The sequence below is a fragment of the Sciurus vulgaris genome, assembly GCF_902686455.1.
Source record: "Sciurus vulgaris genome assembly, chromosome: 11".
Classification (NCBI taxonomy): domain Eukaryota; kingdom Metazoa; phylum Chordata; class Mammalia; order Rodentia; family Sciuridae; genus Sciurus; species Sciurus vulgaris.
This window is the reverse complement of record NC_136472.1, coordinates 9,427,310-9,703,059: the sequence shown is the minus strand read 5'-3', so window position 1 is coordinate 9,703,059 and position 275,750 is coordinate 9,427,310. Positions and strand designations below refer to the sequence as shown.

Below are 275,750 nucleotides of genomic sequence, written 5' to 3'. Positions count from 1 at the left end.
ACTGGCCAGCATTCACCTCATAATCAAAGCAGCCCCCACAAAAATGATGGCCAGGTCCCAGGCTTGGCCTAAGCATGTTTCATATATTAGCTAATTTTTTTAATTTTTTGTACCGGGGATTGAACCCAGGGGCACTTAGCAAGGGACCAAGCATCCCTGCGCTTCTATTTCCTAATTAGTAAGCTGACAATGCCTGCTCATTGTTTGAGAATTAGATGTAATAGTGCCCGTATGATATGCAGCTCTCAAGTTCTTAGCCAAAACCAATAAAGGAGAAGAAGAGCAGAGGTTCCTACCCTGGTGTAGCTTATGGGTGAGCCACGGCTGGGGTAGGGGAAGACCTACCACCAATACTAAGAGACATGGTGTTTCATGTTCTGACATCTCTGATGTGTCCTAAGTCCAGTGTGACATGTGTCAGTGGGAATAAAGTGCTTGACAGACATTCAGAGAAGTGAGACAAGCAGGGAAAGGCTCTGTAAGATGGAAGGGTGTCTGCCAGGTCAGAGGGCAGGAGGAGATCTTGCTTTGCCCCAGTCATCTCTTTTGTTTTTAATATTTATTTATTTATTGGGGTACTGGGGATTGAACCCAAAGGCACTTTGCCACCGAGCTACATCCCCAGATCTTTTTATTTTTTTATTTTAAGATAGGATCTCACTTACTTGCTTAGGGCTTTGCTAAGTTCTTGAGGCTGGCCTCAAATTTAAGATCCTCCTGTCTCAGCCTCCTGAGCCACTGGGACAACAGGCCTGAGCCACCACTTCCAGCCCCATCTGACTTTTTTTTGTGTGTGTTGGGGGGTGGGGTACCAGGGATTGAACTCAGGGGCACTGGGACCACTGAATCACATCCCCAGCCCTATTTTGTATTTTATTTAGAGATAGGGTCTCACTGAGTTGCTTAGAGTCTCAGTGTTGCTGAGGCTGGCTTTGAACTCAACTCGTGATCCTCCTGCCTCAGCCTTCCCAGGTACTAGGATTACAGGCTTGCGCCGCTGCACCCGGCTCCATCTGACTTTTGAACAGAGGAGAATTCTGGACTGCTCCCCTGTTCCCCTTCCCTGCCCTCCAGTGGCCTGAACTGGTTAGGAGGAGAAAGAGTCACAAAGTTTCAGCGCAGAGAACAAGGATGTCTCTACTCCAGCATCTTTGCCTGCCCTAGGCTTCTTGCCTCATTGCCTGCTTGTGCTGGGGCAGGGTTGCCCCAGGTCCTTTGTGCGGGCCCGAGGCAGAAATCCCATTGCCCTTTCCTTTCCCTGTTCCCGTAGGAGTACAGGTGACCAGGAGAACTGCTCCTATTGGTTGGTTTCTACCTGGTCTGGGGACCGTGGTGGCTGCTTTTACTGTGTTTTGTTTTGGGCTTTTCGGGTGGGAAAGCTTGGGATCATCCTTAACTCCTCCTCTCCACTGTTCCCGCTGCTGCTGCCCAGCCCCAAGCCACTGCCATCTCTCACTTGACTGAGTGTGAAGGCCTCCTTCCTGGGCTCCGGGCTTCTGCGCCTGCCAGGCCCCGTCACCATTCTGAAGCCCTCAGCCAGCTGGATCATGCCTCTCAGCATCATTCCTTTCAGTCTGAGGGAAAGCCAAAGCAGCGCCCCCCAGGCCTGGCTCACTGCTCCTCTCTGCCTGCTCCTCCCATCCCCCTCACTCACTCTTGGCTTCCCTGATCTTCAAACAGGCTGTGTGCGTGAGCTCCCACCTCAGGGCCCTTTCTATCGACTTTCCCCCAGATATCCGAGGAGCTCATGATCTCTTTGCTCGAGGGCCACCCTCTTTGTGAGGCCTACACTGACCACCTCCAGACTCCAACTTGGGCTGAGGATGAAGCTAGTGGTAGAGCACATGCTTAGCAAGCTCCAGGCCCGGGGTCTGATCCAAACAAAAGAAAACCCTAAACTAACTTGTTTTCTACCCCGCTTTGCTTCTACAATCCTGATCCACTTTAACTTGTTTTTACTACTTATAGTTACTACAATGTTTGTTATTTGTCTTCCCCTAATTGAAAAATTCTCCCCAGCTGGGCATGGTGACACAGCCCTATTATTCCAGTGACTTGGGGGACTGACACTGGACAATCACATGTTCCAGAGCAGCCTCAGCAACTGAGTGAGGCCCTGAGCAATTTAGTGAGACCCTGTCTCAAAATAAAAAATAAAAGGATTGGGGAGGTGGCTCAGTGGTTAATCCTTGGGTTCAATTCTTGGTACCAAAAAGAAGAAAATTCTTTGTCTCGTTTGCTCACTGATACAGGGCCTTGCACATAGCCGGTGCCTAACAGATTTGTTGAATGAATTTGAAAATTTAGAGCAGGGTAAATGTGTGTGAGAACTAGTGGCTTCAGGGATTTGAGGAGGTGACATCTGAACTGGGTCTGGAAGTACATCTGGAGATAGGTGACTGGAACTGATCAGGGTAAACAAAGGCACAGAGGTAAGAGTGTGTGGTGGTGGGGCAAGAGTTGGGAGAAGTGTCCACCAATGACATTTAGTTGGAGTGGATATTAGCAAGGTAATTTGAGGCCAGATTGAGTAAGATTTTGAATGGGGCTAAAGGCTTCTACAATCAAGACTGGCTACATAATTTGTGGGGCACAGTGCAAAATGAAAATGAGGGCCCCCTGGGTAGGAAAAAAAATTAAGACAGTGACAGTGGGGCATTAAACCAAGCTCACGGCTCTTCTGAGTACAGAGGTACATTTGACTGCACAGGTCAAAAGCCCATGACAACAGCCAGCCTTGCCTGCAGCCCACGGGGAGCTGGCAATAGTGTTCTAGCAGAGCACAGATGTAATTGGAGCTCAGCTTTGGGAAGACTATTCTGGCATGTCCAGTGGCTGGCTAGGAGGGAGTCTGGGCAGGGAGACCGGCTGGCAGCCTTGTGCAGAGCTGGAAGGAAGAGGGAGAGGAGATGTGGGGGTGAGCCCAGGATTAGGGCTTGGGTGAGAAGCCCAGAGGAGGCAGAATCTGTGCAGATAAAGCATGGGCCAGAGAGAGACAGCTGAATGCACCTGCATCTGCCCTTGAACGCCTTCTCTCTCCCCAGTCTCCTAACCTCAGGTGATATCCCACAGAAATCAGCAACGTGTCTCCCTTTGACCACCAGAGGGCAGATCATTCTCATGGATTTTCAGGTGGAATTTGGGGTGGGGGAGTGGAATGTGCATTGATTGTTCTCTTCATTTCTTTTTTCCGTCTTTTTGGGTATGCCTTCGCCAAGTTCTTTCCCAGTGGTTGGGTGCCTGAATGGAGCTGGGGTGGAGCATGGGAGGTGTCCTCGAGTCCTGTGGGTTTACTAAGAACCGTAGGTGGTACCTGTTAACTTAGGAAGTTCTTACTCTTCACATTGCCTCTCGTCTGCTATTTCTCATTGAGGTGATCAAGGGCTCAACCAAAGAAGCGGCAGCTGGGAGTTGGAAGTCAGCTGTGGGAGGTCCAACAAGCATTTTCCCCCATGACCCTTGAAGTCTCTCTGCTCTGGTATCTTTGGGGACTTGTGGCCTGCTCTCCAGCTCCTATGGGAACTCTGGCTTCTGCCCACCGTAAACTGCTGTTAAAACCTGGGAGGAAGGGCCAATTCCAATATGTCCAGGATAGGATGTGTGGGGACAGGTTGGAGTTGGAGAAATCTGTTTAGGCTACCTCCTCTTCTTGGTGGGAGAGTCAGGGGAAAGTGAGGAATGATCCAGTTTGCTACATGGACTTCCTGTTAGAATCAAGAGCTTCCAAAGCTGAGGAGGACATCAGAGTGCATAAATCCAATAAACTCACATTACTGATAAGGAGAATGAGGCCCAAAGAAGGAAAGAAGAGGAATTTCTCAGGGGGTCTATTCTTTGTGCCATCCTGAGGAATCTTTTTTGTTTGTTTTTTTCTTTTAGTACTGGGGAGTGAACCCAGGGCCTTGTGCATGCTAAGCACATGCTCTACCACTGAGGTACACCCCCAGGAATTTCTATTTTCAACGAGTTCCTTTTTTCTTTTCCATGAGTTCCTTTGTCTCAGAAGGATAACTGAAATGTGAATTAAGATGAGAACATCTCTCCTGACTTAACCTTGTAGGACATTTAAAAAGGTAATTAGAATTCAGAGATGTTATTTCAAATGTCAACGCTGGAACAAAGGAATGGATCCTTTCAATAAAGGGAAGAGGAGCCTAACCTCAGAGATGTTATGGGATTTTCCAAGATCACACAGCATTTTCATTTGGTAGAGCTGGAGCTGAAACGCAGGGTCCTAGACACTCCTGCCTCTGGATGAGAACACTGGTCTCGGACCTTGCAAAGCCCTGCAGACTGAGGGGATGTCAAATAAAAAGAAGCCAACATAGACAATGGCAGGTGGGTGGTAGGTTGACAGGTAATAGACTGACATTGCATTTAGGTAGGTGACACACATGTTGATAGAAAGTTTGGATGATAAACGGAAGATGGATTTTATAAGGTGACCGACAGACAGACAAAAGTATGCCAATGGCTGATTCGGCTAATAGCTTTATTTTCTATTCGGTCAAATAGCACGCACAGGTGATCCACACTTCCTGTTCAAGATTTGAAAATAACCGAAAACTGACGGAAAGAAACGAAGAGTAAGACCCTGGTACTACACAGGGAAATGACCCGGGGCTCGGCGGGCCTTCGGGTGTTGCCGGAAATGGCCGACGGTCGCCCTCGGCCAAGCTGCGGGATGGGGGCGTGACCCGCTCAGCACGCGGAGTCGCTTCGGATGTTTCCGGAAACTGCCGAAAGCCAACTCGAAGTGGGCGGGGAAAGGCCGGTGGGCGTGGCGGGCGGTTCAGGAATGCCCGGAGTCACTTCGTGGGTTTCCGTAAACAGAACCGAAGTTCGGTTTTCGGAATCGAAGAGGCGCGCGTGTTCTCGGGGGTTACCTTCTTCGGTTGTTTCCGGAATTTACCCTTAGTCCGTGGCTGAGAGGAGAAGGCGCGTCCCCCTCCCGTTCCTAGACGCTTCGGATGTTTCCGGCTGCAGCAGGCGGAAAGAGCCGAGGGCCGGCGGTGGTGGCGGCCATGTTGGGAGCAGCAGGTCCGGCGGCGGCTGCCTGTGTGCCGGGCGCGGAGCAGTGCCGCTGAGGGCAGGGGAGGAGCGAGGCAGGCGGCCGGCTGCGGCGGCAGAGAGTAGGCGGAGCGGCGCGGCCCGGCCGAAAGGCGGCACAGCCCAGCCGGGGGTCGGGGGGGTGCGGTCCGGAGCCGCTCGGAGCCGGCGCGGCCTAGCCCGAGCGGCGCATCCCCGGGCTAGCGTGAGCGTCTGCCCGGCCTCCCCGCACCCCCGGCCGGGGCCCATGCGGCGGGTGCTCCTACTGTGAGAAGCCCCGCCCGGCCGGGCTCCGCGCCTTCCCTTCCCTCCCTTCCTCCAAGCTTCTCGGTTCCCTCCCCTGAGATACCGGCGCCATGTCCAGCGCCCGGACCCCCCTACCCACGCTGAACGAGAGGGACACGGAGCAGGTAAGGAGCCCTGAGGGCTCCCCGAATTCTCTGGCTGGGCCCCTGCACCTTGCGGAGCCTCCTCCCTGCTCTGCTGTCCTCGTGCTCCTGCTGCCATACCGCAAGCCTCGGCTGTCCTGTCATCTGGCTCCGGGATCCGGCCCCCACGTCCCCCTTCCGAGTCCTGACCTGGGACCCACCTTGTCCTGACTCGGAGCCGCACACTTGTCTTTCTGCCAACCCCTCTCCCCTCACCGCCCTCCTGCGCTCTTCCGTGTTACCTCCCCAGCTTCCCCTTCTCTTCCCTTTTTCTCTCAGGGGCCTTTCTGGTCTTCCTCCACCCACGCTTAAAGCAGCCACTCTCCCGCTCCTCGAATAACACCCCGCGATCTGCCACGGATTGTTGTCCGCCTCTTTCAGCGTCTGTCTGGCCTTGCTTCCCCTCCACCCGCACCGGTTTTCCCAGTCCCAGTCCCTGGTTATTGCCCTCAGGGTCCTTGCCAGGGAGTGTGTTCTAGGTCCTTGTCCCCTTTCACTTCCCCAGCTTTTTCTACCCTGCTTCTTCCCGTTCCAATTTGTGCTCTCCCTGTTGCCTGCAACCCACCAGCTCCACCCTCATCACCTTTCCAAATGGTTCGCCTACTCTTTGCTCATCACTTTCCCTTCTTTTCGCCAGGAGCTCCCTGGTTCCTGGCCCTGGCATGTGTTGCTTCCGTGTTTCCCATACAGCTGTCATGTGCATAGTTTTCCCACAGGTTGTCTTTGGGGTTCCTATCACCACTCCCTTCAGAGTCTGGATCCCTCCGGTTCTCTTCCCTCTGAGGTTTGGCTTTTAAGTCCCTGGGCTTCCTGTTTCTCACCGTGAATGTTCTTCCAGCTTTCTCCCTCACCTTCTGGTGGGAAAGAAACTCGCTCTTGCAGCCCTGCTGTTGTAACATAACCTGTTGCTCTCTGGGACACAGTCCTTGCTTTTCTGCCCTCTTACCCTGCCGTGAAAACCGGGATGCTTTCTGTCTCTCCATTCGGGTGACCGGTGACCGTCAGTTCTCACAGTGCCTTCCTCCTGCTTGTTGCTTCCTGTTGCTCAACCTCGCCCCATCTTCCTTACTGTGCCTTTCTGGTCCATGTGAGTCTCCTGCCCTCTTTATAGCAAATTTACTCCCCAACCCCATGGACTCCTATGCATTCCCTTTCTATTGGCTAGTCTTTGTAATTCCCAGGAAGTTCACAAATTTTGCATGCTAGTCTCTTATGCTGTAGGTCATCATGACCCTACACACTTCCCCTTATCCTGGTAATAGCTGTCACCCAAGCCTTGCTTTTTCTGTGTTCTCATCTCACCTGAGCCAAGAGGCATCCACTTTCTCTCACCATCTCCAGTGTCCCTTTCTACCATGTTTGTGAAGAGTTCCCTGCCTGGCAGGCCTTTCTTGGTAAACTTTACTAGACCAAAAAAACTTGTCTTGAAAAAGGAACCTTCTACCCTGAGGCTGCAGTGCTTTTTGCATTCTTTTCCTTTACTACATCCTTTGTTCCCTCTTGTTCCCTTTTCTCTTTGTATCTGGTATGGTACAGCTGTTGTCGCAGGCTCTTGCATATTAACCTCCTCTGCCAAACTTATCTCTTTTTGTTGGCATGCTTTTTTGTCTTTTTACCCTCTTGCTCTCTGTCACCTGGACAGTTAGGAACTTAAGAGAAGTCTGGACAGAGCTTTTCTCTGTAGTCATTGACCCTTTTGTTAATGGACTATTTGCTTCTGCGGTGAAGTAGGGTTGAAAGGGAGGGATGGTTGATTTGTTTCATCACTGGATCTGGAAGCTGTTTTTCACAGCACAGTGGTCTTTGGAAACCAAGGAGTTGGGTCTGTATCCCATAGTCCCTCGCTTGCCAGCTGGTTCCCTCCTACCAGAAACCACTTTCTCTAGGCCTTCTGAGGTTGCTTGTCCCATCCTTTTTCTTCTCACCACCTTTGTTTTAGCAGATAGATCCTGCTAAACTGGAGAACTTTTTCAGACTGTTGATAATGAGCTGGTAGGAGGAGGCCAAGTGACTGGCACCTTCAGGCATTTGGGGAGTGGCTGGAGTGCCTACTCTCAGTGAGGCTGTGGGGGCATTGTGTGCAGCAGAGAGGAAGAGACTGCCTCGGTGTGGTTCTTGGTGCTGTTTATTAAATGGCAAGTGCATTATTGCCATGGTCTTGTGATGTGTGCACTGATTTCCTGTCTTCCTTACATGTCTAGCAGCATACTGCTGAGCATGTGGTGGGGACTTGGTGCGTGTCCACTGATTTCATGACAGCAGTCATGGTTGACCATTTTGGAATGTAAGCTGCTTGGTGATAACTTTATCCAGAGCTGTGGCTGCATACATTATCCTGTTCCAAATTATGAATTACTCATCCTGTCTCTACTCTTTATGGACTTAAGTTCTCCTGTAGTTCTCAGGATAGCCAGTCACACTGTTGATAACATGTTAAGTCTCTTCCCATTGAGAGCCCAGACTTTGGAAAATCTGGGCTGCATCTCTTCTTCTAGGCAGGTGCCTGAAATTCTGTTTGTTTCGGTGAGGATGGAACCTAGGGCCTCTTGCATGGTTGGAATGTGCTTTTATCACTGAACTACACCCCTAGTCACTGTATTCTTTAAAGCAAGAAAAGACAAACAGCAGCTTCTCCAGTCACAAGGACAGGGATGTCAGAAACATTGACTCCTTTAGAATAATAGATCATGGCACCAAGTGAAAGTAAGAACCCTTTTCTTGGTCCTATTGTAATTTTAGCTTAAGTAGTCTCAGGAGCTCAGTCATTGCAGTAACGTTAATGTTAGGAAATAAGCAAGGGATTTGGTTGTGTAATTTGCTCCCCTGCAAAGGTCCACTATCACCTTATTTAAATTATTTAAACTTGTTTCCTTAGAATATAGGTAAACAAACTCCAATGATGTCTCTATTTACTTGCTTTTTCTCCCCTATTCTTTAAAAATGTGGCTGATGAGAAGCTGTTTCTAGGAGCTCTTTGATCACATCTGAAACATACACAGAAAAATGTTGAAGCATAAAAATAAACCTTATGTTGCAGGGAGATTGCCTGTTTGCTGTCAGTTCTTCTTCTAACAGTGAAAGTAGGAGATAAAAGAAAGTCAAGCCCTGTCTTTAAGATGATTTTTGTGACACCTAATTCTAGCTGTGTTTTTTACAGCCATAGTTTTTGCAGAAGGATGCTGACCTGAGGTAGTTTTGGGGTTTCTTAGTCTGTGAACTGAGCTTTCTGTTCACTTCTTTTCCAAATGGCTCTGCTGGCCTGGAGGCTTGGCAGTCTTGAAAACAATCAGCAAGATGACTATTTGTCTTCCAGCCAGCACAGCAGTAACAAGCAAGTGTGGAGAAGGGTCCAACTTCCAGAGTTCACCTGCCGCCAGCTGGAGCATTTGGTAACCCCTGGGGGAAGGGCCACATGGCTTTGAACCTGTCCTCCTCTGGGGCTCCCGAGCTGAGACAGGGTCCCGAGAGAAACGGGAGCCTTTTGCTGCCCAGTGGGCTTCTGCTGCAGTGTCAAGGGAAGGTACTCTCACCACTCTTCCAGGTGTGTGTGGTATTGTGTATTCTTCAGAGTTTGAGTAAGAGGAGTTCAGAAGCCTTGATGAAAGAAGGCAAAGCTAAGTTATAGGGTCCTGTGAAGAACAGCTGAGCCACTGCACACACCTTCATCAGACCCTAGTGTTGATTCTGGCCTGGGTAGCACTGAACGTTTTGTTTTTGATCTCCAGGTCAGCTGGGTGGGTTAGCTAGCATCCCAGTCCCTGCTTTGCAAGCTGTGTAGCACCTTGCTCTGGGTGCTGGTGCTTGATTCTGGACTTCAACTCTGACAGGGGCTCCTGCCTTGTGCTCAAGGATGCGGGTGAATGTCTGACCGCTGAACCTAACCTGGGCCCTGGAAATCGTGATATGGTGTTATTTAGAGCAAGGACTGTAGAGCCTATGGATTTGCCATGTCATACCCTTTGAACCTGATGAAACTGCCTAAGTGGTCAATTATAATAATTTCTGTCCAGTCTGTGGACTTCAGGAAGTAGCTGAACAGATGGATGCAAGGCAGTTGTTGAGAATTGGCCTGCTTCAGGCCAATTCAAGCTTGTACCTGGTTAGCTGAACCTTTCAGATTGTAACCAAAGATTGGGCTGGAGATATTTTTCAGCATAAATGTCTTAAGCAGGGCTGATGCCTACGAGGTGGGAAAAGATGGAAAATTTGTTTGCTTGAGAGATTTGCATAGTGAGATTTCTTGGGAGTCAGGACTCTCAGGCTAGCCTGTTTCCCCTTTGAAAGAGCAACCCAATTCTCAGTGGGCATTTGACCAGGACTGACCCAGGCCTTCATGGACTCTTTGCCATTGAGCACTTAGCCACCTGGCTGGCATTTCCCTTCTCCCAGGAGCTTCCATGACGTTCCTACATATGTATTATGTCGACTTGAATGAATATTTTATGTCTAGAGTGCAGCCAGACCTCAGACTTTGTGGCCCATTATCGACAAGTGGGGTGGGGGCTGGGCGCCACCTTCGGCCCCCTGATAGTATCTCTGCTAAATGGACTCCCCCAGCAGCACTTTGCAGCCCATTAGTGGATTGGCATGAAGTAATCTCAGTGAGTGGAAAGGGCCAGGAGGGTGGTGGTCTTCCTTCCCTGAGACTGCCTGAGGAGGCTTCCTGCGGTGCTCAGGAGCAGCCCCAGTGCCCTCTGCTTGGTTAAGCTATGAGCAGGAGGTATTCCCTTTTACCTATGGTGGTGCTGCCAGGCTCACCAATTTCCTATCAGCAGCAACTGAGAGGGATGTGGAAAGGGAGACGATGGAGTTTAAACCTAGCTGTTCCTCTTCCTTAGAAGCTCAGCAAAATGATAAACTGGAAAGGTGGCCGAGTTTCCTTCTCTTGATGGGAGATTCCAGTATTTGTACATTTTGCACTTGAAGCTTGGGTTCTCCAGGCTTTCTCCCAGCCTTCATCAAACACGAGTGAGTCACTGAAGTGTTAGCTGTGCATTTCTCCCTTTCTGTCTCAGCGCAGGGAAGAGTAAGCCTTTACAAACCTTGTGGGGGAGGAAATCACCCTCTTCTGCTGCTGGCATGGAAAGAGGCAGGCTATCCCCAGTTTAACCCTGAAAGTTCTAACTCTCCCAGTCCAGTGTCATTGACCCACTGCTGCCTTTCAGCGTAGGTCATTGAATGTCATCACTCATCCTTTCCTCTGGACAGGTGGCACAGCTTATTCTGAAATGACACCAAGAGAGAACCTGGCCCTTGGTTTGCAGGTCTCTCAGGAGGCATGCCTGTTCCTTCACTGCCCACTAGAGCAGCTCCTCCTTTGGGGATGTAGATCGGCTGGATCCCTTGATCTGCAGGTCTGTTTTTGTCTAGAGTGAAGTTTCTTGGTTTCTGTGGGGAGTTCTTTCCATGGATGGCTTGCCTTCAGAATAGCACTCATTTCCCCTATTTCCGATTATTCCTTCCCTTTCTCGTTAGAAAATGGAAAGGTGAGCCAAAATAAATGAAATTCCCATTATACACCAAATCATTAATTTTAGACTTATAAAGCTATACAATCACAATATTTGATAGAAAAGAATGTGAGATGGACAGTGATATTGGTACCTGGGGTGGTCCCCAGGGACAACTGGATTGGGGCTGAGGAGAAAGAATAGCGTGTGACACTGCAGCTGGGCACAGTAGTGCAGGCCTGGTGATCCCAGCTACTCAGGAGGTCAGCCTGGGCAACTTAGTGAGACCCGCCTTGAAATAAAAAATATAATGTCTGGGGATATAGCTTGGTGGTAAACCCCCCCTTGGATTCAGTTCCCCAAGTTGGGAGCAGGGACTGGACTGGTTCCAAGCCACCTTTTGGCTTTTCTTTTAAACATAAGAAAGGTGGAGCAGATCAGGGGCTTCTCTGTAGAACCAGTCGAGCTGGTTTTGAGCAGCCTTGGCCTATTTTCTTCTGAGCTCTCTGGGAAGTTGACAGTGCAGAGGTCTGCCTCTTCTGGGCTGTGCTCATTGAGGCATGAGTTCGGAAGATGTCTGTAAACAACACCCCCCAAATACCCAGTCGATCCTGGAACTGGTTTTCCCCTCCTGTGAGGGACTCTTCACACCCCATGCTGAGCATCAAAGCCTCTGGTGTACCTTGTGCACCTTCACCAGAAGCTCTAAGGCACAGCTTCTTTATTGGAGCTCATTTTGCAATGCACAGCTTGGCAGAGGGCCCTCAGCCTGGCCAGGAGAAAGGGTCTGCTGTTGGCTACCTGTTTGTAGGTTTGGAAGGGAATCAGGACTCCTGATTCCTGGGCTGCTGTGATCTGGCTGCGCAATTCAGTGAGACCCCAGATCTTTGGGGTCAGTGCAGTGGGACCATCTCTAGGCCTGCTGGGGAAGAGCGAGAGAGAATAGTTTTTGGTCTTTGGCAGCTCACAGAAACTTAAGCCACAGGAGACAGGTTGTCCTCTCTCCCCAACCTGAGGTGAAAGGTAGGAGCTATCAATTGTCTGGTGCTGTGCCCCCTAAACAGCAGTAGGAAGCGTTTCTCAGGGAGTAGGACTGAACCGGATTTGGGAACTTGCACAGCCATCAGGGCTGGAGCAGGATTGTTTTCCCAGGCTCCTCGCTAAGTAGAAAAATTCCCAAGTATGAAAGTTTGGTAATTCCTGAGTGAAGCCACTTGTAGATGGAGCTGCACGTGGTGCCATGTCTTTGGGGGCTGGCAGCTCCTGTCAACTGCTACAGTGACCACTCGTTGCTTCCTTGAAGTACCATTTCGCTGCAAGTTTGGTTTGATTACTGATATCTCATGCAGGGCGTGACTCCCCTTTTCCTCCACCTTTAGACCTTTGCTTATGCCCATCGCTTCCTACCTCCTCTCCACAGATGGCCACTATTTACCGACTTTGTATGTATGTAGGGTCTTTGGAGGCACTTGGGGGTTGTTGCTTTCTCTCTTTGCTCATGCATGTTTGGTAGTTTCCCCTGCCCCTCATCCTTGTTGCTGGGGATGGAACCCAGGGTCTCCATGCTTGACAGGCAAGCACACAGCACTGAGCTACACCCCTAACACCTCCTGCAGAGTTTGAATGACTAGTTCTTTAGTCACAGGAAGTGGGCCCCATTGGCTAGCTTGGTCTAGCACAGCATACTGGTTGAGCTTCTGGCAGAATTGAGAAGAGATCCCACCACTTTCTGACTTCTGTCTAGTTAAATGGTTCCCCTGAGGTTAAGAACTGGTTTTGCAGCTAGACTCCTGGCCTTGAACTCCTGGTCAGCCTCTGTGCTGCCCTTAGGTTCCATGATCCCTCTGTGCCTATTTACTCAACTGTGAAATGGGAATAATAATAGTATCTGTCTTACAGGTAAATATAAAAAGAGCTAATGAGTATGTGCAACTCTTAGAGTAGTACCTGGCACAAAGTAATAATTATTGTCCTTATTGTTGCAGTTGAACAACTTAGTTTTCCCTGAATGTCCCATAGCTCCTGATCAGTATATGGGATGCATGTTGGAATTTCTGTCATTGGAAGAAAGAGTTTTATTCTCCCCAACCTATTCTAGTTGTTAGGGTCCCATGGATGTTTTTTCTACCAGTTCTGTTTTGTTTATTTGTTTGTTTTAGTTATTTGTTTTATCTTTCAAGATGGGGTCTTGGGGCTGGGGTTGTAGGTCAGTGGTAGAGTGCTTGCCTAGCATATATGAGTTTGATTCTCAGTACCACGTAAAAATAAATAATATAAAGGTATTGTGTCCATCTACAGCTAAAAAAAAAAAAAAAAAAAAAATGTGGTCTTGCTGTGTTGCCCAGGCTGGTCTCAAAATCCTGAGCTCAAGCCATCCTCCTACTGTAGCCTCCCAAGTAGCTGGTATTATAGATGTGTGTACCCCCACCCCACCGGTTTTACTTACTTGATTATTTAATGTTTGCACTACTGGGAGTTGGCCCAGGGTGCTTTACCACTGAGCTACATCCCCAGCCCTTTTTATTTTTTATTTTGAGGACAGAGTCTAAGTTATCCAGGCTGGTCTCAAACTTGAGATCCTCCTGCCTCAAGTACCCGAGATTTCAGTCATATGCTACCATGCCCAGCTTATTTATTTTTAACCAGTAAGTTATCTGAAAGAAAGAATGGAGAACTTTGTGTACTTTGGAGGGTGATTCTTTTAAAAAGTTAGGTAGTTCATTTAAAAAAAAAAAAAAGGCCTCTACTATTAGGCGGTTTTGATTAAATTAAAAACCACCTGCTGCCTATTTGTATTTTTGTGTCATGAAAGTTGATGGCAGTGCATGTGTAACCTCCTCCATGGCCAGGAGGCCAAATCCAAAATCACCAGAGCATAGATTTTGTCTGAGTTGGGCTCCAGGTGTTAAGAGGGAGCCCTCAGGCTCCTGTCTGCAAGGCCCCACCAAGTACACAGATTTCTTTCATCACATCTGTTTCTTCATGCACACAGTGTCCATCCTTTGGCCCCAGGATAAGCCTCCTTGTTTCTCTGAGAGACCACATGGGACTTGTCAGCCCACAATCGTAGGTTCCTCTCCCTAGCAGAGCGAGCCTTCAAGGGCAGGGTCTCCTTACCTCCAATTTCAGAGTTCAGAGGATGCTCTGTGAGTTTGTGGACTCTGGATCTCGGTCTGAGATGGTGGTCTTGTGTTTCCTTGTTTATCTTTGTCTCCTCCCGTCTCTGGAGCAGGATTGCCTTGTCAGAGCAGCGATTAAGGTGCTTGGTTTTTTCTCACTGCAGCTGTGGCCAGGGACAAAAGTAATGCCATCAATTCAGAGTTCATCAGGAAATTTTGGGGTCTTTGACCGCTCTGCCCCCTTGTTGCACCTGCTCCTTTTCCCCCATTTGGCATCCCTGGGCTCTCTTCTTCCATCATCCCTTTTGGGTTCCAGTTCATCTCAGATCTTCGTCCGCTGGTCCTGCCCTCCCTTACCTGTTTTCATGCTGGTTGTGTCTTGGCTCCCGAGAGGGATTGGGAGTCTGAGAACTCCTCCATTCGTAATGGGATCCCAGCGCTACCCACTCCTTTCTCTTTTTCATTCCTCTGATTTCTGTAAAATTAAGGATTTGCTGCTTTGGGAAATACATTCTTTTTATGTCTCTGGAGCCACCTTCGTAAAGCCAGGCTTGTCAACCTGACAACTTATTAGGGACAGGATCCTGGCATCCTGGTTTCCCTGGTGATAGTCTAAGCCAGTTCTGGGCTATTTTCTCTGACCCATCAGGAATGCCAGAAGTCCATACCCTGCCTTAAGAGATCTGGGAAGTTGCTGGGTAATTTTGGATGGCACAGTTTTGAATTTGGGGGTCCTGGAGAACACTTAGACCCTTTCAGGTGGCACATGAAGTCAGAATTACTTTCATTATAACATGAACATTTCATTATAACATGAACATAGTATTTGCTTTTGTTTTCCAAATGTTAAATGATGTGTGATGACATTATCACTAATGGCTAACAAAATATACAGTTCTATATAATTCTGTATTCTTGGGGCTGGGGATGTAGCTCACTAGTAGGATGCTTGCCTAGCATGTGTGAGCCACCAGGTCTGATTGTGTTCATCTACAACTAAATTTATTTAATTTTATGTGGTGCTGAGAATCAGACCTGTATTATATTTTCTAGATTTTTTTTTTTAGTATCAGGAATTAAATCAAGGGGTTCTTTTTTTTTTTTTTTTTTTGGTGGTGCTGGGGATTGAACAGAGGGCCTTGTGCTTGCGAGGCAAGCACTCTACCAACTGAGCTATATCCTCAGCCAGAATCAAGGGGTTCTTAACCACTGAGCCACATCCTCCGCCCTTTTTATATTTTATTTAGAGACAGGGTCTTGCTGAGTTGCTTAAGGCCTCTCTGAGTTACTGAGGCTGGCTTTGAACTCCAGGTCCTCCTGTCTCAGTCTCCCAGGCTGCTGGGATTATAGGCAGCTTCCTCCACACCGGCTATTTTCTAGCATTTGTAAGATAGTATTCTCAGGTATAAATATGAAGTTTTTAGTGATGAACTAGTTTGTTCTTGGTCCTTGTACTCTTACTAGCTTTCTTTGTTTTTGTTTTTTGTGGTGGTTGGGATAGAACCTGGAGCCTGGAACATGCTAGGCAAGCACTCTACCCTGAGACATACACTGGCTCTCTTTGGTTATTCCTGCTATAATTTCTCTATGAAACTCATTGTTGTCTAATAAATCATTATTGAAATCTCAATATTTTCATGGCATCTTTATGGAAACAGCAAGAAGTAAGTATACCTTGTGAAATTTGTAAAAAAAAATTTTTTTGGTACTGGGGATTGAACTCAGGGGCACTTGACCACTGAGCCACATCCCCAGCTCTATTTTGTATTTAATTTAGAGACAGGGTCTCACTGAGTTGCTTAGTGCCTTGCTTTTGCTGAGTCTGGCTTTGAACTCATAATCTTCCTGCCTCAGCCCTCCAAACTGCTGGGATTATTACAGGCATGTACCACAGTGCCCAGCTTATAAGACTTTTTGAAAACTTTTGATTTAAAAAAATATTTCTAACTTAGCATTTAATTCTACTTTGTCATTTTGTTTTTTGGTACTGGGGCTTTAACAAACCAGGGGCACTTCATACATTCCCAGGTCTTTTTTATTTTTTATTTTGAGACAGGGTCTCACTAAGTTACTTAAACCCTCACTAAGTTGCTGAGGCTGTCCTTGTCTTTGCAGTCCTCCTGCCTCAGCCTCCCAAGTTGCTGGGATCAAAGGAGTGTGCTACCACACTGAGCAATTCTACTTGATTCTGAAATAGAAGAAAATTTATGTTTTTCTTATATTTAAGGATGGATTGTTAACTTTAAAAAGGGAAATTAGAAGACGTGTATTTTCTTTTTTAAAATTTTTTTAAAATCAAAAAAAATTTTTTAGTTGTCAATGGATCTTTTTATTTTATTTTACTTTTACGTGGTGCTGAGTATTGAACCCAGGGCCTCACACATGCCAGGCAAGTGCTCTACCACTGAGCCACAGCCGCAGCCCTAGAAGACATGTATTTTCAACCCATAAGCTACAGTTTTTGTTTAAAGATACAGAAAGACATACAAACAAGTGTTAAGGGAGGGCTGTTCTCCAGAGAAATTGGGCAAAACTGCAGATAAGGATTTTTTAAAATACATTTTTCAGTTGTCAGTGGACTTTTATTTATTTATTTATTTATTTATTTATTTTTATGTGGTGCTGAGGATGGAACCCTGTGCCTCACACATGCTAGGCAAGTGCTCTACCACTGAGCCACAACCCCAGCCCGTGGATAAGATTTTTTTTTTTTAACCAGGTATTGAATTCAGGGGCACTCGCCCACTGAGCCACATCCCAGCCCTATTTTATATATATATATATATATATATATATATATATTTTTTTTTTTTTTTTTTTTTTTTTTTTTTTTTTTTTTTGCGGTACTGGGGATCGAACTCAGGGCCTTGCTCTTGCGAGTCAAGCACTCTACCAGCTGAGCTATCTCCCCAGCCCTCTATATTTTATTTAGAGACAGGGTCTCACTGAATTGCTTAGCATCTTGCTGTTACTGAGGCTGACTTTGAACTCAAGATCCTCCTTCCTCAGCCTCTTGAGCTTCTGGGATTACAGGTGTGCACCACTGTGCCTGACTCCACAGAAAAAAAGGCCGAATATGGTGGTACACCCCTGTAATCCCATTGACTCTGGAGGCTGGGGCAGGAGGATTGCAAGTTGGAGGTTGGCCTCAGCAATTTGGTGAGACCTGTCTCAAAATAAAAACAGAAAGAAGTGGGAATGTAACTCGTTGGTAAAGTGCTTACTTCGCCACAAGTTCAATCCCCAATGTCAAAAAAAAAAAAAAAGAATTCAAATAATTACAAACGCTGTCTTCACCTTTCTAGATGCTAATAATATGCATTATTGTGTCATAATAAACGTGCAACATGTTTTTGTATAATATGGTGCCAGTCAATTTGCAGCATTATTGCAAGATCATTATTCAGATTGGATTTTTTTTTATTTTTCTTTTTTAATTGTAGATGAACACAATACCTTTATTTTATATATTTATTTTTATGTGGTGCTTAGGAGGATTGAACCCAGGGCCTCATACATGCCAGGCAAGCGCTCTATCACTGAGCCACAACCCCAGCCAGATTGGATTTTTTTTGATACCAAGGATTGAACCCATGGGCGATCAATCGCTGAGTCACATCCTCAGTCCTTTATATTGTTTTATTTTGAGACAGGGTCTCCTAAGTTGCTGAGTGCTTCATTTTGTTGACAAAGCTGGCTTTGAACTTGATATCCTCCTGCCTCGGCTGCCAGTACCACTCTAAATTACAGACATTGGCCACTGCACCCAATTCATTCCGAGTTTAAAGAAAAAAGGAATTATATTAAGAATACATACTGTGAGCACTTGTTAATTTTATTTTTGGTACTGGGGATTTGCCCAGGGGTACTTTACCACTGAACTACATCCTCAGCCTTTTCATTTTTAATTTTGAGTCAGGGCCTCAGTAATTTGCTGAGGCTGGCTTTGAACTTGCGATCCTCCTGTCTCAGTCTCCCCAGCTGCTGGACTTATAATGTGTGCCACCATGCCCAACTCTGTGAACACTTAAAAAGCCAGAATTTCTTCCAACTTTTCAAACTAGAGATGAAAAAGTCCCTGAAGCTCCGTACTGTGCTCTCACCTTGTTTTGGCTGGAGACACCCACACAGTAGCTGAGAGACTAATGAAGTCTTAGCTGACATTCCTGAATGCCCACTGGATGAAAAGCAGTGGCGCCTGGTGAAGAATTGGCTGCAAATATGAAGACCAGGTTAATACCTTGTTTACAGAATTTTACTCTCACCTAGCTGGAGCAGATCAGCAAGGCTCAACTTGCTTCTTTAGCACCCACTACACTTTGAAGAATTATTTCTTTTATGTGACTGCTCAGACACAGCTAGTGATAAATATTCAAAGTGTTGAAAGCCTTTTTTTTTTTTTGGCACATGGGATTGAACCCAGGGGCACTTTACCATTGAGACGTATTCCGAGCATTTTTAAAATTTTGAGACAGGGTCTTGCTAAGTTGCTTAGAGCCTCGCTAAGTTGCCAATGCTGGTCTTCAATTTGCAATCCTCCTCCTCAGCCTCCCGAGCAACTGGGATTGCAGGACTGTGCCACCACGCCTGGCCTTTTTAAATTTTTATTTATTTTTGTCAGTCCTAGGGATGAAACCCAGGGGTGCTCTGTTGCTGAGCTACATCCCCAGTCCTTTTTATTTTTTATTTTGAGACAGTCTCACTAAGTTGCTGAGGCTAGTCTTTAACTTGCAGTTAGTTGTTCTGCCTGAGTCTCTTGAGTGACTGGGATTACAGGCATGGGCCATTGGACCCAACTCCTCCAATGACTTTTTTTGAATCTTAGAGTTTACCCTGCAACAACTTCATTATGGAAAATGGTTGCACTGTTGGTGCAAAGCAATGGTACGGAAAACGGCTGGTGCCATAACATGAATCACGGCAGTGGCACTGGACCAGAGGTCATTGTAGTCATGGTCTTTACACACTTGCAGTTGATGGGAAAAGCCATCTGTACTTAAGTATATCATGGACAAGGACTAAACCTTGATTTTCATTAAATACTAACCAACTCTAATAAAGTTTCCTTTAATATTCTTTTTTTTTTTTTTTTTTTTTTTTTTTTAATTTTTGCGGTGCTGGGGATTAGAACTCAGGGCCTTGTGCTTGCGAGGCAAGCACTCTACCGACTGAGCTATCTCCCCAGCCCTCCTTTAATATTCTGGATGGCGGAATGTAAACTGTCTATGAAACTTTGCTGCAGAAAAGCACCTGGGTGGCAGAACTGAAGCAGCTGCATGGACTGTTAACCAGTAGACAATCTATAGTTATTCATATTTGAAAATCTAGTGGATCTTTCTCCCTGTTTTGAGATGGTGTTCTCACTATCTTGTCCAGGAGGATATTGAACTCCTAGACTCGGGTCTCTTCTCGTCTTGGTTTCCTGAGTGCTGGGACTATAGGCAGCTTGGACATTTTCTTGGGAATGAATAAAGTGAACCTTTCATTGTTGCCAGTGATAAAATTTAAGTTGTCAAGCAAAAATTAGAATTTTGGAAAATTTGTATCTGTCAAAAATTGGAGAGACCCTGTCTCAAAAGAACTGGAATGTAGCTCAGGGGTAAAGTGCCCTGGTTCAATCTCTAGTACCATCAAAAAAAAAAAAAAAAAGGAACATGTACCTCTTTCATCAAATTTCATTTTGTTGCCAGGCATGGTGGCTCACACCTGTAGTCCCAACTACTTGGGAGGCTGAGGCAGGAGGATTGCAAATTCAAGGCCAACCTCAGCAATTTAGTGGGGCCCTCAGCATCTTAGTGAGAACCTGTCTCAAAATTAAAAAAAGGGCAGGGGATGTAGCCCTAAGAACCCCTGGGTTCAATTCCCAGTACCAAAAAGAAAGAAAAGAAAAGACAGCTTGAGTACATCATCCTAGTGTTGAGCCCTTGTTTTGTAGCTCCCAGATCCTCTGTAATCCCTGTTGGGTTTCAGGAAAACTCAGTTCTTCAGCTCCATAAGCTGGTTCTCTGTGAAGTGTGGAACTTTGGCCAAACTTAGCTGATTAATTTTCCTTTTTTCCCCCTATTTTTTTTTTTTTTTTTTTTTTTGGTGGTGCTGGGGATTGAGCCCAGGGCCCTGTGTTTGCAAGGCAAACACTCTACCAACTGAGCTATATCCCCAGCCCACTATTTTTCATTTTTTATACTCATTTATACTCAATTTTTTTTTCTTTTTTTTTCCCCCCCATTAATTTGTTAGTACTTCTTCTTGGTTGTTTACTTTGTGTGTGTATGTCTGCCATTATGGTTTTTAAAAATATTTTTAATTGAAAGATAATGTATGTGTTTATGGGGCACAGTATGATATTTCAGCATATATGTGTGTGACACATATACTGTGCCCCATAAACAATACATTATCTTTCAATTATATATAAAATGATCAGTTCAGGCTATTAGGTTTTCTACTGTCTGATCAGAGAAATTTTCACAAAGACCCTATGTTGGGTCTGGGGCTGTAGCTCAGTGGTAGAGCGCTTACCTAGCATGTGTGAGGCACTGTGTTCCATCCTTAGCACCACATAAAAATAAAAATAAAGGTCTGTCAACAACTAAAAAAGAAAACTAAAAAAAATTGTAAAAACCCCTGCGTTCACAAATAAATAATACATTTCTTTGTGGTAAGAACATTCAGAATCCTTCTAGATGTTTTGATTTATACAATACAGTATTATTAACTATAATCACTCTTCTGTGTCATGGTATACCAGAACTTAGTTCTCCTGTCTAGCTGTCTTTTACCCTTTATAACCAGTCTCTCCCCATCTCCTCCCGTCTCCTGTGCCATTGTGTTTTCTTTTTTGTGTGTGTGGTGTTAAGGATGGAGTCCAGGACCTTGAGCATTCCAGGCAGCTATTCTACCACTCAGCTACCCCCAACCCCTTGTGGTTTTTTTTTTTTGTTTGTTTGTTTTGTTTTTTGTTTTTTGTTTTGTTTTGGGAGGAGTACACCAGGGATTGAACTCATGGGTACTCAACCACTGAGCCACATCCCCAGCCCTTTTTTGTATTTTTTTAGAGGCAGGGGGTGTCTGAGTTGCTTAGCACCTTGCTGTTGCTGAGGCTGGCTTTGAACCTGCGATCCCCCTGCCTCAGTCTCCTGAGCAGCGCCCTGGGTTTACAGGCGTGCACCACCAACTGGCTCCATTGTGTTTTGATTGCATATAAGATCAGTTCACAGATTTCTTTTGGTATATATTTAGTTGTGGTTTGAAAAATACAGTGTTATTAAATTAAAATAACTCATTTATGTATATATATGTAATAAGTGTATTAATGTCTTTTAAATGATTTGATACATAGTTAAAACTTTTTAAATTTCTAATATATTAAATTCTGATAGATATAATCCATGTAAACAAAAACTTCTCGGGAACTCACTTATTTTTAAGAATGCAAAGTGTTCCTAAAACTAAAACATGTAAGAATCATGATTGTAGACAAAATTTGGACTTATTTTCCTGGTTCATTGGTTGACTTCTCTGTAATATAAGAAACCGTTATTTTGCAATTCTGGGCCCTTCTTCAGTCTTGGCTGTACTTGTGGAAGGCATTTGCTGCTTTGGATTGCAGTCCTTATAACTGAGGAAGCTAGTTGCAGTGACCTGAGTGTCCCTGATCAAAGTTGACTTATTCCTCCTTTAAATATATAACATCGGCCTTGTGAGTTTTTAAAAGAAACAATTGTTTGTTTTTAGGACTTGGGGATTGAACCTAGGTCCTTGCACATACAAAGCACATGTTCTACTACTGAGCTGTACTCCCAGGCTCTGATTTTTATTTTCTAAAACTTTGAGATAATTTTAAACTTGAGAAGAGTTGCAAAAATACTCCAAAGAATTTCCATGCGTTCTTTACCCAACTTCCCCTTAGGTTAACATTTTATGTAATCATAGAACATGTATCAAAACTAAGAATGAATGATGGTATGATACTGTTGACCAAAATACAGAATTTACCCAGATTTCATCAGTTTTCCACTATTGTATTTTTCATGTTCTAGGATTCCCTGTCCAATTTAGTTTTAAGCACAGCGTGGAGGTGCACACCTGTAAATGCCATCTACTCAGGAGGCTGAAGCAGGAGAACCTCAAGTTTGAGGTCCGTCTGGGCAACTTAACAAGAGCCTGTCCCATAATAAAATAAAATAAAAAGGGCTGGGGATGTATCTCAATGTCAGAGTGCTTGCCTAACAAGCACCAGACCCTGGGTTTGATACCCATTGCCACAAAAATAGTTTGCAAACAGAAGTGTGAGAGCTACTTCTGTAGGTAAATATCAGGCTGAGCACTACCCATGATTAGTTGGTGACTTGTTATGACCTCATAAATGAACTAGAGTTTTGCAATTTCCAGAGTTCTGGCCCAGCCTCAGGAAGGCACTTGCTGCCCTGGTTTGCAGTCATTCCAGCTGAGGAAGCTGGTTCTCAGTGACCCAGGGGACTTTGACCATAGTTGGCTCATTTCCTCCTCTGAATTCATAGCTTTGGACTTTTTTTTTTTTTTTTTTTTTTTTAATATTCCATTAAAAAGATCATTTGGCTTACTTGAATTTCATTATAACAGTAAGTATTTTTTTTCTTTTTCTTTTTTTTTTAGTTTGTATATTGGCTATTGGTCAGTTCCAAATTTGAAAACTGCAAAGCTTGCATAGCTTCTATCCTTGAAGAACCTTGGTGCCTGCAATAGCTGGAGGCTGCTGGGCTGTAGTCATTGAGGCTGGAATAGCCATCAACCTGTTCCTTGGGTGGCTGTAGGGCCTCCATACTTTGTTCCTTCTTCTTCGTACTTTACTTTCTTAACCTCTGCTTCCTAATGGAACATACCTGCCAAATCCCACGCTGAGGCACGTACTCTGTATTTACTCAGGTAAGCTTATTCGGTGTGTTTGTAACAGGGTGTGAACTTTGTCTTTGCTTGATGAATCTTGAGAGACAGCTAAAAATGTAGTAGTACGTATTTTCTAAACTATAATTCTCAACTTTGTTCTTTTGACATATTCATTCTCCAATTTCCGTAGCACCTCTGACTTTTAAAAGCTGCTACCAGAGATAGGCTGGGTGGTGCATGCCTGTAATCCTAGCAGCTTGGGAGGCTGAGGCAGGAGGATCGCAGATTCAAAGCCAGCCTCAGCAACAGCAAGGTGCTAAGCAACTCTAAATAAAATACAAAAAAGGACTGGGAATGTGGCTCACTGGTTGAGTACCCCTGAGTTCAATCCTTGGCACCCCCCAAAAAAACCAAAGTACTGCCACAAATAGTCAATCACAGGCCTTCTCCAGTAGTCACGTACACCAGCTTTAAGGAGATCATTTGTTCAGAATCACATTGGAATAAGTTTTAAAAAACAACCGTTTAATCAAGTGCTTAACTCCTCTCAGTTTGAGTCTACATACAAACTTCCAGGGTTATGGCTCCGTTTCCCATCACTCAGCAAGTCCCACAATCCTCTCTTCTTCACACAAAGCATACTTCTTTTCAGACTCACCAGTGGCTTTCATTTTGATTCCAGAATTGGACTTGATATGTTATTTTCTCTCTGGCTACTGGTCTGTATGGAAGATAAAGGCTTCTACTTTCAAAAATGTTTTCACTCCTCTTAGCTAAGGCTCAGTAATGCTGTCTCCTGGAAGGCCCTTTAAGTTACTACTCTGTTGCAAGTGGTTGGGAAACTTGGTCTTAAAGGAATGGATTGCGTACTTGAAGAATAGATGGTGCCCCACCCATTCTCATGCATGTGGCTTGGTTTGCCTCTGACGCTACCTTTCTTTAGCTACACGTGAAATGCCACCATTTATTTATTGAACACTTTCTCTGTCCTAGGCTCTTACCTAACTGATTTATATCCATTAACTCATTTACTCTTTGTGAGATAATAGGTCTTATTGTTTTCCTCACTTTACAGATGAGGAAACACAAGGCTATGAAATGTCGAGTCACTGATTTAAGGCCCCTGGCTTCACTTTTGTCCTTACAGTAGAAGGTACAAGTTGAGCATCCCTAATTCAGAAATCTGAAATCATCCAGAAACTGAAACTTTTTTGAATGCCAGCATGACTGTACAAATGGAAAACTCCAGAGATGACTTTGTCACCAGTTGCAGTCAAAGCACAGGCTAACTAAAAATTTTCTATAAAATTACCTTTAGGCTGTATGTATAAGATATACGTGAAATATAGATGAGTTTCATGCGTAGACTTGGGTCCCAACTCCAAGATGTCTCTCTCTCTCTCATACGCATGCGGGCACACACATCCAAAACACTTGGTCAAGCTTTGCAGATAAAGGATATCGAACTATAGTTCCCTTAGGATTAACTTCTATCAGTGTGAGGCAAAAGAATGTCTCACAGATTGGATTTTGAGGGGTAATGGGGGTTGTTTCTAGGGGTGCTCGCCAGCCGGACTGCATCCCCAACCCTTTATTGTTGTTGTTAACTTTGAGATGGGGTCTTGTTAAGTTGCTGAATCTGGCCTCAAATTTAGGATCCTTTTGCCTCAATCTCCTGAGTCCTGGGATTACAGGCGGCAGCGCCATGCCCAGCTTACAGATTGGATTCAGTCCCCTCTGCCCTCCGTGGTTTCCTCTGCCCTCTGACCCATTACACAAGTGGTGACAGGGGTGTGATGCCATGGCTGCAGCTCTGGGCTCACCTGCCCTGCGCACCCTGAAGACCGTGGGAAACCACAAACCTAGCTTCTGCTTTGCTGCTTTATCTTTTCCCAGCTTCTGGAATTTCAAGAACCTCTTTAATAAAACTAAAGTTCTGAGAGCCCAAATTGGTAACCAACAAGTTGGAGCCTCACAGGAAGTACAGTTTGGATTTCTAGATTTGGCTGCCCTGTTCAGTGGCCCCCATGAAATGATGGAACTCTTTAGAGCTCTTCGGTTTTTTAAATCCCCGTTGTTTCTCCCACAAAGAAAATGTAAGAAGTTTTTGTGTGTGAATCTTTACTGTATGCATTTTGTTCTATGAAACAAACTCAAGTTCTCTCTTTACAACCCTCTGTGCGCTACGTGCTCTTATCCTAGACTGTCAGGAGTGCAGAGCACCGTAGCTGGTGGTGCAGACATCTGTGTGCATTGGGACTTGCTGTTTCAATCCTGGAAGTTGAACTCTGGCCATCCTGCTGTGTCCCCTTTAGCCCGTGGCTTGTGTAACATGCCACTGCTTCCTATTTGCATTTGCTTGGTCTCTCTTTTGGTTGACCTCTCCTGAAGCTGACCCCCATACTTATGCATGTGGCCCTCTTATACCAGGAGTGGATGTTGGATGTCCCTCTACAGAATTTTAGTTAAACTAGAGTGTATGATGTGATTTACTTTCTTGTCTAACCTTGGCAAAGGGGCCTTTCCTTTGGAGATGCCAGCCTGGGGTGAGGGTGAAGGTATGAGCTGCGGGCCTTGATTCAAGCAACAATTTGCCACTTGTGTGCCTCTTGGTGCCCTCGTGGAGGAAGAGAGGGAGTTTGATTATATGGTTGCTTGTGCTCGAAGCTGATGCACTTCTCCAAAATTATGGCTGTTATATCTAAATTACTTTAGAACCCATCTCTTTTTGTTAGGGTGGAAAAGCCAAGGTCCACATGAGTGACTTTGAGGAACACTCGGCCTGCGGACTTTATGATGAATGGTTGTCCCCTCCCCACATCCCATCTCCAACAGTTTCTCTCCCTCAGCAGAGGTGGCTGCTGTTCACACACAGGTGCCCTTCAGTGAGGCAGTCCCAGCTTCCCTGGGGAGCGCCTGGCAGGGTTTTCCTTGCTAATGAAAAGGCTGGCCTGTTGGGTTAGTCCACAGGGGCTCTGCCCTTCTATACTGCTTTCCCAGGGAGAACAAGCTCTGCCTTAATTACCAGCGGCATGCTGGCAGAGAGGTGTGGCTGCTAATTGATTAGGTGACAGTTCTTTGTACTGTCACTGGCACTATTGGGATAGTTTTGTTTGGTTTTGTGTTTTCAAGTAAACGTCCTGTAGATTTGGGCCAGGTAAATTGATTTTGGAGAGCTAAAGATCTGTGTAGGGCTTCCCTTTATTAGTCTCATGTCGTTAGTGCCACTTCTGTGTCCTTTCCTTCTTTTTTAATGTGGTTCCAGGGATGGAACACAGGACCTCCCATCTGCTAAGCACCTGTGTCACTCTGAGCCGTGTCCCCAGCCCCATCATTTTCTCACTTGATAGTAAGAAATCCCAAGTCGGCCTGCTTCTGTTTTGGAGCAGGTAGTGAGTAATATCTCTTCCTACCCTGCTCTCCCTCTGGTGTGCCCCCTTTCTGTTTGGCAGCACCAGATTCCTTTATTTGGTTTGGTTTTCATTCCTTCCTTCTGTCTTGGAATGGTTGAACCCTATTCTGAAATATATTTTTAAGATACTGTTTGAAAAGCAAACACCCTGCCTTCTTGAAACCACAGAAACTGCTTGTGAAACAGCCTATAGGGCAGGCTGCCAAATCTAGACTGTTAAAACCAATCCCTTAATGACAAAATGTCAAACATTGATGTTAAACCTTCATTATGATTGTGGTGTGAGGATTTTTCTGAATAATGTTTAGATGCTGCACTCCCAGCTTCTCTCCTTCAGCATGCGCGCACTGTAAATTCTTGGTGGTAAACCACTCCACAGGAGTCTTGTGCTGCTAATCTGCTCTCTGAGGCAAGGTTTCAAATAAACCCATTCCCATTCACCCTCGCCTGTGGTTTTTTTTTTTTTTTTTTTTTTTTTTTTCAATTCCAGGAAGTGATTTTTTTGCAATGATTTGGACCCATCCTTTCACCAGCTTTTCCAGTTTTTTTAAAAAGTATTTTCTTAGTTGAAGATAGATGCAATACCTTTATTATTTATTTTTATATGGTGCTGGGGATGGAACCCAGTGCCTCAGATGTGCTAGGCAAGTGCTCTACCACCGAGCTACAAACCCAGCCCCAGCTTTTCCTATTCTTAAGGTAGGAGAAGAACTCGCTTAGAATTGTCTTTCCTCCCACAGAGAAGTTGGTCTTAATGTTTATCCCCAAGCCCTGAGTTAACTGACTTTTCTTTTTTGAGATGGCAGAAAGTCTTCTGTTTTTCTAGGGAATTTTCTTTCTTTCCAGTTACCTTCAGGAACGAGTATTTGTTTCTTCCTGAAGAGCTCTGAAACTGCTGGAAGGCTGAAGGATAGGGGTAATGTTTTAAAACTAGTGTCAGTGTGAACTCAACTCTAGGGATCAGCACCTGGGAAGTAAAGGCAGGATTTATGAATGCGCCTCCCTACTTATGGCCAGGGTTGAGAATAGGGGTTCTGGTTCAGAACTTCAGGAATCCCTTTTATATCTTTGCCAGGATAAGTGGCTTCAGTTTATGTTGCTAGGGGCTTTTCTGACTTCGTTTCTGTGATGAGGATTCGTGAGCAACTTTTTTTTTTTTTTTTTTTAAGTATTTTTAGTTGTAGTTGTTGATGGACCTTTATTATATTTATTTATATGTGGTGCTGAGGATTGAAGCCAGTGCCTCACGCATGCTAGGCATGCCCTCTACCACTGAGCCATAGCCCCAGCCCTCAGCAACTTTTTTGTATTAAGTTCTCATATTATCTTTTTGTAGTTGTCGTCGTCTTTAGTTGTTGATGGACCTTTATTTATTTATACGTGGTGCTGAGGGTTGCACCCAGGGCCTCACACAGGCCAGGTGGGGCTCCACTTCTGAGCCACAACCCCAGCCCCTCACATCATCTTTGCTTGTACATGAGGCTTGACTATAGCTTCCAGATGGTGATGAAAGACAAGGAAGGCTAGGCGATGCCTCAGGGTGATGGCTCCCCTGAGTTGTCCTTCTCTTCACTGGGCACTGCGACTCTCACATTGTTCCACTCAGTATGAGTGTCCTCATTCATTGACAGATGGACAGATCCCGGCAGCACCGATGGTCCTCACTGGAGTGAAACCTGGCATCTTCTACTCCAGTCCCTCCTAGCCCATCGTTCCTCTGAAAAAGAACAAAGACCACAGACCGTTAGTAAATTTGGGTAATTAGGCCAACCCTAACTTCTCGCGTTGGTCTGTGCTGCGCTGCGTTGTGTGCCTTGTGCTTCTCTCTCCTGTTGGATTGGCAGCCCCTTTGGAGCCTGGGCTGTGCTTCATTCCTCACATACTCCTTCTATCAGGGCGCTCTGCACACGGTCATCTCTCAGTGAATTTATTGGAGAAATAAAAAATAAAAAATGGGCTGGGGATATAACTTGGTGGTAGAATGCAAGCTGTTTGATCCCTAGTACCACAAAAAAATAAATTGTAATATGGGTGTCCTCCATTATATCAATCCTCAGGAAAATGTGTATATACTGGTTTGTAATCCAGACATCTGTCTCTACCCAGTTCTTTGGCTATTTAAGTCACAAGTCTTAATCAGTATCTTAGGTGCAATAATTACTAAAAATAACTCCTTTTTGGAGTGGGGTTATAGCTTGATGGTGGAGCACTTGGCTTTTCTTGCACAAGACCCATGCCAGCACCAGAAAAACAAAACAAACAACAAAAGACCCACAACTTTCTGAGGATGAGGGGGAAGGTTTACACTATTGCTGGAGTAAGAGTCAAGCGAGGAAACCACAGGGAGAAAATCCTGTGCTAAGGAATCCCTGCCTGGCTTCCCTGAAATAGGGACCAAAGCAGAAAGCCAAACCTTTGGTTTTGCCTGAGTTCTATTCTTGCTGCTGATGCTCAGGCCACATACGCTGGGGCTTCTGAGTAACCAGTTTCATCCTTCCCTCTCTGGTGGGTGAACAACAGATACTCGGAGTGTTGAGCATTTTGTCCAAAGTCGGAGAGATCATGCGCTCTGTGTCAGAAGGCTGCAGTTATTTATATGGGGGAAAGGCTTGGGAGCATGGCACAGGAAGAACTGATTTCACACTAGCTTGGCGCCTGGTGGTGGCAAGTACCCAGATTTTTCTTTGAGTATCTCTGGAGATCAGTTGGTTTTCTCCCATTCAAGTACCAGTCAGGACCAACCCTGCTTAGCTTCCAAGATCACGTGAGATCAGGCACGTTCAGAGTGCTGTGGACGTAGACTAGTTCCTTTTCTGAATGGACCAAGACCTGTGAGGAGTTGGGTGCCATGGTGCACACCTGTAACCCCAGCGACTCAGGAGGCTAAGGCAGGAGGATTGCAAGATTGAGGCCAGCCTCGGCAATTTAGCGAGACCCTGTCTAAAAAATAAATAAATGAATAAATAAAAATTTTAAAAAAGAAAGGAGGGGGAAATGAGGAGGTCGGGGACTGTTTTCCAGGACCATTGTGGGTAGGGCTGGAGTGAGAAAGATGACCATTTTCTCCTCTTCTTTAGTCCCTGGTCTTTGTCTGAAAGCTTCATCTGACTTCTCCATCTCTGGTTTTGAACCTGTGAAGAAGGCACCTACGGAGGCTGATTGCAAGAAGGACCTGTTAGACTGGTCTGCTTGGCCGCCTCCCTTCCCCCACGGGGCAAGGAGACTGAAACTGCTGCTCGCTAGGCTTTGCCAAATCAGTTTCTCCTTGTGGATTATCTACTGGTGGCAGCCAGGACAGGTAGCTCCCCACCTGGGAGCCCAGAGTTGCCGAGCTGCTATGGGAACCGTGCGGGTGGGGGCAGGTGCCAGCCTTAGGTGTGCCGCTCATCCACCAGGGGCTGTGCCTACTCGGCTGCTCCTGAGAAGGCTGCAGAGCCCTGGGGCCTGCGGGAGCCAAACTGCTCTGCCTTTCCCTGCGCCTTGTGGTCGCGTCCCTGTTCAGAGAGGCTGGGAAGGGTGAGGAGCTCGTGAATGGGGTACCAGTGGCCGGTGGGGGCTCTTCCCCAGGACACCCAAGGTTCAGAGTTGTGTGCTTGTGAGGTGTGCTGCTGTGTATTACTTGATTTCTGGAGGTTATCTTTACTGTTTTCATCCTAGAAGAGGGTTTCCAGTGTGGGAGCCTGTCATCCAAGGCACATTAGGTGGTGTTTACTTACGTAGCCAGACTTCCGGGCAGGTCGACTTGATGTAAGCCAAGGTCAGGAAGTGGTTTTCAGGACTTGCAGCCCATGCTCACTTCCTGCTGTGGTCTTAGGGACAGGACTGGAAGGCTTGTGAGCCCAGAGGCACTGAGTGCTCTCCCATCCGCACAGGACAGACCCTTAGAGCTTGTCTCAGTCCCCACATTCTCAGTGTAGAAACAGGTCCCAAGAGGGTGGATGACTTGTTCAAGGTTGCATGACGCGTTTGGACAGAGCTGGGTCTAGAATAGACCTCCCTTGGGACCCTTGGCGCTACGCCCCCACTGTCCCCACTTCAGAGGCAGTTGAGGTGCTTAGAAGGCCTGTGAGGGGGCTACCTGTAGGCCTCATGACAGGAGGCAAACTGGGAAGGGACAGCTGGAAGGGCAGCAGGCCCCAGCCGCACACACCAGAGATGAGCTCTGAAGTTCTGTCAGAGATTGCATCCATTGAGGCCCCAGAAAGTCCTAGGGGATGGACTTAGAACAGAGGACACCCGGCATTGTAGCCCTAGCCCACAGTGAAGGGGGTCACGTGGAGCAGGGTTGTATCAGGAACTACAGGTTGAGAAGCCAGTCCTAACGGAGCAGGAAAACCCTGCCCTCTGACCTTCCAGCATGACTTGGAGAAGCATTTCTGGAGAGACTGAAGTGCCAGGCACTGTACCTAAGCACAATGACATAGAAATAATTGAGTTGTGAAAATTTCCCGGATGTTGTGGTCAGTCTTGTTGAACAGTGAGTCTGCTAGCCACCAAGTGTCAGGAAGGCCACTGAGCAGCAGCGGAGTCCTGGGTGAGTGGGAGAGCACTTGCAGGAGCACACCAGAGACCCATGAACTGCGTTGGATGGATGGAGCCAGGAGAGCTTCCTGGAGAAAGTGAGATCTGAGTAGAGGCTCACCAGGAAGAAGAAAGGGAGCGGATGGTCCCAGGAGGTGAGGCTGCAGCAAGACCTGGAGGTCTGTGAGAACATTCTGCATTTGAAAACAAATGGCTGCTGCCCAGCTGCAGACAGGAAGGAGAGTAGCCCGGTCACAATGCAACTGTAGAAACAATCCAGGAAACTTGTGGGTTTAGAGTGGGATCAGTTTTACATGTACGTGTATCTTTACATCCACACATAGGTAGACATATAAATCAGTTGTGCCTGTGGAGACATGCTTTTTGTAAAGACATGCTTTGAATATAAAACTGTCGCTTCCTGTCCCCAGTGCCCTGAGACTTGAGAGGAGGCTTGGTGCTTCCTCCACTGCAGCGTGCCATGTTGTAGAGTAAGAGGGACAGATTTTTCTGAGTATAGGTGTGTGTGGGAAGTAGGCTAGATGGGGTGTCAGTCCTGGTAGGGGACTGTATGGCTTTGGCTTCAGAGCAGGGCTGGCCTGGGACACTGGGGCTGTGTCAAGCCCAGGGGTCAGAACTGCTTTCCCTTTTCTCACGGGGGAGTGACTCAGACCTTTGCTGCCACCAGCGGTTCTGCAAACTTCTTGGGCAGCCCGTGGAGGAGGCCCATGGTAGCAGTTGGTGAGAAAGAGGAAGTACTTCGTGGCCGCCACTCCCGACAAACACTTGTATCGCTAAACAGCACCTCTCTGTGGCAGCCGTGGGCTCTGTGCAGGCGAGGGAGGCACCCTCCCCTCCCTGTGGGACGCCATCGTCTCTGGCTTCTGCTCTGCCCCTGGCCGCAGACTGAACTGCACAACACAAAGCCAGCCAGAGTCCCCCTGCCCTCTTGTCATTGGCAGTCAGTGGCACAAGTGCTCCAAATAACAGACCTTAACTGCTAGGATCGTTGAAATGACCGTGCTCCACGCTGCAGGGCCAGAGCACAGCAGCGAAGCCTGTGAAATTGACCCAAGGTTGGAGTGTGACTGTCTGCCTGGGAGAGGCTTCACAGGATGGCATTTCACCTCTGACTGCATGGACTGTCCTTCTCCCACCAGGGATGAGTCTGGTTCCATACTAGTCTGGTTTTTACTGTTTCCTTTTTGCCTCTCCCGGAGACCATACACCTGCCCTTCCGTTGTGTTCCAGTTATGATAGGAGTGCCATTCAGTGTTCTTGGCAGGAGACCAGCCACTTCTTCCCCAGCCAGCTTGTTTGATGTGCACATTCCCCAGAGTTCTCTTCCGCAGCTGGTTGGCTCTGTAGTGGCCAGAGATTGGAGCTCCTGCAGTGGGATCCAGCTGCTTCCCTCCTGGGCTTTAGAGGCGGGGCTTGAAAGTAGAGAATCATAATCTCCTTCCTCCTCCTCCTTCACCCCCATGCTGCCAGGCAAACTGGAGTGACCAGCTCTGAGCGGGGACTTGGCCTGCCTCACTGCTCCGCATGACAACAACGATCTGGAGGAGGGTTAATGGAGTGTGGGTAGGTGGCCGCCGGAGTGCATGACCAGCTCTGGCCCTGTGTGGCAGGTGTGGACTCCTTTTGGTATTAGTGGAGACCAGGGGTCCTTAGGGGACATGGTGACCCAGCCAGGTGTCTGGCAGGTCTGCCCAAGGCCACCCTCTTCTCTAATGTGCTGAGAAGTGGACGAGTTTCTGCATGCCCCTGGGCCTTAGAAGAGCTGGGCGGGAGGGTGATATGGAAAGTTTATTCTTGGAATTCCTTTTGCCCCCCTCCCCCACCTCCATCAAAGCCAGGTGCTTTAGTTCCTAAGCTGGGAACTTTCATTCCTGACTTTCCACCATCAGTTTCTTTAGCATGGGTTCATCTTCCCTTAACAGGACTGTGGATAGAAGGTTAAAAAAGCAGTAACTGCTTCTTGGCTGGAGAGGGGATACTGGGGAGGGAGCACAGATTCCCCTTGGACTGGTCAGAGGAGAGACACCACCCTAGCCTTCAGCCGTTCTGGCTGGCCAAGGGAACATCCTCTTGCTCCAAGGCTGGGGTGCCTAAGGCACTAGTAGCAGCCAGACTTGCTAAGTGGGAAGATTGGTTACTTAGCGACTGTGACAAATGGTTTTACAGAGGAGCAGGGGAGAAAGACTGATTTCACGGAGCCAAGGGCCAGCTTCTGTATCCTCAGCTGCTTAGAGCCAAGGCTCAGGTGCTGGGACCTTTTACTTCCTTCCTGTGTCTTGTGGCTGGTGACTGTCATTGTTAGGTTGACCTGCTGCTTAATCCCCTCTGCCGTGGTGGTGGACCTAAAGGCAGTTTCCCCCCACAGTTCTGACATGGGAGAGAGGCTGTGGCTCAGAGGAAGAGCACTTGCCTTGTGTGCTGAAGGCCCTGGGTTCCATCCCTAGCACTGAAAAAAGAGACAAAAAAACAAAACACAAACAAAGCCAGTTCTGATGTTTGCTCAGGCAAGAAATGGTCACAGAAAACACTGTTGGTAGTTTCATTGTTGGTCAGGAGTTTAGATACCTGAAAACTGAACTCTTTCTCTATCCAAACATAACCATCGGAACATTACATTCCCAGCAACTTGGGAGCTGAGGCAGGAGGATGCCAGCCTCGGCAACTTAGGCCCTAAGTGAGTTAGTGAGACGCTGGTGTCAAAATAAAAAAAATGAAAAGGGCTGGGGATGTGGCTCAGTGGTAGAGCACCCTTGGGTTCAATCCCTGGTACCAAAAAAAAAAAAAAAAAAAAAAAAAAAAAAACATTCCCTCTGGGGCTAAAGCTAGTGGTCGAGCACATGTCTAGCACATGTGAAGCCCTGGGTTCCATCCCCAGCACCACTAAAAAGACAAAACATCCTCTCTTTTTTAATCCCTGTAATATAGGTCTTGATATACCAGAAAGACTTTGCTTTGTTATTCATTGAATTTGGGGCTCTTTAGGATCCCTCTGTTGCCCATTTCCCTAGTCTTCCTCTACCCCCAATTCCCCAAACGTTAACTTTCATACAAAGAACATTGGAAAAATTAAGAGTGCCTCAAGGTCACTTGACCATAAGTGGTATTTGGCATAGGGAGATGGTTTGGCATTTGGTGAGTGATTTCTGCTTTATATTTGAGCAAAAGATTTCTTGGCGGGAGGCCTCTATGCTGTGTTCCCAGTGCTTGTCCTGTGCACAAGGTTTGCCCCTCCCCTCCCCTGACAGGTTGTTTAATCCTCTTGCCTATAAACAAGTGCAGCAGAACGTGTCACCCGTTCATATGACTGGTTATCTCTCCACGTTAAATACCAATGCCGCTGGACAGAGTAGAGCTCTCAGGTTAAAGGCGGAGATGGCCAGGCAAGCTTGGGTCTGCCAAGGAGTGGAAACGGGAGGGTGTGTCTAGTGAGGACCATGGAGCAGGACTTTAAGCTGTGGGAAGATGAGGGTTTCATTCCTTCCAGGTTTTATTTCCCCTGAATCTTAGTTTGGGCATCTCATTTTCTTTCTCCTATTCTTAGATCCTATCTAAGGGGCCTAGGACACAGCTATCTCGAGAAACTGCCTCCCATCTTCCCCAAGCAGTGCCCCTGTTTTGTGGTGTGAAGGACCGGGCAGCTCCCCAGGTTGTTTTCACCACCCCCATCGCTCCCCGACCCCCGCGCTCCCCACAAGCACACAGGACCCTCCTTCCACAGCTGAGGTGGCAGCCTGGGCTTGAGTATGTGAGGTGCACTTGTTCTGGTCCACTGCACGTCTGTGTGTCTGAAGCACATTTCCTACTGTGACTGCTGATGTGCAGAGCTTCCAGGTCCACATTATCTAGAAAGTCCTGGCAAGATTGCTGACACTTGGTCCCTCGGGCGCCAAGGTGTGCTCTGTCTTTTCCTCAGGTGGGATGTGTATGTTTAAAGTGCTTTTAATCTGGGGCAAGTGAAGTGGCCTTTTATGGAAGGGATAAAACAGTTGAGCTGCTGGAACCTTTTCTGGCTCTGTAAGAAACTCAAGCCCATGACTGAGCCATGCGAGGAGATGACTAGAACTTGGCCTTTGACTAGAGAACTCTCTTGGGCCAGTTTGAGAAGATGGATCTCTTTTTAGAAATGCAGAGCATTTGTGGTAAGTGTTGGATAAAGCCTTCCAGGCTGTATCTTCTGGAAACCTACAGATTAAGGAAAGCATATGGAATTACCATCATAATAGTCGGCATGTCGTGAACAGTTGGTCACGCACACATTGTTCTAAGTGCTTTGGGTGGTATTGGATATTTGCTAATTTTTTATTTTACTTCCATTTTCAATACTTGGTAGAGAACCCCTTATTCCTGTGGGGTTCTTTGTCCTTGGTGGAATGGGCCACAGAATGAGAAGCAGTGGCCTCCTGCTGCCCAGCCCAGGTCTGATGGGAGGTGTTCTGGGTGGGTTTTCCCTCCATTGCTGTACTTAAGCCACCGGGCCTATTGCCAGTTAGAGCTGCCCTTTTGTTAGGTGGGAATGGGCAAAACGTGCATTCTTCCTGTAGCCCTCCTCTCCTCTCTGCCCTTGGGGAGTGAGTTCAGAGGTGGGGAGCTGCAGACTTGGCTGTTGGCCCCCTTCAGAATAACCAGCATTCTCTTAAGGCCCCCTTCCTCCCAGCACCCCCTTAAGGAGCAGTTCCAGTTCCTAAGGGCTTCCACCAGCACATGAGCTAATCTGTACCAAAGAGTGCTGTTGTCCTGTTCCTGTCATAGAGGTCAGAAAGCCCAGAACCCAGTTCTGCCAGCTGCCCTGGCCGGGGTGAGCTGGCCCTCTCTAGACCATTCTCTTCTCTTGGAAACTAGCGTATTCATACTGTCTTCCTGCGGACTTTGAAAAGATGCATTAACATGAAAACGTGCTTTTAAACTGGGTTTGGTGGCACGGCCGAGGAGACTGAGGCAAGGGGTTTGTGAGATTAAAGTCAGCCTCTGCAACGTAGTAGAACCCTGCCTCAAAATAAGAACGAAAAAGGACCAGGAGTGTTGCTAAGGGGCATTAAATGCCCCTGGTTAAATCCCTGGTTAAATCCCCAGGACCAAAAAAAAATTTTTTTTTAAGAAGATAGTTGACACAGAAGATGGCTGTCATCTGGTTTGTTATACTCTGCTCCTAGACTTAAAGTACAAAGAGCTAGGGCCCCTGAAGCAAAACTGTCATTGCTGCCATTAATTGAACAGCAGTGTTTGGCTTCCAGGGGCACCCTAGGCCTAGAGCCATAAGCTGGCATGCACTGGATCTCACTGAAAAGCTTGGGCTTTCCAGTCTTTGCCTCACTGCTGACAGATGAACCCTCTTCCATTTATGGGGTGAGCAATGTACCTGTCCAGGCTGTGACCACTTAGTAACAATCCAGCAGCCTCTGCCCTCAGCCCAGCATTGAACTGCAGTGGTGGCGACTGGGAAGGGAGATTGGAGGCATATCCCCTGCTTCACTAGGCTGTCACAAGCCCATTGTATAAAGTGTTGGTCCCTGTGTGTTGGGACACCAGGGCAGACTCCCCTCTCTCTCCTGGAAGGCAGTACCCACTTAGACTGTCTCTCCTTCAGCCTCATTCTTCACCTGCATCTGGATTCATGCCTCCTCAGCCACTCTCCTACTTAACTGCAAGCTCCAGCAACCCATGTGCTTTGAAGCCCTCTTGTTCAGGTCCTCACCCAGAGCTGGGAGGTTAGGGAGCTCCAGTGTCTGCTGCCCTGGGTGCTTAGAGAACAAAGCCGTTTTCCATAGTTCCAAGTTGGACTATCACTTAGCTTTTCTTTTTCTTTTCTTTTCTTTTTTTTTTTTTTTTTGTTCTTTTTAGTTATACATGGTGGTCGAATGTATTTGGGCATATTATACATACATGGAGTATAACTTCCCATTATTATGGTTGTACATGTTGTGGAGTTACACTGGTTGTGTATTCAAATATGAACATAAGAAAGTCATGTCCATTTCATTCCGTTGTCTTTCCTATTCCCATCCCTCCTCCCTTCCCTCCACTCCCCGCTGCCCCCTTTCAATCCGGTGAACTTCCACACGCACACAAACTCCTATTGTGAGTCAGCATCTACATGTCAGAGAGAACATGCAACCTTTGTTTTTTTTGGGATTGACTTAATTTCACTTAATATTTTTAGTCTCCAGTTCCATCCATTTACTGGCAAATATCATAATTTCATTCTTTATGACTGAGCAGTATTCCATTGTGTATGTGTACACCACATTTTCTGTATCCATTCATCTGTTGAAGAGCACCTACGTTGGTTCCATAGCTTAGCTATTGTGAATTGAGCTGCTATAAACATTGATGTGGCCACATCATTATAGTATGCTGATTTAAAATCCTTTGAGTATATGCCAAGGAGAGGGATAACTGGATCAAATGATGGTTCCATCCCAAGTGCTCTGAGGAATCTCCATACTGCTTTTCAGAGCACCAATCTGCATTCCACCAGCAGTGTATGAGTGTACCACATCTTTGCCAACATTTATTGTTACATGCATTCTTGATAATTGCCATTCTGACTGGAGTGAGATGAGATCTCAGTGTAGTTTTAATTTGCATTTCTCTAATTTCTGGGAATGTTGAACATTTTTTCATGTGTTTGCTGACTGATTGTATTTCTTTTTCTGTGAAGTGTCTGTTCAGTTCCTTTGCCCATTTATTAATTGGGTTATTTGGTTTTTTTGGTATTACATTTTTTGAGTTCCTTATATATTCTGGAGATTAACACTATGAGGTACAGGTAGCGAAGATTCTTCTCCCATTCTGTAGGCACTCTGGTTACGTTCTTGATTGTTTCCTTTACTGTATCACTTAACTTTTAAGTACAATTCACTTACCACTTCAGATTCAATGGCGGACTGTCTTGGGCTGACCTGAGAACACAGACACCATGGGATAAGATGTTTCTATGAAAAAATAGTTCTTTCAGAAGGAAACTTTTTTCTTTTTTCCCTGGTGCTGGGGCTGGAATCCAGGGCCTATGCATGCTAGGCAGATGCTCTACCGCTGAGCTGTACCCTAGAAGGGAACCTCTGGTAAGTTGGGGGCCTGGCAGCTGATTTGCATTTGCTTGTGGAGGTGTTCTCCACTCCGTAGTCCTGACACCATCGAACACACAAGAGAGTTGTTAGCTGCCGAATGGCATCTACCCAGAGCAGTTTCTGGGGCTGCCCTCCCTCGTGATGGCCTTTCAGCTGACAGCCACAGTCCTGTAGCCTCACCCTGCAGCTCAGGGGCCCTCTCCTTCATGAGTTGATCATGATCTGCTGTAGGAGGCAGACCGCACTTCTGCCCACCAGTGGGCGCCGCCCAGTGGGGCTTTGCTTCTGGACAGAGCAGCCAGTTGGAATCTCATGGTCCCTCAGTGGAGCAGTCACACTGCTGAAAGCCTGGCCTGACAAGGACAGTTGTGAGGCCAGCGTGGTGGGAACAGCCTTGGTGGTTTCTGTTGCTCTGACCTCTGCCATGATGACTTCTGGGGCAGCAAACTTTGTCCCAGTGTTCTTTCTGACGTGCATTCTTCTTTCTTCAACTTTTTTGAACTCGGAGAAGTAGGAGGCAGTAGTCTTTTCCTCTGCCAAGGGAAGATGTAGTGGAAAGAGGCACATGTCTTGTTCAGCACCTTCCAGTGGCCACTGGAAGTGGACAGGAGCAGCAAGGCCTGCTTCCCAGCTTAGGACTGGCTCCACTCCTCAGCATAAAGGCATCATAAAGAAACTACATCTGCGGGACAGGAACAAAGGGTTAATACAGCCAGGTAGAAAGACTATTGCATAAATGCTGAGTTTTTTTTTTTTTTTTTTTTTTTAAAGATCTCGTGCTTCTTTTTTACTTTCGTGTTGGCAAAAACCCCAGGAGAAGATGGGAGATTCTGGGAGGAGATGATTATGCTGGGTGAGTCAACTGAGCTCCCCAGCTGCCGTTTTTAGTTCCTTCTCTTTGCTGTAACTGGAGGCAGTTTGGGAAGGTGGGGGCAGGGTAGAAATGCTGTTTAGTGCAGCAGGACAGGAGGCAGGTGTGTATTTTGGCCTCCTAGGGTTGACAGGGCCTTACAGTCAGCACACTGGTTCAAGAGGGAATCATTAAAGCAGAGCTGTCGGTGCAGCAGACAGTAACTAAGTGTCTCCAGCCAGCCTCATACGAGTCATGATCGCTTACCTGATCAGTAACTTTTGGAATGGTTCAAGTTGCATTGCATCCTAGAGACAACACACAGTGGTCTTGATAGTGAAGCAGTGGAGCGGCAGAGAGAAAAACTGTCTTAACTGGGAAGGCCAGTGGTTGTCATGGGAGGAGAGGATTCCCCCTGTGAGATGAGGAGGCCCTTGGTTTTGCTTCAAATTGAAACCTGGGGTGCTCTAGCACTGAACTACATCCCCAGTCCTTTTCATTTTTTTATTTTGAGATAGGGTCTCACTAAGCTTGCTGAGGCTGACCTTGAACTTGTGATTGCATCAGCCTCCTCCCAAATCTCTGGGATTACAGGTTGCACCACCGCACCTAAAAGGTCTGTTTGATTGAGGGGGAGTCAGGAGGCAGGTTGGGTGGGCCCTGCTGATCCCCGAGTCTTTCCTCAGTTCCCTGTAGTGACTGCCTTTCATCTGCCTTTCATCCATCTTTAGTCAAGGGGATCACAGGACTCACTGTCCACTTGAATGTCCTCTAAGTACACTGATTGGGTTATCAGTTGTGGGTTCCAGAGACCATTACGAAGACACCCTAACATGTTTTATTATTCATTCATCCATGCACACTTATTTGATCAGTACTTGATTAAATACTGCACTAGGATTTGTTCTGGGCCACAAATAAGACAGACCAAGGTTCCCCTCTCTTTGACAGTAACCAACCAACTCGAAGGAACAAGTGCCTTGAAAGAAGGGGAGTTGGTCTCATGGCAAGAATTTTTTCAACATTTTTTTCAATTGTCAGTGGACCTTCATTTTTATTTATTTATATGTGGTGCTGAGAATCGAACCCAGTGCCTCACACATGCTGAGCAAGCGCTCTACCACTGAGCCACAACCCCAGCCCCTTCGTGGCAAGTTGATCTTCTTTCCTCGCCTTTTTCTCCTGGGGGTCAGGAGAAAGCAACTTTAGGGATTAAAAAGTTGAGCCTGGGAGTGTGTTAACTTGGGCCAGCTAGGTGTGGGCAGTGTTGGGCACTAAGGGCATATGAAGGTGAGTGAGACACTGGCTCTGACCCTTCAGAGATGGAGGGAGTTAAGGTGTGGGGACAGTAAAGGTAGTGTGCTGTGAGAGTCCAGAGAACACAGTCATACCCCTAGAAAATATGTGAATTTGGAATGAACAAAGGAGAACGTTTCCTTAACTGGATCACCTAAAATAAGGTGTTATGTACTAGACAGTACACTTCTGCCCTGTGAAAGTGCACCTACGTGGCAGCCAGAGCGGATGGAGCTGGCATCCCACTACCCATCTAGCTTCACAGTGACCCCTGCTGTGCCACACGCTGCCCGGTGCACAGCAGTGGGAGGGGGAAGGTGGAAGCCCAGAGTGCAGGGAATATGCCCTAAACAAACTGCTCAGTTAGGTTAGCAGGAGGCCCAGGCACCTCAGGTGCACTGGTTAGAATCCACACACTCCCCACAGTCCCCTGTGAAGTGAGCCAGACCTTAGGCTGCAGGCTGCCTTCTGCCTCCCCCCACCACCCCCATCCCCCAGAGCCCTGGGCTGCTGGCAGGCTGGCTCTCCTGTGATATGGAGGAACTAGCTGGTCTCCATGGTTACCATAACCCACTGGTATGGGAGGAGCCGAATGAAGTGCAAGGCTGGCAATATGAGCTTCCCCCAGCCCTTGGCACCATGTGGTACTGGTATGTCGGTTGTTTCTTGGACCTTTTTTGAGAGGAAGAAGTTAAGGAACTACCAAGGAAAAGAAGAACCCAGGTGGTATCTGGCAGGACAGCTTCATCCTCCTGGGACAAAACAGTGCAGTGACATGGCACCTGCTCATTCATACTCGCCTCTTGGCAGGAGGGCTTCATGTTAGGAAAAAGGGTCGTCTTTGCCCGAGAGCCCAGCCATGGAAGGAATTTGACTTTTCCTTGTTCTAGGAGGAATACCATGGCAGTGCGAATCAGCTTAGTGGCATTGGTACTTGTAGTCACTACAAGTTCTTAGAGATTACAGCTCTCCCCAGGGTCCAGAGAAGCCTTTGAGATGTGGAACGGAAGTGAACTGAGGCAGTAGGCAACATCGAGACATTCCTGAGCACCACTCACTGTGGGTAAACACATAGATGTTCTCTTTTAACCTTGACTTTGGTCCTGAGAAATGGGTACAGCTGGTATCTTCATGATCCAAATAAAAGGAACAAAGTAATCTTGCTCAGATACAACCAGCTACTAAGTAGCCAGGCAGTGCCCCCTCTCCGGCTGTCCGCCTGCCTGCCAACCCACCCACCTCCCCTCCAGCAGCAGGTAGAGATTGCAGGTGTCCTCTCCGTGGTTCCCCTCTGCTGCGTTCCAGAGGCAGGCACCAGGTCTCACTCAGCTTTGCAGCTGACCCCTATCTGCAGAAGTAGATGCTCAAGAGTCTTGCTGGAGCGAAGTAGTGGGGAGAGACAGAGACCAGACTGCAGTGAGCACATTCTCAGGGATGAGGTGGTGCTGGAATCTTCTGGCGCCCTGGGTGCACAATAGATTTGCTGTTTTGAAAGGAGCCCAGCATTTTCCGTGGCTCTGAAGATCCAAGACTGAGGAGGGCAGTTGCACTGTGGCTTACCAGCATGAAGGGAATGAACTGGAGTTCTGTTTTCTGATTCCTTGGCAGTTCCGGCCTGCTTTTCCCAGGTAGCCTCTGGCTTCTGTGGGCTGTGAGTCTTGCTCTTTCACTGGTCTCCTTACCTGGAGGTGAGGGTTGTGGCTAAGAGGGCAAAAGGATCGCCAGCAACCTTGTCATTGGCTTATGTTGTAGACTCTGCTGCTATCCCTTACCTGGTGGCCTCCACCCTGCCTGGAAAAAGAGAGCATTCCTTTGAAGCTTTGCATAGTTCCAGCTTACTGCTACGGTGGGACATTAAGGGAATGTGGGTGTTCCCAGTTAATTTGGGAGGCCAGTTTTCTTTTTTTTTTTTTTGTACTAGGAATTGAACCCAGGTGTGCTTTACCACTTAACTACATCTCCAACCCTCCTTATTTTTTATTTTGAAACAGGGTCTCACTAAGTTGCTGAGGCTGGCCTTGAACTTGCCATCCTCCAGTCTCAGCCTCCTGAGTCACAGAGATTCCAGGTGTGTGCCACTGCACCCTGCTCCTTTGGTTTATTGAGTCTTGGCAATAGAGAGTGACAGTTGCTCAGGATCGGAGGATGCAAGGAAGGCTCCTGGATGCAGTGAAGGAGTGAGGGAGCTTTGAAAAGCCATTACCTTTTCATCGGAATTGCCCTCCTTCTCCATAGCCTATCTTTAAGCCAATGCTTGGTGCTTCCTCAAGTTCACAAAACTCCTTACTGTCTCCCGCATATAGGACTGAGGAAACACTCCTTCTGTCATATTGCAAAACCCTGTGTACTGGAAAAACCAAGTTGTGTGGTCCTTCTCTGGCTTCTGAGTTTGCCAGTTAGTGAAGGGCCAGGTGGTCCCAGACCAACCTGAATTGGGGATCCAGTGCAAACCTTGACTTCCCCTGAGATCAGGGTCTGCTGGGGAGGGGTAGGAGGAGGAAGGTTGGCTGTGGGACCATCTGAATGAGTTCCCTAAAGCCAGACTCCTTCCTGGTCTCAGTGGAACCCTTTTTTTCCCTGTTGCCCCAGGCACCTTTCTTGAGCCTCCTGTCTTCCTCTCCAGCTAGTCTGGAGGAGCTAGTCTTACCTTTTGGGAGTGGGGGCAGGTAAAAAAGAGCAAATTCAACATCAAGAAGAGTTGAGGAGAAACTAGTGAAGGGGATTAAGGAATAGCAGGTGCCGACAGGATAGCAGAAGTCCCTGGTTCTAGCCTCAGCTCTACGGGACACGGGGCACATCTTGTAACCTCTGAGGGTCAGTTTCTTCAGTTTCTTGATGGAAAATGGGAACACTACCTACCCTGTGGGTTTGTTTATGGAAAAAAAAAGCAAGAACTGTAAGTGCTGGGTACATGGTAGTGACAGAAAGGTTGACTGTTGATCAAGGCTCCTGGTTAGTGCAGGCATTTCTGGGTTGCCCCTGAGTGACGTGGTCTCCCCTCGTGCTCAGGTACCACGAGGCCCAGTGGAGGTTTGGCCCTTCCCGGATCCATTTATGGCCAGGGAGCAGGAGGTCATTATAAGGAACTGCTTAGTGGGAAAGACTCTAGCCTAGAGTGCTGGGAGAGCAGGAAGTAGATCCCAGAGCCAGAAAGAACCGCGAGCAGAGGTCTGAAGTCGAACCTTCTCTAGGGGAGAGAGCGCCAGCTTGCCCTGAGCTCACCAGGTGCCCTGGCCTTGGGGTCTTTGCAGGCAGAAGGTGTGAAGAAGCTCAGGGCTCCTAAGGAGAGCATGTTTTCTTGGGGGGTGAGGCAGAGGAGACTTGGAGGTGAGCAGAAACCTACGGATAGAATTCCAGAAGCAGGGTTGGAAGGGACTTAGAAGAACATTCGGATCGTTCCCAGCCTTTGGGCATAATCTAGGATTAAGCCTGTCATTCTCAGTTAGTGGAAAAGGCTTCTGAACCTAGACCTCCAGGGGCTTCACAGGGTCCTCAAACCCCTAAAATTGTCTCCAGCATTTTCTGAGGTTAAGTGCTGTTTTTTGTTTGTTTGTTTGTTTTGTTTTTTGTTTTTTTTTTTGGAAGTGGGAGGGCCATCTGCCCCTGGGGGCTTGCTGGTTCCTGTTTGCACCCTCCCTACTGCAGCCCTGAGCGAGGTTTGCTGGCCTTAGCCAGGGCTGCCTCTCTGGGCCAGCACATCTGAGTCACACATAGTCTTCCCCGCCATGTTTGAGGCCTTGTTAAAATGCTCTGCCCCTACCCAGCTCCCACCTGCTGCAGGTGAGATAAGGGCTTTACGACTGCCCTGGCTGAAGGGAGTCTCCTCCTCACCCTCTCCAGCTGTTACCCAGCAGAGCACCTTGGGGAGGGTGGGGCAGCCCACTTCCGGGGAGGGAGGGAGGGGGAGGGGAGAAGGAAGTGGATCTAAACCCGCCCCTTTCTCTGCCTCCTTTCCTGCCCTGTCCCTGCTGCCCCTCTGCTCCCACCTGGATCCTGGAGCACTGTCCCAGACCTGCACACCCTTCCCGACCACCAGGCCCTCGTCTTCCAGAAGCCCCAGGCTTCGTCCCCGTTGCTCTCCTTGCCAAACCACTCTCTCTTTGCTAGTGGTGGTTTCGGTTGCAACACAGTCCAGGTTCCCAGGCAGGAGCCGCTCGGCCTGGCTGCTTTGCTCCTTTCACTGAGGAGGTGGTGGAAGGTGTCGCCTGCTCCAGCTGAGTAAGGGTGGCTGGCTGAGCAGGCAGCCCCCGCCCTGGGCCTGGCTCTTCCCGGCCTCTGTACTTTGCCCTCGCTGCCTGACAGGTTCTGCTGTGGGCTGTGCTGAATGGAAGTTGCTGGTATTCTTTGTCCCTTTCTCCAACCGGGTATGTTTTCCCCTTTTTACCTCTGAGACTCTCCTCTCCTCTTTCCTCCCTCCTACCGGAAATAGGATCTTTCAGTTTCAGGAATTGCTCAGTGGAACCAGGCACTAGCATGGAGTGAGTGTCAAGGTTCATGGGAAGGGTGTCCCAGCATCAAGGAGACATTTGACTAGGGAAGGAAAGGAATCTCCCCTGAGTTTTTATCTGCTGGGGCAGATGAAGGCCAGGAAGGTGAGCTGCAATGGAGAGGCACTCAGGAGCTACAGGGAGGGGCAGTGGGATCTCGGGCCAGTCCCCAAGGGACACTCTTCTTCACTGTGCCTGGCCTTAGTCTGCCTCTGGCTAGGGGGCACCTGCATATCACCCCCGCCCCCAACCTGGCCCCTTCCAGCCCTGGGGAAGCCTCAGGACATTTGAGGCCCAGCCCCAGAGCATGGCTTCTGGAGGGGAGAACTGTTGGCCGGAGCTTCTAGCATTCGCACAGGGGACCCTGCCTACCTGAGTCAGTGCCGGGCCTCTCAGGGTGGAGGCTCTTCCGGGCAAGCCTGGCAACATGCCTAGGCCAGGTTCTCAGCTCCCAAGCTGAAGGACTCTGGCAAACCCAGTGGATCTGACTCTTCTCTTACCCTTAGTGCCCTGCCTTCTATCCTCCTGTTGATCCCAGGCCCCAAAGTTGTTTTGGCTTCACTTCTGCAGGATTAGGCCTGCTAAGTAGTAGCAATGGGTCTGCCTCGGTTCCACAGACTGTCTTGCAGGGAGAGCCTCTTAGTTCTAAAGTATTCTTGGGAGTCTTGGGGGCCTGCTTTGGTATGATGTAGGTATAGGCCATCCTACTGTGAGCAGGGAGTTTGGTGGTGAAGGGGAGGAGACCAGGGCTTTAGCCAGATCCTGTTTCTTTAACCTAGAAGTGCAAATAGGCCTCAGCCTGCCACCCTGTTGGTGAGACCGAGGGCCAAGATGAATGGGCTGGTCTGAATCATAGAAGGGAAACTCCATGGTAGCCACCTGCAGCCTTGCCTCCTCTTCACCTTCAGAGCAGCAGTGGAGGGAAGGAAGTTGCCTCGCCTGGGGCCTTGGCCCAAGCAAGAAGCTCATCAGTGGGAAACTCCTTTCTGTATTCCCATCTTCTCCTTTTTCTACTTCTTCCTGGTGGACTCTTCTACATCCCTGCCATAGGAAACACCTTACTGCATAAAAGACACATGGCGGGGGCCGGGGGTGGTAAGAGAAGAACTAAGCATTTTGCATCCCAACAGTTAGGAGGCTCAGGCCCAAAAAGGGAGTTAGTAACTGTGAAACAGGGAGTCAAAGCAGACACCAGGGCGTGCTGCTTCCTGTGGTCCTGAACAAGTGGAAACTCTTCTCTCACCAAGCTGGGTACCCAGCTTGCTAGCCCTTCACAGCCACCCCATGTGAGTGCCTGGTTCCCTCCTGTCTTGTGAAGGCCACATGGGCTGGGATGGAGGGCAGCACGTGCTCAGCCTGGACCCCTCTCCCAGGTAGAGGTTCCCATGGCCTGCAGCCAGCTTACCAGTACTTGGCTTAGATGTAGATGTTTGTTGACAGCCAGACATTGGCTTAGTGGGCAGTAACACTGGTTGCCTTTATTAGGCATTGGATAAAGCATTTTATCCAATTTTCTCATCTACCTATGAGAAATAAGGCATGTTTTATTACTTTTTTATAACATAAGAAAACTAAAGCTAGTAAGTGAGGTAACCAGGACTTCAACCTGGTTCTGTTAGTCTGTGGAACTCCTCAGCACCAAGCAGACTACTTCACAGATGTGTGGAAACACCCCTAGGTTATCTTTTGGGTGGCACCCCAATCCCCACCCCTTGGGCCCTCACCTTCCTCCTAAAAATGATGTTGATAAAGTTGACCTGTTAAGTGGTGGTTGGGATTTGAAAACTGGCAGGTTCTTTCTGGTGTCTACACCCTTAACCCTAACCAGTAAGGAAGAGGGTTGATGGTGAGTACCACTTATGGTTGTTGATGATCCTTGAAATTCAGTGTGCAGCCAAACCTGGGGGGATTGCTGTCCTACTGTGCCACAAAGTCCAGCTCCGGAGCTAGAACCACCAAGAGGGATGGACAGGGCAGAGCCCAGGATGTTGTATTCCCAGGGTTGCACCATCCCCTTAGAAGATGCTAAGTCCCTATTTCGGATTCCGGCTTGGAGGCTGTCAGACTCCTGCTGCCTTTGGCTGTGCCCTCAAAAACAGCACAACCAGAAACCCAGAAGGTGCATTGGAAGCTGCCAAAGAAGCTTTCCCACCCGTCTTCCTCTCGTGAGAGCTGGAGCAGAAGGAAGATTTTCCCTGTTGATGACTCCCAGCCAGGGGCGGGGTAGGGGTGGGAGCGAGAGACAGGGGGACCCTGAAAGTCCAGCAGCTTGTCACAGAGGATGGGGCTGAAAAATGGTAGGCCCTGGAGACCCAGGCCTTCAGACCTGCTGGATGTGCTGAGAGCCCATCAAAGGAAACACCCCACTTGAAACCAGCAGGGCCTAGAGCTGCCCTTCTCTCCAAGGCATATGTGCCCTAGAATTCCTTAGTAAGGGAGAAAAGCAGGTATTTGAAAACCTGGTTATCCAATAAAAGTTGTCTGAGGGCCGGAGTCAAGACTTAGGGTATGGGGAGAACAGTGGACCAGAGAAGTCTGCAGCCGGACAGCCAGACAGAAAGGAGGTGGCTTGAGGGGGAACTTGTAGCAGAGAGGACATGCCCTGAAGGGCCATGGAGGCCTAAAGGGACTCTTCTGGAATGTCAAGAGCCCCTGCTTCACAGTCTGCCATGTGCATAGGGTCTTTTTTCCTCCAAGGAGCTTCTGGGATCTGGTCAAACAGCTCAAAAAAATAGCCCACATGCTGTGTGTGGTGGTACAGGTTCATAATCCCAGCAACTGGGAAGACTGAAGCAGGGGGATCCCAAGGGCTGGGGATGTAGCTCAGTGGAAGAGCACCCCACATCTAGTATGCAGAGACCCTCTATTGACAGACTGGCGAGCAGGGAGAGTCAGAATCAGGGTACTTGTCCTTTTTCTGCCTGAGAAACATCTCTGGAGCCAGCAAGTTTCCTGCAGTTCCCTGGGTTACAGCAAGTCATATTTTTTTTTCTGTGGTTTTAAGGGCTTCACTTGGAACCAGGAGGGGCCATGAAAGGAAGAACCTTGACTCACACTTCTCTGATAACCCTGTTACCCTCAGTCTCTTTGAAGTTTCTAAGGTCGTTCCAAATGGTTCTGAAATGAGGCTCTGGCACCAGGTGAATCAGGGCTCAAAGCAGGAATTAGGCCAGACTCTTTTCTTTTTTCCTTTTATTTATTTATTTTTGGGGGATTAAACCCAGAGGTGCTTATCCACTGAGTATCCACATTCCCAGCCCTTTTTATTTTGAGACAGGGTCTTCCTGAGTTGCTAGGGCCTCAGTAAGTTGCTGAGACTGGCCTCAACTTACCATCTTCCTGCCTCAGCCTCCTGAGTCACTGGGACTACAAGCGTGCTCCACGGTGTCTGGCTGGACCATGAGCTGTTTTATATTATATTATAGTATTGTATTATGTCATAAATGTGTCCAGAGCCAGTTGTCACTTCTGTCACCATGCTTCGACCCAGTCATTCTGTGCCTTTGTTGTGCGAGGATTCATTGAGCATCAACCATAGTCCGGTCCGTCTGGGTGCTGGGATCTATCAGTGAGGAAAGGATATCTGCTGGCCCTCATAGGTTCCCATTCTCGCTGGGAGCCACAAAAAAATCAATGTAAAGTGGTAACGGTGAAGGGCACCGTAAAGGGGTGGGTGGCAGTAGGGCTTTGAAGAAGTTCTGACGGTGCAGGACTTGTGACTCTGAGGTGCAGCCATTTGTGATCAGGACAGTTGGAGGCCAGATCTTCCTCCTGAGGCAGGGCTGCTGCTGGGCTACTCCTGGGGCCTCAAGGCCCCCTGTGGAGCAGCGGTGGAGCCTGTGGGATCTTGGTGCTACACCTTGTGCTATGCCCTTCTGGGGTGAAGGCTGGCTGTCATGTCCATCCCTACTCCCTTTCTCCCCGCCTTATGATTCTTTGCATGCCTGTCAGCCCCTTGGAGCCTGCCCCTGCACCCTGACCTCTTCAATCTCTTGCAGAGAACTGGGGGCAGGGGTCTAGGGAACCGGAAGAGCAGTGTGTAAAGGTATGTCTGTTTCCACCTGCAGCCCACCTTGGGACACCTTGATTCCAAGCCCAGCAGTAAATCCAACATGCTGCGGGGCCGCAACTCAGCCACCTCTGCTGATGAGCAGCCCCATATTGGTAACTACAGGCTCCTCAAGACCATTGGCAAGGGTAACTTCGCCAAAGTGAAGTTGGCCCGGCACATTCTGACTGGGAAGGAGGTGAGCACTGGGCTAGGGGTATGGCAGCAGCTCCTGGGAACACTCCACAGGTAGTGGGGGGACTGCAGTGGCAGTCAGCATCTTGTTTATCAGGCTAAAATGAGGCCTGACTGGGGTGCTAAGAACTGTGGGATAAAAAGGAGCAGGAAATACAAAGGGGGAAGTAAAACCAAGTCCTGGGTTTAGCCTGGTTGAAGAAGTGATCTTCGACTTTTTTGTCTCACATTCAGGTAGCTGTGAAGATCATTGACAAGACTCAGTTGAATTCCTCCAGCCTCCAAAAAGTAAGCACCCGGCTCCTCCTGTCCCTTTGCAGGCTTCTCTCAGGACTCAGTCATCTACTGACTCCATTTGGATTCCTACTTTAAATCCTCTGGCCATTCCTCTGTGCCCACCCACTCCATGTGGCTGTGCTCTCTTTAGGGCTTTGCTTGGATCTCCTGGGTGGGCCTCCTGGCCTCAGGCACTGGCTCTTTTGAAGACTCCTTGCCTCTCTCCAGCCACTGGGCCCACCTGTCTGACCTACTTCCTACATCTTGTTATCTTCTGGCCTGTGGCCAGTCCTATGCAGAAACACATGTTTATAGCATTACTAGAAACACATGCAAGCTACTCCAAGACCTGGTGTAATCCCGGGCACTGGCTCTAGAAGGACAGGATGAAGAGGCAGAGAACTCGGCACTGCGTTCTCTGCCAGCTCTGTTTCAGATAGTGAATATGGAAGCCTAGAGGTTTTAGAAGTTGAACTTCAGTTCTGAGTCTCTGACCAATTTTCCTTCTTGCTTCTAGGCTCATTGGTGATTTGCACATGATTTTGCTAGAGAAGGTTGAACTTGTTCTTTCTCATTTAATGGTGGGAAACTGAAGTCTCCCACAGGTGATGGGGAATCCCCCCCCCCACCCCAGGGCAAGAACACAAACCCTCTACCCAGGAAGCTTTAGAAGTGTGCTAGAAGAAAAGAAAGGGAGACTTTCATTTGCAGAGGGGGACAGCTTGCCAGTGACTGGCTGCTATAGACCTGGAAACTGCCTCCCCCTTTCCTGGGTTCCCGCAGTTCAGAGGAGGCGGCTCCTCTCTGGCTCCATAAAAGCTGTCCCTATTTAGAGGGCCCTTGGGCCCTCTGTAGCTGACCCTGACTCGGTTTTTCTGACCAAGACCTGGTTCTTTTCATCTTGTGGCCCGTGGAGTTTTCCTTTCACGAGCACATTGAGGTAGTTGAGTCGGGCAGGAGGACGCCGCCACGAGAAGCATCCGGGGAGGCTCAGGACTGGGGCCGCGGCAGTTGTGGAGGGCACGGTGGGGATGGCGCGAGTCCCCACAAGCCGACAGCTGGAGCCACGGTGTTCCCCTGGGTCCCTGAAGGGTTTGGCTTGGGGGAAACACTGCTGTCATCTCCAGGGCTTCCCTGCTTGTTGTGGAGGGAAGGGAAGGAGGACAGCTGTTTGTTTGTTTTATTGGGCACTAGGGATTGAAGCCAAGGGCCCTTCGCCCCTGAGCCACATCCCCAGCCCTATTTTTTGTTTTGTTTTGTTTTGTTTTGTTTTGTTTGTAGACAGAGTCTCACCATATAGCTGAGGCTGGCTTCGAACTTGGAACCCTTCTGCATGTCAGTCTCTCAGGTCACTGGGATTATAGGTGTGCACCACCGTCCCCAGTTCCCAAATCATTGTTTTTGGTTTTGTTTGGTTTTGGTTTTGATTTTGGTTGTGTTTGAGACAGGGTCTCACTGAGTTGCTTAGGGCCTCACCAAGTTGCTGAGACTGGCTTTAAACTTGCCATCCTCCTGCCTCAGCCTCCGGAGTAACTGGGATTACAAGCGTTCGCCACCGCCCAGCTCCCAAATCATCCTTTAAATTTCATCTTAGCAGTGCTCTCTAAGGATGAACATCAAAGAAGGTAGCTCCTTCAGGGTTCTGAGCAAGCCCAGGAAACTCCAGTCTCTCCCAGGAGATTGCCACTTCCAGGCCAAGAGGGTGCCCTCAGGGGAAGAATCTTGGCTGCTGGCTCCGGGCCCCATTACAGTGCTGCTCCCCATTACTGCCCCTGAGGGAAGTCTAGGATTCTTTTCTTCTTCATTTGTAATAATTGTTGGGCCTGAGAAGGAAGCAAGAAAAACCTGGACCCTAACCAAGAGAGAGCTGGTAAGGTTCAAGTTCCTAAAGACTAGAAAAAGGCAGTTGCTTTTTTTCCTTTCTAGCTAATGTTCACTTTATTCTGTAAATTGTATTATGGGTTAGGGCTCCAGACAACCCCCACCTCAAATTGTAAAACAAAAAACAACCGGTTCTGTTCTTTGGTGAAGCCTAGAAGTTACCAGAAACCCCACCTCCAATTCTCTGGCCCCCGCAGGGAGGAAGGAGTTCATTTCTGTCATCTTTCTTCATGGAAATGTATGGTTTGGAGCCCCTGATTTTGTTTCACAAAGAGAGCGTGAGTGTGTGGAGGTGGATTTGATTAAAATTGGCATCAGCTATATATAGGAGTGGCTTCTTCTGTCACCACCCCAGAGGCCCAGGAGAGAAAGGCCTATCCCCCAGAGCAGGTCCTCTGACTTCTCCAAGCCAGAAGATGACGGGCCCCTCAGTGCTCCGCCCCGTCACTGGGCCTGCTGGGGCGTGTTTGGTCACTGAACTGGGGAAGGAGCGATGTGCTGAGTATTCACTTGCACTGGCTCACAGTCCCCTGCAGAGGCACCCAGCCAGACCCAGCTGCTCTCCTGAGGCTGGGTTTGGGCAGATGCAGAACTGGCTCCTCTGATTCGGAGGCAACATACAGGGGCAGGTTAGCAGAGCCCAGCCTTCGTCCACCCCTGCCTCCTACCTGTGGGAGGGCCACATCATTGTGACCACTGCCCTGTTTCTTTCTCCTTTGCCTGGCTTTGGTTTGATTTTTGTTGTTGTTATTGGGGTTTTTTGTTTGTTTCTGGGGGAAATTCCTAGCATGGGCTCCGTTTGGAGGGATCTGAGGGGAGCAAGCGAGCAAGCATGACCCCCTGGCTTTCTTTTCTAGCTCTTCCGGGAAGTGAGAATAATGAAGGTTTTGAATCATCCCAACATAGGTGAGAAGCGGCTCTCGGGCTTTTCTTCCTCCTTAGCAAGTCTCCCCTGGCACCATAGTTCTTCCCCAGCAGCATTGCCTTCTAGAATCTGTGGGCCTCCAGGGTGTCAGGGGAGCCTCTGGGAGGCCCAGCTTAAAACCCAGCTTTACCCCTGGCACATCCGGCTGGTCTTAGTGGCTTGGCTGGTATGAGGAGCTCGTCCCAAGGAGGGGGATTGAGAGTGGGGACGTCTACCCCTAGGATGCCCTGGACGTGCCAGGCTTAGCATGTGGCCCTGCTCCCTGACTGATGCCAGGCTTGGCCTTCTCTCTTACAGTTAAGTTATTTGAAGTGATTGAGACCGAGAAGACGCTCTACCTGGTTATGGAGTACGCCAGCGGCGGTAGGTGTGGAACTGCCCCTTCCTGTTGCGCCCCGCCTCTCCCAGCCCCTGTTGGCTCTCACTGTGCTCCCGCCCATCTCTTTCAGGAGAGGTGTTTGACTACCTAGTGGCTCATGGCAGGATGAAAGAAAAAGAGGCTCGAGCCAAATTCCGCCAGGTGGGTGTGCCTCTCCCCAGGGGTGTGGGCCCACCACTGCCAGCTGTAAGTGGCCTCCACCAGCCCCTTTGGCCCACTCTCAGTCACCCCTGGACTGACGCGTCTTCCTTCCTTTCAGATAGTGTCTGCTGTGCAATACTGTCACCAGAAGTTCATTGTTCACAGAGACCTAAAGGTGAGGCACGTTCTCCTCTCCTGTGCCTTGGAGTAGGGCTGGGTCTCCCCTCTTTCTTCACTGAAATCACTGTCAGTGCCACCAGGCCCTGCGTATTCAGGAAACTGCGAGAAGCCCCTAGGACTGCCTCTGACGGAGGCCTTGTGTCTGGACTCAGCTCCACATTGCAGCGGCAGCAGGGGCTCTGTCCTTTCTGAGCTTCCGGGCATGACGGCAGCACTGCAGGCTCTCCTGGTCCTTCAGGCGGCCGGCAGCTGCCCGAGGGAACAGCGAGTGTTCCACAGCCCTGTCGCAGCTGCTTTGCAGGCATGCACACACGCGCACCATCTCTGTTACCAGGGTACCTGAGTTTGAGACTACCTTGATCCCCCCAGCCACTGAGTCCTCACAAACATGACCTGACTGTGAATTCTAGGCCTGACCGACCCTGAAGTTTTGTGCTGCTCCCAGGGTCTCAAGGCCTGTGGCTCCCAGCTCTACCTTGGCTGCCCATGTGAGGGGTGGCCTGCATGCCTTCCTCCTGCTCGTGCTGTCTGCAGGCCTGCCCTGGAGTTGGTGAAGAAAGTCCTGAGAGTGGAGATGACTTCCGCTGCTTCTCCCTTCCCCTCAGCTCCTGCTGCGCAGTGCCTCAGTGTGGTCTGCTTGGTGTCCTGACATTTTCCATCTCACCTCCCAGGCAGAAAACCTGCTCTTGGATGCAGATATGAACATCAAGATTGCAGACTTTGGCTTCAGCAACGAATTCACCTTTGGGAACAAACTGGATACCTTCTGTGGCAGTCCCCCTTATGCTGCCCCAGAACTCTTCCAGGGCAAAAAATATGATGGACCCGAGGTGGATGTGTGGAGCCTGGGCGTCATCCTCTACACACTGGTCAGCGGATCTCTGCCTTTTGATGGACAGAACCTCAAGGTGGAGTGACATACAGGCGTAGATCACTTTTGTCACTTTTCATTTTCTCTCAGCCTCTGGTCTTATCCCTCATCTCTCGCCTTTTCCACCTACCTACATTTCCCCCAAGCCAGAACTTCAGAGAAGGGCCCACTGAGGTAGCCACAGTTCAAAGGTCTTCCACACATAGGAATTAGGAGCCTTGATTCCCATCTCAAGAGATGGGGAATATTGTGTGTGTTCGCCCCTCAGAGCATCTGGATGGCAGGCCTTGGACTGGCAGTGCAGTGGGCACAGGGTGCTTGGCCTCATTGCCTCTCTGGCGAGGTGCCTCAGCCCAGGCTTTCTGCCAGATTTCAGTGATGTCTGCCTAGCCGGTATTCAGCTCTCAGGGTCCTGGATAGTTTCTTCCCTTGTTCTTGGGGTGATTTAAATTTTCTAACCACAGGAGCTACGGGAGCGGGTGCTGAGGGGAAAATACCGTATTCCGTTCTACATGTCCACGGACTGTGAAAACCTGCTTAAGAAATTTCTCATTCTTAACCCCAGCAAGAGAGGCACTTTAGAGGTGAGCAGCCTTCAGCACCAACTGGCCACAAGTCCTGGGGTCCCCATGTTCACCTCAGAGGTTGACTGAGCTTTTGCCCCTCTGCCCTTGTCCCTTCCCTTTGCTCCACAGCAAATCATGAAAGATCGATGGATGAATGTGGGGCATGAAGATGATGAGCTGAAGCCTTACGTGGAGCCACTCCCCGACTACAAGGACCCCCGGCGCACAGGTGAGGCTGCTGTTGGCCCAGGAGGTCGGAGCTGCCTAGGGTCAAGGCCAGCCTTAACTGCTGTTCCCCATGCAGAGTTGATGGTGTCCATGGGTTACACGCGGGAAGAGATCCAGGACTCTCTTGTGGGCCAGAGGTACAACGAGGTGATGGCCACCTACCTGCTCCTGGGCTATAAGAGCTCTGAGGTGCGTGTTCCCCACCCCGCTCCCTGTCCTGGCCACCCTTGCTCCCCTGCCTTGAACACGCATCTATAGCAGAAGCCTGTGTCCAGCAGGTAGGCCCTCTGCTGACTGGCGTGAAGCCTTGGCTGCTCAGGTCTTGCACTGATCTCCCCAGAGCAGGAAGCAGTAAGGAAGCTGAGCAGCCTGGGCTCAGGGCTGGGCTCCCTAGGGATGAGTTGAGCTGGCTACTCTGCATTGATCAAAATGCGCCTCGGTCGTCTTGACTGGCAGTTCTGTGTTGAGCCAGACCTCTTTGTGTCTCTCCGTGTGTGTGTGTGTCTCTCTGTCTAATGGAAGTTTTAGTCTGTGTGTTGCCTCTTCCTGGCGTTTGCATCTGGACATGTGTTTCCATGTGCACGTGTGTCTGTCCTCCTGACTGTGAATCTGGAGGCCTTATGATTGGTACTGCCCACTGGGGTTGGGTGGTCATCTTTGAGTGCCCACATGCTCTCAGAGCTTCCCACTCTGCTTTCTCTGGGGGCCGGTGGCCCCCTCTCCGTTCTCACTTTGACCTTCTTAAGTGGTGTTGGTGACACTTGCTGTGGACCTAGATTGCTTTCTGGCTGGGTGGCCAGGGGGCTGGTGTCTGAGCCTCAGTGTGCGTTCTTGTGAATGTTCGTGTCTCAGTGTGTGGCCATGGTATCCCTCCCCGGAGATGGGTGTCTTCTGTGGAGAGTGTCTTTGGCTTTGTGTGCCCTCGTCTGTATCAGGGCGTGTCTGTCTCCAGGGGAGAGAGTACTTTTAGATGCATGTTAGTTTCCTGGGGTGAGGTCTCTGAGTCTGCAGTGGATGTCTGGCAGGGCAGAAGGGTATGTGAGAGGGATCTCTGCGTGACTCCTGCCCTCAGTGCCACGTTTTGTTCTTACAGCTGGAAGGTGATACCATCACCTTGAAACCACGGCCTTCAGCTGATCTGACCAATAGCAGTGCCCCCTCCCCGTCCCACAAGGTACAGCGCAGCGTCTCAGCCAACCCCAAGCAGCGGCGCTTCAGTGACCAGGGTATGTGCCTTTGAGAGTCACAGGTGGGGACCACCCCTCTCCATAGCATCACAGGTTGCAATGGCTTCAGGCGGTAGTTGAGTTTCAGTCCTGGTTCAGCCACTTCGGGGTAGCACAGCCACAGGCAGGTCACTAGCTTTCCTTCCCCTCTGTGAAACCGGGATTCCCCGGTAGGAGAGTGCCGTGCTTGGGGTGGGTCTTCAGCGGGCAGGGCCCTAACCTCATCCGTCACACTCTGGCCCCCAGCTGGTCCTGCCATTCCCACCTCTAATTCCTACAAGAAGACGCAGAGTAACAATGCGGAAAATAAGCGGCCTGAAGAGGACCGGGAGGCAGGGCGGAAGGCCAGCAGCACCGCCAAAGTGCCTGCCAGCCCCCTGCCAGGACTGGAGAGGAAGAAGACCACCCCCACCCCCTCCACGGTGAGCCATGGGTCCCACCCAGCCCCAGGCCCCCTTCCTGCCCTCTGCCCTGCCTGCGTGGGGCCTGGGCCCTGCCCCTTACCCCAGAAGTGCAGAATCCTTTTCACACCTGCGCAGAGGACGAAGAGAAGCCTGCCTGTCCCCTGGGAAGAGCCTGGTAGAGAACACAGGGCTTCCTGTGAGACCGCTCTTACCCTTCATTCCCCACAGAATAGCGTCCTCTCCACCAGCACAAACCGAAGCAGGAACTCCCCACTTTTGGAGAGGGCCAGCCTTGGCCAGGCCTCCATCCAGAACGGCAAAGACAGGTGAGTGGCTGTCGGCCTGCCGCACTCCCGGGAGCCACCGTGAGAGGTGGCCGGCGCGCGGTGCCTGTCAGTAGCACCACCGCCTGACCCCCAGAGCACTACCTGCTCCCTGGAGTCTTGTCCTGGCTCTGTTCTGTCTGGCCTCCGCCTTCCCCTCCTGCTCCACGCCACCACCCTGTCCTCTGACTGCTCCTGTCGTCCTGCAAGAGTCGGAGTCCATGGTCATCACAGTGGCTTTCTTGCTTCTTGACTGTGGCCAGGCCTGGAGCTGCCCTCCTCTAGGTACCCAAGGCTTTGTCTCGGGGCCCCAGCGCAGGACAGACCAGGAGATGCCCATCTGAGGGGGTCTGCCTCGAGGGGGCCTCCAGCTGTGCCCTGAGAGCAGAGCTCCCCGCCTTGACCGATAGCTTTCCACAGTGTCTCAGGGTCCTGGCTCCCCCCTTCTGAGCGTGATGAAGTTCTCCCCTTAGCAACACCTGCTCTTCTGTAGAAGGAACAGCCTTGTTCTTAAAGTTCCTAGGCCAGAGGCGGTGGCCTCCCTTACTCCCTCTTCCCAGGCTCTGGCCTCCCTTGCTGCTTCTCACCCTGCCTCCACTTCCCATCCTCTCACCCTCAGCTCTCACTCGCCTCTGGTTGCTGCTCCCAGGCCTGAACTGCATCCTGCTGATGCTCCCAGCTCTGGCCCTGCCCTCGCTTCCTAACCAGGCTCCTACCTCACCCACCCCCTAACCCGGGCCTCTCCGCTGCTTTTGTCTCCTAGCCTAACCATGCCAGGGTCCCGGGCCTCCACGGCTTCTGCTTCTGCCGCAGTCTCTGCGGCCCGGCCCCGCCAGCACCAGAAATCCATGTCGGCCTCCGTGCACCCCAACAAGGCCTCTGGGCTGCCCCCCACGGAGAATAACTGTGAGGTGCCGCGGCCCAGGCAAGTGTGCTGGGGCGGCTGGTGCACCTGCTGCCCTCAGCCTCCCTACCCCGTAACCCCAGCCATCTCTTCTTCCCACCTGGGGGGCCTGCTCTGTTCTTGTCATTTAACCACAAGAAATGGCTCTGTCCCCTGTAACCAGGAAGTGAAGGGCACAAAACAATGCCATTAATGTCCCTCTGTTCCTCCAGTGCTCCCTCTCAGAACAGGTATGCAGGAAGCTGTCTGAAACTCCAAAGGGAAGCCTTTTCTGTTCTGAACCTTCCTGGATTTCCTCAGGGTCCTCAGTCCTTGAGTCAGTTCCCATAGTCCCCTGGAGGGTCCACGGAGCCAGTCGTGTCCATCCTGTATTGTTCTCACACGGGTCCTTCCTTGTCTCCCTTCCTTCATTCCCGAATCATCTCCGCCTCCACAGGACTCCTCACCGCTGTCCTCAGTGGTCACACCCTTCCTTCTGTGTCCTCGTGACGGCTGCCTCTGCCCTAGCATCCTCCCTCCCTGTCCCACTGCAGGGCCTTCCAGGTGCTTACTGCTGTGTGACTTCTTTGTACTGACATGTTCCCTCGGCCCCACCTCTTTTCCTGCAGCACAGCCCCCCAGCGTGTCCCTGTTGCCTCCCCCTCCGCTCACAACATCAGCAGCAGCGGTGGAGCCCCAGACCGAACTAATTTCCCCCGGGGTGTGTCCAGTCGAAGCACCTTCCATGCTGGACAGCTCCGACAGGTGCGGGACCAGCAGAATTTGCCCTACGGTGTGACCCCAGCCTCTCCCTCTGGCCATAGCCAGGGCCGGCGGGGGGCCTCCGGGAGCATCTTCAGCAAGTTCACCTCCAAGTTCGTCCGCAGGTGAGCAGGGAGCTTAGTGTGGCAGAGAGGCTGGGGCCAGGCCTTGCCCTGGGATGGGGGTGGAAATAACCAGAACTGGGATTGGGTCCTCGGGTTAGAAGAGGCCTCGGGAAGCCTCAAAAATCGGGTCATTGTCAATACTTTATGTGCCCAGACCCGTCCTCTTAGGCCTCCCCCCATTCCTCTCAGGCACCCCTCATACTGTGGCCCCAAGCAGATGGGCAATGCCGCCTCCTCTCTAGGGGAGTGTGAACTCAGATGCTAAAATAAAAGCCCCCCTCTTCTCTCCTGGGTTCCCATGGAAACTTATATTTGGTGACGCAGCTGCAAAGTCATGAGGCGTGAGCCAGGCTGAGCTGACAAGGAAATTTTTCCTGGTCTCTCAACTTGCCCCTTCGACCTCCTTCCCCCCACACATTGGTGGTGTCTGGCTGCTGCCATGTTCCTCTGGGGGTTCCCAGAGTGAAGCCCACAGTGCAATAGCTGGCAAGGGCCTGCAGTGGCCTCCTCTGCAGCCCTGGCCCCGACACCTGCCTGTGGTGGGCCCAGCTCACACCTGAGCCCCCGACCATCTCAGGGGCAGCTCGAGGGGCATCCAGCCTCTTGGGGTGTTCTCTGTCCCATCCCCCTCCCCCACTTTGGGGCTACAGCTCAGGGAGCAGCAGGGGCTTTGGGAGAGGTGGCCTGCCTGCCCTGCCTCCTGGGTCACTCACTCCACTGGGCTGGAGCAGCCGAAGCTCCTGCCCTGCCCAAGCCGCGGGGTGCAAGTGGAAGGACTGCAGAGGGTGGGAGCAGACCTGATGTCCAGGATTCTAGTCTCGCTGAGCGGCTCTTCCGAAACCGGGGTGACCCTTGCACCTGGGAAGCCCACTCCCCCCGCTTATCCACATACCGTCTTGTTGGTTTTTTTTTTTTTTTTTTATTTCTTTTTTTATTTTGTCTTTTTTTGTTTGTTTTTTTAGAAATCTGTCTTTCAGGTTTGCCAGAAGGTAGGCGTTGAGCCCACTGTGTGTGTGCGTGTGTGTGTGTGTGTGTGTCCTGTGTCTGTCCTGCCTCCGTCACTAAGCCCCCCTTCTCTCCTCTCCATCTGCTGACCTGCTCTGTTTGGCCCTCCTCTCTGCCATCTTAAAGGGATGAAGACTGCTCTGACTAGGCCTCAGCCCCAGGCCACCCTCCCTGCCCCCTTCAGACAGGCAGGGCTTAGGACACAGGGCCCCTCGGAGGCCACTTTGGACCCCCAGGGCAAATGGTTTTGAAAGTAAGGGGCCTTCCATGGGCCACAGGTATACCTTTCCTCAAGCAAGAGGAGACCTTTTCAGGGATTCTCCCTTTAAGATTGTCTCCTTGCCTACCCCAGGTTTTGGTCCCAAGCATTGGGTTCCTTCTCTGGCCCTTCCCCTGTCGTATGCATGCGCTACAAGGAGGCTCCACTGGGGTGCAAATGCATCTGGGATGGCATCTCCTTTGGGGTCTCTTGGACTTGCTGAACTTGAGGGCTGTGTGACCTCTTTCCCCCTGGCCTACCTGATGGCAAGACTTTTGAGGTACTACAGGGACACTGGGGTCCCTAGACTCAAGTCTGATTCTGCCAGACCCAGGGAGCCTTTGCCTCACGAATGGGGCGCAGCACCCCCTTCTGGCAGCTCCTGCAGAACCAGCCCGGCCCACCCTGCTGGGCACACTGCCTCCCGCAGCGTCCGCTGACTCAAGCCTTCTCTCCTCCGGGCTGCTTCCTCCACACGTGTCCTGTGCCTGCCAAAGAGCCAGGAGCTGATAATCTCGGACAGGGGCCATTCCGCCTCCAATCCCTGACGGGACATCAGGAGAGCCACCCTCACTTGGGGCCAGGATCCTGGCTCTTTGAGTCCTGGCCTTAACCTCCTCTGCGGCCCTGGGTGAGCCAGATACCAAGCTGCAAACCAAGACCAGGTTGGGACACTGGGTCACCTGGTAGCCACATTGGTACCCTAGCAAGGGAGAAACGGGACAGACGGGGTCCTCAGGCCTTCCCCATTCCCTGTTCCTCCCCACCCAGCTCCCTGCATGGCTGGCCAGGCCCGCTCTGCAGGAGCCTGTGGTGAGCAGCTAGGGCTCCTTCTGCCACAGTGCGCGGTTGGCCTCCGGTGTCTGTGTCTTCGTGTCCCTTCTACGTGTGCTGCTGCCGCTCGCTCCCTCCCCAGCTCTTCCTCCTTCCTGCCTCCTCTCCCCAGTCTCCCAGCTCCAGGCGCCCACCTTTCAGGCAGGAGCTGGAGAAGCCGCTCAGCGGGGCCAGACCTTTTCCCCACCTCCCAATACCTCCCAACACCTCCCAACACCTCCCGAGGTGTCTGCCTGGCCTTGAGCCCCCTCCTGTATGAGCAGCCAGCCTGGCAGGCCAATCGTAGGGGACTTTCAAGTGCACGGAGCTGCGGCCTCTCCAGTTGGCCGCAGCACCTGCCACACAGTTTGGTCTTGGCACTTTGAGCCTCTGGAAGAGGCTTCCGCATACCCCCAGCCCCTTCCTCCAGGAAGACTTTGTTCTGAGACCTGGTAAATTGGTATGAAGGGCCCGCTCCCAGCCCCTCCCCGGTAGAGCATGAGCCAGGCAGTGGCCGAGGGTTAGCCTTTCCTGCTGGCCAGGCGCACCTGGGCCTGCACAGCCTTGCCCGCTGCCCCCAGCAGAGGCTCCTCCCAGCACGCCTACCTCTCTGGGAGTGTGGGGAGGGACCGGCCCATGTGCTGGGCTCCCTGTTGGAAAGGGACAGTTGAGCTGCCAGTGTGAGGTGCTGCAGAGCCATGTTGGCCTGCAAGTGACGGGCAAGTGGCCTTTGTGCTTGGTCCTGCCCACCCACTGGTGGCATCTCCCCAGACCCACCCTCACCTGGGTCTGCAGCGGCAGAAGGAGCGAGAGATCCCAGCACTAAACTCTCCCTCGCTCTGTTTTTTGAGGAACCTGAATGAACCTGAAAGCAAAGACCGGGTGGAGACGCTCAGGTGAGAGGGCCGGAGCCAGCACTGGCCCTGCCCAGGCCACCGGGCTTGCCACAAGCCTCCTGCTCCTCTTCCTTCCGCCTCTTGGCCCTTTCTCCGGTGGTTCTGCCCTGTCCGCACCCTCGTGGGGCCTCCCTTTCCTCACAGACATTCCCTTTCCCAGGCCCCCCGCAGTGGTTGTGGGTCTTTCTCAGATCCTAGTATGTTCCGGAAGTCAGAACCTTGGGTCGGGCGGTTGGGGCTCTAGGTCCTGCCCCTTGACTGCCTTCGCTGCTGCCTTGGCCTCTCTGGAGGGACGGTCTGTGCCACATGCCACTGAACGCACTCACTCCTTGTGTAGCCCGCCCCTCTTCAGAGAAAAAGACTGTAACCGCATGGAACCGGCACCCACCCCACCCGCCTGGCTTCTCTCACCCCTACCCTCTACCCTGAGAGACCAAGGGCCAGAGGACTGCCCCAGCTCTCTCCTGGGCTGCCCCTGCCTCTCACCCTGGGCTGCCCCTGGACCTTCAGCTTGCTGCTCTATGCTCCCTCCCGCTCTCCTCCCTGGTCTCGGCCTGTCTGCCAGGGGCGCTCCTGTGGGTGGGGTGCCTCGGGCGCATCTGATGCCCCTCTGCCCTCTCCGCAGACCCCACGTGGTAGGCAGCGGAGGCAATGACAAAGAGAAGGAGGAGTTTCGGGAGGCGAAGCCTCGCTCACTGCGCTTCACGTGGAGCATGAAGACCACGAGCTCCATGGAGCCCAACGAGATGATGCGGGAGATCCGCAAGGTGCTGGACGCCAACAGCTGCCAGAGCGAGCTGCACGAGAAGTACATGCTGCTGTGCATGCACGGCACGCCGGGCCACGAGGACTTCGTGCAGTGGGAGATGGAGGTGTGCAAACTGCCGCGGCTCTCTCTCAACGGCGTCCGGTTTAAGCGGATATCGGGCACCTCCATGGCCTTCAAAAACATTGCCTCCAAAATAGCCAACGAGCTGAAGCTTTAACAGGCTGCCAGGAGGGGGGCAGCAGAGGCTGGCCAGCCGGACTGGGCTGCTGGGGCCTGCCCTGGGCCCCACCTGGGCGAGACTGCAGCAATGGATTGGCGTGTCTCCCCTGCTGGCACTTGTCCCCTCCCTGGCCCTTCTTGGTTTTTTCTTCCACATTTGTGGGGGATGGGAGGCGTTTCTTCCCGTCCCACATTCGCCCTGCCCAGAGATCCCTCCTTCCCCTCTCCCCCCTCAGGAGGCAAGGGAGGGGGAGGGGAGGGGGGGCAGGGCTCCCCCTCGGTACTGCGGTTGCACAGAGTATTTCGCCTAAACCAAGAAATTTTTTATTACCAAAAAGAAAAAAGAAAAAAAAAAAAAATCCCAGCAGCCACCTTTCCTCCCTGCCCCATTGGGACAGTTGAGACTGGATCTGTGGGGTTTCCCGGGAGGGTGGCCCAGGGCTGGAACACTCTCAGGCAAGAGTGGTGGAGTTCCCTGGCAGGCCCTCCGCCAGGCCCACTTTGGGCTTCTCCCCTCTCCTCCCCTCCTTACCCTCCAAGCGAACCACCAGAGGTGGCCTTCCCCTGCCCTCAGGCCCCCGGGCTGTAGGCCTGGGCAGCTGGGGGCTGGGCGGGGGTGCTGCACAGCCCCGGAGAGGGCAGGGCCGTGGCGGGCGGCGGTGGCCCAAGCCCCCCTCCACACTGTATCCTCTGCCCCCTCCCCAGAGCTGGGCATTCCTTCCACAAGCTGCTGTGGGGACGTTTGTTCCCCTCCTCAAAAGTCTGTGCCATCTTCTCCCACCCCTCCCGGTAGGAGGAGGGCTGACCCAGGGCTGGGAGAGGGGAGGGGACTGCAGGGCAGATGGGCACCTGGGCCCCCAGGGGGCCGCTTGGGCTGCTCATCTCCCTGACAGGGACGCCGGGCTTCTCCGTTCTGGGAGAGCCTTTGTCTGAAAGCACAGCCCCTCGCCATCCCCCCTCCCCACCGCGTCCCCGTCGTTGGCATTAATCTGGGCACCAGCTCGCTCCATAGCAGTGAGTCCCCGCACCACTCTCATCTCGGCCTTGCCTTCTTCTTCCTGACACTGTCGCCCCTCCTCTCAGGAGACTGCCCAGGGCCCCCATGGCCGCCTGGCGGAAGGCTGGATTGGGCGGCAGGGCCGGGAGCGTCTGCCCTCCGTGGGGTGGGGACAGACCAGCGAAGTGACCCCCGCTTGCTAACCTCCTCGGCCAGTGTGGGAGTGGGTGGCGGTGGGCGCTTGGCTGGTGGTGGCCACTGCATCCCTTAATTTATTTCTCTGCTGTTTCAGTTCTTGAGAAAAGGGGGGAGGGAGTCGGACAGGCCGCCCCTGCCCTCACCTGAGTTGTACATTTTTTGTGATGGGTTTTATTTTTTATTTTATTATTTTATTATTATTATTATTTTGATTTATGATGACTCCACCCCTGTTCATCACCCCCACTCCCAGGCCAGGCTCAGCAACATGTCAGAGCCCTTGAGTCCCAGGAAGGGGCCTCGCCAACCTCAGCCCTCTGGCCCCATGCTCCGACTGCGGCTCCCGCTCAGACCAAGGGCTCCCCCTCCCTTCCTCCTGCCCTACGGAACAGCCCGGGTGCTCCAAGGGGGCCGGGAGGGCATGGCTTGGCTCCCAAAGGGGGTGGGGGCCAGGGGCACCCAGGCAAGGTGGCCCCTTCCCACCTAGCCCCTTCCTCCCACCCAGCCCTGCACTTAGTTTCTCCTCTGGATCAAACACGTAATAAAGAGAATGTTTGGAATCTGAGCTGCCTCCTCCTGTTTCTTCTCCCAGCTGGGCAGGGACCCAGTCCCCAGGGGCAAGATGTGGCCCAAGCCTGCCTGCCTGCCCGCCTTACAGGAGAACTGATTCTCATCTGGGCCTGGGGAGAGGCCAGTGCTGGGTGGGCCAGCTCCCTCCCACCCTCGGGGCATGGAGGAAAAAGGCCTGGCCAACTTATAAGTCTGTATTCATTTATTTTTTAAAAAACATTCAAAAATAAACCCATGTCTCCGTAAGTTCCCAGCCCCCTTTCCCCAAGCCCTAGGGAGGATGGGTGACGTGGGCACCCTCAGGGCATTCCCACCTGGCCCCTCAGAAAGGGACTCCTTCAGGCCTCTGCCACGCCGCGGGAACTTCCCTGCCCACCTCCCCCCACCCCTCCCACCTCACCCCAGACTTATTGCTAAAAGGAGGGAGAGGGGAATGAGGACAGCCAACACCCCAAACTGTCCTACCCTGCCCGCCCCCGCTAAGGTCACTACCCCAACACAACAGGCAGGCTCCCAGGCCAAGCCCTGGCAGAGGAAGAGGCAGCCGTCCCAGCCAGGAGCAGAGTCCTCAGCCCCAGCCCGCGACTGGGCTGCCAGGACACACGCAGACCCACAGGTCTGGGCCGTGCCAACTGGCAGCTCTGGGTCTTTGAAAGATCTGGCGAGAGCTCTAGTCCCTTCTGTCCTCAGTGATGCCGGAGATGCCCGATGTTCAGGAGCCCGAGGGTGGTCGAGGACCCCAAGGCTCAGAGTGAGGGTGCTGGAGGTTCCAGAGGGGCTCCAATCAGGGTAGGTGGGGGCTGAGGGCCGGGGCGGGCACTGTGGCGGGAGGCAGGCAAGGCTGGGCGGATGAGAGGTGGCGGGGGCTGATTGGGAGCCAGCCGGGGCTGCAGGAAGCGGCCCTGCTGCAGTGGGGGTGGCTGGCGAAGCAGAGTGGGAGCAGTGGGCAGAGGTGGCCTCAGCAGCGGGGGAGGCTGGGACAGCGAGGAGGGCAGCGGAGGAGGTGGCGGCGCAGGGGGTACCGATCGGGGCACCGATGTCGAGACAGATGTGATCTGGACCTGAGGGAAGAGGAAATGAGAGGGGTGCAGGCGCTTGCCCCAGGCCACCTCGGCACCGGGCACCTTTCCTCTCCCGAGGGCTCGGCTCCCTTCTCACCTCATCATCCTCCTCTAGGGCTGGGGCTGGCAAGGGAGCCCCTCTCCCAGCCTGCTCCGCGGGGACCGGGGCTCCAGGGGCCCCGTCCTGCTCGGCCTCCCACTCCTGCAGCACCTCCTCCAGATTGAAGCGGCGCCGATAGCTCACAAAGAAGGTCTTCACCTGGGTCAAAGTCTTGTTCCCAATCACCTCGGCAATAGCCCCAAAGTCTTTGCCATATCTACGGATGGCTGCAAGGGTTGAGAGAGCAGCAAGTGTCAACGTCCCTCAGAGCTAGCTACTTCCCTGCCCCTTCCCCTCTGCCCTCGGCTCTGGAAGGTGAGAGGTCCTCTGTTCTCCCCCACAGTCTAACCCACCTTGCACAGCCAACAGCTGCTCATCTGTCGTCCACCGGGAGTTGAACTTGGTATTGGCCTGGAGAACAAGGAATATGATTTTTTTTTTTTTTGGTACTGGGGCTTTAATCCAGGGGCACTTTGCCACAGCTCAACATCCCCAGCCCCTACCCACTTTTTTTGGTACCAGAGATTGAGCCAAGGGGTGCTTAACCACTGAGCCATGCCCCCCATTCTTTTATTTTGAGACAAGGCTCTTGCTAAGCTGCTGAGGCTGGCCTCGAACTTGTGATCCTCCTGCCTCAGCCTCCTGAGTCACTGGGATTCCAGGCATGTGCCACCAAGCCCAGCAAGGAGCATAATCTTGTTTTTAAATGTTATTGTATTTTTTATGCCTTTATTTATTTACTTCTACATGGTGCTGAGGATCAAACCCAGTGCCTCACACTTGCTATGCACGTGCTCTACCACGGAGCTACAACCTGTACAGCCCCAAGGAATATAATCTTTATAAAGTAAAAAAATATGGAAACAGGGGCTGGAGTTGTAGCTGAGTGGTAGAGCACTTGCCTCACAAGGATGAAGCACTGGGTTCAATCCTCAGCACCACAAAAATATATAAATAAATAAATAAATAAATAAATAAATAAATGTGCTGTGTCCATCTAACACTAAAATCATTAAAAAAAAAATAATAAGGAAAACAGAAGCCCTGCACCCCCTTGTCAACATCCCTTTCCGTTCTGCCTCCAGAGAGAACCCCCTTTCCCATCCAATCTTGAGGAGTAGCCTCACCTCAGGGGGGCGGAGCGGGTCAATGCCACCCTCCAGGGCTTGGCGGAGGCTGCTGTTGGCCTGCTTCATGCTCTGCACCTGAGAGGGCCAGGAGGGAGGGACATCTAGCCCTCTGTCCCAGGGAGGTCCCCATTCCTGACTCACCTGGGCCCTACTCTGCAGTCAGTCCCACTTCCCCCCACAAAGAGCTCAGCCACCGCTGTCCAGTCCAGCCTATCAGAACTGCTCAGCAGGGCCGATGCTGACTCTCTGGTTTGCCAACCACGTTTTAAAGACCCAGAAAAGAACACCGAGTTATCCTGCATCCCAGAGGATGGGGCCGAGACAGGTCCGACAGCTGCGCCATCTCGCCTACATCTCCGCTAGCCCCAAAACCTAGCTCCCAGGAGCGGCTGGCCCCCTCTCCTCCAGTCCCCACCTGGCGCTTAAGGGAGATGAGCTGGGAGTCAAGACCCCGGAGCGTGAGGCTGGCAAGGTCTGGGCTCCCCGACACCGCAGTCAGGCCCTCAGGACTCAGGTACATGCCCTTGGGGGGGCGTCGCCGGGTCCGTAGCGGGTGGTGGCGGTACTGAGACACCTGAACCTCCTTCTTGCCAGGGCCTGGGCGCGTATTCAGGGGCCGAGAGGGCAGAGGCTGCATAGAGGAGAGAGAGCAGGCAGTGCAGAGCCGGAGGGGAGGCAGGGGGCAGGTGGGGCCACAGCGGCTGGGGACCTCACCTCTCTCTTGGGGTCTCCAGCATCTGGCTCTCCCTCACTCACAGCTCCTCGTCCCTCCTCAAGCTCATCACTGGGGACACAGGAGACAGGCAGGGAATGAGGCAGGGGCCCAGGAAGTCTGTCTGCCCCACCCTGCATTCACCCAGGCCCCACCTGTCTTCTTTGTCCTTCCGGCCACCCAGCCGCCGTGCCTGTCTGTCCATCACACTGGTTCGGCTGCGGGTCTTCTTCCAAGAATAGTAATACTTCACCAGGCTGGGAATTAGCTTGTCAGGAAGCTGCAGGGCAAGGCCAGAGGTGAACGCCCACCTGAGGCTCTGGACCCCAGGAGAGCTGATGGGAGTGGAGGGCTGGGCAACACCGTGGGCAGGGGAGGCCTTACCATCTGCTGGATCCGCTGGAAGCACTTGCCATGGAAGCCGAAGGCCTGCTCAAACAGCACCTTATCCTCCACCGTCCACTCGTCAGGGAAAGGGGTGAAGTTGGCCAGGTCGGCCAGTGACTTCTCCACATCGTGTTTATGCCACAGGAGCATGCCCAGTGCCTGGCCCAGGACAAGGGGCAACTCAGGCTGCAATGCCCAGCACTGTCCCATCCTGCCCCCACTCCACAGGGGCCAGGCTCACCTGCTCAATATTGTAGCCGTGCTTCTCCTTGGCCATGGCGATGTACTTGTCAACTGCAAGGGGGGGCACAGTTCCTAACCCAGGCCTGTCCAGAGAGGGGAGGGGTACCCCACTCTGGAGCGAGGACCTGAAGCTGAGCCCCAGGGCAGGGGCAGCACCCTCAGTTCAGCCTCTAGTTCGCTTCTCCCTTGCTTTTTGGGACTGGGGTCTCCCTACGTTGCCCAGGCTGGCCTCAAGCTCCTGGGGCTTCAGCCACCTTCCTGCCTCAGCTTCCCAAGTAGGTAGGACTGCGGGCACAGGCCACAGCACCTGGCTCTCTGCCTCAATCCAAGCCGCCCCCTCCCAGGGCTGAGGCTGGCCAGGGGCCTGCCCTACTCACGCTTGGCATCTGACACGCAGTGGTTGGGTGACCACACCAACATGCCCTTCAGCTCCTTGTTGCTGTAGCGAGCTGGGCTCTCTGAAAGGGCCAAGAGGGAAGACACTCAGGTCAGCCTGGTGGCTCGAGCCTGGACCCAAGGCCAGGGGGCAGCAGGAGAGTGGGGCCTGAGAGGTGAGGCCCAGAAGGGAAGGAGGAGCAGAGACCCAGACAGGAAAGCAGAGCAGGAAAACTAACCATGCCATGGGGCCACCCACCCCCGCCCGCCTGTCCTGAGCCAGCCCAGGGCTCCCCAGGTGGGGCTGCAGGCCCCTCCCTCCGCCGCCTGTCCTGCCACTCACCAGGCTTGCACTCGGGAATTACGGCCTGGTAATTGGTTCCAACTCGGATCATGCTGTCTGTGGAGCCAGGGGAGGCAGTGAGGACTCCAGGGAGGGAGGGCGGGCAGGAGGATGTGGCGGGGGAGGTGGCTGGGCTGGAGTTCTCCTTCCTGACCATCCAGGGCCCCCACCTTCCGGGACGCTCACTTTTCCCTGATCTCCCCCGAGTTGACCTCAGCCAGAGGACTGGGAAAGAGACCCTGCCTAGTCATGGCCGTGTGGGGTGGGGAGGGTGCAAGGAGTTCCCCAGCCCGGGCCAAGCAGAGTGCTTTGTTCCGGCAGGGGGTGGGGGCTTGGAGGGCAGACCCTAGACCTGGACCGCAGCCCTGCAAGAAACGCAAGGCTCCTCCCCACCACATGAGCCGCACAGCTCCCTGTGGAGGTGTCTTTCCGGCCCTTGCCCCAGCCAGACCTCAGTCCCCTGCAAGGTGGCAAAGGATGAGGGACCCAATCTGTGGAAGGGAGGCACGCCTAGGTCCCTCTGTGCGTGAGGGCGGGGCTGGGCGGACAGGACTACCTCCATGGCAGTGAGGGGCCCAGCCTCCAGATTCCCTGTGCCGGCAGCCCCAGGCTTGAGGGAGAAGCAAGGCAGAGGCTCCAACCCAGGAGGACAGGAACCATCACCATAACAGACTCCTTGGCCTGCGACTCTTCTCCCTCCCCCACTTCGCAGCCCCTGGGCCAGTGCGCCTTTAACCCCAGGCCGCCGGGCTCACCGTGCGAGTGCTCCTCCTCGCTGCTGTCATCCTCTGAGTGCGGCTGTCCGCCGTTGGGTGCCGTCTTGGCCCGGCTGCGGGACAGGATCCCGGAGCCCGCACTCGGCTTCTCCATCACCGAGGGCATTACCCCGCACGGCTGCCCCGGGGGGCGCGGGAGCCTTCGGAGAGAGACGGTGGTTACCGCGCTCGCCTCGAGTGCGGTGCCCGGCCCGGCCTGGAGAGGTCGCCACTGAGGCTACAAGAGGCAGGAGGTCAGCGTGGCTAGGGTCCGGCGGGTCGGGAGCCCAAGAGGCAGCCCCAGCGCTCCCCGCGACCCCCGCGGGCGAGGGCGTCAGAAAAGTTTGTGCAGAAGTGGGGTACGCGGGGGACGGGCGCAAGGTCCGGCGCGGCTGAGGCACGCTTGCTCTGCGCGCCCCTCGGGGTTGAGGCTCCCCCGGAGAAGTCGGGGAGCCCTGCCCTCGGGGCGCCCGCAGCCCAGCCGCCCGCCTGCCCACGCCGTTCACCCGGCGAGTGCTGCAGCGTAATTTACGTCCCCCGCGGGCTCCGCGCCTCTCGGCTGCGCCAGGGATGCCCCAGTCCCGGGGTTGGGACCCCTGCCCCGACCAGAACCCCAGCCCGCGACGGCAGCCGGCGGGGCCGCGGCGGTGGCGGGACGGCGCGCACGGCGCGCGGCGCTGGGGCAGAGTTGCCGGGAGGCGGGCGGAGCGCAGCCGCGGGCGCCGCCTCGCACCCTCCCCGGCGCGCTCGCTCTCCCCGCCGCGCTCGCGCTGCTGCTCTCTCGCCCGCTCTCCGCCGCCGCTCGCTCCTCGCGCACACAATGAAGCTGCTGGCAGGGAAGTAGTGCCGGCTGCGGCCTCAGCACCCCTCCCCCAGCCGATGCCTCCGCCAGCTGAACATCTGGCCCTGGGGTGGGAGGGAGGGCCCGGGGGCGGGGCCTGGGGGCCGGGGCTAGACCTCCGGGGGTGGGGTCAGACCAGGGTGGGGAGCGAGTCCCTCGTTGGGGCCCTCTCCTCTCCCTGGGCCCCCGGACTCGCTCCTGGGGGAGATCCCACTGCCCCCCAGGAGTAGCCGGGGGTCAGCCCCACCCACGCGCTCACCGGCCCCCCACACCAGTGGGCTCGGGTTACTGCCGCCTGCCCCGGGGGCCCAGAGGCCGCCTGCCCGCCCGGGTGGAGCCCAGCTTTTCCTTCCATTTCCCTTCCTGCCAAGGAACTCCCCGCCCCCCCTTCCGCAGGGGGGACCCCCCTTCATGCGCCCTTGGGGGCCAGAGCGGATGGGAGGCCGGACAGGCGAGGAATAAATTCCTCTTGGAGCTACTGGGCCAGAGCCTGGCTTCTGGTGGATCTGTGGGTCCCCAGGGGTAACCCCAATTCCCTTTAACTACTGCAGTCTGCACCCCAAGACAGTGGCATCAAGGGCTGAGGGATAGGAGTGGGAGGCCAAGGGGACGGTTTGGAGTCCTGAGGGAGAGAGGGGTGGGTCTCCTCCCCACTGGGTTCACTGTCACCCCAGCTGGAAGCAGCATCCCCCTCCCCCCGGACAAGCACGGGCAGAGTGACAGACAGGGAAGCGGGTAGGGAGGCACAGACGGAGATGGGGGAGGGGGTGGGCAGAGACTTTCAAAGCCAGACCCAGCCACCCTGCCAGGCACACAAAGAGCCAGCACACACACCGGCGGCGGCTCCGAGACTGCGAGCTGCGCCCGAGCCCGTCCCCGCCGCCCAGGGCACGTGCTGCAGCGCACACAGGCCGAAGCCCCCGCCCGCCGCCCCTCCCACCCGGAGCCTGGGACTCCTGGACACGCCTTCACCCGGTCACACCCCGGTGTGCCCAGACCGAGTCGAGCCTGCACTCGCGCCCTCCTCTCCCTTCCCTTCCTCGGCCACTCTGTAATCAGATTCCTAAATTTAGAAGCAGCCCAGGGCTCGGCCAGGGATCCCTGCCCCCACCCGCTGCCTGTGGCCGACCGGCCTGGGTCCTGCCGTAGGGCCACGACCTGGCTGGGGCCGCCTGTTCCTAAGGGGCTCCTTGAGAAGTCAGGCGCGACCCCACCCGGCTGCTGCGCTATCCGCTGTCGGGGCACCTGGGGCCACCCAGCCAGCAGCCACGTTGCCCGCCACACCTCGGGCCAGGGCCATGGGGCCTTTTTCCTCCTCTTAAATCATGGATTGGGCACCAAGCCTCAGGGTGGGGAGGTCTGGACAAAGGAGGAGAATGAATGGACCAAAGACTGGTCGGAGCTCAGAGGCCTGCTCCAAGATGAAAAGTCTTTCCACACTGACCCTCCTGAGTGGCAGGGTGCCATCCCTGCCCGCAGCACCTCCACCCTTAGGGAGGCTGTCACTTTGTCCCGTTCTGCCTGGCAGGCAACCATGCTGTGCACCGCCCTCTCCTACCAAGGCATCTTTCTGCCTGCCCGCTGGGGCCCATTAGGCAGGGCCTCAGTTGGCTCCCCCATCCCCCTCCCTGCCTCTAAGAACTCAGACCAGGGTCCTGGGCCCAGCAACCCCAGCCCCACCCTAGACCTCGGCATCTAGCTTATTCCTTCCACCCCCTCCAGGGATGCCCAAGGTTGGCCTCCCTCTGCAGGGATCCCCAGCCACTGACTGCCCTCCAAACTCAGACCGCCCCCGACCTGGAGGACCGAATTCTGTTTTCACTTCTCTTTAGGGCCAAAGGAAGACCCTGCTCTGGAGGTGGGGGCAGGGAAGAAAGGTTTATTCCTTGGGGTGGGGGTCGGGTCCCCAGGCCCTGTGAAGTGAGGTTTCAAAGAGATAAGACAAGACACAAGAGGGGCATGGTAGGAGTTGGGGGCCGCTGTGGGGGCCACAGTGTCCAGGGAGGAGGTGCATCCCAGTGAGCAACCTCCCCCCAAGGGGCAAGGGCGCCCAGTGGGGTTAGAAAGGGGAGGAAGAGGCCCAGCCCTCCCCACCTGCTGCAGCCGCCCCCTCCCCAGATGGCCCCCTCTTTTGTGCGAAGGCACACAAAGGACAAGGGGCCCTGGCCGGCCTGGCCATCTGCTCCCAGCAGCCTGAAGGCTCTTAAAGAGACAGCACCCCCTCCCTTCCGCCCTGGGGCTATGGAGTGCCGCCGTGCCACAGGACTGGGTCACAGCAATACCCCAGATCCCACCCATCTTTCCCTAGTGCCCCAAGTTCCCACTTCAGGAATTATCCTCCCCAGGGCCTGGGGTGCAGAGGTGCCACGTGGCCAGAAACATGGGGTGTGGGAGGGAGAGGAGAGGCAGCCCAGGGACCAGCCCCTCCTCTCCTCCAGCCTGAGGCAGCGGAAGAGGCCAGAGCAGCCTGGTCGCCTGGCGTGTCAGCCTGGCGTGAGAACAGCAATCCCTCACCTCCCTGAGGCTACCTGCAAGCTGGGCGAGGAGAGCCGCAGGTCTCCCTGGAAAGCCCTACCCCCCATTTCACTGAGGCTCTCTGCTCATCCTTCAGCCGAGAAGAGGGATGACAGTGCCTTCTCTTTGAGAGCCGCAGGCCAGGACGCTGGCTGCCTCTCGGCTAGCTAGCAGGGTGCTCTTCAGATGAGGAGACTGAGGCTTTCTCTGACCCCCACAGGCCTCTGCCTAGAGCCTTCCTCCCTTTTCCGAAGGCCCCTTACCCCTCAGGTCCCCAGAGAAGTTATCCCTGGCCTGGTCAAAAGCACAGTTCAGGGACACAATCGTCGGTGACTGTGTGATGGCACCACCGAGCTCATGCTGTGTTCTCAGCCTGACATACAGTAGGCACGCGGCATTTGTTGAGGGAACCGAGTCAGGAGCCCACAGAGCCTTCCTCTCCACCGCCTGCCAGGCATCTCCCCTCCTCCCTCAAGGTGAGGCAGAGGGGACAAAGGTCACACAGGGATGCTGGGAAAGGAAAGGAGGGTGACCTTGGGTGAGCCACCCAGCCCCCCCTCCCAAAGGCGGGGGCAGCTCCAGCCAATCCCAAACCCGCCAGCCCTGCCAGACAGACTGGGACTGTCCCCAGTGAGGCAGTCCGCTGTGGTGTAGTGCCTGGGACCCTCGCCAGGCCCTCAGTGGCCACAGCCAAGGGGCTAAACTTGGAGAGAGAGGCGGGCAGTCATGCCTGGGGTGAAGGAGGGAGGGTGATAGGACCTGGGTGGGAATCTGGCTGAGATGTCTATCGTGGAGGCTGAGAGTGGGGGGAGGTGAAGCCGCAGAAATGGAGGCCTTGACTGTGGGGAGGAGAACGGGGAGCCCCGCCGCCCTGCCTCCATGCTGCCCAGACAGGAATTGGTCCCTCCTCGCCCTCACACCCACTGGGACCCCTAACTGTGTGGCCCAGGGCGCTGCCCTCGCATTTCTGGGCCCTCCTGGTGATGCCCTGGCATCCCAGCCAGCTCTACCCGAGTCCCTTGTGAAAAGACAGAGCTGAGCGAGGTAGCGGGCTGGTGCTTGGGGGAAGGCCAGAGCCAAAGCCGGCATGAGGTCGGCAAGCAGACCCCAAGCTTCCTCACACCCACGCTGAGGAAATCTGACTCCCCTCCCCGAGCCAAGCAGGAACTGGGAGGACGGGTCAACAAGACCTCAGGTGACAGTGACAGTGACCTCCTGGGCGCCATGAGGGAGCAGCTGCATGACCCAGGAGATGGCTCTGTTTCTCCCTCCGTTTCTTTGAAAGTGGTAAAGGGGGTCTCTACCCCTCACCTGGGCAACACCTGCGCCCTCTGGTGGTGGCAGCATGGACCAGCGGGGTCCCACCTTCGCCTGGGCACAAATATCTTCCCAGGAAGGCTGAGCCTGGCACCCTGAGGAGCCCAAATTCCTGGGATGAGTACCTGGGCCATGGTCTCCCCAGAGCCACGGGAGTCACTGAGGTTTAGATCCATCCTCACCAAGGCTGCTTCAGACCATGGTCCCCTCAGGGCCATCAAGAACCTCCCAGAACAGTCACATACAGCAGAGACCCCTAGAAACATGCAGTAGAGACATAGGAACAAAGGCAGACCGAGGAGCTCAGATCTAGGGTGAGTTCCAGCTCACTTACTGTGTGGCCTTAGTACAGGCACTTGGCCTCTCTGAGCCCCAGTCCCTCCATCTCTTAAAGGGAATGGCAATCCTGATCTCATCAATCAGTAGGAGAATTCAATGATGGAATTCAGTTAAGAACATCCATTGAACTGGGCACAGTGGCGCACACCGGAGACTGAGGCAGGAGCCAATCTCAGCAACTTAGAGAAATTCAGTGGACTTAGAGAAATCCTAAGCAACTTAGTGAGACCCTGTCTCAAAATGAAAAATAAACAAGGCCGAGGATGTAACTCAGTGGTTAAGTGCCCCAGTATGGAAAAAAAAATATATATATATATATCAATGCTGGTTTCCTTCTGAAGCTTGGGTCCCTTCTTGAGCACCCTGGCATGGCCCTTTCTGCACATGGTTTGCATACCCTATAGACCAGCTCAAGGTCATTCCTATATTGGATTCCTGGGTCCAACCTCTAACCTCTGGGCAAGAAGCTCCTCCATGACATCAGACAATTGACATCTTTAGACTTGCCAACAGCTCTAGATTCCTGCCCCAGTCTGATCCTTCCAATCCTTTATGCACACATAGCTAAAAAGTTTTTTGTTTTCTTTTTTGTACTAGGGATTGAACCCAGGAATGTTTTACCACCGAGCTACATCCCCAGCACTTTTTTATTTTTTATTTTGAGAAAGGGTCTTGCCAAACTGCCTGAACTTGCCGTCCACCTGCCTCAGCCCTCCTGAGTTGCGTAGGGGGATTGCAGGCATGTGCCACTGCACCAGGTGCTGAATACAGATTCTTTTTTTTTTTTTTTTTTTTTACAGGGAGGTACCGGGGATTGAATTCAGGGGCGCTCAACCACTGAGCCATATTCCCAGCCCTATTTTGTATTTTATTTAGAGACAGGGTCTCACTGATTTGCTTAGCGCCTCGCTGTTGCTGAGGCTGGCTTCGAACCTCTGATCCTCCTGCCTCAGCCTCCTGGGATTACAGGCGGGCACCAGCGCGCCCAGCCTGAATGCGGATACTTAAATACAAATACTGCTTCGATTGTGTCCCACTCTTGCTTAGTAACCTTCCATGGTTCCCCATTTCCTTCCAGGCTAAGCCCTCCTCTCCCAGTCCAGGACTTAAGGTTTTCTAGCCTGCGTCTGAGCCAACCAAACAGGTCTGCTCACCATCCACTGAGCCCCACCTGATGCCCCAGAAGGCTCCACCCACCCTGCAAATCCTGGCCCCGCCCACCCATCTGCCGGCCCCATGCCCAGCCCTCAGCACTGCTGGATCCTGCAAGTGAGCTCTGCTCCCCTCGCCCCTCCGCTCCTCCCCATAGTCCTCCTCCACTACCCCAGCCTCTGTGCGACTCTTAGCATAGGACCTTACCTCTCACTTCCAGGGAGAACTGTGGCCATCTGGAAAGAGCCCCCTCCAGGGCTACCCCAGCACCCACAGATCCCGTTCCTGCCCTCTCCTGCTAGTGTGGATGCACCTCTCCCTGCTTGCCTGATCTCACTCCCGGACTCCACGTACCCCCACCTGGCCACCCCGCCGTGGCTTGATCCCTATCGACCTCTCCCTCAGGATTGTCTCCCCCTGAGCACGGAAAGCTGTTGCCACCATGTCCCACCCCAAATACATCCTGGCTGCTGCCCTACCTGCGCCTCTTCACCCCAGCGGCCCCTTTCAGCTAGAGCTGCTGCTGGCTTTAAAAAAAAAAAAAAAAGAAAAGAAAAGAAAGAAAGAAAAAACATCTTTTTCCCAAATTGGGCTTCTGGAGTTTCACACCCTCCATCCTTGTCCTCACCTCCCACTCGCTTCCCAACCCCCTGCAGTGCCACTTCAGCCTGCACCACTCCACAGCGAGTGTCCCTGCCAAGGTCACAAGCATTCTAAATCCACAGGCCCTTCTGTGGGTATGGTGCCACTCGGCCTCGGGCCAGGGCTGGACAGAGGGCCACCTCCTCTGGCCACCAGCTCTTCACAGGCTCCCACCCTGGGAGCTTTCTATTAATTCTTTGGGGTCTTTCCAAGATCTTCAACTGTGGACTGTGGACACCCCCAACCTCCAGGTCCCCACAGCCGATCAACTGCCTTCTGGACCCAGGTTTTGCTTGTTAACTCTCAGATCTGTTCAAAAGTGACCTCAGAATCTTTAAGGTCACATGATCAGCAGGCACCCTCCTTCCTGCCAAGACTCAAAGGAGGAACTTGGAATTGCCCTCCATCCTTCCCTCCTCTTTACTCCCAGACCCATCCGTCAAATCCCTGTCGCTGTGGCTCCCCCACTGCTGCTCCCCAGCCTCATCCCATTGGGTTTTTGTTTGGTTTGGGCTTTGCAGTACCAGGAATTTTAAAAGCCTTGGTGCTACATCCCCAGCCCTTTTCGTCTGCTTATGTAGTTTATTTTTCTGGCACTAGGGATTGAATTTAAGGGTGCTCCACCGCTAAACTACATCTTAAGTTCGAGTTATTGATTGTTTGTTTGTTTGTTTAACAAGTTTCAGAGGCTGGCCTTGAACTTGCAATCCTCCTGCCTCAGCCTCCTGAGTAGCTGGGATTACAGGCATGCATCACTGAGCAAGGTTTATCATCCCAGTATTGAAAGAGCCAGGTCCCAACTGGCCTCCCTGCCTCCTCTAATCTGTTCTTTATTCAACAGTCAAATCAGCCACTCTGATCAAGTCAGTCCTCTGTGTCTCATTATCCTTGGATTACGTTCAAGTTCAAACTCCTTATCTCCTTCTTCAAAGTTCGCTCCCTTAATGTTCACGAGCTCTTTCCTGTTCAGGGATCCTTGTGGTGCTGTGGGCTTGATCCCACCTCCATGGCCCTAGACACCATGATTGGTTCAGAAGTGGCCTAGGGACCTGAACTGGCCCAATCAGCTTGCTGCAAATGTGGGACAAAGACCAGGAAGCACAGGAGCTCTGCCTGCTGTCTCTGATCTTCAACAAAAGCCAACACTGCAGAGGGTAACTTGAAAAGATGGGAGAAGGCCACCTGCAATCCCAGCAGCTCTGGAGACTGAGGCAGGAAGCTCACAAGTATGAGGTCAATTTTTTTTTTTTTTCTTGTGGTGCTGGGGAACCCAGGGCCTCCTACATACTAGGCAAGAACCCTACCACTCTACTGAGGCACATCCCTAGCCCTCAAAATAAAATTTTAAAAAGGACTGGGAATATAGCTGTGTGGTAGGGCACTTGTCTAAAATCCATGAGGTCCCACATTCCATCCCGAATAACACACACACGCACAACACACACATACACAAAGACACAAAAAAATTGGTTTCTTGATGACCATTGAGCCTCTGGACCAATCTGAGCTGAAGCCACGAACCTCTGAACTTTTTAGTCACATGAACCAATACATTTTCGTATTATCTGAGCCTAGTGAACTGCTGTGTTCTGTCTCCTGCAACCACAATCTCAGATACAATCCATCTTTCAAAATGATACTGTGGGCTGGGGATATAGCTCAGCTGGCAGAGTGCTGGCCTCACATGGACAAGGCCCTGGGTTCAATCCCCAGCACCACACACACACACAATAATAATAATTCTATGTCTGCCTGCCTGCATTGAGTCCTCTCTTGAGCCTTGGAATCCTTGTACATGTGATTCCTGAAATGCAACTCCTGCTTTTTAAATTTGTTTTATTTATTCATTTTGTCCTGCTGGGGGTTGGACCCAGGGCCTCCTGTATGCTAGGCAAGCACTCTACCACTAAGCTAGATCTCCAGCCCACGGTTTCTACTTTTCTTGCTGGCTAACTCTTATTTATCTCCCAAAAAATAAAGTTCAGTTATCACCTCACCTAGGACATCTGGCTCGCCCTCTCTCTCTCTTTTCCTGAGGTACTGGGGACTGAACCCAGGGGTGCTATACCACTGAACCATTGAGCTGCAACCTCAGACCTTTTTTGCTTTGTTCTGTTTGTTTTTGAGACAGTGTTAAGTTGCCCAGGATGGCCTCAAGCTTGTGATCCTCCTTCCTTAGTCTCCTGAGTTGCTGGGATTATAGGTGTTCACCACTACACTAGGCTCCTCCATCCCCATTTCAAAACGGACTCGAGTCTAATGTAACCATCTACCTGTTTACCTGGCCATCTCCTCCAAGAGGCTGTGAGCCTGGAGGCTTTGGCTTCTGTCCTATTCACCTGATCACCCTAGCTCTTTCTTCTCTGTGGGCAGAGATTTCTGGTGTTTGAACCCAGGGGTGCTTTACCACAGAGCTACATACCCAGTCCTTTTTATTTTACTTTGAGAAAGGGTCTTGCAAAATTGCTGAGGGTCTTGCGAAGCTGATTAAGCTTACCTTGAACTTGTGATCCTCCCATCTTGTGCCATCCTGGCTTTAGTGATATATATATATATACATACATACATACATATATATATATTTTTTTTTGTGGTGCTGGGGATTAAACCAGGGCCTTGTGCTTGCGAGGCAAACACTCTACCAACTCCCCAGCCCACCTGATATATTTTAATTATACATACTAGTGGGATTCATTGTTACATATTGGTACACACACAAAATATAACAACTTAATTTGGTCAATTTCTTTCCTCAGTACTTCAAGCCCCTCATATAGTTCATAGCAACTGGTGTACAGTAAGTACCCAATAAATGACTGCTGAGAGAATCAGCCTCAGGTGTCCCAATCCCACCTCCTCAGGAAAGCACTCCCTGCCCCACCCTTCCCACTCAGCAGACACGCTGCTGGGTTCCAGATTTCTTCTGCCAATCTTCCACTGATTTTACCAATAGGTAAGGAGCTCCTTGAAGTCAAAAGAGTAGCAATAATAATAGAAATAAGAGTAAACCAGGCACAGTAGCACATTCATGTGATTTCAGCAACTCAGGAGGCTGAGGCAGAATGATCGCAAGTTTGAGACCAGCCTCAGCGACTTAGTGAGGCCCTAAGCAATTTGGTGAGACCCTGTCTCAAAATAAAAAATAAAAAGGGTTGGGGATGTGGCTCAAGGGTAAAGTGGTCCTCCGTTCAGTCCTCAGTACCAAACCAAAAAGAAGTAAGAATGGAGGTCAAGTGCCTATGAATTTTTCACAACTTCCCCAGACCCTAATTTGTACAAATACATCGTAGGCACCTAACGATATTGTTGAATAAATTAATAGATGAATGAAGAAGTGAATCAAATGTTTCACACAAGGAGAGAAAGGGGCCCTGCTTCCTTCAGTTAGACCCCCACCTCCTAAAGTTCCCACCTTTTTGCATTAAACTATTAAACCATAAATCCATCAGTGGGTTAATCCACAGAGGTCAGTCAGAGCCTTCATGATCCAATCACCTCTCCATACCCCACCTCTGAATGCTGCTGCACTGAGAAATAAGCCTTTACCACATGAGTTTTGGGGAGACATTTCAGATCCAAACCATAAACAACAGTCTCCTTCCTCTCTTCTGCCAAGTTATTTTTTTTAATTTTCTTTTTTTTTTTTCTTTTTTTTTTTTCTTTTTTTTTTGGTGCCAGGGACTGAATCCAGTGGCACTTAACCACTAAGCCACATCCCAAGACCTTCTTATTTTTTCATTTTGAGACAGGGTCTTACTAAATTGCTTAGGGCTTTGCTAAATTGCTGAGGCTGATCTGGAAATGGCAATCCTCTTGCCTCAACCTCCCCAGTCACTGAGATTACAGGTGTGGGCCACTGCACCCAGCCCCTCTGCCGAGTTTTAACCAGTGGGTACTGACTGGCAGATGCCTGGAGACTGCTGATAGGGACTCAGTGTGTCGCTTGCTCCAGCAACAAAGTATGCCAGGAAGGATTCCTGGGGCATGAAATGGGGTAGTGGGAGGCAGAGAGAAGGAAAGAGTCCAGAATCAACAAATTATGGGCAGAAAAGGTTGGGCATGCTGAGTGTGGGGATCTCACGCCTATAATCCCAAGTAACTCGGGAGGCTGAGGCAGGAGGATGGTGAGTTCATAGTCAGCCTCAGCAAAAAGGGAGGTGCTAAGCAACTCAGTGAGACCCTGTCTCTAAATAAAATACAAAATAAGACTGGGGACGTGGCTCAGTGGTCGAGTACCAGTGAGTTAAATCCCAAGTACCAAAAAAAAAAAAAAAAAAAAAAAAAAAGCTGGATGTGGTGGTACATGCCTGTAATCCCAGCAAGTCAAGAGCCAAGGCAGGAGGGTCACAGTTTTGAGACCAGTTTCAGCAATTTAGGGAGGATTTAAGCAATTTAGTGAGGCCATGTCTTAAAAAAAAATTTTTTTAAGGAATTGTGGGTAGACATCTTGATCCTAAACAGGAAGTCCTAGGGTCTTATAGGTTGAATTATGTCCTCTCCAAAATTCCCTTGTTGAAGTACTTCCTTCAGACCTTAGAATATGAACTGATTTAGAGATAGGGTTTCTCTCTCTCTCTCTCTCTCTTTTCTATCTCTATCTCTGTCTCTATATCTCCTTTCTTTTTAATTTCCAGTACTGAAGATGGAACTCAAGTGCCTACCATTGAGCCACATCCCAGCTCTGGAGATAGGGTCTTTATAGAGGCAACCTAATTAAAGCAAGGTCAAAGGGGGGCCCAAATCTAATATGACTGGTATCCTTATAAAAGGGGAAAATTTGGATACAGCCATATAAAAAGAAAGCTGTGCGTGCGTGATGACAGCCTTCTGCAAGCCAAGGGCAGAAAGAAGCCTGCGTAGCACCTTCTCTCAAAGCCCTGCCAGTCCCTTGACTTTGGACTTCTGGCCTCTGGAACCATGAGACCTGTTTTTGTTGTTTGGTCCGCCCAGTCTGTGGCACTTGGTTACAGCAGCCATAGCAAACTAACAGAGAGGGCAACAGTCTCTGTGCACAGGGGTCTGTTGAGAGTGAACATGAATTGCCTGGATGAAGACCTGAAAAGGCCATGGCTATGAAAGCCAGGACATCTTACCCCTTTTCTGCCTTTGGGAAGCAATCATCTCTCTCTGGGTCTTAGCTTCCCTGGTTTCCAGGATCAGCTAGACTAGATGACCAATTAATTATATGGTCAGAGGAGACCCAGGGTCTCTGACATCCTGGACAAGTGTTCTACCATGAGCTACATCCCCAGCGCACAGGGTCGTTTTATTTATTTATTTAATTTTAATTTATTTTAACTTTTTTGATATTGGGATTTAGCCTAGGGCCACTTTACCACTAAGTTACATCCCTAGCCCCTTTTATTTTCTATTTTGAGGAAGAGTCTCACTAAGTTGTTTAGGGCCTTACTAAATTGCTGAGGCTGATCCCAAACGTGGTTCTCCTGTCTCAGCCTCCTGAGTCGCTGGAATTACAGGCTTGTGCCACTGCACCCAGCTTATTTTATTTATTTATTTATAGTTTTGAACCTTTAATGCTAAAAAAAGATATGCTACGGAACTCAAGAACATTGTGTGGTCTGTGAGTCATTAGGTCAAGGGCTGGGGCTACACACTGCAGAACTAGCAAAAGGTATATCAACAAAGATACACACGGTCACAAAAGGCAAAACTGGTGCCTGGCAGCTAAGTCTCGGTTTCCTCGTCATTCAGCAGCATGTTGGGGATCCCGCGGCTGATGGGGAACAGACGTCCAGACTCCGGGCATTGCAGGGTGCCCTCCAGCACGTCCACCTGTGGAAGGGTGGGGCAGGGCTCAGCACCGGCAGCCTCAGGGCCCGAGGAGAGAGGCTGGGGAAGCAGCTGAGGGTCGCTTCTCACCTCCAGCAGCACGTGGTGCATCTTTCTCAGAAACGTCTCGTCGTTCTCGTAGCCCTCGATCGGCTCTTTGGGGACCTCCACCAGGTGCAACTGCGGGCGAGAGGCCTAAATCGTCCCTGGGCGTGAAACCCTCCCCACGCGCGGCCGGACGCAGGGCTGCGGGCGGTGCGGGGTCGCCCCCCTCCCGAGGCAGGGACCGCGGGGACCGGTGCTCACGGTGTCCGCCGCCTCCAGAAGCGCCGCCCACTCCACCTTGGGTATCATCCGCGCCACGAAGTCGGGGTTGAACTCCACGGGGTTGATCCGGACTTCGGTGGCCTGGGGGCGGGGAGGTCTAGTGAGGCCGGGACCCGACCCGGGTTTCTCCATCCCTCCGGGGCAGGGGCGAGACCCCAGGCCGGTACCTGGAGGCGCAGGGGGAAGCCACGAGGCCCCACCCCCCGCACAGGTGATTATGGGTGAGCAGCCCCACCTTCCAGAGGCAGTGAGACCAGGGGTCACCCTTACGCGCAGCCACCCACGATCCTCCTGCTGGATTCTGGTGCCCCAGGACCCCGCAGTCGAGAACGCGCACACTGAATTGGGGCTTGTCTTTGACATAACGAATGAACCCAAACCTTCTGGGAGTCAGACTCTCAGGGACAATCTTATCTTTTGGTCCCCATTCAGGGTTTCCCGTGAGTCTGCTGTCCAGATGCTGGCGAGGGCTCAGACGTCTGGTAGCCGGGCAGTCCTCCTCAACGTGGCCCCTCACCCAGGCAGCAAGCTGGGGCGGCGGCCGGGGAGGAGCCCCAGCCCTTGCTAGGTGGACTTCTCCACGGTGTGCCTGCGTGTCCTGGCGGAACCCAAAAACCAAAGCAGAAACGGCAAGTCCTTCATAACCTAATCTTGGGAACCACATACTTTCACTTCTGCGGTATTCTGTTGTCACAAGGGTCAGGCCCTATTCAATGTGGGAGGGGCTACTCGGGGCCTGAATTACCAGGAGGTGTTACACGGGTCATTTTAATGGCTAGCTACCACGGGTTTGATATAAATCTGGTACTGTCAGGGTTTCCAGGGACCAGGGGTCCCGGAGGAAGAATTTTATAAATTGACCTTTGGAAATACCGAGCTGTGGGAGTGTATTCGTTTCCTAGGGCTGTTGTAATGAAGTATCACAAACCAGACAGTTTAAAACAACAGCAATTTATTTTCTCCCAGCTCTGGAGGCCAGAAGTTCAAAATCAGGGCGTCAGCAAGGTTGGTTCCTTTTGGAGGCTCTGGGGGACAGTCTGTTCCATGCCTTTCTGCTCGGCATGGAGTAGTATCATTCCAGTCTCTGCTTCTGTCTTCATATGGTCGTCTTCTCTCTCCATACGTCTACAATCTCCCTCTCTCCTCTCTCTCCCTCTCTCTCTCTCTCTCTCTCTCTCTCTCCTCTCTCTCCTCTCTCTCCCTCTCTCTCTCTCTCTCTCTGTCTCTCTCTCTCTCTCTCCTCTCTCTCCCTCTCTCTCTCTCTCTGTCTCTCTCTCTCTGTCTCTCTCTCTCTCTCCTCTCTTCTCTCTCTCTCCTCTCTCTCCCCCTCTCTCTCCCTCTCTCTCTCTCTCTCTCTCTCTCTCCTCTCTTCTCTCTCTCTTCTCTCCTCTCCTCCCTCTCCCCTCTCCTCTCCTCTCTCTCTTCTCTCTCTCTCTCTCTCTCTCTCTCCTCCTCTCTCTCTCTCCTCTCTCTGTCTCTCTCTCTCTCTCTGTGTCTCTCTCTCTCTCTCTCTCCTCTCTCTCTCTCTCCTCTCCTCTCTCTCTCTCCTTTCTTCTCTCTCTCTCTCCTCTCCTCTCTCTCCTCCTCCTCTCTCTCCCTCTCTCTCTCTCCCTCTCTCTCTCTCTCTCTCTCTCTCTGTACTGGGGACGGAACCCAGAGGCAGTTTACCACTGAGATACATTCCTAGTCTTTTTATTTTTATATTTTAGAAAGGATCTCACTAAATTACTGAAACTGGCCTGGAACTTGCAATCCTCCTACCTTAGCCTCCTGAGTTATAGGGATTACAGGTGTGTGCCACTGCAGTCCCCCCTCCCTCCCCCCCTCTCTCTTTTACAGGATATCTCTTAGTTGCTTAGGCCCTCACTAAATTACTGAGGTTGGCCTCAAACTTGAGAAACTCCTGCCTCAGCCTCCCTAGTTGCTCAGATTACAGATTACAAGTGTGTACCACCACATCCTGCTCCTTTCTCTTATAAGAACACCATTATATTTAGGACCCACCCTAAATCCAGAATGATGTCATCCTAAAATGCTTAATTTACTTACATCTATATGATTGTCCATTTTCTGTTATTATAACAAAAGACCTGAGGCTAGATACTTTGTTATTTCACAATGTTGGAGGCTGAGGGCTGGGGGCATAGCTCAGTAATAGAGTTCTTTCTTAGAATGAGTGTGACTGTGGGTTTGATCCCCAGCACCACAAAACAAAACAAAAAAACACCACAGTTTTGGAAACCGAGAGTTCAAGATCAGTTAGGTCCATTGGTTTGACCTCTGGAGAGGGTCTCAAGGCAGATGGCATCATGATGGGAACATGTGCAAGACGGAGATATTACATGCAAGACAAAATATTAGAGAGATCTGTTCTGTTCCTTCTGGTTTTTGTTTGTTTTTGGTGATACCTAAGATTTTACCCAGGGCCTTTCATGCAACATGCAAGAACTCTACCACTAAGCTACATCCCCAGCCCTTATTTTCTTTTACTTGATCTTTTACTTAATTTTGAAATAGGGTCTTGCTAAATTGCCAAGGCTGGCCTTGAACTTGTGATCCTCCTGCCTCGGCCGCCAGTGGTGCTGGGATGACAGGCATGCACCGCCATGTCTGACCAGTCTTTCTCTTTCATAACAACTACTCTTGCAGTAACTGACTGGGGTCCCAAGAGAACGATGTCCTTCGCAGGGCAGTGCCCCCAGTGGCCTAATTACCTTGTACTAATCCCCACTTCTTAAAGTTCCCACCACTTTCCAACATCACCACACCGGGTACTGAGCTTCCAACACATAAACTCTTGGGGGACAAACCTAAACCGTATCTAAACCCCAGCAATCTGCAGAGACCCAAATAAGGTCACACAGGTACCTGAGGGTCAAGCCCTGGATATACATTGGGGGGACTCTATCACCCACCATAGGAAGCATTGCCATGGTGGGGTTACTGTTTTTAAAAGTTTACTTGTTCTAATTAGTTATCCCTGACAGCAGAATGCATTCCGATTCATTGTACATGAATGGAGCACAGCTATTCATTTCTCTGGTTGTACGTGACGTAGCGTCCATACCATTTGTGCGATCGATCGTACAAGTACTTAGGTGATGGTGTCAATCTCATTCCACCAACTCTCCCACCATGGTGGGGTTTCTTGATGCCATGACCTAATGTTCATCAGCTTTGGCTCAGGTGTCACCTCCTCTAGGGAGCCTGCTACCTCTTCTTTATAACCTATGATAGCACCTGTGCCTGCTGCCATCCTGCCTATTATCCAGCCAACTGATAGTTACTGAGTGCCTGCTCTCTGCCAGGTGTCACTTGGGTCCCAGGGGTACAACAGGTAAGGTTTCCAAACTTCGAGTATGGAAACATGGGATGTCCACTTAAATGTGAACTTCAGATGACAGTGAGTAGCAGTTTGTCCCATGGACTGAAGCTGCGATCCTGACAGCAGTGGAGGACAAAAGCACGGCCCTGACTTCAGGGAGCTGACATTTTTGCAGGGGAGATGGCCAGGAGCAAGAGACGGCGCCTGCCATTTACGCTGGGACCTGAAGGGTGAGGAGAAGGTAGGAGAGGGTTTCTGGCAGAGTGAACAGCTAAGACCCATGGCATGCAGGGGGCGCTGGTCAGGTGAGAGGAGTTGAATTTGCAGCCCCCCAGTCAGATGTGCATTTTGGGAAAATGGAGGGTGGGGGTGTGTGGTGTCACAGAAGCCAAGGAAAGAGGAGCGAATAACAGGGCCAGATGCTGCAGGCAGGGCCAGAAAGAGTTAGGAAAGGGCAGTTGGAGTTAGGAAAACCACTGGGGTGTCTGTGGGGCAAAGGTGGGATGGAGGGACAGAGCCAGACTGCAGGGCAGGTGCGCTGCTCGGGGTAAGAAAGGTGGAAGAAGAGCCCTTCTTCCAAAAGCTTTCGAGGAGTGAGGGGAGCCTGGGAGCCTGCAGGAGCCAGTGAGGAGCAGAGTGATCACGGAAAGAAGGGACCCGGAGGGGCCAGTGGGGATGAGTCCCAGGATGGAGTCTGGCCCAGGGTGGTGGGAGGCGGGACTCAGCTACTTCCTGAGAAGTCAGGGGACTCTCATCTGCCAGCCACTGACACAGTGCTGTGACTGCTGTCCTCCAAGGTGTCCCCCGTCCCCCGCAGGCAGACTGCCTCTCCTGCCGGCTCCCGGGCCCAGAAAAAGACGCAGAGTCCCCCATAGTTCCCCCAACTTGAGTGAGCCAGAGAATGAATGAGTACTTGGAGCAGCTGAGGGTGCAGAGCGAGAGGCTGAGGAGCAGTGTGTTGGAGGCCCTGCCATGCGGTCCTCCAGGAAGCCGAGGGAAGAGTCGCCGCGGGCCGGAGAGAGGAGGGGCAGCATCCCTGTCCAGAGAGGTCAGAGAGCAGGAGAGGGAAGAAGGGGCTGCTCAGCTCCACCGAGGGGCTGGGACCATGGTTCAGAAAGCCTCTTCACTAGGGTCACATTTGGTGCCCCAGGCCTGGCCAGGTGCCCAACATCATCATCCACCTCACTTAATTCTCCCAACTGCCGTGGGAGAAGATGCCAATGAGGATGGTGATTGCTACTGATGGTCTCCTCATAAGTGAGGAAACAGCGTCTCAGAGATGTTAAGTACCTTGCCTGATGTCACAGAGCCAAGATGCTCTGCCAAAACCAAGAAGGCCCTGAGCAAAGGGGCGAGCCCTAGGGAGGAGGATGTCGTTTTGGGGGCAGGAATAGGATATGGGCTTCTCAGGCTTGGGGTCAGGGAGGCTAGATGATGTCATCTCCCCCAGGGACGACTGGGCTCACCTTGGAGGCCTTGTCTGTTGGGGATGTAGTTTAGTGACAGAGTGCCTGGATTCCATCCCTGGCATAAATAAATAAATAAATGAATAAATAAATAAATAAAACTTAGCCGCCTGGGGGAGGGTGAACCAAGAGTGGGGAGTAGCGGAAGGGACAGGGCACAACGGGCGCATTGTGGTCATCTGCACCGAACAGCTGACCATAAAGTTCAATGTGGGGAAGGAGACAAGAAAGGGGGAGAGCTGCACTGGTCTCAGTCCCGCTCCTGACCCAGATTCCTTCAAGCCCCTCTGCTTCCCGAATACCTTCCTTTTGTTGGAATCTGATCCTTCCTCTCCTCCTCCTTCAAGGACATGCTCAGATATCCCTTTTCCCAGGTTGGCCACCTTTCTTCTGCCCTTACCACCCTCTCCTGGTCCCCAGAGTGCTAGCAATGTGATAGATTTTTTGTTTGTTTTTAGCAGTACTGGGGATTCAACCCAGGACTCACACATGCTGGGCAGGTGCTGTACCACTGAACGCCACCCCCAGTCCTGTAAGAGATTATCTGACCTCCAAGTAGGTGTAAGGTCCAATGGTTGAATCATTCGTTCAAGTCCACCTACATTGCCTCTGTGGGCTTTAAATACCTTCCACATGCTAAGGGGCTCAGTGAGCTAAGACGCGTTATCTACATCCTGGACCCCTCCCCTGAGCTGTGGACTGACTACTCCACGTCTCCAGGAGAATATCTAAAAGGCATCTGCAACCTGAATGGTCCAAACCAACTTCCCATCCGCCCCCGCCCCCATGCCCAAACCTGCTCCTTATAAAATCATCTACGTCTCAATGGAAGCCTTTTTTCCAACAGCTCAAGCTAAAAAACATGAAGGTACCTTGAGTCTTCTCTTTCCTTCATACCCCATATCCAATCTGCCAGCAAGTCCTGGCACTACCTTTGGTGTGCGTCATCCCTGAAGCCTTCTGCCACTTCTGCTGCTACTCAGCTGTGGGGATTCACCTCTGGCCTCAACTATAGTGGCTTCTGTACTGCCCTTCCTTTGGCCTCACTCCTACACTGTCTTCACAACCCAGTAACCTTGTGGCCCTCTGAGCATGTAAACCAGCCTTACAGCTCCTCCAGTCAAACATCCCAATTGTGTCCTTGCTCACTGTAAGTCCTCAAGTCTTTCAAAACCTACAAGCCTGGAATGATGCTCTCCTTACCTAATTCCACCTCTACTATTCTGCTGGCCCAGTCTACATCAACCTCACTGTACTCCTTCCATATTGGGGACTGAACCCAGGGGCACTCTAACCTTTTTTATTTTTTATTTGAGATAGGGTCTTCCTAAGTTGCCCTGGCTGGCCTTGAACTTAGGCTCCTCCTGCCTCAGCCTCCTGAGTCATTGGGATGACAAACATGTGTCACCATGCCTAGTCTCTTTTGCTTTATTTTCTTTCAAAGAATGTCTATCATTTAATGCACTGTTTAATTGTATGCGTCCTTTTTCTTTTTCTTCTTTTTTCCCTTTTGGTACTGGGGATTGAACCCAGAGGTGCTTAGCCACTGAGCCACATGCTCAGCCCTTTTCATTTTTTTATTTTGAGACAGGTCTTGCTAAATTGCATAGGGCCTCACTAAATTGCTGAGGCTGGCTTCATATTTGGAATCCTCCTGCCTCAGCCTCCTGAACTGCTGCTGTGTTTGCTCCTGGCCCCGATTTCCCTCTGTCTAGGATGCAAGAACAGTGTTTTTTGGTTTGGTTATTGTTATTATTTTTTCCTCTCTCTCACTATGCTGCCCAAGCTGGCCCGAAACCCTGGGCTCAAACAATCCAGTCTCAATTTCCTGGGACTACAGGCGCATGCCACCGCACCTGGACTTGGTATAATTTTCTTTGCTGATTGGAATGGTGCCTAGCATACAGTAGGCACTCAATAAATGTTGCTGGAGCCACCACTGCACTGAGCACTTAAGATGGAAGAATCATAAAATCCGATAAAGTGCAGGGCGGGTGTGTGTGTGAATACCTGTAATCCCTGCGGCTCAAGTCATTGAGGCAGGAGGATTAAGTTCAAAGCCAGTCTCAGCAGTTAAGTGAGACCCAAAGCAACTTAGCGAGGACCAGTCTCGAAATAAAAAAACTAAGAGGGCTGGAGGTGTGACTCAAGGGGTTCAATCCCAGTACCACAAGAAAAAAAATCCGATGAAGTCCATGGAGTCTTGAGTAGCGGTTCTCTAATTTTCGTGAATGCACCTCTACCTGGGGAGCACTTAAGTAAGACTCTGGCAGCTCCCGGAGATTCTGGGGTAGTCCCAGGGGTTTGCACACAGCACACTCCCCAGTGATTCCCATGCAGGTCATGTGGGGGCCACACTCTCGGCTGCGGGGAGAGATTGAAATGAATACCACCCAGGACACCTGAGGTCTCATTTTAACAGCATCGTTAAAAAAAACCCCAACAGCTGCTGTGCTCGTTTTAGTTGTCAATGGATCTATTATTTTATTTACTTAAATGTGCCGCTGAGTTTTGAACCCAGGGCCTGACGCATGCCAGGCAAGCGCTCTACCACTGAGCCACAACCCCAGCCCCCCACGTCCTTTTTAAGCAGCGGAGTTTCGAGCTGCGATGGCTTCTCGCTTCTGCGTGGTGTGCCCCTCGGGCTCAGCACAGCACAGGTGCTGGTAAATGTTTAGTGCGAGAGCTAATGAATGGAGGGTGAATGAATGGTTAGAAGATGGATGAATGAATAACAGGACTCGGGTTAGAAAAGGAATTCCTAGAGTCAAGATCTAGAAGGTGGGAAAGCTTCCAAAGACTTCCGCTGTGCCTGGGAGGGCTCAGGAGAAGCCGGCATTTCAAGAGGTCGGGACGCGATTGGCCTGTGAAAGCGGCTGCTCCGCGCGGGGCGGCGCTGCCACCCACCTCGCAGCCCAGCTGCGCGGCGCTTCTGTGCAGGGCGCTCCGCCAGGCCCCGCGCGGCCGTTGCCACAGTTACCGACGCAGCCTGACGAGGGGGCGGGGCCCGGCGGAAACGTCATTCCTAGCGCGACGCTCCTCTGCGCCTCCCGCCTTACTGGTCGGAGACCCTCGCGGGCCTGGCGGGCGCTCCACCTGCGCGCCTTCTCCTCGCTCGCCATCTCCCGTTCTGCGCCGGCGCGGTGCCCGCCCGGACGCGCGGGGGAGCTCTCGGGGCGCATGCGCACTGCAAGGCCCGCCGCTCTGGTGTCGCCGCCGCCGCAGCCGTTGCCGCCTCCCTGCCTGCAGGTGTGTGAAGCAGGAGCCGAGGGTCGTCGCCGCCGCCATGGGGGTGAGTGGGACAGGGAGAGGGCACGGGAGGTCCAGGGACGCACCTCGCAACCCTCGCCCCCTTCGCCCCCATTGTTTCTTGAATCCCCTCACGTGACCCGGACCCCCTCCGGCCTCACGTGACCCCCCAGCCCCCCACATGACCCGTCTCCCCCATTCTGAGGGTCCCCGCGTTCGGCTAGCACAGGAATCCCCCGGAGCCCCCTTCCCGTCCCCTCCCCCTCGGTGGCCCCTGCCCCTGGTGTCATGCCCGCCCCTTCCTGCCTCGCAGACCCGTTGCCGGCCTCCCCAGCTTCGGGTCCCCGCGGTTTATCCCCCTGCTCCCCGGATCCCCCGCCACCTGGCTGTCACCGGCCAAGCGGCTTCGCACATCGGAAGCCAACCCTGCTTGGAGGAAACTGAGGCCTGGAGGAAAGAAGGCGCCCTGGCCAAGGTCACGCGGGCAGCGACGGGGGCGCCAGACCCCCGCTCACGTTCCCGAGGTCCAGTGTCGGGCGCCTCCCGCCCCTGGAGTCCCCGCGTAGCCGGCGCCCCTGCACCCCGAAAGCGCCGCCGCGCTTCCCCTCCCCTTCCTGAACCTCGCCTTCCCCTCCGACCTGCGCGGCGCGGGGTAGCAGTGAAGTGGTTCGTCCTAGGGCTGGGTGGTTAGTAGTCTTAGCGCTGCAGGTGGCTTTGCGTGGGGGAAGCTGGGCGTGCGAGCTAGGAAGATGGGGGGCCGCTGACCCCTTGTTCTGTGCGGGTAGCAGGGAGGTGCTAATATTTCAGTGCCCTTTCCTGGCATATACCGATTTAGGGTTGGGTAGAAGCAATCAATGTTTCTGAGCTTACCTGAATCCCAGTTTGAGAAGTACCAGTCACTCTCTTAAAAGGATAACTGGTTTTCTCTGAATTAGCATTTACGTGGAATTTCCACCACCTTAAGGGAACCCTGACTTGGAACCAGCGATGCCTCAGTACCAGCCCCATCTTCACTGGCTAGCAGCATGTTATTGTGCCAGTGACATGGCCTTTTTGGTGTTGATTTTCCTCACTTGTGTAATGTGGGTAATGATACCTCCTCCTTAGGGTCCTAGTGAAGGTTAAACGAGATAGTGGAAGTAAATAACCAAGTTGGTGCCTCAAAAATAGTGCTTGTTATTTTTGCCTATATTCTTAGCCTTCACTTGAGTGGGCTAAAATAAGTTGGTGCTATTTTTAATCCACTGGCTTTGTTCCTGCTGTTATTAACCTAGATTTTTTTCTCTTAAATATTTATTGAGTGAACCGATAACTTATTAGACAAAGATAATTGTCTTGTCCATGTCAAAATTGACTTTGAAGGGTTGAGGGTGTTGTTCAGTGGTTGAGCACTTGTCCAGCATCCCAAAAGCCCTGGGTTCATTCCCAGTACTGCAGAACAAAACAGAAAATCTTCTAGGGGTTGAGAGTGTAGCTCAGTGATAGAACATGTACTTAGTATGTACAAGGCCCTGCATTCCATCCCTAGCACCAAATGCTCCCCCCAAACAAAGATTTGTCATATTTTGACAAGAAATTTGGAGTACTATATATATGCTTCATATCTAGAAAATCAAAGTCTGGAGACTTTAACCTAGATTTTAGTGAAAGGTCCCAGACCCCAGCTGATGGAACTAAAGGAAACCTGTCTCTAATATTGCTTAGTAATTGTCTACCCAGTATCAGTCACTAAAGATTGAGCCCCAAACAAGAAGCATAAGGTGCCATTCTGGTTCAACACTTCCTCATTGGTTGAGTTGAAATATCAGGTCTTAGAGATATGCGAACCTGGCTTCCTTTAGGCCCCAGTCTTATTACTCGTATTTTACAGCAGTGTTTCTCAGAACAGCCCCTGCAAAGTCTCTTTTGGCTTAAAACTCAGCAAGAAGCTAGTTGCGGGGCCCATGCCTGTAATCCCAGCATTGGGTGACTAAGTCGGGAGGATTGCGTGTGCCAAGCCAGCCTCAGCAATCTAGCAAGACCGTGTCTCCAACTAAAGAAGAAGGACTGGGGCTGTAGCCCCGTGGTAGAGCACCCCTAGCAGCATTCCCCAGTAACAAAAAATAATGATGACCACCACCACCAGCTCACAGCAACAGAAAGATTTGAATTATCCTCCTTGAATCAAAGCCGCAGAGCTGGAACCCTCTCATTATCCTCATTCCACATTAGTTGGGATTTCCTGTCACCTGATGACTTCCTGTCATCATTCCTAGTGGTAACACTTGAGTAGAGGAACCCTGTTCTTCCTGACTTCAGACTGAGAGAGAATAGTGTTGAGACAGGGCCTTGCTAAGTTGCTGACTTTGAACTTAAAATCCTCCTGCCTCAGCCTCTCATGCTGCTGGGATTACAGGTGTTTGTCACCATGCCCAGCTCCCTAGTTCTTTTTTATTTTGAGATAGGGCCTCACTAAGTTGCTAAGACTGGCCTGGAACTTTCTGATCCTCCTGCCTCAGCTTCCTGAATCACAGATTTCAGGTGTGCCCTGCCATGCCTGCTCCCCAGTCCTTTTTTTTTTTTTTTTTTTTTTTAGACAGAGTCTTGCTTAAGTTGCTGAGACTGGCCCAGGATCTTTTGATCTTCCTGCTTCAGCTGAGTCCCCCTGGGATTACAAGAATGTGCCACCGCTCCAGCTTATACAGCACTTTATAACAAGCATCACCTGTCATATAGTGAGAGAGAGGAGCATGGTCTTTGTGGTTCAAACCTAGATTTGAGTCTTAGATCATTCATTCAGCAGGTAGGAATGTACTTATTGTTTGCTGAGCAATGAGTATACATTGGCAAATGAGGTGCGCAGTCTAGTGGGAGGCTGGTAGTAAGACTTCTGAGAACTCTGCTGACTGGTTCTGTGAACCTTACTCAGCCTCTCTGTGCTTCAGATTTCTTTTTTCTTTTGTACCAGGGATTGAACCCAGCAGTGCTTAACAACCACTGCCTGTTTTTATTTTTAAGACAGGGTCTTGCTGAATTGCTTAGGGCCTTGCTAACTTGCTGAGACTGACTTTGAACTTTCCATCCTCCTGCCTCAACCTCCTGAATCGCTGGATTACAGGTGTGAACTACCACACCCTGTTAAATAGGTGAACTTTATGAAAGTACTGGCAGAGTGTCTGACACTGGCAGGTCCTTGTAAACAGAAGCCGTTATATGAAGAATTGTTCTAGGCAGTGCATTGTACCATTTTTTCCTCACAGCAGTTTCTTGGCTCATAGTGTAGGCATTGTTAGCCCCATTTTATAGATTAAGAAATTGAGGTTCAGAGAAACTGAGTAACTTGCTGAAAAGGTTTTACATTGCCTAAAGTCATACAGCTATTAAGTGAAGAGCTGAGAATCAAATCCAGGTCTCTTGACTCAAAAGCCTACACTCTTTTTATTATATAAAGCTCCCTTGGGAGAGACACTTAACCACAATGAGCTTTACTGTTCACTCTACTTATTTCCCATCTTAATTAGGAGAGTTTTCCTGTGTCCCTGCAGGACAGCCTTACCTCCACAAGGCAGGGGCAAAGCTAATTGGAACAGTAGGAGACCACTTTTCCTGGTGCTTGCTGGGTCTGAGGGAGAGCCCCTGCCTGTCTGGCCTGGCCTGCTACAGCCTCTGCCCTGTGTTCTTCTGGCTTTAAAATGCTTAAGGCACACTTTCATTATCTCAGCCTCAGGCCCCGGCAGCCTCACTCTGAGGATTGCCTGGCTCCCAGTTCCCTGCGTGAATGAGCCCGTAAATTACCTGGAGGCCTGACTGGCCCTCCAGCTGCTTGTGCTTGGAAATGAGATGCTATAGTAGGAACCCAAGTTTCAGTTGCTTTCTGGGCCCTAGGAGTCACATTTGCCTTCCAGAGCCTTTGATCTCTCTGCTCTGTGTTGTGTTAGGGGTAGAGGAAGGGAGCTTGCCCCTGTTGTGAAGGTGTGCAGGTGTCTGACCTGCAGCTCCTCCGTGAGGCCAGCTTTAATATTCCTGTCTTGCTGGAGATGAGTTGCTTTCAAAGTCGTGCTGGGGGTGGCAGGAGGGCCATTGACCTGGTCTGGTTGATGCTAAAGCTCAGGTTGTTCTGCCCCATTGTGCAGCCCTGGAGACCTTCTGCCTGGGCTTCCCTCCCTTGGCCTCAGTGTGGAGGGCCTGGGTGTGCTGTGTCGGTAAGCTGTTGCCAGGTGCACGGTTAATGAGGAATGGACTGCTGAGTGCTTCCGAGGCCCCTGGCCCTATCTTGGCAGGATGGGAGAATGTCTGTTTAAGGACTGAGTGGAGTTCTGTCACGTTGGACATAGGCTGTCCCACAGGAGACAGTTGGGCTGGTGGAACAAACTCTGGATCTGTGGCCTGGCTCTTGGCTCTCTTCAGGCACTTACTGAACAGGAGAGTCACATCATCTCTTTGAGCCTTAGTTTCCTTTTTTTAAAATTATTATTATTATTATTATTATTATTATTATTATTATTATTATTTTGCAGTACTGGGAATTGAACCCAGGAGTCCCTGCCATGGAGCCCCTTTTATTTTTCATTTTGAGACAGTCTCACTAGACTGCCTAGGCTGGCCTCGAACTTTTGATCCTCCTGTCTCAGCCCTCCAAGTTGCTGGGTTACAGGTGTGTGCCAGTGCACCTGGCCTTGAGCCTCAGTTTCCTAATGTGTAAAGGGAGGTGATGGGGCTGGGGAGATAGCTCAGTCAGTAGAGTGCTTGCCTTGCAAGCACAAGGCCCTGGGTTCGATCCTCAGCACCACAAAAAAAAGGGAGGGGGAGGTGATGGTTTCTGCTCTGGGAACGGGATTACATAATGGGTTGTTTGTTTTGAGGTATTAGCGATTGAACCTAGGGCCTTGGGCATGCTTGGCAAGCACTCTGCAACTGAGTGACATAATGGTCGTGCAAGTACTTTGCAAGCTGTGAGTGTCTGAATGTTGTCTCACAACCTAAATTCCCAGAGAGAAGAACTTACCCGAGGTAGAGAGAGGGTGGTTCTCCAGATGGTAGGCTCTTGAGGACAGGCGATTTTCTGTTTGTCCCTTCCTCTAGGTAGCTGAGAAATGGGACCTAGATCGTCTTCCTCAAAGTGCTTGGCCAGACAGTTACTAGTTGGCTCTGGTGGGGTTTGTGCCTATAAGAGCAGTCCCTGTGAATTCCTGATGTCTGGGCCCTGCCTCCTGGCTGTTTGAAGTAGAAGTTAAGCAGTGTCATTCCTTAGAAATTTACTGGCAGAATTTATCCTGAGAAACTTTCCTAGCAGCTGGTTCTTTAACTCATGCGGATGTTAATTGCTGTGTCCTTTCCTGGGGCCAATGTCAGGGCTGGAGTGTAATTGGGGGTTGTCAGTTCTCTCTCCATTGAGCTCCTGGGGAGGGTGCCTGGGGGACAGAGAGGCCATGATGTTGGCGAAAGCAGAGCCAGCTTGCCCAGGCCTTCGGGGTACTCTGCCTGCCTGTGAGTCTGGTCCTTGTGAGAAGGAGAACTGTCACTTATCGAGCACCTGTCATATAACCGTCTTGGTATTAACATCACCAGAGAGCTATTAGGAGCCTCTCTCTCAACCCGGGGAAGGGCGTTCAAGAGAAGGGCTGTCTTGTCCAAGGACCTGCAGGGAGAGAGAGCAGAAAGGGACTTTGCAGGAGCTCTGTCAGACTCCAGAGCCTGGCTTTTTCCCTGTGTTAGCCGGCTCTTGACCACAGGGAGAGAGAACCCCGTGTTAGCCTCAGAACGGGATCTGTAGCTGTGGGCAGCTTGCCATTTGCCCCTCTGCACAGGCAGCCTCCCCTGCTGCTTGCGTGCCCACCACTTGGTCCTCTTGACTGTGGCAGCATCGCTTCTGTCCTGAGGCGAACCCCTTGGGGCCCTTCACTCCGCCCTCATCGCTAGCTCACAGTGTGCCTGAGAAGGACTTCTGGGAATGGCTGTGCATTCTTAGATCGGAGCTCCCTGATCCTTGCTCTGAAAGTTGACCACTCCCACAGTGCTGCCCCACTGGACCGTTGTCCCTTGTGGCCAGAAAATACCCAAAAGTCGCATAAACTTACACTTAGAGACAGCTGTTAGTGGCTGCCTCAGATGCCATCTCCCTGAAGGCTGCCCTGATTGGATGGGCCTGAAATTGGGTGTTTCCTCCTCACGAGGGGGTGTGTGAATGGACGTTCATCATGGCTGGGGGCCAGCTCTGCTGCAGGGTCCTCACAGTGATTGGGCGAACAGGGTCAGTGTTCTTGAAAGGAAACTGAGAAGTCTGGTGACATTCTGTAGGGCTCAGGACAGGGAAACAGTGTTCCCTGTTTAAGTCACACACCAAGTGTTTGGCAGCCTGGGTGGGAGTTTCCTGCTGCTGGGCAGGGCCCCTTTGATTCCTCAAAGGGAAAGTCAAGTCTTTGGAGGCCACTGCCCCTCCAACAAGTGTGGCTTTTCCCTGTTGCAGAGAAAGTCAAGCAAAGCAAAGGAGAAGAAGCAGAAGCGGCTGGAGGAGCGAGCAGCCATGGATGCCGTCTGTGCCAAAGTGGATGCAGCCAACAGGGTGACTCTCCTTTTCAGTTCCTGCCTATTGGAACTTCAGCTTGCCTTTTAATTTGTCTTCTTTTGGTGCCACCGTGTGGCAGAATTGTGACACTACCAATCCATCCTCTGCCTCCTACCTGCTGTGGGAGAGTTGGGAAGAGGCGCCAGCGGTTGGCCCAGGTGTATAGGGACATGTGGATTCCAGTGGAGGTGGCTGCTTCTCTTACTGATAGTAGAGAGCCTCGAGGGATTTTTGTTAGAGGTTTGCATTTCGGGGAGAAATTCTCCCTAGTAAAACATGGTGTACAGTTTCCTCATTCATTCCTGCAGACATTGATTGACTGCCCATGTAATGCTCAGGCTGTGCTGGGACCAAGGGGATGTAGCAGCCTGATCCTCAAGGGGCCGGTCCCGAGAGGAGTACCTGTGAATCAGCACCAGATGGGCTGACTGGGAGCAACCTGGTGGCCACAGCCTCCAAACTGAACCTGAGAAATTCTGGCCATCCTTCTGACCCCAACCCATATCTCACGTTTTGTTCTTCTTTGCTTTTATTTTATTTATTTATTTTTATTTTGCAGTACTTTAGATTGAACCCAGTGATGCTCTGCCACTGAACTACATCCCTGGCCCTTTTTATTTATTTTGAAGCAGGGTCATGCTAAGTTGGCCGTGAACTTGCTATCCTCCTACATAACTGGAATTGCAGGCATGTGCCAATGCACCCAGCTCCTTTTTATTATTCTCTTAGCGCTCTCATAATAAGTGCTCCACATCTACAAGGACACAGCTCAGGACCGATTTTCTATTTGGAGATTTGAGCAGGTGAAGTTAGTTGGGAACAGATCATGTAGCTTCTATGTTAGCTGTGCTGTGAGCAGGTATTCTGTCTCGTAGGCCAGTGAAGTCTGTTCTCACCCTGTCAGATGCTGACTTAACTCCTGTGCCTCCAGACCAAGGTTTCCCTTGGTTGTCCATGTGATTTTAGAACTTAGGCAGTCGGAGGGCCCTGTGAAGGCTGCTTTTGGGGCCAGGAGCTCTTCTCCCCACGAGTCCCTCTCTCGGGCAGCAGGCTTTGGGGGCAGGGCCAGCCCTTTCACCCAGCTGTCTGTGCTACTCCTCTCTTTCCCTCCACAGCTCGGAGACCCTTTGGAAGCTTTCCCAGTGTTCAAGAAGTATGACCGGAATGGGTGAGTCATATTTAGCATTCTCAACAGTCGTCTCCTTGATTTTCTTCAGGAGTTCACCTCCCCAGAGTAGACACCCTCAGATCCAGATTCGAAATTGCTGGGTGCAGTGGTACATACCTGTAATCTCAGTAGGATCTCAGTGGGGAGGCTGAGGCAGGAGGATCACAAGTTCAAGGCCAGCATCAGCAGCTTACTGAGACCCTGTCTCAAAACCAAAAAATTAAAAGGCCTGGGGATGTAACGCAGTGGTGGAGTGCCCCTGGGTTCAATTGCCAGTACAGAGAAAAAAGAAAAGGGAAAAGCAGAAACTGGCTAGTACCTTCTGTTGATGTGAAGTCCCCCAGTTAGGGTGATAAAGGAATTGGTAAATGGGCGAAGATTACAATTAATCTGAGATTTATGTCCCCTTAGGACTTAACTCTTGTCTGTAAGAAGAATCAAAAACTGAAATAAACTTGGAAAATTGCCCAGACTGACATTCTCATTTTATGGATGGAAACCTGAGGCTTAGAGAAGTCCGATGAGGTTTCTGAGTTTAGTTTCCCTCACAGCCAAAGGACTTTTCATTCCTAGTCCAGTGTATGTTTCCAGTATATAGTATAATTGTAGTGGCTGTGTGACCTTGGACAAGTTACTTGCTTTCTCTGTGCCTCAATTTTCTAATCAGACATGGGCCTGACAATAGTGCTTTCCTTGGAGTTGTCAGGTGGACTGGTTCCTGGGGCATACTGAAAGTTAGATAAGTATTAGTTGTTGTGACTCCTGATTTGGTTTACTATACGATCTGGATTAAAGGGCCCCTCTTTTTTATGTCCTTTTGTTTTAGAAAATAGGAAGCATAATCTGTCTTTACCTGAGATGGTGCTACGGAGCTGTGTTTCTGTAATGGAATAGCTTGGCTTGGGGAAAGGGATTGTGGCTTCCCTGGATTATGGGTCAAATGGTAGCAGGGCCTCTTATTCCCCCTCCTTGGATAAGTCATTTGCGCTTCTTAAGCCTCATTTTCTTACTTGTCAATTAGGATGATGTTGACGAATTTGCAGGGTTGTTTGAAGGAGGAGGGAGAATATATTCAGCACAGAAAGTAGCAGCAAATACAAGTTGAATGAGATGGACACGGATATCTCAGTCCTGCAGCCGGCAGTGTCCGTGTACTCCTCGTGGCTGTGCTTCAGAGTCACAGCGTCATCGTATTCATTTATTCTTACCTCCTCCGATCTGTGAGCAGACGTGTGACGCTTCCCGTAGATGCAGTCGTTCAGCTTCTGGGAAGTCCTTTGACATGGTTTAGAGGTCCCTCCTGAGACGTGCATTAGTGTGTCCGTGTGCTATGTGTGCTCACAGACCTCAGAGGGGGGCAGTAGCCTGGGAGCACCTTCCCGGCTGACTCGGGCTCCTCGAGCCTCGGACTCTGTGGGATTCTTGTGGCCGTGCTCCTGCTTTCACGACCTTACTGAACACAGGGTTAGTGGAGAAATCGTGCAGACTGGCCTTCAGACCTTTATAGCTCAGACAGATGCGGAGCTGTGTGGAGGCAGTTCTTCCTGCTGTGAGAGTGGTACTTATACAGGAGATTCTTCAGGGGCACATCCAAGCAGACGGCAATGCCAGTCAGCCGAGGTGGATTCCTGGGAACATCCTCTGAGGGTGGCGTCAGAGCCACTGAAAGATATGGACATGTTGCTCTTTAAAGGTTTTGAGATATTGCTGACTCCAGTCCGTTCAAAGTGGGTGCTTCTTTGCCTCTTAGAGGTGGAAATGTACCTCTTGGGACCTTTGGAGGCTACAGAGCTGGATGGAGGTGGAGGTGGCTGGGGGAGGCCCTAGCAATGTGATGGACCTTCATTGTCATCCTCTCTTGCCGCCTCCCGACTCCACAGTAAGTAAAAGTAGCTGTCCAGAAGGTGGTGTTGCCAATAGAATGTCATTTCATATACTGACTGGGGAGTTTATATTTTACTTAAATTTCCTTTAGAAACAAATATCTGTTGGGCATGGTGGTGCATGCCTATAATCCCAGCAACTTGGGAGCCTGAGTCAGGAGAATCACAAGTTCAAGGCTAGCCTCAGCAACTTGGTGAGACCCTGTTTCAAAATAAAAAGGGCTGGTGATATAGCTCAGTGGCGAAGTGTGCCTGGGTTCAATCCCCAGGATTGAAAAAAAGAAACAGATAACTTAATATCTGCAGAGTTTGTTAGTTTAGGGAGACAGTGGTGGGTTACACCCTGTTCTACTCTATTTAAGCAACTGAGAATCCACCCCCCAATCCTCAGATGAAGAGGCAGGTGGGGCTTCTTGAGGGGTGTTGAGCTGTAGTTGCCTTGAAGGACCCAAGGTTACCGAACTGGTTTGGGTGAAGGTAGGATCGGTAGATAAGAGATCCTGTGGGAGCCCAGTGATCTCAGTGCAGAATTAAAGCATCAGGAAAAATGCCTGAGGGCGGGAGCTAAGGCACAAAAAAGACCCCGCGGGTAAGAAGAGTGACAAGAGGTTGACAGAGCAGAGTCTTATAAGGACAGGGCAGGGGAGCTGAGATGGGCCCTGTGGTCAGGTGGCGGGTGTGGCAGCGACAGCTGCTGATCTCGCCTGAAAGGCTTACTTCCTGCCCAGGCACCTTCTCCAGTCAGGTCTGGAGGCACCTTGGCTTTTTTTGGGAGAGTGTTTTTAGTCAGCCTTTTTTTTTTTTTTTTTTTTTTTTTTTGTGACCAAAAGACCTGGCAGAACAATAGAATGTACAGAACAATGTAGAGGAAAAGTATATTTGGGGCTCATGATTTCCGAGGTCTGGGTTCATAGATGACTGCCTCCACCGCCCTGGGCCCAAGGTAGGCAGAACATCATGGTGGAAGGGCATGAAGGAGGAAAGCAGCTCAGCATGTGGCCGTCAGGAGGTAGAGAGCTCTGCTCACCAGGGACAAAATAGAAACCCCAGAGGCATGCTCCCAGTGACCTCCCTCCTCCAGCCACATCCAACCTGCTCCGGTTACCACCCCTTGATCCATAGTGGTAGAGTGACCCACAGACTGGGCTACAGCTATCCTAACCCTGTCATTGCACCTCTGACCGTTCTAGTGTGTCTCACACATGAGCTTTTGGGGGACACTATAAAACCAACCCATAACAGAGTAACTGGGATGAGGCTCACCTCCCGTCAGGCTTGCAGGGTGGAACACGGTGCCCTGGCTGGAGCACCAGCTCTACCAGCTCCTAACACCTCCCTGTCCTCTTCTCAGGTTGAATGTCTCCATTGAATGTAAGCGCGTGTCTGGACTGGAGCCAGCCACTGTGGATTGGGCGTTTGACCTGACCAAAACGAACATGCAGACCATGTAAGCATGGCCCCAGCTGAGGGCAGCCTCGTTCCCCCAGCTGGCGTCTCCCCAGGTTTTCCTGTCCTGAATGCTCCCGAATTCCTCAGGTATGAGCAGAGTGAGTGGGGCTGGAAAGACCGAGAGAAACGGGAGGAAATGACGGACGACCGAGCTTGGTATCTCATCGCCTGGGAAAACAGTTCTGTGCCTGTTGCCTTTTCTCACTTCCGATTTGACGTGGAGTGCGGGGATGAAGTCCTATACTGGTAGGAGTCTTGGCTTGGGGTCGCAGCCAGAAGAGGGAGACCAGGTGGCAAAAACCAGGTCTGGGCTGCCAGGGGCTGCAGGCTCCTCTCATGGGCCTTGCAGCCCCTTCATGCAGCAACCTGCTCTCACCGTTTGCTTCTTCCAGCTATGAAGTGCAGTTGGAGAGCAAAGTGCGGCGGAAAGGCCTGGGCAAGTTCCTCATACAGATCCTGCAGCTCATGGCCAACAGGTGAGGGCCACCTTCTTAGGAGGTCCTGGGTGGGTCAGTTGGAAAGAGCTGCCTCTGAGTCCACTGTTCTTTGAGCCTCCATGGAGGACAGTTTGTAGGAATGTTCTGGAGAAGAGCATCTGGAACCCCCTCAGTATTATGCTCCCTGCCTTGCTGGGACTCTGGTTTTGTCCTTCAGTTCAGTCCAGGGACCATCTTTTTTTTTAGTTGTCAGTGGATCTTTGTTTTGTTTTATTTATTTATATGTGGTGCTGAGAATCAACCCAGTGCCTCACATGTTAGCAAGCACTCTACCACTGAGCCACAACCCCAGACCTCAGGAGCATCTTTTGAGGGCCTGTTCTATGCTGAGTTTTTTTGTGTGTGTGCTGGGGATTGAACTCAGGGCCTTGTGCACTCTGCCACTGAGCTCTATCCCCAGCCCCTGTGCTGAGTTCTGAGCCTAAGGAAGGGGGCTACAGAGAGGCGGAGAAGATCCTTGACGCAGTCTGGCTAGGCTGCCAAGGTGGGAAACACTGTGTGCTGTAGTGCCCAGGGCCTTTGTAGGCTGGACAAGAGACTTGGGGACTCCTCTTGGGGTAAATTGGGGATAGTAGCAGGGACATGGGGGAGAGGAGGCATAGCCTTATTCTCTTTCTAAAAGTGCTTACTCTGCTATGCATGTTGGCACATGCCTGTAATCTCAGCTACCTGAGAAGCTGAGGCAGGAGGATGGAAGTTCAAAGCCAGCCTCAACAACTTAGGCCCTAGGTAACTTGGCAAGACCCTGTCTCAGAATTAATTAAAAAGGAGTGCGGGATGGTGGTTGGGGATGTGGCTCAGTGGTAAAGCACCCCTGCCTTAATTCCTTAGTACCAAAAAGAGAGAGAGAAATAAAACAGAAAAGCTCTTGCTCTGCTTTCTTGCAGTACACAGATGAAGAAGGTGATGTTAACAGTATTTAAACACAATCATGGTGCCTACCAGTTCTTCCGAGAAGCACTACAGTAAGGACCTGGGCCCTGATGTGGTCCTGCTGGGTGGTAGGAGGCACTGTCCCTGTGCTGCTTTCCTGGTCCCAGCCCCAACTCACAGTCCATTGGGCCATGGGGGGTTGGCATGGTTAAGACGGTATGCCAGAGTCCTTCAACTTGGTCCCCTGCATACTGGTTCCAGTGTCAATGTGGAAAGTTCTTAGGCGAGGGAGGAAGGCGTTTAACTGCCTGCAGCCAACCCTTTCTCCTGCCTCCCTTGCAGATTTGAAATTGACGACTCTTCCCCCAGCATGTCTGGCTGCTGTGGGGAAGACTGCTCCTACGAGATCCTGAGCCGGAGGACCAAGTTTGGGGACAGCCAGCACTCCCACGCAGGTGGGCACTGTGGCGGCTGCTGTCACTGAATTCCCAGAGCCATTTGCAGTCAGAATCTGCTCTCCAAAGGCCTGTCTTCTCCCCTGGTCTCGCATCACTTGCCAGGTGCCCTCAGAGCTGTGGTCTCCTCAACCCTGTGTACCAGGTGGCACCCTGAGAGCACAGAACCCTGGGGAGGAGTGGCCCACGCTGCCCCTCCTCTGTCCTGGAAGGGCAGAGTGCCAGGAGGCCGAGCAGGGCGAGAGTGCTGCAGGAAGACTGCTGCGGGTGGCGGGAAGCTCCTCCCAGTGGCTGCCTCCTCACTCTCGTGGAAGGTTCCCCCACTTCTCTGCAGCTGGATTCCTGACAGACCCTCCCCTTCCCCAGACAAACGGAATGTTTTATCCACTCTTATGAAAGTCTTAGAGTCCTGGTCTGGGATCTGCTGGTCCCCGAAGAGGACCGGACTTTGTATGAGCCAGGTGCAAAGCAAGGCTTCAGAGAGACTGTGGCTCCCTTACTCCTTGATCTCATGGATGGCGCCATCGTGGAGGCTGCGTAGGCTTGGATGCCAAGACACAGGGAAGCTCCTCCTAGCCACGTGCTTGTAGATCCACAGAGTGGAGTCGTCCGGGGACCAGCCAGCTGGAAGGCTGCGTCTCTCCATTGCTGTCAGTGAGGGCGGAGAGGACCAGCACCAGGTGTCCTAGGGGGCCTGCCTCGGGGATGCCTGCTTCTCTGGGCTTTTAGACTTTGCTGCATTCTAAGCTTAAACCTCTTGATCTCATGGCAGTGGCTTGAGCTTTTAATTAAGAAAGCCAGAGGCCCTGCCTGTTCCTCTCCATTGCCCTCTCAACACTTTCTCCCTGCCTCTTGCCTCCACCCCACATACCTCTGTTTTTAGTCTCAAGGGGGGAGTAACATCAGGGAGCCTCTTGTCTTCCCCCAGAAGGATCCCTTGTTCCTGGTATAGTTAATGCCATTTTCTCTCACCTGTTGGTGCTGATCTCTCTCTGAAGGTGGGATGTCCCTCCCACCATCCTCCCTCTTCAGAGAGCCCCCAGCCAGCAGCAGGCCCCTCTGCCTGCACTCCCAGCCTTGCCCCTCACTGTTTCAGTGAGGCACTGGTGCCACTGTCCCGGCCATGCTGGGCCACAGCCCAGTTTCAGCAGGAATGCCCTTCAGTGGCCCGTACAGCTGCTTTTCTCTCTGATTCACCCTGTGGCAGCAGGTTGGAGCAGGGACAGGAGAAGGCCTTCCTCTTCTCAGAGGTGTAGAGGATGTGGGCTCAGAATTTATACTCCTTCTGATCTCTAGGCCTTGTTCCTTTTCCAGAAGAAAAACCAAATCCTTGTCCAGGACAAAGCACCTGACACCTCTCCTTGGACATCCCTGAGGTTTGCTTCAGGGAACATCATGAAGCTTCTGGCCTTTGTGCAGTTGTCTCCTGGGGCTCTGCCAGCCCCTCTGCTGCTGGAGTCTGCTTGCCCCACCCTCTGCCCTTACTCAGGTGGTCTCTCCTGGCAGATCTCACTAGAGTGGTCCTTGCTTCTCACCCAGAGTCCTGCCTGCCCAGCATCCTAGCCTGTGCTCAGGAGGCCTCTCTTCCCCAGCCTGGCCTCTACTGAGTGCCCAGCGCTGCTCTTGGCTCCACCAGCAGTGGGCAGCGCTCCTCGGAGATGGCCTTGCAGCTTTACACTGGAATAAGTCCACTGTTGCCTCACCTGCTGGCTCCCAGGGGTATCACCCCCATTGAGTTGAATTTGTTGGGTGGGGGTTGGTAAATTCCTCTCAAGAATCACAAAACAACAAGAGCATGTTTAGGAAGTTTTTCCTCTGATCCCTGCCTCAAAGGACAGAGTGATAAATATTTATTGTCTTAGATCATGGATTTCTGATACCTCCCACTCAAGGGGACCAAAGGGAACCCCCAGTATAGGCCCTATTTAAGGGTCTCGTTCCAGTCGTTGGTAATGGGGTGCTCGGGCCATGCCCGCTTCCCCCAGCCTCTGCAGGCCATGTCCCAGGAGGTCGGCTGGGCAGGAGGGCACTGGCTGAGACCGCAGATACGGGTGCTGAGCCCGTTCATGGCTCAGATATGAGTCTCCTTCCATCTTCCTTGGATCTTGGTTTTGGGAAACGTGGCAGGCCTATTTTTGGTTTTTGTTTGGGGCATGTTAAAATATTTTTTGTTCTTTTTAGTTGTATCCACCCTATTTCAGGTTATTTTTGTTGGTGTCAAATGTGTATGGTTCTTTTTAACCCTTTGTGTTTTTTTAGAGGAAACTTGGAAGATAAACTCCTTGATATATATATTTTTTTCTTTAGTAACTTGTTATCACTGGAATCAAAGGGAAAAGTGATCTCTTTTTTGCATTGGTTGTATTTGTATGTCACAAATAAAAGACACTTTGTTCAGTTGCTGGGATGGCTTCCAGATGCTGGGGTGCCATGGGCCCAAACCTTGGGAGGCACGTGTCTGTGCTGGCCCCATGCCCCTTCTTGTGAAGGAAGGCTGGGTGTCTGGGGCAAGCAGCCAGAGGTGGGAACAGAGACCAAAATGTATGTGTGTGCGCCACTTCCCAAAAGCTCTGGATAGAGGTCAGAGATGTCTTCCGAGGGGTGTCTTATTTGTATCCTGGAGCAAATCCCAAGCCAGACATTGTGACATTTGACATCTGTGGCCAAGCGCAAGTTCCAGTGCCCATGTGTGGAGTTTAAGAGATGAGAGTGTTTCTTTCTTCTCTTTTACTTTCTTGGGTTATTTATATTCTTGGTTTCTTAAAGACACCTCCTCTCTTCTCTCCCTGCATGAAGGACAAAGCCTCAAAGGAAGGCTAACTCATGTCAGGACCGAAGGGCCAGAAAGTTAGGAGCCAGGAGAAGCTCTGCCCAAGTAGTGTGGGATAACTGCAGCTTGTCTGCCCTGAAGGGCTCCTGCCCTCCTGAAGGGCTTGCTGGGAAAAGAGGCAAGAAGTGGGCGGTTGAGCTGGAGCCTGGAGGCACTTCCTTTGGATAAAGGGAGGGCCAGTTCCACCATACTCCTTGGTGATTCCATGTGCTAGAAGGTGGAGAGGGAGGCTACTGGAGCCCCTGATCCAAGAAGTGTTTGTACTCTGGGGAAAGGATTGGAGTTAATGGTTGTCCAGTGGGTGTCTGCTGTGCAGATTGTGGCCTCTACTGTGTGGGGGGCGCACCCAGAGGATGATTCTTGCAGGATTCTATCTTTGTGGCCTAAAGAAAGGTATCATGACCCTTAGAAAGGGAGCAATTTGCTGGGCTAATCATATAACTTCTGACAAAATTCTGCCCCCACCTGCCTAGTTTGTTCCTTTAAGGAAGTCTCAATCCCAGGCAGAAGGTTCCTTCCTTTCTTCCTTCAACCCAAGGGGCTTTACCATCAGGCCACATCCCCAGCCCCCCGCCCCACTTTTTTTTTTTTTTTTTTTTTTTTTGAGACAAGGTCTCACTTAAGTTGCTGGGAGTCTCACTAAATTGTCAAGGCTGCCCTTGAACTTGTGATCCTCATGTCTTAGCCTCCCAAGTTGGAGGGATTACAGACAGAGGTGCCACCTTGCCCAGCTCAGTTTCGAGTGTCCATCCTGTGCTACACAGTTGATGGCCAAAGCTGGAGGGGTGTGAGGCTCTTCCTTAGTGCTGGCCAGGAGCCTCCTGCCACTCGCTGGCCTCACCCTTGAGATGTGATGTGCCTGCGTCGCCCACACTGCTCCTCAACGCCTCCAGCCATGCTCCAGCTTCACTTGAGTGGTCCTAGCTGAAAGACTGGGCTGTTGGCAGGCCCAGGGAGCGAGGGCACACTGTTGCCAATGGAGCCTGTGCTGGTTTGGGAGGGACTAGATTTTCCCAGTAGCAGGGATGCCAGTCACCAGGGTTTTGTTTTTCTTTTGTTTTCTTTTTGTTTTGTCCTGGGGATTGAACCCAGGGGCATTTAGCCACTGAGCCACACTCCAAGCCCTCTTTTATATTTTATTGGAGACAGAGTCTTACTGAATTGCTTAGGGTCCTGCCAAATTGTTGAGGCTGGCTTTCAACTGCAGATCCTCCTGCCTCAGCCTCCTGAACTGCTGGGATAACAGGCAAGTGCCTCTGCACCTGGTTTGCTGCCAGGCAAAGAAAGCTGTCAGTTCAAACTTAGGGGTGATTTTTGTTAGACTACTCCCTCTCCAAGTACAGCAGAGGCGAGGATGCTGCGGAGGGTGAGGGTCTCGGGCAGGAGGGTGTTGCAGAGGAGCCTGGAGATCCACTCTGGTTGTGAGAGGGGTGGAAATGGCCCTGCTCACCATTGGCAGCTCCATCCAAAGTGGGGCTTTGGTGAACGCTTCCCCTGCATTTTCATTTAATGTGCACAACAACTTTGTCCCATGGGTGGTACTGTTACTCTCAAAAGTAACTTTTCACAGTCCCAGAAGTGACGGAGCCATGATTTGAACCCATCTTAAATAACCTGGTCAGGCACAGCAGCCGGACTCCAAAACCCCTTCTCTCCCCAAACTGCCTCGCCACAGAGGCCATGCCAGGAGGCTGTCCTCCACACCTTGGTCTCCATGGTGCTGAGGACCAGGCCTGGGATCTGGTAGTGCCAAGGTAGGTGGTGATGCCCTGGGCAGGATGTTGGTTTCTGTGAAGTCTGCGTTTCTGGATTCTGTCTCTGCTGGAGTGGACAAGGGGGACCAGTAAACCTGCGTTGGGACTTTGGGAATCTCTGCTGTGGAGTGTTTTTTTAGTTTTTGTTTTTGTTTTTTGGTTCCAGGAATTGAACTCAGGCACTTAACCACTGAGCCACATCCCCAGTCCTTTATCTTGAGACAGGTCTTGCTGAGTTGCTTAGGGCCTTGCTAAGTTACTGAGACTGCCTTTGAACTTTCAATCCTCCTGCCTCATCCTGCAGTCACTGGGATTACAGGTGTGTGCCACCATGCTGAGCTTCTGTGGGGTCTTTTAAAATTAATTTTAAAAACACTTTTAGTTGTAGATGGACATAATACCTTTATTTTTATGTGGTGCTAAGGATCGAACCCAGTGCCTCACACGTGCCAGGCAAGTGCTCTGCTACCCAGTCACAACCCCAGACTTGCTGTGGGGTCTTAATTGCATAAAAAGGAACATTTGCTATGACACAGCCAGCAGGGAAAGGGCTGCTTCTGCTGGGGCTGAGGTCACACCACAGGGCAGAGCTTAGTGCAGGCCAGGCCAAAGTTGAAGGGATGGGTCTCCAAGGGCCTGGAGCCCCCTGAGGGATGAGGCTGTTTAGCTTAAAAGGGGGCCGTGTCAGTGCTGATGCAGAACTGGAGCTGGCTGCAGGCGCCCGGCAGGTGGGTCCATCTGCACCTTGGACTTCTGGCCCAGGGCCTCATCTCTCTGGTTCTGCCTGGCACAGGAGGGCACTGTTGCAGAGTGGGCATGGGAGTGGCCTAGACCCTGGACCCTCTGGCCTCTCCCACCCAGCACCCCTATCAGTTGTAACGAAGAAGTAGCAGTGCTGCAGATCTTCAGGAAAGAGAGGTGTCTACCAGGCGGGTCCAGATGCTGGCGGGTCCAGAGGCAGTGCATGGCCCTTGCAGTGGGCATCCTATGAGTCGTGCTGTCCCCGAGCCTAGCTCGGTGCCTGGTGGGTTCCACAGGGCCTTCCAACCCGGAGGTCAGGGGAGCACTCCTGGGGCAGTCCTGTCACCTCTACGTTGGATTTGAGGGGTGGGGAAGGGGGTACGTGGGCAGAGGGGCCTAGAGTCCAGAGCTGGGGTGCTAAAGTACAAAGCTTGAGGTCGCTCAGTCTGGCCACATCATGTCTCCAGGAATAGTGAAGAGGAATGGAGGGTCTGATGTGAGGGTGGGGTCCAGAGGCAGAGAACTGAAGTGGTGGGTCCAGGCCGAGGGCTAAGGCAGCAGGGTTTGGATACACAATCACACCGGGGTAGGTGGTAGGTGTGTAGCTGGGGGCCATTGTCAAACATGAGTGTGGTGGTCTCGTGCTCCTGACCGCTGGCTGGCTGTGGACTTCAGGTTGGAGGAAGTTAACCACTTCTGGCTCCTGCAGGCTCCCCCAGCCCCCACCTCCTGGTCCCAGGTGGCTACACCACACGCTCCTATGACTGCCAGAGCCCTGGGACACCAGGCCAGACAACTGCAGGGGGAGTGGCACCCACCTGCCCCTTTGTGGACACCCACTGTGTTGTTCCACCTTCAACAGCTGCATCTGGGTCACTCCTGGACATCTGGCGCCTGGTAACAGCCATGCAGGGTAGGAACAGACAACCCTCCAAGATCCTGCATTCCTGAGCCTGCTTGAGCCCTGTCCTTCCAGGGAGGCCAGCCCCTCCCTCCGCTTTCTCCTACTGAGCTTAGCAGACCCCCAGGATGGAAAAGGACATTCTCAAGGTCACCCAGCAAGCTGGTGTTAGATTTGAACCACATCCTTCTGGCCCCTTTACCTCCCGTTGGGCACTGGGCACATCCTGAGACTACTGAGGTCTCCTGCTGCCACCCTACCCAGGGAGTCAGTTGTTCCCCACTGGCTTGTGCAGAGGCCTCTACCTTCAGTAAGAACCTCAGGGTGAGCTAGGGACCAGCCGGCTCCTTGTCTGCACACCACACCCTGCAGCCCTGTTTCTGGCTCAACCCAGGACTCGATACCTGGCACCACACATGCTGGGGAGAGTCCAGGCCAAGGGGAGACACTGGAGACCCATCGCTCAGCTTCTCACCAGCTCCAGGCTAGATGCTCTGGGAGGCGGCAGAGGAACTTTGAACTGCAGACCCCATAGAACTGGCTGAGGCCCCTCCTCTCCCCTTACAGAATTTATATTTGGATATGGTCCTGAAAGTTATGAGACTTTTCGTGGACAGAGCAAGCCTGGGGGCTGGGGGCCCTAGTGTTTCTCCAGCCTGCACGTTTAGCCAGCAAGATCTGAAAGCTAGAGGCTGGGGTTGTGGCTCCGTGGTGAGCACTCAACTAGCATATGTGAAGCACTGGGTTTGATTCTCAGCACCGCAAATAAATAAATATCCATCAACAACTAAAAAAATATTTAAAAAATCTGGAAGTCAGCTCAAATGGGGCACCTGGTATCTTGTCAGTTCATATAATGACCATCAGGGATGGGGGACCTGGAGTGTGAAGCTGGCGTGAGGGCAAGGGACCAGCTCCCCTGCCCATCCCTCAGTTTAGGATCCATTCCTAGTGCCTCCTTCAAGGAGGGGAGGGTGAGTGGAACAGCTTCAGCTCTCCAGTCAGAGATGGGATCCTGAGACCTTTACGCTTCACCCCTGACAGGGAGAGACCCCTAGAAGTCTGTGTGGGTGGTCAGTTCCAGGGTGTGGGATGGAGTTCCCCATCCTTGCAGGCTGGGGAACACAGCAATTGCCCAGCATGTTAGAAGGAATCTGTTTTGTGGAAGCCTGTCTCACCCTGTGAAGTAAACCTTCACTGGACTACCCTGGACCACACCATCTGTGCTTTGTCCGAGGTTAGCCTTGAACTTGCAATCCTCCTACCTCAGCCTCCTGAGTTTCTGGGTTTACAGGTGTGTGCCACTGTGCCCTGGCTTCATTACTCTCTTGTCAAGGACTGTCATTAGTCCAACAGACTGACCTAGGTGCAGTATCTGTCCTGGTACTGGCAGCTTCTCTTGCCTCCTTTCTGATGGGGGCTTTGAAAGTAGCCTCATCACAGGGGCCCAAGGAAAACCCTGGGACAGAAAAGACACTTCTCTTTTTACAAATAAATTCTCCAAGGAATTATTTTACAAATAATTCTCCAAGGAACCCTTCCTAAAGTGTTTCCAGGCCCCTTGCCTCTCATGGGAGTTAATGCTGTGTTTCACAGTGCCAGAGAAACCCAGGAAGTAGCAGGGGAGCTCCTTGCTCCTTCCCTTCCCCAGTGGTAGGCAGCTGGATTCCGTGCTCCTACAGGTGGAAGAGGGGCGTTTAGAAGCATCTGTCAGGGGCTTCTTAGCAGGACCCCAAGCAAGCTAAGGGCAGGGGGCCCTGGTAGCTGTCCAGCCGGGCCTGCTGGACTTTAAAAATATTCTAGGGATGGGGATACAGCTCAGTTGGTAAAGTGCTTGCCTCGCATGCACAAGGCCCTGGGTTCTAATCCCCAGCACCACCAAAAAAAAAAAAAAAAAAATCTAAGAATGGGGTAGAGAATGTAGGGGAAGGATGAAGAGGGCCCCAGCTTGGAACCTGGGAACACATCCCTCTAGAGATAACTTATGCACAGTTTACCTTCTGAGGCACCCCAGTTCCATTGCTGCCTTTCTGTGACACTTCCCCAAAGGACTGAGGCTTCTTTCAGAGCTGTTTCCCAGTCTATAGCCAGCTCCGCCCCACCCCTTTCAGCAGCCTTCAATGCTATTGACATCAGTGTCAAAACTGGAGCTTCTGGAAACCTCTTCCATGCAGCAGCTTGTGGGGTAGTTGGAAGAATGGGTTTTGGAGCAGACAGATCTGCCCTAGAATCCTGGCTCAGCGATCTTGTAGCCGCATCATCTTGTGCAGGTCACCCAGCTTTCCAGGACTGTTTCCTCATTTGTAAAAAATAAAAACAAAAGCAAAAACAACAAAAATGAAGTAACAGCATCTTCATGACACTGTTGTGAAGTTGGAGTGAGAGTATAGTTAAGGTCTGACTCAGTGGCCCTTTCCTGCTTTGCTCCTACTTATTTCAATACCTTTCAGTCTCCTGCAGTTCATGAACATTGTCCAAGTGTCCAATGAGTGCCAGATCACTAGGAGACAGGTGGCCTCCCAGTGTGGGAATGGAGACCCACCCTGTGGCCAGTGCTATCACATGTGCTGCTGCGTGCGAGAAGGCTCAGGCGCCAGGTGGCCAACATAGGTTTCCTGTGATGGGGCCACCTCAAGTCACCTCCTAGAATATCATGGTTATATTTTCACCATGGTGCTTACATACTTTCTCATTAAGTGTTTGTTTATTGTCTGTCTCTTCCTCCAGAGTGTCAGTTCCACCATGAGACCTTGTCCACCTAATGGTGCCTAGAACACTGCCAGGCACACTTGAGGCTAATGAAAGTTTGTTGAATAAAGTAAGTTGTGGGGCTGGGGTTGTAGCTCAGTGGTAGAGTGCTTGCCTAGCATGTGTGAGGCACTGGGTTCAATCCTCAGCACGCATAAATAAATAAATAAATACAGGTCCATTGACAACTGAAAGAAAAAAAAAAAATTAAAAAGGAAGTTGTATCATTTAGAGGAAGCCAGGGAATAGGAGTTAACATGGTAAAAAGGGAGGGCTAGTCAGGAGTTTTAAAAATGTTCTAGGTAGAGCATAAAATGCAAAGAGGCAAAAGGCTTGGAGTGGTGGAGGGAAAACCCCAAAGCATGGAACACTGAGGAATGAGGCTGGAGAGTAACATCCAGGAATCAGGCCTTGTTTAGAAAGCAGTGGGGAGCCACTGAATGTGTATGACTTCATCAAGTGCGTGTCTGGAAAACAAGGAAAGGAGGTAGGAAGTGAGTAAAAAGGAGGGAAAGAAGGGATAGAGATGGAAAGAGAAAGGATGGGAGGAAAGGAGGAACGGAAATTGGGCACCAGTGCATGGAGACTGCAACTAAGTGGGTAAGTAAATACGGGGAATTTAGTTACGAAGTTCCAGTTAGCAGTTCAGGCCAAGAAATAATGAAGGCGTGGAGGACAGGAGAGGAGTGGAAAGATTTAGAAGAATGAATGGAGGGAGGAGTCAAGAATGTAGCGTAGACTTCTCGCTTAAGTGATTGGGTGGCCCAAGATGTCACTCACGGAGATAGGTCCTCTTGGAGGCGGGGAATAGCCAAAAGAACGCTCTTCTGCTCCGCCCATCGGTGGTAGGGCTTCATCGATTGGCTATTTCGAGGAACGCGCCAAAAACTGCCAGGGGCTGTAGAGAGGTGTATCCTCGCGTCACTTTCGAGGTACTTCCGGGTCGCCGTTTCCTGGCCTTTCCAGCTCCGGAAGTTCCTGCTGGCGCAGCCATTTTGACTTCCTGACCTTGGGCTCCGGCTGTTGGTTGTCTGTGGTCTCAGCCGTGTGGTCATGTCTGTCCTGACGCCGCTGCTGCTGAGGGGCCTGACAGGCCCGGCCCGGCGGCTCCTGGTGCCGCGCGCCCAGGTCCACTCCAAGCCGCCGCGGGAGCAGCTCGGGACCATGGTGAGGAGAGAGCCGGGAAGGGCGCAGGGGTCCCGCCGCGGGTTGGGGCCTGCCGGGTCTGGCGCGCTGTCCTCAGACGGCCCTGCGTGCCCTGCACTTCGCAGCCCGCAGCGTAGCAAGAAGCAGCTCCGCTGGTCGGGCGCGTCTGAAGGGCGCAAAGGAGGGGACCGTGCCCGGGTGCTCGTCAGCGTTAGGACTTCCCCCAAAGCCCTAGGGTCCGACCTGGCGGTCCCAGCCCTGTCGCTTACCGGTTGTGCAGCTCGGAGCGAGCTTCCCTAGTCCCCTCAGCCTCTTTTCTGTGCATCCGGCGGGGATGCCTGAGCACTGTCAGCGATAACGGCTGTTACCGCCCTTAGTTATTGTTAGGGAGGCAAGGGGACCCTGACAGGTCTTTGGGGCGCCCAGAAACGTAGGATCGTTTAACTCTTGATGACAACTTCCACCTTTTTGGCGCTTTTGTACATCTGCCACAGTAGCAGAACGTGGACCTGAATTCACGTCTTCAGAATCCAGGCTTGTGGACCTTGGGTCAGGAGAACCAGAGGGCACTGCACCGAGGCAGTACTGGTGATCGAGGCACGGTTCAGCGCTCGCTGCTGGAGAGGCTGAAGTGGGAGGATTGGCCAACTGGGCAACATAGTGAAATCCCTCTCAAAAAAGGGAAGAACTTGACTGGGGATGGAACTCAGTGGTAGAGGATGTGTTCTGCACGGGTGAGGCCCTGGGTTTGATTCCTAGCACCCCAGAAATAACAACAGTAGTAATCATTGGGACTGGCATTTGCTAAGTGCCTGCTGTATGCTAGGCACCCTAAAACTGCTGTGCTGGCCTCATTCAGGCTTGCTAGAGACCCTGAAAAGAATGGGTGATTGTCTCCATTTCCTAGTTGAGGGAACAGAAACTTAGAAGCAGGGTGTTGACCTGTCAGAAGTTTCACCTTAAGTGGAAAGAGGGAGTTTGAATTCAAGGCTGACTCCAAATTATTCTGTGATCTTGACTGCTATGGAGAAGACGGTAGTGGATGTACCTGGCACAGTGGTACATGCCTGTAATTCCAGCTACTCTAGGAGCTGGGGCAGGAGGATCACAAGTTTCCAGTTTGAGGCCAGCCTCTACAATTTAGCAAGACCTTGTCAAAAAGGAGGGGATGTAGCTCAGTGTCAGGGCACTTGCCTAGCATGTACATAGCCCAGAGTTTGATCCCTAGCATTGGGGACAAAATATAAATAAAAGTAACTTATCCCTAATCTCAGAGGTTTACTTGGTAGGAAGAGTGGTCCCCCCGCCCCTTTTTTCCTTTTTCACAATACTGGGATTTAACCGATTAACTCTACCAGTGAGATACATCACCAGCCCTTTTTTATTTTTTATTTGGAGACGTGGCCTCTAACTTATGACCCTCCTGCTCAGCCTCCCTAGTAGCTGGGATTACAAATGTGCATTTCACCATCCCAGGTAAAGAGAGGGTTTTTTTGTTTGTTTGTTTTTTTGGTATGGAACCCAGGGGTGCTTAACCACTGAGCCACATCCTCAGCACTTTTTTATATTTTATTTAGAGACAGGGTCTCCTTGAGTTGCTTAGGACCTCACTAAGTTGCTGAGGCTGGCTTTGAACTCCATCCTCCTGCCTCAGCCTTCCGAGCGGCTGGAATTAAAGGTTGCGCCATTGCATACGGCACAGGAGGGGTTTAAGACAAGGAAGGTGCAGTTGTAGAGTTAGTGTTCTACACCAGGTTCCCAAGTCTCCACAGACCCAGCTTGAGAACAAGTGTAAATCCTCATGTTTGTCCCCCTCTGATTTATCACTGGGCAATCGATACTCCCTGGGTTTTAACCTAGGCTGCTGCTCCTTCCAGTCATTTGTCCCCATCCCTGTAATTGACCCTTACATCAAGGCTTAGTTTAGGCCTTAGGTCTATGATGTCCCCTCCCTGAGGGTTCCCTCCCTTCCTAACTAACCTGGAGTCCTCCTTGTGCTCTACCGCCTGGGTTTCCTTTTTTGTGGGAAAGTTGGATCTCCCACCTGCCTCTGAGTCTTGGCTCCCTGAGAGAGGCTGGCTGCTGTCAGAACTGCTGGGACTTCAGAGTGCCTGGGGGAGTCGTTAGCCTGGGACCCTTCTTTTCTTGTGCTCTGTGTAGGATATCACCATTGGGCTCACCTCCTGCTTCCTGTGTTTCCTCCTGCCGGCCGGCTGGGTCCTGTCACACCTGGAGAACTACAAGAAGCGGGAGTGAAGGGGCCTGCTCTCCCCATCACCCTGTGATCTGACCACCCCGGCCAGCCCATCCTGATCATGTCTGCATTCCTGGCTGGCTTCTCCTGGATCATGTCGTTCAATTCCAGTTACCTCTTCTGAATCATGACTTCTCAGTGTTTCCATGGTGATATCTGGGACCATGTATATTGCCCTGCCTGGTGGGGTCCCCTTGTAACAATAAAATCTATTTAAACCTTGCTTCACAAACCCATTGTGCCTCCTGCCTGGGCTCCTGCCTCCGCTCTTAAGCTGAAGATGGTGCTGGTATGTGGAGACGGATGCCTGGCGGGCCACAGGGTGAGCACGGCTACAGCCCCACAGTATATTGTGTGCATCTTGGCCTAACTCCTTGTGTGCCTCCCTGTGTTTATTTATGTATTTTCTATCTAGCTACCTATTTGCTTAGTAATTAATTATTGGGTATTGACCCAGAGGTGCTTCACCGCTAAGCTACCTCCCCAGTTCTTATTTTTATTTTTGAGATAGTTTCTCTCTAAGTTGCCCAGCTGTCTCACCTGCCCACATAATGGGTAACAGGCAGGCACCACCAGGCGAGGTGTTCCCTGCATTTAAATGGCTTCTGCCTTCTCAAGAAACGCACCTGTTGTTATTGCTGGGCAGTCCTCCTTGCTCATCACTTCCATCTCCTTTGGCTGTGCTAAACCCAATGGTTGTGTGTGTATGTGTCTGTTTCTTTGGGGCTGCTCTGCAGCTGGAAATTTTAGGGGACTAACTTTCCCTGTTCTTCCTCTTCAGTGGTCCATTTCTTTTTGTTTTGTGCTGGGGATTGAACCCAGGGCCTTGTGCACTCTACCAGCTGAGCTATGTCCTCAGCCCTCAGTGGTCCATTTCTTAGGTGCTTATTGCCCTTCCTTGTGGGGTGAGGCACTGGGCAGGTTTTTCTGTCTTGTTTGGTTTTTGCACCCATTCAGGCACGCACTCTACGAGCTACGTCCCGAGCCCTTCTTGCATTTTTATGTCAGCTCCGGGGCCCTTTTCCTTTTAGCACTCTACATGCTTACTAACTGACTGGCCTTGTTCTCCCTGCCGGCTTCTGTTTCTCCCTCTTACCTGCAGTTTACCACACTCCTCAGTGGTTCTTTCCTGTGGCGTCTGGGGGCCCCTTGGCAGGGATGGTGCTTGTGAAGCACTGCATGCTGCACTGGCATCTGGACTGCCACTGTTCGGAAGGAACAGGACCTCTGACCTGCCAGGCCTACCCCGAGGACAGCATGGCATTCCCTCTCCTCTGCCTCCTTTCTGCTGGGTGACAGTTGACTCTGAATAAATGCAGCTTTAGGGTTCCCTGTGGAGAGGGGCCCGCCAGGACCCTGGGACTGGAAGTGAGTGTTCTAGACCCTGGGTGTCAAAAATGCAAGTCTTTTCGGTGTCCTTTCTGTGTGGTGTCAGGGGTGCCTATGGGACCCAGGGCATAGGTACTAACAAGTTCAGCTCTGGCCCATTCCTGCTTCCTTGAAGGTGGGGAGGTGTTCCCTGTCTCCTGGATGTTTCCTTCCACACAAACAGGCCTTGAGTGCGAGGCTGAAGGACCGGAGAGTAGCCCATGCCCCAGGAATTCTGGGTGCAGGTTGGGATATTGACCAGGGGAGGGGGAACCCTCATGTTGGATCTAAGGGCTGGCTTGAGCCAGGCTAGAGTGTTGAGCTAGGGGCTCTCACCTGCCACCTGCAGGTCTCTCAGTGTCACTGTTCCTGGGTAGAGTGGTCTCCCTGCCTCCTTCCACACAAGAGGTCACCCTGCCTCTCACTGGCAGTTTTTCCTATTTACAGTATCCCTAAGGTGGGGTGGTAACTGAGTGCCCCTAGGCAGTGCCCTGACTTCCTGGAGGTGCCCAGTCCCTCATCAGGGGAGCTGAAGGCTGTGCTGCAGGGGCCGTTCTGACCAAGCCTCCCCTTCCCTGAGGGGAGGACGGCTTGCTACCTAGCTTTAGGCTGGCCCAGGGTTGCTTTCCTCCAGCTATGGGCACAGACTGTGCATTGGTCTCGGAGCCACAGGACAGCCACACACCAAAGAAAGGATGACAAGAGAGCCATTTGAGTTTCTATGGTAATGCCACGGCCCTGCTGAGGATTTGACTTAGTCTCCTGTTTTTGTGCCCCTAGAACTCAAAAGGAATGGGTGAAAACATGCTGTGGTACATGCCTATAATCCCAGTGACTTGTGAGATGGAGTTACGAGGAGCCACCTGGATAAGACTCTGTCTCAAAGAAATAGAGAGCTGGGGATCCAGCTCAGTGGTAGATCACCCCTGGGTTCAATCCCTAGTACCATAAAAAACAGGAGGAGGATGGGTCACAGTTCCCCTAGGTGGACTATGACACAGGGGTAGCTCCATCCTAGGGGAACTGCTCCCACCCAAAGTTCTATGTCTTTTTTTTTTTTTTTTCTATTTTTAAATTTTTTGTAGTTGTAGAAGGACAGCATGCCTTTATTTATTTTTATGTGGTGCTGAGGATCAAACCCAATGCCTCACATGCTAGGCAAGCACTCTGCCACTGAACTACAATCCCAGGCCCAAAAAATTCTGTCTTGAGTCACTACTCAGACTGGTGGGAAGCCTGTGGCTGCAACTGCTTCTTCAGTCCCTGGTCTGAGAAAGCCCTCAGCAAGCCCCCCAGATCCTTCAGCCTACGTTCTCCCCTGTTGCCAGGCCAGAATACCCCCAGGCTTGGGGGTGAGTGGTGATAGATTTGGGGCAGGACAGAGAGAGGATTTAGAGTTCAGGTGACCTATTGTGCTTGAACCCTGTCCTTGTTGGTCTTCTGTGGCCACCAGACAGGAAATCTAGTCACCTTTCACTGGCCACTTATCCCCAACCAAGTCACGGTCCCTAGAGCAGTACCCTATGGAGAAAGCAAGGCTTCGTACTCTGAACAGCATTTTGTGTTCCTGTCTGGAGGTCTGCCTGGTGTGCACGCTGGGTGGGGAGGCTGTAGTCACCATACGGTTGTCATGTCTGCAGTTGGGGACTGGGAGATGGGAAGCTCAGGTGTGAGGCCTGGCTCAGCCATTTACACATGACCTTGGACATGTCATCTAGGTCTCTGAGCTTCAGTTTTCAGGACAGCAAAATGAAGATGTGGCAGGCAGAATAATGTCCCAGCTCTACTGCCTGGAATTGATGAATAGGTTATCTTACATGGCAAACGTCATTTTACTGCCTTACTGCCTTAGTGGCGCACTCTTGTGATCTGTGACTTAGGAAGCTGAGGATCACAAGTTTGAGGCTGGCTTCGGTAATTAAGTGAAGCCCTAAGCGATTTGGTGAGACCCTGTCTCAAAAAGTAAAAAGGACTGGGGATGTAGCTCAGTAGTAAAGAGTCTTTGGGGTTAATTCCCAACACTTGGGGAAAAAAAAAAAAAAAAAGATTTTGCAAATGTGATAAAGGTTAAGGACCTTGTTGAAGATTATCCTGGATTATCTGGGTGGGTTTGAGGTGATCACCAGTCTTGACCTGCAGAAGATCCTGCCTGACCTTACTGGCTTGGAGAATGGAGAAAGTGGCCACCAGCCAAGCAATGTGGTACCCTCTAGAATCTGGGAACAGTCCTTAGTTTACAGCCTGCAAGAATATGAGGACTTCAGCCCTATAGCTACGAGGAACAGAATTCTGCCAACCTGTAAGTGTAAGTAGTGGATTCCTTTTTAGAGCGTCTAGACAGAATAGCTTTTGTGCTCCTTGATTTTAGTTGGTGAAATTCGGTTTTCTGATCTCCAGAACTGTAAGATAATAAATTTGTGTCACTGTAAGCCACTGAGTTTGTGGTGATTTCTTATGGCAGTGATGAGGAAAGTGATACATCTGCCTCAGAAGGGTTTGGGCGGATACCTTCAGTGACATAAGATGAAGTAATGCATTCACAGGAAGATGGGCACCCCAACAGGGAGCATGGAGGTCAGTTGGGTTGGGAAGCTCCCTGTCGCCTCTGCCCCTCTGCTTGCTTCCTGCCTCAGGTGACCTGCATCCTACAAATGACTCTCGCAACTCAGCTGACTGCACCTAAATATGAACCCTACTCATCACCTTGGCCTCTGCAGTGGCGACAGCCACGGCCTGTGGGCCGATGTGGGTACACCCATGGCCATTCACAGTCCTCTGGGGGCCTGACTCCCAAGTCCCCTTGGGAAAGACTGCCCATCCCTCATCTTTGGTCCACCCCTAAGACTCTTGGTTGGCTGTGGCTTCCTGTGAGGATTATGGCGGTGTGAGGGTGTATGTGATGTCCCTGCTACTTTGGTCCACTCAGCATGGCCCCCTCTCCTATAAGGTGGAAGGGGCGGGTGGCCCTGGAATGAGGTATTCTGTAAACTTTCTCTGTGGCTGAGGTTACATAGTTCCTGGGTCCCAACGTGGGGCCTCCTGTCCCTGCATTGGACATGGATGTGGGGCTCCTATCCAGACACACTCCTGGTGACAGGATATTACTGCCTGTCATCTTTGTGACTGTTTCCAACCAGCAGCCTCAACTACCATGGCCTTGTGTTGTCCGTTTGGTTAGAGGCCTCTGGCAGCCAGGGCCCATGACACATGACCATTTGTATGGTGGCACATTGGGAGGCAGAGACAAACGTCTGGATCTCTTGCCAGGGACTCCTGGTAAATCTGCAGGTGGGTTTAAGATGCTTCAGATCAAAATCCTAAAGTGGTGAAATTAACAGGACAGATGGAATAGGGATAAGGGAACAATTATTAACCACCAAATAAATGGGCACTGAAAAAGCCAGGTGCTGTGGCAGCACCTGTGAGCCCAGCTACGTGGGAGGCTGAGGCAGGAAGCTTGCCAAGTTTCAGGCCAGCCTGGGCAACAAGTGAGACCCTGCCAAGAAAACCACAAAACAACAAAAAACAGCTGGACAAAGTCGACCTCCTGGAGCTGGAGTAAGCGCCAAAGCTTCCCTCTGGCCCGTCCTTCCCGTTCTACCTGACACAGTGGGGAGGGCGGAACACTAGAGGGAAGAGAGCACCCCGTTTTGCAGCACTGTGCACGCTGGGGGTGCATGCAGGCCTATTCTTCACACCCCAGACGCTGCGGGGAGGGAAGCATTTACTTGGTACTGGCAGCCTGGGTGTAACCAGCACCGAGCCATATGGGGACTCCTGTTCACTTTCCAGAGCAGCCGTTCTTTGTCCTGACCATTAGTCCTCCCCCTACCCACTGGGTAAGGGAGGCTGGGGTGGACTTGTCCTGCACTTATTTTCAGGATTTTTACAAACCTAGCCAGGTGTGGTAGTATACCTATAATTCCAGCTCCTTTGGAGGATCCCAAGTTTAAGGCCAGCCTGGGCAATTTAGTGAGATCCTGTCTCAAAATAAAAAGGGCTGAAGAGGGATTGTGGCTAAGCCGTAGAGTGCTCACCTGGTACCTGTGGGGCACTGGGTTCTAATCTCAGCATTTAAAAATAAATAATGGTATTGAGTCCAGCTACAATTAAAAAAATTTTTTTTTTTTTTTTTTTTTTTAAAAAGGGCTGCGGATGAAGCTCAGTGGTAGAGCACTTGCCTAGCATGTGCAAGACCCTTGGTTCGATCTCCAGTAAAACACACACACACACACACACACACACACACACAATAAATAAATAAACATAAAAATACAAATCAGGTGTTTGCCTGTTACTTGGTAATACCCATTCTCTTCTGCTGATTGCCAATATCATTGGCAGTTATAGATTTCACTGTTAAATAGGGAGAAGGAATGAACAGTTCAATAGTAACGGGGTCCAAATATGGTGAACTTTTTGTTTTCTTGAGTTTGGAAGCAACCCAAAGACCCAATGATTCAGTAAATGGCCACTTGTAATGGTGCTGGGGTTCAGATTTGGCGTTTGTAGTCTAGCTGTGAAAAAGCCAATGTTGGGCTGTGCAGCAGACCCAGGCACCAGCTGCACCTGCTCCAGTGCTGGCAGTCGCTGGTGATAACGTTCAGGCTTATTCCATGCCTGTCCTTCCATGAACCCAGGGATCTGATGGGGCTCCGGCATAGCTTTCTTGAGAGGTGAAGGAACACCGCCATAAAAAGGGCCCTCCATAGTGAAGATGGGATCCAGAGCCCCGGCTAGCCTCTTTGGAGCCCATGGCTTTGTCATTTTTAAAAAATACTAAATTCGATACTAAATTTTTTATTTTTAAGTAATTCACAGGTGATCTTAAGAAAATATACAAAAGGATCCTGTGTACCCTTTTTCCAGTTCCCCCCACTGGTAACATCTTAGAAAACTATGATTAAGCACATCTCAGGATATTTTTAAAAAATACTAAATTCGATACTAAATTTTTTATTTTTAAGTAATTCACAGGTGATCTTAAGAAAATATACAAAAGGATCCTGTGTACCCTTTTTCCAGTTCCCCCCACTGGTAACATCTTAGAAAACTATGATTAAGCACATCTCAGGATACTGACCTTGACACAACGCCTTTCCCTTTCACAGACGCATGCACTCCCCCATATCCCTGGCACTGTTATCGTTTTCCTTTTCTATTAAGTCCTTGATATGTTTTATTTATACTTATTTTGCTAGGGAAACGCTCCACCATTAAGCCACATCCCATCTTACTCTTTGCTTTTACTTCATTTTTGCTATACTGGGAACTGAACCCAGGGGCCCTCTCTACCACTGACCTGTATCCCCTGCCCTTTTTTATTTTTTATTTTCAGACAGGGCCTCCTTAAGTTGCTGAGGCTGATCTCAAACTTGTGATCCTCCTGCCTTGGCCTCCCAAATCACTGCGCCACCGCGTTGGGCTAAATTCTTGCTTTTAAAATGACCCTGCTTTCTCCCCACCAGGAGCCGAGACCAAAGTTAGGTTCCAGGCTTTGACCTTGACACCAACGGAGATGTCCTCCCCGTGGGAGGCAGGTCACTGAAGCCTGCTGAAGCCCGGGCTCGGTGGGAGGGACGAGTGCGCGGGGTGCGCCGAGGGGCGTCCCGGGCCGGCGCCACTTCCTGTCTCCCCGCGGGACGCTCGCTCTGCGGCTACAGTCGCAGGCGCCCACAGCAGCAATGGTGCTTTCGGTGATCTTAATTTCATTGTCCTACTTATCTCAACACAATCCGAGTTTCGAACTCCAGGAACAGAAAACAGACTTGGCTCCAGAAGGCTCTTATCGCCCCCGGAACCTTTAGGAGGCTGGGAACTTGGGGCCAGGCGGGTGTGCAGGGCGGAGGCTCGAGTCCGGCCTACCCGACTCTCATACGGACCTCGGGCCTGCACGCCTGAAGTCGCCGGAGCTCCGGACGCCATCCGTTGACGACCGCAGCGAGGAGCTCGTTGCTAGGGGCGTTGCCAAGGAGGGGCCACGAGGAGGGGCCCACTTCCGGGAGGAGGGCAACTGGTAACCCGGAAGCGGTCGGTAGTGCGGCGCTGTTTAAAGATGGCGGCGGAGGAACCTCAGCAGCAGAAGCAGGAGCCGCTGGGCAGCGACTCCGAAGGTACAGACCGAGGGAGGGATGTCCATCACGGGCTAGCGGGGGGCGAGACCCTGCCGGCTGTTCCCAGGGAGGTCGATGAAGCAAGGCCGCCGGCGGCCGGGGGCGAAGCGCGCGGACGGCCCCTTCTCCGCCTCTGCTGCCTCCCCTCCCCCTCACAATGGAAGGAGCCGACGCCGCGACCCCCGGCCGGGCGGGGCGGCCCGCGGCCCGCGGCTCTTTCTCCTCGCGCACGCCCGGGGCGGGGCCTGCGCCGTCCCGCCCTCCGCCCGGCCCCTCGGCGCCCGGCACCGGCACCCGGGCCCCGAGCCTCTCTGTCCCAGTCTTCGCCGTCTGGCCGAGGCCTAGGTCGGGACCGGGCCTCCCGCCTTCACCAGAGCTGCCCGCGTCTGCAGGCGTCGAGGGACGACGGGCTGCAGACCACGAAGGACCAGGCGGGCCGTGCGGGATGTCGCGGGTTGCGGGTGTCCGCCCAGTGGCTTCGGGCAGCCTCTTCCCTGGAGCCCCCTTTTCTGGCCTCATGAACCTTTTCTGCCTGGCGCGGCATCATTTTCTTAGACCTCTGAGGATTTAGGAGTTTCCAGAAACAGCCACACCCTCTCCTTTTCTACCCAGGAGTTGAGCCCTGGGGACCGAGTAGGTCACAAGGGTGTGGGAGGGACAGCTCTGTTGTAGGGCATGGGTCCGGTCCAGCTAAGAACCTGGGATGGGCTGGCCCCAAAGGATTGACCTTAAACGTCATTCAGCGCATACTCAAACCCCACTCCGGCTGCACACTTGAGGAACTGAGAACCGACAAACCCAGGCCCCCAGAAGGGACTTGTTCAGGATCTCACGTAGTCACATATGTATAGCTCATATAAAGAAGAGCCAGAACTAGAATTTAGGTCTCCTGGCCCCTCCCCAATGGCTCCTTAGAGTGGGGTCCCGGAGTGGACCTGCTCAACCCTGGAAGATTCCAGAGCACTTTTTGGTACCACCTGCTATGTGAGTACCATAACAGTATGTGTGTGGAGGAAGGTGGTAGTGTTAGCCCTATTTCACAGCTGAGGAAGGGCTCTGCAGTGAGCTGGTAGAAGAGAGTTGTGAACAGCTTAGACTGGAATCATAAATATGGATTGACCTCAGCTTTTTACTAGTAGTGACATTGGGCAGATTGCTTCACCTTTCTGCATTTGTTTTGTTATTTGTAAAGTGGGCAGCATTAAAGATACCTAGCAGGATAGGAGGAGGAAGAGTGTGATAAATAAAGAGCAGGCTCACAGAGAGCTCAGGACTCCACCTCCTCATCTTACTTTCCCAGGAGACCTCTGTCCACCACCAGAGCACTCCCAGTCTGCTGGGAAGTAACCTTAGAAAGCAGGGAGGAAGCATGTGTTAGCTGACAGAGTGAGTCTTGGGGGGAGTGATTACTTTTACTCCCTTACTTTTGGATTCTGATTCTTCGGGAGTGCTGTGCATTGGACCCAGGGCCTCACACATGCTAGGCAAATGCACGCTCCACCCTCAGCTACACTCCCATCCTTTTTTTTTTTTTTTTTTTTTTGAGATAGGGTCTCATTATTTTGGCCAGGCTGGTCTCACGTTCCTGGGCTCAAGTGATCCTTCTGCATCAGCCTCCCCAGTAGCTGGAACTAGAGGTGTGTACCATCGTGCCTGGCTACCCTCTCATTTTAAAGATGAGGAAATGAAAGCCCAGAAGGGGAAGGACATTGCCAAGATTACACAGTGGGGTGGAGCAGGGTGTAAGACACTGGCTTCCAGATTTCAAACCTGCTCTCCTGCTCCTGGGCTGTGATTGTCCCTGGCCCAGCAACCTGTGGTGGAGAGGCCAGGATCTCCAGTAACCCTTGTTTTTCGTTTCTTTTCTAGGTGTTAACTGTCTGGCCTATGATGAAGCCATCATGGCTCAACAGGACCGAATTCAGCAAGAGGTGAGTGGCTGAAGAGGGCATGGAGGGAGTGGCCAGTGACCCTGTCATGTGAATGAGTGGACGAGGCCTGAGGTCTATTGTCTGTCTGTGCTTTGGAATCCCACTTCTTTCTAGGCTGTGCTGGGTACCGGATGCTTTTATGGGGGTTGCTGTGCCACTGGGTGACCAGCCTAGCGCCCCTTTCCTAGGTATTCTGGCTGTTAGGCGTGGGTCACTGCATCTCCCTGCCACAGCATGATGGCTCCCTGCCTCCTGCAGATTGCTGTGCAGAACCCTCTGGTGTCGGAGCGGCTGGAGCTCTCCGTCCTGTACAAGGAGTATGCTGAGGATGACAACATCTACCAACAGAAGATCAAGGTGGGAGCCTGGCTGGAGGGGCAGGAGGGTGCCCAGCCTGGTCTCAGAGGACAGGGTCTTGAGGAACACCTCTCATTGCTAGTTTTAAAGTATATACGCTCTGGACTCAAAAAGATGTCTCTTCAAATCCGGACTACCTCCTTGGCAGGTCCTCAGTATCTTGGAACCATGACTGTCTTCATTTGTAAAATAGGGACAGTGAGGGCTGGCAAAGTGTTTGCCTTGCACACACAAAGCCCTGGGTTCCATCCCCACTTCCAAAAAAGAAATGACCAAAAAAAAGCATCTACTGGTAGGGTGATTTTGAGGTGGAGGGAGGTGATGTTCCTGGGGGGCCAGGTGCAGGCTGGGCAGGAGCCAACCATCTCATTGCCCACTGAGGGGCTGACCAGGCTGGTGCTGGAGAGGGCAGGGCAGGGCAGGAGGGCTGCACAGGGGTGTGCTCCACAGCTCACCTCCTGGCCGTTTGGGAGGGTGGGCATTGGCGGATAAGCAGGCCCTGGGCTTCTGCATGGGCCCTGCAGCATTGCTCAAGCAGGCAGGCTGCTGCACCACCCACCTTGGTTGGAGTGTGACCGTGGGTGTGTAAACAGCATCTAGTAGGCAGCACAGAGAGTTAGTAAATGTTACTCCTCTCACACTCCCCGCAAGATCAGAGATGCTTAGACCGTTCCATCTGGAGAAGGAGCCTTCCAGTGGCCAGGCAGGTAATCCTGATTGAAGCTGGCCAGGGGGTCAGGTGGTGAACAGGGAAGACACTGCAGTTCACAAGCCACCAGATGGTGACAGGGAGAAATCGAACTGTCACTCCGCTGTTGCTAGAGAAGCCAAAAATAACGAAATCTCCTGACTTCTAACAGTTGGCAGCTAATTCAGACTTTAAATATGTGGGGCTGGGGTGTTGCTCAGTGGTGGAGTACTTGCCTAGTGTGTATGTATGTGTGGGGCCCTAGGTTCTGTCTCTAGCACCAAAAAAACAAAAAAGTTGGGTGGGCCAAATAACCTACCTGACTAGCATAGGGCCAGATCCCCAGTGTGCGGTCCGAGATCTGTTTCTACCCTTTGCTCGGGGTGTCTATAGTTTCCCTAAGAGGCCTGTGGGGAGATGCAGGCATTGGCTTTGGAGCTCAGCACACCTGGGTTCTGGTTGTGACCTCTGCATTCCAGTTCTGTGGTCTTGGGCAGTGTACCAAACTTGGAGCCTCCATTATTTGCTTATCTCTGGCTGGAGGTTTCTCCTCCCTCTTGGGACAAGTGGAGGCTCAGGGTGGACGGAGGTGACCTTGTCAGATGCTGGTGAGGTGCTAAGCTCAGTGCTCAGGGAGGCTTGGGAAGCAGTAGGCTCCTTCTTTCCCATGTGGTGGGTGCGTGGAGTGCTGCCCCCATTTCCTGGCCTACCTGCTGTACTAGGCCACCACGGTGAAACCGGCAGGATGGTCCTTGGATTCTTCCCATTGAGTCGTTCAGCAAGCGTTTTGAATATCCAGAGCCAACTGTCCACAGGACTCCACCTTAACGTCCCATTCTGATACCCCCATTCTATGCGCTGTGGCCAAGCCCGCCTTTTCTCCCTGGGCAGACAAGAGTGGTAACAGAAGTGCCCACATGGACCTGGGTGCACACTTGCCTCCTCTGCAGAATGGGCCTCTGGGAGGAGTCGTAGGATGAGGACGGGAACGTGAGTGCTCCACAGTGCTTGCACTGCGTGTGTGCAGGCGGGACACTTCAAGGAGGCTGGAGTGACTTGGACCTGGGCGGTCCCGGGAGGTAGTGAGAATGGTTGGATGGAGGTACAGTAAGGGAGAATCTGCTGTAGGTGGAGGTAGGTGAGGGAGAAATGAGCACAGCCACAAGGTTGGGGTGATTGAGGTTGGAGGCTCAGGTGAGGAGCAGGTTGGTGCGAGGCTGAGAGAGCCATGTTAGTTGAGATGCCAGTCAGACAGTTCAGAGAGATGTTGGGGAACTGGGCATAGCAGCGCAGGCCTGTAATCCCAGTGACTTGGGAGGCTGAGGCAGGAGAACTGCAAGTTGGAGGCCAGCCTTAGCAACTTAGACCCTGTTCCAAAAAAAAAAAAAAAGGCCTGGGAGTGTGGCTCAGTGGTAAAGCCCCCTGGTTCAAGCCCCAGTACCAAAAAGAAAGGGAAACTGAGGGCTGAGTGGAGTTGCTGGGTGAAGATCGGTTTGGGGCTGCTGGGACTGTCCACACTGCTGTCACCCAGAGAGTGCATACAGGTGAAAGGCAGAAGCTATCCAGTGCGTGGCCGCGCCTTCCCACGGCCCTTTTCTGGAAGGTGCCACAGTGTCTTGAGGAAGGGTACTACATTCACTGGCAGCCCCGCCCTTCGGAGTGTAGAGGGATGAGGGGCGCCTGGAGGGAGAGGGTGGGGATGCCAGCCACATGGGGAAGCATCCAGGTGGAGGGCATGATGTAGGGGTGCCGAGGGGCCAGGGAGAGGGCCAGGTTCGAGCCTCCCAATGAGGAGGCCATGTGTGACGTAGGCTGGAACAGAGTTCTCAGAGAGGAGAGCAGAGACTTTATAACGAGATTTGCTGCAGAGGAGCCGAGACACGGGCGGTGGCTAGAGAGTGCTGTGAGGTCAAGGAGAGTTTGGTTTTTTTTTTGAACCAGCGATTGAACCCAGGGTGTTCAACAATTGAGCCACATCCCCTGCCTGTTTTATTTTTTTATTTTGAGACAGGGTCTTGCTAAATTGCTTAGGGCCTGACTGTATCGCTGAGGCTGGCCTTGATCTTGTGATCTTCCTGTCGCCAGGATTATAAATGTACGCTCCCCCCAGGTACTGAGGTACGCCAGGTACAGAGTATTAAACCCAGGGACGCTTAATCTCTGATCCACATCCCCAACCCATTTTATATTTTATTTCGAGACAGGATCTTGCTAAGTTGCTTAGAGCCTCACCAAGTTGCTGAAGCTGGCTTTGAACTCCAGGTCCTCCTCCCTTGGCTTCCTGAGCTGCTGGGATTACAGGCGTGCCCACCCCTGTGCCTGGCTTGAGATATTGCTTTTGTAAAGCAAGACCTAGCTGGATGTTTATATGCTGATGCGTCTAAACCTGTGGGAAGAGATGAGTCCACACAGGAAAAGGGGGTACTTCCTGGAACAATGTCCTGGAGCACTGGGGAGGGGACAGGCTTGTGTGCAGTGGAGGGGCAGCTTAGGTAGCAGTTAGGACTGAGGGACAGAGCTCAGAAGAGGAGGCAGTTGGGTGCACCGAAGTGGCTAGGAGGTTCTCAGTGTAAAAGTGACTGACTGGGAGGGACAGCACTCAGGCAGGGGAATGAGGCCTGCTGCCTCACTGATAGTCTCTGGTGGCGAGGTGCGGGGAGACAAGTCTCTTTTCCTTTGGGGAGGAGAGTGGAAAAGGTTGAATGGAAGCGGGGTGTGGTGGCGCACACCTGTAATCCCAGTGGCTTAGGAGGCTGAGGCAGGAGGATCGTGAGTTCAAAACCAACCTCAGCAAGGCCGTAAGCAACTTAATGAGTGTCTCTAAATAAAATACGAAAAAGGACTGGGGATGTGGCTCAGTGGTTAAGTGCCCCTGGTTTCAATTCCCAGTGTGGGGAGAAAAAAAAGGTTGAATGGAGATGGAGATGGTACCTGTGAGTGGGCAGGTAGAAGCTAGAAATAGACAAGGAAGGCGGTTTCAGCCCCAGGAGGACTGTGGGAAGGGCTTGGCGGGGAAGGCTCTTCTCAGTTGGGTAGAGCTGGACTGTGCAGTGGGCTTGGATGCCTGGCTGGGGCATGGTGCTTGCCACTGCACCGCCCACCCTGATCTGTGTGCCCTGAAAGTCTCTCGGGTTGAAGACTGGAAAAGTTGCCTTGTCAAGGACACGTTCATGCTCCTGTATTTTAATTTTTTGGCTCTATCATTCGTGTGTGCACGCATGTTCTGGGAGTGGAACCCAGGGCCTCGTGTACGCCAGGCGAGTGCTCTACCATGGAGCTGCCCATCAGTCCCTCATCCCTTTTCCCCCTTTGGTGGTGCTAGGGATCAAACCCAGGGTTTCACGAATGCTAGGCAAGCACTCTGCCCTGGCCTCGGGCACTTTTATGAACAACTCCGTTGGCCAACTGTACGCCCTGGCCAATGGCTGGCAACAATTTTGGTCACCCAGGCAGCCATTTTGTACATAAGTGCACAGCTTCCTGAGTCACTGGGCAGTGACCCCCTTCATACATTCAGCAACCTCCAGTGGCTGCTTGGAGCTCAGGTGCCATCTGCTGTGGTGTGACCATTGTCGGGTCATTTCTTGGGCCAGCCATGGTCTGGGCAGATGTTGAGGGGTCAGGTGGGGGATGGCTCTTTGCAGGACCTCCACAAAAAGTACTCATACATCCGGAAGACCAGGCCCGATGGGAACTGCTTCTACCGAGCGTTTGGATTCTCCCACTTGGAGGCACTGCTGGATGACAGCAAGGAACTGCAGCGGTGAGGAGAGTGGCGCCTGGGCACCAGAGGCTGGGCTGTGGGTGCCTCCTTCCCTCCTGAGGAACAGGGCGGCCCCACTGCAGACCCTGTGGTTGCCAGTCTCCTGCTGGGGCTTCCCTTTGAGCTGGGTGGGTGGCCTTGTCTGAGGCTGCATGGTGGGGGCTGGCCCCCTTTCTGCTTGCTGAGGGCCCTTCCCCTCTTGCTCACAGGTTCAAGGCTGTGTCTGCCAAGAGCAAAGAGGACCTGGTGTCACAGGGCTTCACCGAGTTCACAATCGAGGATTTCCACAACACGGTGAGCCCTGCACCTGGGCCAGGGTGGAGGGTGGTTCACTTGCGTGGGGTGGGGTGACCTGCTCCTCCTCCCTCACCTTGCCCTTTGTCCTTCCATGGGGGCAGTTCATGGACCTGATCGAGCAGGTGGAGAAGCAGACCTCAGTAGCCGACCTGCTGGCCTCCTTCAACGACCAGAGCACCTCAGACTACCTTGTGGTCTACTTGCGGCTGCTCACCTCAGGCTACCTGCAGCGGGAGAGCAAGTTCTTCGAGCACTTCATCGAGGGTGGGCGGACTGTCAAGGAGTTCTGCCAGCAGGTGCCAAGCCCACTCCCACTGGGGACTCTCCCTTGTCTGTTGCCCCAGGGTGGCAGGTGCCCTTGGGTGGGAGGGCACATGGGTCCTGGGGAAGGGCGCTGGGATGGCCTGACCAGTTCCTGTGCTGCAGGAGGTGGAGCCCATGTGCAAGGAGAGTGACCACATTCACATCATCGCGCTGGCGCAGGCCCTCAGCGTGTCCATCCAGGTGGAGTACATGGACCGTGGTGAGGGTGGCACCACCAACCCGCACGTCTTCCCTGAGGGCTCTGAGCCCAAGGTCTACCTTCTCTACCGGCCTGGACACTACGATATCCTCTACAAATAGGGCTGGCTGGCCTGCCGCTGCCCTGCCCGCCTCCCCTCTGCCAGGCGCTAGACATGTACAGAGGTTTTTTTGTGGTTGTAAATGGTCATATTTCACTCCCTCCCTCTTCCTGTCACACAACCTTCCACGTTTTATTAAAGGGGATGCTGGTGGTCAGCCGCGTGTGTGTGTGTGTCCCTGCTCTGCCACTGCCTGCCCACTGGCTGCTGTGTCTGGCTGCCCTGCTCTCCCCAGGGGGATCCCCCAGTTTTCTACCTGTCCAACCCCAAGCTTCCTCACCAGGAGCAGATTTGAGGGGGCTAGGCCTCCTGGGGGACCCCTCCTGGTCGCTTGGAATTGTGCTCTCCTAAGGCCTCCCCCTTCAGCAGGCCAGGTGCTTCCAGTTGTGGATGTCCCTCTGGGAGGTGCCTCTGTCTCTGGCTACCCTTCATAGGCCTGCTTCCACCTCGCTGTCCTGGCCATGGCCCAGGCCCCAGCCTTGTGTGCTCCACCAGGGTCTGCATGACTGGAGAGTCCTGGGAGGAGAGGGCTCACAGGAGGGGGCTGGCCCAGGCCAGGTGGAAGAGGGGGGCACCCACAGTGTGCCCCAGGGGTGCCAGCCTGCTGTGGGAGGAGTAGCCTTCAGTCCTCAGGTCTAGGCAGGGCTTGCCGTTCCCACTCTTCCCTGCCTCTAGGCCCCCTGCCTGCGCCTGCTTTGCACCCTCTTTGCTTGGATCAGTGTCTGCATCGCCTGCCTTTTGCTTTGCTTCTGTTCTCCCACCCCAGCACATGTGGGGTCTCCGCCCCAGGCTGTGAGCTCCTTGGGGGCAGGCCCTCAATAAATGTGAAGTGCTGCTGCCGCCTTCGCTGTCTAGCCCATGCCTCCACCCGCCTGGCTCTCCAAGAGCTCCTGCCAGCCCCTGTAAGCCAAAACCCCAGAACAGTCAGCGCTCAGACAATGGGAGATGGAACAGCCATTTTTATTAGGAGGCTCCTTAGGGGCAGGGCGGGTGGGGCTGGGCAGGGTGTGGAGCTGCAGGCAAGAACAGCGTCAGCGTGGCCTTGCCCAGGCCCAGACCGCAGGCTTCAGCTACCTCTCAGAGCTGGGCGTGAGGTCCTGCAGGCCCAGACAGGTCTGAAGGCAGAGCAGAGGGTCAGGGGGCCGAGGGTTTGCAACCGCCCTGGCTTCCCCTCCTCCCTGCCTGGGGATGAGCCCAGTAGAGGCTGAGCAGGTGTTAGTGGTCGGTTAGTGGAGGGCAGCCTTGCGAGGCCAGGCCCTGCTTACCCGTCCTGCTCAGGCTGGGCTGCGGGGAGCCTCAGGCTGGAAGGCAGAGGACAGTGAGAGCCCAACCCAGAGCCGAAAGGGGAGGGGCAGGGCTGGTCGTGGGGGGCACCTTGGGGTGGGGCAGCACGGGGCACGTACCCACGGGGAAGTAGTGGGGCAGCAGCTGCCGGTAGATGTTCTCGTCCTTCTCGAGGAACACGCAGATGATCAGCCGATCCACCTGCGTCAAGAGGCTGCTCAGCCTATACTGCCAGGCCCCTACGGTTTCCACCTGCCCTGCTCTGGGGGTGCCCCTCCCCTGGGCCTGACTCGAGCTCACACGGGACCTTCCACAGAAGGGGCTCGGGGCTGTGCTCCCGCCACAACCTTCTCGCGGCTACCCAAGAAGAAACGGGCCTCGGAAGGCTGGCACCACCCCGCTGGCCCTACGCTCAGCACCCTTGCCCCCGGCGCGGTGACCGACGGGGCTGGTGAGCCGGGCGGTTGTGGGTCGCGCCCGGCACCTCACCCTCTACCGGGCCCAGGCCCCACCTTGTCTTTGTGCTGCTCCAGCCACTCGCGCAGCGCGGCCAGTACTACTTCGGCCGCCGCCTCATTGGGGTAGCCTGGGGGTGGGGCGGGGCGGGGCGGGGCGGGTGAGTCCCCGGCTCCGCTCCGCCCCGCCCCGGGGACCCCGCTTCCCACGCCGCCCTTCTTCCAGGTCCCACTCACCAAATACGCCGGTGGAAATGCAAGGGAACGCCTGGGGGTGAGAGGGGATGGGGACATCACTCTGCGCCCCACTTCCCGCCAGCCTCCTCCCGCGGGCCGCCCCTGTTCCGCCGCCTGGCGACCCTCACCACCGAGCGGAGCCGGTGCTCCAGCAGCAGGTCGAGGCTACTCAGGTAGCAGCTGCGGAGCTCCGCAGCCTGGCCGGCGCTGGGCTCCCCGTGGGCGATGGGCCCCACCGTGTGGATGACGTCTGCAGGGGCGACGGGGTCAGACGGGCCGGGGTCCCGCGCGGTCCTGGGCTCGCGCTCTCCCCCTGCCGGCCTGGGACTGCAGGGGCAGGAAACAGCCTTCTCCCCCCAAGTTCTGAGACTCCCAGGAGGACCCCCTTGCGGCACACGGGTAGGGTCCGAGTCCACGCGTGCGCACTGACCCGCGTGCCCGCAGCTCAGTGGCCGCAGGCAGCCTCCCGAGGCCCGGCGCGGGGATGGGCGAAGGCGCCTCCCATCCCTGCACGTCTGCAGTCCCCCGGCTCCTCCCCAGCCGCCTCCTGGATGCCGGAGGAAGGGTCAGGCCCTGGCACTTGAGGTTTAAAAGTGGCCCCTGCTGCTGTGGGCACCGCACCCCGCACGCTCCGTGCCACACCGGTCTCTGGCTCGCCACACGACTGTGGCCGGTTTGGGACTCACACTTGGCGGGCAGTCGATAGCCGCCGGTGATCTTGGCCTTGCCGGTTTCGCAGTTCTGCAGGGTGCGGCACTCGTCGGTGAGCAGGGGCCCAGCGGCCCGGTGAATGCAGCCGTCCACTGCGGGGGAGGAGGGAGTGAGCTGCGCGGTCCCTCGTCCCCGAGGCCCTCCGGCGCGGCTGACCCCTTTACAGAGAAGGCTGGGGTCCAAGGCTGGATACGCCCAAGCCCAAGAAGCCGTCCCCTCGGCCGACACCGCGCCTTTCCCCGACAGTCTCGGTCCGCTCGCAGCGCCCCGCCGGGGCTGTCTGTTCCGAATCCCGGGAGGCCGAGGGGCCGAGGGAGGCTGCAGCTGCGCGGGGCGCGAAGCTGAGCGAGGCGACCAGCAGGGGGCGCGCCCCGCCCACCCTGCTCCTTGGGGCCGCGCCGGAGGGGCTCGGCAGGTGGGGTCCTCGCCTGCTGGAACCACAGCAGCGCCGGGACCCCTGAGCTCGCGCTTCTATGTCCTGCGAGGATCGCAAACCTGCCACCAGTCGCCGCCACCGCCAGGCCTAAGCGTCGGGTCCAACCTCAAAGCCCATCTCCCAAGGCGACGCCTCACGGGACCGTATCAAACTCCAGGGCCCACTTTACAGATCAAGAAACTGAGGCCATCTAATTACAAGTGGCAGTTCCAACCAGGAGCCTGAGCTGGGTCCTTCTGCGCCAAGCGGGGGTGAACTGGGCGGCGGTGCCCAGGCCGCGCAGCGCGCAAACCGCTGCTGCTTAAAGAACCAGCAGCTATTGAGCTTAATTGGGGCTTAATTGGGGCCAGGCCCGGGCTTGTTTATCCGAAGGTGACTCCAGAGGCCCTGGAGCCACCCCGGGGACCCGAGCCCAGATAAACACCCCGGGCACGGCGCAGCGCGGCAGGAGGCGGGGAGGAGTCCTCCGGAAGCCCCACATGGCTGCCAGAGTGCAGAGCCTCTTCCTCGTTTTCTGCGCTCTCATCTGGAAATCAGGGCCAGTGAAACCCCTTCAGGAGAAGAGGAGAATGTAACTCATCTTTGCCATCTGACTGCCCCAGGCCTGGGTGGGCAGCCCCTCCCACACCCGGTGCCTTGGGCTTTCAGTGCGGGGCATCAAGAAGGACCACCATTTCCCCATTTTACAGACGCACAAACCAAGGCTTCCTCCTGTCCCTCCATCCCTCAAGGTCTTGGCGCAGTTCCAGGGACACCAGCTGGCCTAGACCCCTCTTTCTTCTGCTGTTTTCTCTTGTGCCCTGTGGGGTCCAATTAAACCTAATTTTACAACTTCGCTCAGAGCTAGCGCCAGGTGATTTCCCAGAGGTGGGTGCGGGTGGTGCAGGGGTTGAGGAACACTGGGGAGTGGCTGGGGATTGGGCCTTCCAGGGATACCGGCAGCTGCAGCTCCAGGGGCGGCTGAGTGAAACCCACCCAGGCCCTGCGACCAGGTGCTGCCAAGGGCACACAGCATGCCTGTTCTGGGTCAGACTCCACACGGCAGGCAACAGGAGGGGCCCCGGGGGTTGGGTGGCCTGAGTTTAAATCCCACCTCTGCCAACCACAGCTGTGTGACCCAGGACACATGGCTCAACCTTTCTGGGTCCAACAGCAGTACCGCCTCATGGAGGGTGTTGGAAGAATAAATTCTTTTTTCCCTGCAGGGCTTAGGTTCAAAACCAGGGCCTTGTGCAGGCCAGGCAAGCACTCTGCCGCCGAGCTCCGCCCACAACACCTCGGGCACGCGTAGATCCTGCTGTGTGTGTGTGTGTGTGTGTGTGTGTGTGTGCTCGGAGCTGGGGTTGAACCTAGGGCCTGGTGCATGCGAGGCAAGCGCACTACCACTGAGCGGTACCCCCAACCCCGAGCCGATTCTTACAACATACTGCAGCCAGGACTTGGCGTCAGCAGAAATGAAGCTGGTTGGCCCTTGTTATGACAGTGTGACAAAGGTGACCTGTTCGGGGAGTGTGTGCAGCAGAGGCAGGCCGGCGCAGGTGGCCATGGAGTGCCCACCGGAGCAGATGTGCCAGGACGGCTCTCCTGGGAGCCGCCTTGCTCCAGTGGCCTCAGCCGCCCGGCACCCAGCGGCCAGTCTCCTGGTACTGACTGCCCCACAGGCGACCTTGGCTGGCCGGGGGCCCTGCGGAAGCGGAGCTCAGGGAGGGCTGTTTCGGGGACTTAATGTTTCCTGCAGAAATGGACAGGCCTGCAGCCAGGCCTTTGGGACTGACCCAGGGGCACAGGCGGAGGAGAGGGTTGGAAGCGGTGCTCGCAGAAGCCTCGGGCTACAGTCCCTCCAGCAACCGCCGGAGCAGGGCCAGGGCCAAGGGATGCTTTGCAGGCACTCACGGGAGGGGCTCCCCTCAAGCAGAGGTGAGAGCCAGGCCCCAGTGCCACCTCTGCCCCACACTCCCCAAGCAGGCCGAGCACACGCTGACCTGGCCTGTGGGCTTCCGAGGCCAACCTCTTCCGCTGGCCCCTGCCTGACCCCAGGCAGCCTCTTGCTCTCTCCAACCCTGAGCGCAGAGGGAGCCCCGGCCCTCACATCCTTGGCCACAGGCCCAAAGGGCCCACTCCTCTCACTACACACGACCGGCAGCCCCTAGGTCCTGACCCCCGGGCCTCACTCTGGCTCTTACCTGGGCCTCGGCTGGGACTGCGGTGGGGGAGGCTTTCTGGGGCCCCAACCAAGGGAAGTGTCCTTCCTTCCCACCAACCCTTGGAGCAGCTGGAGAAGCCCTGGCCCCTGGGGCCATCTGGTGGGAGGTGAGCTGTCCCTAAATCACCGGCCAACTAACCCTCAGTCTGTTCTCAAGACCTGCCACCAAAAAACCCCTCAAAACTTTCAGTTAAACCCCCCCCCCCAGAAAACCTGGGGTCTTTCCTGGGGAGGTTGAGCCCCCTGAGGGGCAGGACTTCCTTCAGGCATTTGTCCACTGGGTCTAGCCTTCCTCCACGCGTGGTGTGGCTCCCGCAGAAGCCTCTGAGGCCACAGTGCCCCTCCTGCTGGCCCCTCCTCCTGCCTCCACTGGTCTGTCCCCCACCTGTCCCTTCCATCTTCCCCGGGGCTGGGGATGGAACCCCAGGCCTCTGCACACTGGGCAGTGCTCCCCCGAGCTGCATCCCCAGCCCCTTCTTCTATTTACTATGAGCCAGCATCTCCTAGGCCGCCCAGGCTGGCCTCCACCTGTGACTCCTGCCTCAGCCTCCCCAGCAGCTGGGAGGACAGGCCCTGTGTCTGCTGTGCTGGCTTTTTACAGGTGTCCTGCGGCCTCCTTTGAGCCTTGTTTGAGCCTCAGGGCTCCCAGGGAGGCACCGCCATGTTTTCTGATCTTGATAGAAGGCGCTGAGGGCCAGAGGGAGGAGACCTGACCACGTCACACGGTCAGCAGGTTGGGGCACTGTGATTTGGTGACCCCAGTTCCTCTAGGACCACAAACACTGGTCCCACTTACCACTGGGCCCTGCCCTGGCTGGCCAGCCGGTCACCCGGCTTCCTCCTGTCTTTGTCGGTGCCCCCGCCTGGGGAGGGGCTGCTTCGGGGACCCTCACCTGACCCCGCCCTGCGGGGCTCCCGCCTCCACGTCCCCTGCTTGGCCCTCCAGGGCAGGTGGGCTGCGGTGGGTGCTTCCCAGCCAGGATGGGGCAGTGGGGCAGCGGTGCGTGCAGGCGGCCCAGTGGGCCCAGCGGGGTCACGGCCGCGCGCTGAGGAGCTGGCGGCTATTTAGGGTGCTGTAATATTCATGAAGGGGAGATTAGATATTTAAATTTATTCAGCAATAAACGCGTCTCAGTGGGGAGCGTTCCTCACGCTAAACAAACAAGCGCAGAGGGGCTGATTCATTATTCACTGCAGCACAGGAGCCTGTGGCCTGGGGATCCAGGGGCAGCCAAGCCGCTGCCACAGGGCAGGACACCCGGCCCGTCCTCCACCCCACGCCGTCTTCGCCACCTGGTGGATCTGGCCCCAGCACCCCTTCCGGGGGTCCTCTTCCCAGAAGTCCTGCCACAAGATTGCCAGTGACTTTAGCCTCTGAGCCTCTCAGACCTGGGCCTCGGGAGACATTCTGGGAGGTGGCTGGGGGACAGAGACTTGTCCAGGGTCTCAGAGGACGAGGCAGAGTAAACACTAAGAAGTACAGGAATAGGGACCACGGCTCAGAGAGGCAAAGTCACCTTCCCAGAGTCACACAGTAAAGCGGGGGGTGTCAGGTCTTGCCTGGGCCTTCCTCGTCCCTGCCTCTACCTTTCTGGCCTCTTGTGGGTCCACAGAGCAGGGAGGACAGGTCCTGAAGGTAAACAGCCGAGGCCCACCTCCCCAGGACCACAGACTCCGTGATGTGTCACTGGGCCCCGTGGGGGCACTGCTTCCAGCGACAGAGAGCCCAGCCCCGTGGGGCTCACAGGCGAGCAGCCCCCCAGCGCGGGTCCCCCATGGCCATGGTCACTCTGCACCTCAGTTTCTCACCTCTATGCACGTCGCTCCTCCCCTGGCGTGGCACCCAGTCAGAGACGCCCACAGGGCCTAGGGCTGGATCACGTTGTCCCCCTTGATACACAGGGTGAGACCGAGCCTCAGGCGCCCGCCTGCAAGCAGGAGTCTGCGGGCCACCCCTGCCCCCGCACCTTCGGGCCTGGGGACTCAGGGGCAGGCCGCACTGCCAGGGTGGAGCCCACTGGGAAGGCCCTGAGCGGGGCTCGCGGCCGGGCCTCCGGCCTCCGCAGCTGCAGCCAGGCAGGAAGCCAAGAAGGTGGGGGCTGGCGGAGTCGGGGAGGGGGCCTCCCAGTCAGGGGGGCACAGAGGTCTGGGGCTGGGGGCCAGGCCGAGGGACCCGGGCAGCTCACAGCAGTCACACATTGGTCCATCCATGCCAAAAAGGGCCAGGCCCCCCAGGCAGAGGGAAACCAAGTCCCCAAGAGCTCTGGCTCGGGCCCCGTGTGCTTCCTCGGGAGCAGAGACCTCGAGGGTCCGCCTGCCTGACCGCCCTCCGGTCACGCATTCAGTCAACAAACCTGCACGGGCCCCAGCTCTGTCCTGGCCGGGGCTCGGTCCAGGTGGGGAGCAGGGCGCCTCGCCAGGCCCGCCCTCCAGGTGGCATGGCGGTGGGCGCCCCAGGGAGAAGATGGATGGATGACAGGGCCGCGATGTGCTCTGAAATTCATTACGGGGTGAGATCAGCCCCTTAAACGGGGATTTGAAAACATTAGGGCTTCATTATGTACACAGCGGCCGCGCCTCATCCATCACGCAAACTCCCGCTATTAAAGGTCCCGGCAGCTGCACGTGGCGGGCAGGGCGCGAGCCCCACAGCCACCTGGCCTTCGCTCTGGTTGTGGGCCAGGGGCCCTGACGCGTGTGCAGTGGGCACGACCTCGCATGGAGCGCAACCAGGCAGGGGCGTGGGAAGGCTGCAGGATCCCCAGAGGGCAGGGCACGCCCCTGCTCAAGAGCCTCCCGTGGCTCCCACCCACCCACAGAATCACGTCTTGGCCTCCCACGAAGCATTCCGGGCCTCTCTGGGACCTCCGGCCTCTACCTCCTGTGCTCGTCAGCAACGCCCTGGGTGGGCGCAGTTCCAGCAAGGGGACACTAGCTCTGAGATCACCAGTAGTGGGATGGGGACAGACACTGGGACGGCACAGCAGGAGAGGTGGACGCCCTGGGACCAGGACCCAGGGCCGAAGGGGGGGCCTGGCCGCAGGCAGGAATTCGGGGAAGGACTCTAAGTGTGGGCCTTTGCCTTGGTGCTGGGGACTGAACCCAGGGTGCTCAGCCACTGAGCCACATTCGCAGCCCTCTATTTTTTTATTTTGAGGCAGCATCTCTAAGTGGCTTAGGGCCTCACTGATTGCTGAGGCTGGCTTTGAACTTTGCGTCCACCTGCCTCGGCCTCCTGAGCCTCTGGGATCACACATGTGCGCCATGATGCCAGGCGCCACAGGGCCACCTGCTTCTGAGCCCAGCACGGCCAGGGAGGGTGCTGTGCCCGGCCTGGCCTCGAGGGCACAGAGGCAGCACAGGCCACCTGTCCCTCGCTGAGCCAGCGAGCCTTCTCCTGGAGGCCACGGAAGCTCCCGCAGCTCAGCAGCAGCCTTCTATTGCTCAGACACCTCCATGATCCTCCTGCCCGTGAACAGAGGGGAGGGAGGGAGGGAGGGAGGGAGGGAGCTGAGAACAACAGGCAGCAAGAGCAGGAGAGGAGAATCGCAGTGCGAGACACAGACTGGAGCGACCAAGCAGAGGAAGGCGAGCAGAGGAGGCCCGGGTGGCCAGGGAAGCGCACTACGGAGGGAGGGAAGGGCCAGTGCAGGGCGCACGCCTGTGATCCCAGAGGCTCAGAGGCTGAGACAGGAGGATCACGAGTTTGAGGCCAGCTTTAGCAACTTAGCAAGAACTTGTCTCCAAAAAAAGACCTGGGGGTGTAGCTCGGTGTGACCCCCAGAGAGGAGGGAGATGGGGAGAAAGGGAGACAGAGCAGAGGGTGCACTGGCCCCAGGGGCGTGGGCTGGGTGGAGGGGGAGTGGGCAGGGCGCCTGGGCACAGCCTGCCCTGCAAGTGCCCTTAGGTGGTCCCACAGCAGGCGGCAGGTGGTTCTTGAACAACCACACAAACCAGCACCTGAGCACCAGCCACGGGCAGGCGCAGCCGTACCCTGGTGTCAAGGACCGTGACAGCCGGCCCCCATGCACAGAGCTGAGGTTGGGCCAAGCTCCCCCAACACAGCCGTTCTCAGGCAACAGCAGGTGCAAAGGCCCTGTGCCAGCCGGAGGCTGTGAAGGAGGCCCAGCCGCCAGGCTTCTCCCAGGCATGAGGCCAGGTGCGCAGGACACACAGGGATGCACCATGTGGGCCTAGGGGGCGGGGAGCGTGGGTGCGGGGTGCGGTTCTGTCCTGTCCAGCCTGCCCTCCTACCTGGCCCCACCCCTCCCCTGGAGCTGCCTTAGGGAGCTGGCCAGGCCCAAGCAGAGATGGCGACCAGGCAGCAGAGGAAGGCCGCCCTGAATTAATCTGTCACTAAAGCTTGGCCGTGGCAGGCGCAGTCATGATTTAGATGAATAATTGAAACGCTCCGATACATTTATTATCCCTTTAGTGCAAAAGTGGCAGAGAAAGACGAGGGGTAATTGAAAAAGAGCGCACAAATCTCCCCAGAAGCCGGCTCCTTATCGCCGAGTAAACATTTCAGTCCTAATAAACAGGAGAGGCGGTGCGTCAGCGGCCGAGTCCCACCCCGTTCAGGATCTGCCTCCTCCCACAATACAAGAGGAGAGTGCTTTAAAATATTTTATTGAGCCAATAAAAGGCTTTCCAGGAGGGAGGGGGAGAGAGGGGTGGGAGGTGCGCTGCCCCAGGCTGCCGGCCTCCCTGCACCCGCGCACCTGCCAGCTGGCCATCTCTCCTTACCTGCCCAACTCCTATTCAGCCTTCAGCACCTAAGCCTAATGCCCCAGCTGCTAAGCTCCCACCGACCCCGCTCTCCAGGGGACAAAGCCGAGTCCTGGGTGCCGCAGCCCCCCTTCCCACGCAACTCAGATGGAGTCCCAGCTCGCTGTCTTGGCCACACCACCCGCACGGACGGGGTCCGGCCCAGGGTGAGGCAGGCCCAGGGATCCCGGCCCTCCGGGTTAGCTCCTCTCACCCCAGCAGCCCTGGGGTGCTCATGGAGGTGGGAGTGCTGCAGACCCCCCAGAGGCCTGGTGGCCGAGTGGCCTGGCATTGGCTCAACTCGCGGATGGGAGACCCCTGGGTGGTCAGTGGGGCAGGGTGGGCATTGGCTGGACGCCTGCAGGGGGAGCTTCAGGCCCCATGGGAATTCTGGGGTCTTCAGGCAGTTAGGTGGGGATGCTCTGGCCAGGGGTGGAGGCTGGGGACGGCCGTGGCGGGCACGGGGTGGATCTGAGGGCAGGGGATGCCCCGGGGCCTGCTCCTGGCTCCACTTCGGCCCAGGCTGTGCAGGCCCCCAGCAGTTGAGACCTGTCCCCAGCCCGGTCCCTCCCACCACCTCCACCCTGTTCCAATCACATTAGCAGAGTGACAGCCCCGGCAGGCACTCGGGCGCTCCATAAATCTCCGCGGCGTTAAAAGGCTGGACTCGGGTGCCACTTCCTCTGGGGCGCGGCCCCGTCCATCGCTGCGTCTGTCGGGCTGAGTGCGGGTCTGCTCTGCTCCGGGCCGCCATGCCCGCCATGCCCACCATGCCACCACGGCAGGCGCCCCGGGACTTCCCAAAGTGAGGTCCCCCTACCCGCTCTGCCCAGATCCCCAGGTGACTTCCCAGAGCGAGGTCCCCCTTGCTCTGCCTGGACCCCCAAGGCTCTTGCTCCCTGTCCTTGACCAAGTCCTTCCTTACCCTTTGGGGCTGTCCCCAGCCTTCCCTGCAGCTCCCGCCTCCCTGCAACATGTTCACTGAGCACCTACTGCGTGCGCCAGACCCAGCTGAGGCGGTTCAGTCCTCCTGGGTGAGTCTGGCGTGTTGGAAGGAGTGAGATGCTCCAGAAAAACCACCAGAGCAGGTGCAGAGCAGGCGAGGGCCAGGATGGGGCCGCCAGGAAGCTCAGACTCAGCGGGGGTCAGGTGGGCCGTGCTGGAGGCCGGCACTGGGGAAGGGGCCCCTGGGACCTCTGCAGGAAGAGCTTTCTGGGCACAGGGAACAGCCAGTGCCAAGCCGCAAGCAGGCCAGGCCTGTGCCCAACCGCAGGAAGGTGGGTGTGGCTGGAGCCCAGTGAGGGCAGTGCGGGGGCGGGGGTCTGGAGGTGACAGGGGACCCTGCACACGAGGACGTGGGCCTTGGCTCTGAGTAGGTCTGGAGCAGCAGCGGAGCCATGAGCTGACTGGGGACCCAGAAGCCCGGTTGTTTCCTGGCCTCTGCCTTCCCAGGCCTGGCTGGTCTCCGAGGCTCCTGGCCATCCCTGGCCTCCCTGCCTCCGGGCCAGGCTGTAAGCACCTGCGCCACGTTCCCCTGCTCTGCAGGCCTGGTCTGTGCTGTTCCTCGGCCTCCTCTCTCCACTGGGCTCATTCCTGCCTGCCTCTTGCTCAGTACAGGTGACGCCTCTCCAGAAGCCGTTCTGGGGGCTCAGCTGGGACAGGTGCTCCTGGCCCAGCTCCCCCGGGTGGTGGTGGCCACTGTCTCCGCACCGTGAGCTCTGAGGGCAGGGACGGGCCCACCGACGTCCAGCAGCTCCGGGCCTGCGCACAGTAAGCGCTCAATCACTGGGTGGCGGCCTGCACACAGTGAGCGCTCAGTCGCTGGCGATGGCCGAGTGGAAGGAGAGGTGCCGTGGGTCCTCCTGTCAGCCAGCGCCCCCGAGTCCTCCCAAAAACAGGCTCTGGAAGCGGGGCCGGGTGGGGGCTGCGTGTGCCTCGGTGCCCTCGCCGCGGGCGGCTGTGACCTCCGCGGGGACAGCTAGAGGAGAAGTGGGAGGAGGCACCCTCTCGGCCCAGCGCCCTCCGCCTCCTGGCTGTCCCCAGCTCTCCAGCTGCTCTTATTTATCCCTGACCTCGCTGCCCCTTTTATTTTCTCCCTTTTAAAACCTGGCCTGGGCCCCACCGCTGCCGCCGTAAACACGGCCCCCGGGATTTATCCGGCGTCGCATTAACCCCTGGCCCCCGGCTCGCCAATCATCCTGCCGCCCGCTCAGACAGCGGCCGGCCAGCGGGGCCCATGCCGGCCAGGCCTGATGGGCGGCGGGTGGGAGGAAGCCAACCTCCTCACGAATGCCCCCGGGCGCCTGGCCACGGGGCCCACCCTGATCTCTGACCTTCCACTGGCCTGGCCTTGCCGGAGTCCCAGCTTCCTGGGGGACTTCCAGTGCCTGGGGCCTTAGCCGTGGGCAGAGGCCCCAACTTGTCCTGGCTGCGGAACCACCTGTGAGTCACCAGCAGAGGGCAAGGCTGGTCATCTCACCCTCACAGGGAGGGAACTGAGGCCAGGTGGCATGAGGGGTGCAGCCCAGGCGGGGCCCTCTCGAAACAGCAGGAGGCCTGGGCTCAGGGCCGGGCTTGCCCAGGGTGCCCGGCAGTGCAGAGCTTGTGTCCAGCGACAGCACGCGGCAGGAAGGAGACGTCACCAGGCCACCCCCACCCCCCTTGCCCGAGACAGGAGAGTCCACTCACCACCTCCACCTCCAAGCAGGGAGCTGTTGGCTGCAAGAGAGAGAGACAGGAGGTCAGTGGAGAAGTGACCTGGGGACAGGGGCTGTCGGGACGGAGAGGGGGGTCTGGGCACGGGGCTCCCAGCCCGGAGGAGGGCTGACGATGGCCGAAAGGAGGAACCAGGAGTCTCCCTACAGAGGCTCCTCGGGGCCGAGGGTCCCAGGATGGCAGGGAAGGGGCAGCGGGTCTCCTGCTGGCCCTGGCAGCTGCATGAGGGCCCGAGTGACCAGCGCCATGTGCCCTCCATGCACCATCCTTCCCCAGTGCTTCCTGAGGCCTAGCGCAGAGGGGTGGAGGACAGGAGGCCTTCTGCCCATAGGGCTCTCGGGCCACGGAGGACACGGACTGGATGCCACCAGGAAGCAGCTGTGCCGTGGCGCATGTGGCCAGGCTGCCCTGGAACGAGCAGGCCGGGCTGGGGCCCAGCGGGTAGGGTGCAGTGGGCCTGCCAGTCGGGCACCCACGTCTCCGTCTCCCCAGGTGAAAATCAGACGGGTGGGCTCCACCTCCCGGGCTGGCGTGAACGTCGAGGGCCAGGGAGCCCCATCTCGGGGCTTCGCCCTGCCTGGCCTGGAGTGGACACCTGGCTGAGCCGCCGTGGCTGCCACCGTCTAGAGCAGCCCTGCCCATCTGCCTCTGCTGGCTGGCTGACCCTCCCGCCTCCCCACGTGGCCGGCGGCCCCTCCTCTGGAATGGCAGGGCTGGGCTGGTCAGTGTCCTCCAGCCTGGCCAGGCCTCCCCCTCCTGGCCTCCCAGAGCACCTGTGCTCACTGGGGAAGTGGGGCCAGGGCAGGTGCGTGCACCAGGTCCAGTGCACAGGCCCAGGGAAGGCCAGCCGGGCCTTGGCCTGGGCTCGCGGTCCTGGCTCCCAGCTGGGCCTGCAGCTCCCTGTGGGGCTGGGTCCCTACCTCGCCTTCCAGCCCTGGCTGCAGCCCCTCTGGGTGGGGCTGGGGGCCGTTTCCAGGCCCACAGGCTGCTGGCCCCGGGCTGCGTGTGGAAGCTGCGGCCACTGCTAAGTGGCGTGGTGGCTCCCAGACCTGACGGCTTTTCGCTTGGGGAATAATTAATTCCACAGCCTGAAAACCCAGGGCTGCAAGATGCCACGTTACTTGCGAGATTAATACCAGCAGCTAATTAAGATGGAGAGGCAAGAGCAGCCGCGCTCCCAGAGCAGGGGCGAGCAGGGGAGGCAGGGGGACGTCAGGCCGAGCGACGGAGAGGCCGCAGCATCCCAAGCCCGAGCGGGCGAGGGCGGCTGGGCACAGTGGGGCCCCGGTGGCTCTGGGCAGGCCTGCGGGGCAGGCTCCCTATGGCCCGGGCGTGGCCGGTGCCCCGGAGGCCCCATGTTGGAGGCCAAGGGAGGCCGTTCTCCAGGCGCAGACTGAATGCTTCGCAGAGATGGTCCCCGGAGGGGCTGCTATTCCCATTTTACAGAGAAGAAAATCAAGGCAGTGGCCATGGCAGGATTGGAGTTGGGTCTGATGACTCCAAAGCCAAACCACGAAGCAGAAAGACCTCAAGGCAGACTGTCAGAGGGGACCGTCACAGGGCCCTGCGCCTTCAGGCCTGGGACCCACCCCTGCCCAGTCCTGTCCAACACGTGGTGGGCCCTGTCACGTGTGGCCTTGACCCTGCTCCTGGCCTAGCAGATGCAACCACAGGCATGGGGTGGGGCCACTGGACAGCCCTGCCCAGGAGCTGGCGGGGGAGGACAGTGCATCGGGTGCCCCGGCCCTCGGCGGGCGGTGGCTGGCGGAAGCTGCCCTCCATGGCCCTCACTGGCCTGCCCCATCACCTCTCTCTTAATTAACACCGGCTGCAAACGAGCTGGCTCCTGCTCAAAGAGGGCACGGTGCCAAATGGGTTGGCAGCCAGCCTCGAAGAGACAGGCAGGGAGGGGCGCTGACCTGCCGCTCTCCAGGCCCCCGTCAGAGGGACGGCAAGGCCGCCTGCCTGGCATCCCAGCCCCGTGGGCTTGGCTGGTCAAAGCCAGCAAGTGAAGGGGCTCTGGGCTGCCCAGCCAGGGTCTGAGCAGCCAGTGGGCCTGCTTGGGTCCAGCAGGAGAAGGCCAGGCCAGGTGGCGCTGCCACAGGTGGGAAGGGGCAGGGGAGGCCCAGCACCGGGGGCCGAGACTCGGCTGGTCAGAGGCATCCCGGGGGCTGGTCTGCTGTGCCCCTTCTCCCGACCCCCCCATACCTGGGTGTCCCATGGATGAAGGGTCCTGGTGTCCTCAGCTGGTTCCCCGAGGCCCCGTTCTCCTCTCCCCAGGGACCTTAATAACCTGGCCACACAGAGCCCCAGAAAGCTGTCCCTGTCACCTGCAGTGGGCCAGGCTGTCCAAGGGAAACAGCCTGCAGGCTTCAGCAGAACCACTGAGCAGGGCACAGTGCCCCCAGCTGCCAGGAGGTGGGCCTGTGGTGCGGCTGCCGCCGAGGCAGGGCAGCTCTGGGCTCTGCCCTCCCGTCGGGGCCTCTGGCTGCCCTCCGCACCTCGCCTAACCCTGGACAGGCTCTCCCCTCCCCCACTACCCCACTCTATTTGGTTTGAGGCTCTAAAATCACCAGGCCACCCCCAGACTCCGGCTTCACCCCAGCTGCCCAGTTAAAACCCTGCTGGGCTGGGGATCCCCCCCCAGCACCGCGCGCACACGCGTGAGAAACACGCGTTTCAGTGAGAAACAGGTGCCCTGTTTTCTCTCAGGTTCAAGAACAGCCCCAAGCAGGCCCGGGGCCCACGGCTCTAGGGCACGTCCCCACTCCTACCTCCCTCTGCCAGGCTGAGGCAGCCGTCCCTGCAGCCCGACTCCACCTGGGCTGGTGCTTCTGCCTGGCAGACCCTCACCCCAGCCGTCCCTGCAGCCCGACTCCACCTGGGCTGGTGCTTCTGCCTGGCAGACCCTCACCCCAGCCCTGGAGCCAGCCCCCAGGAGCATGGCCACCCCCCGTCCTGGGCCAGCTCCCGGGCGAGCACCTTTCTGGACGGCCACGTCCAGCCCCAGGGGCTGCATGGCAGCTCCTGCACCAAGGAGCCAGGGAGGTTGCCGCGGTGCTCGGCGAGGCCACAGGGCCTCCCTGGAGCCCAGGCCTGCAGGGAGCCCACACCAGGAACCAGCCCGGGGAGCAGGACCCGAGGCAGGACGTGCCTGGGACGGACGCCATCCAAGGACAGTGGGGAGCTGCCTGGCGTCCTCCGGGGGGTAGGGAGAGAGGGTGCCGAGGGGAGGCGGTGGTGCAGTGACCCAGGGAAAGCGCTGAGCAGGTTCGGGGGCTGGAGAGGCTGGGCGGGCATGGAGGTGACTTTGCAGCAGGCCGGGCCCCTGGAGGCTTCCTCCCTCCACATCCCCCTGCCCGTGGCTCCCCACACCTCTCCGGCCTGCCCGGAACAGTTGCTGGCGAGACTCGGGGCACGCGCGCTGCTCCCCGGGTCCCCAGCCCCTGGCCCGCCCTGCTTCCTCCATTTGACAAATATGCATCCTGCCCCTGCTGTGCTTGGGCCAGGGACACAGAGGGCAAGGCCCAGCTCGCAGTCCAGGAGGGGGACAAAGGCAGCAGAGTCAGTATAACTGAAACCAGTGTCACTTAATGCAGAGGTTGTGAAGGAGAGGAGAGGAGGGGGCGGGGGCGCCAATCTCAGGGGGGTGAATGGAGGAGCCAGCCCAGAGAAGCACATGCCAGGCAGGGCAGAGCCGTGCAAAGATCCTGAGGCAGGGGTCTGCCTGGAGACCCTGCCAGACCCCCTGCAGAGTGAGAGGGGAGAGGACAGAGGTCAGGGGCTGCGGGGGCAGGAGCGGCCCACGGCTGTGAGCCTTTGTGAGCAATGGAGGTGTTGAGGACTTAGACAGAGGAGGGTGAGCTGCCCGGAAATCAGAGTGGGGCGGAGGAGTGGCAGGAGGGCCTGTCAGGACCGCAGTGTCCCCTCCTGCAGAGTCCCCAGTGCTCCTAACCTGCCCAGAGCCTGTCTCCTAGGACAGTCCCTGACTGTCCTGCAGCGCTGGGGGCGGCCAGGGAGGCTGCTGGCCTCTGTCAGGTGCTGGTAGATGGGCCCCTGGCCGCCTCCCCCACCCCCACAGGCCCAGGTGGGATCCCCGGTCGTTGGTCGTTTAAAAAACGGGATTTAGATCAGAAACACCCCACGGATGGGATGACACGCGAAATGTGCTGAATTTCGAAGATAAAGCAAGAAACTTCAAAGGCCTCTCAAGCTGAGAGAGCAGTTGCCATGTTTGACAAGCTCTGTCCCCCAGGCTGAGGTCACTGTCCCTGGAGGGGAGTCTGCTCGGGCGGGAAGCGTGAAAGTTGCTGGACACTCTCCCGGCTTGGGAGGGGACAGGGAGCAGGGGCTTCAGGGGCCTCTCGTTGGTACTAAGTGTGTCCCCAGCAAGCTTCAACATGGAGTCTCGATGGTCATCCTGACACAGCTGCCCGTCTTGTTCACAGAGGGGGAACCTGGGGCCCAGAGAGGTGAAGCAACCACAGGCCTCAGAAGCAGCCAGCACACTGTGGTCTTGGCCCAGTGGCTCCACCTCCCCGGACCTTAGTGTCCTCATCTGGGAATGGGGAGGTCATTTAACTGAGGCCTTTCTGAGCCCCTGGTGATAAAACTAAAAAATTAAAAATGACTGTAAATCTGTCAGGGCTGCGTGGGGCCTTTCTCAGTCAGTCTTCTGATGCTGTAACGAAATACCTGAGCCGGGCGTGGTGGCGCACGCCTGTAATCCCAGTCGCTTGGGAGGCCGAGGCGGGAGGATTGTGAGTTCAAAACCAGCCTCAGCAACTAAGCAAGGCCCTGTCTCAAAATAAAAAATAAAGAGGGCTGGGGGCTGGGGGTGCATGGTTATGCACCCCTGGGTTCAATCTCTGGTACAAAAACCAAACCAAAACAAAATGCCTGAGCCTTGATAAATGATAAAGATTAGAGGTTTATTCAGCTCACGGTTCTGGAGGCTGGGAAGCCCAAACGGTAGCATGGACACTGATGAGGGCCTTCTTGCTGCACCACAGCATGGCACGGGGCTCCGTGTGGCGACACAGAGCGCCATGTCCTCTCAGGAGGCCACTAACGCCAAGGTGGGAGCCTCACCCTCAGGACCTCATAGAATCTGCATCTCCTCCCAAAGGCCCTGCCTGGGGTTACCATCCACACGTGAAGCTGGGGTTGTTTCCAGCACATGAACTTTGCAGGGACGCACCCACTGGAGTCGCAGCTGGGTCCAACGGTGGCAGCGGACAGGGAGCCAGGGGCCTAGGCAGGGAGGAGGCTGGGGTTGTGGTGGCAGTGGGTTCTGCCTCTGGAGGCCTGTGCGTGGTCCGCAGCCTCCTTGGGGCCTTGGTGGGTGAGCAGCACTGTCTCGCAGGTGGGAGGCCAGGGTGCAGTGAGTGTCCACTGGGGACGTGGCAGGGTGGTATCTGGACCCTGGGGTCTGAGTCTGGAGCTGGACTTCACCAGGTCCTGCCACCACCTGGCTGGCTCTTCTCAGGCGGAGCCCCCACTGTGCCCCTCCCAGGGAAGCCCAATGGCCCCAGCGGGTCCCCTTCCCGGACTCGGCTCTCCTTCCCGATGGCCCGACTCCAGGCCCTGCCTTTCCCCCTGCATCTTGGATCAGCCTCCCTCACCCCTGCACCCCTCTTGGCTCCCCAGCTCCTGGCCGCCACACCTCTCCCTACGGAAGCTGCCCAGTCATTAGGCTCCAAGGAGGTCACTTGGCTGTGGCCCCCCGGAACTGGGACTCTCTGTCCCCTTCCTGCCTGCCCCTGCCAGGCCCTTGGAGACCCAGCTCCTGGCTGGTACCCCCAAGCGGGACCCCTGGTCCCTGGCAACACAGAAGTCCCCGGACACCCCTCTCCAAGCCCCGTCCCTAGGCACCTCCCACACACTGGTATTTGGTTATGCAAGAAATTCAGATTCATTGCCCCAAATTGGATAATATACATAAACAAACAGCAAGAGGAGAGTGAGTCACCCTGTCGCTCGGCAAGCAGTCGGCTGCTCATCCCTGTAGGACCTTCCACAAAACTGAAAATGGCCACTAAGGCTTTTATCAAGCAAAGTCTCTGTGCCTGGCCCTGGGCCAAGTGTGCGGGGTGGATCCGTCCTTTCACCTTCTCCCAAGAACCTGACGAAGGGGTCCTGTTATTTTTGCCACTTCATAGATGAGCACAGAATGAACAGTTCAGAGAGGGTGAGTGGCTTGCTCAAGGTCACACAGCTGGCAAGCTGGGGAGCTGGGTTGGGATCAGGCAGTCTGAGTCCCAAGAGCACGGAGCTCCGTGCCTGAGGTGCTGCGGGACCCCCAGCTGCTGCCTGGGCCTCCCCTCCCCCGGGAGCCAGGGCCAGGCACTCAGCGTCCCGCCATTAGCATATCCATGAGCATCCCTGAAACCCAATTACCCAGCAACGGCTTGGGCCCCAGCCAGTCCAGCGTCCTCTCCATCCCTGCAGGAATGAGGGGCTGGGACCCAGGCAGACCTGCTGGGAGAGTGCAGATTTCAAGGAAAATAGTGGGGCCCGGGAAGGCCTACTGGTGGCCGTGGACTCCCCAGCTCAGCGTTGGGGGATCTCGAAGGCAGCCTTGCTTCCTCTGAGCAGCTCCAGCACCATAGTTTCCTCCGCCCAGCTTGCTGGGTGACCCTAGGCAGCCTCATGCCCTCTGAGCTCCAACTTTCTTTTCTGAAGGGAGACATGCGGCAGCTATTTGGGTAGAAAACAAACCACAGGGGACAGAGGAGACACAGTCCAGCGTCCCCACCCGGGGCCCACTAGCTACTCTCCCCTCCCCCTGCAGCCCTCAGCCGCCCCCATGTGGGCTCTCCCAGCTCCTGGGGTCCTTTTCCCTTTATGTTTAGCACATAAAATCCTGTGCACGTACACGAGTGAACGCTATCGTTTGAACATGCCCCCCAAAGCATATGCTGGAAACATAAACCCCAAATTCACTTGTTGATGGTGTTTGAAGGCGGGCCTTTGGGAGGCGAGGAAGGTTCAATGAGGTCATGAGGCTGGGGCCCCACGATGACATGGGTGGCACCCGAGCTGGCAGGGCACCGTGTCACCATGGGGAGCCCTGCACCATGCTGTGGTGCAGCAAGATGGCCCTCGCCAGGGGCCTATGCCACGGTCCTGGGCTTCCAGGCCTCCAGAACCCTGAGGCAAATAAACCTTTAGCCTTTGTAAATTACCCAGTCTCAGGCATTCAATTAGAGCAACGGAAAATGGACCCACGGCCCGGCCTAAAGGCAAAGTGGCAAAGCAGTTGACCCGCTCCCTGCAGAGGAACCACCTCCCTGACTCAGCGAGAACTTTCTTTAGAGGTGTACTATGCGTGCCCTGTGACAACAGGTTCCCTAGGTTGCTGTGACCCTGGAGAGTACACACACTGCGAGGTTTGTCCACCAGGCCAGTGCTGCCCACCCAGGCTGGAAATGCAGAAGGTTCCAGGTGAAGGCAGTCCCACACCCCACCGTCCTCTTTCCCCACCGACAGGTGCACCCAGCTTCGACCCTTGCAGGCCATGGTGTGCATCTGTGCACGCGTGTGTGCATTGTGCCCGTGCGTCTCTGGAGCAGGTTGCAGGGCTGTGGTATAGGAGCATCTTTACTAGTTATTGCCAAATTGCTCTCCAAAGTGGTTGTTCAGATGATCGTTTTAAAATATAAATTAGATCATGTCACTTCCCTGATCAAAACTCTCAAATAGCTTCCTATTATACTTAGAACAAAATCCATATTCCCCTCCACCAACTCACGGCTGCATTCCAAGCTCTGCTCTCCCCTCCCCCTAACTTTCTGGCCTCCTGTCTTTTTTCCAAACAGCTCTGGCTGGCTCATGCCCCAGGGCCTTTGCACATACTGCTCCCTGTCTCACACACTCTTCTTTTAGCTCTTCCATACTGGCTCCTTCTTATCTTTCAGGTCTCAACTCCTTTAAGGGGCCTCCCCTGATTAGCCAGTTAAAGTATCTCTACCTAGTTTTCTTTCTCTCTCTCTCTTTTTATTATATATTTTTTAGTTGTCAATGGATCTTTTTTATGTAGTGCTGAGGATCGAACTCAGTGCCTCACACAGGCCAGGCAAGCACTCTGCCACTGAGCCACAGTCCCAGCCCCTGCCTGCTTCTCTTATCACCCTGCTGACTTCCTGTGGAGCCCACAGCATGGTCCCATCGTGACCTTACACTCATTTGCTTGCTGGTTTATCATCGACTGGCCAGGTAGCCCATGGCAGGAGGCCTGGTCTACCTGCCTCAGGCGTGGGTCCCAAAGGTCAGCATGGGCCTGGCACCCAAGGGCTAGTCTTAGGACCACTTATCCCTTCAAGAGGCATTGCTCGGTCACCGTGTCTGGCTGGAAGGTGAATGCAGTGCCCAGCGGATGTGTGGAGTGGGCTGTGGGAGAGGAGGGGACAGCAGAGGGGGATGCACTGAGTCGAAGGTGCAGGGGCAGCCAGGGGCCCTCCTGGAACCTTCCCCACAGCCAAGGGGAGTCATGGAAGGTGTTAGAGCCAGGGAGCAACAGGGCTGGGTTGGCACTTTAGATTCTCTTCACCAACTGAAGGAGGTGGGGCCCCCATGCACAGAAGACTGACCACGGCTTGGGTGGGAGGTCACACCCCAGGATCCTCCCTGGACCCCAGCAAGGGCTCCTCGACTTAGCCCAGCCCCCGACCTTGTAGAGTTAGGAATCTGAGGCCCTAGAAGGAGGAACTAGAAGACAAGATGCTGCTGAGGGTCCTAGAGTCAGGGGCAGCCATCAGACCCCCTCCAGGGCCTGGTCCTGTGGGGACAAGACGGCAGCCCAGCAGGGTCCCTGCCCTGCCCACCTCAGGGACCCCCGGCTTGGGCGTCCCCTCCTCTCTGCCCTCCCATCCTGGGCTCCACTCGGAGGAGGGCCAGGGAGGAGGAGGCTGGCCCGGACGCCATTGGTATGCGAGGCCCGGCCTCGGCCCTCGGCGGCGCAACCTTCCTGCTCGGCTCTTTAAGAATCCCTCCTCGCAGCGGCCGCGTGGTGGTTGCCGGGCAACCGCAGCCCGCCCCGCCCCCACGGCTGGCGCCGGCTCCCCTCCCCCCCAGGCTCCGCCCCTCCCTGCCCGCCCGGCCGCGCTCCGAGCGGCACCCGCGGCCTGGCCGCAGGGGCACCGGGCCTGGCAGGTAAGGGCCTGGGAGTGACCCCATGCAACCCTGGCCCCGCAGCAAGCTCGGCACCCGGGGTTCGGAGAGGGGACCCAGGCTTGGCACATCCTTCCTCAGCACCCCGGAGCACCCAGGCGGGGCAGGCGGGGACTGCTGGGGCGACCAGAGAAGGTCCCGCTTTCCCCCCCGGAACTCTGGGAGGGGACCTGGGGCTCAGGCTTCAGTGGTTTCTCTGCCCCGCGCAGCTGGGGACCCGGGCGGGCCAGGCATGCGGAGGTTCCCGAGTCCCGTGGGCAGGTGAGGGGCAGAGCTTCTCTCTGCAGCTCTCGGGCCCTGGCTGGTTGAGCTGGGCCCTGGGACCCGGGCATGAGGCCTCAAGAGCCCCTGGGTGTGGGGGAGACTGAGGCAGTAAGCCATCTTGGACAGGGACGGGATGGACAGGGAGGAGGTAGGAGGTCCCCCAAGGACCCCCTGCATCCTCCCTCTCCGGCTCCTCGCCCGCCCACCGCAGGGAGCCGGGCATCTTGGGCTGACCCGCTTGGAGCAGGCCCCGCCCCTTGCCCACGTGGCGGCCCCTCCCCCACTGCCCTCTCCGGGGCCCTGGCTGCCCAGCTCCACATGCTGGTCCCTCACCTGGCCTTCGAGACACAGCTCACATTTCCTCCTGAACTCCATGTGTGTAACAGGTGCATGCTGGCGAGTCGAGGGATGCTAAGGTCCCCACAGAGACCAAGTCCTCTGCTGGGTTAATGGCTGGCGGGGGCAGCCCCGGGCATCTGGAAGGCTTGCGGGGTAGAGGAGGTGGCATCACTGGTGGGAAGAAGAGGAGGCTCCCGACGGGAAGGAGGGCCCATCGGAAAGGCCTGGGCCCCACAGGCTCGCCTGCTGGGTAGGCGGCGCTCGCTCCACGTCCTATTGCTTGATTCAGCAAAGCTGGGCTATGCTCTCCTCATGAGCAGGGTGCTGTGGCAGGTGCTAGGGACACACAGGGACCAAAACAGACCCTGGCTGTGACTTCCCCGTGCTCGAGGTCAGGAAGAGACACGTGCTAACCAGACACACATCCCTGGGTACAGACCCCATCCTAAGTCACGTTTTACAACAGTCCAGGGAGGAAGACCACCCCCCATGAAATCATCAGCCATGCCCTGATTCCAGAGTGGCTAGTGGCATCCAGTGGCTGAAAAATGAAGTCACATGGGTCGTGGGTAGTCACAAATGGAGCTAGGGCCACCACCAAGAAGCACAAGGGAGCAGAGAGAGCAAAGTTACAACTGTGGGGTGGGTGTTTGTCCTCCAAAATCCATGTTGAAATTTCATCCTGAAAAGTCATATGTCGATGGTGTTTGGAGGGGTGACTTGGGGAGGTAATTAGGGACAGAGAGGTCATGAGGGTGGGACCCCCATGATAGCATTAGTGCCTCCTGCCTGTCTTCCTTAAAGGTGGACAGTCCTAGCCAGGCGGCACATGTCTAGAATCCCAGGGACTCGGGAGGCTGAGGCAGGAGGATTGCAAGTTCAAGGCCAGTCTGGGCAACTTAATAAGGCCTTCAACAAATTAGTGAGACTCTGTCTCAAAATAAAAAATAAAAAGGCCTGGGGTGTATCTCAGTAGTAACCACTTGCCTAGCATGGAGGAGGCCTTGAGTTCAATCCTGTGTCTCTCTCTCTCTCTCTCTCTCCTCTCTCGCTCTCTCTCACACACACACACACACACGCACACGCACGCACAAAGGCTCCTCAAAGAAGGCTCGTACTGGATGCAGCCCCTCAACCTTGACCTCCAGAACCAAGAGTTGAATAAACCTTTTGTCTTTATAAATTACCTAATCTGTGGCATTCAGTTGTAGTAAAGAAAATAGACAAAGAGAGACCCAGTCAGAAAGGTGGGATAAAGGAAAGGTTCTTGGAAGACAGGATGACTGAGCTTTGGTCTACTGGTGAGGAGGAGCTGGTTAGGCCCTGAGGGGTGGAGAAGCATGGAGCAGTGGGACCCTTATGTCAGGAGAAGGAGGGGCTCAGAGGCAAGGAGAGGGAGTGTTAAGGCAGGCACTGGAGTTGGCATGTGGGGTGCTCTCACCCTGGCCTGCAGCTTCCCTAGGCCAGTGGCCTACTCTGATCCTTCTTTGGGGCCCACCCTGCTGACAGGGCCTTCCTTGGGGGAAGGTGACCTCATTCCACTGGACTTATTTCTTCTGTGTCTGCTCCTTGGAGCACGTGGTCTGAGACCTTCCTCCTGGACTGGAGGCCCGTCTCCCTGGCTGTCCCTGAAACTGCTCTGGATCCACCCTTGGAAGGGGAACCAGCGTTCTCAGGGAGGCACGCTGACCCCCGTGTGGTGTCCACAGGACAGCTTAGTACAGAATTTGGGGGTATGGTGGAGTTGGGAGCTGGATCACGATGTGGCTGGAAGTCGCTGCTGAGGGGCGTTGAGCATAGTGAGCCCCCATAGGTCCTGTGCTCCTGGATTCACGTAAACACCCCAGCCTGAGAGCCAAGGGTTAGGTAGGCCAGCACTCAGTGTCTGGGACTCTCTGGGACCCAGGAGCCCCTGGGAACCACAGATGCAGGGAAGCTGTCCTCTGAGACCCCCAAAACAGGAATGGGAAGTCTCTTAAGAGGCCCTCTGGCTGTAGATGGGGCTGGGAATCCAACCCCTTCCCCAGGAGATGGTGCCGAGCTGGAGCCTGTGTGGAAGGTCCCTGGTGATGCCTGCCGACCAGCCAATGGGGAGGTCTGTCCCTCCCTTGAGTCTGGTCATTTGCTTCTCCTGGCCCAGAAGAGGCCCAAGCGAGACCAAGAAAGTCTGACAGTAGTGAGTCGAGTGGTCGCTGCACTTCACAGTATACACTTTCCTTAGGACCTCACCTGGGTCTTAGGACTCAGGCTGTCCCCCCAGCCCTCAGAGCTCTGTGATGGCCACATGAGTGAAGGGACAGGTGTGGTGAGGCTGGGCCGGTGCCTGTGGCCTGCAGCTGGTAGGAGGTGAGGCTCTCGAGCAGAGCCCAGAGCTGCCTGCAGAGGCGGCGGGTGACTGGGGAGCAGGGTGCAGCGGGCAGGACCAGGGTGACCTTGGCTGGCCAGTGGTAGAGTCCCTCACTGGGCTGCTGGACACTGCCTGGGTTACTGCTGCCCTGGGAGTTGGGAGCTCAGACTCGGCGAGCTCAAGGTTGAAGCCACAAATTGTCATCGACACTGGCCCTGTTGCTGAAGGCATCCTCCCGGGTGCCCAGCTTGTGGGACTAGCTCTGTCCTTCTGGGCCTTCACCACTGAGCCATGCACGTCACGGAGCCCACGGCGCCCGAGAGTTCCATCTTCCTCAGTCTCAGCCGCCTTTCCTGCTCCTGGAATGACCCTCCCTCACAGGTGCCCTCCTCATCCCCAAGTGGAGTCGACTCCCCAGGCCGCCAAGCCCCTTCACGCCTGGCTGACCTCGGCCGCCTTGTCTTCCACCTCTGACTCCCATCCCCCAGCTCCAGCCACGGCTTGTTGAGCAGTGCGGGTGCCTTTCCCCGTCTTGGACCCGTGAGCAGGCCGCAGTGAACTTCTGCTGACCCTCCAATACCCAGGTCAAGAGCCACCAGCCCTGGGCAGCTGTCCTGGACGTCCCACCTGATGTAGGCCCTGTGTCAGGAGTCACCTGGTAATGCCCGTCTCAGCTGCACCTGTGTAGGTGCCCGGCACACCTGTGGAATTCCAGCTTCGCCAGGGTGAGGTCCAGTTGGGCCTGATTCAGCCTGGGTCCATGGGCCTCAGACGACACCCAGTGCACAGCGGACTTCGACAGCCTTCCCTGAACTGTGTGCAGCCAGCAGGCGTGGCTGAGTGAGCAGGTACACGTGGAATACCACACAGCCATTAAAACTACAATTACCAAGATGCTATTATGATATCTAAGTGCCACACATCAAGCAGAGCTATATCCAAACCATCGACTCCACCACCGGCCTGTGCTGTCACGGGGGAGTCAGGGACGGAAGGACACGCACACAAATCTTGAACCACACACCAAGGGATGCAACGGAGGAATGACGAGCCCCAGGGCCCCACATCCATCTGGGGGCCTGGGGAAGCAGAACGGAAACGGCTGCTCTGTAAAAATTACGGCCATCACTGCGTGGACCAGCCTGGAAGGGAGCAGAGGCATGGAGGCTGTTGACGCCACAGGGCGGTGGCATTGTGGGTGATATTTTCTTTCTTTATTGTTGGTATAATGCTGTTTGGGCAATAAATAAAAAATTGGGAGAAAAAAATAGCTGTTTGGTGAATTGAGTGGAAAGGCAGGAGAAGGAAGAAAGGGAATTAGGGGGCAGGGAGGTGGGAGGGGAGTGGAGAGGAAGAGGCAGGAAGGGCAAGGTTGGGTGCCCACTGGGGTCAGAAGTGGCAGCCCTGGGCCAGGCCCCAGTCTGCTCCCAGGTTGGGGGCAAGAGGGAAGGACGGGAAAGCTCAAGAGGAGGAGGAGCGGGACTGGTGTCCCCATAGGTGACCGTTTCCCCTGGAAGGTCTGGCACAGGTCTGGAGTTGGGACAGTGGGTGGGAGGTGTGGGAACAGATCTTCAGAAGGAGGTCTCAGCCAGATTATGGGGAGTCTGGGGTGGACCTGGGAGCAGTGGGGCCCTGTGGAGGGGGGGGTTCTGGGCAGAGGTACAGACTCACGACTGAGCTCTGTGACACCGTGACAAAGTACTACCAGGGCAGGTGAGGCTGGGTGGATGGAGAGCTCCTTAGTGTCCCAGAGAATGTCAAGAGGGTGAGGACAGACTTCCCAGACTAGGAGGAGACCAGTTGGTTTGGCCACCTCCTCCCATAGCCCAGACCCCACACTGGGGAAGTAGACTTCTCTGAGCGCAGCAGCCACCTTCTGGTTCAAGGTCTCCTCCACCCTCATAATGACCCTTGCAGCCAGGTCCTTAATGCTCCCATTTTACAACCAGGACACTGAGGCTTAGAGGGGTTAACCGACTTGCCCAAGGTCACAGTCAGCGGTGCAGGAAGGAGCAGACCACATCTGACCCAGGCTGCCCACTTAGCCAGCTGGGTGGGGCACTGCTCAGAGAGAACCCGGGGGTCAGAGCACACGCAGCAAGGGGGAGCGGCAGGTGAAGGGGTCTGAGTGGGGAAGGGGAACCAGGAGGGAGGAAGGGGTTACCTTGGCATGCAGAGTAGGCGATGGGTACCTGTTTGTGAATGAATGCAAGGGTGGACAGATGGATGGATGAATGAATGAATGGATGAATGAGTGGGTGCAGGGGAAGGGTGTAAGGGGAGGCGGCGCGAGAACCAGAGAGAACCCCTTTCTCTCCCCTGCCCCCCCTGCGCTGGAGGCTGGCTTTGGGAGCCTCCCTCCCCCCACTCCCCAGCGGGGCCCGGCTCCCCATCCCGCCCTCACCCGCGGTCATTTCAGCGGAGGTAGGAGGAGGGGGACGCGGAGGCCGCTTCTCTCGGCTGGGCCAGAGTCCCCGCGCGGCGGCGCAGCCTCCCGCGCCGGGTCCCGCCGGCCAGTGCGCAGCGCGGCGCCCCCGCCCCCGCCGCCTCCTCCCCGCCCGCCGCCTCCCCTTTTCCTCCCTCCTCCCTCCCCGCTCCGCGCCTGCACGCACGGCCCCGCCGCCGCCGCCGCCGCCGCGAGGGGAGAGGCGGCCGCACAGCCCGGTTCCCCGCGCCCTGCTCGCCGCCGCCGCCGCCGCTCGCGCGGGCGCCGCTGCCGCCCTCGCCCAGCCGAGCGCACCCACCCGGGCACACGCACCCCGCCGGCGGGCGCAACCCCGCGCACTCCTCCCGCGGCTCCGCCGGGCGCCCGAGCCGGGCAGATGCGCCGCCGCGCGCCCCCCGCCCCGGGCCCGCCACCGTGCTCCGCCGCGCGCCGGGGGCTCCCCTCCCGGGCCCCCCGGGCGCCCTCCGGCTCCGGTTCCCGCCCGCTCCTTGGAATAACCCCGGAGGCTCCAGCCGTCGCCGCAAAGTTTCCCGAGGAGACCCGCCTCCCCGGCCGCTGCGCAGGTAAGGCAGGCTGCGCGGGGCGGGGGCCAGGGGCCGCGGGTCCGGGACAGGGCGCCGGGGCCGGGGCCGCGGGTGCGCCGAGGCGCAGCGGGAGCGGGCTGCCCGGCTTTGCCTCGGCGCGGCGGGGGGCGCCCAGCCTTTGGGGTTTGGGGTGGGGGCCCTGAGTGGGAGCTAGAGTCGAGCGCCGGTGGCGCTGGCTCCGCCGCGGGGAGGCGCGGGGTTCGTGGCCGGCGGCTCCGCTCCCCGGAGCAGCGGCTGGGAAGGGCGGGGGCTCGGCTGGAGCCCGGGACCGAGCCCTTGCTGCGCCCCCGGGGAGGCAGCCCTGCACGCGGGGGGCTCCAGGCGGGGCAGATCGGTCCCAGCTCCTGCCCCACACCCGGGAACCGGAGGGTGAGGGGCGCGTGGTGAGGGCAGCGGGCCGGCCCGGGCGCCGCGCTCCCGTCCCCACCAGCCGCGTGAGTCACGGTTAGAGCGAGGTTTTATTTTTAAAACGACTTCAAGGGGGGCACTGGCAGCCTCCAACTTCCCTCCCTGTGCGCGCTTTGGACTGTCAGCCCCGAGTCGGTGGGGGACTGGGGCCGTGCACCTGGCGGCTGGAACAGGGGGACTTCGGGGCTGGGGGCGCAGCAGGGTGCCCCTCCCCACAAGCTTTCAAGACCAGGAGACAACAGACCCGGCGCACGCCCCTCGACGCGGGGACAAGAGGCCCACGGGCGGAAGGCTGGGGAGCGTTGTTGCCCAGCTGCAGGGAACCGTGGCAGATCAGAGCTCTCCAAGGAGGAGAAAGTTGTGAAGCGGCGACATCAGGGAGCTGCCCCAGGCTTCCCGGTGGCCCCCGGAGGGCTTCAAGGCTCTCTGGGGGTATGTGACTTTGAGGGAATACAGCCCAGCTGGGGTGTGCCAGGCCCCGGAGGCCCAAGCCAGAGCTCTGATGTGAATAAATGAAGCCAAGGAGGGGAGGTGGGGCTGCCTGGGTCCAGCCTCGCCTCACCTTGGCCCCTGCACCCTCAGGGAGGATGGAGACCAGCCCCACCCACACCCCCTCCCCAGGAGGCTTAGGGGTTGGGGAGGAGGCTTGGTGCTGGGGACCCAGGAGCTACTGGTAGAGGGCTATGGGCTGGCGCACCCTCTCCCTGCCCAGTGGCAGTGGGGGAGGCTGCCACGCTCAGGGGCTCCAGGCTCAGGTTTCTGGAGTTGAAAGCCAACTGCGTTTCTTCCTGCCAGCCCCAGGAGGAGAGCGCAAACATCACCTGTCAGCTGGTGCTGGCTCCGTGGGCGACCGTTCAGGGCTTCCTCAGAAGGTTTAAAATGGAAATGGCCCGAGCTGCCAGGGCCAGTGCCTGGGAGGGATGCTCCCAGCTGGGTTGGCGGTGAGGGTCCTGGGAGGTCTGAGGGGCAGGAAGAGCTGAGGGGCTGCCACATCTGGCTGAAGGGTCAGCCACGGGCAGACTTGAGAGCAGCACGTGTGTGGGGGGGTGGGGGGGCTAGTTATGGGCGCCCCACCCTGAGTTCCCACACAGACAGAATAAATCCGTCGAAAAATTCTCCCCAGCAGAGCTGAAGACCGGCTGGCCAGGCCCCAGCCAACTCACCCCAGGCAGTGCAGCCTGGTGCCAACTTCACCCAGACCCGGGTCTGTGGGTCCACGCTCCACCACTTACTGGTTCCAAGTCTCTCCATCTCCCTGTGCCTCAGTTTCTCTTGGTAAAATGGGGTTGCTCATATGCACCACCTGGGCCTCAGCGGGGCGTGGGAACTGCTTTGTAAAACGTATCTGCATTTGTTGCATTTCCTTAATGGTCCTGCTCCTGGGCCTGGGTCCAGGGGGTCCTCAAGGGCTGAGGGGACCTGTAGAGACCTTGGAAGTTTGGGGGGGGGGGCAAGTTCCCCTACCCAGTCATGTGCTGTTGCTGGACTGCATTCACCCTTACCCTGGCTCTACGCAGCAGTCCCCCGCTGTGTCCCTGCTCCTGCATCCTCTGAGGCCTCCCAAGGAAGCCCCTGGGAGATCCGCCCAGCCTGTTTCCAAGGCCATGGAGGGGAGGGGGTGTGGCCAGCCCATGTGTCACCTGCTGCCAAGGCTGCGCAGAGGGGTGTTGGCTCACAGGACTGCACACTGAGGCCTGGTGGCCAAGCTTGTGTCACCTGCCGGGCCACCCGGGCCTGCAACTGCCCCAAGGACTACTGTGCCCCTGCCTCGGTGGGAGGATACAGCAGCTGTCCTGCCCTCTGAGAATGCGAGGGCGCCCAAGGCTTGGGTGAGCAGGGAAGGATGGTGCACGGAAAACATGGGCAGATGGCGTGTGCACTCCGCTCAAAGTTAGCGAGAAAGGGACTGGAACCCCAGGTGGCCCTGCTATAGCAGGTGTCCAGGGACAGAGAGGCAGGCCTAGAGCTGGCTGACTGCCTGCCAAAGTCCAGTGTGGTGGCTGTCGTCAAGAAGTGGCTGCTCTGGTGCAGGGGGACAAGTCCCCTGAGGCCAGCTGGGCACAGCCACCTCTGCAAGGTCAGGTGGGCCCAGGCAGTGGTAGAGGCAGGCAGCATGGTACTGGGCTCACACTTTTTTTCCCGTGGGAGTTGGGGACCTCCTGGCAACCCCGTCTCCAGCCATCCAGATTGCCCCAGAGTCAGGGTTGGAAATTGGTCTCATCTCAGAAATGGGGCCTGTTTGGGGCTGTGCAAGGAGACTTCTGGCTGGGCAGGTGCTTTTGCCCCAGGGTCTGAAAACGATGTCAACCACCTTGTCATCCCAGTTGGTTCTGTTCCTAGACATTGGGAAGCTGCCCCAGGAAAGGATTTCTCTGCCTGACTGACTGACCTGCCCCAAGTGACCAGACTTCCCTGGGCCTCAGTTTCCTCATCTGTAAAGTGGGGCAACAGCAGGTGACTCATACAAGGTTTCTAGTGCAGAGTTCATGCTTAGCAATATGGGTCCCCTCTGGTCCTCATCCCTGGTCCACTCTGGGCTGGCACGTTCAGCTTCTTCAGGCCTGGTCCACTCTGGGCTGGCACGTTCAGCTTCTTCAGGCCTCTGGCTAGCAAGGAGAACTGTGGTGGTCCCTGCCCCAGCTGTCAATATCTATTCTGCGATGGGCTCTCACCCCTGCTGCCAGGGGCTGCCAGCTCCAGTACCTGGTCCCAGGAGGCAGTGGGAATGCCCAAGAGCCACAAGAGGAGTGGGGTGGAGTCTTGGCTTTAGGCCCTTACTGGCTGGAGCATGCGAGGGGTGTGGCCAGAGCCTGTGTGTTTGGACACCAGAATATGGGCGTGGCCGAGGGTCCCAGTGTCCTGCGGGCAGCACTGGGGTGGCTGAGGTGGCAGTTGCAGGGCTCACCGTCAGGGGAGAGCACTGGCTCAGGCCTCAGCCCTGGCTGCTGCCCTTGCTGCTCAACCCTGTGGGTTTACAGTGGGGTGACCCCTCCCCAGAACCTGGGCTGTTCTCCCTGACAAAAAGCTCAGACCCCAGCCAGGGCACAGGGTAGCTGCATTCTGTCCTCTGCCAGAGGGTGGTCGTCCTAAGCAGGCTGGAGGGAGGCGCAGGTGGAGAAAAGGACAGCACCCTGCCTTGCCCTCCCCACCCACAGCCGCCTGTTCCCTAGCAGCAGCTGGAGCCTGGGTTCCATGGGCGCTGCGCCTGCGCTGGGCCTGCGCGGGCCTGTTTACGGCTGCCTGTGGCCCCCAGAGCCCCGCTGCTCCCCCAGGGTCCACAGCACTGCAGATGATGTCAGGATTCTGGGGCCTCGACTCGCTCCGTGGAAGACATGTGCTGGACTCGCCGCAGCCCTGGGCCTCCGATTCCCATGGGGACTGGTGTGGGCTGCCCGCACCCCGCTGGGCACAGGCCAGTGAGCAGGAGAGGACCACGGGAGGCCGTGGGGCACCAACACTGGGGGGCGCCTGTCCCTCCTGCCTGCCCTCCCTCCCTTGCCCTTCCCTTTCTTGCCTGTCGCTCATTCACTCATGAGATCACGGAGTACCAGCTACCGCCAGGGGCTCTGGGACAGAAAGTTGGCCCTCAGGGAGCGTGTGGGTGGGCGATCAGGCACTAACCAGATGCACCCCCCAGCTGTGGGCCTGGGGCTTCCTGGGGAAGCGGTGCCTGAAGGGTGAGCTGGAGTTGGTGAGGAGGGATAGCCCTAAGGGCCTGGTGGACACAGGGCCCCGGAGCTGTGTGCAGACCTCCTAGTAGGTGTGAGGAGCTGGGAGGGGAGCGGGTCCCTAGGCCTCTGGAGGTCCGCGGGGGCTGTTTGGAGCTTGTCATTGTCTCCCCAGGTTTATTCTGGCCTGGCCATCTCTGTCATTCAGGACACCCAGGTTGGCCCACTCCTGGCCCTGCCTCAAGGACCCTCGGTCTAGTCCCCCAGGGTGGGCTTCCCAGGCCCAGCACGTGGGTCCCCTGCTCCTGAGAGCTGTGGATTCACCTGAACAGGCAGGTTGTCCCAGCATGTGATGGCGGCCAGGGGCTTGGGCACACTTTGATGAGAGCGGTGGGCCTGACGAATGGGGTTCCTGAGACCCTCCCCCAGTTCTGAGTGCTCCTGGTTTGGGGAAGAGGTGCTGGCTGAGAAGGGGACAGGGTGCAGGCAGAGAGAAGGGAGAAGAGCCTGGCCCAGCTGTGCAGGCTCAGCTAACCACTAGGGGACACTGCCTCCCAGGCATCCGGTGCAGGGCTCCAGGTGCGCACGCTGGGCCCTGAGGGCGGCGGGGAGGCCGTGGCTGTGCCGCTGGGGGGCTTTGTGCTTGATTAAAAGTGGGACTGTGCCCGGGTTGTGAAGCCAGCCTGGCTCTTCCTCCCTGCGGGGCTGTCGAGAAGCAGCTCCGTGGCAGGGGTTCACTCCCTTTTCCCTCCTTCTGCCTGAATTAATCGTTGGCACCAGATTACAACAGATTTAGCAAACTGTAAAAAAAAAAAAAGAGAGAGAGAGAGACAGGGAGAGAGAGGGAGAGAGAGGCAGGGAAGGCTGGGGAGGAGAGGGCGTTTATCTACAGAGGCACATTGCTCTTGGAGAACCTGTCCCCCGGCCCCTCCGCTCCTCCACCCGTGGGGACGCCTGGGAAACGCTGCTCAGGAAGATGTCCTTAAGAATGGCGCTGGCGCCCGGGGCTTCTCCTGGGGGCCATTTGCAAAGGGCTGCCTGGTGGAGGTCCTGCCTTCGGGGGCAGCGGGGGGATGCAGGCCTCGGCCTGGGGAGGAGAGTGGGAGGCCCCACAGGAGGCCGGGAGGCAGAGGGCAGGGTCCTGTCTGTCAGTCACGGGAGCAGCCCCAGGCCTGGTGCTAGGCCTGGTGCACAATAGGGGCTCAGTCCGCGGCGGGTTGAATGAGTGTGTGGGTGAACAAGTGACGGGCACCTCAGGAGGGGCTTGTGGCAGCAGGGGCCAGCCTGCCTCCTGAAACCTCTGGGGATGGAATCCACTGCACCGAGCGGCCCCTCAGGGACATGCTGCCCCAGGTTCAGGATCAGATGTGGAGATCTGTCCAGCGGCTGCCTGTTGGCTTTTCTGGAATGACCCTGACTTAAAATCCTCCACAGCTAGACCTGGGTTCAGGAAATCTGGCTGCTGGCAGGAGAGCATTCTTCCCCAGAGGCAGGGCAAGCTGCAGAGGCTCATGGGAGTTTAGCCAAGCTCCGGTAAGGCACAGCATGGGGAACAGTGGCCCCTGCCCAGGGTGGGGGCTCCTTCCCTCGCTCATTCTCTTCCGGGCAGCAGCCCAGGAGGGCAGGTCTGGAGCTGGCCAGGGGTCGGGAAGGGAGGCAGGTGAGTGTGGTGCACACTTCTCAGATGCTGCCACACGGGCTCACGCTTGACTGCCTTCCTCCGCTCCCGCCCTGGGCCAGCACAAGCTCTGGCAGGACGTGCCACCCCACCTCCAGGAAGCCAGTGCCAAGAAGAGGCTTGAGCGGCACCCCTACCCAGTCCCAGGGCCGCTGCCCGTCCTGTCCCCAGACAGTGGCCCTCTGTCACCAGTGCAGTCTTGCTGGCCCCTCCCTGGGGAGGGGGTGGGTGCAAAGGAAGGAAGAGCCAGAGTGACAGCCCTCCCTAAGCCTGCTCCTACTGAGGAGCCCCACACAGCCTAAGCCCTGGCCCCGGGAAGCGGGCTGTCAGGTAGGCAGCGGGCAGGGCCACCACCTGACTAGCAGAGGGGCTGGCCCAGTGCTCAGGCCCGCGGTGCTGGCTGGTGAACAGAGGGCTCTGAGGAGGGCCTGGGAGTTTTAGAAGCCCTCTCCGGCTCCCCCTGAGGCTGCGCCCCTTAAAGACTGCTCCCCTGTCCCAGGGAGGCGGGCCATACACTCCCTACCCCCAGACCAGCGGGACGCTCTGGGCCTCCGTTTAACCTATTGCTGGACAGGGGTTGGACCACGGCCCTGAGGGCCCAGCAGTGCCACCCACGGCTCTGGGACTCTGAGCCTTGAGGCTTCCCTGGGCTCGGGCTAGTGAGAGGCGCTGGGCAGTGCCACACCCCAGCTGCCAGGCTCTGCCAGGCCCTTCTCGGTGGGTCCTCTGCCCACAGAGAAGGGAGACTGAGCACAGAGCGGCGACAGGCTTTGCCAAGGCCACGTGGAAGTGGCACGCAGTGGGACTGAGGGACGAGAGTGCTGGGCTCTGGGTTCGAGCCCTGCCTCTGTTGGTGCCCTGGGGACCTCACTTCCCTCTCTGTGCCCGTCTCCACACCTAAGGAACAGGACAGGAGCGGGCTCTCCCAGGGGAGCAGGACGGTGCGAGTGTCCCTGCAGGGGCTTGGGAGGGCCATAGTCACTGGGCTCGGCAGCAGGACTGGGACACTGGCCGTGCCCACTCTGGGCACCCGCCGCCCTGGGCACATGGGCAGCTCATTTGCTGAGTGGACGCGGGCCCTGCGGGTGGCAGTGGAGCGGGTGGGGAGGGGACTGGGAGCTGCTCCGTCCTGAGGAGGGGGCAGTTGGCTCTTGGTTACTCTAGTGGAGCCGCTGAGAGGGCAAGAGCGAGGGCATTAGGGTCCCCGGGGCCGGCTCTGGTGGGACCCTGTTGGGTCTCCTGGACCTGCTATGCAGCAGACCTCAGCTGCCGGTCTGGGGTCGGCTGTGGCCGCCATGTATTATCTGGAGCACTGGGTGGAGGACCCCACCGCGCAGACTCTGTGGGGGCCTCACGACAGCCCATTTCACAGGAGAAAACTGAGGCTCAGACAGATAAAGTGATCGTCCAAGGTCACACGGCCAGGCTGTGGTGTCTTCTGGCACCTCCCCTGAACACACAGCAGAGGCGGAGAGTCCTGGTTGCAGCCGTGGTGGCTGGCACCTGCTCTGTGCCCGCCTGTGCCTGGTGGTTGGTGGGGACCCCAGTCAGCCTCCGAGGCAGGCACCAGTGTGACCCTGCTTCCACTCCGGGATAATAATATCCTGGGAGGCACAGAGCGGTGAAATGACCTGTCCAAGGTCACACAGAGGAACGGCGCTACAGACACATACGCTGAGCTGTACCAGGTCCCAGTCTGTCCGGGTTCTTTTGTGCCTCCTGGAGCTGGGGATCTGCCTGGGGCTGCTGGGCTGTCCCATCTGGTCACCAAACCTCACACCTCTCTGGAACCCTGCTCCCTGGTCCCAGATCCAGCCTCATTTCCTGAGACCCCACTGTGTGCCGGGTGTGGTGCTGGTGTGTGGGGCAAGCGATGTCATTTAACATGCCCGTGGGGCGCAAAGGAGAGGTGGCCAGGCAGAAGGCCGTCCTTCCTTGAGGGGACTGGCATTGGCAGACGTGTCCAGGACAGTGGGCCTGCTTGCTGGGCTGGGGCAGAGCAGCCTTGTGGTGGTGGGTGGCATGTGCGCTCCCTCTGCTGAGCATGCTGGCCCCGTGACGTCAGCAGGTGGCCCAGCTCCGGCTGCCCACTGGAGCCCTGGGGAGGAGCCGGGGGCGGCACGGGGCCTGTGGTCACGGAGCCATCTCCATTAGGGCCCGTGAGCGCGTGGCTGCAGCTGGAATCCTATTAAAAGCTTTTTCATTGTTCCCTGCGATCCGCTCCGCTCCACCGGGACCTGGGCATGTTGATAATTTATTTGTGGAAGGGGAAGGAGCGCAGGAGAGGAGGGGACAGCGTTGTGCACCCAGCCGCCTCTGCAGCCCGGGTGGTGCAGCTGGGGCAGCCTGGCCATGGGGACACTGACAGTGGTGGGGTCTGAGGCCCCCTTGGCCCCAGGGTGTGTGGGGACTCCCTGAAGCTCTGGCTGCTCAGATTCTGGCTCTGATATGGAAGCCCCACCCCGGCAGGGGTCAGGGGAGTCACAGCCTCGCAGGGTCCTGAGGGCACAGACTCCAGGGGTTGCTCTGGGGTCTCCAGAGCAGAGGTGGGTAGAAAGCCCCAACCCTGCAGCTGGCCAGCCGAGTGGCTAGGCAAGCCACTGCCCCACCAGACACCACAGAACAGGAAGACACCTTGCCTCTCCGAGGGACGGGAGTGAATTCTGAACTAACAGTGACAATGCGACAGCGGCGTCCCGGCTGGCGTCCCTCAGCGTTTGCCGTGTGCCGGGATGGCTGTGTGTGTCACCTGCGCTCTCGCCTGACCCTCAGGACATCTCTAAAACTGAGACACAGAGGTCAAGGTCACGCAGCGTCCAAGTGCCAGGAGGGATCTGAACCTCAGCTTCTCTGAGTGTGGCTCCTGCCTCTGGTGGGGGCTCCCAGAGACCTGGCCCTCCCCAGCCCTGTCCCCTGGAGTACCCTCGCTACCCCTGCGTCCCCCGCTCCCTGCGTCGACATGAGGAAGCCCCAGGACAAGGACAGGGCCCCTTCCTGGCCTGCCTAGGTGAGTCCGGGTTCTACCCCAGCCCCGCACAAACGAACCCAGACTCAGCTTCGGCGGCTCCCGGGGCACGGGCAGCTGAGGAGACACGTGCAGAAGCTACTGCACAGAGGCAGGTGCAGCCAGGCGGGCTCTGGGTCCCCGCAGTGTCCCCTGGGCTGGGTGGCTCCAAGGGACAGCCCCAGGCTGTGCCAGGCTTGGGGCTGCTGACATCCAGGGGTAGAGGGGCTCAGGTGGGGGGACCCCGTGGCTGTCTGGGCTCCAGTCTCCTTCACACACCCCTGGCCCACTGGCCACAAGCCCAGCATCAGGAAGACGTGGATCGGTATGGACATCTGCCCAATCCTACCCTCCTCATCCTCTAGCCCAGACGCTGCCGGACATTCTGGAACATCCTAAGTCACTCGAGGCTCTCCCCAACTCTGAGACCATCAGCAGCCCCTCAGTCCCTGACAGTTCAGACCAAAGTCTTTGGCCTGGCACTTTAGACCTTGGCAGCCTCAGCCCCAGGCCCTCCCCAGCCTTTGAACGTGCTGTTCCCCGTGTTAGGAAGGCCAGCCTAGGGACCCGTGGTTCGCCTCCTGCACGAGGCCCCTCCTTGGGGAGAAGCCAGACGTCCTGTCCCCACCGCCCAGCACTGGGCTGGTCTCACATCCAGGCGACTGCAGCTCACATACCTGCCCCACCTTCCCACCTATGGCTCCTCCTTCCTGTCCCCTGGCCCCCGAGGCGTCCAATCTGAGATTCATCAATTCATTCAACCGAGGCTTCCGAGCCCGAGGCGAGCTGATAAATTACTTTCTCCCTACGCAGCTCGGGGAGTGGGTGGCCTCAGCCCGTTTTATAAAGGAGGAACCTGAGACTCAGGGAGGTTCTGTCACCTGGCCAAGGTCACCCAGCAATCAGACGCAGAGCTGGGGACAGAACAGGGTTCTGCCTCCAGAATCCCATCCTGTGCCACTTCACCCCAGGGGCCGTGGGGCTGGCACAGGTAGCAATTGTCCTGACACCCACTGAGCCCTTGCCACTGCCTGGCAGCATGTAGGGCGTTAAATCTGGGCCTCACCTCATCTTTACTGTGGCCCTGATGTAGTTGCAGGCTTTTTTGGGTGGACGGTACTGGGGATTGAACTTGGGGTGCTTTATAACTAAGCTACATTCCCAGCTCCTGTTATTTAGACTTCTACCACCAAAGCATGCCCCCAGAGCCCTCCCCCACTGCTGATCTTTGAGATGGGGTTTCTCCTCAGTTGTCGAGGCTGACCTTGAATTTGCAATCCTCCTGTCTCAGCCTCCCAAGTTGCTGAGATTAGGGGTGTGCACCACTGTGCCCATTTTATAGATGAGGAAACTGAGGCTAAGTGGAGGGAAGCAGAGGCAGAGCCCAGCCCTGCAACTACCTCCTGGGTGGAGATGGGGCTTTTCTGGTGTCCCTGTGCCTGGCCTGGAGCCGCCCAGGCATAGTGGGGACCCTGGTCCGTCCTGCCTACCTGAGGCCCAGTCTGACGTCCTCAGAGGAGGATGAGAAGGTGGCGAGGCGGCATGCCCACCTGCAGGGCTGGGCGTGGGCCCTGCCCCCACGGCAGCTGCCTCCCTGGCCCTGCGGCCTCACAGACAGTCGGGGCTTGTGAGAGCCCAGAGCCTTGGAGGAGAGCGCAGCTCCTGCCGGCAGCCGCTCAAAGGCCTCTTTGTGGCGGGAGGGCTGGCCGTGGGCAGCTGCCCTGCCGGAGGCACAGACAGCCCAGCCTTTGTGCCACCATGCTGCCCCTGCCCTGACCTGGGGTCAGCAGGACAGGGGCCCTTGTCTGCAGGAGCCTGGGGGCTCCTGCCAGGGGCTGCCCTGGACCCGCTGTGGGCCTGGGGTGGGTGTGGTCTGCCTGACAGGGACCCAGGACCCCCGACGCTCGCCACAGGTCCCCAGGGAGGCAGAGGCCCTGAGCAGGGCACAGCGGCCGAGCAGGAAAGGCAGTGGCAGAGCAGCAGTGCCACAAGGAGCAGGGCCGCCGTCCTGGTGGGACTCCTCGGAGCTGCCTGCAGGCTGTGTGCCGTGGGCCCGTGTCAGAGACTGAGGCTCTGCACCCCATCACGCCACTGCCGGGTCCCCCAGGGCCACGCTGGTGCGCAGAGGGAAGGCCATCTCGGCCCTGTCCCCGCAGAGCTCCCAGCCAGCCCCCTTGACCCTCACCATAGTCCCACATGAGGGGTCCCATCACCGCATTTTAGGGCCAAGGAAACTCTCAGAGAGATGGACCGGGGTACCCAGTGCCAGGTCCGAGTGGGGGTGGTGGGCACCCTGTGTGGCGGTGGGATCGTCGCACCGTGCAGCTGCCGGGACAGTGGAGGGCAAGGGATGGAGCCCCAGGGGGAGATCTGGGACTGGGGGCCAAGGCACGCCCACTGGTTGTCCCCCTCTTGGAAGGACTGACAGAAACCGTCTGTTATGCTTGACTCTCTGGTCGGCGCAACGGGCCCAGAGCAGGGGTGCGGAGGGAGGGGCCCGGATCCCGCCGCCTCGGGCTGGCCTGGCGGGGGGTGGGTGGCGATGGTCGCTGACCTAACCTGCCCGCCTGGCTCCATCCTCGCAGCCTCTCTCGGTCTCCAGCCCCGACCCTGCAGGCTGCACCGACCTCGGGCACAGGTGTCCTGATGACGCGGGTGGTGCCTGCTGGAAGAGGGACGGGGGGCGGGCACAGCTCCTGGCCTTCTGCTGGGCAGGAGGCGTGCTGCCACCGAGCTTGCCTTTTCATCCCCGCAGGATCAGTTTCCCCATCTGTGAAGTGGGTGCTGAGCCGCTGGGCCCCACGGGTGAAGCCCTCCCTGAAGACCCCATTGTTGCTGAGGCTGGGACGGAGCTGAGCTGTTCCCTCCTGTCTCCTAGGCCTCCTCCCCGAAGTCTCTTGCTCTGCCCTGGGAAATCTGTGCCCCAGACTGAAACCCCACAGCCCTGGGGAGCAGGCCGACCTCCCTCACAGCCCTCGTGGCCTGGGGATTTCTCCACCAGCCCAGGTCTGGATGCCACACTGTGAATAATTAATGCTACTGATATTAATAATAAGCAACCTCGGAAAGTGAGGATGAGGCCGATGTCCTGCCCTCCCGGCCTCTCCCGAGGGGGGACGTCAGGCCTGGGCCCTTATGCCCCACGGCAAGGCCAGGTGCGGGTCCCCAGCCCCCGCCTCGACCCTGGCAGCTCTGTCCCCTTAGTCCCTTCCTGGACACCAGCCACAGGAGATGGGTGAGGGCCAATGACCCCATTTCCCACAGGAAGGACCTGAGTCCCAGAGACACTAAATAGTGACTCCGGGACTCGGAGCTCCAGGAGGCCCAGCTGGAGCCGCCTCCTTCTGTGCCTGGAGCTGTGCTGGGTTCCAGCTGGCTCAGCTCTCCAGGGCTCTGGCAGGGAGGGCAGGGCCCACAGTGCCGCCAATCCCTCCTCACCGTGGGGCTGGAGCTGTGTGCCGAGAGGTCCAGGCCCTGGGCGGGCGCTGACCCGCGGGCCCTGAGAGCCCTGTGGTCCGAGTGGAGCCACCTGCAAGCACAACCTTGCCTCCTCCAGCCTCCGCGGCCTCTGTGTTGACAGGCAGCCCCGCCTGATTGAGTCTCCTCCTCACAGGGCAGGGGCACCCTCGCAGGCACCTCGCTCCTGGGCGGCAGAGCCGATGGCCTCGCAGGCTCACAGCTGTTTGCGCAGAGATGAGATCTGTCGGGTCTGACGGCTGGCGGGCCATGCGCCTCCCGCTGCAGTTCCAGCGTGGGAGAGGGCTGCCGTCTGAGGGCTGTGGACACCGGCCCCAGACCCAGATGGTACTCCGAGCTCGCGCAGCGGCCAAGGTTGGCCAGCTCCTTCCCTCATGGCAGGGTCCTGTCTGTCAGATGGCCTGGGGGTGGACTCAGACCCTTGGGTGCCCCCTGACTTCCAGACCCTGAACCCATGAGCAGGGTACCCGAGGCCTCTGTCCACCTCCATGGGTGACAGACAGGGTCTAACTGGGATCCCTTGCATACTGGGGGCCACCCTGCTCTATCCTGAGGTCCCGTCTTTCCTCTTGGGGGGCTGTAAAGGACACCCGAGTGGCTATTTCAAGGCCATTGGGCACCATATGGCACGTTTATGCCATCCCTGTTGGATAAGCGGATGTTCAGAGTGTGGGCAGCTCATGAACTTGGCTGGTGTCTGGGGAGGCATCTGGGGGAGGAGGGTGGGGTCCCACACTGAGCAGATCCCTTGGAGGAAGCCCCTCCTCTTCCTTCCCTTGGAGTGGCCCTGGGGCAGAAGATGGCTCCAGACAAGCCCCCGACCTCGGTAGCAAAGCAGGCACGCGCCGTTCTGGGTCTTGAAGGGTGGCAGGAAGCTCAGATGAGCGTGGCCTGGGAGACCTACACTGGGAGGCCGAGTAAGGGGCTAGAAGTCCAGGGAACTGTCCCTGCAGACATGGCTAATGAATCCCGGCCCTGTATGCTGCCGAGCCGGGGAAGGGTTCACCTGGGACTGGGACCTGGAGTACTGAGTACTGGGACAGGTGTTCTGCAGGTGGGGGCTGGGCTCCTGGCTCCTGCTAGAGCTGGGGTTTTGACCCTGCTGTTCTGATTCCAGAGCTTCATGATCGTGACGCTGGTGGCCAGGGGCCCTTTGCTTGGGTGGGTTCCTGCCACAGTGCCAGCAATGCCCATGTGCTAGAGCCCACCGTTGCCATTGCTCTGTTGGGCCCCTGGCTAGACAGGCAGAGTGTGGCCAGCCTGGGTCTCCCTGTTGCACTGTCCCTCCCCCCTGGCCTGTTAACCTTTATTGGTGGCCACCTGCCTGAGCTGGGGTCTAACTACCTCGCTCTAGGCCGTGTGGTGCACTGCAGCATGTGGACGCGGGGCCACCGATTTCCTGCCAGCCTGAGGGGTGTCTGGGCTCAGCCAGAGGGTCCACAGTCACAGATGCAGGCCTGGTTCTCAGGTTAGACAGGGAGCTGAGGCTGGCTCGGGCCTGGGGCGGTCATGCCAGGGCAGGAGGGGAGACGCTCTCCTCTGACTTGGGCTGCCTTGGTACAGCTTCATGCTCATTAGGAGGGAGTTCTGCTGGCTTTGAGGTTACCCTTTTAATTAAGCCAATTAATTAGTGCCTTTAATGAAGCAGATTAACCAGGCCGGGCTCTGAGTGGGGGCTGTCACAGCTTATACTTGCCTGCAGGTCTGGGTTTGAAATGGCTGCGAGGCCAGGTCTCCCTCCAGGGGTGCCAAGGGGCTGGGTCGGGCTGGGCCAGGATGTCTTTGTCCCACTATGGAGTGTGGCTAGGAACTCAGGCCCGGGCCAGGGAGGAAAAGGGGTCTGAGGAGCAGGGGTTGTCTGGAGCCAGACACCTGGGCACAGACAGGCCAGGCGAGAGCAGGAGGCAGGAGGCAGGCGGGACCCTAGTCTGGACGCCCACAGGGAAGAACTGGCTCTCTGGGGTCTTCAGCACGTGTGCCTGAGGCGGGGGAACCGGGTGCCACTCTCTCCTTCTCTTGCCCTCCTGCTTGGGCTGCTGGGACCTGGCTGCTTCTAGCTGCGGGGCGGGCAGAGCCCTGCGACTAGGCCCCTGGAGCCCCTCCCCTGTTCCCTGCCCACAGAGGGGGAAGGGGTCCGGATGCTCAAGGTCACCCGGAGCTGGGGCAGGGCTGAGAGGCGTGGTGTCGCCCTGTTCCTCCCGCCATCCTGCCCACCCACCTCTGCTGGCACAGCGGCTCCCCGGCAGCGCCGCGGTTACGTGGTTATGGAGCGTTTCCTGTGCGCCAGGCACCATGCCGAGCACTCGCTGTGATCCCCAGGTCTGCTTGATGCCTCTCTCCGGCTTGGGAAGGGCTGGGAGGGAGGGCCCTGGCCCTGGTGACAGCTGTCACCCAGCCCCAAGGCGCCCTGAATCCTCACACCAAGCAGGACAGGGGAGCCCTGCTGCTAGCCAGGGGCAACAGAGGAAGAAGGAGCCGCAGGACAGGAAACAAGGCCCCCACTCCCCTGGAGACGCCTTATGTCTTCCCGGGGAACAGAGGACGGTGGAAGCCTGCTCCAGGGTGGGCTAAGCACTGGCAGAGGTAGTTGGCTCAAGCCATGACAGGAGAGATTTAGGTTAGACAGAGGAGGAACCGCCTGACAAAGGGATCATTAAGTTTGCAGAGGCAGGAAGCATGCCGTCCCCAGGATGGCCGTGCTCTGTGGTGGCGCGGTGACTGTGGGCCTTTGGAAAACGCATGCTCCAGGGTGGTACCTCTAATAAACGTCAAAACAGTGGGTGCTGGACACGATGCCCTTGAGCCTTCACCCACTCTACCTCCCTGCCTAGGAGTATCTGACAGGGTGCAGGCTGGCAGCTGGCCAGGGGGCCCCAGTTTGCTCCAAGCACCAGGGCAAACCGTGGTTCCTGGGCCTCAGTCTTCACATCTGCTAAAGGGGTAGAGAGCTTCCTGGGGAGAGGCCTCACCTCCGGGCTCAGGAGACAGGAATTCCTTTCTTGCTACCAGCCTGACACATTTTCTTATCCCTGTTCAGTACCTCCACCTGGCCAGCCCCTCCCTGGCCCACGGGGCCTTCTTTTGTCATTCATCCTCCATCTTCGAGTGGCCACCTCCTCGGGTGGCGATTTCCAGCCAACTTTGAAGGGCCTTCTAGTGTCACTCACTGGTGGCGCAGCTGCCCAGCATGCCTGAGGCCAAGTTCACCCAGCACAGAACCTCTGGAGCTGTCTGCCCTTAGCTGCTGCCCTCCCCGTCCGCCCCCTGGACTCGCCAGTGGTTTGTGAACCTTCCTCCACGTCTCCCGCCTGCGCAGTCCAACTTCCACGAAGCCTTTCCTTCCTCTGCTGTGGACATCCCTTCTTCCCGGAAGCCTCCTCTGCTCCCCGAGCCTGGTCCACAAGCGGACCCGCATACCGCCAACCTGTGGTCCTGAGAGTGGCCTTGAGCCCTAACTGTCCCCAAATCCATCACGCAGCCTCGAGCCTGGCCAGGACCAGGCTCTCCTCTGGCGGGAGCAGGAGCGAGGGCAGCCATCTCTGCCGGCTTTGTCTCTGATACACCTTCAGAGGGCCACTGTGGGTGGCAGGAGACGGGAGTGGGAACAAAAGCCATCATCACACTCAGAGACACCTCTTTAAAAACCAGCTGGAAGCAGCTGGGTTCCTGGGTGGGCAGAGCTGCCCTTCATTAGCAGGAGCCACGGGGGGACAGGAGCTTTGCACAGGCCAGGATGGGAGCTGGTGGGGGCAGCAGCCGCTCCTGGGCTCAGGGTCGCCAGTCCCCATGCTGTGCAGTCTCCCTGCCTCGACAGGGCTAAGGAAGAGCCGGAAGCCTCTCCCTGTGTCCTTTCCCAGCACTGGGTACTACGCGACATTCCCTGCCTGTCAGCCTCAATCCGTGAGGGCTGGCCTGTTACGCAAGCAGTAAGCGTCCGTGGATGGCAGCTGGGTGGTGACGGGTGGGGCTGGGTCTAGTGGAGGCTTTGCTCTCCTGCCGCCTGGCTTTCCCCCTGCACAGAGAGGGCCCTGGTGAGGCTCAGCCACCCCGTGGGTACAGGTCTTAACACCAGGCCTGGCCAGTGACTGCTGGGTTGGGCCCCTGTCCCTCCAGGGCTGCTGGGGCAGGCAGGGCACAGCAGGTTGGGGACAGACGCCATCAGCTGTGTGCATAAGCTCTCCGGGATACGCCGTCAGGCCTCCCACTCACAGAAGGGGAACATGATGTGTCAATCTGGCCTGCCTGTGGGAAGGGCTGGCAAGGGACGTGTTAAGAGCAGAGAGAGAGGAGAGGGAGTCTCAGTCCCCTCCAGCTCCGCTAGTAGGATGCGCTGGGACCTGGCCCTCTCTGCTCCCAGTCCTCGGACCATCCAGGTGGAACCACTCGGGAGCCTCTGCCTGTCGACTTCAGTGGAGGGGCTGTGGTGGGGAGCTGGGGGAAGCCCGCTCTGAGCGCCCCCCCACCAGCATCCGTCCCAGGGGCCCTGCAGCCCCTCGCCCCACTCCCTGCTCTGCATCTACCCAGGCTCTGCCTCAGTGCTGGGAGGGACGGGCCTCCCTTGTGTGGAAACTCACACCCGGGACCCAAATGACCAAGCTGTCTGCAGGGAGGACTGGGGAGCAGCTGCAGGAACAGGAGGCTGTGCGAGAGAGGGACAGACGGACAGAGAGACAGAGCCCAGATCTCCATCTGGAGGTGACAGCCTCGGGCTAGGTGGATGGCCAACCCCATCCCCACCCAAACCCCACACCACAGAGGGATGGGATGAGGGCGGTGTGCCCTGAGTACGGGTGGCAGCAGCCAGGGCTGGTTGTGACGAAGACACAGAGCCACCAGGGGCTCTGCCCACTAGCAGCACTCCCTGGGGACAGCTGAGAATCTGGTAGGGGTACTTTGCCAATCTGGGGGTGTCTCCACAGTGTGGGGGTGGGTTGTCTAAATCCTAGGCAGAAGTGAAGGCTCTGGCTGATGAAGGGACGGCCCCATGCCTCAGAAGACCCCCCGCTGTTGCGGGGGTCACATCTACACCCCAGACTCCAGGCCACGGGACCTGGACTGGCCTCCACCCCCAGATGCACTGGCCTCCTTCCGGCCTGGCACCCCTCCTGCCCACGGTCTGCACCCCCCAGGTGTCACTTAGCAGGGTGCTCATCTGGCTCCTTGAATGCAGGTGGCCTAGGTGGCACTCTGGGCCACGCTGGGCCAGCCAAGTGCCAGTTTATAAGGCTGTGGGCAGGGTGGGTGGAGGTCTCTGGGCAGGCTCAGCTGGGGGCTGAACTTCAGGGTGGGCACAGCCCACTGCAGGCCCTCCCTGTGCTGAGGGCAGGCAGGTCCCTCTGCTCAGGTGGGAGGGATGGGGGTCCCTCTGCCTCGTGCGTGTCAGCTCCTGCTTGGTGGGCAGTTGTACCCGCGGAGGTGGAATTAGGTGCCAGGCTCATGCCTGTTTCGAGGACTGGCAGGAAGCAGACCCATCCCTGCCCTCAGGATGCCTGGCCAGGAAGGAAGCTGGGCCAGGAGACTCTTAGTGCTCTGCAGACCAAACAGGCTGCTATGCTCTCTACGGATGACAGGATGGCGTGCCGAAGCCACTGGCAGAGCAGGACCTAAAGCCCAGGGGCCTGTGGGCCCTGGAAAATCAGGGTGAGAATGGGCTGAAGGCCTCTGCTGCCCCTGCCCAGAGACCTGGGCCCAGGTAGCTCTCAAGCCTGCACACAGGTGGAAGCACCCCACTTCACAGATGCAGAAACGGAGGCGCGAATGGGGACGTCCCAGGAAGTGGTCTCAGGCGGGTCCACCCCCAAAGCCGGGTCTTTTACTGCCCCTGCCCCCCTGTGCGGTGGCTCCCAGAAGAATGCTACCAGTGGCCTCCCCAGGTCCTGCCTGGACTGCTGGCCCTGCCCCACCCGCAGCTCAGCCCTCCTGGGATGGCCAGTACCGCACCGCGTAGCCTTGGAATGCGGGCTGCATCACGTACCACGCCACCCATTACGGCCCTATTTTCCTAATGTATGACGTGCAGGGCTGGCCTGCCTGCCCGAGGTAGACGGTGGGGCGTCGTCCACCCACAAGTTATTAATCCTCTCATTTGGCATGTGGCAGGGGTGACCTGCTCCTGCTGGTGGGGAGGGGCACCTGCGGCTGCCCACCTGGATGGGTCAATGTCAGGCCAGGCCTTTCCCGAGCAGCAGCTGCTTCGTGCCTTCCGGAAGGGGCAGCAGATGCCCCAGGCCTGGTAGATGCTGTGAGGACGCTGGGGAGGGGCAGCAGAGGAGCTGGCAGCTGCCGGTGCAGCGGGCACGGCCCTGTAATTGGGCAGCCTGTTCCCAGATAAGGCCCATGACACTGAACAGCTTCCCACTCCTCACCGACCGCGGCCGCTCATTTCCTGCTCCTGCGGCCGGCCAGCGATGCCAATTACCTCGCCTCCTGCTCACCAGCGGCGGCTGCTGGGGCGGCCAGATGATTCCTCTGTCATCGGCCTGCCTGGATCCTCTCTAGCAGGTGGGAGGGCCTGGAGAGGGCAGCCTGCGGGCGTGGGTAGGACCTGCCGGTGGGAGCGCTCCCAACTGGCCTGGTCTGGGCCACCCAGGGCACAGCTGAGGTGGGGGTGACACATGGACCCAGGCCACCCTGGGAAGGCCCATTTTCTTGTCTGCAAAACAGGGGGTTTGCCTTTGTGAATGGGCTGAGGAGCTGGCGAGCCGGCATGTGGACAGACCAGCTGAGCCTCGTCCACGCTGGGCCCTCCAGCCCGTGCCCGCTCCCCTCTCCCCTCCCCTGGCAGTGCTTTGGACCCAGCAGGCCTGCCTTGCTTGTGAGGCCCTTGGGACCCGTTGCCTCGGGTAAAGCCGGTGGAGGCAGCGACCTTGCAGCAGGGGCACCAGGTCTGGCCGGACGAGACGTCCGGGCACTGGGCTAGCGCAGCGGAGCACCGCTCCTTCTCCTAGAGCTCCACACTCAAGTTCCCCTTGGTGGGTGGAACGAGGACGGGCACCCTTTTTGCACTGGGGGAAACTAAGACTCACACACAGGCTCAACGGTGCTGAAAGGACAGGACTGGCCCTGGCGCTTCTCTTCCTCTTCTGCCACCCCAGAGGACGCTGGGGGAAAGAGGGAAGGAGCAGCCTATGGGGAAGGGGCAAAGCCTGGCTCCAGGCTCCTCTCACTGACGGGGAGATGGGAGCTGCAGGTCGAGGTGCCGCCCAGCCCTACCTAGGGGGCACGGTCTTGCTGCCTGTAGGGGTGGTGGGAGGAGGTGCGCCCAGAGTGGGAGGCTGGGCAGGAAAGGGCGGGCTCGTTTGTTCTGAGGGGCGCGCCAGTCTACCAACAAGCCCTGAGCGTCCCCAGGCCATCCCTGCCACAGGTAGCACTGTGACCAGGGAGGTGTCTCGGGGACCTGGAATATGTGATGGTCGGTGCCCCCCATGCCTGGAGAGTGGCAGATCACCCAGCTACACCCCAGGGCAGAGTCAAACCCAGGCCTTCCGGTCAAGTCTGGGTCAGTTCCATCTCTGAGGGGTCCCAGACATTCATTTTGGGAGCCCAGGGAGCCTGACAAACCTCCCCCTGCCACAGGGGCCCACTGCTAGGTGAGGGTTGGTGGCCCTGACCCAATATGGGAGGAACCTCGACTGCAGAGGTGCAGGGGTCAGTGGCAACGCTGGGGTGCAAGGGAAGGGGAACGCAGGGTTGAAGTGCCCCGGGCACCACCAGCAGAGAAGGACGACTCAGGCGCCAGACCCCCTCCTTCACTACAGTGGGGGAGGAGGGTGAACAACTCCCTAAGGGGCAACTAACAGACCAATTAAGCTGCCAATAAAAAATTTAATCAAGTAATAATGCACCTTACTTTGTTTAATTAGTGTTCTGTCAAGTGAATGAATATTTAAGGCACGGGCTGTAGTGCCAGCATCTGCCCAGTGGGCAGAGAGGCGGGGCCCACATTTCAATCGGCCTGACAGCTCCCCACGCGGGCATCGATCGCTGCTGTCGCCATCCCAGGGGCCCCAGAGCGCTGGCCTGTGCGGCTCTCCATTCCCAGTACCCAGGAGCTGGGCTCTGGGCCCCTGTCTGGGACTCAGTTTCTTTATCTGTAAAATGGGAGGCAGGCCTCCAGGCGAAACCAACGTTTCTACCAGTCCTAAAACGCCCTCTGAGAAAGCCCGGGCGGGTGTGGAAGGCATTAGGGATCCTGGGAGCCCATTCTATGCTCCCTGCGTCCCCCAACTCCATACCCCCATAGGGTGCCTGGTGTCCAGTAGCTCTGGAGTTGCAAGGTCACAGCAGTGTATGCCTGACGGTGCTACCTGGAAAAGACTCCAGCCCCAGGAGACCTTGAGAGATGCGCCACCCACTGCCCTGCTGTCCCAAGTGCCCCAGGTTGAGGACTGAAACTGAGTTCTCCAGGCTGCATGACCTGGGGCAAGGGCTGGCTGGCTTCGCTCTGTTCCTCCATTCAGCGTCCTGGGGGGCTGTGCCCTGTCTCGCGCCCAGTGTCTTTCCCCGGAAGAAACCGGGAACTTCTGTGGCCTGCGAGGCCGGAGGCCCAGCCTTGCGTCCTGCAGCCGCTGGGTGCCCCATTAAGTCTCGCCTGCCTCCCTCAGCCAGCGCCAGGCTGTGGACGGTGGCCGAAGCCCTCCAGGCCCGCCCCCAGGGTCGTTTGCATATTCATGACCTTGGCGGGCATGCGCACCGCGCCGGCGAGGCTCTCCGGCCGCCCGCGACGGGGCGGGCTGCGGGGCTCCCCTCCCCGACCCGAGCACCCTCAACCGCGACCGCCGCCTCCCCTTGCTTCATGGAAAGGGCCTGGCGTCTCCCCCTACACACAACCACCTGAGAGCCTCGCGCTGGAAGGACTTTGGTAATTATTTGTTTCAGTTGAGCTGTTTTCAGTCTAGGCTAGGCTGAGTCTTGTAATGAGTATGGATTTGCCAGTAAATAAGTCCCCCGCTTCTAACCCCTGTAATAAATGCATTTGGAGTAATCTGGCGATCACGCGGTGTAATTGCTGGCTGTCAGGGCAGATGGATGCTCCCCGCGCTGACTTTGCCGCCGTCCGCCCTTCCTTCACGCTGCGCCTCTCCGCCCCCTGCCCCCAGCCCCCAGCCTGGAGGTGAGGGCCCTCTGCCAGGGGAGAGGAGTGGGCCTGGCCTGCTTGCACCCCGGTCCTACCTCCCAGGACCTTGGGGCCCCTCCTGCACCCAGCGCTGCTTTCCAAGTGGCCTGCCTCTGACCCCATCGATCCCCTATGCAGAACCCGGGCTGTCTACCCTGCGGTGTCCAAACCCCAGGGTCCTGGGCACCATCCCTTACTTGCCGGGTTGGACTGTCTGTAGCTGGAGCTTAAAACCCGTCTCCAGGCCCCAGGTTAGGCATCCAGGGCATTTTGGGGGAGCATCAAATTCCAACTTTAATTTTCAAAAGAGTAAATCAGATGCTTTTGAACTTGGCTATCTTCCCCTACCCCCATTTCCACTCTTTTTGTCTACTTTTCCAAACAAATCCTGCTCTGTTAATGCCTCTGAAACATGTCCAAGCCTCTGCCCTGTGGGCCTTTGCCCCTTCTCTGCCAGAGGGATGATGCCCACTTGGCTCTGCTCAGATGCCTCTCCTCCATGAAGCCTGCCCGGCCTTCCTCGAGGTTACCATGGGTGGACATTGCAGCTGAATTTACACAGAGGCCTGGTCCCGCCTCACTCTGAGGAAGGCTCCTCCCCTTGGCTTTGCACAGCCTCTGGGCTTTGCACCGAGCTTGACACAGTAGCTGCTCAGTAAAGACAAGGTGTGTCAATCAGTGAGTGACCACAAACTCAGCTGCCTCCCAGGGGGAATCCTGAATTGGTGGGCTGGCTTGGGCTTCATTTAGTCTAAGGTGCTCCTGAAGCTGGGGGTCTCATATCTGCCCATACCTAGGACCACAACTGGGTACCCTGGATGGGGGTTGACTGGGGGCTAGAAGAACCATTCCATCTCACATGCGCCTGAAGGAAACATCACAGATTTGGGCCATGCAGGCACAGCCTCCTCCTGCCCTCTGGCACCCACTGGGCTGAGCGGGAGATTCTCATAACTCTGGGTCAAGGTCAGCTCTTCTGTTGGTTCTGGGTGCTGGGGATGGAGCCGTAAAGGAGACTGCAATGTCTTGTGCCTCTGCTCTGCGGCAAGGCTTCCCCAGGAGACCAAAGGCCCTTGGTGCCACCCCTGCCTGCTGGGGCCCTGGTGGCTGGTGTGGCCCGCGGTGGCCTCACACTCGGGAGGGGCCCCTCCACCGCAGCACCACCTCCCAGGCCAGCCCTTCCTGGTCCTGCTCTCTGCTGGCTCTTTGGTACTCCAGCCTGACACAAGGCTGGGACCCCATGGCTGCGGGGCCAGGGCTTGTGCCCCATTTTTGGCTGGAGGGATTAAGGGAGGTGACTTGAGCAACCCTCTGTGACTTGAGTGCCCTCTGTGCCTGGTTTCCTCATCTGGACAGTGGGGAGCGTTACACTAGCACTCCTGCCAGGGTGACTACTGGCTGAGAGAGGGGATAGCTGTGGGACACCTAGGGGCTTCTGGGCATAGGGAGGGGCCACTCGCCTGTCACCTGAAAACCCAGTGGAGACCTTGTGCCACACACCAGGGAAGGCAGCGGAGGCAAACTTCCAGGGCAGCCACCTGGTGCTTTCCCCCAGGGGTGGACAGGGGCTCATGGAGGGGTGGGGCCCCAGCAACCCAGGAAGCACCGTGCTGCCCTGCGTCCCTGCTCCTGGGAGCTCACTTGGGAAGAAAAGTGCCCCAGAGGAATCTGCTGGAGGGTGGCAGGAAGGGGGCAGGGGCCTGTGGGTGGCAGGGAACACACCCGCTGGTGCCGAAGCCAGCGCTCCCCACACGGGCAGCCACTGCTGGTCCCCGGCTGACAGCCAGCAATCATGTTTAATAAAGGCCCCAAATTAGACAGCCGAACATGAGCACCTTGGTCTAACAATGCAATTAGCACAGACAATGCCTCCCGCTTCCTCCCGGGCCCCAGAGAAGGTGGCGGAGGGCGGGGGCCGAGCGGGGCCCTCCCCAGTGAGCTGTGGAGAGGTTTGAAAAGGAACCGGTGATAGACTAAGAGGTGACAATGAATCGCATCCGAATGACGGCTCCTCTGGTTGTCAGGCAGCCGCGGGGAGGGAGCACATCTTCCCTGGATCTTTCCGGGCTGCCCAGCGGCTTTGAACATAAGCACCCACACAAGCCGGAGGTCCCCTTCTCTCCGTCTCTGTCTCTCCCGGCCTCTCTGTCTCTCCCTCCCGCTCTCTGCATCTTCTCTCTTGTCTTCTGAGGACAGATGCAGGCTGGGTTTACATGAATAAAACATTAGCAGTGGGGAAAACAATCCCAAACTGCACAGCCCAGGGTTGGGGACAGAAAGCAACCCAGCCACACTGCATTCTCCTGGGGCAGCTCTGTGCGCACTGGGGGCCGACGGGTGGCCTCTTGTCCCAGGGCAGGCCCTGCTTAGTGGGGCAGCCCCTGTGGGATTCAGGCCTCAACGACAGGCTGAGCGGGTCAGCGCGGGGGCTGGCACCGGCCCCTCTGGGCACTGGGGCAAGCAGGCAGTCTGTTTTCTTTGGGCCAGAGAGCCGGAGGCCCCTCCGACTGGCTGGGCACGCAGGGCGTGTGTGTGTGTGTGTGTGTGTGCGCGCGCGCGCGCGGCCCTCTCGGGGGACCTGCTGCTGGCTGACGCGGATCTGGCTTCTCTCTGGCCCTATTGAAACCCGGAGTGCATCCTGACGGCATCAGAGCGGGATGCAGAGCACCGGGCCCCTGGCAAGACATTAAATGGCACAGAGAGAGGAGGGGCTTCCTCTGAGTCGGCCACTGTCTTCCCCTGCGGCCCCCAGCAGGCAGCCAGGCCTGGCAAAGGCTGGCAGGGGGGTTTGCCAGCCAACCCCGAGGCACTCTGTGGCCAAATCCTTGTTTCACAAGGACCTTGATCACTCATGCATCGAGGAGTGCTTCCGGAGCCCGCCCAGGATGCCACAGCAAGGGTGCCAGGCAGAAGGGACACTGGGGTTCTTTCCCATCCCCCACCCCTGGAGCACAGCCTGGCAGGGAAACAGGCCAGACCTGGGGCAGAAAGGGTGCTGAGGACATGGACTGTGGGGACGCCTGGGACAGGCCGGGCCAGATGGCACCTGAGCCAGAGGGAGCCTGGGCACGACTTCAGGGAATGGGTCTGGAGAAGGGAGATGGCCCAGGGGAGCGTGCAGGAAGGCAGACCTGGGGACCAGCAATGCAGAGGGGAAGGCAGGAGAGGGGAGGCTGGGGGAGGCTGTTCTGGCAGGGTGGCGGGCGGCCCCTCTGCCACACTTGAAGGGGTTTGTTCTAAGGGCAGCTGGGGCCTTGGAGGGCTGTTTTGTTTGTTTGGGTTCTGGTGCTGGAGAGGGAACCCCAGGGCCTCGTACATGCTAAGGACAAGCTCTGCCCCTGAGCTCGGGTCTCTGCCTTGGAGGGTTTGAAGCCAGGTCCCACTATGGTCAGGTTTACCACTTTCAAATTCATTCCCCTCTAAAACAGCACTTTCCGAGTGCTGTTTCCTGGTGAGCCCCACAAGGGTCTGTGGTTGGTCTGGGGTACAGAAAGCTTAACAGATGAAAAGCCAGTTGGGCGAGGTGGGGTCCACCTGTCATCCCATCAGCTCGGGAGGCCGAGAGAGGAGGATCCCAAGTTTGAGGCCAACCTCAGTGACTTAGGAAAGCCCTAAGCAATTCAGGGAGACCCTGTCTCAAAATGAAAAATAAAAAGGGCTGGGGATGTGGCTCAGTGGCTAAGTGCCCTGGGTTCAACCCCTGGAACCAAGGGAAAAAAAAAGAAAGAAAAGAAATGAGCCCCTTGGCCATGGACACGCACGGGCATGACAAGGCTTCACCCCAATGCGGGAAGGGCTGCAGGTCCTCTGAGCAGAGCACACTCATGCTCCCAATAAGGTTCCAGGGCAGGCGGCCTTTGGACGGGTCTTGGTGGATGGACAGCAGCTAGCCAAGTGGCTATAAAGTCGTATTGAAATAAGCACTGTCCATAGGGGCTGTGGCCTCCCACGTGGGAACAGGATGCGAACCCCCATTATGAGGCCTAATTACCCCGCCCAGGTGCTCTGAGTACCCTGACCCACTGATCCCATGAGAACCCATTCTACAGAGAGGCAACTTGAGGCACAGACTGCGAGCAGATGGCCCAAGGGCCACGGCCAGGACGAACAGAGCCAGGTTTAGACCCAGGACGAGGCTCCAGAGCTCACGCCCCCCGACCACTGCCTGTCCCTGTCCCCCCGCGTGCTGGAGAGTCCGCGGCACCCTGACCTCCACCCTTACGCAGGTGATCACTGGGAAGGTGGCAAAAGGGGACCAGCGTCCTGGTCCATTTGCCAGGGCTGGTGGCTTCCTAGGAAGTGGGAGGCCAGAAAGACCCATCAGATGAGGCCCGGCAGACTGGAAGGCCGCTCCTGGTTCCCCTCAGGCGGGGTTGGGAGTGGGAGGCCAGCCTCACCCACCCGTCGGGGCCGGAGCTTCCAGGTGGTGTAGATGCCAGGGAGCTGGAGGGAGGAGCAAGGCCCCCCTGGGCGGCCGTGGCCTCATTAACAAGGCGCAGCCTCCTCCCCACACGCCGTCTCTCCAGAGGATGGTGAGGGGGAATCCATTATCGGGCAAAATAGCAGCTGCTGACGTGAAAATGAAATATAGATTCAATACCTGCGCCTCTCTGCTCGCAAATCATGCCCCCAGCCCAGGTGATAGTCAGTGCGGACGCCTGGCTCAGAGAACCAAAGGGAGGGACAGTGGGGACAGAGGCAGACCTCGCCCCCCACCCGGCTCCCCAGCAGGTCCCAGGAGCTCAGGACCCAGGCTCAGCCTCCCTGCTGGGCCCTGGAGCAGGGTCAGGGCACTGCCCCAGCCTCTCGGGCTGGCCCTGGGGGTCCCGCCCAGCAGGCTGCAGCCCTGGCTTGCAATCTGGGGGTGGCCCCAGGGCTGTTGGTTTCCCCCGACTGCAGGCAGCTGTGCCGCCCCCACACTCCCTCCAGATGATGCCCCACTTCCTGCGCCTGTGCGTTCGGAGGAACTTTTACGAGTGGGCTGGCGGGGAGCTCGTCCCTTACCATGCACTCAGGGACCCTGACGACTAATTTAATTTAAAACAGCCTCGCAATAAAAGCTCAGGACGGAAAACCGCCGAGTCTTGGGGGTTATTTAACAAATTGCCTCACAGATAAATACATTACAATGATTCTCAAACCGGAGTCGTGGGAAGTTGAAGTAAAATTAAGAAAGTCGAATCAAAATGTAAATTAATGGCGTTGAGAGACGACGCTCGAATTGGCAGGAGTCACGCTTGGGGAGTGTTGGCAAGGAGTTTGCCTTCTGTTCAGTGACGTGGCACCTCCGCGCTGGGCCAGAAGCCCCTGCAGTCCAGGCAGCCGGGAGCTGGGGGTGAGGCTGCCCGGCCCCGCCCCGCACCTGCATGTCCCAGCTCCCCACCTCCGGGACGCCCAGACCCACCAGCCCCTGCAGGCCCAGCCCAAGGGACTGGCTCCTTCCCTGCCTCAGGCCAGCCCCTGGCACGCCTTCGTTGGTGGCAGCATGGAGTAAAGGGGACTGGGCATGACGAGAGCTGGCACAGACTGAGCCTGCCGAGGTCCTGGGGTGGCAAAGGTCACCTCGCCTGCAACATTGACCTCTGAAGGAACCTTGCAGTATTCCCGGCCCCTGAGAAGATGGAGGGCCCGCCAGCCCGTTTGATGGACAAGTGAACGGAGGCCGGGCAGACGCCCGCAGCACAGGGAGGACTCCGAGCACCCAGGGACGCTCGCTGCTTCCTGCTCCAGCCTGCACACAGTCCCGACCCACTTCTCGGGGTCTGTCTCTCCTAGCTGCGGGCGGGCTGCCAGCCTGGGTGTCCAGATGATGGGCTCGGCACCCACGGCACTCCTAAGGGCATGTCCCCTCCTGCCCATGTTGGCCTGTGCCCTCCGCAGTCCTCGCTCCTGGCCAAGGTCAACCTTTTCTCGGGAGGATTTTAGAAGTGATGGGTGCCCATGTCCTGACCCCCGGGGCTGCAGTCGCCCGGGGTGCCGATGCAGGTCCTGGCTCTATCTGGATGATGCCCTGTGCTAATCAGCCTGGGAGTGGAAAGGGGGAGCCCCCGGGGCCTGCACGGGGTGGGGTGGGGTGGGGTGGGGGCAGGAGACAAGCCCTGGAGACTGGACAGGGAGGCGGTGAGGATGTGGACCCGCCCTCCCCCAGCCTTCCATCGGTGGCAGTGGCCAGGCAGAGCCGGTCAGTGGCTGCGCCAGGGGAGTGTGCAGTGGACTCTCCGCCTGGAACCACAATCCCACCTGACACCCTGGACAGCTCCCAACCCCGAGGGGAAGGTGCTGCCAGGCCTGGCTGAAGTACGAGCTGTCAGCTGCGGGTGCCTGGGAATGGGGGACGGGAGGCGGTGGGCCGGGCTGGCTGGAGGCGGGTGGGCTCCTCTCTGTCTGTGTCCCATACACTGAGGAGTCTCTGAGAACCCTGGGGGACAATGGAGCCAGGTTCCCCCCCTCCGTGGCCTCAGAGGCCCCCCATGGGGGTCTCCGCACCCACCCCTGATGAGAAGCCTGGGCAGGGGGCTGAAGAGGGCCAGTGGTGGGGTGGGGCCTGACTGGTCCCTGCCTCCCCGAAGGGCTCGCAGAGCAGAGCTGCGTGGCCGGTGGGGGCACGGTGGCCCCCTGGCCTGGCCTGGCAGCGGCGTCACTTAACATTTCACTGGGAAACCTCAGTGAGCTGCGGCTGCTGCCGACGCAACAGGCTTCTTATTGACAGTCATTAAGTCTTTAGCAAACGGTGGCGAGAGAAAAAATAACCGTGATGAGGATTTATCCTGGGAGCCCATCCCAGGCCTCGCTGCAAAGGCGCAGGCCACCTGCCCCTCCCAGCCAGATTGATGTCACTCAGCGGGGGAGCTGGGGACCAGAGGGGGTTGGCGAGCCAGGACGGCACGCCTCCCTGCCCCGGCGGGGGGCGCTGCCACACCCCTTGCACCACAGCCGGGAGGCCCGCCCGGGGCGCAGTCCCTCAGGTGGCCAGGCCCACCTGGGGAAGGAACGCGGCCGCCCCCGGGGTTCCCTGAGTCCTCAGAGCTGCAGGGGGGACTCAGCTTCCTGGCTTCTCAGCTTGTTTCTTCTGTAAAATGGAGCCGGCGACACCTCCCCCGGAGGGAGGCGGGAGGGAGCGGGGAGTGTTTGGAAAACTATAAAATGCCAAACAAACAGGAGGCTGGCGCGAAGCTTTCCCGACCCTCCCAGGAGGCAGGCTGAAGAGAGGAAGGCCTCCGGAGAGGCGGGGAGCAGGTCAGGTGGGATCCAGCCCCACTGCGACCGCCACCACAGCCGTAACTAACTCCGGTGTGTTGGGGCCGCGGGGCCTCCCAGCTGATCCGGGCAGATTTAACAGGACTTTGAAAAATAAAAAAGGTAAAACAGCAAAACCACTGCCCGCTCCTCCTGCTGCAATAAAAATGGATTTATTTGTTCGTGGAATGAAATTTAATAACTTTGGAGGGAGATGAGGCGTGAACAATAATAGTTTTTTTGCTCTTTCTCGTTTTAGAAGGGGGTAGAGGAGGGTGGGGAGGGAGGCTAAGGCCCCTCTGGGACAGCTGGGGAAGGGGACGCTCAGGGGACCGAGTCCCCTAGGGGCTGGATAAGCAGACAGAGGAGGGGCTGTCTCTGCCGCACACTGCAGAGGAACACAGTCCTGACCCCCAGGGGCAGGCCGGCCATTCCTCTCTATTCTTCGGGCTTTGCCAGGCCACAGCCGGGCCTTTGCACCTGCTGGGCCCTCCACCGGGGCCGCCTTTCTGCCCTTCTCTTGTAAGCCACCTCGTTTTCCACCCAGTGTGGGGCTGTGTCGGGTGCTGGGTGCTCTCAGTCCAGCTGGGATCCTGGTCCCGCCGTCTCCACCTCTGGGGCCCAGCCCAAGGCAGCTCTCAGGTCATGTTTGCTGAATGAATGAGTGAAAGTAGACATGGAGACCCAGTGTCTACTTTCCCCTTAACGAGGTGTGGCTAGGGCTAGGGCTGGACTGAGGCCAAGGAGAATATTCCTGTGGCTGGCTCCCCAGGTGGCCATCGCTCCTGAACTGGCCTGGGCTGACCGGGGTCCCTCTTAGACCGGGGTGCTGCTCTAGGCAGGGTGAGAGGCCTTAATGCCACACCCCAAGAAACCATTGCTCTTCCAGGCACGGGTAGCGTCCCCTTGCCTCTCTGGGCCTCGGGGTCCCCATTGTGAAGTGGGCACCACAGAGCTTCCCAGTCTGGTGGTTATGGGGCCCTCTGTCCAATAGAAGGCCCCGGGTCCAGTATGGCTGCTGACTGGCCCACCCCATCCTCCCCAGAGCCGTGGGACCTGAAGACCACGGGGGTGGTGGGGGGTGCGTCCCTGAGGGCCTGTGAGTCGAGAACCACCCAGGCCAGGCTGTGGGCGGGGACTGGTAGTGGCCAGAAGCCCTGGAGGGGACCTCAAGGAGCCCACCCCACTGAAATCCGCCCAGTGGCCATTCCAGGCCCCGGCTCTGCAGCCTGAAGCGGCCGGAGCTGCCGAGGGGACGCGGCCTGCTCGGAGCTGCCTGGCAGGTCGATAGCAAAACAAACGCACTATTGACCGCGGCCTCGCACTAAATCCTCCCCGCAGACGCAATGATGTGAGCCCGGATCCATCGACTGCCGACTCTGCGCGCAGCCAGGGAGGGAGCCAGCGGGCGCGGCCACTGGACCTGGGGCAGTGGAGGTCGCCAGCGGCCCTGGGGTGCAGGGTGCCCTGCGCCGTCTCACAGGCCTGGCGTGGGGGCGCCAGCCATGGGAGGCAGGCCAGGGAACAGCAGCCTGTGGGCGCGCCAGGGCCAGCCCTTGGGCGGCCGCCTCTGGAGGCTGAGGAAGCCTGAAGGCAGGAATCCCAGGAGCTAAAATTAGGTCCAGCCAGATCCAGTCTTTAAAAAAAAAAAAAAATTAAAATAATTACATAACATTAGATAAATATCAAAAAATACATGTGGCATCTCTAAGTTAAGGAAGCATGAGAATAAACCAAACACGGGCGAACCTGCCAGGCAGACGCCCAGAGGCTCGCTGGGAGGACAGCCTTCCCGGCTGGGTGGCCCTAGGCCCCTTCCTCACTAGCAGCACCTCGGTGTCTGTAGCCACAGGAGCGGGCGCGGCACTGAGTCCTGGTGACGCTGTGCTGAGGACCGGGATGTGTGCACTAAGAGCATTAGGAACTCCTGGCAGCCCGGGATCGTGGCTGCGGTGGCCCACGCCGCAGCCTGACCCCATCTGTGGCTCCCCAGTCCTGAGCTGGAGGGTCTGCCCCCCAACACTCCCCTGCACCCTAAGTATTAGAGTGAGGACATTATTCTCTGGAAAACGGGTCAGATTCCCAAAGTGACCCTCCCCAAAGCGGACTGCTCTGGCCACCCATTTTATGAAGGGTTCTGGGACCCAGATAGGCTGACCCTTCGCCAGGCTCCCGATGGCTCAGGGCCCCTTGTCCCTGCTCCTGGAACCCAGCTCTGTTCAGGTGGAGAGAGACAGAGAGCCCTGCCACAGGCTCGGAGACATGGCCCTCCTGCCTCGGTTTACCCCTCACCTAGCCGTCCGATACTCACGTTCCTGTGCCTACCAGGGAACTAGCTATGGTCCATGAGCTGTGGCCAGTCCTTGTCCTGGGGCCTCTGAGAACCCCATGCCCACCCTGCCCCCTCTCTGAGGCAACCCAGGCCAGATGTGGCGTCCGGAAGACCTTTGAGCCCACCTGCCCCTTCTGACAACCCCTCTGGGTGAACCACGTGCCTGCCCAGAGTCCCACTTCGGGCATCCCTGAGATGGACAGAATGGAACAAGGATTTTGGAAGGATTAACTGAGGTCATATGTGGCACTTATTAATTAACTTATTAATTCAGAATCAGTGCCAGTCTCCCGCCGGGCCGCGGCCGCGCGCCCTGGCCCGGGGAGAGCACATCTGTGCCAGGCTGGGAGCCTGTGGGTCTGGCGCGTCAGATGGTGTGTGAATGCGCGTGGGTCCTCGCCTCCCAAACATTCTCCTGGAGGAGCGGAAGCCAGGCCTCGGCAGGGTGAACACGCAGCTCCCGCAGAAGCCCAGCATCTCGGGAGCCGGGCTGGCCTCGCAGGCCTGGGCCTTGCCGGACCAGAGTGGTGCGTGCCCCTGGGTCTGCCCAGCCACACTGGGCTCTGGGGTTGGAGGTCAGGCTGGGTGAGGTGGGGGAGGTGCTGAGGCCCTGGCCCCGGGTGTGTCTTGGGAAGCCCAGGTGCAAGGCAGGGGGTCTGGCCAGGCCCCCTGCCTGCTCACCGGAGGGGGGCCTAGGGCCCAGCCGTGGGGATGTGGTGGCAGGATAGCCCTCCCTCTCAGGCCCCGCCACCCCCCAAAGAAGAGTGGCCCAGATTGTAACGAGCACGCAGGACGCTGGCTCGGACCGTGGTCTCCTTTTATGGTGGGAAAACTGAGGCCCAGACAGGGGGCTTCCCTGAGGCCCCCGCATCCAGTTCGAGGGCTTCTTACCCCTGTTTTCCAGGAGTGAGGCTTAGTGGGGAAGCGCCTCTACCTTTCTCACCTGCTGAACTTCCATGAATCCTCCAAAGCCCCTGCTCTGGGAGAATTTTCCCGACCCCTGCCTTAAAGCTCTGAGGTTTATGACAGGGGCATCCTGTGCTGAGCCTCAGTGGTGAGCCGCACCCACGGGATCCCATGTGACCTTCAGAACAATCCTGGGAGGGAGGACCTGTCATCTTATGGATGAGGAAAGGAACTCAGAGAGGTTGAGTGCCTGGCCCAAGGTCACACAGCAAGTAAGGACTGGGGAAGTGATTCTGCCACAGCTTCTGTCCTTTCTGCCGGCTTCCTCCCCCGCAGCTCCTCTCCTGCTGCTGAGCCAGCTTTCCTCCAGATGCCCTCCCAGCGCGTCCTGGTCCTAAGACCCCTCTGCCCCCATGACCAGACACTATTACGTTGCCCCGCAGGTCACCGAACTGCTGCCCCAGAGGCCTGGGGGCGCCTGGGCTTCATGCACCACCTACTTCAAGCACCAACAAAGCAGGAAGGTTATCTGGCCCCTGCCTCCTCTCCCGGGCTGCTGGGTCTGGTCCCTGTGGCTCTGAGGATGCACAGGGGAGACCCCAGCTCGGGGGACAGTCCAGAGCCCCAGTGCTCCCCCCAGCTCTCGTCCCCACCTGCGGCCAGAGGCAGTGCAGTCTGACCTTGCCAGCCACTGCCCTGTCCTGGATCCTCTCCCAGCTTGAGGTCACACAGCCTAAGGGACAGACCCCCCCCCTCCACTGCATCCTAACCCTTCACCTCACACCGCAGGCTTCCACTTCCTCAGCCAGACCCTGTGACATTCACCAGGTGGCTCCGCTGGGGGTCCCCATGGGCCTCCGCCCCCAGGTAAAGACCAGGCTAGCTCCTCTGACTTGGGAGACACAGCTCAGCAGGCTGGGCTGCAGGCCACCAGAGTGGCTGGGCCCACCACTCTCTCATTACCTCCAGGGCCCAGAGCACTGCTGGCCATGGCCCGGGCGGCCATTTGTTTGTCATTTCCACAATCTCAGAGTTCTGGGGACTCGAAGCCAGGCCTCCCCCGCATGAGAGGCAGGCACTCTACGAGATGGGCTATATGGCCTGCTGGGCGGCCATTTGAACTGGCTGAATGAACGAAGGTATCATCTCCTCTGGGCCAGGTCCTCTGCTGGTTCCGGTGACCTGGAGACTGAGCCCTCAGCCAGTGTCAGCCTTGTAATCCTCACGACAGCACATTTGGTGGACAGTATTAGTATCCCCATTTTCCAGAGGAGAAAGCAGAGGTACAGAGAGGGAGGTGATAGAACTCAAGGTTACACAGCGCAAGAAGAGGTTGCCCTCTCTGTCTTTAGGAGCTGGAGGTCTGATCCAGGCGAACACTGGGTTGGCCTAGAAAGTTCACGGCACCAAAGCAGAGGGTGTGCCCGCTGCCCAGAGATCAGGGTGAGGGCCACCAGGATGCAGCCAACACCTGTTGACCACTCCTGCTCTGGCAGCTAGACGGGTTGAGGCAGAGAAGTGGACAGATTTGCTCCAAGGAAGCAGGGTTGCCAGATTTGGCAAATAAAAATGCCAGATGCCCTGTTAAATCTGAATTTCAGATAATTAACCAGTCATTTTTGTAGCATATAGAAGCACACCTTATGCAATATTTGGGAAGTATTCTAACAAATTATTTATTGTTTGTCTGAAATACACAATTATGTGGACTCCTGCAATTTATCCAGACGCCCTACAGGGAGAGGGGAAAGGGCCCGGAGGTGAGAGCCAGGCTGCGCTGACCCGGAGCGGGTGGGGCTTGCTGTTGGCAGAGGTAAGGTGGAATCTAGGTCAGGACCCACCCTTCCTCTCCAGCTGCTCCAGGACCAGACCCGGAGCTGCTCTGCCCTGCCACTCAGCAGAGCGCCCCGCCCTGCCTCTGGCCCCGCCTCCTTCCCACGTCCCCCCACTCCCTCCACTGGCTGGTGCGCTTTGGGGCTAAGACCTCCTCTCCTGGAAGGATCTGCATGGAGTGAATTTTCACAGCTGGGTTATCACCTCCTAAAAATAGGGCCACGTGATGGATGGGAGCTGCCTCCAGGCCCTCGAGCCAGGCGGAGTGCTTCGGAGTGGCAGGGCGGGGGTTCAGGGACCATACCCAGAGCCCACAACCTCAGGGCGACAGTGCCACCCAGCGGGGCTGACCCCTCTCCCCGGGGGCCCTTGGTCTTCAGAGGCCGGTTGAGCTTCCGGAGGAGCCGCCCGGGCGGACAGCCGCCACAGGACCCACTGGACTCATGCTTCATCCTCCCGCCAGGGGCCGCTGGGCATCGCCGTCTTTCAGGGCCATGCCTCTGGAGCAATGCCCGAGAGCAGGAGGCCTAGGACAGGCTGCCCTGCCCTCTCCTCTCTCAGTAAAGCTCCGTCGCCTGGCCTCAGGCCTCAGGTGCTGACGGCGCCTGCGGAGACCTGGCCGGGCTTCAGGCCCAGAGTGCGGTGCGGGCCCCACTCCTAACACAGAGGCAGATGAGCTGGGCCTGGACGGACTGCCCCGCACGCAGACTGCCGGCCGCGCACGCTGATGGACGCACACCGACAGCCACACTGGGTGGACACAAGCGCCTACACATGCACACCGCTGAGCATGGGCCTGGGGAAAGGTCACTGTCCATGGGCACATGGTCACCCGGCCCGGTCAACACTGGAGGGAGGAACTCCCAAGCCACAGCGGGGCTGGTCTCCTGGCTGGCCTCTGGTTGCCCAGGGGCAAGGAGGCGACTGGTCAGCCACTTGGGTGGGGGTCTCCCTGCTGCCTGGGGAAGCTGCAGCAGCCTGTTCGGTCAGCCCCTCTGGGGACTGTGAGCTGGACCACCCAGGGCTTCAAGGCCGTTCCTCAGCTGTGACCCGGGCTCTCCTGTGTCCCCGGCCTGGGCCGTGTCCGGGTGCTGGGGTGGGTCTGTGCATGGCCCTCTCCCCGTCTTGCTGGGCGTGTGCTGCCGGGGTGCTGGGGACAGTGCTCCCCTTCCTTCTTCCCACCCTCGGACGGGCCTGGCCTCCTCCCGCAGAGCCCCCGCCCGCCACAGGCCTCACTCCAGCCGGGTGTCTGCACCGCGGGCTCTGGGGGGCGAGACGGCTGCGGAATTACAATATTAAATGCAGCTGCACCGAAACATGGCCTCAATCCAATTACGCCAGGAAACAAGAGGAGCCGCTTAGGCTAATCTGGTTATTCCGCCCCGGTCTCCCCTCGAAGCCTCAGAGGGATGCCCGGGATGGGAGCGGTCTGGGTGGGCAGCAGCCGGAGAGCAGCCCAGTCCCCGTGGGCGGCCACAGGACTGACTGCCTCTCTCCCAAAGCGGTCATGCTCCTGCGGGCAGGGCAGTCGTCCTTCACGGTCCATCTGACAGATATTTACCCTCCCCAGCCTCAGCTTGAAGTCCCTCTGGGCTGTTGTGGTCAGGGACTCAGAGTGAGGTGCCTGGGCTGGGATCCCAAAGACCCTTTGGGATGGATGCCTGCAGGAGGGGGCCCCTCTGAGGTGACGATGGGGCAGAGGCCAGCAGGGGACAAGGAGCTGGCCCGGAGTCTGTCCTGGCAGAGGGGGCAGCAGTGGACAGCATGTGGCAGGTTCCAGAACACAAAGGCAAGCCAGCGCGAGGGGAGGGGCTGGGCCTGGGGGCCCTGGCAACAACCCGGCATGTTCTAAGGGCGGAGCTGCGCTCTCAATTCCCGCAGGCTCACCCTGCGGCTGCCGCCTGTGGACAGATGGGGCAGGGGAGCCATCGCTGTCTGCCAGGGAGTGCCCAGAGCAGGGTGGGAGTCCGTTGTCCCAGAGAGAAAGGCTTGCTGAGTGTGTGGGTGAGGGGCGGCCGCCCAGGGCGCCCGTAGCCTGCCAGTGCACAGGGCGGGCCTTTTCCAAATAGGCAGGGGCCTGCCCTCCAGGAGGCTGCAGTTAAAGGGGAGACAGATTTGGAACAAGAGCTTATAGGAAGGAAGGGGACTACGAGGGATTATGAGCCGGGGACACTGGGTACCGGGGCCAGGACCAGCAGGGTCAGCAAGAATTGCCAGGCTGGCAGGGGTGCAGGGTTGGGCGTCAGTACTGTGTCCAGGAAGAGGGAGCAGCAGGGGCCAAGGCTGGGAGGTGGGAGACTGCAGCTGTCACAGGAAGAGGCCAGTGAGGCTGGAACAGAGAGGGAGGGTCTGCACAGAGAGGCCCTCAAAACCCGTGGGAGCTGAGATCCCTGGAGGAAAGGAGAGGTGGAGTGGATGGGGCTGGGGACAGAGGGGACGGGCAGGGAGGGGGCACACGTGAGGAGGGAGAAGAGGGCCCTCCCATCTGGAGGTGCAGCCAGGTCTTGGATCCCAGGAAAGAGCAAGTGGGATCCAGTGAAAGTTCGTGAGTGAGGGAGCAACAAGATGAAATCTGTCTTGCAGTTTTATTTCCTGGGAAGCTCTGAACTGACCTGAGTTCAAGTCTCAGTTGTGTTGTCTGTTCACGTGAAACCATGAAACTGTGAGCAAGTTCCTTTCCATCTGCGAGCCCGGGATTGGCTTCCCACGCTTCTCTTTTTCTTCTATCACTCCTGGTGCTGGGGACAGAACCTGGGGCCTTGATCTATACCACCGGGCTATACTCCCAGCCTGAGGATCGTTTTTCGTTACAAGCCTGGTTCAAATTCATGTTTAAAAATTGAGATATATTCAGCCCTCGGTTTCCATGGGGAATTGGTTCCAGGGACCACCCCCCGCCAGGACACCCATATCTGCGGCTGCTCAAGTCCTCCGTATTAATCAGCATAGTATTTGCATATAACCTACCGCGCATCCTCTGGTATGCTCTAAATCATCCCTAGATTACTTGTAATTCCTAATACAATGTAAATGCTATGTAAATAGTTGTTACACTGTATCGTTTAGGGAATAAGGACAAGAAAAAAAAAACCCGTGTGTGTACAGTACAGACGCAATATTTTTTCCTTGAATGTCTTCAGTCGGGGGTTGGTTGGATCCTTGGATGCAGCTGCAGGTACGGAGGGTCACGTACCATGAGATTCACCCCTTGGAAGTGCAGAACTGAGTGGTTTCCCGTGTACTCACAAGGTCGCACCAACATCTGTCTAATTCTAGAACGTTTCCACGACCCCAGGAAGCCTCAGGTTTGTCATCTGTAAAACGGGGATGAGAAGCAGCCGAGGCTGGTGGTGACGGGCAGTTCCACTCCCTGAAGCCTGGATGTGCAGCAGGCTCCTGACGAGGGGCAGGTTTATTTATTTTTATTTTTTGCGGTGCTGGGGATTGAACCCAGGGCCTTATGCTTGCGAGGCACACACTCAACCGACTGAGCCATATCCCCAGGCCAAGGGGCAGTTTTATTAGTGGTGCAGAATGTCCGTGTCACGGTCCTCATCCATCCCGGAACTTCCCTTCCCTGCATGCCCACCACACAGCCGGCACTATTGAGGACAGAGAACCAGCTGGGGCGCGGGGAGCAGGACGCAGGAGGTCCCTGGTGGGCCCCAGGTGGCCGTCAGAGCCGCTGTTGCTCAGAGTGGACTGGGGTGGACCCCGGGGCAAGGACAGGACTCAAGGCAGGGGCTGAAGGTGACAGAGTGGGCCTCAGTGGTGGGTCACTGCTGAGCACTGAGGACTCAGGTGACCGGGAGACTCCAAGGGGACCCTCGAGCCTCCTGAAGCCTCCGCTCTAGGTCATAATTAAGTGACATTATGGAAGTTCCTGCCCTCCTCCCCCACAAAGGCTACCCTGCTGAATTATTGAAAGCCCATTACCGCTGGTCGATTGGTCGAGTTGTCAGGCTGTTAAGCACACGGGGACGTCACACCGGGGTCCTGGGGCCTGCACCCACATGCAGATGCTGGCGGAGTGCCAGCAACCGCCCAGGACGGGCCCTGGCCTTCCTGGGGGTCTGCCTGGCACTGGGGATCAGCCAGCAGGTGTCGACATGACTCTCCTCAACCTCATGACCCTGGGGACCCTGGGTGTCCTCAGCCAGTGGCTGAGGGCCAAAGAGGGGAGGGGCAGCGGGGGAGGCCATTCTGGGTGTGGACAGTCTGGTGTTCAGCTGGTGCCCCGTATATGCCCCTCCACATGACCCAGCAGGCGAGGGTGGGTTGGGAGCCTGTTCCCCTGGGAACACCCCTACCTCAAGGTCTGGAGCCATGCGGGACAGGGCTGTGCCCCGCGAGCTGCCGTGCAGGCAGGGACAGGTACGGGGCCCTTTCTCCCCGATTCACAGGCACACAGCCTGGGGCCGCCGTGCGGGTGCTCGGTGCTGGGGCCAGGCCTGGGCTCGGAGGGTGCTTCTGCTGCAGCTTCTAACTAGCCCTGTGGTCCCCAGCGCCGTGCCAACTAGTCAGCCGCTTAAAAAGTGTGCGAACTGACCCGTCCTGGGCTGGGCAGAGCGACTGTGGACAAGGACGGGGCCTCTGGCTGCCAGGCCTGGAGCCCAGCAGGGAGGCGGGACCAGGAGCGGGCCACGCACCCGAGCCCTGGCAGCGCCAGGCAGTTGCTGGGCAGAGGGTGGCTGAGTCCCGGGTGGAGGAGACCCTGCCTCCTGTCCAGTCAGTCAGGGCACAGGGGTGGAGGACGCCATGGGGAGGCAGGATGGGCCGGGAGCCGGGCGGGAGAGGGCCAGCGGGAGGAAGCCCTAAGGGCTGGCCACTCCCGGAGCGGGGGCGGTGAGGGGCTCGGGTGACTGGGTCACGGTCCTTGGGGGTAGGCTGGTGCCACGAAAGTCGGGGCTCAGTGCTGAAGTGGGTTCAGGTCTGGGGTGAGGCGCGGGGAGCTGGGGGCCTCTGGGCTCTGGCACCGGGGTGGAAGTGGGACTCCCCAGCCTGGACCCCGGCCTTCCCTCTCCTCCCCGCAGGCTCCTGGACCCCACGTGGGGAGGGTGGGGTGCTGGCATCACCCATAGGGCTTCCCACTGTGGGAAGAGGGATCTGGGGGTGACTCCGGGACCATGGCATTTGAGACAGGGAAGGTCCCCAGAGGTCACCCAGCTGCCTGCCCCTGCCCTCGGCTCTGGCTTTGCCCGGACCTGGGAGGTACCAGACACAGAGACGGGCAGGGCTGGGCCTGCTGCCCGCAGCCCACCCCTCCCTCCCTGCGCCCGCCCGGACCTGATCCCCTGGTCACACTAACCGCCTTCTGGGCCTATTTGTGGTGCGGGGATGGAACCCCCAGCCTGGGCATGCCGGGCAAAGCTCCATCACAGCCCAACCAGCCCTTCCCGCCCTTCTTTTCCGGTCCCACTAAACATCTAACAGCGGGCAGTATTGCTCCCACTGACAGGTGAGGGACCAAGCTCAGAGAAGGCAGTGACCGCAGGAGCTGAGCCCAGCGGGGGGCTGTGCCACCGTGTCCCCGCCTCCCTCCCCTTGATCTGCGTGCATTATGTGGCATTTCTGTAAGCTGCTGCAAATCCTGAGCCAAGCAGCTGGGAATAAATAAATAAGCACACAAGTAAAGACCGAGAGGCGGCAGTGAGCTTCTGACAGTCCCCACTGGGGCCTGGTGGGGCGGGGGGCTTGGCGCCTGGCCTCTGCCAGTGCAGGGCAGGGCTTGGCACCCCGGTCCCAACACCCAAGGCAGAGGCTGGGGCGGGCCGACCTTGCAGCCTCCAGGGCTGGCCAGCCGGGAGGGCGCTGGGTGGGTGCCGGAATGGGGTGTGGCCGGCTCTGCTGGCCGGTGCTGAGGGGCAATGAACGGCTGCCAACCACACGGCTGCTTCCTGGGAGCTGAGGCCCTGCCGCTGCGGGTGTAACGCCAGTACGCTGGCACCCGACTCTCTCCACCCTCAGGACACCTGGAGAGGGCTGGGACCAGAGCACTGTCCCCAAGACCCTCACCGGTGGGCAGGAGCTAGACAGTGCGGAAGCCTCAGGGTGATGGACAGGTGTGGGCTCTGGGGTCCAGGGCCCAGACTTGAGCCATCCTTGCTAGAGGCCTGGGGCCGCTGAGCCTCCATTTCCTTATCTGTGCAATGGGTGGGAAGGGCCCACTCGGGAAACCACCTAGAAGGACCCAGAACAGTGGGCTCAGGCGGGGCTCAGCCCGGAGGAACAGGTCACCGGGTCACTCTGTCCACCAGCCTGTGCTCCCAGCTCTGCCTGGCCCTGGCGGGTGCCACAGGGGCCCCAGCATCGTTTCTCACCATCCGCCCATGCCCAGGACGAGCCAGGTCAAAAGCTGCACATCCAGGACCAAAGGCCAGGCCTCCTGGCTAGGCGGGCACAAGACACAGGTCATGGGAGTCACGGGATGTGTGCCTCCAAGAGCCCCCGGGCCGCAGTGCCCTGACCCACCACCCAGTCCCACTACCTGACCCTGGCGCCGCGCCCGGACACCCAGGGCGCCATGCACAGACACGGTTCTCTCTACATTATTATGGCGTCTCATGAGAACTGGGTGTATTTTTGTTCCCATTTTACAGATGAGGACACTGTGGCTTAGAGAGGTTCAGTCACTTGTCGGAGAGCCCCAGCAGTCGGGCCCTGGGGAGAACTGAGGGTGCTGGGCAGAAGGCAGGGCCAGGCACACACGGGTGGACTCCAGGCTGAGTGGGGCTGGCAGGCTTAGTGTGGCTCCTGGAGAGCAGAGTGGCCGCGTGGGCACTGCGGGAGGCCACAGTGGAGGCCGTTCCTGCCCAAAGCTGATTCTGTCCTGTTCAATTTCAGACCGAAGTGCAAACAAGCCACAGCCGCCGCCGCCGCTGTCCCAAATCAAATTGGGGCTGTGATTTCTCTGCGGGCAGCGGGTGGCGGGCAACCTTCCGGGGAGGAAGCGGGAGGCTGGCATGGGGCACGAGAGCCGGCAGGGATGAGGCCATTTGTCTGGGGCAGCCAGCTTGCTGGCCGAGATCTTCCACCCAAATTAAATTTTAACCCAGCTCATAAATCTTCCTGCACATGTGTCCCCCACCGGCCCACCACTCGCTGCACTGTGGCCTGGCGTGGGACGGCCGTCCCCCCATGTGGCTGCGGGCAGCCTGGTCTGCCTGTGGGGGAGTGGGGACTGTGGCCCTCATGCAGGCCCTGAGACCCGCAGGCCACTGACCACTGGGGCTGGCAAAGGGCCCAGCCCAGCGTCCCGAGTGGAAGCTCTGTGGCCAACGCGCGTCTGAGTCCCGGGGACTGGGGCTGAGCTCAGTTGCATCCGTGATGTCCCTGCACACTGGGGTTTTCAGTGCTGTGTCTCTGCCTCCCCCAGCAACGTCCCAAGGTCACTTCCTACCTCGCCAGCCTCAGACTCCCCAGCTGTGCAATGGGGATAACGGATTCCAGTCGGGAGGCGGGAAGGATGGAGGGAAGGTGCTGCCCAGGGCCCCTCTGCCCCCATGGAGGAGGCCAGGGGTCCCTCCTTGCCCCACAGAGTGATTGGCTGGTGCCCCAGGTGTGGGGGCTGCGCTGTCTCCCTCCCTCCCGCTGGCTCCGGGCTGGGGTGTGAGTCTGCCCTGGACGGGGCGCAGGGCCCTGCTGAGAGCCAAGACTCAGCAGGTGAGCCCCAGGCCCTCCGGGCAGGGCCAAAGGGCTTCCTCTGGCTATTCAATGCTTGTGTGGAAGGTGCCCACGCAGCCCCAGCGCAGAGGACTAGACGTTCAGGGTGGCCCTGCCATGGCGGACGCCCTCTCGGCCCCTCCAGCTGTGTGCTCTTAACACAGGGTGCCCCATGTTCTCAGGTTGGACAAAGTCCAGCCCCTTCCCCACTGACCTGCCCTATGCTGGGCTGCCCTCCACGCACCCCAAGGGCAGCCTTCCTTCGCCCTGGGCCTTTGCACGTGCTGCGGCTGCTGGAGGCGCTTTCCCTCTCCTGCAGCCTCGCTCTCCCTGCTGACTCCTCCTCCTGCCCTAGATCATGCTGTGTGTGTTCGACCATGTTTAGGGAAGGAGGAGGAGGGAGGGAGGAGTGGGGGAAGGTCGCGGCGCCCTGAGGTTTCCCGCCCCGGTCCCAGGGCAGCCCGCGGAGGCGCTCGGGAAGCAACCCTTCGCTCCTCTGCCCACCCTGCGACAACGTGGGGCTGGCGGTGGACGGAACCCTGGGTCCCTCCTGTTGCAGGAGCGACGTGGGCTCTCCCCTTGGCTCCAGAGAAGCCTTTCCACGAGGGAGGCGACCCTTCCCTGGCCCACAGGTCCTATCCTGGGGTGTCCGGCGGCCCCAGACGCGCTCCCTGCCCACCCCCAGCCCTGCCCCCGGGTCCCTGCTGCTGGCCGTCCTCAGCAGCGGCGCCCACGTGTGGCTCCATGGCTGCCAGTGACCACTCTCCTCTGCCACGGGCACGATTAACACCCCCAGTGAACGCCGTGGCTGACTCACTCGCACCCGCAGGTGGACCCAGGGACATTACCCGCGGAGCGGTCTATTGGAGGTGCACCTGCGCACACCACGGGCCGCACCTTCCTGGGGATGCCCTGCCTGCCCTCGGAGCCGGAGCCGGAGTTGGGGCTTCCCTTCTGCCCGGCCACCCTGCCCCCTACAGCCCCACACTCCCGCTCTCCTCAGGGCTCCTAGTAGGACAACGCGGGGGCCCCTGCTGGCGTCTCTCCCCCCAAGAAGGCCTCGCCGCAGTCGGGTGTGGTGGTTATCCACCTGTTATCCCAGCGACTCGGGAGGCTGCAGCAGGAGGATCGCAAGTTCAGGGCCAGCCTGGGCAACTTGATGAGACCGTCTCAAAATAAAAAAGGGGGCTGGGGAGATAGCTCAGTTGGTAGAGTGCTTGCCTTGCAAGCACAAGGCCCTGGGTTCAATCCCCAGCCTCGCAAAAAAAATGAATAAAAATAAAAAAATAAAAAAGGGCCGGGGATGTGGCTCTGTGGCAAAGCATCCCCGTCCCACCAAAAATAAATTTAAAAACGAAAGGAGGGGGGAGGAGGAGGGAGCCAGGGAGGCAGATAGCAGCCGCCAGTCAGCTCCCTGTGGCCACACCTCCCACCACCTCCAGGCTCGGAGGCCCAGGAGTGGACGTGGCTGGGGTAGAGGTCGGGGCTGGATGGCTGGCCCGGGCACCATCTCTGCAACACCATGTCCCGGGACCACTCTGGGCGGGGTGAGGCAGAGAGGCCTGGATGGTGTGGGGAGGGGCGCCCATTCCTGGTGAGCTGAGGGGGAGGCCCTCTGGCTGGCCTGGCCCAGGTCACCCACAGGGTAGAAAGTCCCCTGGGGGGACGGAGGCCCTGCACAGGCCAGGGCAGGGGACCAGTCGGGAGCCCAGGCGCTGCCCCGCACTGCCTCCATTACTCAAGTCTCAGCAGAAACCACGTTGAGCCACCTTGGACGTGAGCCCCTGAAATCGCTGCCTCCCCGGGAAGTGGGGGAGGCCAGGAGCTGGGAACAGCGCCCTGCATCAGAGGCTCAGCTGCCAGGCCTGGAAGAGGCTTCAGGACACAGGGACCCTGGACCTCCTCACCTGTGGAAGGGAGGCACATCCATTTTGCTGTGGGATGGCTGTAGTCCAGCCCCCCTTGCCCTGCCCACCACCAGGGTCCCTGCAGGGGCACACAGCCCTGTACAGTCCGTCCTGCTGGCCTTGAGCAGAACCCTCCTCCTCCTCGCTGACTTTTGTTTTGTCCAACTACACAGACTCAAAATCAGGAGGCGCTTCTCAGCTGTGTAATCCAAGGAAAGTCACTTAACCTCTCTGGGTCTCCGTCACCTTGTCTGTGAAATGGGGACCATAGTGCATCTCCATTAGGTTGCTGAGAACATGAAAGGAGCCAATGCAGGTGATGAAAGGCCGAGGCAGGGCAGGCGCACAGTGGGCACTGGTTCTGGAAGCCCCCATTCCACTGTCTTGGCCGGAACACCAGGCAAGATGATGGGCGGGGCCCGCGTGTGTGGAGGGACTGAGTCAGGACAGGGTCAGGACACCAGCAAGGTGGCCCCAGGCAGGGGATGCAGTGGTTCCCAGGCCTAGGGAGAGTGGAGGAGGGCACGGAGAGGGTCACCGTGGAGCCCGTGTCCCCACTCTCCTCCCTCCCTCTGACCTGCAGCTGGGTGTGGTGCACACCTGTAATCCCAGCGACTCGGGAGGCTGAGGCAGGAGGATCACAAGTTCAAGGCCAGTCTGGGCAACTTGATGAGACCGTCTCAAAATAAAAAAGGGCCGGGGATGTGACCCCAAGACAAACCCATCGAGGCCAGGCCCCACACCCACCAGGGATCAGCAGCCCCTGGACACCGAGCAGGCGGGTGTGGTGAGGGTGGCATTTCACACAGCTGGGACACCGCGGGCTCCGGTGCCCATCCTTGAGGCCGCTTACCAGCTATGGCGCAGGGTGGATGGCCTGGTCTGCTTTGCCTGGCATCTGGTCCGGACCTCTGGTCACCCTAGACCTGGGGCAGGGTGTTGGCCATCTGGCCTCGTCCTGTGCGTCCTGGAGGCGCAGCTGCCCCCTGGAGCTGGGCGGGGTTCCACTGGGCTCCCCAGGCCCCCCACAACTGCCAATTCCACAGTCAGGAGTTTAGAAAACACTTGGAAACTTTGGGAGAAGGTCCTCAGACCACCCAAGTCCCCCATTTCTGGCCTGCCTGCTCCTGGAGCGGAGCAGGGTGACATCTGAGAGATGCCGGCCCGGGCCTGGCAGTCGGGTTGGGGGAGGGGCGCGGAATGGCCACACGACAGATGGAGCACGGGGGGCTGCGGGGGACAAGGCCCACACAGGTCTCTGTGGTTGGCGGGCCTGCCACCATGGAAAGGACAAGGACCCAGGCGCCGGACCCCGCTCTGCCCTGTGTGGCCTTGGGCAGGGCACCTAACCTCTCTGAGCCTCTGCAGGCACCTCTGTGGTGTGACAGTGTTGAATCGGTGGCATCTTCACAGTCCTCTCCCAGTGTGACAGTGTCCGGGTGACACTGTGGCTGGGACCCAACAATCCTGCCGTCCTGCGCCCAGAGCCTTCTAGAAGGAGGTGGGGAGGGGAGGACGCAGGGGCTGGAGACTCGTCCCCCTCATGCCTTCCCAGGCCTCAGCAGCCTGATGCCGAGTGGGCCTGGGCCTCGCCCTTCCTTCCTGGGGACAGGTGGCGGGGTGCTGTCCCAACCAGGAGCCTAGCAGTTACTGATCGTCACTTTTCCTGGTGGCAAGAGAGCCACAGACAAGCCATCCAGGCAGTGGGCACCATTATCTGGCCCGGTGCTTTATTTCCCCAACTTGGCCGATGGTGACATGACACAGCTCCGCGGGGGTGTGGGAGGTGGGCCAGTGGCCTCCTCTGCCTCACAGGCCTGGGCCGGCCTGCGTACTCAGGTGGCTGGAGGGGGCCGGGGCGGGGCTGCGAGGCTTTGAGAGAAGAGGACAGTGAGACCTGGGCAGGGCCTGCATCCTTGGACCGGGGCGACCAGGCCTTGTCCCTGGCCACCAAGAAGACCTCTGTGTCAGAGGAATCACAAGATAAAATGAGGGCAGGGGCTGCAGCGAGTCTGCAGTTCACCCCACCAAACTGTTTGGGGTTCATCTCGACTGGGGCTGGGCAGAAGCCTGAGATGGGATCAATGCCTGAGCTCAGGAAAATCCTCCAGGAGGCTGGGAGGCTGGGAGGCCAGGGGAAGGGCCGAGCCAGGCGTGCAGGCCAAGGGACTGCACCCCGGGCAGGGAGGACTCAGGCTTTGGCCTCTGGGCCCTTGGTCAGGTCTGCGAGCAGCCAACCCACACAGCCCTGGGTCCTGGGGGCCAGGGGTTTCCAGCTACAGGGTGTTTACCCTGCTCCGGGTTGCGGGCAGGGCTGCTTTAGATTTCAAAATTTACATGGCCGATTTCATCATGTTTCGTGTTCTGTGGCGTCTCCTGTGTTACAATTTCACTCTTCCCTCTGGGGACTTAAGGATGTTCAACTGGGAGGCAGTGGGGGTGGGGCGGCACTATGTGTGGGGAAGGAGCCTGTGGGAGGAGCCTGTGGGAGGAGCCTGTGGGGAGGAACTGGGGGCCTTGGCTGGGGGCAGAGGAGGATTCCACCTGGCAGAGGGAAGAGGCCTCCCTGGCACACTCTCCCCAGGGCTACATTAGTGACTTGTGGACACACAGGAAACCCGCCGGGTCTGGTCCTTCCATGCTCATATGGTACTGATTGAAATCTCCACAGGCCTGGGATGCTGCTCCCATCTGCCCCCATCACACAGGCAAGGAAACTGATGCCCAGAGACAGTAAGACACTTGCCCCAAGTAACAGCTGTTGAAGCTGCAGGTGGGGCTCACCTGTTCTACGATGGATCTCCTGATGGCAGGAGGCAGCCCAGGAGGCAGCTGGGACCCAGCCGTCAAGGGCTTGTCCCAGGTAGGGGAACTCAGCCCTCCATCTGGCCGCTCCTCCCTGGGGCTGTGAGAGACACTGGTCATGGAGGTCCCCTCTGGGCACGCCCCAGCTGCACCAGGGACACCAGCTCCACGTGGGAGGCCCAGGGACTGGTTCTGAAGAGCTGGGTGGAATCCAGTGTGCAAGCGGGAGGGAGGCGGCCTGAGCCCCACCCGGAGGTGGTGCTGGGGAGGAGCCGGGGCCCCAGCCGGCCCTGGCCACACACTCTTAACCAGCAGGGCACCTCCTGAGGGTCCGGGAAGACAGCCCGCCTGAGCCAGGGCCTGCCATGCGCCCTGAGGTACTCCAAAGGCCATCCCCCGGTGCCATCCCGGCCTGCGCTGGCAGCAGCGGTGTCCTGGGTGGCTGGTGCCCCGGCACAGTCTCCATCCAGCCCCCCAGAGACGGCGCTGGAAAGCGACTCCTTGAGGCTCTGCTCCAAGTAGTCCCCCCCGTTCTCGTCTTTTCTTTCTGCCTGGCTCTTAAAAAAAATTAAACACGGATGGTTTCATCTAGGGAGAATTAGTATTCCAGGCAGGGATCTGGGTGTGATCAGAATGTCAAGGCCGGAGCCACAGAGCTGGAAGCCAAGGGCAGAGGGGCCAGCTGGGCGGGGGCCCAGGCTGGGGGCAGGGGTGCTGGCCCTGTCGGAGGAGGTATGGAGGGGCCCCAAGGGACAGCTCCTTCAGGCCTGCCTGGACACCATGGGGAGGCCAGGGCCGGGTACGGCCAGAGGGTTGACCACAGATCAGGGCAGGAGGAGACGGGGCAGCTCAGGGCAGAGACCACATCTGGCAGGACGTGTGGCTTCCTGCGGACCCAGCCCGGCTCATCCTCCCCACCCCAACCCTCGTTCGACCCTCCTCTGCCCAATGCGCAAGCCTACTGTGTGTGGAACAAAAGCCAGGTGCCACAGAAAGAGGACAGGGATAGGCCTGTCCTCCCCACCGCGCATCACCAACAGGGCCTCTGCCTGACACACAGCGGTCACCAAAGATGGGCTAAATGGCGGCATGGACATCATACAGGGCCTCCCAGAGATTAACAGGTGTCACAGAGAACAAAGACGGCTGGTCTTTGGAGCAAAACCGACTTCAGTCTTTGCTGTGGGACTTCTATAGGGCCTCTCGTTGCTCACGTAGCTTGTGGACCTGCAGGGGGAGCTGGGTGTACCGCCTGAGCATGGACCTCTTGTCCCTGGCCACATAGGAAAGGCCACGGTGGCCCTGGGGGCACACAGCAGACACAGGAATGGGCCTACAATTGGGCTCTCCGGTGTGCAACCACTGTGTGACTTTGGGCAGGCTCCTGAACATCTCTGTTCCCTCAGGTGGAACACTGAAATGGTCTCAATGTAACTGAGTCCTTCCTAAACTTCCCCGGCCCTTCTAGATGTTGGGCCTCCCAGAACAAATCAGTCTTCCTCCTCCAGACCCAGAATATCAAGGTCAAGGGTCTGCCCTCTTCTCTGTGCCAGGCTGAGTGTCTGGCACTTCTCCCCTCTCTGAGCCTCCTGCTCTCAGTGTGGCTGTGCATCTTGTGGAGCCCAGAACCGAACAGTGTCCCTGCATGACATGCCCAGGGTGGAAGCAGGGTGGGGGCCATATGGATATCACCTCCTTCAAGGTGTAGTCTATTCCTCCTTTAATGCAGCCTGCCCAGCACCCAGGAACCAGGACAAGGCATTCCTCTGTATCTGGAACAGTCAGCCACCTTGCTCTGCAGAGAAGGCCAGCTGATAGACAGCAGAGCGTAGGAGCCTGAGTGGCCACAGTAAAGGAAGCTGGGGACAAAGAGGGGTCAGGGGGGTCTACCTGGAGGAGGGGACAGTTGTCCATCAGAACCGAATGGCAGGTGTCCAGAGTGAAGCATGTGAGGCAGGTGCTGTACCCTAAGCCACATACCTGGCCCTGAAGACCTTTGGGTTCCCTGGTCCCACTGTCTCGTCACTGTTGTCATGGGACGGAGCGCCCAGCAGCTGCCCATGTAGGTCCAGCATGGAGATAGGCTCAGAGACGCCCCTCCGCGACCCGTGTTCTCGGCTGCCCTGGGGTCTACAGGGACATGAAGCCCCAGCGCCTCCCCGAGTCACACCCAGGACGGGGGCCAGGAGTGGCTGCAGCCCAGGGCCCCCTCTCCGGGCCCACAGCAGCTGGGCACTGGCACCACAGGTTCCAAGGTGCCAGGGGCCTCATTAGCCGCTGCTTCAAAGAGGCTCATTATGAACCAAAGTGTGCAGCGAATCCTTTTCCTTTTCCTTTTCTCCTTAAAGCGGGCTCCCAAGTGAAAGGGAAGCACACAATGAGAAGCCATAAGGAAACCCCCAAGGAAAGGCGGAGCCCGGGAAGACGGCAGGCGACCTCCCACCCTCGGCCGCTGGCTTTATTTATTTAGAACCCTCTGCTTTCCCCCTGCCTCCCGGTTCAGCTGGTCTCTCGGGCTGGCTGTAAGTCCTTTTGAAGTGTTACAACCATTTTCTCCTCTTTCAATTAACAACAAGAAAAGGAACTAATAGCTTCCTGGGCTACTCGCTGTAAATATTAACAGGGCCTGGCCCGCTGGCTGGCGGGGCCGGGCGTGTTTACGGGAAGGAGCGCGCCGGGAGACTCCCACCGCCCGGTGAAAATCCCTTGGCACGGCGTCTGCTGGTGCAGGGAAACGGAAGCGCTGGCCGGGCACCGGGGGAGGGCACCCACCCCCAGCCACCACAGCAGTTGAGAGGGAGGCCGAGAAGTGAGGCTGGGGGTGGCACTGCTGGAGGGAAGGGCAGCTTCCTCCAGCCACACGGGGTCACCTGGATGGAGCAGGAGCCGGGCCCCAGCTGGTGGCTCTGAGTGCGGTTGGTGGTGGCAGGGTGCTAAGGGTCCCCAGGGGCGCACACTGACCCTCAGCGCTAGCACAGAGCCCTGGGGAGGCTGCAAATCTGGGGTCCAGACCTGCATGGGGGAGTCGGAGGTTGGGGAGTGCGGCGGAGGAAGCAGGGACGGCCCCTCAGCCTGGAAGCCTCTGTCTGTGACTACTGCTCCCCAAGGCCCTGTGAGCCTCCAGACCTCCTGCTGCGCCAGCTCAGCGCCTCCGAGGGCGTCTGCCTCAGTGACAGTGCTGCTCCTGCGGCGGCACATGCCTGCAGTCCCGGGGCTCCGAGGCGGAGGCAGGAGGATCGTGTGTGGGAGGCCAGCCTCAGCAACTGATGAGGCCCGACACAACTCAGAAAGAACCCATCTCAAAACAAAATGACAAAGGGCTCACGATGTGGCTCGGTGGTAGAGCACCCAGGGTCAATCCCCGGCACCCGAAAACAAGTCCCGTGTGTGGACAGCATCAGTCCTGCTTCATGGCCAGGGCTGCCAGGGACACAGGCAGGAGCACTCAGCCAGGACACCCGGCCGGGGCCAGCTAAGGCCACCACGCCAGGGCAGGGCAGGGCAGGGCAGGGTCAAGAAGCCAGCAGGCTTGCTGGCAGAAGCAGGCTAACTTCCTGAAATCAGAAGTTCTGACCTTGATTGGTGGCACCAGACACATCATCCCAGGCTCCCTCTAGGCCTGCGCAGACCCTCCTGGGGGAGCAGGGCCCAGTGAGGCAGCCGGGCCAGGGCTGGCTGCGGGGCAGTGGGGCAGCCCCCTCCCGAGAGCCCAGGCCCTGGTCTGGGCCTAGAGTCACTGAGGGCAAAGGAGGAGGCCAGGGGAGGACTGCGTCGCCCTTCTGCCTGCATCGCCACATGCGCAGCCCCCTCGAGGTCTCCTCCACAGACTGAGGACGGCTGCCTGTCCCTCCTGGAGGCGTGCACGCTGCCCTTGGCTGGCCCTGCGTGGTGCCCACTGTCCTCTCACCCACCGGTGCTCAAAGGAGGTTTCAAAGGCACGAGAGCCCTCTGGGCAGACGACGCATCCCCGGTGACTGCCCGCTCCCGTCTCCCGCTGCCCAGGGCCCGTGTTGTAGATGCCCTGCATTGTGGGGGCAGCACCTGCAGACGGGGCCCTCCTCCTCTCTACCGGGAACCTGACAGAGGCAAGTCTCTGACCCCAGCCATGCAGGGCACGGTGGGACAGGCACTGGCAGGTGGCCACCTACTGTCCATCCCAGTGTGACCTGGCTCAGCACCAGAGCGACAAGAGTGAGACCCTGGGCCAAGAAGGGAAGGAGGGACCAAGGAAGGAAAAAAGGAGGGAAGAGAGGAAGGTCCATTTGGCGGCCCGAGTCCTACGTTCCATGAGTGGCCCGGGACCCGGGAGCTCTTGTCCCTCTGCTTGGAGCCCTGCCACCACCCCCAGTTTCCCCAGCATCTGCCTCTGAAGATGGGCGCTGGCAAGAGTCCCAGGCTGCTGGCCGGGCAGTGTGGGCACCCACACCCACCCCCACACGGAGTCCCTGGAAGTCTGGGTGTTGCGGAGTGGAGGCGGGGAGGCTTCACGCGGCCCGCCCACCCGCCCAAGCAGGCTCTCACCTCCGCCTCTCTCACCCAGAGCTGCAGGGCCAGGCCCGGCCCAGATGAGGGGGCGGGGAGCCTGCGGCTGCTCCAACCTGCTCTGGCCGTCCAGGGTCTGTGGGCCAGAGCTCAGAGCTAGGCTGGGCAGCCGCAAGCAGGCAGGCCCTCATCACTGCTCCCAGGAGCCCTGCAGGGCAAAGGCTGTAGTCCACTGGGCCACAGGTCTACCTTCAGAGAGAACCGCAGCAGCTCCCGCAGCCCCTGAGGACACCGTTCTGCCCTGCCAAGGCCAGACTCTTGTCCCCTGCCTCGGCTCAGTTCGTGAACTCCATGAACTGAGCCCTTGTGAACCCAGAGCCGGGGTGCCCACGTGCCCACGCGCCCACGCAGCACACCCGCTGGGAGCCCTTGCACACATTGTTCCCTTGGCCCACAATGCTCTTCCCGTCACTCCCATCGAGCTGACCTGGTTCCAAGCGCAATCCCACCCTGCATGCAAGATCATTCCCGGCCTGCAGCCCTGGCCCCTGGCTCCCGGCCCCCGGCCCCTGATGCCCTGCAGAGAGAGGGAGCGTGACTGGCAGGCCCCAGTCTCCATGGGCATCAGGGAGGGGCGACCGCTCTGGGCGATGGGGAGAAAGGAACAGGCCCTGCGGCTGGCTGTCCTGGCGGGGGAAGTCAGCAGCCACGGAACACACTCCGGGTCTGATCACAAAGAGCCTTTTCATCTACAAAGGTCAGATACAGATGCTGACCTCGGCCTGGAAGTCCAAAATGAAAGAACACCCCGGGCCCGGCTCGCGCCGCGCTGACCTGCTTGCGATGATCTAAACTCTGGCCCCTTTAACTCAGGGCAGCTCTGCCCCGGGAGCGGCCAACACCTTGTTCATTTCACACGCTGCTCGGCTAGGTCACCAGCCATAAAGCCCACCTGGGTCTCCAGCGGCACATCCAGGTGTCTGATTAATGACACGCGCAGATAAATCTGTCCCGAAGAGCCATAGGTGGAAACGAGCAGGAGGGCTAATTGCTAATACAGGAATTAATACCAGGGAGTGGCCTCCTTTAAGGCAGCTGGAACAGTAAAGCGGAGGACGGATTCTGCTCTGGAGGGAAGCCTGGGGGCCGAGGTAGGCGCAGCTCTGGAAGGTGGACGGGTGGGCAAGGGGAAACCTGGCCGTGGCCGGCCTGCTCTGCATTGCCACTGAGCTCACCTATGAGCCTGAAGGACCCCAGGCCCCAATGGCATCCTCTTCCCCAGGAAGTCCCCTGGGACGTCCCCACAGACTGGGCAAGGCGGAGCTCTTGTGTGTCAGACCAGCCTCCTGCAAGCCCGGCCCTCCCGTGGGTTGCAGCCTCCTGGAGCACAGGGGCTCCTCTTGGGACCCCAGTGCCTTGTACAGTGCCTGGGGTGTGACTGGACACCATGCATTTTGCTAAATGGATGGAGAGATGGACGGATGGACAAATGGACGGAGAAATGGAGCAAGGGCGGGCTGGCAGGCTGCACGGGAGGCCCCGGCTGCCTTTGCTCTGCTCCCAGGCCTGGAGCTGTCGGGGGAGGGGCTGGTTTGGGAGTTGGGAGCACCAGCTTCTCTGCGGGTTGAGAATGTAGAATCTGGGACATGTCCCTTTCCACCTTCTGCACAATGAGGTGGTCCTCCCTGTCCTGCCAGCTGTGCTGGGCTGTCCCAGGCCCAGAGGAGATGACGAAGCAGAAATGACTGGAAAAGGGTGAGGAGCATGATTCCCTGGAGGACGGTGGAAACACAGGGGCAGATCTGGGGAAGTGCAAAAGGAGGCGCAGACCTGCCCGAATGCGGGCTTGGCGGGCTTCTCTCCTTCCTTTTTTCTTTTCTTTCTTTCTTTTTTTTTTTTTTAAGATTTTTTTGGTACCGGGTTAACCCAGGTGGACTTAACCACTGAGCTACACCCCCTCCTTTTACTTGTATTTTACTTACATAGGGTCTCACTGAGTTGCTCAGCGCCTCGCCGTTGCTGAGGCTGGGTCTAAACTCGCAATCCTCCTGCCTCAGCCTCCCAAGCCTCTGGGATTACAGGCGTGCACCCCTGCACCTGATTTGCTCTTTCCTTTCAGATTTCTTTTGCTGCAGCTCTGATGTTGTTGTTAGTAACACAATGAAATTGTGTAAGTGTCTCCAAAAAATAAAAAAGGGAGAGGGTTCTTTGGTGCAGAGACCAGACCCAGAGCCTGTGGGAGCAGAGGAGGCCCAGGTGAGAGAAGCGCAACAGAGCTGTCGCCTCTCCAGGGTTTAAAGAGGGCCCCATTCCGATCCCCTGGGACCGCACAGAATCCTTCTGTCCTTGGCTGACCCGACTGACCAGGCGGCAAGTCTGCAGGGAGCCACGAGTCTTGCCTGCTGTGGGTGCTCGGCTCTGGCGGGCGGGTGTGTGGGCAGGCCCGTTTACACATTATTCCAGGCTGCGTTTGGTTCAGTGAGTGCAGGTGGCCACTGGTGGGCATCACTATGCAGCCACATGTGGGAAGGGGCACCGTGCTGCCCAGAGCGCAGGCTTCCCAACCCCGCCAGCCAGGCTCACCTGGGAAGCCTGTGCACCCCAGACACCCACGCGGCCCCACTCACCCGCGGCAGGGACACCTGAGGAGCCCAGCATCTGCACACCAGCGTTCCCAGGAGGCTTGGCAGGACCCGAGCGGGGTGCGGGGGTCATCCGGGAAGGCTGGCTGGGATGTACAAAGCTGGACCCGCCTGCTGAGATCCTGGCTCAGACCCTTGGTTTTCTAAATGAGGAAGCAGAGTGAAGAATTTGCTGGGTGCACTTATGAAGCACCTCCTGTGTGCATGGCATCAAGCCAGGTGCTGGAGGATCCAGCTCACACACTCCCTTGAAGCCAGGGAGGTCATTTCCTGTGCCCTATTACATCACCTCAATCACGGCCAGTGGGCCATGCGCCTGGAGCGGGGTGGTGGCAACATTTGAGAGGACGTTATGGGAGGGGACCGGCCTGTGCTGGGAGACGCGACTGGTGGGCTGGCCAGGGCCGGGCCTTAGAGTCCTTGGAGACGTCCTCCCAGTGTGCCCGTCCCCAGAGCTGTGGGAGGTGCCGAGGGGACACTCCTGTGATCTGAACCTTCCTGGACGCACAATCTCAAAGGCAGAGGGTGGTTTGTGTCTGTCGTGGGGAGGCAGCTGGAGCTTCTGGGCTCCCAGGACTCCGCTTCCAGGTACTGAGGCCCCGCGCTGCACTCCCACCCCAGCGACGTGAAACAGCTTCCTCGTCCGGGCCAGGGAGGCAGGTGACCCCACTGGACTCTTTCCACCTCTTGCTTTCATAGAGAAATTGCAATTTATAATTGGGTGAATCACAGGAGGGAGCTTCTCCCTCCAGCCCCTCCTTGGCCCTGCCCACTTCACCTGCAGTACTGACCCGGCCTGGCCATTTGGGATTCACCCTGTAGGCCTGCTGGGTCTCAGGCCTCCTGCCTCCTGGAGGTGCCTGTCCTGAGCAGCCCCACCTGACCAGGCAGCCCCCACGCCCGTGTTCCCTGCCAGCCGTGAGTTACTCACAAGCAGCAGTGGGTGTGGGTGCCTGGATGTCTTGTTCTCGTCTGTCATGGACCCTAGATGATGAGTGCTTCTCAAATCGGCCCCCTCTGGCCCTACGCAGAAAAGTGCCTGGAAGGAGCTGGGCCCTCTGGGTCTGACTTCAACCCAGCACTTCCGCCCTCAGAGGTAGCATGGAAGCCCTTTTCCAAACCAGGGCCCCGTAGGGCACCTGACACCAAGGCCCAGGCCTCCCACACGCCACATTAATGAGGGGGGGCTCTAGTTTTGTTTTGGAATTCCTGAGAACAGCCTGCCCTGACCCCAGCTCTCTGCAGAAAGGGCAGTGGGGGTGCGTAGAACTGACCCCGCCTAAGAGATGGGGTGGCCTCACACCAGTGGCCAGGGACAGTAAGACCCAACTTCCCAGATCCCTGGTGATCCTACTTCCCAAAGTAGGAACAGCACTTTGTTCTGGAAGCCTGGGCCATGGTGGCCCAGTTGGAGCCTTTGAATGACATTTAGCAAGAGGAGCAGGTGCTGGGGAAACAGCCAGCCGGAGGCTGGGCGGGTGGCCATGCAGGGCCAGGAACTCGGGAAACTTGGTTTTGCTCTTCCCAGTCCTTCTGCCCCAGGGAAAAGGAAACCAGGTAGCTGTAAGGAAGGGCCCAGGGCATGGCCAGCTGCTCCTTATCTGGGCTTGGGAACAAAGATCCCAGCCGGTCCCTGGCTCCCAGGGAAGCAGCATTCCAGGAAACAGGCTGGGGCCGGGTGTTGCTCAGAGGTGGGTGCCAGGCCCTGGGTCTGGGCCCGGGCTGCCCCCCACCTGCAGGAGGTGCCGCCAGGCCTCATTTCCTTGGGCTTGATCACTTGTGTTGTTCTTGGCAGGTGAGGAGGCAGGGAGTCGGTGAGGACTCTTCTTTGGACAGACAAGACCAGGGGGCGAAACTGGAGTAGCCCCCCCACCCAGCAAGAGAAGCTTCTTCACAAACAGGGGCAGCCGAGCGAGACTGAGCCCCCACCCCCCAGCATCTTTCCAGGCAGGGCCCTGGGGCCTGACGGCTCAGGGGCCCCTGCGGCTCAGGCCGAGACCATCTGAACTCCTCAGCGGGGGCGGCCGTCCCTCCCCAGAGGCGCAGCCTGAGTGGCAGGAGTCCCGATTCTTTGGAGAGCGGCTTCCTCTCAGCTCTGTCACGCAAGAACGCTCTCTGCACCAGCCCATTCTGCCAAGTGACTTAAAGGGATTTAAAAAAGAAAAAAAATGTGGTAAAGAAAAAGGGGGTAAAAGCCACACAGTCGCCTTTCAGAGGAGGAGGCAGCCTGCAGACAAAGGGCAAAAGTTGACAGCGGTCGTGGAAGTGACCAGCCGGCCGCTCCTGATGGGTGCTGGGCAGTAGGGCATGCCCCGCGAGCAGGGGGTCGGAAGGCCCGCAGGCCCCACCCGGGAGCCCCCCAGGCCGCCGGGCTGTCCCCACGCACGCGGAGCCCGCACGCCTTGCTGCAGGAGAGGCCAGCTGCGCCCGCGGTCAGGGACCACAAAGATGCTGCTCGGGACCTGCAGCCTCGCCTGAACTGGGCGGAGGGCGCCCAGAAGTCAGAGGCACAGGGTCCCTGGCCACGCCCCACGTGCCCCAGCGCTGCCCATCACCCAGGCCTGCAGTCTACGCCCCCCACCACCCCAGGGGTCTTTGGCCGCCGGGCCAGGGGCAGGAATGTGAGAGCAGCCTGGGCCCGCCCTTCCCGGAGCAAGGTTGGCAGGCGCCTCGGGAGCAGCCAGAGCCCGGTGGGACCCAGCGGCTCCAGAAGCAGCAGTGAAGGAGGTAAGGCCGAGGGAGGCGACGTGGAAGGGCTCCGGGGTGGCCCACAGAGCTGGCCAAGGGCTCCTCACGTCCAGAGAGGGCACACGACACGAGGCCCCTCGGCTACAGGGCCCATCCTGACCCGGGTCACACAGGGCAGCTCAGAGCCCAGCGGCCCCGTGTGGGGCCCCAGCGCCGCCCGCCACAGCCTCGCGAAACACGAGGCTTCCACCTGCTCAGGCAGCAATGACGTGTTACTAGCGACCCAATGCTGCTGGGCTCTCCCCAGGGTGGGGTCCCTGGGCGAGGGCGGCAGTGGGTGCGGTGAGGGCGACGCCTCCTTTTGAGCACTGCCCTGCCAGCATTGCTGCACTACCAGTTCTGCCCCAAGGGAGCAGCAGGGAGGCCTTGTGGGTTGGGGAAGGAGCTCTGGGGACCCGGGCCGCTGGCCTTGGCACCTGTTACCCTTGAACTAGAGGATAGCCACAAGACCTGTCCTTCCAGGCCTGCCCCTGCTCTGACCAGGGAGACCCGGGGTGGACTGGTTCCAAGCTGTCAGTTGGCCGGACATCATCTGCTCCAGCCTCTAGTGCTGCCCCTTGGTTGGTGAGAGGAGCCAGTCGAGGCCCAGAGACAGTCAGTGAGTGCCCCAGGGTCACACAGGAGGCTTGAGCGTTCTGCATCGGATCAGAAGTGGCCTGGGCAGAGCCCACTGTGCAGGGCTCCCAGAGGCAGGCGGGAGGGGCCGCGCCTCCACAAACACGCATCCCAGGCAAGCTCAGGCGCGGCGCCCTGGGCAGGGCAGGGAAGCCCCAATTCATTACCAAGATGGAAAATGACACTTCCCTGCGCTCTGCCCCAGGAGAGGGGCTGATTTATGACTGCGCCAGGCCCGGGACATTCGTCAGCGCGGCACGGCGCACGCTGGCTGCGGGGGCATTAATAGCCGTGTTATTAGCCCCCGGCGTGAAGGATGCCCTGCGGATGGGCTATTTGCTGTTATTTATTAGGAAGCCGCGCCAGCCCGGCAGGCAGCAGGGCGGGTGGTGCCCTGCCCCGTGTCCCACTCCCCACCCGCCTCCCTGCCGCCTCCGCCCTACCCTCTCCAGCCCCAGGAGGGCCGGGGTCACTCCCGCAGGGGAGGCTGGGCCAGAGGGGAGCAGCCCGTCCCCAGGCCTGCCACCCAGGGTACTGACGGCAGAAGCTGCTGGCTGGCTCCGTGCAGCGTCCCTGCGCTGAAGGCAGAAGAATGTAAAGGAACAGCCGCTCCTGGGTTGGGGACTGAGAACCTGAGGGCTGTGGCCTGTTGGTAAGGGACATTGCCAACGCTACCAGGCCCGAGTCCCGGGGAACAAAGGTGTCTCCTGACCTGCTCGTGGGGGGAAATGGCCCCTAGAGATCATGCTTGAGTTGGGGCACTGCCCAGCATCACCTCCCCTCGCCAAACCCCCGGGAAAGGATTTGAGAGGCCGGCTGAGGCTGGAGCAGGTGGCCCGGGCTGACTTCTATGCGGGGCCTGTCCCTCCCACACTCCGGGCCTCCACCATATGAGTCCTTTGCCCCCAGACTCAGCAGCCCCGGGGCTGGGCGGGAAGGCAGGCCCAGGTCAGCCCCTGGAGAGCCCTGGAGCCAGCCACCCATGGAGGTGAGCCGGTCTTCATAGCTTCGCTTCCTGCTGGGCAGGAAGGTGCTGGACAGCCTGAGGCTCTTGCCTGGCTCTTCACGGCGGCCACACAATTAGAGCTAGGCCCTGGTGGCTGTGGCAGGGGCCTCGGTCACGGTGACTTCCCAGGGTAGACCTGAGGACGCACCTCCCACCCCTACTACCCAGGCCTGGGTCCCGATGCTGGGGCCTCGTTATTGATTCCACAGATATTTTCAGGGCCCCCTCAGTGCCAGGGAGGAGCCAGGTGATCCACTGGTGACCAATAAACTGGTGATAAATAAACGGGGGGTGGGGGGAGCTGCAAGGAGCAGGGCGGTCGGCCTGCCTGTCAGGGGCGCCCATGGCTCCCGAGGCCCCGCTTTCCGGGGTCACCTCTGACTCAGGGTCAGGAAGCATCAGTCACCAGCAGTGTTTCCTGCCCATGGAGCCCCTCTGGGCCCCTTGCTGTGGCGGGGGATCCTGCTGGTGGCAGAGAAGCCAGCAGCGCAGAAACCTCTGGCCACCCCACCCTGGTCTTGGGGACTGTCACCAGCTCTGCTGGCACTACCCTGTCTTCCTTCTCCCTCGCTCCCCCAAATAAATGCCCCTCGACTCCTCCCCTCCCCTGAAATTCCACTGGGCTTTCTCTTCTGCTTCCCAGGGGAATGAATCTCAGGTTAGGCGGGGGCAGGGGCAGGGGCAGGCGAGCACCTTATTAAATAACGCTGAGACCGAAACAGAGTTACACGTGTCTCCTTTCATCGCCACCACCCCTTCCTGGCCCCCGAATAGTTACATATCGAACAGTGTTATCAACATAATTAACCTCCTAAGACACGATTTTAAAGTCTTGTTTTTTAAAGCCACATTCCGCATTCTCTGGAGCCAGGAAGCCCGGCGCCGGCAACGGCCCCGCCCAGACGGCCCCTGCACGGCTGGGGACACGGCTGGGGCCACGCTGCGTGTTTGAGGTGGATTTGCATACCTGTCTGCAATTACCGGCGATAACAGCTGATGCATAATGCATGCGGCTCGAAATTAGAAAAATAATTAACTTTAGGTTTTAAAGGGATCCCCACCCCCACGCACCACAGTCCCCGTTCTGGGTGGCCACTGGACAGGCGCCGGAAGTGAGGCTGTCTGGGTGATGGGTGAGGCTGGCGGCACCTGTGGGTGGGAGTTGGGAGGTCCCTGAGGGTTGTGCCCCTGGGCCCCTGTGGAGAGGGAGCACCACACTGGGCCTGCGGCCCGGGTCAGCCACCTGATGAGGGCCCCTGGAGAAGCTCCCCAGACACAGTCTCCATTCCCCGCCTGCGCTGGGCCTGCACCCGGGAGGTGCCCATGGCTGGTGACTGCGGCTCCCCCATGCTGGACACTGCCAGGCACTAGAGCCACCTTATTTGATGCTCGCAAGAGCCGGGGAGGTAGATCACTTATGGTCCCATTGTACAGGGGACCTGGGACCGGAGGCCACCCCTCAGTGGGCCCAGCAGCCGCACCGTCCTGGCTGACTGCCAGGCTACTTGCCTCCCCAGGAGAGGGGCTCTCCGTGGCCACCCTGAGCACCAAGGCTGCGGCGGCCTCTTCCCTCCATCTTGCTCACAGCTGGTAAGGAAGCGTGGCAGGGGACACCGGAGTGCCCAGGGGCCGGGGCAACACACGCCCACACAGGCCACGTGGGCAGACCGCCAGGGCTCGCCAGCTGGGGTTGGTAGAAAAGGTACAGCCCCCCATGGGCCAAGGGGGAGAGGTGGCCAGTGGCCACCATGCAGCTTCAGAAAACTAACAGACATGAGCAGGTGTTTGCTTTCCTACCACGGTGTTAGGGGTGACACTTGCCCTCCCTGAGTGGCCCTGTCTGAGACCCTCGACCCTGGTTTCCCAGGACAGCCTGCTGGCACCCCTGCTCAGCAGCGGCTCCAGAGGGTCTTCTGCACCCAGAATTGCAAAGGAGGCTGGAGAGAGGAGGGTACCAGGCCTCGGGGTTCAATGGGGTGGGAGCCACCATGCCATGGAGGTAGGATGGACACCAGGGGAGTGGGCCTGGGCCGGAGACCATCCCCTGTCCCCACCCTCCCGGCTCCCTGGGCCTTTACAGAGGGCAAAGACTTGCCTCCAAAAATAGCAGGTTCTGACAGCAGGTGGGCTGTGCACCTGGCCAGTGCCCTTTCCAGGATCTAGCTCCTCCCACCAGTCCCTCACTTTCCCCCTCTCTGGTGCCTGTTCTTCAGCTGGAACTGTCTTTAAGCCGACAGTTCTACCCTAGGGCCTTTGCACATGCACTGTCCACTTCTGAGCACATGACGAGGAAGCATCTGCTGAGCAGTGGCTGTGGGTTCAGAAGGGGCCCCCTTATTCACGGGCAGCATGCTCAGGGAAGGCCGAGGCCTGAAGGGAGGGCAGGAAGTGGCCGTGTGGAGAGGGAAGGAGGAGCATTGCAAGGCCAGGTGCACGGGAAGCCCCGTGGGATGGGGAGCTACGGAGGAGGAGGGTCACAGGTCCAGGTGCCATGCCGGTGTCTGGCGCAGAAGGGCTCCTCGGCTTGCCCTGAGCTGCTCTGAGCCCCTCCCCAGCTCTGTCTGCGGGGCCACCTGGGGAAAGGCCCTGTGGAGGCCGGTCCCCCACTCCCTGCGCTGGACTCACTCAGGCCTCTGGTTCCCCTGCCCAGCTGCCAGGGGCGTCCGCCCTGGACCCCCAGCTGGGGCGAGCGCCAGGCATTAATGACGAGCAGTGGTGCCCAGCGCCTCCTCTGCCCAGGCCACCGGCCACCTCTGAGGCTGAGAGTCCTCCCACTCTACTCCCTGCCCTGGCCTCTTCTGAGGCCGACCGGAGCGGGGCTCAGAGGAGCACCTGGGCCCCTCCTGGGGGCGGCATCTCCCCTTCCAAGTCCACCAGGGCCTGCACCTCATCACCACATAACTCCCTTGTCACCATGCTCCCAGGAAAGTGGGATTCTCAGCCACATGGCCTGCTGAGGCCAGAGAGCTGGGGCTGGGGAGGCCACCGGGGAGCCAGCCCCAGGGCCTTGTGCTCTTTTCTAGTCCCCACGTCTCCTTTTTGGGGCCAGTGCCATCTGGAATTCCCTCAAGCAGGGCTGAGACTGTGCCTGGGACTCTGGGGGCCCGGCATCAGACTGTCCCCGGATGAGCTGCCTTTACTGGAAAACAGGAGGGCCAGGCCGGGAGGCAGGGGCCCTGCTCTTGCCCAGCCTGGTTCCCTCTGTGCCTGTGTCCCCCCGGGGCCTGCCGCAGGTGTCCTCTCCCACAGTGCCAGGCCTGGGGCCTCATTCCACTCCCTAGGGGCCTCTGCCAGCCCCGCTTGGCAGCATTTGGGGAAGACAACAGAGCAGGTGCCTGGAAGCCAGGGGTGTCCAGCTGGGCATCCAGCCAGTTGGTGGGTGCTCACAGGGGCCGCCGGACCTGCTGCTCACAGGCAGGTGTGCAGGAGCAGAGCTGGTGGGTGGCAGAGAAGGCTGCTGCTCAGACAGGGAGAGCAGGCCACTCAAAATCACAGCCTGGACATGGCTGAGGCAGGACTGGAACCCGGCTTCTATCCTGGAAGGTGGCGGGAGCCAGCAACGGAGGAAGTGCCAAGAATGATGTGCTGGCCCTCAGCCAGGGGCACCTCCAGCCTGGGCCACCCCTCGGCTCCCTGCCGCACACACGGGGCACACCGAGGGTCCTGCCGTCACTCACCCAGCTGGCAGGCCGTGACTCATACCCCACCGACGTCTGCAGGATCTGCACAATGATGACAAGTGATCCCGTAAAAGATGGGCGACTGACCAGGTTTAATGTGACGGCCACATAAACGATTGAGCACACAACACGGGAATACAAAGGCTGCCAGGTGCTGGGCAGTTACAGGGCTCCTCGGCGAGGCACCACCTGCTGCCGCCCTCCCATCCCTGGGCTCCCCTGTTCCTGGAGGCCCGGGCTCAGCCTCTAGGCCGGCCTTGGGGACGGGGGCGGCAGGGGAGACTCAGGCCAAGATGGATGAGCCGGCAGACAGAGGAGCGGAAAGGCCTTGGGTCCCTGCCTCCCAAATGCTTCTCGGTTATCCATCAAGCATCTCTGAAAGGTGCAATTTAGACTCTATTATGATGCGGGGCCTCTGGAGGCAGAGACTGTGGCCGTGAGCTGTGCGGGTGCCAGGAGCGGATGTGCTTGCCAGGGAGAGTGGTGGCTGGCCTTGGCTTTGGCCTTAACAAGTCTGCCCCCTGCTCAGGGCACTGCCCCGGAATGGCCATGGGCAGAAGCCACCAGGTCCCTCGTGTCAGACTGAGCAGCTGATAGGCCAGGGAGGGTGTGTGTCCTCAGGCGAGGTGCAGGGGCCCGGGCACAAGTGCTCACACTTGACCCCAGAGGCCAGGGCGAGGTGACCTTAGAGCAGGACCTTCCTGGCTCCCCCACCCCTGCTCATAAGCCCCTTCCATGCCCTCCAGGGTCCTGGCTCTGTACCAAAAAGGGAGCTGGAGTCTGGGCTGGTGGCGACCCACGGGCCCCTCAGCTCAGAGCCTCAGGCTGCTCAGCTGTAAAGCAGAACCAAAGACCTGTGTCACTGGGACCGCCAGGCAAGGTGCCCACCCTGGGCCTGGGCACCTGTTACCCATGAAGGCGGAGCAGGCGAGGCCTGGCCCAGGGCTGGCCCGGCCCTGTGCCCTGAGGGCCCGGATGCACCACCTTCTGCCTCAAGCCTGTCCTCTCTGGGGCCTGGTGGGTGCCCTCCCAGTCCCAGAGGCCACAAGGGGAGGCTGCGTGGCCTCGTCTCCATCTGCTCTGCTCACTCCACAGGACGAGCAGGCGGGGCTACTCAGTGAGCATCTCAGCCCTGGCCCCAGCCCCCGCCGTGCCCGGGCTGGCAGGGACACTTTGTGGTCAAGCCGTGGGGTCCCGCAGCGAGACAGCTGGGGTGGGACCCAGACTCCACCACCCCTCCAGGGCACCGGGGCAAGTCTCTCATGCCTCAGTTTCCTCGCCTGCACAGTGGGTCAATAAGAGGCTGACCCCGAGCAAGCTCCAGGCTGGGCCCAGGGGCCGCAGCTGCAGAGCAGGCGCGCCGAAGGCCCTGTGTCCTGGTGCTCACCCCCAGGCGGTCGCCACTTTTTTTTTTTAAGTAAGTAGCACATTAGTTGCGGTAAACATGACAGGCAGGCAAAGAACGGAGAGGAGCACCCTGGCTTAGACTTTTTGACAGGGTGGCAGGGTCAGCCTCACGAAGGAGTGAGCATGTGGATCTGGGATGAGCTCCTGGTGGCGGGAACAGCACCTTCAAGGCCCTGTGGTGCCAGAGTGTGTCTGAGAGGAGAGCAGCGGACGAGGCCACCAGGGTGCTACGCCAGATCCACGGGGAATTTTTTCTTTTTTTTGGTGCTGAAGATTGAACCCAGGGGCCTTTTACCACTGAGCTGCATCTCCAGTCCTTTTTTATTTTTTATTTTGAGGCAGGGTCTTGCGAAGTTGCTTAGGGCCTTGCCAAGTTGCTGAGGCTGGCTTTGAACTTGCGCTCCTCCTGCCTCAGACTCCCAAGTTGCTGGGACTACAGGCTTGCGCCATTGCTCCTGGCTCCCGGGGGGGTCTTGGAGGGCTTTGGGTTGGGGGGGGTGGGTGGTGACACAAGGACTTTACCAGGAGACTGAATGCCTGGGAGGGGAGGAGGGGCTGGATCAGAGGGAGTCGGGAGAAGGGGCTAGGCAGTCCTGTCAGAGACCAACTTGGGAGTCAGGGCCTCCTGGGTTACCAAGGAAACAGACGACCGAGGATCCTGGGGTCAGGTGTGGAGTAGCTTTCCGCACCACACAGAGCAGGCTCGGGGGAAAGCTGGGCTCCGAGCGCAGGAAGCCAAGGCCAATTCCGAGTCCCCAGAGGCGAGGGCAGGGGCCACTGAGTCTCCGCCCTCCAGCTCTGGGGCAGGGCCTGCACACCCCTCCCTCGCCCTCACTTGCTTCCAGGCAGGACCTGAGCTGGGTCCACCTCGTGCCACTATGGCCCTAAGGGGGCCCCATGCATAAGCCAGGGACCAGGCAGGAGCTCTGGAAGGCACAGAGCTGCCCGGAGGATGGAGCAGAAGTCCACGTGGACACAAGAGGAGCCAAAGGCTGCAGGGCAAGCCCAGCGCCCGGTCCCTTCCATCCTTGGGTGGTGACTAGCCAAGCCAGACCCTGCCCGCAAGGCCACAGCACCTGCCTTTAACCCCTAACTGCCCAGTATGCTGCCCTACAAGCCTGGCAGTGCCCGAGGCTCCGGTCTGGGATGCAGAGAGCCCGGGGTTCTCCTTGCACTTCTCAAGTGGCCACTGTAAATTTCAGCCGTCTCCTCTGCTAAATGTGAATAAGGAGAGCACTGAGGCAGGGGACGTGTCGGGGCAGATGCCTGCGAAGCATGGCGAGGTCTGGGGTTCGATTCCAGTACTGCAAAAAGCAAGCAAACAAAAACACCGATTCCACATTTGCTGGAAGAACTAAATGACTTAAATACTCAGAAAGACCTAAGCAAAGTCTCTATTCTAGTGTGAGCTACTGTCCCACCAGAATAGAACCCCAAGTGCCGGCACCTGGTAGATGCTCCATAAAGATGTGTTCGAGGGATGGATGATGGACAGGTGGTGGGTGGATGGCAATGGTGGGTGGGTGGATGCATGGCTTGATGGACAGGTCGATGCATGGACAAGTGGGTGGATGGAGCCGGGGATGCTCCATCAGGGGTACCTAGAGGACCTAGCAGAACGGGGTCCTGAACGGTGAAGAAGAGCTTGCAGGACAGAGAGTAAGCAGGCCAGGAAGAGACAGGGACAGAGAAGGGAGAGGGCTTGGCCTGGCAGGGGACGCAGACACTCAGGCACTGGGGCAGGAACGAGGTTGCCGCCGGCTCCTTCAGCGGGTACCAGTCCTCCTCCCTGCAGGCTGCCCTCCCAGGCTGGAGCCTCAGCTCAGGCCTGAGAAGTCATCGGGTCCCACCATGGAAAGTCTCATGGCCCCAGAGTTTCACAGCAGACCTTTGCCAGTTGCACAGACACCTTTCCTACTGAGACGGAAAGATAATTTCTCTTTAATTGATTTTTTTTTAACCACCATGAACAGTAAAATAATATGAGAAAAATCTACGCCGCAATTTTTCCATTTGTGAAAACTGAAATTACACCTTGCTGACAATTCCCTTGCGTGCTGACACCTCCCCCTTGTTCGCCTCATTTCTGTAAATGCAGGAAAGCCGACATCCAGATACGCAGAGACACGTACATATATTTTTTTCTCTGAGGAGCTGAAAGTTTCAGGATTGGGGAAGGGGCAAGGTGTGGAATAATTTCCCACACAGCACGGAACACAGAGCCGGGAAGGCGCCTCTGATAACAAGTGATTCCTGTAAACACCTGAGAAGGCTGCTCTGCTGACACCTCTCCTTCCTTCTGTGCAGTGTACGAGGGACACACAGGAGAGGTGTTTTGCCACCAGACAATGAAGCTCTGTGCTCTCCACTGCTCACCAGTGACGCTGCTGGCAAGTCCCAGCGACACCCGCTTCAAGCTCAGAGGCCTTTCTAGAGCTTTCCCTTCAGACCCTGGGTGCTCTCCGTTCCAGTAGGAAACGGCGGCTCCAAGTCCACCAAGCACACCCTGAATCCATCCCATCCATCCCATCGACACTGACCAGCATATTTAGCGTAAGCCGTAGAGTGGCTGAGTGTGAAATCTTGCAAGGGGCCCCGCTGCAGCCTGGCAGCTGGGAACTAACCTCCCCGAGCCCTCTGGTGACACCCAGGAGCAGAATGAGCAGGTTTAGCTCCCGGAAGTGTTAGCCAGATGTCCCTGGAGCCAGACCTCAGCCAGAGTCCACTTGGGCCTTAAACCCGACACGAAAAGGGTCGTGCCCTGCACTCTGGCTGTGGCGCTCCAGGATCGACCGTGGGGACCCCTTGACAGCAGGTGGGTGGGCACGCGGCTCCTTCCTCGGACCCTCACGGCACCTGTCCTGTGCTCTCTGCAGGTGTTGAGGCTCCAGGTGAGGTGGGGCCCGGCTCCCCCAGCCGTCCACCATGGTGGTGGCACACCCCGCTGCCACCACCACCACCACACCCCCCGCCACCGTCACGGCCACCGTCGTGATGACCACGGCCACCATGGACCTGCGGGACTGGCTGTTCCTCTGCTACGGGCTGATCGCCTTCCTGACGGAGGTCATCGACAGCACCACCTGCCCCTCCGTGTGCCGCTGCGACAACGGCTTCATCTACTGCAACGACCGGGGGCTCACCTCCATCCCCGCGGACATCCCCGACGACGCCACCACCCTGTACCTGCAGAACAACCAGATCAACAACGCGGGCATCCCGCAGGACCTCAAGACCAAGGCCAACGTGCAGGTCATCTACCTGTACGAGAACGACCTGGACGAGTTCCCCATCAACCTGCCCCGGTCCCTGCGTGAGCTGCACCTGCAGGACAACAACGTGCGCACCATCGCCAGGGACTCCCTGGCCCGCATCCCGCTGCTGGAGAAGCTGCACCTAGACGACAACTCCGTGTCCACCGTCAGCATCGAGGAGGACGCTTTCGCCGACAGCAAACAGCTCAAGCTGCTCTTCCTGAGCCGGAACCACCTGAGCAGCATCCCCTCGGGGCTGCCCCACACGCTGGAGGAGCTGCGGCTGGACGACAACCGCATCTCCACCATCCCGCTGCACGCCTTCAAGGGCCTCCACAGCCTGCGGCGCCTGGTGCTGGACGGCAACTTGCTGGCCAACCAGCGCATTGCCGACGACACCTTCAGCCGCCTGCAGAACCTCACGGAGCTCTCGCTGGTGCGCAACTCCCTGGCCGCCCCGCCCCTCAACCTGCCCAGCGCCCACCTGCAGAAGCTCTACCTGCAGGACAACGCCATCAGCCACATCCCCTACAACACGCTGGCCAAGATGCGCGAGCTGGAGCGGCTGGACCTGTCCAACAACAACCTCACCACGCTGCCCCGCGGCCTGTTCGACGGCCTGGGGAACCTGGCGCAGCTGCTGCTCAGGAACAACCCCTGGTTCTGCGGCTGCAACCTCATGTGGCTGCGGGACTGGGTGAAGGCGCGGGCGGCCGTGGTCAACGTGCGGGGCCTCATGTGCCAGGGCCCCGAGAAGGTCCGCGGCATGGCCATCAAGGATATCACCAGCGAGATGGACGAGTGTTTCGAGACAGGGTCACAGGGCGGGGCGGCCAACACGGCTGCCAAGACCACGGCCAGCAACCATGCCTCGGCCACCACGCCCCAAGGCTCCCTCTTCACCCTCAAGGCCAAGAGGCCCGGGCTGCGCCTCCCGGACTCCAACATCGACTACCCCATGGCCACGGGCGACGGAGCCAAGACCCTGGTCATCCAGGTGAAGCCCCTGACGGCTGACTCCATCCGCATCACGTGGAAGGCCACGCTGCCCGCCTCCTCCTTCCGGCTCAGCTGGCTACGCCTGGGCCACAGCCCAGCCGTGGGCTCCATCACAGAGACCCTGGTGCAGGGAGACAAGACGGAGTACCTGCTGACGGCCCTGGAGCCCAAGTCCACCTACATCATCTGCATGGTCACCATGGAGACCGGCAACACCTACGCGGCCGACGAGACGCCCGTGTGTGCCAAGGCGGAGACGGCTGACAGCTACGGACCCACCACCACGCTCAACCAGGAGCAGAACGCGGGCACCATGGCGGGCCTGCCCCTGGCCGGCATCATCGGCGGCGCCGTGGCTCTGGTCTTCCTCTTCCTGGTCCTGGGGGCCATCTGCTGGTACGTGCACCGGGCCGGCGAGCTGCTAACCCGGGAACGGGCCTACCACCGGGGCAGCAGGAAAAAGGACGACTACATGGAGTCGGGGACCAAGAAGGACAACTCCATCCTGGAGATCCGCGGCCCCGGGCTGCAGATGCTGCCCATCAACCCTTACCGCGCCAAAGAGGAGTACGTGGTCCACACCATCTTCCCCTCCAACGGCAGCAGCCTCTGCAAGGGCACGCACACCATCGGCTACGGCACCACGCGGGGCTACCGGGAAGGGGGCATTCCCGACATTGACTACTCCTACACCTGAGGCCGGCTCGCCCCAGCCCCGCCCAGCCCCGCCCGGCAGGCGTCCTGCCCGCTGCCAGCCAAGAGAGCAAGGAAGAGAAATGCCACACGGTCTGTCCCAGCAGAAAGCCCAGTCTGGGCAGGGTGATCGATTTTGTAAAACACGACAGTGAAAACAAAAAAATTTTTTGCCCCTAAACAAATAGAAGGCAGGAGGGGTATCGGATGTTGCTGGAGACATCATTCATGCTGAATCACGCCAGCCGGGGAAGGGGAGGCTCAAGATGATAATTGCCAAGAGGTTGGGCTGGGGATTGCTTTCCTGGACTGAAAAGATACTACCTGTACAACATCTGTGGACACCTCTTGCTCCGTTCAGGGCCGTCACAAAAGGACCAGGATCAGAGAGAAGCAGCTGATCCGACCGAAGCTGGTACGCAGCCTTCCGCTGCCAGCTGCTCTCTGGCTGCGACATGATGGAAGGTTTTTGGGACCCTCGCAAAAGAGAGGGGGGAGGAAAAGATCCTTTGCTATGGAGATATTGTCCTGAAATCTCTTCCCGGGTTCTTCCCATGCCATCTCCCTTGCAGATTTGCAGAAATATGGCATCTTTCACTGCATTCTTGGAACAATTAATGTAGTCGATTAAAAAAAAATCCAGCTTTTTATTTTTCCTATGCTGAATGCTCTTCAGCTCCATGCACCATACTCCGTAGAAGCCCTGATGGAAGCTGTAGCTTTCCCTGCCACCTGGAGGTGCGTCTGTCTGCCCGTCTATCTGTGTCGCGTCTCTCAGTCCAGATGGGTAGATAGAGCCGCATAGACCGTCCTTAAAGCACTTCTTGAGTCAGTTCTTACCATTTCCTGAGACAATAGAATTGCAAAAATGTTGCTTTCTCCTAGAAATCATTGAGTAAGTAAATCCACGTGTTGGGGATGGGATTAGGTGGAGGGAGGTGCCTCAGCCTGGGTGGCGGGTATGGCTGTTTCTAGAGGCAGAGGCATGTATTCCAGCAGGGTGGGTGAGGGAGGAGCTGGGCAAGGGGCTTTCAGCTCCGTCCCATCTCAGCATGGCCGGAGCTGGGCCACTCTCTGATACAAAGAAAAGCTTCTTGGTCTGCCAGTGCCCTTACCTCCCCTTCCCTTCCCCCAGACCAACGCAGTCACCTCAAAAGCGTTTACTGTGTGCTTCCTCCTGGGGCAGGTGTTAGCTAATATAAAAATCAGCTGATTAGCTCTACTGGTTTCCATGGCTGCTCAAACAAAGCCCAGAAAAAGAGAAAATTTTCAGAAAATCACTGGGAGACATCAGCTTCCAGGCCGATGTTGAAAACAGCCTGTGCCACACCTGGGGCTCTGTTCTCAAGAATGAGCCATCAGATCTCTTTCTAAAAAGGCCAGCCTCCCAAAGGGCGCTGACCGGGGCCATCAGAAGAGTCGGGATTTTATTTCCTCCCCCTGGAATCAACGTCGCTGTCGTCTGTCAACTGCCAGTGCCCCGAGGTCGGCTCGATGATGGAACACAGGCAGTGGCCCTGGAAGGGAGGGAGGCGCGCGCCTGGGTTCTGAGGCCTGCTGCGTCCCGCGCGCGAGCCCCGGTCACCGTTGGGCTGCGCACCGCTTGCCCCGCGCTGGGAAAAAGGGACATCAGAGAAGAGACGCTGGCTGGAGGGCGGGAGGATGAGAAGGCTTCTGGCTCCTGGCAGGGGCACCTTCAAAAGGCCTCTGCCACTTGGACCAGAGCAAAGGCAGGAAGAAGGGTCTGGCAGCATTCAGAGGGCTGCCCACACATGCCAGGCGCTGTCTGCTCGCTGGACATCAAACGAGCTGACCGGCCCTTCAGCCAAGAGGTGGGGTTGAGAGAAATGGACCCAGCGTCCTGCTCCAGAGGAGAACAAGGCACAGGCTCCCTGTGGCAGTCCAAGGGCTCGCCCGCCAGCCCAGGGCCTGACCCCTGCCCCAGGGGGTGCCCAGGGCAGGGCCAGGCGTCCTGCATCATTGTCCCATACAAGGAGGTCAGGAGAGAACGTTTCCCAAGCCTTAACTTCAGGTCTGGATGAACACCAGCTCTCCCTCTGGAGCCAGGTGCCCCCCGGGCAGGCCTGGCAGTGGCACCTACCAGGAAGAAACAGGGACCCCAGTGCATAGGGAGAGCCCAGAGGGTAGGGAGGGCTGGGTCTGTGGCACTGGCCAGGGAGACGGGGTCCCAGGGCTCTGGAATTTCTGAAGTGAGACCTCCTTCCTCAAGGCACCACTGTGGCATTTTTCAGGGTCCCAGAACAGGGTCCCAGGACACCCTGGCCTCCCCACTGCTGGTCCCCAAGTCACCCCTCCTGCATCGGTGACATGGCAGTGCCAGCACACTCAGTCCCTAACTCATTAGGACTCCCGTCCCCTTTCCCTGCCCCAGCGAAGGTCAGGTCATGGCCTTGGTGGCTGGGAAGGCACCGAGGGGCAGCAGGTGGCCCTGCCCTGAGAAGGCCCTGCTTGGCAGGGGAGGCGTCCCGGGCCCAAGTGCTGGAGCGTAGCCATCTGGGTGGCCAAGCTCCCTCCCCTCACACAGAGCAGTCCCAGGCCGGCCAGCGCCCGGCCGACTGCCCAGGCGGAGCACCGGGCCTGAGGACCACGTTGCTCTCCTGCCCTGGCAGTGGCATAAGCCTGGAGCGACCAGGGCCTGCCTGACCTGCCCCCACAAGAGGCACCCCATCCCACACAGAGGGCTCTGATGCTGGTGAAGGCAGACGCCACCCATCCAGGGCCCTGGACCCCCTCGGGGACCCTCGTTTTGTCTCTTCTGCCTCTTGGCATCCTGACATCTTCCTGGCGTCCTTCCCAAGGGTATCCGAAGCCAGAGAGGGTGGCTGACGCCAAGTCCCCTTTGAAGCCCCATCTCCTCTGGTCAACCCTTCCAAGCTGGCCTTGCAATGAAAGGTGAAGAGGTTCCAGGTGCCCAGCCCCCCACTTAGAGGTGTGCAGTGACACCCGAGGGCTGGGTGCTGCTACACGCCCATCACCCACCACCCTGACCCTTGAACCTCTAACCGGCCAGAACCACCTCACTGGCCCCAGCATCCAGGAGTGTATTTGGTGGCATTTAGGCAGGTTTAAAGTAAAAAAGAAAAAAGCAGCCCTACACCTCTTTGGTTAAGTGGTTACCCTTCGTAGTAATTAGATGTCGCGATTGGAACCTCTTTTCTATTTCATGGCAATTTTCCTTTAAATTTCCCCTTAAAAAAAAAAAAAGGAAGAAAAGGGGAGGAAGGGAGAAGGCAGCAGGGCCGTGTGTCGTTTGCATTTTGCGAATGAGGCCTCTTGTGAGCTCAGCTCAGGCGTGGGGCCGACGTATGGAATGCTTAAGAGATTACTAAGAATAAAATCTATTAATTAGTCATACTCAATCCTGCAGACATGACGTGCATCAAAAGCTCCCTTCTCCCTCCCGCATCCCCCTTGCCTCGGAAGCCTCCGTCTTCACCAAGGGGGCTCCGCTTCCTGACCGGCCTCCGTGGTAGCATGGGCCTGCCTCCCCCCAGGGCTGGGATGCTGGGGTTGAGGGCAGGAGCCCGGTGCTGCTCCTTCCTTGCTCTGGGTGATGTTGACGGGGAAAGTGACGGTCACTGGAAGATGGCAGGGGCCAGGAGGGGCCCAGCCCTCCTCGCCTAGAGCCCACGCCTGCCCTGAGAGCCTCTTCCCCCACCTTCCACAGGCCCTGGTCCCTCTGCCTTCCCTAGGGGCCCAGGAAGGAGGGAGGCAGGTGCCCTGGGGCAGGGCAAGGGAGTGGGGCCCCTCCCTTCCAGTGATTCTGGAAGGTTCCAGTTGGCCCAAGGCAGGTGGGGGACTCCCTGCAGGGTCTGAGAGGCGAGCCTGGGCCTGCAGCAGGGAATGATGGGCAGCACTACCAGGACGGCAGGCCGGACCCCCTCCACCAGAGCCAGCGGTCAGGAGGGGCAGGAGCAGGAGCATGGGCGCCCTCAGGACAGCATCCCACCCCGGCCAACAGCGCTCAAGCCCCGAAGCCAGCCCACTCCAGAAATCTGCTTCCTGCGGAACCCGCCAGGAGGACAGGGCTTCGGAGCCTCTCGCTTATGAAAAATACAACAAGGAAAATTGGATGCGGCAGACGGGGAGCTGGGGCACGTGGGGAGGGGGCTCAGGGCGACCCAGGGCTGCGCCCCAGGGCCAGGCCCCTGGGGCCCAGGGTCAGCCAGCATCCCAAGTCCGTTCCCGTCCGCCCTTAAATCGGTGCAGGTGACGGCGGCGGCCGGCGCGGGGCTGGCCAGGCGCCAGGGCGAGCACTAACAAGCCGTCCTCGGGCTTCCAGAATGCACAGCGAGGGGGCATTTTTTTCTTAAGGAGGGATAAAAAGGCTCAAAAATGCAAATCATTACCGTTTACAACCAAGCGAGTCTGCTAAATTGATTAGGAGAGATTAAACTCCTCGGAGGGGAAGGGAGAGGGGTTTCTCATGGTGGGTGGACCTGCCCAAGTGGCAGTCCACACAGCAGGGATTTTTCCAGGCCTGGCTGCGGGGACGGGGTTGCCTGCTTCTGCTGGGAGAGCTGAGGTCTTGAGGGCAGATCCTGAGTGTCCTTCAGAAGCTGTTGGAGCCCCAGCCCGAGACTCTGGCTCTGCCCTCCAGACTCCATCTGTCCTCAGGGTGACCAGCCACACCCTGGAGAAGCGGCTGGTGCCATCATTTAGCAGGACTGCTGTTCCCGGATCTGCTCCCTGTGGCCAGGGAAAGGGTGAGCCCAACCACGAAGGGAAAACTGAAGGCAGAGAAGAGAAACTCTGGCCCAAGGAAAGGTTCAGGCAGGGAGCTCCCGATCCGTCACCCGTCACCTGTCACCTGTCACCTAGAGCACTCCAGCCTCAGATGGGGCGAGGCAGACACTCTCCCGCTGGAGCCCGGGTGGGTTCTCTGACTGCAAGATCCTGGTTCCGACCTGCGGGATCAAGAGACGCACAGACACAGGCCACGGCTTCTCCAGCAGGAAGCTAGTGAGGGGCTGACAGGCCACCTGCGGCCCCAGGCTCCAGATTAGGCTGCCTCAGGCCTGTTCTCTCCCGTCTGGGCCTCCCACAGCCTCCACCGCACACGGGAGGCTGCTGGCTGATCCATCCATCAGGGCCGGTTGACGGCGCCTGGGGCACTGTTCACTCTGTGTTTTTAAGCATTTACGATTCTTTTGAAATGTTCCAAGTAGTTGCCTGAAATATCTACATTGGCTTCTTAAAAAAAAAAAAAAAAAACTGACAAAAAGATTCCTTTTGCTCTCCACCCGCTCCCGCCTGGCCCCCTCGGGTCTTTGCTCCCGCCACCCCCTTAACATTTTTAATATATGGTTTTTCTATCGTTTTTTTGGAAATTCTGTTATTCCTGGGCTCAGACCCACTCCTTCACCATAAGTGAGACTCACAGGTGTGCCCAAGACCCCTGCTGCCACCAGGGGGGAGCCCCACCTCTCCTCGGCCCCCAGGCCTCTCGGCCAGGGCAGTTCTCAGCCCTCAGGCAACTCCGGCTTCCAGAAACTGGCCCTGGGCTCCTGAGACCACTCACGCCTCCCCTGCCCTCATCACTGAAGTACCCAGCTTCCCTGTGGGCACTCAGGGCAGTGTGCAGATGGACAGGCTGCCCAGCCCCGCGCCCTGCGAGGCCGGACCCCAGCGCAGCCATCCAGGAGGCCTGGTGGGCACGGCGCTGTCCTCCCGCACTCCCACCCAGCGGCTCCCTGCAGGAAGGTCTTTACCCCCCCGCCCTAAATCTCTACAGTCCTCAAGGGGGGGTGGTCAGTGGGTGAGAAACCAGGTTCCCACACCCCGTGCCATGCCATCACGAGCTCACTGAGACAGCTCCATGCCTGGCACACGGGAGTGCTGGAAATCCTTTCTTACCAAGGGCCCCTCCTGCCCGCCGCCTGCCCACTCACGTTCCGCATGCCAGGCCTGAGTGTTGGCAACCAACGGCCTTCACTTGTCCTACACCTGCCACACTGGTGGCCTGGCACGGAGAGGGGCTCATCTGGGCAGCTTCTCTTGGAAGCAGCTCCCGGACTCTGCCGCAGATCCGTTCAGCAGACTGAGCCTGAGCCTGAACCATAGATTCAGTGAGATCCAACACTGGCTTCGACCCTAATGGGTGACTCAGTTTCCCTTCTCCAAGTCTTGTCTTGCCTGGAGTGGGTGACAGAGGGACGGAGCCCAGGAAGGAGGCTGAAGAGGCAGCACAGAAAGCAGAGTTGCCCTCTGCCCCTGCCAAGAACCCCACACCCTGAATCGCCGACCTGCAGGAAACCTTCAGGCCTCCTCAAGACAGAAGGAGACAGGACATGACCGACAATCAAAAGCACTGTGGACCTGGGGCCACCCACAGCTCATCTCCCTGAGCCAGCAGTTCCGGGTGGCTCCCCCTGCCGGGATGCTAGCCATGTTCCAAGGCCACCCTCGTGGCGAGTCCCCTCTCCAAAGGGCCCCAAGGGGGAAGTCACACACACACACACACACACACACACACACACACAAACCTGAATGTAGCCTTAGATCATCCCCAACCCAGCACTGCCGCTTGCCAGCAGCCTCAGCAGAGAAGCCCACAGGGCGTCCAGGGCCGGTTCAAGGGCGCAGCATCAGGGTGGGGTCCCCGTGTCTTCCAGCTCCTGAGAGAGGCTAAGAGCCGTCGGGGAGGCCGGCTCACTGAGGCTTCACCATTGTAGAGAGGGAAACCAGGGAGAGAGTGGGGTGTTGAAGGCCGCGAGGGGGTAGGCTGTGGTCACAGCTCGCCAGCGACGGTGGCTTGTATGATTCTGCTTGTTGGAGCCACCAGGCTGGTGTGAGCGGGGCGGCTGAAGGACCCCTGACCCCACAAACCTGCAGAGCGAATGTTTTACAGCTACCAATAGCACCTCCTTGCCACCGTACCCATGGGTATGGCAAAGCCTCTGAGTGTGCTCAGGGTGGCCCTTCCCTGAGGTCCGGGGGGGAGGAAGAGGCCAGGGAGGGGTCGTCCAGCCCTGCTGAATGGGGTCGGTCCCCCTGCTACTGAAGGCGGGGTGCCTGGCCAGCCACTGGCAGCAGGACGTGGCTGGACAGGCCCGGTCTCTCAGGTCTGGACCGAGGCCTCTTCTGTTGTCCCAGGGGCCCGGCCCTGGCAGCAGGCTTCCCCAGCCCTGGCCTTCCTCACCTGTAGGATCAGCCCCGCGGGGCCATCTGGCTGCACGCTCCTTCTCTTCTTTCTCTTTCTCTGAAGGGTAAAGCGCTCTCGGGGGGTCTGAGCGATGGGACCACCCCGCTGCTGCCTGCTGCCGTCTGGGACCGGCTGGCTGACAAGGCCTGGCTCCTCAAGGCCCAGCCACGCCCGGCCTGGTGCCTGCCTGCCTCACTCCCAACCTCACCACCAGACAGGGGTTTCCAGAACACCGACACCCACCCGCCACCGCGACCACACAACCAAAGTGCACTGCGAACAGCCCTTTGGCCTCCGTCTTGTAGGTGCCTTGAACTTCAATGTTGAGATGAATGTGACTTTAACTACTTGGTCCTATTTTCTGTTTGTCTGTTTTCATATAAAATGTCCAGGTCCACCTGCCTTGTCCTTTCTTGAAATAAATAGAAAGATTTAACTTTTACAGTCATCTCGGCTGCTGACTCTCGGTTCCACGGCCCACTGCACCTGGGGCCAGGGATCTGTGACACACATGGTCTTAGCTGTCCACAGCCCCCCCGCAGGCTGTGCCCCAGGGGGTTGGTTCTGCTGCTGGGGGTCAACTGGCACAGAGGTGGTCACCGGGCAGAAAGGCGGCTCTGGGGTTAATGAGTTCCCTGGAATCATGGGAAATGAGCTGAGGATTCTGATGCAGGAAGACAGAGAAGGGGGCCAGGAGCTGGGCAGTACCCTGGGGGCGGGGGGACACCAGGGTGACACTCTCTTAAGTAGCAGGAAGGGTGGACTGACAGCTAGAAGCAGACTCGGAGAGGGTCTCCACGTGGAGATGTATTAATCAAAGCTGTGGATTATCCCCTAAGAGGCTCCAGCAACCATGTGGGCACCCAGATAAGAGACGAGTCCGGGCATCTGGGGACACGTGCGGTGAGCTGCCCCAGTGAACACCCACCCGGGTTCCTCCCCTCAGACGCCCCTCGTCTCCCAGACGTGCACGCGGCACTCCATTCTCGTGGCCTTATCTGTGTATCTCCCACCCCAAAGGTTGAGGGGGGGGTGTTTTTCATGAGAACAACGTCAGTTTCTGCGAAATTTAACATAAAATAAAAACCCATTACTTTTGCCTTAGATCTATCTCATGTCTGACAGGGGTAATGAGTTTCTTCCTCCTGTTCCAAAGAAGCTGTGATTTCTCCATGTGCCGGCTGGTGGGTGGCCCCAGCTCTCTGGCCCGACAGATGTCTCCCGTGCTCCCCTCCTGTCGCTTCCCGCTGGGGGCAGGAGCTGACCAGGGGAGGCCACTCCAAAGAGCAGCAGGTGAGGGGACAGGGCAGCCTGTGTACCCAGCTTCCCCCCAGGAGAGGCTCGGGGTGCTCAGAGGGCCGCCCTGCTTCTCACCTGAGGTTCCTTCTCTGGCACTGCCAAGGGATTGTTCTGGAACACAGTCAGAAGCTAGTCACTGAGGACCCACTGTGTGCTGGGGCTGGGACACGGTATCATCCACGCCTCGTGGAAGGGCAGGTGGGACCAGGGGTTGCTCCGAGGAGTCAGGGTTGCATTGAAAATGTTTCCAGGGACAAGGAGTGTGGGAGAGCACGGGAGGAGACCAGCTCCACTTCTGAGGCGGGGGCGCAAAGGTGTACCCTATGCCGTCTCCTCCTGGAGGGCTCTGACTGCCCCCGCTGCAGCCCACTTCCCAGCGGATGCGTGGGGGGACGACTCTCCAAGGGCCACTGCCCTTGTTATCCCAGCGTCCAGGTAACGGCTACAATCTTACACCCCCCAGGGACAGTCCCACCCCCAGCTCGCCTCCCCACCACAAACCAGGGGACACCCACTGAGCTCCCCAAGCGAGGGCAGAAGGGCCGAGTTCCCAAACTGCATTCCGCAGTTGCTAGAGCTAACACGGTTCTGCCCAGAAAGGGTTCGGCGGGGACGCGGGTTCCCGGAGTGCAGGCCCCAGCCTGGCACGCGCGCTTCCGGGCTCAGCCAGCACTTTTGGGCCCTGGAACAGAGCCTGGAGCCAAGCTGGCAAGGTTTCTAGCATGCCCCTCACAGAGGTGCAGCAGGTGCCCCAGGGTCTGGCACAGAGGAGGGACATCTGCACAGGAGGGGTCCCACTCCCCAAACCACCCCTGCCACAGCCTGGGCCCAGGCTGGCCTGAGACCAGAAGGACTGGGGTTGGGGATGGGGTGGGCATCGCCGGCCTTAGTGCCGGCCTTCAGGTCAGTGGCAGGGAGGACACCCACAGGTAACCAGCCTGTTCTGAAGAGGAGTTGGGAGTCTGAGAGGCAGGAGAGCAAGCAGAGCTGGCCAGTCCCTCCAGGGACATGAGTGCTGGGCAATGCAGGGGACTCACTAGCCCTGGAGAGCCCCCATCTCCCTACCTGTCTACAGGTGGCTGCCAGGCGAGGGCCAACCCCCAGCAACCCAGGTCCCACACCCTCCAGCCCTGGCCTCTTCTCCTCTAGCCCAGCAGCTTCAGGCCCTGACCTGCCCAAAGAAGCCTTGGGTCGCTTATCACTGAGATTAAGAGCAGGGGTGCAGTAAGACCCCCAGATGGCTGCACAACAGCCATGGGGCACCCCAAGGCCCAGGGCCACTGCTCCCTAACTCCACCTACTCCACCAAGAGTCTCCTTTCAAATGAGGGCCCTCCAAGGCTGCCCTCCAGCACCTGAACCCTGCTCCTAGCCGGCTACCACTGGGTTGCAAGAGCTTCCCTTCTCCTGTCCCCACTTCCGAGGAGGGGCCTCTGGCCTCACCAAGCACCCTGGAGATGATGTCCAAGCCTGGGAAGGGTCTGACACCCTGCACCACAGCCGCTCACCCAAGTGCTACGGCCAGTTCTTGGCATCCTACTTAGGACAGTCTGGCAGCCTCCGAGGTCACCCAGCCAGCCCCAAAATTCTGACTCAGTAGGTCTGGGTGGCATTGGCCAGTCCACTTTCAGGCACCCCAAATAAAGCATGCTCCCCAGGCCCATGTGCCCACCACCCCTGCTGCTGCCTCCACACACACCATCTTCCAGGGCTGACATGGCCACCTCCCCTGGCCTCCATGTCCAGCCCCTCTGAAGGACCCTCTCCTCCTGCCACAAAGTAAATAGGCTCTCTTGAGTGCTAACTGACAGCACAAATGAAACCCGCGCTCCCCCTCGGAGATTTACAGGGGAAGTGAAATCTTATTTGCACTGCTGCCAAGCCTGGGACGCAATGAAATTATGCCTCGGGAAGAGACCCTGCCGGCTCCTCGCGGAAGCGGCTGCATGGGAGATGGGCTTATTAAAAGCCACAGTGGCCACATTTCAACCTGTTTCAGGTGTTAAGTAATTTACTGCCACCCAGAATTCAGTGGCAGGTTTTTATCATTTTTATTTCCATGATGCAGGCAACTACCCGAGAAGCAGCTGCATGGAGGATGGCAGGTCCAAATGCCCCCCGTCCAGGAACTGGACCCCCTGACCCTCCCGGGGTGACACCAGGCTTGGCCAAAGCTCAGAGTGACGGCGGGGGGTAGCCCCCAAGACCTGCAGCCCGCCCGCATTTGGAGACTCAAAGATCCTTAGGACATTTTCTTTTTTGGTACCGGGGATTGAACTCAAGACACCCAACCCCTGAGCCACATCCCCAGCCCTTCTTTTGGATTTTATTTAGAGACAGGGTCTCACTGAGTTGCTTAGGGTCTTGCTAAGTTCTGAGGCTGACTTTGAACTCACGATCCTCCTGCCCCGGCCTACCGAGCCGCTGGGATTCCAGGTGTGCGCCCCCACGCCCAGCCTCAGGACAACTTCTGAAGGAGGCAGGAGGGTAGGCTCTGTGAGGGCAGGATCTGACCACCAGCCGCAAGGTCAGTGGATCTAATCCCCAGCACCCCAAAATAAATAAAGTCTTTACTGAACAACTGCTGTGTGCCAAGCCCTGCTCAGATAAGGGGACACAGCAGCCCAGGGGACTCTTGGGACCCCAGGCCCATGGAGCTCAGGTTCCACCAGAAAGTGTTGAACAAATATTCCTGTTGGTTGATGGAAAGGCCCTGGAGGTGCCCAGCTCCACCAGGCATCTGCGGCTGCCAGCATCTCAGTGGTGCTGGGCACAGGGACTCCCCATGCCAGAGCTGCAGGGTGCAGGGCCACACCCAACTTCACTGCTCTGGGGAAGGCTGGGTCCTTCCTCCGCCCCTGCCATAACTCTTGGGAAACAGCCTCCGATTCTCAGAGAGTGGGGAACAAGGGACCCCGAGGTCTGGGGCCCTGGCTGGGGAGCAGCCCCGAGTCCTCGAGTCCTCCGGGCGCTCCAACCCTTTCTCAACGGTGCTGGGCGGAAAGCTGTTTGATGCCTGCTGGCTTAGGGGGATTAAGCCTCTTAGAGGCTCCAGGCTCATCCGACGACACCCTTAACACCCCCTTTCTCCACCTGTTTTCAGAGACTCCAGGAAGACCAAGGGGAATCTTCAAAGTTCAGGCTGAGCCAAGAGCAGAAATTCTTTAATTAGCTTTCTCTGGATCGGGCCCTGGCGAATGGATTAGTCATGGAGGGGGCAGGAGGACGGGATCCGAGTCCTCTTTAAAGCTGAGATTACAAGCCTGGGGTGAAGGACCGCAGGGCGATCTCCAGGGAGAGACTGTCCCCCACTCAGGCCCTCCCCAGCCAGCGGCTCCCGAGGGGTTGGCAGATGGAAGCTGCCACCAGGAAGAGGCAGAGATGTGCTCTACTGAGCCGGCGGACTTCAGGAAGCTGGCGCAGAGAGACACTTGGCATACCCTGGGCTCTGCGCCTGGGTCTCCTAATGAACGTGCTTCTCCCCAGTGTGACCATCCAGATCTGTAACTTCATAATTAGGGGGGATTTCCTAAAGGGGTACCCATCTGTGAGAGGCAAGACAGCACAACCCATGGTGCCAGGTGCCACGCATCTGTCACATGTCCCTTTCACAGCAGGCTGGCACTGTCAACTGGCTTATTCTGTGTTTTTTGTTTTTTTTTTTTTTTTTTGGTACCAGGGATTGGACCCAGGAGTGCTTGACCACTGAGCCACATCCCCAGTTTTATATTTAGTTTAGAGACAGGGCCTTGCTGAGTTCCTTAGGGTATCACTAAGTTACTGAAGCTGGCTTTGAACTCGGGATCTTTCTGCCTCAGCCTCCAGAGCCGCTGGGATTACAGGTGTGCACTACTGTGTCCCATGCCTATTCCTATTTTAAAGCAAGCAAACCAACGCCCACACCTAGGACTTGGGCAGCTTGCCCAAGGCTGCAGTGTCAAGAGGTTGGCAATAGAAACCAGGCTGTCCAGGCTCCTCCCTGCCCTGCACCCTGCAGGAAGCCTTCCTGTCAATCACTTACCCCTATGTGGTGCCCCTTGGTGGCCACAGGGGGTGGGCCCCAGTTAGAGACAAGGACTAAGCTGGAATCATTTCGTACCCTCTGAATGCAGGAAGGAAGGTGGCCCCCACCTCTGCCTGGGGGACAGAAGGAGAGAGCTGGCGGGTGGCTGGGTGCAGCATGGGTCAGGCTGGGCCTCAGGGGCAGGAGGATGGGGACGGAAGAAGCCAAGGGAGGAGGCTGCTGAGGATCCCAGGATCGGTCCTGGGCTGGCAACTCCCCCAGGCCTGGCTCTCCTGCTGACTGGTTCACACTGGGTGGGTGCGCGTGCCGAGGAGGATTCAAGGACTCAGAGGCCCAGATTCCCCAGGACCGCAGCAGCCGTTTGAAGTGTTCTTGTGCTCTCTCCCCTTGAGCTCGCATCAAAGCGGCTCCACCGTGGTTGGGCCACTCTGGGCTCTGCAGATAAGGGAGTCTGGGACGAGCAGCCCTGCCATAGGCCCACGGCCTCCCTTCCCAGCGTCTGGGATGCCCCACTAGGTCCCTGACCCCGGCCCCTGGACGGGTCCTCCTCCAGGGTTGGGTCATTGCACATGACTGTGCAGCACGCTGGGGCACCCAGCTGCCCGGCCAATCTCCCTTGCTCCCCGCAAAACAGCGGCACCCCCCACCTGTGGAATGAAGGCTGCCAGGAAGCACCCAGGAGGGACCCCTAAGCCCAGCAGAGAGAGTTCCTGGAGTCGGCTTCCCAGCCAGGACCTAGAGGACGCGAGAGTGGCCGGGAAGCTGGAGGCAAGGTGCTCCCGCGGGGCGCTGCCCTTGGGACACTCTGGAGGTGAGAACGCGCACTGAGCAAACCAGAAACCGTCCCGCTAGGCCAGAATGGAGGCGGAGGACAGGGAAGGAACAAGAAAAGGCAGGAGAGGCGCCAAGGCCAGATGGCGTGAGTGGGATACACAGAGGGCTGAGGTCGCTGCCAAGGTGACGCCTTCCCCAAACCCAGGATCAGAGGGGTCTCTGCAGAAGCCATGAGCAGAGTCAGAGCCACCCAATCCTAGGGTCCCATTTCCACCTGGCCTCTAGGAATGACACCCCATCTGTTGTCCCGAGCCCGGCAGGGTCCCAGCCATGAAGTGACAGCTGAAACCCAGAAGCAGGAAGCAGTCCCCCTCCCCAGAGAAGCCCACCCACAGCCCAGGGCACGTGTGGACCCCAGAGCGCGGGAGCTGGGGCTGCAGTGACCTGGCAGGGAAACCCCTGGAGCTCCTGTGGTGAAGGCCATGCGGTGGGGGAGGCAGAGGCAAAGGGGCAGCAGCGGCCCTCTGCTTGCAGTAAGGAGTCAGATCTGTCGTCATAGAGCGACTTGTGAGCACCCACTATGTGCCGGTTTGGCGTGAGGCCCTGGGTGGGGGCACCAAGAAGGGGCCCACCCCCCAGGCCTGCGCCACACCCGACCACACGGATGCCCCAGTGCCACCTCCGGCGGGTGAGGAATGACACCCTCGGCCCTGGTCCTGGTGCCTGGGGAAGCTCTGCTCCCTTCGCTTGTTTACTGGCCGCTCGTTTCTCTCCTCCCGGGAGCTGCCTGTCCGCATCGCTCACCCACCTTCTTATTGATCTGTAGGAGCTCTGCACACTCAGAGAGGAGGAGAGAAGCAGCCTTCTCCTGGGGCCCTTGGGACCTGCCTGGAGGGTCTGTGGTCCCAGGAAAGGGAGGAAGATGCCCCTGCCACATCTGCCCCCAGCTCCCCACGGGCCACCTCTGCCGGAAGACGAAGCAGCTCCCGCAGGTGGGACCCCTGACAGGCCTGCACCCCGCCCCACGAGCCCCACGGCCTGGTTCCTTACACCGAGAAGGCCACACCGCCAGGGGCTGGCGGTGCCCTGGACAGCACCCAAGGCCTCCAGGAGGATGGACAGACTTCCACTTTCCCCGCCAGTCGGGTGGGGACCATCCAACAGGAGGCACAGGTACCGGAGGCCTCAGGCCAAGCCTCCACCCCGTCCTCAGTCCTAGCGCATCTTTCCCCCACCCCCTCCCCCAGGTGTGATGGTCCCTAAAGCGTGACCTTGGCCTGGGAATGTCACACATGCGTCCTGCCCCAAGCCCTGGGGCCCAAATCCTCCCTGAGTTTATTTTCTCTCTAGCACGTTCCATATTTCAGCGGACAAACAACGCAGGCCATAAAGCTGATTTCCAAAGCCAATAAAGGCAATAACATTTAGGGAGACGGGGAAAATAAAGCCCCTCCTTTCCCAGACTAATGGCCGCTCGGAGGCCTCGGGAGGCGCTTTCTGCAGCTGGGGTGGCTCTCGGGGCTAGCCTGCATACTTCCCTGCACCACGTGGTAGATGACCGCTCAGCACATGTTCCCAGGGCCCACGGCAGCCAGAAAGACGGCAAGCCGCCTGCTTAACCTCTTCCCTGCCCACCCGTCCACGGCTCTATGGCTCCCCAGAAGGAAAAGGGTCGCTGGTGACCCTGGGCCACCCCCTGGCCCGTCCCCACTAAGCTCATTGCAGAACCACGGCCTTGGTGCTGGTCAAGGTCACCTCTGCTGCAGCAGGAGCAGGAGGCCGCCCAGGCTGGGGCGGCCCAGTGGGTGTCCTGGGCAGCCAAGTCCTCGTCCTGCTCCCTGCCACGCTTGGGTGATGTCCGCAAAAGCAGTCACTGTGACCTCTTCATGGTAGAAGGGGGATGGAGCCTCTGTGGGGACCTGGAAAGCTCAGTTCTCTCCAAACACCCCCGTCCTGTGCTGTCACCAAGCCACTAACCAGAAGGACACCTAGAAAGGTTACCACAAGGCTACTCCTCATCCACTCAGCCATTCACGGTCGCTTCCAGGAAACAGTAAAAAGATCTGCGTTCAGGGTCCCCGGACCCCAGACGGGTCGCCCAGGCCCCTACAGCAGCCGCCTCCCAGCTGGTGACGGTGGTCGGCCTGGGCTCCCAAGTCGCTGGGGGAGCTGGGACCACCTTCTGCAGCTGCAGGACAGGAGGCTGGGCCCCACGTGAGGGCAGGGTGCAGAACGGAGCCCAGGCCAGCCAGAGCGGGGCGCCTGCCTGGAGGCAGGGGGGTGGACCAAAAGGCCCCAGTAGTCCCTTCCAGGAAAAGATGCAACAAGGTGAGAAGAGAAGTGGGCTGGGACTGAATACCGGCCTTCAGGACAGACGCACAGAGGACTAGGGAGTCCCCAGTCCAGTGGGGACACCCAGCGGGGCCTCCCCCTGTGGAACCAAAACACTCAGGGCTGGGGAGCCGCAGGCTGGGGGCGGGTGCCGCCCGGCAGCCTGGGCGCTTGCGGAGAGCCCTGGTGGCGCTGGACTTAGGCGGCCGCCTGTGCGACTCCTAAGGCGAGACGCAGCCCCAGGCCACTGTTCTCAGCAGGAGCAAGTCTTTCCTTCAAATCGATGGTGACACATTTTTAAACTCCGATATTGAGGAGGGAAAGCTTCCGCCGGCCCCCGGGGCAGGCCTATTAGTCACCTTGGCGCAGGCCCAGTGGGCCTGGGCAGGACACGGGCAGTGGCCAGGACAGCGGCAGCCCAGGGCCTCCGGGGCAGGAGCAAGCCGCCTGAGGGGGAAAGACAGTGGGTCCAATCCCAGCAACGGGCGCACAGAGCAGGGACTGAGGGGAAAAGGTGCAGAGCAGAAAGAAAAAGGAGCATCAGCGTTAATATGGAATTCCATCGACCCCCAGGTGCGGGGCCATGAAACCCAAGCTCCTGTTTCGTGGGAATTTTTTCTTTCTTTCTTTCTTTTTTGGCACCAGAGACTGAACTGGGCCTCACGTACGCTAGGCAAGAGCTCGACCACTGAGCTACAAACCCGCCCCTTTTCTTTCTTTTTTTAAAAAAAAAATTTTTAGTTGTAGATGAACACAATACCTTTATTTTATTTATTTATTCATTCATTTATTTATTTATTTTATATGGTACTGAGGATCAAACCCTGTGCCTCACACTGCTAGGCAGTGCTCTACCACTGAGCCACACCCCAGCCCCCCTCCTTTATTTTTGAGAAAGGGTCTTGCTAAGTTACCCAAGCTGGACCTGAACTTGCAATCCTCCTGTCTCACCCTCCCTGGAGCTGGGATTACGGATGTGTGCCCAGCTGTTCTCTTTTTGCACTGGCTGCTAGGAAGCTCAAAGCTGCATCTCGCAGTCAGTTGCAATAAACTTGCTCAGTCTAGGTTTTTAGATTTTTTTGTTTGTTTTCAGACAGAGTCTTACTATGTTGTCCAGGCTGGTCTCAAACTCCTTGGCTCAAGTGATCCTCCTGCCTCAGCCTCCCTCCTGCCTGTCCAGGACTATATAGGCATGTGCCATCATGGCCAGGCTCAGTCTAATTTTGAAGTGTCACCTGGGCTGGAGACAGTAGGGTGCCAGAAACCCAGCAGGCCCTAGCAGCCACCAGGAGTCTAGACTACAAGGGCAGGCACGAACTGTGGGAAGCCATCCTTCTTTACCAGAATCAGACTAGGTCAAGCCATGGGACAGGGACGCCTTCTAGGAACTGCTGGGAGGCAGGAGGCGCTGCGTGGGAGTGGTTCCCTGTCTCCTTCTGGAATTTTCCCTCAAGAGAATGGCTTCCCTAACTCCACCCTATCTGTCCATCACAGAAGAAGCTCCTCCCAGTCCTTGCCCCCTTTACATGTTTTAAATAAGAGAGAGCTGGGCGAGTTGTTGGAAGAGGCCAGAGCTGGTATGGCCAGACCAGACACGCCGCCTCTCACATTAAAAGAGTATTGGCTCCTGTGTGTTCATCGAGTAGATAAGTTTTTTGGGGTCACAGATAGAAAAACCGCCAAATCCTCCTCCAACAGTTAACCATTTTCTCCTCCACGTGGGACGTGGCAGAGAGGACCCCCCACAATGAACCGTGGTCCCTGGGTAGACCAGACACCAGCTTCAAGCACCAGGTGGTAGAGCTGAGAGAAGGCCAAGACCAGGAGCCAGGCGAGAGGTGGGCTGGAGAGGCTGAAAGGCTCCCGTCAGGGCCAAGAGCAGGGGCACATTCTAAAGAGAGGCCCAGGCGCAGTAGCACACGCCTGAGACTGCAGCGACTCGGGAGGCTGAGGCAGGAGGATCTCAAATTCAAGGCTGACTTCAGCAACCGAGCAAGATCCTGCTCAAAATAAAAAGTAAAAAGGGCTGGGGATGTAGCTCAGTGGGAGAGCAACCCCTGGGTTTAAGCCCTAGCACCAAAAGAAGAAGTAAATGAATAAACGCCTGAGTCAGAGCCCTCTCTGACGGTGGGGCTGCCCGTTTTGCTTTTCTGGGGCTGGGGATGAAACCCAGGGCCTTTCCCGGGCCGGCGAGTGTTCCACATGGAGCCTGCCTTGGCTCCTTCCTTCCTGTTTAAGGAGTCTGGTTCTATTGTACTTATTTTTCAGTGGGAACCGGTAGGTTAAACATTTTTTTAAATGCACGGCAGCTCACCCGCCCACTGCCTCGGTGACAGCAGTCACCATCCATTGAGTCCCAACCACCTGTCGGGTGTTCCGGGCTTCGCCTACGTCCTGTCAACCACCTCAGCGAGGACTTGAAGATGAGGACGCTGAGGCTCAGGAGGAAGGCGTCTCCTGCTCAAGGTCACACGGGCTCCGAGTGGCCAGGGCGGGGCTTGAACCTGGCCGGTCCCCGCCCCCTGATATGCCACCACCTCACCCTCCCAGGACACCAGGGCGGCTCCCGCCTCCTAAGAGAACAGGCTGAGTCCAGGTCGCTGTCTGGGGGCACCAGGGGTGGCCAGCTGACCCACAGGATGCCCTCCCTGCCAGGTGCGCACTGCGAGCCCTCTGGGGACAGCCCCCGCTGCTGCCCAAAGCTCCGTCGCAAATGTCAATTCTGGGCCACTGGCTTCGTAGGTTTTCATGTTCCCGTTTCCCCTCCACATCCTCAGCAAGGTAGCGCTTGCTTTTCAAAAGGGATGTGGCGTTTGATGATGTTTAAGCCGAACGTGAAATACAGCCAGGCGGCAATAATAAAACAGACGCAAGCCCTGCTGGCAGGGAGATGGCTGGCAGCCGGCGCCTGACCACGTGCCGCCTCCGTTCTTACGGCAATTACAACAATGTCGACAGGGGGAGGAGGCAGAGGAGGCAGGGGGAGGCTGCCGGGGCCACTTGTTGCTGCCAGGAGGGGGCCACCCAGTGATGGCCTGGCATGGGGAGAAGGCGGCCGTCCACCGCCTTCTCTGCCCTGCCACCGGCCTCCCTGCCTGCCTCCCTGCCAGCCTCCAGGCCTCCAGCTCTGACAGCCCCGCCTGGCTATAAATAGCAGCACCCCTCCCCTGCCCGCCACCCAGAGAGCAGGCATTCCTACCCCCCCCCAGAGCCATTGTCCCAGGGCAGCCCCTTCCACTGGGGGTGCCCACACCTAGCGAGCTGTAGCCCCTCCCTTTCTGCCCTTTCTAAGGACCCACAGTGCAGGTACCTCATCCCCCCAGGGACCAGAGCAGAGTCAGCAGCCCCCGCTGCCCTCCTGCCCAGCAGGTGGCGATAAGAGGTTCCCCAGTAACACTGCTCACCCCATGTGAGCCCCTGGGCTAGCAGCACCTTACAGCTAGCAACTCATTTTCCCTTTTCATCCACCCAGGATTCCTCACGGAAATGAGACCAGGCAAGGAAGCACTTGCCCAAGTTGGCTGTGGAACCGGCTTTTAGCTCCAGTCTGTCTTACGTGCAGCCACGGCCCAGGCCACCTGAGCCCTACCAGGACGGTCTGCCACTCCCTAGTGCACTCTGAGCTGTTTTACAGACAAGAAAAATTGAGGCTCAGAGAGGTTGAGTGACTTGAGCAAGACACACAGCTAGTACACAGTGAAGCTAGGACTTGTACCTAGGGCTCCAAGTCCTGCCTACCCCAGGGTAGGCCTGGCCATCTCCATGAGGAAAAGCTGCACCCGCTTGATGGGTGACAAATGGCGACTGCAGGGAGGGGGACAGTAACGATGTCACCTGGGCTATGGGGCTGCAGGCCACACAGCTGTCACCAGGGCCTGAAGGGGCCTCAAGAGAGGTGATTTGCAAAATAGATGAAGAGCGGATAAGGCAAGATCTCAGGGTGTGTGCAGGCCCCAAGGGAGCTGGAGGCTGCAGGCCAGGCCTGGGGGAGACTCAGCCCAGCTGGGCGGGTCCACTTCTGTCGTGGGCCTTCCTGGGGACTCCCCAGTCCTGCCCACCTCCTGTCCACATGGACGGTTCCCTTGTGGCCACACATCTTTCCTGACCACATGCGGCAGGTCTGCTGGCAAACGGGCAGGAGAGGCCCGGCCTTGAGCCAGGAAACCCCCATTCAGAAGTCTGGTGGTCAGGAGGGGGTGTCCCCGAAGCTGCCCGGGTCCACAGGTGACTCAGTCCCACACAGGAGAAGCAGCCTGCTGGCGGTGGTGGCCGAGGTTTACCAAGGATCATCCCCTGTCCCCAACCCAAGCAGAGCAGGTGATGGCAATGGAACATGCCCTCGGCAGGACTGAGCAGCCCTCGGGGACACTGCCCAGGGGGCCACTCTGTGCCTGACTCCGGACAGGTGTTTCACACGAGTCACCTCCTTTCAAACAACCCTAGGGGGTGGGACCCACCAGGGCACTCTGATCTCTCTTTTACAGACAAGAGAAAATGAAGCTCAGAGGGCTTAAGTGACTTGACCAAGGTCACACAGCTAGTACACAGTGAAGCTAGGACTTGTACCCAGGTCTCCAAGTCCAAATCACAAGATGTGCCACCATGGAGACCCAATAGACCTCGTGGGAGGTGAGAAGCCAGGGGCTGGATCCCCCGAATCTCTGTCAGCTTGTGCTACGTCCCTGAGGCCAGCCCAAACTGGACCAGGACCAGACCAGACCAGGAAGCCAGGGTCAGGGTCTGGAGGGAAGACTCGATTCACCCCACCTACAGATGTCCCTGCACACAGCCAGGGCTCATGTAGGGCCAGGGTGCCCAGCCCTTAAGCGGGCAGGCAAGTCACAGCCCCGGCAGCCCGGGCCGCGCGCCTCACGCCAGGAGAGCCGCCAAGGCTGCAGCTCCAGCCTCTTCATGGCTGGCCAGTTTAATGGCCCCATTAATTTCAAAACACACACATTCCCAGCTCAGGCCTCCTCAGCTCAGTGCTCGGACAGCACATCAGGGACGCGGGTGGGCGGAGCGCAGTGCGGGTGCGGAGGCCAGTGGCCTCAAGGACGCGGGCGCTGGACAGGACTCCTCGGGCCCTCCGGCACTGCAAGAGCAGCCTGCTACTCCTGGTGGGAGGCAGCCCCCAACAGGTGTCCCGCCTCAGGCCCTCGTGACCGTGATGGGGAGAAAGGACCAGAGAGAGAGCGGCCTGGAGCTGCGCGTCAGGAGCCTGGGCTCCAGGCTCTGCTTTGCCTGCTGTGTGACCCGGTGCAGGCACCAGCCCTCTCTGGGCTTCAGGTCCTGCCCTGCCTCTCTCAGGACTATAAATGCCTTGAAGGCAGACTCTGGGTAGCACCACACCTCGTACCCTTCGGGGACTCTCGAGGCCCAGGAACCTCTGGAGGCCCCATCAATGTCCCCCACCATCCTCATTTGTGAGATCAATCGGTATCTTCTGGCCCAGAGGGGTGGGTAGAGGGCCAGGCAGGAACAGAAAGTGTCCACAGCAGGTCACCGGTTCTCACAGTCCCTCCTGCCAGCTGACCACCTCCTAGAAGCATTCAGTGACTCGCTCACTCAGCAAAACAGCTGCTGAAATCCAGACAGCGCTCCTGGTCCAGGACCCAGAGTCCCCCACACACTCGCTGAGGCAGCGGGAGGCTCCGGGAGGCCTCCGGGTGGAAGGACCTCCGGGCCCTTGCGAGCTCCGCCCCCGGCCAAGGCCGCGAGCCCAGGAGGGCCTCTCAATAATTGAGAAGGATCCACCATTCATGAATTCATGTGACCACCTCGACCTTGTGGAAACCAGACGCCGGTCCCTCAGCAGCAGGTGAGGTCCGGGCAGAACCTGGACGTCCAGGGCTTTTTAATGTGGGGAGGCCCCCGACTGGCCTCCCCACCCGCTCTGCCACTTGCCCCCAGACCCGGTGGGGGGTGGGGCACTGCTGCCAAAGCAGAGCTGGCCACTCCCGGAAAACCCCAGATCCAAAGACCCAGCACTGCGATCCTGCAGACCCCTCAGTCTCCTCGTCTGTAAAATGGGGGGCGCGTTAATGCCAGCCCCCAAAACAGGCCAACGTGGGCGGTGGAGGCAGCCACTGCACAGAGGGGACAGTGGTGGCCAGCTTCAGGTGACAGACAGTCCAGCCCAGCTGGGGGCTCCAGGGTGCTCACCAGGATGGGACTTGGACACAGGATGACCTGGCCTCGTGAGTCAAGAATCCAGGCAAGCCCCGGATGTTAGACCCCAAGGCAAACATCGGCCCCCTCAGCCCTCGGCAGTGGGGTCGGGAGCACAAGCACACTCCAGGAAGCGAACTTTCAACCAGGAGAAAGGGGATGAGGAGGAGGCACCCCACCCCACCGCACACAAACGGCTCCTGGGGGCTCTGGGATCTGGAAAATCTTCCATCCAGCTCCACCACCATTTAGCTGTGTGACCTTGGGCAAGTTGCTTCACATCTCTGAGCCTCATATTTCCTGGCTGATTCAGGACGGTAGGTACATGGAGTGAATGCGGCCAAGGCCTAGGGGGCCAAAGGGGATCCTCCCCTAACTTCTGGGCTTCTGTCCTCACCTTTCTGTATCCCCAGGAGAAGCCCAAGGGAAATGCCCACAGCAGGTCTGACCACGTGCCCCTGACTCAAGACCTGGCCAAGGCACAGGCCGAACCCAAGAGCTGGCCCTCAGCACCCTTGCCAGAGCTTTCCCTCTCTCCCCGCGGAGTGGCTTGCCCAGTCTTCCTCTCAGCCTGCATGCCAACTCAAGTGCCCCCTCTTCCAGGCAGCCTGCGGGATTGCCTCCCGTCCACTCCCTCCCTGGAGAGGAGCCCGCCTCCCCCTCTATTTGGGATCAGAGGGTGAGTGTGTGCAGCCCAGGCGCCCCCCGCCCCGTGCACAGCACCCCCCATGGCGGCTTGCTGGGTGAACAGCCAGGCCACAACGGTTCTGCCCGTCACCTGCAGAGGGGGTGGGCCTGTCACAGTCCTCCCCACGCGCCTCGCTCCTCAGCTCCATCACCAACATGGGGCGACCCTGGGCCCCTCGGCCGTGGTGGCATCACTCCACCTGCTGAGGACCTGCCCGGCTGTCTGTGCATGGCGTCCCCAGGAGGGGCACAGGGCCAGGGCTGGGCCGAGCAGGAGCTGCGAGCACAGTCCTGTCACTGGCTGCTGGCCGCGCCGCCCTCGCTGCTGCCTCGCGGCCGGCAAGCCTCAGCAAACACATTTAAATCTGAAGTGACAGATAAAGCGATTTACGGCGACAGTTTAGCGTCAGATCACTTCCCACCAGGCAGTCGCCGTCCCTGCGGCCCCCCTGCCTGCCAGTCCATCAAGGCGGTCTCTAAATCACGACTCGGCAGAGGCCTGGGGACAGCTGGGAGCAGGGCGGGGCCGCTCGGTGGCCACTCAGTTGTCCCAGCTCCTGGCCACGACGGCTCCGCCGCCCTCCAGGCAGCAAGGGATGAAGCGAGGGCTGGGGGAGCTTGGGCCGGGACAAGGGCTGGCAGATTCTCACAAATCAAAGCCGGGGACTTGAGGAACAGCGGCCACTTCATGCCGCATTTTAAATAAATAAGCAGCTTAAACGCTGCCCTGTGAGGCCAGCTTGTCCTGTGAAACACGACCAGGCCCCTCAAAGGCCTCCTGGGCCTGCCTGGCCTCGGCCACCTCCTTGCAGAATTACTTGGTCCCCGCAGCGTCCCGCGGTACTTTATTCAGACCTCCCTTCTGGGCTTCGTCACATTATCTTCTACTTAGCTGCCCTGGCCTGACTCCCCCAGTATTAATTACTGGGGTTCCTGGGCCTGGCCCACATGTCATCCTCACACGGCCCTGGGCTGGGGCTGGCGGGTTTGTCATTCTTTCCTTTTCTCATTTTTTGGACAGAACCCAGGAGCGCTACCTACTGAGCGACATCCCCAGTGCTTTTATTTTTGTGTTTTGAGATGGTCTCACTAAGCTGCTGAGGCTGACTTTGAACCTGCAATCCTCCTGCCTCAGCCTCCTGAGCTGCTGGGCCTGCAGGCGTGGGGCCCTGTGCCCAGATGGATGACATTCTTCAGATGGGGGGGCTCTCAGGGGCCTGCAGGAGTTCTGGGATTGGAACCCCTCAGCCTCTGTGCCCATGATACTCTTGGGGGTGCTGGGCTAGGACCGCTTTGAAGGGGAAGAGTCCTGTGTCTTTATAGAAAGTGTCACATTCATCTCTGCTTTGCCCCTTATGGCCCCAAGGCCAAAGCCAGACAGCCAGACCCCTGGGTTGGCCAAGAATGGCAGTCTTTGTGCCCCAGGCATTTCCTGTCTGGACCTCAGCTGTATGTCAGGAACAAGGGCCTAGGCATAAGCCTGGTAGGCAAAGGCTCAAGGCTTAGAGGTCACAGGGTCAAGGTCATGACCCCTGTGGTCAAAAATAGACACCAATACTCAGGAAGCCATAGACTCCCAGGGCGGAGACCCCAGACCTGAATTCTCGTAGGACCCAGTGCTGGGGTCACAGGCCAAACTGGAGAAGCAGGCAGAACAGGGCGGGTGGGTGAGGGCCTGCAGGGGCTCCCTGGCTTATCTCGCCAGCCTGGCAGCCCAGTTTAATTAAGATGGATGTGGCACGCCCTCGTGGGCAGGAGCCGTGGCGGGCACAGATGGCAGGAGCCTGAGACTCTGGCGGGTGCTGCCCTAGCAAGTGGCCTTGGCCACCAGCCCACCGGGAGGGCAGAGATGTGACTGTTGGGGGGACTCTGAAGGTCTGTCCCCAAGCATGCTCTTGTGTCCTCAAGCCCTGACGCCCACCCGATGTCCCCCATTCTGCTCTCTGCCCACCTCACCCCTACTGCCTGCCACCTGGCACACACCAGGCACACGGGCCACACAAACGCGCCACACGCATCGGCGTCACCCCGCACCTCCTAGCGAATACCAATAGCGAGGGTGAAAGTCGGCGCTGGACAGTGCTGGACCCCAACGCCAGTCGGGTTTCCCGGGTGGGGGGTCGTGGGCGGAGCCTCTGGGGAGGGGGCGGGAGCATGGCGCCCCCCTCCGGGCGTCCAGGATGGAGTCCCCAGCCCCCTTCCCTCGCAGCCGCCCCGCCCTCCCCTGCAGGCTCCCTGAGCCAGACCCGGCGGCGACACCCCCTCCCCACCTGGCAGCAGGGACAAAGAGGGACAGCCCCCGCCCCCGACAAAACCCAGAAGCCCTGTCCAGACCTCCAGCCCCCGTCAGCCCACGCCCGCGCCGTCCCCGCGGGCCACCGACACCCACGGGGCCAGCGCTGCCCGTGGCTTCAAAAATAAAAATTTAAAAATTCCCACCGAGGTAATCGCCGTCTCCTGCGCCCATTGTGGCGGCTCCGCGGTCGGCGCGGAGAAGCAATTATTCACGGCTAATGATTATAATCAAGTCAAATAGAATTTAATGGACACGTATTCTCTTCCTGCTTGAAACTTTACATATGAATTAAGCACATATGGGTTTCACGAGGCACAGACGCAGATTTATGCAGCCCCGAAAAGCCCCGCGTTGCCGGCGACTTTTATTCCGCTAATAAACAGGCTGATTTATGGGCTTGGCCGGAGCCGCGAGCTCTGCTGCCCCCTGGCGGCGGCGCGCCGGGCGCCACAGCGCCGGGACCTCCAAGTCTGACCAGGCCCAGGGCACCTCAGACCCACCTCAGGCCCAGGCTCTGCGTGGGAACCCGTGTCCAAGGCCTGCTCCAGCCACTCCCTGTGGTTCCAGGACAAGTTCTAGGTCCTCATGACCGAGACTAGAAAAAGGAGATCCCAGGAAAACAGGACAACAGTGTCGGGTAAACTGAGGCAAGCAGGAGATGAAAGATGATCGCTGGGGGACCAAGTGCCTGGCATCCTTGGGACAGGGAGGATGCTCAGGATGATGCCAAGGGCGTCCACGCGAGCAGGGGGTGAGCGTCACTCACACCACACACCCAGCCACCCCATGGGAACTCGGCTACCATCCCCACGTGCAGAAGAGGAGACAGACCAGCAGGTACCAGGAGAAGTGAGGCCCCAGAGAAACTGCAAGCCCCAGCCCCACCCCAGGGCAGCTTGACGTAGCCAGCACCAGAGTGCACCCAGGCTGGCCAGTCACCGGGCACTTAGGAAGAGACATTAATCATGCCCACAGCCTCAGCCCCAGCCTGCTCCATCCGCATCCTGCTGAGACCCACCGAGGTCCCTGCATCCTCCTTCGTACAGCCTCCACCAGTCAAAGCTGGGAAGGAGCTCCTGAGAGCTCTCCCTCTGGTCACTGCAGCACAGCAGGAAAAGGACCAAGTGGGCACCTTGAGCCCTCTTGCCAATGACGGGGCAGCCCATGACCTTCATCACCACCCCCTGGGTCAGCCCAGAGCCTCCTGGCAAAGGGGGCAAGGGCTTGCTCTTCTCCCCTGGGCCTCCAGAACCTCTCTGCCAACCCAGAAGTGGCTGTCTGAGTTCTGTGTTCCCCAGACACCCACAGACCTTGCTGCCACCCACCAAGGGCAAGTGGCCCAAGGGAGACACACCAGAACAACCAAAAGTGACCCAGCTCCTCCCCACCAGCCACTCCTGCCTCTGTGTGACTTGTCACCTGTGTACCCAGGACAGACCATGTGCAGGGAGAGGGCGCAACCCCATGCGGCTACACAGTTCTGCAGACCCCGAGGGGAGACATGCTGAGCAATGCCACTGTCAGAAACACTGCAGGCCAGACGGGAGGGCCAGGGACAGAACGAGCAGCCCCCTCTGCCCGGACCCTGCAAGCCCAGTCACCTAAGGAGGACTAGGGGCCACTGGAGGCACCCGCACCGACTCTCACTGGCACCGAGGTCAGACGAGATTACTGCAAACCCAAAGGTGAGGTCAAGGAGCATCCGGAGACCCCCGGGCTGTCCTGGACCTGCACAGGCAGGGCGGGGCTGACACAGCAGGGTCTTCTCTGTGAGTTGGAGCCCAAAACGAGAAGGTGTACCCTGTGTCGCTGGGGTCTAGGGAAGAGGCGCCCTTCCTTGGATGCCGGTGTGCATGTCTGCTGAGTGAGCAGCAGGCCGGCCAGGGCTGGGGTCAGCACCCCTGTCCCTGCCCCAGGAAGCACCTGCGCACCTGGGGGGCCTGGCCTGCCCTTGATGCCCACTCCTTGACGCCCCGTCCTTTCCCAGAGCCCTTCGATTCAGCCGGACAACCAGGGCACCTTCCCCCCCACTCTATCATCACAATAAACTGCCACGCCAGCAAGAGGCGAGGGACGCCCAGGAAGCCAGCCGCTCGCATTTCCAGGGCTGGAGAGCTGCCAGGGGCGGCGGGAGGCCTCTCTGCACCCCACTCCCTCACCTGCCTGGGGGAGGACAGGCGGGAGGGGGAGCGGCTGCAGCCCCCCAGGACAGACGGCTGGGCCTGGCCTTCCTGGCAGGGCCGCCCGGCACGGTTCCAGGGTTCCAGCCGAGCTCCCTCCCTTCGCCAGCCGCTAATGGCTTTGGGAGCTGCAAGGCAGCTCAGCAGAGCGAGGCGCCCCCGACACAGCGGGTCAGGGTTTCAAGAGAGAGGAGCCGAGTGGCGGACACACGAGCTCCCACGGCGCCAGCAGCCATCTCACCCGCCGCGGGAGCCTCTGTGGAGCCAGGTGGCGCCCACCCACGTCCGCCCCACAGACCAGAGCAAAGGCAAGGCGGCCACCCAGGTCTCTGGCTCAGGCCGGTCACTCACCCGCGTTGACGATGGCATCCACCTCCAGCTTGGTGATGTCACCACGGAACAGGGAGATCTTCTCATTGAGCTGCTTGTCCTTCTTGAACTTGGGCTCCTCCACCTTCACTGCCACCCCTGGAATGGGTAGGGGCCATGGGGTTCAAAGGAGTTCCCCCGCAGAGTGACCAAGGCAGGGCCCACGGGTCAGGTGCAGCCCCACTTCAGCATAGTTGGTGGCATGGTGACCACTGATGCTGGCAATGACTCCCACCCTGAAGAAGGACCTACTGCATGCAACGTGAGTCTCCTAGACTCTCGCAACAGCACCACAGGCGCACGGGTGCATCATGCCGTCTGGCCCCACTTCACAGATGTGGAAACTGAGGCGTCGGCCAGATAAGTGACCCGTCCGAGGTCACGGGTTACCAGGCCAGCAATGGCAGAGCCTGGGAGCTCACCAGCCCCCAACCCCAGGCAAGCAAGCCTCAAACCCGGCTCCGACAACCAAGTAATCATGGGCAGGTGGCTTATGCGGCCTAGGGCTGGCTTCCGAATGGTGTCATGGGAATCAAAACTGAACTGGCCTCAGGCTGTGTTAACAATTAAGAGAGCTGACACATGCAGAATCCCCCGCACAGCAAGCGCTCAGTCCTCCATGCGTGGATGCTTCTGGTCTGCGTGAGTCTCCCAGGCCACCAGTCTGAAGGGGATTCAGACTGTGGGCCTGCCTACCTTTTGCCGTCTCCTTCCACGTGGGGATCTTCTTCAGCCTGGTGAAGTCCCTGCAGAAGTAATGCTCCTCCCTCTGCTTGTCACTCAGGCCCTTCAGGAAAGCTGCAGGGGCAGGCAGGGAGGAAAGTCAGGGAGCGGGTAGCCGGGGGCACTCAAACCCCCGCTCCTGCCCCCCAGGCCCTCCTTCCTACAGCCAGGTGAGTGTGAGAGCCCAAGAGTCCCCAGGACATCCTGCCCCACTCTTTGTTCAGAGGGGGAACCTGAGGCAGGGAGGCAGAGGGATGCTCAGACACCACGGACCCCTTGGTTCAGAACTCAGCTTGACCGCTCCAGCTGTGTCCCCATCTCTGTGGGTCCCTCGTCTCCTCATTTGTAGAAGAAGATTAAGACTCCCCTAGCAGAATAATTTCCACTTCACACACAAGCCAGGTATGTGGGCGCCACTCAGTTACCTTATCAAGGGCACATCAAAGTCAGGACTTGGGAATGGCAGGGCAACTGTCCTCAAAGTAGTACAGAACAAAGCAGGTCTGGCGCCTGGTGACAACATCCCCCCACACTGACTGAGGACGCCCTGCTAAATATTTTTGGTACCGGGGATTGAACTCAGGGGCACTTAACCACTGAGCCACATCCCCAGCCCTTTTTTGTATTTTATTTAGAGACGGGGTCTCACTGAGTTGCTCAGCGCCTCGCCTTGCTAAATTGCTGAGGCTGGCTTTGAACTCCTGCCTCAGCCTCCTGTGGCGCTGGGATTACAGGCGTGCACCAGCTGCCCACTGGTTTTTGCCCAGCTGGGAGCTGCTGCACCATGAACCAAAGAAGTGATCAGTAAAGTCCCCATTTTACAGATTAGGACGCGGGGACCTAGGGAGTTGCGAGGCCACCCTGGTCACATAGCCAGTGAGTGGGAGCCAGGCACCCCTGCTCATGGATTCTGGGTCTGCCTGGTGGTTCCCCTGCTGCAGCCCCGTTCCCTGGGCTGGGCCTTCTCGTCGGCCACACCAGGCAGAAAAACCCAGAGCTCAGCTCCTGGGCTTCTCAGCGGAGCAGCGAGGGTCCTGGCTCGCAGCTCACAGGCTCCCCCTGCCGGCTGCAGGACGCCTGCACACCTAGGCTCTGCCCAGCCTGGTACCCCTGATGGAGCAGCCCCTCTGACTGACCGCGGGGAGGCAGGGTCACAGCTCACAGCAAAGACCACGTCAAGGAAATAAAACAGCATCAGAAAATCGGTAGGAGGGGAACAGCGATTGGGCGAGGTGCTGAAAGAGGCAGGTTGCCTCCCAGAAGCAGAAATGGTGGGCAGGGAGGTCACTGTGTCCCCCCAACCCCACCCCCGCATGAATGCCTCTCACTGCCAAGGCCAACTAATCCATCCAAGCCTCTGTCTCCTCATCCATTCACTGGTGGCTCTGGCGACATCGCTCTCTGGATGCTGAGAGCGTGGCTTGACATAAGTCACAGAAAGGCTCCGTTCAGAGTCTGCTCACTGCTATGGCGGGATTATTATAAAAGGCCAGTAAAACCCCAAACTGCTCACCTGCAGCTGCTGCCAGAGCTGCCCTTCCTGGCAGCCACTTCCCGGCCCCTTCCACACGCACTTATTAGGCACCTACAACATCAAGTCCTGTATTGGCCCCCGGAGATACACTGATGTGACCCTAAAATCTAAAATCCAGCTGGGGACACTGGGGCCGACACAGGCATCACAAATCAAGCCACTCAGATTCTGAGATGTGCTGCAAAGGAGTTGTCCCCAGGGATGGGCAGGAGGGGGGTGGGGACTTGGAGGAGGGGGAGGGGCGGGCAAGGGGGATGATCAGCTGCAGAGCCCCAAAGGCTTATTGAGGATGGACTCCGTCCCAGGGATGCCACAACCAGACTACAAGGTGTGCCCCCCTCCCTGTTCGGGGGATTGCCGGGGGTCGAACCCAGGACTGAGTGCATCCTAGGCAAGCGCTCTGCCACTGAGCTACAGCCCCAGCGCCCTCTCCATTCTTTCTAAGGGGACAGGGTATCCCACAAGGTCCCTCCATCTCCAGCAGCCCTCACGCCCGTCTTCCTCCACCCTCTTCTCAAGGGTCTGCCCTCCCTTGGGTACCACAGCAGAAGACTGAGCAGCGTTCCCACTTACGGGCTTGTTTCTTAGCACGTGGGGGGACAGACAGGGGAAGGAGCTCAAGCAACCCTCTGGGCCTGAAGCCTCAACTGTCCTTTTCTCTAAAATGAGGGTGTGGGGCACCGGGCACAACTGGGCACACCTGTGGTCCCAGCGCTCAGGAGGCTGAGCAGGAGAATCGCTTGAGTCCAGGTGTTCTAGACCACCCTGGCAACGATGCAGGACTATAAACGAGCAAACAACAGGCAAGGGTCTGGAAAGCCTTCTGCAGCCTTCGGTGCAAAGTGGGTGGGCTTGGTGTGGGGAGGCTGGCGGCTGGCAGGTGGTACCACTGAAGGCCAGGGCGATCCTGGTGGACAGGCTGGCCTTGATCCAGGCTCTGCCCCTCACTGGCAGTTTGAATGCAGATCAGTTAATAAATATTTATTGAGCATCGCCCTGCATCAAGCCAAAGGGCACAGGGCAGGGTGAGGTTCAGAGTCTAAGAAAAAGGGCAGACCAGGGAACCTTCTGGAAGTGACCCCAACTTCTCTGCTCCATCCCCAGGAGCTGCAGGTCACTGGAGGAAATCCCCCCCCCCACCAAAGGGAAGGCTCCCTCTAAATTCTTGACCTCCCCCCCACCCCGCAGCCCCACCTGCCCAGACACACTAGGTTTTGGGACTGGGCCCCTCCCTATACACCCCCCCCCGCCTCCCCAGCCCCCGCCACTCCACTAGCCAGAGAATCAGCTGTCACCTGATACCACCTCTGCCCCCACCAAGCTGAAGCCACCACTACCTGGCCAGCACCTCGTCCTCCCTCCCTCGGATCACCAGGCATGGTCCTTCCTCCCAGAAGCTGCCCAGGGGGCCCTGCACCCGCCCACGAAGGTGGGGCTTGGGGAGCAGCTCCGCCCTAGAGCACTTGCCTAAGGTGCACAAGACCCTGGATGCGTTCCTAGCACAGGGAAAAAAAAAAAAAAAAGACCAAGGTTAAGGTCACCTGCCATGTGTCCTCCCTGTGGATGTGGACAGTCTCCGGGTTGCCTCGCCTCTTCTTCAAGCCGCACCTCCCTGGGTTACACATCGATTCCGTGGATTCGACCCCTCCCCAGGCACCTCCAGCCCCTCCTGACTTTGGGGCCCCACCTGCTCTCATCCCTGTACACAGAACTCGAACGCCTTTCCCCAAAACTGTGCTTCTCCCAGCCTCCTCCTCACCCCCTTCTTTCCTCGGCCAAACCAGAGCTCTTTCCCTCTCCTTCCTTTCACCCCCACATCCTGTCCAGCTACAGGCTTGTTAGATTTATCTCCTTGACACCCTGGGGCCAACTCCCCGCCCCCACTCCCGGGCCCCTCCAGAGGCTCCCAACCCCCCGCTGGCCCCCCAACTCCACATCATTCCCGTCCCCCCCTTTTTTCTGGTACCAGGATTTGAACCCAGGGACGCTTAACTTCCCATCCACAGGCCCAGCCCTTTTCTATTTTGAGGTAGGGTCTCGCTACGCTGCTGAGGCCGGCCTCAAACCGGGATTCTCCCGCCTGAGCCTCTGACCGCGGTGCCGCTGGCTGAAGAGTAGCTGCAGGTGGACACGACAGCTTCACTTTTACGCAGTGCTGAGGACGGAGCCCAGTGCCTCGCACAGGCTAGGCAAGCGCCCTGCCACTGAGCCCCAGCCCCCGCCCCTGAAGGAGCACTTTAAATTATTTGAATTCCCAGATCGATCATCTCGTGCAATCATAACAAAGGACATGCCCCTGAGCCTCGGGTGCTCAAGAGTGGGCACGCCCAGCCAGCTGGTCCCAGGGCCAGAAGGCCAGGGTACCTGCTGTGGTGCCTGTGGGCCACAGGCCACCGCAGACCTCACACAGGCTTAGGTGCTCTGCCTGAGTCAGGCCCCAGGCACCCCGTGGAACTAGTCCAGGTGCCCAGACCCACCTTAGGCCCTCTAGTAGACGCCATCTGACATGCCACCACCTTGTTTTACAGAAGAGGCAAAGGGATCTGCCTCTGGTCACACCCAAGTGAGAGGGACCCGGGGGTGGGGTTGTCCCCCCCCATTAACAGAAGCCTGGTCTAAGTGATCCAGAGTCTGCACAGCCTCTTCTCTCCACCAAAGTCCCAAAGATGGCACTGCTTCCCGGAGACAGCATCTTCGCTGTGCCACCAACCAGCTAGGTGCTGACCCTGGGGACACCTGTCATCCTGTCCCTGCCAGTCTGAGGCCCCACATGCACACCTCGAAGGCCAGCATGCCAGACGCCATGTCCTCATCTCCGGGACAAGGCTACGGTCTGTCCTGGCAGAGGAACCTGTGCACTGCGCTGGCCCCCAGGCTGCCTCCTCCCCCTGCAGGAGCCGACGCATCGGACTGGGCACTGCCCTCATCCAGAACATCTTCCAGCTCCGCTGCCAGCAGGACAGATGCAGACGCGAAGCACGAGGGTTTTTTTTTATAAACCGTGTAAAGCGTGCATTTTCATTTTCCTCTGTTTTTGAAGAGGCGAGGGTATTTCACAGCTCACTGAGACAGGTGTTGTAGAAAGATGTTCGCAGTAAATTTTGATGAGGAGGCCTGACCCCGGACGCGGCTTCCAGCGGCTGGCGGGCGCGGGCGGCCAGGCCATAAAGCGCTGGCAAACGGGAATTCAATGATGTGTTTTAAGAAGTGTTTTTATGGTGCTTCGCAGGACGGTGTTGCGAGGGCGAGGGCCGCTGGGCTGCCGAGGGAGACTCTGCCTCTGGAGGAGGCCGGGCGGGCCTGGTGACGCCGGGTGCCCGTGACATGGTGGCATTTAGACTCGGTGGCAGGGACATGAATCACCTGTGCCCGTGGTCCCCCCGGGAGCGGGGCTCCTAGAAGCCCGTGGCAGGAGCAAGGGGACAGGGCACAAGCCTCCTCCCCCACGGGAACGTGCCAAGCTGCATCCAGGCAGATGCGCGAGGCCCCCTCCAATCCCCAGGTGTGCCTGGAAACCCTGCCGGCTCAGCGGCCACAGCAGACACAGTATGGCTCCAGATGAACTCCCACGGGCCCTGCCCGGCAGCAGGAGCTGAGGTGGAGAACAAGACCCTACCTTGAACCACCTGGGGGAGGACCTGTAATCAAAAGCTGCGTCCTCGACCCCAGTGCCAATCCAATAACGAGGACACGGTTTTGAGAAAAAGGAAAAAGTTTTGTTGCTTTACTAGCAAGGGAGAAACCCAGGGGACTCCTGTCCCAGAGGCTGTGATTCCCCCATCAGGAGGGACAGGGGGCTTTTAAAGGAGCTCTTCAGGGGTTGCATTCCAGGTGTGTCCTAACGGGGGGCCCCGGGGCGCCTGGAGGCCTGTTAGGATTCACTTGTTAGTTTGGGAGACAGTCACCTCCCAGAGCGTCTCCTTCCCATCATGGGTGAGTCCAAGGCAGTTAACTAGGGGAAGAAAAGGTAACTCGGCCTTCCTAATCTTATTAAGGGGGGAGAGGGGAGAAGAGGAAAAAATCATGGTCTTCCAGAAACACAGGCCTCAGAGCAATGAGGGTCAAGTGCAGAAAACGAGGGGACCATGTTACAGAACGGGGCTCAGAAGACCCAAGGACAGGGCGCCAGCATCGAGACGGGTCTGCAGGAGCCCAGCCAGGGTCACTGTGTTCAGCACAGAGCAAAGAAATGGGCCCGACAGAGAGACAAGGAAGGGGGCCCATGGGACCCTCCGCAGGCCGTCGCTGCTGATGTGACCTCCATCCCATCTCACAGATAAGGAAACTGGGGCCTAGGGAGCAGGGAGCCATGGCACTGGGCCCACCCAGGTCCAGTGACATCGGTGATCCTTCTCTTTTTGGCACACAGCTCTGCCCCAGGTATGGGCTGGCACGAGAAGACAAGACCAGGCCTCTCCTGCAGTGACACAGGCCCCAGGTGTCCCCAAGGGTTCTGCCTTAAGTCCCCTCATGCCCAGCTGCCTTTACAGTGTGGCTGTTTCCACAGTCTTGTTGAGGAAAGGCATCCCAGGACAGAGACGAGTGAATCAGAGCAATTGATCCTGGTCAGCAAGATCAGATATAAGGAAAAGACCGAATGCCACCCAGCCAGGAACACCTGCCTGATGGTCTTTACTTACCTGGAGGGAAAATGGGCCCAGAGAAGTGGGCAGTAAATTTGGAGGTGGGGAACAGACCAGGCTCTGTGCAGGGGCTCCCAACCTCCGGGCTCAGAGGAGGCACTCCACACCGCATAGACTGGACTCCTAAGCGACCACCCAGGTGAGGAGATTCTCAGTGGTTCCCTTCTCTTGGGAGTTTGGTTACTACCAATCTTAAAGAAACTATCACATCAGGCAGGCTGACAAGCATTTGGAGCCCTATCTAGTTATATCTTTGAGAGAAATGAGAGCACATGTCCATCAAAGATGTATAAAAATGTTCAGAGCAGTTTTATCCGCAAGAAACCCAAACGCCCATTGAGAGGAGAATAGGTAAACCATGGTACATTCTTAGGATGGAATATTAGACAGTAGTAAAAAAGATAATCACCCTGTTGCTACACCCAGTGATGTACACAAATCACAGACACGGAATTAAAGGAGCTGGACGTGCTATTTCCACGGAGCTTAAGATACAAAACAGATAGTAAGAAGAGCGAGGGCCTCCCAGGACTTCTCAGGGGAAAGAGGCTCCTTCTGGGATGGTGGGAACGTGCTAGCCACTGGCCAGAGGAGCACTGTACACAGATCCACAGCACGACAGGCCGCGCACTCCATGCACTTGGCTGCATAACCCGCTCAGCTCCAGATGCAATTTGAATGTAATGCAAACAACTGCAGGGCTGCCAGGGACAGTGGTCAGGCGCATCAACATCAGGCCTCCTGGGGAGTCCTGCTCACCTCCTGCAGGACACACTTCTGTTCAAAAGGCAGAGCGCTCACCCAGCATAACAAGGCCTGGCTCCACCCCAGGAGGGCCCCGCCCCCGGGGAGAGTGTAGGCCAGGCTCCTTAATTCAATTCTAGACCCTAGAACAAAGTGGGAAGAGACAGTGCATGCTCTTAAGACTAGGTCACAAAAAGGGACTGTCACTTCTGTTTGGGTCTCCTCTGTCCCCTGCTGGTGAATCCTGTGCTCTGCGGGAGGGAGGCCAGCTGGGGTGTCCTGAGGACACTCAAGAGCCCTGTGGGGAGGACCCCAGCATGAAGAGCTGAGGCCTGCAATCCACCCCCACCATTGGGTCACTCTTCCAGCCTAAATGGACCCCCACCAACCAAGGGAGGCCCCAAGCCACAAAGACGCAGCTCAGATACTCTCAGATTCCCCACCCCAGAGACCCTGAATTAATACATGTCTGCCGTCTTGTCACAAAGTTTTGGCTTTCTTTCTTTCTTTCTTTCTTTCTTTCTTTCTTTCTTCCTTTCTTTCTTTCTTTCTTTCTTTCTTTCCTTTCTTTCTTTCTTTCTTTCTTTCTTTCTTTCTTTCTTTCTTTCTTTCATTCCTTCCTTCCTTCCTTCCTTCTTCCCTCCCTCCCTCCCTCCCTTCCTCGCAGTACTGGGGATGGAACCCGGGCCTCATGAGTGCTAGGCAACGTTCCACTGAATCACATCCCCGGCTCTTTGTTATATTTTATTTACCGACAGGGTCTTGGCTGGCTTTGAACTCACCATCCTCAGCCTCCCAAGCCACTGGGTTTACAGGCGTGCATCACCACGGCATGGGGGATTACTTATACAGAAACAAGGAACTAAACACCAAGAGCTCTGCACCTCACCCAGGAGCCACCGCCTGGCACCTGCAGTAAGCCATATACCCGCTGGCTGGTGGTGGTGGGCTTCTGGGGTAGGGAACTAGAGTTAGAGGCAGGAGATCTCCAGATCCCTGAGGCTTGACCAGCTGTCACTCAATAATGGACCTGGAATGATGGGCCCAGCTGGCTTCTTCTCATCTGGCCTCCCTCAGTTCAGGCCACCTCCCCTGAGAAGCCTCCCCTGCCCTCCCAGCTCAGCGGCCCCACCTTGGCTTCTTCCTGTCACTGACGTGACCTGACTCTGCTTTGCCTGCTTGAATCCACTCTTTGCTCTTTCCCCACTAGAGTCTGAACTCCAAATGCCCAGCACCATGTGGCTGCTGGCCGTGTAGAGAATGCTCAGTAGAAATCTGCTGAATGAATGGCTGGAAATCCCAGTTCCAAGCAGAGGGAAAGAAACCCTGGGGACCCCTGACCCCATTAGCTCCCACAAGTTCAGCTGTTTTCAGGGGCACCAAGGAATGGGGGGCTGGGAAAAAGAAGGCCTGGGTCCTAGGAACTGCAGCAGATCCCAGAACAAGTGCCAACGGCCACCTGTCTCCCCAGTTCTTTCCCACCATTCTGGCTTGTGACTCTCTGACAAAGTGGGGAAAAGCAGGGCTCCCTGAGATGACAGTGACGCCCCTGCCAGGTATCTCTGACAGCTCCCCACTCCTTGCCCCAAGGGGTCTTTAGGAACAAGGGCAGACGGTGTGACAGCCTCTGTTTTCTCAGAGTAACATCAGCTGTTTTAGGATCCCAGGGCATGCAACGCAATCCAAATGACAAGAATAAATCATTTTGATTTCTATTACTACTTCGCCAGTCCCAAGATAGCCACCTTCCCTTTACTTCCAAAGGGACCAGGCGTAGGCCAGCCTGCTCTGCCCCGTGGCCACACCCACCAGCAGCCCAGCCAATGAGGCGCCTTCTTTGCTCTTTTGAAAGAAGACCCAACCAGGAGGAGTTACAAGAGCCCAGGGGTAGGCCCTGAAGGGCAGGGGCAGCTGGACAGTCAGAGAAGGCTATTTGGGGCTCCTAGTCCCCTTTCCACTCCAGGGACTCATATCCCCTCCAGAACTTGTGGCAGGTCCAGGAGAGAGAGTAGTTTGATTCTCAGCGGCGGTAGAAGGCGGTGTCAAAAGTTCTCACAAGCAACACCCCATCTCGACCTGCTCCCCAGCGGTCTAACCTCTGTGTCCCAGGAACAGGGCAGGGACAGACACAAGTGGCTAGAAGCCAGCAATGAGGGCAAAAGAGCACCAGACCTTGCCCGGGAAGGCCCTAAGCGGGGCTGGGCTAAGAGCAGGGCTGGTCTGCCTAGGGAGGTCACTCTGGGTCTATGTGACCCCCAGATGGACGGCCTGCCCCAGGGCTGTTCCCACTTGGCCTCAAATGCCACCACTTGAGAACCAAACGACAAGTATGGGGAGGTCAGAATTCTCATCTCAGCTCTACCAAAATCGCTGAGTGACCTTGGGAAGTGGGTTCTACTTCTGGGCCTCAGTTTCCCTCCTGCGCAATGGTCTAAAGTGGTAGGTCCCAGATGATCTCTGGGGGTACCCAGAGACCCATTCCAGAGGTAAGGCCGCCATAGTCACACCGTCCCCAACAGGAGACTCGACCTGGTCTTGCGTGTACCGGGTGTGGGGCAGGGTACGGGCCAGGGGGCGTGGCTGCGAGTGGGGGAGGTGTCCGACGTGGGGCAGACAGGGCCTCAACTTCCCCAGGTCTCTCGGTGGAAGAGGCTGCTCGTGGGGTACTGTCCAATCGGGAGACCCACGTGGGCCACCCTTGCCCCTCGCGCTTCCACTTACATTTTGCCTCCTTCCAGTCGGTGGAGGTGCTCAGGTCCACCTTCGCCGCCATGGCCAGGGGGGCCCAGGTGCGCACCCCGGCTCTCCGCCCCACCGCCGCCGCCCCCCAAGCCCCAACTCCCGCCGAGGTTCGCGCGCGGGGGTCGTGCGTGCCCAGGGACGCTGGAGGACCGCACGCACTGCTGCGGGTCCGCGTGGCAGCCGAGGGGCCGGGCCCGGGGCGCGGGGCGACCAGCAGCTGTCCCGCCGCGCGCAGCTGTGCCAGGCGGCGGGACACTCGGCTCTGCAGAGACATGAGCAGGCGGCGCGGGGCGGCTGCCCGCCCACTTGGACTCTATTTACGGTGCTCGGGAGAGTCTCTCCCTTATTTACTCGGGGACCGGGTAGCGCGTGCCAGCCTGTGGCGACCTGCTTGGAGCCGGCGGGCGGCGCGGCCAGAAAACCCGGGCGCGCCGCTGGGCACCCTGGAACTTGTAGTCCGGCCGGCCGGCGGGGCCCGCGCGCTCCTATACACACGTGCGCGTCCCGCCCCGGCCGCCGCCCGCCCCCTCGCGGCAGCCCCGCCTCGGAGCTTTCCGGGGCTGCGGTGTCTGATCTGCCGCCGCTGCCGCCCGAAAAGGCGCGGCTCCCGCCCCGCTTCTGCGCCCCGGGCCCCTCCGCGGATCGGGCGGGCCCCGGCGCTCCGAACGCAACTCGGAGGCCAGCGCCGCGCCCTAGGTGCCGAGGGGTTTGCAGCTAGAGGGACCCGAACTTTTCTCTCCACTGTCACCCCGGCGCCGCCCCACTTGCCTCGCCGCTCCCTATTCCGCTCCCAGACCCCAGGAGCGGCGAGTTCCCGGCGGCGCAAGTGGGCTGATGACAGGTACCGAACCGGTACTCCCAGTTCGGCGACTTTTCCCAGGCCGCTGCGCCTCTGCCTTCTAAAAGCCCCAGAGGTGGAGGCCTCCTGGAACCGAATTTAGAGCAACCAGGGAGGTAGGGATGGAAATAGTGGAATCTGAAGGCAGAGATTTGGGTGCCCTGTGGCTTTCTCGGGTGGAGAATTAAGTCGATTTTTTCCTTTACATTTTCCCTAACTTTTTACAGACTATGAGGACAGATTTTTTTAATTGAAATATTTTAATGTTTTCCTATGCTATTAAGATCATTTTCACAATAATGGATAGTTTTCCGGGCTGGGTGTGCAGTGGTAGAGGCTTGCCTAGCATACACAAGGCCCTGGGGGATTGATCCCTAGCACGAGGTAGGAGTAGGGGGATATGTTTCAGTGCCTGGGAGTTAGAAGCCAAGGTTCCAGAGAAGGTTCCCATACTAGCTTTGCGTCCTGGGATACACTGGACTCTTGAGGCTTCAGCTTCTGGAACTGTACATTAGGGATGAGTTGGCACCTTAGGAATGAGGTCTGCCTGGTTGTAAACCTGCCCCTGCAGCAGTAGCCCTGGTCAACTGTGTGAGGGTGGTCAATCTGCCCTGTGGGTTCAGGTGGCACCACCACTGTGACCATGGGCTCAGCCTTGCACTTCAGACAGTAAATCAGCTGGAGGGTAGGTCAGCACAGGCCCTTGACAGTGACCCATCCTGGTAAAGAGGGTAATGGGGCCAATCAGAAGCTAAGGGCCAGGAACCAACCCCTCCATCCCCACTTGGGCCCAGGTCTGATTGGTCCCTTCTGTGGTCTGATGAATATTCTTGCACCTGTCACTGATTCATGAAACAGGTGGGTGACCCTCTGAGTTGGGTACCTAGCACCTTAAACAACACCAATTTATCTCATCTCTGGGTTTCGTAAGACAGAAATCTGAGAGGAGTTGCTAACATCAAGGCCTCCTCAGGGCCACGGTCCTTCCCAGAAACTGCAGGGGAGAAGCTGTTCCTTTTCCAACTTCCAGAGACCACCCGCATCCCTTGGCTGGCGGCCCCTTCCTCCAGCTTCAAAGCCAACACTGCAACGTCTCTTTTCCATCTTCTGTGGTGGCCTTTCCTCCAGTTCCTGTTTCCCTCTTCCATGTTCAGGGATCCTTGGGATTCCACGGGACCCACCGGATAATCCATGATAACCTCACTACTTAAGGACAGTGGATTTGCTACCTAATTCCCCCTTTGCCCGGCACCATTTTCACAGGCTCTGGGTTTCGGATGTGGACGTTTCTGGAGGGCCTTTATTCTGCCCTCTCCGTCCTTGCTGGCAAGCCTGGGGAAGTGATGCGGGGAGTGGCAGGGGTCCCAGCCAGAGAAAGTCTTGGTGCCCAATCAGGAGGTCTCCTCTCACCCAGGCCTGAAAATCTTGAGCGCCCTAACACCTCCTCCAGCCGGATTCCCCTGTGCACCAGCTCCTTCTCTCTTTTTTTTGGGACTCATCTCTGTTCTCGGGTGGTGGCTGGGATAGTGAAGGTCCCAAACAACAGCCCTCCAAGGCTTGGTGTGTGGGAGGCCTGGGCCATGATTCTGACTAGGATAGGGAGGGTGTCTTCCTAGAGGTTGATCTGGGCCTTTTGGAAAAAGTGACATTTTGCCAGGTACCAGAGGTGTGTGTTGTGGCCACTGCAGGCAGAGGGACCCCCAGAAGCAAAGGCATGGAAGTCTCTGGAATGCCAAACCCTCCAGTGGGGTTGTGGCACGTGAGCTGAGGGGTTTTCATGTTGGAGAGGGCTTTCACGCAGAGAAAGGCTACCTACTGCTGCTTGTGTTTAAATTAACACTGTATTTATTAAACATATAAATTAAACATTTTTCTTGAACACCCAAGTGCAACTTGCAAATCTAATTTTCTATTTATAAATCTACAATTTTTTATAAAATAAGAAGGATGACTTTCACTATCCCATGATTAATATTTAATTAACTCATAAGTTTCACAGATTAAATTCCTCTTAAAATGAATGCCCATTATAAACTTAGGTAATTAAATTCCCTAATAGATTTTAAACTCCATTTCACAGAGTTGAAATACATCCGTGGGTCCTCAAACGCCTTACACTCCATCAGAAGGGACTTGCACATCTACCAAGCACAATTTTTTCCTGATCATATAAGCGATTCTTGTACTCTGAGAGACTAGACTTGAAAATGTGGTGGTGGGCTGTCTGTCACATGGCACACATCTGTAACCCCAGCTACTCAGGAGGCCGAGACAGGAGGATCACAAGTTAACGGACCTGCATGGGCCATTTAGCAAGACCCTGTCTCAAAATACATGAGTGGCCCTGTGTTTGATCCCCAGCATTGCAAAACAAACGGAAAAAAAACAAACTTATAACATGATGAATCCATTCCTATAAATCCTCAAACACTGTTTCTGAATTTGGGTTCTCTTATACTGTGTACTTGTCTATTGCTTCATAATAAACCACTGGAAATTTCCTGATTTAAAATAACAGCCCTCCTAGGATGTGGGGAAAAAGGTATACTCATACATTGCTGGTGGGGCTGCAAATTAGTGCAGCCACTCTGGAAAGCAGTGTGGAGATTCCTTAGAAAACTTGGAATGGACCTACCATTTGACCCAGCTATCCCACTCCTCGGCCTCTACCCAAAGGACTTAAAATCAGCACACTACAGAGATACAGCCACATCAATGTTCATTGCTGCTCAATTCACAATAGTCAGACTGTGAAACCAACCTAGATGTTCTTCAATTGATGAATGGATAAAGAAACTGTGGTATATATATACAATAGAATATTACTCAGCCATAAAGAATGATAAAATTATGGCATTTGCAGGCAAATGGATGAAATTGAAGAATATCATGCTAAGTGAGATAAGCCAATCTCAAAAATCCAAAAGGCGAATGATCTCACTGATAAGTGGATGATGACACATAATGGGGGGTGGGAGGGGGGCAAGAATGGAGGAAGGAGGAACTGTATAAGAGGGAAAAGAGAGGTGGGAGGAGTGGAGGGGAAGGAAAAAATAACAATGAATCAAACATCATTACCCTATATAAATGTATGACTACGCAAATGGTATGCTGTTACTCCATGTACAATCAGAAACAACATGTATCCCATTTGTTTACAATAAAAATAAATTAAAATTAAAAAAAATAAAATAAAATAACAGCCCTCCTAAACCAGCAGTCTAGGCTGGGGTGAACTGGATGGTTCATTGGCCAGCATCACCTCGGTCACCCCTGCACCTGCAGCCTCCGGTCATCTCGCAAGTCCATAGGGGTGTCCAAGATGACCTCGCTCACTCATGCAGCTGGCAGTTGGCACTAGGTGACCCCTGAGACCACTCGGTTCTGTTCCACGTGGCCTCTCACCTGTTGGGCTGTGAAGACACCCAAGGGAGCGGATGCACCACCTCTGCAGGGCTGAAGCGGGAACGAGACTGGGGCCACGTCCAAGGAGGCTTTCCTGGTACATCTGCCGCTGAAGCCGGAACAGGACCCCGGGGAATCCTTGCACACCCACTCCTCTCCCCGGGTGCAGACACCGCTGTGCCCCGAGTCCTCCACCTGTCTTTCTGCCTTCTGTTCCTTCATCTGGTGGAAGGGCTTCCATGCCTCCGCTGGGGTCTCCTGAGGTCTGCTCTGGGTGATGACAGTCTTGCATTCCACCCCCCATCCAGACCCTGACAGTCTCTTCATGTTTTCCTTTATCACCTGCCTACCTTCATTTTACTGTCTGTTTCACTGGCCACGTTGCACAGTCCTTATATTGAGAGGTGCATAGGGACGGACAGGTGACAAGGTGCAAAATGTCCAAAGCTTCTAGCTACAGATCAGGAGCTAGGATAGCAGGACACTCCTCCTGCATCTGAGTCCCCACAGGTGGGTCTGAGGACCATGTCAGGTGCCTGGGAAAGGCCTGCATGTTCAGGGCCAGCAGGTCCAGAATGTTGTGGAACCACACTGCCTTCCCCAGAAGGGCTGGGTAGGCCAGAGCCAGAAGCTCCTGCAGCTGGCAGAGGGACATTGCCTTTGGACTTCAGAGAAGGCCTAGGAAGGAGCCAGGTGCTCAGGGGACATTTGGTTTGATGTGCACAAAACTCTTTAAAAGTCATATTTATTGTGACAAAATTTAACAACATAGAAATAGAATACAACATAGAATAAAGTAACATAGAAATAAAATAAAAAAATGAGGGCCGTGGCATAGCCCATGCACGAGACCCTAGGTTCTATTGCAGCACCACCAGGAGAAAACGAGATGATTCAGTTGAAATGAGGCCTAGTGGTAGCAACTGGGCCATTCTAGCAAATTATTAAACCCAAAGGAGGGGTCATGGGAACCCTCGATTTATAGTCAGCTGGTCAGAAGTTGCTGGCCAGGACTTGCTGCTGATGACTAGGCTGAGCCTTAATGCAGTCTGATGTGTGCTCCAGGGATTGAACCCAGGAACCACATCCCCCCCCCTGCCTTTTTTTATATTTTATTATTAGACATAGGGTCTCGATGAGTTGCTTAGGCCTTGCTAAGTTGCTGAGGCTGAATTTGAACTCTTGATCCTCCTGCCTCAACCTCCAGAGCTGCTGGGAGGACAGGCACGCACCACCATGACTGGCCCCATCAGTGTTCTTGTAAGAAGAAAGTTGGTCAGGCCTGGTGGCACACACCTGTCCTCCCAGCTACTCAGGAGACTGAGGCAGGAGGATCACGAGTTCGAGGCCAGCCTGGGTAACTTCTCAAGACCCTGTCTCAAAATAAAAAAGGCCAGGCATGTAGCTCTCATGTGGTAGAGTGTCCCTGGTTTCAATCCCTAGTGTCATAGAAAGAAAAGAGACAAGAGAAGAAAAAGGAAGTTGGAGATACAAAGAGACACCAGGGATCCCAGGGCACAGAGGAAAGATCACATGAGGAACAGCAAGAAGGCGGATCTCTGTAAGAGGAGGAGAGGCCTGGGAAGGAACCAGGGCTGCTGATGCCTTGATCTTGAACTTCTAGCTTCCAGAACTGGGAGGAAGTTCTTTCTGTTTCTAAGCCCCTGGGTCCATGGTCCTTCCTTAGTTATGGCAGCTCTGGTAGACACGTCCCCATTCCCAAGCCACAGAGGTACTTACTTTAGCCTTTGGCTGTGTATCCTTCTAGACTTTCCATGCATATATAATAAAACATGGAGATTTACATGCATAATTTTTTGTGTACAAAAATAGGATTTGGCCATACACAGTGTTCCACAGCTACTGTGATCGCTTTTTTGATTCATAGCACTTCTGACATCAATTGTGTGTCAGATTCTGACCAATTCTCCCAAACCAATGGGGTGTCCTACAATTCACACCCATCCTAACACTAACTACCTGGAAGTAGCGTCAGATCCCACAAGTTAATGCTCCATTGCATGAGGGGGGCCCCATGTCAGCTCCCCACAGCAAATCCTGGACCTTCTGCACTTCTGACCAACTGAGTATAAATTGGGGATTCCCATGATCCCTACCTAGGGTCAGGAATTTGCTAGAAAAATCCACAAAATTAGCTGGGTGTGGTGGCACAAGCTTGTAATTCCAGTGACTCAAGAGACTCAGGCAGGAGGATCTCAAGTTCAAGGCCAGTGTCAGCAGCTTAATGAGACCCTGTTAGAAAATAAAAAATAAAAAGGGCTGGGGAGGTGGCTCAGTGGGAGAGCACCCCTGAGTTCATAAAGAGAGGTTGGTGGGAAGAGCTCCCGGGTTCAGGAAAGCAGTTTGCTTCCTAAAGCTGCCCAGGGCCAGGCATGGTGAGGGGACGGGAGGCCTGTGGAGTCTCTTGCTCACTCTGGACCACCAGCCTCCGTGTGTTCACCATTCTGGAAACTCTGAACCCAGCAGTTAGGGCTTCCGCTAGGTGGGATCGCTTAAGTCACTGGCCATTGGTTATTATGAATAATAAAAGACGTTCTTCCCGGCCGGATCATTCTGGAGACTTTGGATTTGAAGGAGCTCAGTATCAGGAACCCAGGATGGAGACCACATATGCATTTTTTATGATATCACAATATCCCAACAGTGCCTTCCAACACATATATGGGCGTGTCCCCATCTACCCGAATGCTCTGTCACCCTCACTAACACTCCAGTCTACAGTCGATTCCTTGGACAGTGGTTTCCGCTGCTGTTGCTGTCCCAGCAGTGTGACAACACACACTCTCAGCTACAGGGCGCAGTCCCCATGAGATGATTCCTGAACTAAATTTATAGCTGCCATTGCAGTCTCGGTCCACACCACCCTGAACATGCCGGATCCCACCTGATGCAGACGTGGCTAACGGTACCTTCGCACCAGAAGCCCAGGACAGGGCCTTCCTCCCGCCCCACACTCTGTCTCTTGGCATTTCTCAAGAAAACTGCTGGAGCCCAGTGTGGGGGTACACACCTACACCTATGATCCCAGTACTCAGGAAGCCAGCCTGGAAAATTTAATGAGACGTGTCTCGGAATGAAAATTAAGCCCAGCGGGTGTGAAGAGGCCCAGGACACCATCCCAACACCCAACACATCCCAACACATCCCCTACACACACACACACACACACACACACACACACACAGATGCTGGAAAGGAGACAGCAGGGCTGGGACACTGGGATCTGGGGGGACTGAATCCTTTGACCTAGAAAAGAATGATCAGAATGGGGAGTGAGGAGGTTGAGGGGGAAGTTAACTTCTTGAGAGAGTCTGAGGGACCCTGTGGGGGACTGAGTGGAGGTCACTTCCATCTGCTCATTTAGCAGACATTTTATTCGACACTGACCAGAGTCCCTACGTTGGGGTCGTGAAAACAAGAGAAAACTGTCAAGTAACAAGCATCGAAAGAGCCTTTTCAAATGGAGTCAAGAGACCACTGGGAAATTCCCGCTGCTGACAGAAATGCGGACTTTGGTCACCTCCACCCTTTCAACGCAGGCATCTGAAACCACCTCAATATGGTGAAATTAACCTGTGCCCAGAGGCCCACATGCGTATCAAGAGGTTATGGACTCTTGCTCCTTTGCTTTGTTTGTGGTACTACCACTGAGCTACCTCCCCAGCCCTTTTATTCATTTTGAGACAGGGTCTCAATAAATTGCCTAGGTTGGCCCCAAACTTGCCATTCTCCTGTGCCAGCCTCCTGCGCACCGAGATCATAGGCATGTGCTGCTGGTTCTTCGATGCAGCCTGTTGCATGGATGTTTCTGTTCTGTTTACACACTCTTCATTGGGTCGTGGTCACATAGCCCTGTTCCTGCTGTTTAAGCCCCCTCTCTTCCTGCCTTCCTAGGAACACTGAGTCACAGCTGTCTGAACCCCATCTCCTGAGTTGTAATTCCTGAGATCCCCGAATAAAATCCCCCCATTTTTGGTAGCCTTGCTAACCCAGCCCTAGAGTAATAAGTTTTTTTTGTTTTTTTTTTTTTTAAGAGATGGGGGTCTAGTTGTGTTGCCCAGGCTGGCTTTGAATTCTTGGCTCAAATGATTTTCCTGTCTTAGCCTCCCAAGCGAAGGACCACAGGCATGAACCACTCCTAGTTTTATTTATTTTTATTGGTTTTTTTTTTTTTTTTTTTTGGGCACTGGGGATTGAACCCAGGGGTGCTGTACCACTGAGCTACAGCCCAGACCTTTCTAGTTTCTATTTTGAGACAGGGTCTCACTAACTTACCCATTCTAGTCTCAAATTTGCCATGCTCCTGCCTCAGCTTCCTGAGTCACTGGGATTACAGGTGTGCACCACCACACCTAAGGAGTTCTAGAATTAGCTACTACTTTACCCCATAAAACAGAGTAAGTGTTTTAGTAAGCCAGGCAGAAGGAATTGCTTTTACAGACACAAAAGGGCTAAAGAGAAAAGAAACAAAAAGACACAAAGTGGGTTGGTCATTGCAGTTACCTTCCTAGTAAAGTGGAGACAGGGAGACAGAGTAAAAGAAAAATAAGCTCAGATTACATCAATTTATCTTTTTGTGTGTAAGGATTATGTCAAAGGGAACATTATCATGCCAATTGAAACCTGTCTTTCTGGGAATTTGTTCTCTCTCTAATCCTGATTTCTTGGAAGGTCAGATAAACAGCTTAGTTGCAGCTTGGTAACCTGGAACTTTAGCCCGAGTGACTCCATTTTAATTTTTAGCGTGGTCTACCGGGCCCAGTGCAGGAACTTAGTTCAAAACAATGCCTCCTACAATTTACATTTAACTGACTGACCCACGGTCCCTGCCCTCAAGAACTGGCATCCAGTGTGGGAGGCCCAGGGCAAATAGTATTCAGATACAGGGCACTTCAAACAGTGCAGGAAAAACCAGAATGGCAAAAGCACATGGAAGCAGAGGGAAGGGGGTGTCCCCAAGAGCAGGGCAGACCCGCAGTGCCACCTGGGACTTGGATTGGATGCTAAGCACAGTGGGGCTGCAAGGAGGGAGCAGAGGATCCCCTGCAGGAGGTGCCTCTGGCTGCTGGGTGGGAGGCTGTGGGGAAGGTTGGCCACTGGAAGCCATTAGACATACATGCCAGGCGGGCTGGAAGGTGGGGGTAGAGCCTGCACCGCAAGGGGCCATGGGAACGTCTAAATTCAGAAAAAAGTCCTCGCTGGCTTTTCCAGCTGCCTACTGTTGTGGGACAACACCTTCACTACCTTGCTCCAGTGGATGGAAACAGTGGCCATCTAGTTGTGCCTGTTATTTGGCATTTGGTCAGGGCTCAACTAGGTGATTCTGTGACCTCTGCAAGGGTCACTTGGTGTGATTCACTGGAGGCTAGGCTGAGCTGGAGTGGGCTGGGACGGCAGGAACAGCTGGCTCTCTCCGTGGTACATCACGGTGGCCTCAGGGCAGTCAACACAGAGTGTCCCCAAGTGGGCATGGTGGCACACACCTGTAACCAGTGACTCAGGAAGCCGAGGCAGGAGGATGACTTGAGTTCAAGAGTTGGAGACCAGTCTGGACAACATACCAGATCTATACCAAAACATAAAATATAAAAAAAGATAAATGAACAGCAGTGTCTCCAGACAGTGCTAAGTGTCGGCTAGGAACATAACTGCCCTGGTTAAGAACCGCTGTCTTGGGATCCACCTACTGTGACTCTAGGCCTCCATCCCATGTCAGGGAATTTAATCCCCCAAAATTGGGGTCTGGTCCCCAAACGGGTAGCCCCAAGTTGGGAGATCATATGATTTCCTAGCTCCTGAGAGGGATTCTAGTCTCTATCAGGACTGATGGAGAGGCCCCCATTAGACTTGTCTTAGTGGGAACTCGAAGGACAGAAGCTCTTTCCCACTCCAGATCCAACACCAACCCTCATGACCTGGGTGCCCAGGCTAGGAGGCCCCTTGCAGAGTGTCTTACAAAGTTGTCTCCTGACTCTGGCCACCAGCTCAGGAAGCCAACACTCCTTCCTACTTCCCAGTCAGAGGTCAGGATAGTTGAGGGGGAGCAGAGGGGTTTGGACCGAGGGGTTTGAACTGGTTGATAGAATCTGCTGATGGGATGTGGGTGAATGAGAAGAGTCAAGAATGTCTTCATAGTTTCCAGATTGAAGCACTGGAAAGACAGGGATGCCATGGATGAGGGGGAAGTCAAGGCAAGAACAGGTTGAGGGAGAATATTGGGAGCCCAATTTGAACAAGTGGAGAAGTCCACTTGTCATCCCAGGGCAGATGCCAAGGTGGATAGACAAGCCTGGAACTTGGGAGCATGCTCCAGGCTGCAGCCAGAATTATGGGAGTCATCAGAGATGGTATTTATAGCCATGAGACTGGCTGAGATCACCGAGGGAGGGAGTGTGGAGAGAGGTCCTGGACTGGGCTCTGGTGCTGTCTGATTAATAATAATCAGATAATAATCACCATCACTTTAGTCCTTGAAGCATCTGGCACAGTGCCTGGCTCTGTACAAGTTCACTGCATTGGACAGAACTTTTTTCCTACTTTATCCACCTCAACTTTCCCCACGAGTCAGGATTCAGTCCATTTGAACAAAGACCTGGGATGCCAGCTGCAGAGGCGCACGCCTGTAATCCCAGCAGCTTGGGAGACTGAGGCAGGAGGATCACGAGTTCAAAGCCAACCTCAGCAATTTAGTGAGGCCCTAAGCAACTTAGCAAGACCCTGTTTCAAAAACTTAAAAAATGTATAGAAAGTGCTGGAGATGTGGCTCAGTGGTTAAGCACCCTGGGTTCAATCCCTGGGACCAAAAAAAAAAAAAAAGAGGCCTGGGAATTAGGATCACTCAGTTAAGTCGGAAATGTGAATATTCTCTAGGAGTTTCTCAAAACCCAGAATTAAATATTTTTTTGGAGTGGGGGTGTCCCGAGGATTGAATCCAGGGGCACTTGACCGCTGAGCCACATCCCCAGCCCTTTTTTGTATTTTATTTAGAGACAGGGTCTCACTGAGTTGCTTAGCACCTTGTTTTTGCTTTTGGCTTTAACTCTTGAGCCTCCTGCCTTAGCCTCCCGAGACGCTGGGATTGCGGGCCTGCACCACTGGGCCTGACCAGAATGAAATCTGGCTCTCACAAGACTGACCCCGACATTCTGAAACCCCCACTCCCGTAGCAAAAGTTCTTCAGAATCCCGACCTGCAACCATCCCGCATGGCTACTCCCCATCTGTGCTTAACTTCAACTATTTGACTTTTTCTGATATTAAGAGAACTTTAAAACTGGGAATTTGCGCTGCAGGAAACTGGTCACACTCATTAACCCCTTCAGTCTCTCGCCCAATTCAGGAGCTATGGTCTCAAGTTGACTCCAAATGCTGCCCTCGACCTTTCCACACCCTGAAGACAGAGGCACCAAAATAGCAGCATGAGTCACTCAGGGACTGTCACGTGATGCACAGGCCAACATGCCTTCTGCAGTGGAACTCCCATGTTGCAGGGACCTGGGCTAAGGAAAGGGGACACTGGCCATCCCATGTGGCTGCCTCCCTGTCCCCCTCAGGAGGGCTCCAAGTTCACCAAGAGGTTTGGAAAAGCCTGAGTTGGTGGAACTGATAAGAGCTCACATTTTTCCATGTTTCAAAGTAAATTTACCATGGTGGTGATGGAGTTGCCTCATGGTGCCCCAGTTATCTACCTTCTAAACTTTCACATCTCCTTAAGAAGCTTGTTTTCTTTCTTTTCTCCACCCCACCACCCTATTGGGAATTGAACCAAAGGGTGCTTTACTACTGAGCTACATCCCCAGTCCTTTTCATTTTTTGTGAGACACGGGGTGGGACTAACGTCCAGGCTGGCCTCAAACCTGCTGAAGCTGGCCTTGAAATTTTGATCCTCCTGCCTCAGCCTCCAGAGTCACTGGAATTATAGGTATGCACCACAGCGAGCTGCCCCAAAGTGATTTTTGTGTGTTTCACTCATACTATTTTACCCAGTACTTACAATTACCCCTGATGCCCAATAGGATGTTTGATACTATTTGATGAATTAATGAATGCCTACTACGTGTCAGGTACTGTGCAACACTTCAGGAACTCCAAGATAAAGGAAAACAGACACAAGGCTCTCGCTGACTGACCTGACTGCA

General features: G+C 56.6%; 8 protein-coding genes across 29 annotated transcripts; 5 read left to right on the top strand and 3 right to left on the bottom strand.

The window, feature by feature from the left end:
• The first annotated feature begins 4,520 nt into the window (after positions 1-4,520).
• On the top strand, positions 4,521-63,699 carry MARK2 (microtubule affinity regulating kinase 2). Of its 10 annotated transcripts, none has more exons than XM_079102144.1 (19): positions 4,523-5,459; positions 48,633-48,812; positions 49,043-49,096; positions 51,823-51,871; positions 52,188-52,253; positions 52,340-52,410; positions 52,529-52,585; positions 53,262-53,498; positions 53,926-54,045; positions 54,157-54,256; positions 54,332-54,444; positions 55,349-55,481; positions 55,728-55,903; positions 56,114-56,211; positions 56,972-57,133; positions 57,721-57,978; positions 58,941-58,967; positions 60,907-60,951; positions 61,577-63,699. In XM_079102144.1, exons 1-19 carry the CDS (start codon positions 5,406-5,408, stop codon positions 61,935-61,937), a joined length of 2,361 nt encoding a protein of 786 aa, XP_078958270.1. In that variant the 5' UTR covers positions 4,523-5,405; the 3' UTR covers positions 61,938-63,699. The 10 variants fall into 10 exon arrangements, with proteins under 10 accessions (XP_078958271.1, XP_078958274.1, XP_078958270.1 ...); XM_079102146.1 differs by lacking the exon at positions 4,523-5,459 and adding an exon at positions 27,660-32,428; XM_079102150.1 differs by lacking the exon at positions 4,523-5,459 and adding an exon at positions 38,730-38,785.
• Positions 63,700-64,320: 621 nt separating this feature from the next.
• RCOR2 (REST corepressor 2) lies at positions 64,321-72,623 on the bottom strand. Of its 4 annotated transcripts, none has more exons than XM_079102192.1 (13): positions 72,429-72,623; positions 68,811-69,048; positions 68,056-68,112; positions 67,715-67,795; positions 67,336-67,388; positions 67,092-67,253; positions 66,863-66,987; positions 66,710-66,779; positions 66,411-66,626; positions 65,993-66,070; positions 65,219-65,276; positions 64,863-65,092; positions 64,321-64,765 (listed from the first exon to the last, which is right to left on the bottom strand). In XM_079102192.1, the coding sequence occupies exons 2-13, from the start codon at positions 68,935-68,937 to the stop codon at positions 64,451-64,453; spliced, it is 1,572 nt and encodes a 523-aa protein (XP_078958318.1). In that variant the 5' UTR covers positions 68,938-69,048; positions 72,429-72,623; the 3' UTR covers positions 64,321-64,450. The 4 variants fall into 4 exon arrangements, with proteins under 4 accessions (XP_078958318.1, XP_078958320.1, XP_078958317.1 ...); XM_079102194.1 differs by having other exon boundaries at positions 68,811-68,971; XM_079102191.1 differs by lacking the exon at positions 72,429-72,623 and adding an exon at positions 69,317-69,677.
• Positions 72,624-81,181: 8,558 nt separating this feature from the next.
• On the bottom strand, positions 81,182-81,947 carry LOC306639654 (multifunctional methyltransferase subunit TRM112-like protein; the record flags this gene model as incomplete). The annotated part of the gene is made up of 4 exons (XM_079103439.1): positions 81,182-81,408; positions 81,496-81,585; positions 81,712-81,813; positions 81,900-81,947. Coding segments are annotated over 4 exons (348 nt in total), but the record flags the coding sequence as incomplete, so codon positions are not given.
• Positions 81,948-89,668: 7,721 nt separating this feature from the next.
• Positions 89,669-112,720, top strand: NAA40 (N-alpha-acetyltransferase 40, NatD catalytic subunit). 4 transcript variants are annotated; one of them, XR_013757565.1, is made up of 10 exons: positions 89,669-89,815; positions 96,218-96,313; positions 97,432-97,484; positions 100,719-100,814; positions 100,904-101,062; positions 101,209-101,292; positions 102,201-102,278; positions 102,529-102,641; positions 111,595-111,685; positions 112,582-112,720. XR_013757565.1 is itself a non-coding variant. In XM_079102225.1 (8 exons), the coding sequence occupies exons 1-8, from the start codon at positions 89,810-89,812 to the stop codon at positions 102,668-102,670; spliced, it is 714 nt and encodes a 237-aa protein (XP_078958351.1). In that variant the 5' UTR covers positions 89,673-89,809; the 3' UTR covers positions 102,671-105,041. The 4 variants fall into 4 exon arrangements, 1 of the variants encoding a protein (XP_078958351.1); XR_013757567.1 differs by having other exon boundaries at positions 112,465-112,596; XR_013757566.1 differs by lacking the exon at positions 97,432-97,484 and having other exon boundaries at positions 112,465-112,596.
• COX8A (cytochrome c oxidase subunit 8A) lies at positions 112,649-115,238 on the top strand. The gene is made up of 2 exons (XM_079102248.1): positions 112,649-112,782; positions 114,922-115,238. Exons 1-2 carry the CDS (start codon positions 112,669-112,671, stop codon positions 115,015-115,017), a joined length of 210 nt encoding a protein of 69 aa, XP_078958374.1. The 5' UTR covers positions 112,649-112,668; the 3' UTR covers positions 115,018-115,238.
• Positions 115,239-121,931: 6,693 nt separating this feature from the next.
• OTUB1 (OTU deubiquitinase, ubiquitin aldehyde binding 1) lies at positions 121,932-130,312 on the top strand. 2 transcript variants are annotated; one of them, XM_079102207.1, is made up of 8 exons: positions 121,932-122,496; positions 124,047-124,133; positions 124,366-124,427; positions 124,686-124,784; positions 129,117-129,235; positions 129,445-129,529; positions 129,634-129,828; positions 129,959-130,312. In XM_079102207.1, exons 1-8 carry the CDS (start codon positions 122,439-122,441, stop codon positions 130,154-130,156), a joined length of 903 nt encoding a protein of 300 aa, XP_078958333.1. In that variant the 5' UTR covers positions 121,932-122,438; the 3' UTR covers positions 130,157-130,312. The 2 variants fall into 2 exon arrangements, with proteins under 2 accessions (XP_078958333.1, XP_078958334.1); XM_079102208.1 differs by lacking the exon at positions 124,047-124,133 and having other exon boundaries at positions 122,001-122,496.
• A 784-nt stretch (positions 130,313-131,096) lies between these two features.
• MACROD1 (mono-ADP ribosylhydrolase 1) lies at positions 131,097-263,773 on the bottom strand. Of its 3 annotated transcripts, XM_079102206.1 has the most exons (11): positions 263,329-263,765; positions 253,660-253,761; positions 252,946-253,062; positions 142,937-142,966; positions 132,818-132,934; positions 132,260-132,381; positions 132,132-132,162; positions 131,952-132,025; positions 131,559-131,640; positions 131,421-131,456; positions 131,097-131,270 (listed from the first exon to the last, which is right to left on the bottom strand). In XM_079102206.1, exons 1-10 carry the CDS (start codon positions 263,621-263,623, stop codon positions 131,452-131,454), a joined length of 975 nt encoding a protein of 324 aa, XP_078958332.1. In that variant the 5' UTR covers positions 263,624-263,765; the 3' UTR covers positions 131,097-131,270; positions 131,421-131,451. The 3 variants fall into 3 exon arrangements, with proteins under 3 accessions (XP_078958332.1, XP_078958330.1, XP_078958331.1); XM_079102204.1 differs by lacking the exon at positions 131,421-131,456 and having other exon boundaries at positions 263,329-263,767; XM_079102205.1 differs by lacking the exons at positions 131,421-131,456; positions 142,937-142,966 and having other exon boundaries at positions 263,329-263,773.
• Positions 157,720-234,492, top strand: FLRT1 (fibronectin leucine rich transmembrane protein 1). Of its 4 annotated transcripts, XR_013757563.1 has the most exons (3): positions 213,305-213,996; positions 223,602-226,566; positions 232,900-234,492. XR_013757563.1 is itself a non-coding variant. In XM_079102166.1 (2 exons), the coding sequence occupies exon 2, from the start codon at positions 223,651-223,653 to the stop codon at positions 225,673-225,675; it is 2,025 nt and encodes a 674-aa protein (XP_078958292.1). In that variant the 5' UTR covers positions 157,720-158,093; positions 223,602-223,650; the 3' UTR covers positions 225,676-227,747. The 4 variants fall into 4 exon arrangements, 3 of the variants coding, with proteins under 3 accessions (XP_078958292.1, XP_078958291.1, XP_078958293.1); XM_079102166.1 differs by lacking the exons at positions 213,305-213,996; positions 232,900-234,492 and adding an exon at positions 157,720-158,093 and having other exon boundaries at positions 223,602-227,747; XM_079102165.1 differs by lacking the exon at positions 232,900-234,492 and having other exon boundaries at positions 223,602-227,747.
• Positions 263,774-275,750: the final 11,977 nt, after the last annotated feature.

Bases quoted from the DNA above. Each gene is read 5' to 3' on its own strand.
- MARK2 (XM_079102144.1), top strand. From the start codon at position 5,406: ATGTCCAGCGCCCGGACCCCCCTACCCACGCTGAACGAGAGGGACACG. The intron at 58,968-60,906 runs GTAGGCGTTGAG...CTGTTTTTTGAG, and splicing joins TCTTTCAGGTTTGCCAGAAG to GAACCTGAATGAACCTGAAA. The intron at 60,952-61,576 runs GTGAGAGGGCCG...CCCTCTCCGCAG, and splicing joins GACCGGGTGGAGACGCTCAG to ACCCCACGTGGTAGGCAGCG.
- RCOR2 (XM_079102192.1), bottom strand. From the start codon at position 68,937: ATGCCCTCGGTGATGGAGAAGCCGAGTGCGGGCTCCGGGATCCTGTCC. The intron at 67,796-68,055 runs GTGAGTGGCAGG...TGGCCCTTTCAG, and splicing joins AATTCCCGAGTGCAAGCCTG to AGAGCCCAGCTCGCTACAGC. The intron at 66,071-66,410 runs GTGGGGACTGGA...TGGCCCTCTCAG, and splicing joins TCATCTCCCTTAAGCGCCAG to GTGCAGAGCATGAAGCAGGC.
- NAA40 (XM_079102225.1), top strand. The intron at 100,815-100,903 runs GTAAGCATGGCC...CGAATTCCTCAG, and splicing joins AAAACGAACATGCAGACCAT to GTATGAGCAGAGTGAGTGGG. The intron at 101,293-102,200 runs GTGAGGGCCACC...GCTTTCTTGCAG, and splicing joins CTGCAGCTCATGGCCAACAG to TACACAGATGAAGAAGGTGA.
- COX8A (XM_079102248.1), top strand. From the start codon at position 112,669: ATGTCTGTCCTGACGCCGCTGCTGCTGAGGGGCCTGACAGGCCCGGCC. The intron at 112,783-114,921 runs GTGAGGAGAGAG...TGCTCTGTGTAG, and splicing joins GGGAGCAGCTCGGGACCATG to GATATCACCATTGGGCTCAC.
- OTUB1 (XM_079102207.1), top strand. From the start codon at position 122,439: ATGGCGGCGGAGGAACCTCAGCAGCAGAAGCAGGAGCCGCTGGGCAGC. The intron at 122,497-124,046 runs GTACAGACCGAG...TTTTTGAGATAG, and splicing joins GCTGGGCAGCGACTCCGAAG to GGTCTCATTATTTTGGCCAG. The intron at 124,428-124,685 runs GTGAGTGGCTGA...TGCCTCCTGCAG, and splicing joins AGGACCGAATTCAGCAAGAG to ATTGCTGTGCAGAACCCTCT.
- FLRT1 (XM_079102166.1), top strand. From the start codon at position 223,651: ATGGTGGTGGCACACCCCGCTGCCACCACCACCACCACACCCCCCGCC.
- MACROD1 (XM_079102204.1), bottom strand. From the start codon at position 263,623: ATGTCTCTGCAGAGCCGAGTGTCCCGCCGCCTGGCACAGCTGCGCGCG. The intron at 132,935-142,936 runs GTGAGTGGACTC...CCTCCCCCGCAG, and splicing joins CCTGCTTGGAGGTGGAGGTG to TGGACGGCTGCATTCACCGG. The intron at 131,271-131,558 runs GTACGTGCCCCG...CTCTGCCTTCAG, and splicing joins GCCCCACTACTTCCCCGTGG to ACCTGTCTGGGCCTGCAGGA.